General features: G+C 36.8%; 3 protein-coding genes across 8 annotated transcripts; 1 reads left to right on the top strand and 2 right to left on the bottom strand.

The window, feature by feature from the left end:
* Nucleotides 1-15,194: 15,194 nt before the first annotated feature.
* mdm2 (MDM2 proto-oncogene) lies at nt 15,195-23,272 on the bottom strand. Of its 2 annotated transcripts, none has more exons than XM_081363689.1 (11): nt 23,202-23,272; nt 21,753-21,824; nt 21,596-21,670; nt 20,471-20,604; nt 20,088-20,137; nt 19,914-19,972; nt 19,683-19,752; nt 18,498-18,655; nt 18,248-18,391; nt 17,537-17,605; nt 15,195-16,331 (listed from the first exon to the last, which is right to left on the bottom strand). In XM_081363689.1, exons 2-11 carry the CDS (start codon nt 21,810-21,812, stop codon nt 15,702-15,704), a joined length of 1,449 nt encoding a protein of 482 aa, XP_081219815.1. In that variant the 5' UTR covers nt 21,813-21,824; nt 23,202-23,272; the 3' UTR covers nt 15,195-15,701. The 2 variants fall into 2 exon arrangements, with proteins under 2 accessions (XP_081219815.1, XP_081219816.1); XM_081363690.1 differs by having other exon boundaries at nt 21,901-23,203.
* Nucleotides 23,273-24,317: 1,045 nt separating this feature from the next.
* On the bottom strand, nt 24,318-30,784 carry slc35e3 (solute carrier family 35 member E3). Of its 2 annotated transcripts, XM_081363686.1 has the most exons (6): nt 30,541-30,762; nt 30,184-30,428; nt 28,879-28,989; nt 27,870-28,028; nt 27,525-27,607; nt 24,326-25,333 (listed from the first exon to the last, which is right to left on the bottom strand). In XM_081363686.1, coding segments are annotated over exons 1-6 (786 nt in total). In that variant the 5' UTR covers nt 30,542-30,762; the 3' UTR covers nt 24,326-25,146. The 2 variants fall into 2 exon arrangements, with proteins under 2 accessions (XP_081219811.1, XP_081219812.1); XM_081363685.1 differs by having other exon boundaries at nt 24,318-25,333; nt 30,184-30,784.
* Nucleotides 30,785-56,461: 25,677 nt separating this feature from the next.
* Nucleotides 56,462-282,136, top strand: magi2a (membrane associated guanylate kinase, WW and PDZ domain containing 2a). Of its 4 annotated transcripts, none has more exons than XM_081363920.1 (23): nt 56,462-56,912; nt 120,742-120,858; nt 191,618-191,737; nt 197,748-197,963; nt 203,917-204,121; nt 208,386-208,465; nt 220,664-220,721; nt 223,366-223,487; nt 226,331-226,465; nt 227,998-228,180; nt 233,956-234,573; nt 249,416-249,447; nt 254,164-254,332; nt 258,099-258,140; nt 262,208-262,299; nt 262,467-262,659; nt 267,012-267,275; nt 267,595-267,780; nt 269,224-269,518; nt 271,470-271,686; nt 271,979-272,122; nt 275,710-275,848; nt 279,958-282,136. In XM_081363920.1, the coding sequence occupies exons 1-23, from the start codon at nt 56,630-56,632 to the stop codon at nt 280,653-280,655; spliced, it is 4,608 nt and encodes a 1,535-aa protein (XP_081220046.1). In that variant the 5' UTR covers nt 56,462-56,629; the 3' UTR covers nt 280,656-282,136. The 4 variants fall into 4 exon arrangements, with proteins under 4 accessions (XP_081220046.1, XP_081220045.1, XP_081220047.1 ...); XM_081363919.1 differs by having other exon boundaries at nt 279,955-282,130; XM_081363921.1 differs by lacking the exon at nt 279,958-282,136 and adding an exon at nt 277,096-277,179.
* Nucleotides 282,137-288,358: the final 6,222 nt, after the last annotated feature.

The raw sequence follows: 288,358 nt of genomic DNA, 5'->3' as shown, positions 1-288,358 counted from the left end.
TGTTAAATATTGAGCTGATTTTGAACATATATTATGTATGACACTTTATTTAACTGACTCACGTACAACTTCTATTGCTATCTTTACAGGCCATAATGACTGCTTCTACTCGTCCAAGACATCATTCAAATTTTCTAATTCATTTTTTTAATCACAACATCAACTCTGCGCTCTTCCTCATGTTCCTCTTCTATCAAAGAGGCGCATGTTTTTGTATAATATGTTGTGTTCAGAACGACTTGAAAGTCTGGTGTGCGATTCTCAGTCGTTTAGTGCACAATGCCCATTTTTTTAACCTATTTGCCTATTTTCTAGTCTATGGATTTGTTTCACCCATTTCATAACCCACCATGTCAGAATCAGAATCAGAATCAGAAAGAGCTTTATTGCCAAGTGTGCTTGCACACACAAGGAATTTTTCTTGGTACTGAAGCTTCCAGTGCACATATACAAATACAAATACAGCAAGAAACATAGTGATAACAATTCTAGGAATAAAAATATAAAAATATGAAAAAAGTATAAGGTTTAGTCATTTACAGATTATGAAAATATTTACAGTACTTTGAATAGTATGAATAAATATAAATATCACCTGAGTTTAGAAGATATTGCACTAAACAATGGGAGTATTGCACTTACAGGCATAAGCTTGGGAGGTATGTTAACTGTTCAGAAGGGAAATGGTCTGTTGGAATAAACTGTTCCTGTGCCTAGATGTTCTTGTGGTCAGTGATCTGAGTCGCCATCTTGACGGTAACAGTTCAAACAGGTGGTGTCCAGGGTGAGTGGAGTCTGTGAGGATTTTACCTGCTCTCCTCCTCACTCTGGAAGAGTACAGGTCCTGGAGGGTTGGCAGGTGGGCACCAATAATCCTCTTCGCAGTCCGGACTGTCCGCTGTAGTCTCCTGATTTGGTAGCTGAACCAAACCAGACAGTTATTGAAGTGCATAAAACAGACTCAATGATGGCTGAGTAGAACTGAATCAGCAGCTAATGTGGCAGGTTGAACTTCAGCTGGCGAAGGAGGTACAGTCTCTGCTGGGCCTTTTTCACAATGGAGTCAATGTGATTGTCCCATTTCAAGTCCTGAGAGATGGTAATGCCCAGGAACCTGAATGACTCCACTGTTTCCACAGTGCTGTTCCTCCTGAAGTCCACTATCACCTCCATTGTTTTGAGCGTATTCAGCTCAAGGTTGTTATAACTGCACCAGACAGCCAGTCTGTAAGCAGACTCATCATTGTTTTTTGGATGAGACCGATGACAGCGGTGTCGTCAGCAAATTTCAGGACCTTGACAGAGGGGTCTTTAGAAGTGCAGTCATTAGTGTACAGGGAGAAGAGCAGTGGGGAGAGAACACACCCTTGGGGGGCGCCAGTGCTGATTTCATTCGTGTGAAAATCATATGTCTAATACCCTAGCGCAAAAGTAATATCACACCTCTTCACAACAATCCACATGATTTAAGGACTCATTTGCATCTAATTTATAAGTAATGGTCCAAAGTGTTTGTTCAAGGTCCTGCTTTAGCAGGTAACACTAATAATTACACATTAACACTTCGAGAACTTCATCTTACAATTTAAAGGAGGGCGCACAGTGAAATCAGGGACAAAGCAATGTGACATCTTGATAATTGCTGCAATTAGGCAGATGCTATTCCTGAACAGAGCTTCTGAAACTGTTTGAGAGAGTCTTCAACAAACTTTTCCTGCATTCGGCAACTTCTGTTTCACATACTGAATGCTTTTTGTGTCCTGAGACCTGAGAGTAATTGTGGATATCAGCTTGACAGACAACCCAATTTAGCTATCAGGTATCAGTCAGTCTGAGGTAGAGGCGTTCTGGGATTTCGCACCGGGTGCCACAGGAGCTAATTTGAGTGATCCTTGGGTCCACGGCAGTTCTAGCAACAAGGCCACAATGGGCTACACAAGAAACTTTATATGACAAACCGTCAACTTCTAGTCAAACACAAATTGGCTCGCACCAAACACGCTGTCCGTCAAAAAAATGCAGGGAAAATACGGTAGGCCGACCCAGAGGATTTGAACTGAGGTTAGAATTGCAAACAACAAAAAAATTCATTGATATTCCGCCTGCAAGTTGTTCTTCGAAAGTGTTTGGGATGCTAACTTTGCAAGAGTGAAAGATCTGCCCTTGTATTTGATCTGTCAAGGCTGTCTGAAGAAGAATGGAGTGTAGACACATATTCAGTGTTATTTCCCCAGAGGGGCGTTTATTGTGCGCGACAGCGACTAAGGTTGAATAGGTAAATATCTCATCGTGGATTGTTGTGCTTTGGGATCTAGGTGAATTATTGGGGTGCTCTTTGGTGAAGTGCTCCGGTCAAGGTAATTGAGATGTTTTCCTCTTCAGACAAGGGGGGTGGATTCATAGACCAATCCCACTTGCTTCCTGCTATGAAATGCATTGACTTCAGGTGATGGCATGCTTGTTAAACATTGCCTAGATGCCCTTGCAGGGCTGACAACTACTTTCACAACTCGTCTAGTTCTTCTGAGGCTCTCTTGTTTGGAGCTTGTACCAAGAGCTGTTCTAGCTGCGAGGTAATTGGAACGAGGAAAGAGCTGCCTCTTAGCTAAGTGTCGTTCTTCTGATGATCTGTAAACAATTGTCTCGCTGGATTCGCCATGACTAATGATTATTGAGTCCTGCTGTGACTAAGTGGCTCACAAGGATGCTTTTGAGCCTTTGCTTCTGTTCCTAGATCAGCTCTCTTTGACTCACGGTGAGATTTAGATCGCTAACATAAGGTGAAATGCTTTCTAAAGAGCACTGTGAAATAGCAGTGGGAATGTACGCAGATAAACAGTGCACTTTGCTCAGTCACTGAGAATCTACTCTGCTCTGAGGCACTAAGCTCTGTGTGTGTGCTTACACCATGTTTCCTATCAGTTGAAGTGGCAAGATGAATTAATTTTCACGTTTACTTATTAGTGTGTGTTAATTAGTGGTTCCTGCTAACAGAAGCATTGCCGTTGGGTCAATGAAAAATAAAGTTCTCGATGTTAGATCCAATAGCCTTGTGGGCAGCACTCTGAAAAATATTCTGAGTTTGAATCCCGACTGGTTGTCCTTTCCGATTCTACCCCCTTCTCTCTACCACTTCGCTATCTAAAAGCAAAAACACTCGAGATAAAGAAAATCTTTCAAATGTTTAAAAGACAGTTCTTAGATGTTATCTTTGTATTCATGTTTTTTTTTTTTTTTTTTACTTTTGCATTTTTAAGATAAGTTTATTGAATAAAAATGGCAATTTTTTTTCCCCTTAAACATTTAATACATGTTTGTGTACACATCAAAAAGAGATTGTCATAAAAAGGTAAAATTATGTGATTTTAAGCGATTTATATATATATACTGTATTATTTAATATATAATTATATAATAGATATTATTATTTATATATATATATGTATATGAATTTTTTTTTTTTTTGTATTTATTTATTTTATTTTATTTTATTTTACATGTTGATTGGACCACCTGACTGTGGTCGGAATAAAATGATTTTCGGAATAAAAGCTTAACTTAAATGTTTGTTGTTAACATTTTTATAAATAATACAAAAATATATAAAAAATAAATAAAATTATATCAGGTCAGTTGTAACACTGACATTTTTTTTTTTATTTATGCCCCAGCCAACCCAAAAATAAATAGAGATACGATCCTTTCTAATGTTCATTATTATTGTTATTAATGCACCCAAAAACAACAAAAAAATATTTTAATTCAGAAATGAAACCATGCTCATCATAGAAAGTGTGTATTGTATGCATTAATTTCATTTTAATGTACTTTTGAATAGTACTAGTGTACTAATGAAAAGATCTGATAATTAGATAATTTCATTGACTAATATAATTTAATTAATTTCAAAATAGATAATTTTATTGACACTGGTACTGTTGCTGATACTCAGGTTTGAGATTTGAACCCAAGTACTAAAAAATGCATCTCAAACCACCCTGCAGTGTTGTAGGACTCAAGGCTGTGAAAAGGTCTGAATGATTCAGAAAGTGTAACTATGCTTTGAATCTTAAATGGAGCTTTGGTTTCACACCAGTGTTACGCAAACCTCCACAGCACACACACAGTATGTGCAAATCAGCACTGCTCCATTAGAAAACCAAGACCAGAAAAAGAACAGATTCCACCCAAATTCCAAAACCATGTTTTTATAGTCTTTGTTTTGTCATGGACTAAGTCTGGTCTTGAGTACTACAACACTGCCACCCAGTAAAAATCTAGTTTGTTTTACTGTTGTGGAACATTGCCTTCAGATCAAGTAAAACAATTAGGCTAACCCTAACCAAGACCGGCAAGTTTGGTCCTAGAGAGCCGCTGTCCTGCATAGTTTAGCTCCAACTCTAATCAAACACACCTGAACAAGCTAATCAATGTCTTCAGGATTACTAAGGCTACAGGCATGTGAGGGTTTTATTCAGGGTTGGAGCCAAACTCTGCAGGACAGCGGCTCTCTAGGACCAAACTTGTCTACCCCTGCTCTAACAAGACTGCTGCAAAATGGGACATGAGGTTTGATAGCTTGAAAATCAGTGTTGTGATGAAGCTGCAAATGAGATGGGATGCAGACAGGAGCCTGGCCTTCACATCACAGCCGGACCGACATGCATCACGCTAACAAAGTGCCTCGGCTCCACAAACATCCATAGAGTCTGATTGCCAAGACTACAGACACATAAAACTCTACAAATGGCTTCACATGCCATCTGCTCAGACTGGGGCTTAAAACGCCTATTGGATACAGAAAGAGCTACAAAAAAATGTCTAAAAAGAGAGAGAGCATGAGACAAATTTTAGCTGAAACAAACCGAGCCAGCGCATTGTTTTGAGCCCGCGCTTTCTTTAAAGTCATTGATGAAAGAGAATGCGTGCAAGTGAAAAACAGTTTTGGGAATCAAAGGAGTGCCTCCATCACTTCGGTCTTCCCCTCAGGATGTCATACACCATAGCTACTGTAAGGACATTCTTCAGTCTTGTAACTCCAGGGTGTTGTTATACACTTCAAAGTGAAGCATACAGAGCAGCCCAAGGTAAATTAATGGCTGTCCAATCTCCTAACTTTGATTTGACAGGCGTTTCCACTCTGCCCTTCCCGTGCCCTCGAGGGCGATATCGCCTTGACAAACTCCTCATCTAATGAGAAGCCAGAAAAGACAGAAAATTAGATACAGGGAAAGTCTGTCCATTTGAGGACTGCTTATCTGGCTTTCCTCCCATGCGTTTCTGTATATTCCCAACCTTTAAATTCACACATTGACGGTTTTCCGTTCCATTGTAATTCCGTCCTTACCGAGAACAAATGAAAGAGAGAGCCACTTTCCAAGTTTTTCAACAATTCACAAGAGGGACTCGCGTCCAAATGACAGAGTGCTCCAGTTACTGTCAATTACCATTATCTCTCCAACCAGGCACACGCTGAGCCTACAACTAAAACATGATAAGAACGGACATAAAAATGCATTCCACATTTCTGAATGACCCTATTACATGTGGGACTATAAAAAGGAAAAGAATTTTAATTCTACTCTGACAGAATATTGGGATAAAAGAACAAGTCAAGGAACCATAAATTGGAGTGGACATCAAGTTCAAATCCAAATATTGCAAAACTGGACCGTGCATGACAATTGGCATGACGTTAGCTTGGCTCTCTGGAATACCTGATTCTGATTGGCCATTTAAGGCGAGACACTACAGGTGAATAGGGTAAAAATTTTAACTAGCAGATATCACCATGAAACTTTCCCAGTTGATTACCTACATTAAGATGAGAAAAAAATGTATTACAAGTTTTCTGTAATTTAATGTTTAAATGTGCAAATTAGGCAATATCTAATTAAATATGCGCTATTTTGCATATATTTAAAAAAATGAAATCTGAGTATTGGATAAAGCCAGGTTAAAAATATTTTTTTCATTGTGTTCATATATTAGATGGGAAAAGAATTACAGAGGGATGATTTATGGATATCTACTTTTGTTATCCTGTAAATCAGAATATACTGTCAATAGCCTTAACAAATTATTTTCGCCATGTTTTTTGGAATATAATGTTATATAAATAGGAATAACATATTTACAAATCCCTCTGTAAATATCTTCATAATATAACTAGGTACAAGACTGGAAAGTTTGGTGTATATGGTGCTACTGAAGTGGAGATTTCGGACTTGGAGAATGAGAGAAAGGTCATTTTGAGAAAACGGGCTTAAAAGATTTGTCATCAGCCAATGAGATTGCGCATTCAAGCCCTTTTATTTTCACGATTGGTTGCTGATAAAAAGGAAATGACCATATTTGGATCAGACAGCATTGTACAGGAGAGAGAGAGCTATCCAGCGATGACAGGAAGAAGACAGATCGCGGAGCAGCAGGAGGATTTACAACGACAACTTTTGTTAAATTTATGAGAAATCTACAGATGCAAACAGACAAAGTGTAGTAAAATAAAGACATAAATGTGTATTTCAGACTTTTTTTCACCACAAGTCTGAAAGAAGACATGTTATCGAAGACAAATATCCAAAAATCTCAAAATTGACCAGTAAAAAAAAACGATGTTTTTGCCTGCCGTGTCTCGCCTCAAAGTATCCTGAAGTCATTTGAATGACTTTGAATGAATTTTTGAATAATGATCAATAAACATTAAGGGCCCTATCATTCACCCGGCGCAATACAGCAGCAGCTAGTTTCAGCCCGACGCAGTTATCTTTTTCACGTCCTGCACCACGTTGTTTAAATAGCAAATGCATTTGCGCCCATTTGTGCGTCCATGGGCGTGCTGGTCTAAAAACGAGGTGTGTTCTGGCGCATTGTTGGAGTGTTACTATTCTGAGGCAACTGAAATAGACTGCCATTGACCAACAAAAACCTGGTCTAAAGTCAATGGCGCACTATTTTTTGTTTTTGTTTTTGTCACTATGTTCAGTTTTTCCACTTGAAAAATATGAAAATTCCGCCATGTAAATAGTGAATCTGCCATGGCGCGAGCACAACTGGCATTTAAAGGGAATGGGAGATGAGACTCTGATTGGTTTAACGCAAGTAAATCCCAAAACACACCCATTACTCATTAAGAGAATAGGGACAACCCTTTTAGACCTAGCGCCGGGAGCGCCAACCATTTTTCCCATTGTTAAATGTGGATTTAGACACACCCTAAGTGCACTTTAGAGTAGACCATGTGCTTAGATCGTTAAAATGGAGCCCTCAGTCTCAATCCCCTACCATGTGAAATTTATGAATATTAATATGAGGTCTTCAAGGACACTTGTCGTTGCTTGAGGATTTCAGACTGCAGCTTGTCTTGAGAGAGGCTTGTTTGCTGAGAGGAAGGTGGATTGGGCATTTTTTATCCAACATTGGCCATGTAATCGCTCATTTAGAATACAAATTTATTCATTTTATAACAAGGCTAAGAACAGAATCATGTGAATTAGGCTGTTTTTTTTTTTTTTTTGGTGAGAAGTTCTCCTGTGCATATAAGTACAAATAACCAATGCAATTATTAGTGAATGAGACAAATTGTTTTTGCACTAAGAATGTGGAAAATTTGATTGAGAGGTTGAGAGCTTTATTTGTGATTTGATTGTAAAGTTATTTGTACTGCCCACTACTCCTGTTTGTTTGTTTCTTTTTATGCTTTAGCAACCTTTGATTGCCTAAGTCCTTACAAGCCTTTTTTATCCCTCGTACAGTATATGTCAGCAGGCTGCTGAAGCATCTGTTGTGCTGAGCGTCATAGTCAAATGCGAATTAAAGCAGGTGAGTCCAACGGGCTGCACGCACGAAATTGATTTTCTCTTCAGAAGAAATAAAGCCTCCACTAACTCGAATGTGATATTTCAGAAGGGAAGCGATGATAGTGGAGAGAGCAGATTTTAACTGGTTGCTTAATCTGTATTGGACAGGCTATGTTATCCACACATCTGCTATTCTTCAGAACACTGAGCAAGCATATGTAAAGCAGCCTTGGTTTAATGATTTATCGTCCCTCTTATTCAATAAATCATGGGCTCTAAGTGCAAAACCATGAGGGAGTTGTGAATCAGAACATGATCCAGCAGATGTTCTCTAATGGAGGGTCACAGGTCTGGACTGATCTGCTGCAGTAAGGGAACTGAAGGGGGAAAAACAAGCATAAATAAAAATACCACTAACCATCTTTACATTGTTCTGTCTTACTGTCTATCCGTTGTGCTATCCGTTGTGCCATTCATCCATCTATCCATCATTTTGTATTTATTTGTTTGTTTGTTTGTTTGTTTCTTTCTTTCTTTCTTTCTTTCTTTCTTTCTTTCTTTCTTTCTTTCTTTCTTTCTTTCTTTCTTTCTTTCTTTCTTTCTTTCTTTCTTTCTTTCTTTCTTTCTTTCTTTCTTTCTTTCTATCTTTCTATCTATCTATCTATCTACCTATCTATTTCTGTCCGTCCATCCATCCATCCATCCATCCATCTTTATTTCTGTTATTCCATCCATCCATCCATATTTTTTTTATTCCATCCATCTGTTGTTCTTTTGCTCCATCCATCCATCTATCTGTGTCTGTCCATCCGTCCATCCACCCGTATTTCTGTTATTCCATCCATCCATCTGTTGTTCTTTCATTCCATCCATCCATCCATCCATCCATCCATCGATCATCCGTATTTCTGTTATTCCATCCATCCATCTGTTGTTCTTTCATTCCATCTATCCATCCATCCATCCATCCATCCATCCATCCATCCATCCATCCATCCATCCATCCATCCATCCGTATTTCTGTTATTCCATCCATCCATCTGTTGTTCTATCTATCTATCTATCTATCTATCTATCTATCTATCTATCTATCTATCTATCTATCTATCTATCTATCTATCTATCTATCTATCTATCTGTGTCCATCCATCATCCATCCATCCATCCACCCGTATTTCTGTTAATCCATCCATCCGTATTTCTGTTCTTCCATCCATCCATCCATCCATCCATCCATCCATCCATCCATCCATCCATCCATCCATCCATCCATCCATCCATCCATCCATCCATATTTCTGTTATTCCATCCATCCATCCATCTGTTGTTCTTTTGCTCCATCCATCCATCTATCCATCCATCCATCCATCCATCCATCCGTGTCTGTCTGTCCGTCCGTCCGTCTGTCCGTCCGTCCGTCCATCCATCCACCTGTATTTCTGTTATTCCATCCATCCATCTGTTGTTCTTCCGTTCCATCTATCTGTCCATACATCCATCCATCCATCTGTATTTATGTTATTCCACCCATCCATGTGTTGTTCTTGCATTCTATCTATCTATCTATCTATCTATCTATCTATCTATCTATCTATCTATCTATCTATCTATCTATCTATCTATCTATCTATCTATAAAGAGTGGATTTATTTGGCTTTTGCTGCACTAATCAGAAGACGATGAAGTTTGGACGTGCCCTTTAATTGCCTTGTTGCAATATCAATATGTTTATGCAAACAGCTTCTGCTCTGGAAAATTAACTGTCAGCTTGCTGATGTACGTAAATAAACAAGAAATGGATGCGGAGACAATTTGTTTTCAGTCCTTTCATCCTGTTACGGGGGTAACTGTCAAAACAGATAAAAGAAAAAGCGGAAAGTTTTCCAAGTGAGGGAACAAAGATGAAATGAGAATGACACAGAATCATGAGAGACCCCATTTTGCTGCCTTGATAGCAACACATTAAATGCTGGGATGAAAGATGCCTCTCAACTTTAACACCCCGAGCTCTACTTACAGTGTACTAGTTCTGTAAAACAGTCCAGCCATGAAATTGTGAGGCTGTTTTCATGCAGAGCTCTGCTAACTAAGGTTAACTGTGTTTAAGACGAGCATCACTATTATCATTGCTATTACTTTCCATAATAGCATAATCCATAACTGTTCCTGCAATTTTTTTTCTATAATGTTTCTTAAACATTTATGCATTTATGTCATGCTTTAGGAGCTCAACGAGAACAAAATGGGAAACCAAAGAGATGGTGCAACCTTCTGAAACTTTAAACACTGGTGTCGCTTTTAGATAGTTTGATTTATACACTACATTTTTAAAAACTTTATTTCCATTTTTGTCTTTGCATTGCACAATGTGAATTTGTATCTCACAAATGCAACTTTGTTTCTCATAATTGCTACTTTATATCTCGTAATTACAATATTATTTCCCATATTTGCGATTATTTCTTATTTTAAATATGCCATGAAATCATCTATTTTCTAAGTGCATGTTGTTGATCTTATTGTGAATGATTCACCTGCACGTATGTTTCATATTTATGTTTATTTCACCACACAATTTTGAATTGAAAGGTCATAACTCAATCTTTCCGTTTTCTCTGATTAATTATGCCGAACTTCTCCAATCATTTCGCCTCCATCCAATCAACAACCAATGGATATAGTGGAGCAGCTAAGTGATATAATCGTTCAGTTTATGATACAAGCGTGAAAATTGGCATGAGCAGTCTCCATGGGTCACTTGACAATAATCCACCCACAGCTACTTGAAATTTCAAGATGGCGGCCATTTTTCAAGATGGCCACCACCTTAGTGGACTGCTCCAAGGTGTCGGCCATCTTGAAAAATGGCCGCCATCTTGAAATTTCAAGTAGCTCGGACAACTTTCTTGTCAAGTGACCCATGGAGACTGCTCATGCCAATTTTTACGCTTGTATCATAAACTGAACGATTCTGCCAAACATTAGCACTTAGCCGCTCCACTAATAAGTTCCCGTCTTACTTTTTTCCCACTTTTCATTATTCCATTTCAGTCGGATGTACGTATGAAACAAAATGAAAGAAAATATTTTCAGTTTTATTTTTTATTCAGTTTTCTACATTTTTACAATTTTTTTTTTACTGTTTTCTACGCTAAAAAAGTTGGTTTAACTTAAAGTATTTTGAGTTTTGAACTTTAAAAAATTTTAGTTCATTGAAATAAAAAAATTTAGTTAATACAACAAATGAGATTAGTTTGTTAAATAGAAATTCAAAATATTGTGTTATCTGAACTATACATTAATTATCTAAGTTGATTTGACAAAAGACAAAAAGTTGATATAACAAATCGTGAAATTATATTTTTACAGTGATATTTTTAAGGATGCCTCATCTCACCTGACAACTCTTCCATATAAACTCACCTAATATGGTTATGAAATATACATAACTGTAGATATAGTCATAAAGACAGCATACAAAAAAGGGTATCAACGAGTAACCATTACACAGAATTTATACTAAGAGAGAAGAAATATTTTCTGGAATGAAAACAAGATAGCGATCGCTTGTGTACAACAAAATCAGTTGAGCTGAAAAGGCCTTATATAAAAAGTAAACTGCAGAAGAAAAAAAAAACATAACGGGCACAGTAAACTGAGAAGCAAATGATGTGAGCTGTTGGCATGCTGCAGGCTGGCACGTCACATGTCAGTGTTTCCAGACACCAGCATATAAACAGCTTCACTGTGCCCTGACTGTAACAAACGCTTTAGATGACAAACAGGACAAATAGCTGTCCAGGATCCGCTTGTACTCGTGTGACCGTACCAGAACCCTCGGCCTGCTCGTGGCCAGGACGTTCATCCCAACCTTCTGCAAGAATGCGATAGACAAATGCGGATTTAGACGCTCGGTGGCACGTGTAGCGCGGCTGTCAAGCAAGAGACTGTTCAGCATACACAGTCATTTTTCTGTTGATTTTTTGGGTTTCCCTTTTTTTTTTTCTATGACAAATGCCATGAATTTTCCTCCAGGGATAAATAAAGAATGTCTGTCTGTTTTTCTTTATAGTTATTTCAGCAATGAATGCTTTTATTTCAGTCCGATGACTGCTGCATTTTATTTTTCGGCTGTGTATAATATATAACTGTGCCAATATTTTATCATTATCCTTGCGGCAGAATATAATGGATTGTACACTAGTTTAAATTATGCAAACATGAGTTATAAATGTGAAATTAGGTTTTGAATATACAGACATAAGAAAAGAAACTTCCCTATTTTCTACTACTGTTGGTTTTATTCATGAGGATTATGGATTTGGGTTTCCAATATGTTTTAAGGAGCAGAGAGATTAGACATTTCGTTTCATTTCGCGCACACACACGCACAAACACACACACAAACAAACACACACTCTTTCTTTCTTTCTCTCTCTCTCTCTCTAACACACACACACACACATGTGGGAAAGGGGGAAAAACATAACAGATCTCATTATAAATTAATAGTAGTTTCATTTTACATCCATGTACACACTCACATGCCATCAATACATAATGTGTTACTTTCTCCTTTGAACTGCTTTACTTACATACAAAGGTTCAGCCTTTTTAATGAAATAGTCGAAACGGAGCTATATGTCTTTAATGATGAGCTAACTATCAATGTTACTGTTTGATAAATAATACTGATGATAATAATAATAATAATAATAATAATAATAATAATAAAAAACTCTTCAATTGCCATGTGAAAATGTGTTTAAATTACTTGTTTATTATACTAATGCATTCAAATAGAAGGCACAAATTATTGTGGCAGGGTGGACTACTAATGAGAATATACTGTAGTATCTTCTGTATGAGAATGCAGTGTCACAGTGCCCTCTAGCGGTAGCGCTCTAGAACTCGCCACATCTCAGAGCGATAGTTCGCTTCATCTCTGTCAAGTCCTCCGCCTCATACAATATAAAACTAACACGTCATATGCTACAGTTTAATTTACATCGTCCGCGTACGTACACCCTTAATAATAAAAGTTCTTTAAAATACTAGTTCCATGAAGAACCTGTAACATCAACAGATGTGTGTATTATACCCTTTATTTATGTTTAAAACCTTTACTTTAAGAGCATATTTTTGCAACCTCACAACTGTTACAAATGAGCGGAAACGACGCTGGTGTGTGACACGTATTTACCTCAGCGACTGCGGTAAAGAATATAGGCCTACTAAAGATTCTGAAACCTGGAGGATTTAAAGTTGTTGTTGGATTTTCACTTTGTATGTTCAGAACTGGGAAATGGAGTTATTTCAAATGTAGCGTCCCTGTGATGTGAATGACAAATATGTTGGGAAGAAAAATCTGGCAGACTGACAGCATCTGTGTGTCACAAGATATGAGCACACATCAGTGTCACATGAAAGATTCATTTGCATTGCTTCGAGAGAAATGCTTTGTCGTGCTATGGACCTACAAGCATGGTGAAAAATATGAGTGGCATATGGCCGCCAATGTTTTTATTATTTTACTAAGAATTCCCATAGGCTAACCTAAAAGTGTTCTAAAAATTCATTGAGGCAGATTTTAATAGATGAAATGGCACTGAATCTGCCCAGAGGTTACACTTGTGTTTTATGAGGACTTTCCATATACATAAGACGTTTTTACATAAAAAACAAATAAACAAAACAAAAAAAAAACATCATTACTATTATTTATAGCCTGTTTTCGACTGGGGACAGAACATTTGAAATATGTGGAAAATATTAAATGTGGAGAAAACATTAAGGGGTTTGAATACTTTCTGGATGCACTATATATCCGTAGTTGTATTGCATATATCAGATAACAGGTTCATGTTGTGAATTCTGTAGCCTTACTCAACTCTAAAAGCATTTCAGATGAGTGCACGGTTGCCCTCGGCTGTTGATCAGTCAGAACTGTCAGATGAAAGGCTTGGCAACAAGATATAAAGGCAAAAACAGTTTATGTAAAATTTGATGGTTGTCAGATTGCACGTAAAGTAATAACGGCTAATATTTATAGCTTGTATATGACCCCAGACTCCCACCTTTTCATGTCAATGCAAAACAAAAGTATGGTCAGTAAGTCAGTATCTACTTTATTCTGTCACTGTAACATTTTCTTTGAAGTGCAAAGTTGGACACAGTGAGGCATATTTCAAAACCCCTCAAATTAAATACTTTCATTAGAAAAACCTAATTTCTCTTAAAGATTTTAATTGCATGTTTTAAAGTGCAATGAAATGTGAAATAAATCGTTTATTCAGGGAATAGAACTCAGGGTACAACATTATCGGGCATGAGATGAGATTCTGGGCACATATGAAACTTTTCGGTCCGTAAACTTCATTAACTTTTATTAGAAAATTTGTATTTTTCTTTTTTTTTGGTAAAGTACATCCATCAGGTCACATGGGTACATGAAGTGTATGGCATGACTTTGGTGAATTAAAAGGTATAGAAGTATATTGAATTCAGAAGCTACAGGGATCAAACATGGGTCAGCTGTCAAAGAACAAAATGCATATAATACTGTTTATTTTATGATTATTAAACTTATTTCATCCATTGCTCTTTAACAGACGCCAGTGATTTTGGTTGTTTTTACCAAGTCTTAGTGTGATTGTAATTGTTTGTGTTGTGCGAGTGTAGAAGAGAGAGCAGAGAGCGAAATCACATACCTCAAGTCTGAAAACTTCTGATAGCGCTTCATTTGTAGAACATCTGGCTGTTAGAAAAGAGAATTACTATTAGTGTAAACGTTTCAGGTTCATTTGGCAAGTTGCTTCTATTTTGAACGTTTTAACTGAAACTACTTCACATTAGGTGACATTTATACTCTTATAACTTGCAGAAACAGAACTGGACAAGTCTTTTTGAACATCTTTAGAACAGAAAAAAAAAACCTGTCCTTTTGAAATAAGCATCTATCTTGCCATGTCAATGAACTTGTGTTGTGCAACTTCAAAACACTTTTTTTTTTTTTTTTAAGCAAATTTTAAACAGAATATTGCTGAATAGGTGGTGGAAGGAATATTCAACAAAGTAAACAACCATAGAGAATACAAACGATTAACTTGTTCATGCTGCAACACAATAGATTTCCCATTGTAAAGCTTTTTGTAAATGTAAGGAGGCGGAAGTTTGTGCCAAGTTGCTATGAGAGAGAAACAAGTCAGAACTTGTTTGCTGATATCGAGTGAAAAGTGGGTCCCTAGAAACCAAAGCTCTCTCTCTGGGTGACCGCTGTGTACGACCCAACAAACAACAGCACAGGCAACTGACTCCAGCCACCTGAACCACCTTCCCACAGCCCACTGGCTGAAAACCATTACACACCATTCAAAAGAGCAATCACCTGTACTGTAAATGTGTAAGAGCCTCAAAATAATCATTTATTATGCCTAACTCAGAGAAAATAGACAGTCTTTGCAGCAGAAAACAATGCTGGGGAGCATTTCCTTCGAGAGGAGGAACAATTTAAAGGGGGTGTCTCAAGAGCTCAGGAACTCAGGAACACCTTTCAGTGCAGCAAAGAACAAATCAGCATCAATCAGAGAAACTTAATACATCAGCATTTACATAAATTAAATTATTACAAACATTTCTAGTAGATGATATAATGTATACAGCATCACTGCAAGTCCACAAGTAGTTATTTTAATTCTAAGCCCTTAAACTCGACCCTTAAAACATAAATGTGTGTATTTTCTAACCAGCATGTGAGTGAGAACCTCGCTTGTTGAGTCATAAATAAAATTTATTAATCATTAAGAAATTAGAACAAGAACTATAATACAAGGCAAGGCAACATATGAGCCTCCCAGACTTCATGTGAGGAAAGTAGAGGAGAGGAGGTATATCTGCAGTGCCTCAGCTCACGTAGGTCAACACCACTGACTGAATGGGCTCTCGGCACACCGGACACAACTTGTTCCGGTTCTTTAATTTCTTGGCGCAAGTGTAACACGCCATAAGGTGTCCAGTCCTTCCGTGGACGATGCAGCCATTCTTGGGGCGACTCTGACAGATGACGCAGGGCTCGAGGCATGTGGCGGGCAGGCAGGCCTCCAGGCTGTTGAAGCGCTCTAGCTCAGGGGTCTCTTCCTGGCTGCTGCCGCCCACACCAGAGGAGGTGGAGGGCTGCGATGACGAGGTCTGAGAGTCATTCAGGGAGCCGGGGGTGGCAGAAGCGGGAGCTACGTCTTTGGCTGCGGCAGCGGAGACGGGAGATTGCAAGCACTTGCCGTCGGGTACGTCCACTCCTTCGTCCGTCTCTGGAAGAGGGCTTGAGGGTTTGGAAGGAAGCATTTTGTCATTCGAGGCCAAGATGGTTGTTGTGGTGATGCTGGTGACTTCAGTGCTGGTTTGAGTGTTAGTGGAGGGGTTTTCATTGTTGGAGTCTGATTCTGGAAGCCAACCGGGTCGGACATTCCAGCAGCTTTTGCAATGTCGAGGAAGAGGAGGGTTGAGCACGTTACATTCAGCACACTTCCAGTAGTCCTGAGAGAACACAGTTGGCATTAAGTACAGATTTTCATTTCTACTATGCACATATTTCTTGCTTTTTTGAAATACAAAAAGGTCAGAGAAAGGGTGGAAATGGACATGAAACACTGGTTTTGTTGCAAGAAACTTTAAAGGAACACTCCACCGTTTTTTTAAATAGGGCTTATTCACCTTCTTTCCTACATTTAGATAGGTGGGCAAATGCATTTTTGTCTCAGTGCATGCATTGTTTTAGTTTGACAGGGTCAGCGCTAGCTTAGCTTAGCATAATGAATGGAATCCTTTGTTGCCAGCTAGCATGTCCTGAGTAAAAGTGATATAAAAAAATTAAAAAACCCACCTAATTACCTCTTGTGGCCTGCGTATTCACAACAAGTATAAATAGTGATGCAGATTAACACTAGGCGATTTCCTATGCAGATATTGACTTGGGACTATATAAGGGGGAAGCACAGGCGAAGCACTGCTACTTGGGCGCAGAGATATCACGCCCAAGTAGCAGTGCTTCGCCTGTGCTTCCCCCTAATATAGTCCTTAATATATGTCAATATCTGCCTGGGAAATCGCCTAGTGTTAATCTGCATCGCTATTTGTACTTGTGAATACGCAGGCCACAAGAAGTAATTAGGTGGGTTTTTTAATTTTTTTATATTACTTTTACTCAGGACATGCTAGCTGGCAACAAAGGATTCCATTCATTATGCTAAGCTAAGCTAGCGCTGACCCTGTCAAACTAAAACAATGCATGCAATGAGACAAAAATGCATTTGCCCACCTATCTAAATGTAGGAAAGAAGGTGAATAAGTCCTATTTAAAAAAACGGTGGAGTGTTCCTTTAAAATTAAATGCTATAAAAGTGTAAAATATGGTCAACATGAAATTGATACACATTCCTGGTCGTATTACGCACAATTCATTAGTGCACAAAGTTCATGGGGGGGGGGGGGGGGAATGTCTGTCTTCATAATCATAAACAAAATGTCATAACTAGCAACTTCTCTGAAACAACTTTCTTTTTTGGCAGACTCACAAAAGCCTCTTATTTTTAACCCTCAACCTTTGATCCAAATGGCACCACAATAGTATGCAACACCCACTTTTCATGATCCAATTGAATCATAATAGATAAATTCAGTTTATCAGTTTATCTGGATAAAGTGCAGTTCTACTTTCATTATTGAAGTAAATTGCCACATACTGCCTCAGTTATCTCAGTATCCTCATCAAACGAGTCTTCATCCTCAGCGATGATTGTGACTTCATACACCTGAATGAGCAGAAGAAAATTGCAGTGAGTTCAGGACTGTTAAACAGATTAGGCTACTACGTCAAGAGTATCCAAAAACTCAGTCCTGGAGGGCCACTGTCCTGCAGAGTTTAGCTCCAGCTTGCCTCAACACACCTGATAGGAAGTATGCATAGAAAGACCTTGATTAGTTACTTTAGGTGGGTTTAATTGGGGTTGGAGCTGAAATCTGCAGGACAGTGGTCCTCCAGGGGAAGGAATGGACACCCTACTTCTACACTAATCCAGATACAAAAAAAAAAAATACAAAAAAAAAAACTCTACATTTTGGCTTTCCATCCACAATCAGGCGACTTTTTTTAATCCTGTGAAAACCAAGTTTTGTAAAGACACTCTCGTAAGTGGATAAATTTGAAAATGCTTTTTTCGCTAATAAAATGAATGTGCAAGAATAATTACGAGTTATCTCAGTGAGCTTTTATTACATTTAACACGCAGGAAGAAGATTTGAACATTTTCTGATGTTTCAGCGTGGACAAGAAACTTTGTGGAAAATGCTTGAAGAGGCTAGTGCGGACGGAGAGCTTTTTGAAAATGCGGTTTTCAAATGTATCCGGATGTTTGTTAATATCTCTCTCAATAGAGCAGGAGTTGAGTTGAAACCTCGTTGTCTCCCGGCACCGAATCCTCATCGTTCTCACTGTAGGCATCGGAGTTGATGGACTCCACCTCAAACTCCACACTGAAATTATCAGAGTCCGAGTCCTCGCTTTCATCACTGCCTTCACTGTGAGAGATACCTACTTCCTGTTGAACAAACAAAACACTGGTTAGCGAGGGCCACATGACAGCACAAAGAAGTTAATATAATAAAACAAAACTATGTGAAGGACCGTTTAAAGGTGCTACTCACAGAGTTGCTGTGTGCGTCCGAAGACTCACTGTTCCTCCTCTCCCGGTGCAGGCCGCCGATCACACACCAAGACAGGCTGTCATCAAATGTCAGGGAGAAGCTGTCTGACTTGTGCCTTTTCCTGCGTTCTCTAAGCTCGTCTTCGGCTGAAGAACTCTCTATTGAAATCACAAGAAAACGAGTTTAGCACTAAGCTGTTTTTGGACACGTGCCCTTATGATGGTTTTCACATATAATTGCTCTGTAGGTAAACAAGAACACGCTGCTTCTTAGGCTTTCCAAACATTTCCAGTCTGTTTTTTGAGTTTGAATGCATACTGCTTATTGCATTAGTGTAAATCAGTTAATTTGCTGATGGTCCTTTTCTATGCACTCAACTTATGGGCCATGCAGGAGCAATGCTCAGAGCAATAATCCTGTTTTAATGGTGCATCTGGTGCTGCTTGCTCAACAAACTGCCTTTGTGTGCATAGTTGGGGTTTTAAAATGGGCCATTGAAGAGCAGCAGTCATCTGAGCACATTCTGCACAGCCTCCAGATCTCAGTGTCCTTTTGAGAGGTTCACAGTCAGAGAGAGAGCAGTCACTATGCTACCACATGTTTACCCACATGCCACATACAGTCCTCTGTCAGGACTGAAGGAACAGCACAAAATGATCCATTATGAGGGTTGTCTTCCCTGCTCAGCGGCTGAGGCTGTTATAATGTAAATTGGATATACTTATATAGGGCAAGAAAGCAAACAGTCCTTAAAGAAAGGAGTTGCCTCAACCTTTCACAAAACTCCCATGAAAAAAATAAACAAGCTGGCAATCATGAAATCTAAAAACAGCTATTTTATTTAACAGCCATTCAATGCAAAATTTCATCCAAGGCAACTGGCTAGCAAAAATAAAAGAAAGGGACAAGCCCTTCCCGTTCAAACAGGAAATATGCCAATACTGGAAAGAAAACTGACCGTTAAGCTCTACTCAAAACATTTGTTAAGTGACAGCTGAATGTGAAGATACAACTCTATCTGAAATCCCATCAGACCCAGTTGATCAAGCATGTGCTTTCATACACACCCAACAGGACACAGCTGGTGTGTGTGTGTGTGTGTGTGTGTGTGTGTGTGTGTGTGTGTGTGTGTGTGTGTGTGTGTGTGTGTGTGTGTGTGTGTTTTGTTCTGTGGTGTGTGCTTACCAGGATCACTGCTCCTCCTCCTCCTGCGCTGCTGTTGTGAGGTAGATGAGCGAGAGTCTGAATCCGTATCCTGGAATAGACAGTTGGGTTTCAGTCATGCTTCAATCTCAAACACAGCAGGAGCTCTATAAAACCCATCCAAGCACAAACACAGCACTACCAGGGCAACTCTGTGGAATGGGTGAATACTCTGAGGTTCTAAGTGTGTGGAGCATTAAAAAAAATGTTTACCCCGGGCCCTCGATCTGGTTCACTTTGACTCCTGGGTTCAGAGAAGGTAGACTGAGTTTCTGTAAAAGGAAACAAGGACAAAAAAAAAAAAGATAAGAACATTTGTTTGAGCAAAACAATAATATTAAAGATGGAACAGAGGAGATAAAACAAAAGGTTTAACCGTCATAGTACCTGGATTTTTCACTGTCACAAGGTTTCTATTGATCATTGCAAAGAGGGCTCTGGAAAAAAAAACAAGGTAAAATTAACAAGTAAAACTTTCATATAGCAAATTTCACTTTCAGTTCTTAAAAAAAATATGAGGAACACGTTATATATGCTATTTTAATATATACATACATATATATCTCTTTGGTCATCTAATGTGACTAATCAAATATATTTTGCAGCTATTTAAAATCTTAAACAGGGGATCGCAGATTCATTCAGAGCTAGTAGATTAAATATCCCAGACCCTGCACCTGTTGCTTTAAAGCCCCACCCTGATATTCTCAGGGGTCATTCATCATTGCTGCAGCTGTTTCTGTCTATGTGAAGTTAGGGTCAATACGCACCGTGGCTCTTTGACTGAGAAACTTTTCACTCCGAGAACAGCACCGAGAGCATCCTCTCCGCAGTGAACGATGTGTTGCTGCTGCTTGTCATATAACTCCTTGCTCATGATATACTTCCCCAAATAAAACATAACCTAAACAAACACATAAACAAAAGAGTACCGTTTAGAGATCCACAAGGAAACAATTTCCTGAAACAAGTGTGTTGAGAGACAGGATGGCAAAGATGTGGCTGATATTTAAATACAGATGAGTAATACATTCCTGTTATTCAGACATAGTTCCCATTAAAAAAAAAAAATGACTCATGACTTCACGCTAAAAAGTTGACAACAGATGAAAATATATCAAACAACTTAACATTTCATAGGTAAGCATATTATCCAGTTATCTATGTGCACACTAACAATGAAAGACATAAATAAAATTTTGTACTTTCTGTAATTTCTGTAATTTTGTGTTCAGAATGGTTTCTTACCAAGTTGACTCAAAAAAGCCCTCCCTAAAGTCCCTAGGCATTACTCGGGTCTTTCCTTTAATGCAAAAGGGATTTTTTGAACTTTCTATCATCCTACAATCAAAAACCTAAGACTTCTTTTAGTCTGATAGATGTGCAAAAAATCCCTTTTGTGAATTATGATTCATCTGTAACACAACTTGAAGCTTAATACTTTGGGTTTGGGGTTTGTTCAAATCCCTAAACCAAAGAATGAGCAACGTGAAAAAAATTGCAAAAGAAAACATACTTTCTTGTCTTGCAAACACAGAGAATGAATATCTCACTGAATACAGGCAGTAACTAAATATAATTCACCACCCACTGCCCTAGAATATTTACATAAACCTGTGTATGCAGGTATAACCATACACACAAATGAGCAGCAGCAACATGACACTGGAGAAGGATTATTTCACCACTGCCATATGACCACAAACTCATTTCAGAAACTCTCAAATAAGTGCTTATATGAAAGGCTATTCACACAAAAGATACGGCAAGGTTCAGCTACTAAAATAACTAGCATAATTCCAATTAGATATAATAACACCATAAAGCATGGTGTATCCTAATGTTTAAAAGTTTGAATTGACTAAAAACTGCTGTCAACAGACACATCTCCTCACCTCCTTCATAGTGAAAACATCTTTATCTGCACCTGCATCCTCTAACAGCCTTTTTAACTGCACCTTTGGTCTTACCTAAGGAAGTTACAATAAATAAGACTCAGTCATTTCAAGGCATAAAAACACTCAAAAGAACTCAAAAGAACACTGCATTTACCAGTTTTTCATTGTCAACCTTGTTGATCTGAGAACTGCTTAAACAACTCTCTGTTGCCATATTTGTAGTGATCTGTAAAACAAATGAACAGTTGTTACATGAAGCACATCGACACACATAAAAACTTCAGAAAGAACATTAACGTTACCTGTGCAAATGGAGGTAAATTGGATATTCTACCTAAGAATCGTCTATATATACTCTGCTATCTGTACATAAAGTGCTTGAGCTCTGGGTTAGTGTGGAGTGGGAGCCGGCTGAGAGCCAGTCTATGGTTTAAATAGACGCAGAGAGACATGTCAGGGCTAGAATCCACAGCGCCGATCATCATGTCCTGGGCGGGTTCGGGCATGACAAGTCAAAGCGTGACTGGCTTCCCACTCCTAGTGGTGGAAGACGATCTTTGCTGAGCTGTCTGTCTGTGTCTCTGCGATCATGTCCGGGCATGTCCCTCTCGACTCGCTACTGCACTACACCCGCCCAGGCTTATCAGTGACAGGTGAAAAAACGAAGTGTTTGGACCAAAGCGATGACCAGCCCGGATTATTAGAGCCTCAGTCAAATAACCCAAAATAAACTAACCAAAAGTTCATCATTTACAAGTTCTACGGATGGATGGATTGTCATGCGAGTAAAGCTCCAAATGTCTTTGGAATACGACAGTGCTTTGTTTATTTATCTGAAATGCTCTGCAAACAGTACGTTAGTAACGTTACACACTAAAACACAACAACTTCTGGATTTATATCTGACATCTGCGTGCATGGGAATGTCCTCCATTCAAATTAGCTGCACATGATTAATGTAAAACCTGGAGCATCAATTGCGATCGATGTGTAAATGTTGTTTTACGGAAGAGTGATCGATCAGATTAAACGATTGGTATTGCACGCTTTTTGACGCGTCAGGTTTCAGTGTGACCGATTATTTTCCTGTTTATCACCGTGAAACTGCTTTGAAACTATCTTTATAGTATAAAGCGCTATGTAAATAAAGGCGACTTGACTTATCCAGCATAAACGTCATGCAAGCCGTTGTTTACGGAACTTTTACACATTTCGTAATTTCTTTACAAGCAGATTAGTGATAATAGTTTAAATAATCAACATAAAATGCTTCTCGCCGAATGTGGAGTGTTGCGTATTTGAGCGACAAGAAAGAACTACGCTGTCGTTACTGTAATGCGCGCTCTCTCGGATGTCTGTTCCCCGCTGTGGACACTCAGGAAAGCCCGAGGCTGCAGTAGGCCGCGCTTACAGAGCTAGCGCTTGGCTAACTGAGGCAAAGGATTTCAGGCGAATAAACGGATATTAAAGCTTCATGCCGTGTTAAAATAATCAGCTGGAGCGTTTAGCAGTGTTTGAAGATATATGCTGCCTGATAGGTGTAATAAATATATGAGAAAGTGCGAAAATTGTTCAACTGAAAGTGTTAAATAATATGTCTTACCTGCTGGTGACCGTTGAGAGGCGCGAACTCTAACTCCCTCTACCGGCGACCGTTTGCATTTGAAATGTCCCAGCACGTGCACTAAACGCGGGGTGTAAACATTCACTCGAGTAACTTAGTCTATGAAAATTATTGTCTACTCTTGCATTTTTACTGTTTATGGGTTTAAAGTAGCTCAGTTAAATTGTAAAATTGCGTTTATATTTTCAGGTTAACATAGGATTGAGGATTATATATGTTGTTGTAAAAAGTTTGATTTTTTGTCTCGTTTTAACATAATACAGTTTTAGCAGCTGAGTTCTGCATATTTCAGGTAATATGTGTGAAGCTAACAAGAGAATATGACAAAAAAGTAAAAGTATTACCAACATTTTTTTTATTACATTTAGTTGTAGAATGTTATTATCTGCTTCCCATGTTTGCTATGTAGTTGTAGCCTATTTAAAACATGTATTGAAAACGATTCAGGGCATTTTGTAAAAACATTGAGATACTTAATTTGATAAAAGTTAGGTGACAAAAATCAGTTAGGTATATTTTCACATACTTGTGTATTATTTTGAATTAAATATACAATTTAATTTACCTAATGCTCTTGGGTTCAATTTAGTCCGTTTTACTTGTTATATGATACATTATCACTTATTTTCATATTATTAGTGATAGTGTTATGATCACTTGATAATATTAGGCTAAACGCATCTCTAATCAAACCACTAGATAATGATTACCTCCTTTTATTAATGAACTATTTTGCATGGTTCTATTGTGTTAACTGAAACTCATTTCATTAGTTGTTTTGATTTCTTGTTGAGTAATGACTGTTGTCGTAACATGACCCTTGTACACAGTATTGTGAATGGTAGACCATTAGTTAGCCAACTACACAGAAACTTGCTAGTTAGGGGAGCTATTGTTTGCTGAGTGAAATCCGTGCTGTATAAAGGGGAGAAATGCTTTGGAAACATGTCTTGTACAGTCCCTGTGATAGGATCTGATCTTTAGGGCCCAAGCAGAATGACTCAAGAGGTTATTTTAGTGCAACATGTCCCTTTACGCTCAACATGTTTGGGCTTGTACGTCTGTAATAATGAGGAAATTCCATGGACCACTGAAGTCATCAAAAAAGCAAATCATTTAATTAATGGTAGTAAGGATAAAGACAAATCCTAAAGATTAAAGTGTAAGGCATTTACAGTGTCAAACATATGATCCAGGTTTTAGTTCTCATAAAACATTGATCCTTTACTAAGGCACAAACAAACTTCTTTCCACTTAAAGGGACTTTTCTGTCATCATTTACACTCCCCCTTATGTTGTTACAAATGTATTTCTTCTGTGGAACACAAAAAGATATTTTGAAGAACACTGAGATCTAAATATTGAAGCCCACTGACTTGTGTATGAATGAAAACACTCTTGATAAATCTCTCAAAATCTCTTCTTTGTTTGAAAGTAGGTCATTTTTGGGTGAACTATCCCTATATTTTCAGCATTTTGGTTTACCATATACCTTTCTAAACTAGGACGAGTCTAATATTCACGCAGAAAGCAGCAAAACATCTAGATTGGAGACAGGACTTTGGAATGTGATTAATGTTTAAGTTGCAAAAGAGAAAAGCATGTAGAAAAACCCTCAACATGAACTGAACAAATTATTGACATTCCATTTCATAGACAGCAAAAGACTCACGTCTTTTTGCCAAGTAGGCAGTGACCCTTGTCCTCGAAGTTGTGCCTAGACTCAATACAAGATAACATTCCATCTGGGAAAAATGTGACCCAAAAAAATCTGTAACTTTCTATAAAAAGTTTTATTGTTGTACAGACCATTTGAAAATACATCATTACGTAAAACGTACAAAATAAAAAAGGAAATGCTTCAACATTCAGAGTTTTTCTCTCAAACGTTCTGCATGTTTATTTGCAAATATTGAATTTTGGCCTATGGTCTCTGTGTGAGCTTGCTTTTGCCCTCCTCCTGCTCTGCCAGTTTGATATGGGTGTATGCCAGGATGCCAGTGAGGGTGCAGAGGATGCCCAGACCTTGGTTTAAGGACAAGGGGTCCTGGAACAGAACATACCCACCCAGTAATGTGATGCAGAACTTGAAGTGTCCAAACATGTTGTAGCTTTGAAGACAAATGTTAAGGGATATTGTTTGACAATGACTTTTGAGATCTCTTGAGGCTTATGACTTCTACTTGAGTCACAGACTTAAGTCACTTGAGTCATGCACTCATAGAAAGAGCTTCTAAATGATTCTTTATGAACATTAACATTCTTTGGACCATTTATAGTTAGGGTTTTTGTGTTGTATAGTTAGGCTTGTGAATATGATATTATAAAAAGCTAATAAATCTGTTTATAACAAACAAATAAATAAAATATTCACAGTACATGTACTTACAGTACTTACTTTCCTACCCAAGAAAGTATTGGTAATATAATGTAACTAAATGGGTTAAGGTTAGGTTTGGGGGAAGGTTCAGGGTTAGTACCTAGTTATAACCCAGTTATTGTAATTGCTATAATAAGTACAAACCGGTAGTATGTTATTTTGGTAACACTTTACAATAAAGTTTCATTAGTTAAAATTCATTAATTACATTAGTTAAAATGAACTAAGAATGAACAATACTTATACAACATTTGTTACGTTATTCTTGGCATTTACTAATAGCTTTTTTAAGATTAAAATTTGTATCTGTTAACATTAGTTAGCACTGTGAGCAAACGTAAATTGAGCATTTTGAATTAACTATTAAAAGTTAATGCTCTACAAATATTTTTCATTGTTAGTTCATGTTTGTTAATGCTAATGTTAACAAATAAGACCTTAATGTAAAGTGTTACTGTTATTTTTACTATTCATTTATTTATGTTTTGTGAAAAAAGTATGTTCAAAATGAGTAAAATCTGTTAATATTGATTTATGGATATATCAGTTGTGAATGTGTAAATGTTAATCGGTTCAAAATAAGAAAAAACATCTAATTAAAAACAGATGCTATTTTTAATATTGATGTATGGCTATATCAGTCTTGTGAACAAGTTAAATGTGTTAATAAAATAACAGATGTTATTTTTAATATTGATTTATGGCTATATCAGTCTTGTGAATATGTAAATGTTAATAAATCTGTTCAAAATAAGACAAAAAAAACGGTTAATAAAAACAGATGCTATTTTTAATATTGATTTATGGTTTTATCAGTCTTGTGAATATATGTAAAAAAGTTAATAAATCTGTTAAAAATAAGTATAATCCGTTAATAAAAACAGATGCTATTTTTAATATTGATTTATGGTTGTATCAGTCTTGTGAATATATGTAAAAAAGTTAATAAATCTGTTAAAAATAAGTATAATCCGTTAATAAAATAACAGATATTATTGTTTATATTTATTTATGGCTATATCAGTCTTTTGAATGTAAAAATGTATAACATAAGTATAATCAATTATTAAAATAACAGGTTTAAAAAAAAAATACAGATTTTTGGACATAAATATCAGTGTTACATAAACCTATACATAAATGGTAACACTTTAGTTTAGGGCCCAATTCTCTATTATCTAGTTGCTTATTAGCACATTACTAGGATATGGGCTGTTTATTAGTACTTATAAAGCACATATTAATGCCTTATTCTGCATGATCATATTCTACATCCCATATTCCTACCAAAACTACCTTACTAACTATTAATAAACAGTAATTAGGAGTTTATTGAGGCAAAAGTCGTAGTTAATAGTTAGTCAATAGTATACTTTTATAAATTCTATTTGTAAAATTATTTATAAATGAACATTTTATATAAATTCTATACAATAGAAATGTATATAAATTATAATTCCAGATCCTTGGCTTTAAAAAGAAAAGCAGCAGCTTGAAATCCCCTTGTTGACAGAACACTTACCTAATAAGTGGCCCAAAAGTGCAGTTTAAAACACGAGATAGCCAAGTGCTCCCTCTGCTGCTTTCTTTGAGAGAGGTCGCACTCATAAACTCATTTTCAATGGGTGCATTCAAAACTATGAAATGTTTCCAGTATGGCTCAAGGCTACAAAAAAGTGCCTCGATTTACAGCTTCCTCTTTCATTATTAAACAAGCGTGTAACTATGCTTTAACTATTTGCCCAGGCTCTGTAAGCAAACATGTGCTTGCGTTATAGGGCTAACCTGACAATTAACAGACAAGTAATGTTATAGAGCACTGTTTACAGATATTTGTCTATAGGGTGTGTTTTGCACTATGAATAGAAGAGAAGGAAATAGCCACAGCTGTTGGTATTTTAGAGAAGTAGCAGAAAGGATACGTAACAGGAGACGTGTTCCCAATGATCCAGTAAATGGACAGATTAACCAGAAAGGCTATAACACCAGACAGCAGAACCATAACCTTGATGAAGGGGAGAAAAAAAAATCAAGAATCAACAGAATCAACAATTTGAAATTGCAATTGATCTTAATAATTATCTTAAATTGAGCTTTGTGAACTTTTTACCCAATAGAGGGGAGTAAAACATTAAGAATTTGTACTTTTTTTCCAGAAAATCTGGGCACAAGGCTTTCTCTGTGACTGTGTGTTTGTGTAAGAAGGAAATTCCTTTGGATAGTTGAGGAGGGAGTGTGTGAGCCAATGAGAGAACTCATTCTCTTACCAGGGCCTGAAATGACCAGGGACCAAAGATGCCGCCTTCTCCGCTCAGGGGTTCGAAGAACGGCACTAGGACCAGGAGAAATGCAGACGAAATGGGTGCCTGATAATACAGTAACTGCATAGAGTTCACCTGCAGCTCATGCTGTTTGGCACCGACCCACTATATTAAGAGAAACAAGTCATTAGTCAATTAAATACAGCATAATCAAAATATCTGAATAATTAATGAGGGAAATAATGTTTTTATGGTCAGGAATGCTACTGGGGATCCATAAAAGTACTTTCATATATATATATATATATATATATATATATATATATATATATATATATATATATATATATATATATATATATATATATATATAAAATTTATTTTGTATAATAGTGGTAGATTTGTTCTATAGCTACTTTTTTATATCTTTATTTTAAAAAACACTGAGAATGTTTGGTTGATTCAGTCTCTTCTGCTCACCAAGGTTGCATTTATTTATTCTAAAATACCATAAAAACAGTAATAGTGTGACATTATTACAATTTCATAAATATTTTAATAAAATGTATAATTTATTCCTGTGATACGAAGCTGAATATTCAGCATCATTACTCCATTCTTCTGTGTCACATGATCCTTCAGAAATCATTCTAATATGCTGATTTGCTGCTTAAGAAACATTTCTTATTATTATCAATGTTGAAAACAGTTGTGCTGCTTTATATTCTTTTGTGGAAACTGTGACGAGTAAACTGTGAAACTTGATGAGTAAAAGTTCAAAAGAACAATTATCTGAAATAGAAATCTTTTGTAATATCATACACGTCTTACTGTCACTTTTGATCAATTTAATGTATCCTCAATATCAAAAATAATAATAAACATTAATACTATTAATAATTTAGTTTAATAATAATATTAAAACAATCAATGAAAGTTATAAATCCTGATTCATGGGAATGAGGGGATATGACTTTTCCATAAGGATACCAAGTGAGATTGCCATAATACTTACCACTTGATACAGTGAGGTTACAAAGACCCCCAGTGTGGCAAAGATCATCCCCAGAAGATTGAACCTCACATCATAGTAAGAGTTCAGTATGACCCCTAAAGTGATTGGCACCTTTAACACACACAAAATCAATAAATTAGGTGTGTGAAAGGTGGTGTAAAAGGAGATCACAGCTGTTATGTGACCAATTACCCTGCATAAACAAATCTGCATGTAATCATGACTTGCTTTTATCAGCATTTAGCCTGAGCATAGTTCAAACTGATGTACAGTACCAGTCAAAAGTTTGGAAACATTACTATTTTTAATGTTTTTGAAAGAAGTCTCTTATGCTCATCAAGCCTGCAGTTAAAAAACAACAAAAAAAAAACAGTAATATTATGAAATATTATTACAATTTAAAATAATGGTTCTCTTTTTTAATATATTTTAAAATGTAATTTATTTTTGTGATGCAAAGCTGAATTTTCATCAGCAAGTACTCCAGTCTTTGGTGTCTTATGATCCTTCAGAAATCATTCTAATATGATGATTTGATACTCAGTTATTATCAATGATGGAAACAGTTGTGCTGTTTAATATATTTATATATTATATTATATTATATATATTATATTATATATATTATAAAGTACTAATTTCTTTAAAAAAAAATAGTTATTGTTCCCAAACTTTTGAACGGTAGTGTTGTTACAAAAGATTTCTATTCTAAATAAATACAGTTCTTTTTAACTTTTTATTCATCAAATAATCCTGAAAAAAGTATCTCAGGTTATAAAAAAAAATATTAAGCAGCACAACTGTTTCCAACATTGATCATAAATATTAGAATGATTTCTGAAGGATCATAAGACACCAAAGACTGGAGTACTTGCTGATGAAAATTCAGCTTTGCATCACAAAAATAAATTACATTTTAAAGTATATTAAAAAAGAGAACCATTATTTTAAATTGTAATACTATTTCATAATATTACTGGGTTTTTTTGGGGTTTTTTTTTAACTACAGGCTTGATTTCAAAAACATTAAAAATAGTAACGTTTCCAAACTTTTGACTGGTACTGTATGTGCATGCTATACAATTGATGAAACAGGTGGTGACAGTTATAATAACACTCATTATTACAAGCACATATATGCATATTTTTTCATTTACAGTGTGGTTCACAAGCCTGATACTAGTGATTTTTGTTTTATTTATTCACATCAGATTTGGTGAGCACATGAATTACTGATATGTTAAGTAAAACGTTTGAATGACTTCTTAGACAATATACCAGGCGCATAATTGAAAACCCACTTACTAGAGTCAGTTTAATCTTTGTGGAAAATGTCTTTCTGTAGTACATGGTCTGGATGGCTATAATCACGGGTGTTGTCATGGTCTTGGCCAGCTGATATGTTCCTATAGTGTTGCTTTGGAGAGACAGATTCGTGAAAACAACAAAACCACAGAAACTCAGAGCTAGCAGGATGATTTTAGAAGGTCTGAGACTCTTGGGGGAGAATATATCCATCTTCTGGCAAATATACAGCCCCAGCCATGTCACTACGAAATGAATGAGAGTCATGGTCATGTTGGGAAAGCCATAGTGCACATAGATCCATTTGTTGATGAACACTATGCAGATTGAAGACAGTAAGTTAGCCAGCAGTCCTACTATTATCCGGCTGTTTCCAAACAAGTCAGAGAGTCGCGTCGCCATATTTGAACTCATTTAGACGCAAATAATTCTGGAGAAACCGTTTAGGTGTCTGCATCTGCAGAGATATAACTCCACTGCTTTCTGTGGCTGAATGTGTGAAAGCGGTTCAGAAAAGCTTTCATTATAGGACTCGAGCCCCGCATTCACTCACTCAAAGCACTGCCACGGCCGTGACGTGCTTAAACGCGACGCGACTCTCGCAAATGAGGGATGTTCTTGGAAGGTAACGGTCCAACGCGAAACTCTCGCGAGATTCACATACGCAGAAAAATAATAGCAACGATGCGCATGCGCGAGAATTTCACAGCAGGACGGTTACCTTCCTTGGACAGACATAAGGGACACGCCACGTCACTGCTCTTACGTATTGTCTAGTCTAGTGGACAAAATAAGAGAATAGACTAATTTTACCAAAGATTTGAAAAAGATTTGGTCCCTTTTATTAATTCGAAGAAATTTATGAAAGTATTAGTGTTGGGGGTTTCTTCCTTCTACTTTAACGCAACGTTTTAACTGTTTAAAAACTATTTTAGAGGACATAATAGATTAAACACAATCAAGATTTTTTTTATTAAACAGACACATTTCAAACAATATTTGGTTGGTTCTGATCTGTTAACTATTCAGAGTTAGGGATGATATTTAGACTATATGCTTTCTGGACTTTTACAAAGCCTTTGATTCTAGTGAACATGGTTTTATATTCAACACTTTGGAAAAATTACAGTTAAAACAGCTCAAACACGCATTTTAGTCGCAGACTTAAGCCTTGTCTGTGAAACCTCAATCAATTCATTAAAAACAATTTAACAAGATAAAATAATAAAAAAGATGCCTGTTGTCCCATTCAGTTTTGTAAAAATTCATTGTATAGGGTCACTAACGAGCCGAGGTGTGTAACAGTGTAAGTATTTTTCTGCACAACAATAATTGAATCTTTGATGATTGAATAAGTGCAATTCTCCTTTATTCCATAAGGTGGCAATGTCTGATTCACATTGATGAAGTGACGTTTCACTCATAGTTACCGCAGGCAGAAAACAAAAGAATAGGAAGTATCATCAGCAAAACTTGAAATGGCTCAGCGATTTACTGCAGAGCAAGTACTGAACGCAATCAAATATTAGTGTCACTTGATGGTGGATCTGGTGAAGCTGTCAGTGATCAAAATATTGATTTTGAATATTTTGAAAATGATGGTTTTGATAATATGTTTGAGATGGCGAATATTAGCCTGATGCTAAATGTACTGGGAAATGAGCTCTGACGAGGACAGTGAAGATGGTATGAAACATCTCCTCAAACTGAACCCTTCCAAGCTCCAAATAGGTAACCAGATATGCTTTATTTTATTCTTCTGTAATTGTTACTCTAATATCAGGATAGTTTTATATTATCGCGACAGGTAGTGATCCATCTGTGTTAGATATAGATCCAGACCCGAATATGTAATAATGGTTGGTGAAACATTCATGCATTTAAGGGTTAATGATAATAACAAAGACTTAGACTCATGATCATTTTCATTATTTAGTTATTTTAATATGTGAAAGTTAGCAAGGAGAGACACACTTCTCTGAAATAAATAAATGGCAATTAGCCTAAATTGGTCCAATTGGTCAGGCATGACAAATAACATGATATATTTTAATCATTCAGTGTGTTTTTAGTTTAGAGCAAGGTAAGGTAGTACTCCCTTTATCAATAAATGAGAGTGAGAGAGACGAAAACTGTGTTACTTCAGTGGTCCTCTCTGTGTTGTTTGAGGATGCCACAGTCGTCATGGCAACTCTCAACTCCCAACTGCCACTCCGAATTCAGAAAATGCAGTGTCCAGTGCAAACTCATTATGATTAAAGTAGTTTAAGTAAAACATACATAAAGTGTAAATAAATTGAAATATATAAAAATAGACATATATACATACAAAATAATATATATAAAAACACTTAAACACTTTTGTGACCCAAATATACAGGGTGGTCACACTAACAATATGTACACCAATATTATAGGATAAAGCATTAAAAAAAAACATATAGAAACTATATATATTGTTTTTAAGATTTAATCATTTCCAGGACTTTTCCAGGACTGAGATCACTATTTTCTATTCCAGATTCTGATATTTCCAACTGTTTGATAACCATGAAACCAGACTGACCTTTGTTTAGAATACCCAATGTCACCAAAAGGTGGCAGCACAGTCCTGCCAACTCACTAAGCCCGCCTCCTATGATGTAATAATTCAGGCAGCACATTTCCCCTTATAGAAATGCCGTTTATTGTGAAAATTGGATCTGTTCCCAAAATCCTGCCGACGTGCAACATCAATATGTTGATTTCTCCTTTGAAACTGAAAAACATTTTCTCTTCCCCCGGTCTGATGACTGTAATAGTTCATGAGTAAAGATATATTAGTTGCCTCTAACTGTGTCTGCACACAGAATTTATCCTGCAGACAGTGTGTTAGTAGTGTAATGAATCTGCTACCAGTTCAGCTCAAATGAATGCGTGTGTTTTCAGTGAGCTATGAATGCCGCAAGCAATCGTTCATCTGCAGGCATCTGCATGAAATTGTTTCCCTCTTGAATCATTAAGGGGGCTTAATTGACTTTTTAAATGAGGATGAGCTGCTTATACTTGCTGTATTGATTAGAATTTCAAGGAAGTTCAGATCTGTGCAGTTACTAATGCCCGTGATAGATGTTTATTCGTTGTTCTTTCCCGCAACCAAATAGGAATAATCTCCCAGCCAGTAAAGACACCAGACTCACCCCCTACAATCCATGTGAGGAAATTATAGCCCCATTGAGCAATAAGAAACATGTTTCTTTATTGTTTCTTTTCTGCTTGCTGTAGCTCAATTGGTAGCCCTTAATACTTAGTACTTATTAATAATACTGTCAGGGTTATGTCTTTTTTGTGTGTTTGAGTTTTAATGTTAGTTGGTTTTGCTCTGAGCTGTGAGTTACCTTTGTTCCTTTTTAACACTTCTGGCTAGTCTTCTTGGTTACTCATTGTTTGATTAGTGTTTGCACCTGTGATTCATTTCGTTATTTGGTTTGGTTCTGAGTATTTAAGCCTACAGGACTGTTTACACGACACCGTGTTCAACTAAAAACGTAAAACGTTTTATGCGTTTTGGCCATTCATTTACACGACAACGTGTTTTGGTAGCCTGAAAACGCAAACTTTTGTTTTTGAAACCGGTCTCCATGTAAACAACAAAAACGCGAATCTCTGAAGACGATGACGTCATGCACATGCATATTACGTGTTCAGTCTATAGTGTTTCATTGCCATCTACTGGCCTGGCAGCAGAATACAGGGGTTTTAGTCGTTTTCACGGATCCGTGTGAATGGGGATCGTTTTGACAATGGAACGTTCCAGTCTGTATGTGGAAAACTCAAAGGAAAAACTTCTCAGTTTTAAGCATATCGTTGTCGTGTAAACGTACCCTGAGTTTTGTTCTGTTCATTGTCTGTTCTCATGGCTTCCGGTAACAGCTGTGCAGGTCAGGTAAGGTAGGCAAGCTTAGGTGAGAGTAGACGTTCAAACAAATAGGGCTGAGGAACAAACTCAAGCTTCTCCAACATTTCTCTTTAAATATTCTCATTTCAGACTTCTAACTAAATCCTCTGCGCTTCTGCGTTCATCAATACGTCATGCGTCCGGTCAAAGGTCACTCTTCCGCAGGAACAAGACTCACGTATGTAAGCCAGTGATTCTAGTTTATAAAGTTATAAATATGGATATTTTTCTTACAAAAATGCATTGCTTCACTTCAGAAGGGCTTTATTAACCCCATGGAGCCGTATGGATTACTTTTATGATGGATAAATGCACTTTTTTGGGCTTCAAAATCTAAGGCACCATTCACTTCCATTATAAAACTTGGAAGAGCCAGGATATTTTTTAGTATAACTCCGATTGTGTTAGGCTGAAAGAAGTCACATCGTCACGCCTGCCAGCCGGAGTTCCTAATAGCCACCACAGGGCACTCCTTCTGCCTATATAAGCCCTGTTTATTCAGTCACTCATTGCAAAGTCTTGTATGTTGTCACACTGCATTTCTGAGCGCCCTTTTGGTTTTCTGTTTCGTGATTTTACCCTTTTACCTGTTTTTTGGATTACCCTGTTTGCCCAAGTTATCCACCGTGCATGATCTCTGTTTTGGATAGTTTTACCTATGTTTATGACCTCTTGTCTGTTGTATGGATTACGATTATTGATTACCCTAAACTACTGCACTTGGATCCTCAACCTTTTTGTCTCTGAGCGGTTGATGGCTTGAGGGTGAGTAAATTATGGGATAATTTTCATTTTTGGGTGAACTAACCCTTTAAATACATTTGTCATTTAATAATTCTATTATCTTTGAAATATTTTTTAAAGTTTACTGACAAGCATTTCTGGTTAACTACAATATACTTTAATGCCATTTCTTTTGAAACTTGTAATATATTTGTAATACTAATTACACATTTGTAATTATGAAGTTGGAATTTAGTAAATTTAAAATATATTAACTTAAAATTATAATCTTTACTTTATGTGCGTTATGTGCTTTAGTGTTAGTCAACACATCAAAAGTGTTCTTCTGGAAAGCATGAAAATGTTATAAAAACATGATTTGAAATGTACTTTAAAGTAACTTTATTATTTCAAAGTGCACTTTTTAGTATATTGTGTTAATTAACAGTTGTTAAAGTGTAGACTAAATTGGCCTTTTATTCCATTAATATTATATTATCTGCACGTTCATTTTTTTAAATATACTTTTAAGTATACAGTACTTGTAAGATTTGAAGTACACTACAAGTGTACAATCAGTACAACTGATCCCACTCCTTCTTCACAAAGGAGAAAATGGTACTATGAATCATTTGAAAATTCACAAATGCCTCTTATTTTCAGTCAATATTCGCAATCTTCTTGATCATTTGTTGAATGGGAAAAAGCAGTGTGAACATTCTAAACTTTGCTCAACAGTGTTTGGTATTTGATATTTGCTTGCTGTCTATGTCCGTTATGGCACTTTGGGCCTGAGATGGGGAAATATGATTTCTTGTTAAGTTCAGCATTAACCTTTTCAAATAAAAAGATATCCAGACGCTTTCATGGATTCATGGACTCTTATACAAAATGAACTTTTGCCCTGTGACACTATTTGCCTGTTATCATTAAGTGTTCAGGTTCAAACTTTGACTGTTCATCCTCACAACTGCATTTTGGGAGACAAGACTGTGCCAGCCAGGTCAGCAGTTTAAGAGAGACAACATGGGTTTATAATCCCTTGCATTAGAATGAAAACAGCTTGGATGCTGAGAGCAGGATGGGCTTAATGAAATACAAACAAGTAGCCCAGAACTCCCTCTAACTCCACCACACACTCTGTCCCCAATGCAATGTAATTTGATAAATTCACTTAAAATGACTGATTTTAGCTTACAGCATTTTATTTATTTAGACAAACTGCTATAGAATCACCCATTTATCTGATAATAGCCACATTATTGCAACCGGTGAGAAATGCTGATTATAACTCTATAATGTATCCCATTACATTTACAATAAAAAAATAAAAAAGTAATAAAAGGGATTGTCAGAAACTCAACATACAAAATACTGACAGTGTTCCAGTGTTATGCTATGCTTATTAATACCATATATCTCTTTTAGGAATGTAATGTTGCCCAACGACTTGAACGATCAATACTATCAATGATCAATATTTCTATAAAAACGATAGACAAAAGCATGCACACAAAGGCAAAGCACCATCAGGGTAACATACAATAAACATTTACTAAATAACACAATGTAACACAAAACACCTTAATGTACATTACTAATAGCATAAAAGGGAGAAACAAAACTATTTAAATATAATCATGTGATATGTCACATTGGGAAATTTGTCTTTTTACTGTTTTTTTTAAAGTAAATTATACTGCAATCAATGCATAGTTTATCTCCAAGAACCATGAATTTGATAGTATTTTGTTTACAGTAAAATGCAATGGTAAACCATGTAGCCTACAATTTTCTACTGTATAATATGGTAAGGTAACTTACAGTTAATATACTTATTTTTCATTCAGTAATGAGCAAATATTCAGCAAATATTGTTTTCTTTAATTAGAATGCAGTATTTCACCTCAGATTTGTGTCTGCTGAGCATTAAGTTGTTAGCTTAGCAACATGCTAACGTCAGACTCTATATTCAAATCAAGTGTGAGCGTTAAACACCAGAAGAGTGACACTTTTTTATGTGACTCTCGCGAAGGATGTCACCAGAGTTGCTTTCCACATAGATCTTTTTTATGTTTTGTGAGGTTTCATTTTGGTTAGGACGCTGCCTTCGGGCTATATCGACTGTTGACAACAAAACGACTCGCTGGGTTTTAGAACAGAGCTACTTTTTGCCTTCATTAGCCACATTATTCCACTTTTCCCTCCTCCCCAGACTGTTTGCTAGTCATTTTACACGAGAAACAAGACAAATGTTACATCCAGCTCCCTTATTACTCTCAAAACATGTTGAAAAGGTCTATCAACCCCCCTCCAGTCTGTTTCTCGTACTCTCTTCAAACTTGCTAAGATGCTGAGATTCATTTTTAAAAAGGCTGTGAATATTCCAAACATGACAAATGAGATGTTCACCATTGTCTAAGAATGAACAGTTATATCAGAGTGAAACGGCAACCTCCGGCGTAGATAATGTGAGTTTTCGCATTAAAGGTCCCGTTCTTCGTGATCCCATGTTTCAAACTTTAGTTAGTGTGTAATGTTGCTGTTAGAGCATAAATAATATCTGTAAAATTATAAAGCTCAAAGTTCAATGCCAAGCGAGATATTTTATTTAACAGAAGTCGACTACATCGAACGGCCCGTTTGGACTACATCCCTCTACTTCCTTCTTTAATGACGTCACTAGAACCGTTTTTTGACTAACCTCCGCCCACAGGAATGCTCCCTCAACCGAAATTCGTTTATGTACTTGCGCACTTCTTATAACTTACTGTGTTACTCTTACGGTGATTTTCTGAAGTAAAACTGACGCTTCATCTTTTGTGTGAAGTACAATAAACTTTATTAAACTCATCAGTATATTTTTGATCATCATTTAGACAGCAGACTTGTAGGCTATTAATACATAATGGATACATACAAGCAGATGACAAATATGTTATAATAACCGTAATTAAACTACTAAACTATACCTGTTTCATCTCTATACAGCACTCTGACTCTGTAGGCATTATTGTCCGACTCGAAATGAACACCGTTACTGAGAGTTTCTGATATTATCATCATTCCGTGAGCTGAAATTGTCCTGAGAGACTGAGCGCGAGCTCATGAAGCTCCGCCCCCTGTGTCGTCCAGCAGCAGCTTATTTGCATTTAAAGGGCACACACTAAAACAGCGCGTTTTTCTGAACCCCTAAAAAATGACTATTTAAACATGCTGTAAAAAATGATCTGTTGGGTATTTTGAGCTGAAACTTCACATACACACTCTGGGGACATCAGAGACTTATTTTACATCTTGTGAAAAGGGGCATAATACGGGACCTTTAATTCAGACGTCATTCTGAAAAGAGTGAGACGGGGGTGAGCATGATGACTAAACAGTGACAGAGAGCAGGGCGGATGGTATTCCAATCACTGAAGAAGCCATCAGATGAGTTCACTTTGAAAAGACAGCCTTGGTAAATATGAGGCACAGTAGTGAAGATAAATGCCTTCTTTGAAGCCATACTGTAACGAAGACGAATCCAAGGTTTATTAAACAAGTACTAACAAAAGAGCCAATGCGAGACAGTGTGCTAAACACAAATACCGGACCGATACACAGTGACGTGCAGGTGATCAGGTGATGGCTGATTGAGTGTAGGTGGGAATCATTAGGAATGCTGGGAAATGTAGTGCAGTTGAGGTGTGTGTGACACATACATTATAACTCTCAGTGAGACAGGAGGAATTAGCCTGTCACATGAGGACTAACCTTGAAAGACTTAATTTTGAATTAAGCTCGCAAATGCTGCCGTGACATGAACAAATGTCATCTGTTTTCAGATTTCAAAGCATAAAGAATTGGTTGTCCTTGAGTCGCATCATTATTGTAAGTGTCATATTAAAGAGATAGTCATAGATTCTGTCATTTAATCTCCTTCAAACGTGTGTATATATATATTTACGGTAGGAAATTTATAAAATATCTTCGTGCAACATAATCTTTACTTAATATCCTAATGATTTTTGCATAAAAGAAAAATCGATCATTTTGACCCTTACAAGGTATTGTTGGCTATTGCCACAAATATACCCGTGTGACTTGTGACTGGTTTTGTGGTCCAGATATTATTAATTTGAATTATTGACATCACACCTAGTGCATCACGTCTTTACGGGCCAATTTTGACAAATGAGATTTATATGGGTTCGAGTCCTAGAGTCTGAGTACGAGTCTTTAACCAATCAAGTCCAAAAGTCTGTGTTTGAGTCCAACTAAACAATACTGTATTTCATTAAAGGTGCAGTCTGTAAAAATGACAGCTAGTGGTCGAAATATGTACTGCAGGTCAAATTCAAAATATTGGAGATTGTTGTTTCCCCCGCCCCCCTCCTCCTCAGACTCGACGCTCATGTGGGTTGCTACTTTGAGGACACTCAACAGCAGGAACGAGCGCAATTGACAATGAAAGCCGAGGAGACTTACACTCTGTAAGTTAATGAGTTGATTTATCCGCGTTTTAATATGCTCTTGTTCATAGAGAGTTTTAGATGGATACCGAAGCTTTTTAGGTTGGGTAGAATCTGCAATCTCTGACCCAGTTTGTTTGCTAGCCTGCCAAGTGGCATCCCAGGGTGTCGCCAATACTATTGGGTGAACTGGCAGTGGGTGAGATCACACAGACCAAAACACAAACAGACACTCCAACACGGAATGCACATTTCAAAGTTAAATAACTGGCTGTAACATTGTTTTTCAGAGAAACGAGTATGTGAGCTCAGCATGTTTTCTAAAAAAAATATTTTTATGCTTTAGCAGAGTGAAAAAGTTACATACAACAACTTTAAGTCTATTTTTGTATAACTTTAACAACAACTTAAGTCAATTCTGAATGTAACAAAAGCAAACCTCTATTGCATCTTGCCATTTTGATTTTTGATTTCACGCCATCTCATAATTAGTATCCTGCTTACCCTAACCCTTCATTACAACAGCAAAAAAATAATAGTAGCCTAACTAATGTAAAAATCTTCACTGTATGCTTTAAATATAAATTAATATTATTAAAGTTACTCAGTCAAATCAGTGAATAATTCTCTTTTTATTTTGTTTTTTGATTATCATTAAGGACACAAACAGCAGCAGGTATATTAGGCTGCTGTCACTTTAAGATCTAATGCACGGATCCAATATATCAACACGTCTGATTTTCTCCCAACTGTTTACGTTCACTTTAGACATAAATGACCTTGTTTATGTGAGTGCTCACTGAGGCTACGTCTACATTAATCCGGATACATTTGAAAACGCCGTTTTCGCTTAAAAAACGCTCTCCATCCACACTAGCGCTTTCAGGCGTTTTCGGACGTTTCAGTGTGGATGAGAAACTTTTGGAAAACGCCTGAAAACGCTAAATTCACCTTACTGCGCATGCGTAAAACCCCACAAAATATCACTGATATGATTCAGATGGAAAAATAAATAATGAAGTTATCGCGCAATTCTTCTGACAGGATAATTTTATTTAGTAAAATATCTCACCATTCACTGATGCGGTCCAGGTCGCACGCAGTCACCATATGTTTGGTCTAAAACGCGACTGCTCTCATGTATTGCCGCAGGACAGCAAATGTGAGTAAATTCTGTCATCTTTGCAGGACTGTGATATGAAGAGTGTGCAATGTAGAATATTTTTAGCAACCGTGTGAAAGTTTATAGCACATAACAGGCACAATACTGGTATAAACATGAATATCTTTTGGTAAAATATGCGTCACATGACTAAATTTACGTCATCGTTTTTAAATACCACCGGTTTCACAGTCCACACTACAACGTGAAAACGGCGTATCCACTTTGGAGTGCGTTTTCAAAAAAGCTTCGTTTTCATTAATAAAAACGTCATCTCAGTGTGGACGGAAGGCCAAAATGGAGAGAAAAATATACGTTTTCAAATGAAAACGTATTAGTGTGGACATGGCCTGAGACGACATTTTGACATAACTTTGTGTGTAGGCTATTAAGTGTGTAGAAGCACAATAAGAGTACATTCGTATGCTGGCCAGTGACAATTCTATCAATTGTCCTGAGCATTTTTCACCTAATCCTTGGGACTCGGAAACATTTTTTGAGTCAAGTCAGAGTAAAAATGCATCTGCTCACAGAAGCACTCATGCTCACAGAAAGCGCCTATCAGTCAGCATGCAAATTAAGTTTTATTTTGAGTCCGAGTTCGAGTACCCAAACTCTCGAGATTTAGAGAGTTTTTCAGTTCACTTTACTTTACTTGATCTATGGTTCTATGTTAGGAGGAGCGTGAACATTAATCAAAACATCCCTTTGTTTTCCACTGAAGAAACTAAGAAAGTCCATACAGATTTTGAGTGATTTGAGGGTGAGTAAATAATGACCAAATAGTTCTGTTTGGGTGAACTTTGTATCTTTGCCGCATTTTTAAAAGATTGATGGTCTACATCTTACCCGGTTCACCCTGCAACTTTTTTTTTTTCTCACACTTCCTCTAAGTACTCTCTCAGTTAGGAATTAGCTGTCTTTGAGTTATCACCACACTCAGGGCCTTGACTCTCAAGGGAAGACAAATCTGTCTTCATGACCATGTGAGCGGTTTGTGTGTGTGCAGGAAATACATTCATACTCTTCTCTCTTTCAAAATGGATGCTTTTTAGTCTGCCAGCCTGTATGAGTGTGATCATTATTATCATTATAGTGGTTTATTCTGTTTGACTGACTCTCACATAAGAAGCATGACTGAAGTATGATGGTTGCACGTAGTCCTCTTTACAACAATTCTTTACAAAAACTGCCTAAAACAGTTTTAAATGAAATTTAGCTAATTTACACAAGTATTAGAATTATATATTATTGTATATTAATAACTTTTCTGTAGACTGTTGATGTTTGCAATGCATTCTGGGACATTCATTGAAATAAATTCGAAATAAAATATATGCAAAACGTTTACTTGAAAACCTTGAAAAAAAATTGAAATGTTTTCTTGGCAACTAACTTTAAGGACAAAAAAAAATACTATAACAAAAACCAAAATAAATATAAAATAGAAGTAAAACAAAATAATAAATATGATAAAACCACATACAATTACTGAAACTTAAACTACAATTTAAATGAAAACTTATAATATAAAAATAAATGCTCATTCAAAATATTAATAAATTCCATGTAACTATACAAATAATACTAAAATAACAGTTTTTGATTAATTTTGAAGCTTACAGTAAATTTTGCGATATCGCATAAAAAAAATGCTAGATGGAAACGCCAATATGCCAAAATGTGCATAGACTTATGCGCTCAAATTTGTTTTATCTGATAAGAAAATATGCTCATAAACTATGATGGAGACACATTTACAGAATAAATCCCTTGATGCGCAACGGAAAACTCATGCGCCTTTGCCTCGAAACGGGATGCCATTAGGTGCGTTCACGGCAATACCGTAACAATTCGGAACTGTAGAACGCCTTCAAGTGCTTGTAATTACAACGTGTAAACACGTAATTTTCTTAAAGCAATGATTTGTACCATCTGACCACTGCAGATTTAAGGTGTGTTCGACTTGAAGCGACACTGTGCAGACCAATCAGTGAATGACATCGCAAGAGCGATTCGAAAGCACACAGAGCTTTATTTACGGTAGCCTAATTAAGACGTGGCGTGAACACAGCATTTGGATAACCAATGTCATTGCACTGCAATGCATCTTAAATGTTGTTTTAGTTATTCTGAAATGCCTTTGACAAAGTCTGTCAGAATGATTTGGTATAATGACCTCCCAGAAGCGTCTCGCATGATTGCGTTCACAAACACCAGGCATCCAAACGCAAGATAACATGACAGTGTTTGTTTATTGCGTTTCATCTGAGAGCTCTGAGATGCAAGTCATTTATGATGGAGGATAAATGAGCAATGCAGCAACTTCAACTTTATTAGATATTTAGATATTATTATTATTATTAGATTAGATTTTCCCAGGAAGTGATGAGTTTGTTCTCTTAAACACATGGGATGGAAACAGTGTTTTTTTTGCAAATGTTTTATGGGATTTTCCAAGTTAAATTCACAAATTTGGATGGAAACATAGCTAGTGAAAAAGGATGAGCAAGTGACAATAATGCTTTGTTGCATATAAGTAGATGTGAAAAAAGCCCTTTCTCTCTTTCTCACATGCGTCTTACTACTGGAGATTTCTGTTTGTGTAGCTGAATTGGTGAGTGTGCCCTTCAGCTTTGCGGCAGACCCTCAGGACACAGAAAGAAACCTTCCTCCTGCTCTTCAGCGTAAACAAGTTGGTGTCCCTTTTCGCTCTCTCATACATCCATCAAACAATGATAAATATCTCAACGTCCTCCATTCACAGAGGCAGCGGAGACCTCGCCGTGAGGATTCAATACAACACTGAAGCGCTCGCGTTGCGATGACAGCTTTTCATGATATATCTTGAATATCTCTTTTTTGTACAGTATAACGCTTTTTTGCCAGCAGTAATCTCAAATACTTTTTGCTTTAAACAGTTAATCCACAAATTCTGTCATCATTTACCTGTTATTTTAGTACCATTGAGATTATATAATTAGTTTTTATTTTTATATTATTTATATTTTAGTTATAATAATAGTCCTACAATAATAGTCCTGCCATTTACTCATTTAAGTTCCAAACTTAAAGGGATAAAACGATAGTAAATGATAAAATGATAGAAAATTCTGTCTGTATATACTGTTCAGAGAAGAAAGGACCTTATTTTTATTCAAAATATGCCTAATACATCAAGCACTCTTTCAAGCTGTATTGCTCTCAATCATGTACCATCCTCTTAACTAACGTGATCTCATGAGTATTCATGTTTTTTTTATATAAAGTGTGGTTCTACCACAATCATTTACTGACAAAATTTTAAAGACACCAAAACGTAAATTAATAATTATGTATGAACAACAATACAGATGTACAAATGTGTTTGAATATGAATATTAAAATCATGGCATTAATATCTTGATTCTATTCTAAATTGTCATATCAATGACATTATTTTTTCAGTTTGCATTTATTAAATGCAGTTCATCTACTTTTTATTCTATTTACTCACACTCATGTCATTTCAAACCTGTATGACGTCCTTTTTGTCTGCAGAAACAAAAGATATTTTGATAGTTGCTGGGGTCCAAAACAACATCAGACGCTATGACTTTTATTATATGGACAAAATATATATATATATTCATAAAGGTTTCGGTTAAGGTGTCATTGTTACAGTGTATATTTAAGTACTGAGTATTAAGCAACTACATGTACTCACTGTAGGGTTAGGGTAGGATTATGATTTGGTTGAGGGTTAGTTGCATGTAAGTATGCATAATTTACGTTTATTACTATGGTAAGTACATGTAATATATGTAACAAGTACACTGTAAAATAAAGTGTTACCCAGGTTTCTTAAAGGAGAACTCCGGTCAATTTTAACATTGAGCTCATTTTGTGGTAAATTTAGAGTGCTGTCAATACAGAGAACAACGACAAAAATCGGTGTTGCCTACACCGTGTTATCTTCTTTTTAAAATTTGCACCCTGTTGACTTCAATGGGGCAAGTATTAAACCTGCTTTTAGCCTCTTAACATCCTTGATGTGTCATTACAAGTGCACAGCCAATGTGAGTGATTCCTTCAGAGTGAACACGGTGAATCTGACTGCAGTAGATGTGAAAGATATTAATAAAAATGATGTTATTTCAGCCAGCGCTCATACCTGTATTTTCTTCCTGTTTTCGGTCGAAGTCCATAGTAATCGATTGTCGAGTTCAAGCGCGTGATCATAGGTAACTAAACCTATGCGTGTGAACTCGATAATCGATTACTAAATCGACCGAAAACAGGAACTTGCACTTGTAATGACACATCAAGGATGTTAAGAGGCTAAAAGCAGGTTTAAAACTTGCCCCATTGAAGTCAACAGGGTGCAAATTTTAAAAAGAGGATAACACGGTGTAGGCAACACCGATTTTTGTCGTTGTTCTCTGTACTGACATCACTCTAAATTTACAAAAAAATGAGCTCAATGTTAAAATTGACGGGAGTTCTCATTTAAGTTGATTCTTAGCAAAAAACACTTTGTTCTATCAAAAGTATGTGCTCATTCATGTGTAATTACTTCCACCAACTAATAAAGTATTCTCGTAAGCGTAAAATCTGCCATTTAGAATACATACGAGCAAGTCGCTCAAATGGCGGCAGCCATGTTGCGCCTCCATCTTGAAAATACATTCGCCAAAGAGAGACATACCTGGAAATTCAAGCTTCGCCTTTCGCGTTTTAGACTGCCGGCAGATTTGAAATAATACGGCCACCGTAGGAGTTAAAAAGCCCTCGAAATTGGAGGGGCTAGAAAGTAATATTCAGTTGGTAGTCATAAACAATTTCGCCGCTAGATGGGAGAAAATCCTACACAGTGTAGCTTTAATTACTTGGTGTTACATGTTTGGAACAAAATAATTAGATTTTGGGTGAACAATTCCTTTAAAGAATCTAGAATCTATAGGCCCTCTCTAAAAAGGTTGTTCCAAAAGTATGCTGATTTATAAGATTTAGGTTTTAGACAAATTCTGAGGCATCTAGCCTATCCTTTATTGATGAAACAATCCCAGAATGCTTTGAAATCAGTTTTATCCAAGAAGATGGTGGACAGAGTCTTTGTCTGTAATCGACAGATGCTGCTGATAGCGATATAGAACCCAGAATAGTCCTTAAACTTTCAAGAGAAACTTTAAAAAAAAAGTGAACTTTGTTGAAAAGGGCATTTTAAGCTCCTCTGTGGTCTGCCCTTTTTTAAAAGAGAGATCTTAGAAAAATTATTCAGCTGATATTTTAAATAGATTTGGCATTCTGAGAAATCTCTGTGGATATGATTCAGAGCTAATGAGGAAAAATATGCATGCTCAGGAGAAGCCATATCTGATCTCTAATAATAGGAATTATGCTATAAGTGATTTGTCATTTGGTCATATTTCTAGTTCTTAAATCCATCCAGAAATAGCAATTCATGTAATTGTACTAGCAACGTTCCATTTCCAAGTAGGTTCCTTCAAATAAGTCATCAAATATGCTCAGTTAACTCATGTTCTGACTGATTAACATGAATGGGAATATTGGAATTTTGGCAATGTCTGTCCACACTCAATAACATGAAAGCACTCTCAGATATATGTACAAAAGTAATGAGACCTATAGGGAAATTCTGTCCATACCACTTTCAGAGTACACACATTTAACTCGAACACCACTGATGTCTATATTCATCGTAACAAACTGGTTACAGGAATCTACGGAGACCACGAAGGGTCATGGTGATGGAAAAGAATATGAAATGTGAGGAAAAAGTATATTCCAATGCTTTTTCAAAAGTGTGCTCACTAGCACTGCCCTTCACTGCATTTTGACAAACTTTACATTTCAAAATGCATTTTGTTTCATGAAAAAGTCAGAACAATTGGCACTGTGAGTGGTGAAGTTATTCAGGAAAAAGGTGACCATGTGAGCGATTGGATTCATTACTCTCTTTATCTTATCCGTGCAATCCACTTTCTTTTCCTCGCAGTATGTGTCCATGAGCTGGCATTTTCTATTAATTCTCTATGGGAGCTTTTGGGCAGGATTGTTCAGGGGATTGTGGGATTGACAGCAGGGCAGAGCGTGATGAGAGCATCAGAAAGTTGGGAAATACTGAACTTGAGCAAATGAAAATAAGAGCTGGCAGCCAATCACTGTGAGACGAAGCTGAAGCTGTCAGAAATGTTGAGCTTCTGAACACCATTATGTCCCATATACCTCTATCCACATAAAACCTTCATATCAACCTCTCTTTCCCTCAAATTGACCAGCAGGGGGCACTGATGAGTTTAGCTGATGTTGTTGCAAAATCTTGAGATCAAGGCAGGACAGAGAGAGGCAAAAATGATTTAGTATCTGGGTCATAAGAAATAATTTAATTTCATTGGCTAGGGAAAATATTTATCAAATTGTGCGTAGCATTGTCACATGGCATGTGTGTGAAACAGAAAGAAAATTACTATGATTCCAGCCAAGTGATAAAAACAACCCAAAAGCATGCTTTAACAAGTTATCGATTACCATGTGTCAAGATGTTGGCAGTGACTTCAAATAGCAAAACTGTCAGGCTAATTTGTACACGTCACCCGTTCAAAGAGTTTCATGTTGATTTTGACCAGCCAACCCTGGACTGTAATTTCTGAACATGGTTGTGCTCTGTCGACTTTCATTAGGTTTTGATAACTTTGCTCTCCTTTGAATGCAAAATACCTTTTGGATGTGTTTGTTGTTGTTGTTGTTGAAATGGGTTAACTGGGCCATTCTATAGGGTCAGTGATAAATAGGCCTAAGGGTGTGTTGATATAGTTGACATAGTTGATTGATCCAGAAAAACTGAGCCTAATGTCATTGACTTGCTAGCAAAATGTAGCATGGCCTGTTGGTAGATAACTTAACTATACCATCTGAACCCAAAAATCTATGCTAACTGCTATTATGGCCCTTCTTGGTCACAATTTACACTTTCAGGGAGGTTTTCCTGGAATTACCCATTAAATGCTTGATGAATCCACACACATGATTGAAGAAACATCTCCACCAACCGGAAGACCAGTTGCCTTAAATTGCCCCCGACAAGGCTTGTTCGTCACTTCAATGCCGAAAAAAGGAGCCAGTACGTCTTAAAACTGTACATCTGTCAGTGAGCTTTAAAGTGTTTTAGCTGTGCCTTTTGCTGCCTGCCTCATTACATAAAGAATGGAGGCTAGCATCTGAAGTGGGAGGGTTACATAACACTCTCAGTCCAAAGAGTGTGTGATATTATGGGTTCGTTTCATGTAAAGGCAAGGCAGATTCAGAGAATTCAGAGCATTAAGCACCATGTTAACATCTATACAGAGCATTTGGACAATGATGGCTTTAGAAGTGCTTCATAGAAATGCCACATGATTCTTGTGTTCCCCCCATCTCCTGCTGCACTATATTGCACATTTTGATAGGTGATTCTTTTGTGCATGCTTTTGAGAAGTCGCACAAATTCATATTAAATTGAAAGGTGTGTTGTTAAAGTAATAGTTCACCATAAAAAAAAAGTAAAAAAAAACTCTGCCACCATTTACTCATGTCATTCCATTTAAAAATAACAGAGTAGCATAAATGTTGTACTAAAAAAGTTACATAAAAGTTAATGTATTACAAGTATTCTGAAGCCTTTGTGTGAGGTACAGACCAAAATTTATAAATAAGTTTTGAGAGTTTTCGGAGATGGTTTTCATCAAAAACAACCTAAAATTCAGTCTATCCCTCACAATAAGCTTTAGAAGACAGTTTTTGAAGCTTGACGTTATTTGGGCCCTATCTTGCACCCAGCGCAATTGACTTTGTACACCGACGCATGTATCATTCCTATTTTGTACCCGCGCAAAGCACGCTTTTCCCTCCACAGAAGCACGTCGCTAAACTAGGGAATGAACTTGCGCTCCCTGGGCAGTTCAGCGCAAAAAAGGAGGCGTGTTCCGGCGCAAACGTTCCTTCATGCTATTTTGCAGGTTTAGAAAACAATTGCGCCACTAACCAGGAAAAAATTGTTTAAAGTCAGTGGCGCGTTGCGCATGTTATTCATATGCTATTTTAAGGGCGCATGCTTGGCCATAATCAATGTAGCGTGTGCACAACGCACATACACTTTGATTCTCTCATCTACACAGAAGCAGCAGTTTTCATTTTTGCAAATCATACATTATTACGATAGATAGATAGATAGATAGATAGATAGATAGATAGATAGATAGATAGATAGATAGATAGATAGATAGATAGATAGATAGATAGATAGATAGATAGATAGATAGATAGATAGATAGATAGATAGATAGATAGATAGATAGATAGATAGATAGATAGATAGATAAATAGATAGATAGATAGATAGATAGATAGATAGATAGATAGATAGATAGATAGATAGATAGATAGATAGATAGATAATTTGGTTAATTTGGGTGGGTTTCTCCATCCCCAACTTCCCTGACGAGAGCGTTGCTCTCCTTGGCTGTGAACCGCTCCTGGCGCGCGCCTGGCAAATCCGCCGTTATAATAGGAATCCGCTTTAGAACAAGCGCGCCTGCTCTTAAAGGGAATGTGAGATGACGCTCTGATTGGTTTATTTCACGTTACGCCCAAACCACACCTATGAATAATGAAGCTACTTCAGACCAAGCCATTTTAGATTTGCGCCTGGCGCAAGAGTCATTTATCCCGCCGGGAAAATAGCAACAGCGCCAAGACCCGCCCACAAAGTTACTTGCGCTTTGCGCTTTGACACTTGCGTTTCAGATCGTTAAAATAGGGCCCTTTGTCCGCATGCACTTTCAATGTATGGAAAAGATAGAAAAAACTATCATAATGAAGAAAAAAGGCTAACTAAAAAAGAAAGAAATTCTTGAAAAGAAAACCTTAAGTAGTGTGGCTTAATCTTTTAAGCTGCTTATTTAAAAAAAAATTACAAAAAAGTCATGTGGTGCAACTCTCCAAAAACCTTGTGATATTTATGATATTTATGAATTTATAATTCATGATATTTGTGAAAAATACTTTTTAGCTTTAAAATGTTTTAGAATAAAATTAAAATTTTTAAATCATTTTTTAAATCCATTTTCTTGAAAATGGTATTGCCATAAAACCGTTTAAACCATACGAAACCATCATTAATACAAATACATGAGTACATTGCTTTAAAAAACTTGGCACATTTAAACTATAAGATTTTTATGAAAATGATCATGGACACTCTTATTTGTCATTGACCTACAAATTTGGAATGACATGAGGGTGCGCAAATAATTTTAATATTGCGATAACATATCTGATTCATAATTGGGTAAACCTTGGCAAACTGTTATAGTTTTAATATAAAATTGTTGTTTGACTACTTCTGAAAACAGATCCTTAACAAGTGGTAACTCCTGAACCCTGTGACAGGAAGACGGTGGCTCTGTTCCAGTAACCTTGTTTGACACATACAGTATGTTCCATCACAGGTGATTTAGACTGGAGGCCATCATGTCGCAGCTGTCATGTTCTTGATGGATGCATGTAAGTAACTTACTCCGTTTTTCTTTCCGACACTCCAGCCTTGGACTTTACAGGAAGAGAGGAGAGGAGTGAAAAGCTCTTAAAAGCTTCGAATTTGAAAGCACTTAAAAGTGTTTTGAAGGTAAATTCCTCACAGATGATATTTTGGCGGGAAAACACTCCCTTGAGGTTTATCCACAGGCCACAGAAAACGATCTACAAAAATGTCCCAAATTTGTGGGCCTTTTTCCATCTGTGTTTTATAACAATGTAAATCCAAGAGACAAATCCCTTACAGTTTTTCTGATTTGAATAGCACCATCCTGACCTCTTGCAGGTTTTGCCCTTCTACTTCAATTTAAATATAATGATACACTTTTACATACACATTAAATTAGATTTTTACAATGTAATTGGTGTTTATTTGTGCTATTGTGTTAGTCTTTAGTAGTAAGGTAGGGTTGCACCAGCTGTTCGTAAGTTCTTTCTTAAATTGGAATTTGAAGTCCACACTATAGGTTTAGTAACTACTAGCTAGTTTGAAACTCTGTACTTTATTCGGTTGCACCATTTGTTCTTAGCTAGTAGATCGTAAGCTCTCAGTAACGTAAAAGTTGCATAATATATGACGTTTACCCTCGACGATCCAATAGCAGCCTTCAAATATGTGAGCAGAAGTTATTGAAATGTTGTGAATTTCAGTTTATCCTTCATTTTAACTTCTTTTGCCGCACGTAGCAAACTTTCAAATAACTTTCCATTAAATATGATATTACTTGATCATGAATAACATGTGTTTTTATATGTAAATCACATTTAGAAACTGTATTTGAAACAAAATTAAGGATCAATAAATAATATCACATAAATTGATTATGACTGATTTTATTTGACACGCACAAAACGGATCGATTTAGGACGGGTTCAAGGTAAAGAGCCGCTAACAAAGTAAAATTTTCATATTGTGTTCTTTCTCTTAAAATGTAAGCGAGTGTAAATGTCAGCATTATCATATACTTCTGAAGAATTTAAGTCTGTCGGGTAAAACAAGAGCTTATTGATGCATTTCAGTCAGTCTGCTATTTTATTCCAACCGTTACTCCTGATCGGAGGCTTCCATAAATATTTCGATTATACAGAGTTGTGCTTCAGTTTCATAGTGCAACGCAAAAATATTTTGTTGTAACTTAGTGTCCGTTTACATCAAAACTAGGCTAAGTTGTAACTTACACACAGCGGATGCAACCGACCCCTAAGGTTAGGGGTTTATTAAAAACAGTAATAATATGTTTGCCTTTGCAAAAACCACTAATAAATACACACATACTCAACTAACTGCGACTGAGGTCCTTGTTTCAAGCTACTCTGAATATTGCCGTCCCAGCCATTAACAACTCCTATCTGCGTCCCTTCCATCTCCCGTTAGAACCATCAGGCTCTGCCTCTTTATTTCTGGATGGCTTTAAATTGGCTGGAAATTACGCCTGTCATAATCATTTGATCATGTTGCCTAGCAATATGTTGCAGTCCCCACGGCGACATCACTGTCAGGACCAATGTGCTCCCATCTGGTGGAGTGCACTGTGGGAGCGAGAGATTGCTTCCTCCAGGCTTTGGATCTCTGACTCGATTGTCCTGTTTAGGAAGGCCACCTGGTCTCTGATGTTCAGGGATGGAGTATCTCATTTCTGGGAGCACTTTTCTGTTGGATGAAAGCGAGCAAGTGTGGGTGTGAACATGAACCAGATTTGGAACACAAAACAACAGACCTTTTGCAGAAGAGTGAGAGTACGTGTACAAAAAAAAAAAAAAAAAGCTCTGACCTGCACAGAATTGCATACTGCTTATACTTAGGTTTAGGGATTTCAGTTGCTAGTTCATACAGACATTTGATTCACTATTGTAAGCTGCAGTGTGAACAGGACATTTCTAGACTTTCCATTTGTCCTAGGTAGTGGGAAATTTATAGTTACCACCGCACATTTAACTGGAATGCCCCCTCAAGTCCGAGTTTTGACTCGGAAACTCGGCTAAAGCACGACAACCCTGACTTCAATCCAATATGACTGCTTGGCGCATCAACGTAGTGAAACAGTAGTAATATATTGTTTATTTGCACTTCTGTTTGTTTGTGTCTCAATAAACAGGTGCACACAGTACTATCCAACCTCAATTCATGGACATGATACTTCAGCATTATCTGTGCAAAATACCACTTTTTTTATGTATTTGTATTCCGAAAGAGCATTTCCCTATATATGAATGATCAATATATTAAATGGTTTAACAGTATGTTTGAAAATATCCAGAAAAATATATTATGTTATGTATTATTCAATATATTGTAATAAGGAATTGCCGCTTTTCATATATTGAAAACTATGTGACAATATATGTATTTACTAATATATCATAATGTATGTAATTTTATATTCAGTAATTCACTTCATAATATATAGATGTATATGTGATCGGAAAAGCACAAGCACACCTGCATGTACTAAAGTATTTAGCCAAGGGACGCATCTCTTCAGCCAGGCATTCATATAATATTTTTAATCTTACAGTTAAATTCGGTCTCTAGTTCATAAACGCCAGAGGAGAACTGGCCCCCGACTGAGCCCGGGTTCTCCCAAGGTTTTTTTTTTTTCTCCATTTGGTCACCTGATGGAGTTTTTCGGTTCCTTGCCACTGTTGCCTTTGGCTTGCTCAGTTGGGGATATTTTGGGGATATTTAATTTTAATTTTATCAATCAATAAATTCCATTAGAAACAAACCTTGTTGTATTATTTTAATTTAATACTGTGAAGCTGCTTTGATACAATCTGTATTGTGAAAAGCGCTATACAAATACACTTGACTTGACTTGACTTGACTATCACTGTGCTGAAGAGTGCACAGCTGTTACTTTTAAAATACAGTAATTCCAAAATAATAGAACCATATTAATTTTGAGCAAAACACGTGAAATAACACTTTAACAGTCAGAAGCAAAGCATGCTGGGAACTAGAAATCTGTAGTAAATCATTCTGTGAATGTGTGTGTGTGTATAACAACATTCACATTTATATGGGAACATGTATGTGCAATATATGTACACTATCAAGAATGAAACGTTGTGAATATTACATGTGATGCTATGTTTTCTTCATTTATAAATATCTTATATCTATTAATATATAGCCATACATGACCAATGCATAGGCCTATATTGAAAAATTGAAGCACTTGTTTCCATATGGAAATGAATTATGTAATATATCGCAAAATTTCTACGGACACTCCAACTGTTGTAATATGACGTAACACACTGCAGCTACTTTAAAAAAAAAACATAATTCAACATATTACATCCAAAAATATAAATAATTCTTCTCCACTTTATTGCAATACCTGCAATCCAGCAAATTTAAAGTTTGCGTTCTTTTAATTCAGCTAAGGGGTCACGCCATGAAGTATCAATCTTCTATTGGTTACACGTCATCAAGATATACAAATTCGGAGGAAAGAGTTCACCAAACTTGAACTGTAGAAATTAGCTTAATTCGCATGCATCCACTTGCGTTTCCTGTCTTCCGCTTTTGCATGTGAATGTATAGAAGTCGCTGAAATGAAAAGTGTAGTGTGACTGCCCCTTAACACTGTGAACATAGCCTTTCTGCAGGGGCCAACAAATGTAATACGAGTAAGTCATTGAATGAATCACTCAACTGATTCATTCAAAAGCAGTGATTCATTCAAATACCAAACACAACTACTGAGTGTTGTTTGGAGGCACAACACATGGGGTAATCCTGCTTTGACTTAATTGGGAAATATTTTCGAAAACGGATGTCTGAAATGTAAGATAATATTCAACATTAACTTTCTAACATTCTTTATTGATTTTTTTTAATAAAAGCTGAAACCTGTGTGTATTCTAAAATCTGTTCAAAATATCAAATATGTTTGATATCCTCCAAATAGATGGGATCATACAATGTAAAATAATTAATTGGTTTGAGTAGGACAAACTTAAATTAAACTAATTAGTTCAGTCAAATTAACTTTTATGAGTATTCAGCACTTTCTTTTTCTTTCAAGTTCACATAACTGATATATTTTAAGTAAACTTTCATTGTTTAGAGTTTTATGAAATTATTTATTTTCAAATTTAAAGTTTGAGGCAACTGATTGGCTTAAATTTTTTGAGTTTTGCCAACTTATTTGGGTTTACAGTGTAGTCTGAAGCTAAAAAAAATCAGTTTGTGCCCTGATGGACAAGCGTTGACTCCTCCAGACTGCAAATCGAGGTAAAAATCATTTATAACAAAAAAAAAATTGTCTCTTTTTTTCATCCCGCTGCCCTTGGCGGTTTTTAAAGACAAAACAGAGTTCTGTGTGAATGGCCTCTTACTCGTGTGATCGGCTAAACTGCTTATGTGTCTTTTATGTGTCTGAACACTGGATGTAGCATCCAATTAAAAAGCACCAACTCCTCAATATCCTTTTGCCATGCTCAGGGATTTCCTAAACGTGTTTAAAACCTCCAGCCAAACAATTCTTCTTGCCTTGTCAAAACGCCCTCCTCTTTCTCGCCTTCTCCTGCTCGCTGTCTGTTTGTCTCCCACTCTCACTCATCGCTCAGATACTCCCATCTGTGGAATGCAGAGAGCTGCTCCTCTGTCTCAGAGAGCAAAGGTCACAGCACTGGCCCTTGTTATTTCCCCTAAACATCACCTAAAGTTCTCTCAACATGTATTCCTCTCAGCAAAACGGAAACATTTAGACTGCACGTGTTCGCCATGGTTCAGTTTCAGCATGAATTCTGTTATTTAATGAAATAAAGTCTGAGAAGAGAGCATTATACATGCAGAGATCAGTGAAATAAGCAGTCAGTTGGCTGTTTAAGAGATAATAAGGAAGTATCCCCAGCATGGTGTTAAATGTCTCATAATAATATTTCTAAAGCAACTCAGGGGAACTGTCTTGGAAGATGAAGTGCTGACTTGAAAGCATGTGTTTTGTGTGATGATGGATTATGAGAAAACAAATAATAACTTTGCTCATTTGGCTTGGTTTCAACATCATTTGATCATAAATTGATGCTGCGTTGCTCTGTAACTAATCTACTAAAAACCTGGTCCTCTAATAAGGACTGCACTGCAGAAGAGCACAATATTAAAATAGATACTGCCATGGCATGATATGAGTTATACAACCACCTTTTTCTTAATTTTGTGTGTAAAAAAAAAGCGAAAAACAACACGCAATACAACATATGGAAAACAATACTGTTATAACTGTCACTCACTAACTGTGTAGCCTATGCAATGACATACAATTTAATATATGCAGGATTACAGTTTTTCACAGTGATACTAAATTTTCTGCTAAACGTTCTATTAAATGTATAATTTTGTATTCCACGCAGGAAAGAAAAGGAGATGAGAGACAGAATTTTATTTTTTATTTGAACTAAACGTGATTTGGTGAGTTGCATCTAATTCTGAATAATAGGCTTAATCATAACAAATTAGTATAGGATTCTTTATGACACAGTTTAAATGAATTTTTAATAACATAAAATAAACATTAATTATATAGGCTAATTGAAAACAGACCAAATTGCTATTAAAATAAATATAAATGTAATGAAACTTTGATTCATAGCCTCATATTAATATTTCTACTGCGTTAATCACTTAGCCTAAAGTTATAGTAAGTGCCTCCTCTCTAAAAAACTGTGATCCCTCTGACTACAGCAGTCTACATCTGCAGAAAATAATTGTAGGCTATAACTTTCTCCCAAACTGAGTTTCATTTAGCATTTTCTCCAGGAGGCGGCACGGCAGTCGTTAATGGAAAAATCGCTCCGGAGTCAGGGCTGACGATATGATTATAGTTCCGTTACTTTCTTTCTCTCTTCTTTCTTTTCTTTTCTTTTCTTTTCTTTTCACTTCTCTAGCGGGAAGCGTCTCTTCTCTCCTCCTCCTCACATCACATCCGGCTCAGTTTCCCGAGCAGTTTGGACTCAGTTACAGTGCAGCGTTATGAAGTCCGATTCGTGTAAGCGAATCGATTCGAGCGGACGGTTCGTTTCAATGACTAGACTCGCTGATTCATTTGATGTGTCGCCTAATATTGTTCGCAGAAAATCCGTTGTGTTTTTTTTTTAAGTGTCGAACGTGTCAGAGAACTGTTTAGAAAAGTTGTTTAGAAACAATGTACCGAATAATTCTAGCAATTTATGTATGAAGCACGCAGCATTTTGCTTATTATTTTCGTGCGTGTTTAATGAAATTATAAAGTCAATTCAATGTGTTTTCGTTTACGTTACTTCACTTGTGTCAGAATTTGCGTAAGTTACGCTTCTATCATGTCACTTACCTCACAATTTTACTCCCAAAGTAGCCGAGTGATTCACAAACGCTTCGCGATTTGGTTCGGACGAATCATCAAAAAGAACCGGTTCAAAAGAACGGCTCATTCGCGAATCGGACATCACTGTTACAGTGAGTGGAGCAGTTTTAAGAGGCTGCTGTGGATCTGCTGCTGATATGGAGACTCTTCCCATCCACAGACACTGATCGTGCAACTTTAGTGAGCTGACTGGACGGATTACGCATTTCATGGCTGCTCTCCGGTCACATTAACAACTCCAAACATGTCCAAAAGCCTGAAGAAGAAAAGTCACTGGACTAACAGAGTACACGAGATAGTGTTGTCCAGGGGTCCGAGTGGTGATCTTGGGTTCAAGCTGCAGGGAGGCGCGGAGAATGGACAGTTCCCCGTTATTGGAGAGGTGAAACCGGACAGGGGCAAACTGCACCAGGACGATTTACTTCTGGAGGTGAATGATACTCCAGTGGCCGGACTGACCATCAGGGATGTGTGGGCTGTGGTCAAGCACTGCAAAGACCCTGTCCGGCTTAAGTGTGTCAAGCCAGGTTAGTTTAACTTCACTATCTATCTATCTATCTATCTATCTATCTATCTATCTATCTATCTATCTATCTATCTATCTATCTATCTATCTATCTATCTATCTATCTATCTATCTATCTATCTATCTATCTATCTAAAAGTATTAGTGTTGTTTAAAAGTTTCACAACTGCTCGGACTCGTGTGAAAGTTGTTAGTTTGTTGCTATAGAAGCGCGTTGGTGTTTCTGGAAAGGGGGGCGTGTCCATCGCCACATTTTATTTGTATTTTTATTTTTTAATGCTCGAATAACAATAACATAATAACATTGCCAAGGAAATGCATACCGATACACACACAATAAAATAATACATAATTTCTACATAACTGACACACATCCTCACACATATACAACAAATTGAGAAAAGTTACAATTTAATAATAATAGTAGCCTAGCTAATAAATAATATAAAAAAAATCTAAAAGTTATATAAAAAGAAATTTGCTAAACGTCATGACAAGGACAGACACTACAGTTGTATTAATCCAATAACATACACAAGAATAGCTTCTAAATAAATCGATTTTCTTTAAATATTTCTTCATAATATTTTAGGAATCTTAGTTTATTTTATTTATTTATTTTTTATTTCAAGTGTCCATCCCTACAGTAGCCCGTCCTGGTTATGATGTTACGTCATCTTCACTTTTACAACGTCATCGTGCTGCTGTATATTCTATTAAATGTTTGTAAACTTCTTGCTACATTTACCTAAATTGTGCTTTTTTTTGTTGACACTGAAGGTTTATCTTTCCGTTATCCTTCAGTTTAGTTTGTGTTATCATCAGGCTGTAATCTGGGCTTTGTGGGTGTGCCACGGTTCTGAAATACATCATGACATAACTATTTCCCCAAAAGGCCTGTATCTGAACCTCACAATCACACTGTCATGAATGATGCCAGTTTAGTTTAACAAAGTGCCTTGTCCTTTCTGTTTAGTAACAGACCCATAATTGTAAGCATTCTAGCTTCTTTAAGATTACTGGTTTAGCATGTGTGTGTGTGTGTGTGTGTGTGTGTGTGTGTGTGTGTGTGTGTGTGTGTGTGTGTGTGTGTGTGTGTGTGTGTGTGTGTGTGTGTGTGTGTGTGTGGCATATCTTCCTTTGACATAGATTTTACATTTTAAAACCCACCTTCAGTAAATATCTTCTAGAGCAGGGGTTTAGAAATATTTGATTCAAGGATGAACCCTCAAGTAGGACAATCCCACGCAAGGGATCCATTCCTGAAATATAGTATTTGTTGTTCTTAATGTTAAACTTGAATTATTAGTTTTAATCAGTAACAACAAAAATAATAGGATTAATCCCCTGATTTACAACCAGTATGTATGGTTAGAAAGCAGAGCGAAACGGTAATAATGTAGAATTTGGTAAATATGACTTTTTCTGTGGACTTCTGTTGAGCTGGTTATTGCCTTAGTTGAGTAAAATATATAATTCTATATAGTTCATAATAACAAAAAAAAACAAAAAAACATCCTCGTATATAATAATAACGAGAACCTTACATCTTATTATTTTCAGAAAAGTTCTATAATGTCTTAACGTCTCATAATGAGAAACTTTCTCATAATAATGAGTTTACATCTCATAACAAAATAAACTTTCTTGTATTAATGGTTTAACAGCTCTTAATGAGAAACGTTCTCATAATAATGACTTATCTAAAAATAATGAGCATATTAGAAAGCAGAATGAGACAGTTACATTATAATAGAATCTTTTCCACTGAAATTTATTACGGAAGCCTGTTTCTGCCTCAGTTGAGTAAAAATATCATTATGTAAGCAATAATAATGAGAAACCTCACAACAATGACTTAACATCTCATAATAATGAGAAACTAAGTTATTAATATGAGAAAGTTTCTCATTATGATATGTTAAGTCATTGTTACTATAAGAGTAAGTCATAATTATTAGATTTTTAGATTATTAGAATAAAATTCTCATTATTGTGATTTACAGAATCATATTTTTACTCAATTTAGGTGAAAACAGGCTTCCATAATGACCCCCCCCCCCCCCTCCCCCACCCACCCATCCTAAATACATGATTAGATGCCTGTGTTTTATAAGCATCCCACTGCTCTTGGCATCACCAAAATATTCTGTTGTGAAGTTTTGGCTTTGGATGATTATCGTTGAACATTGAGATCAAAGTTAGATACATTTGACATGGCTACCTTGTTTCATTGCCATGACCCTTGAATATTGCTGTAGGCACAATAAAATCAAGAGATCAATAACTTATATGAAGCACTTTCAGTTACAGCACTCAATTTCAAGTCGCATATTTTAATTCGCCATCCGTCACCTCCCCCTTTGCCCTTAACAGAGAAATGCTTGTTCAGCTTTACAGAGGGTCAAGGATGTGCTGTATCATTTGTACAGCAAAAAACAAACACACTTTATACAAAACCTTAAAAATATCCAGACCGCTTGGCCTCATAGTGGGAAGTAGCACTTTTGTAATTCAGTGCTTTTATGTGTCTAAATGATGCCTTTATTTGACAACTATTTGACTTGTATTTAATAGTTGAAAGACATTGGATAAAACAAATAAATAAATAAATTATATATATATATATGTTTCAATCATGACAGCTCTTGGAGAGATTGGCATGGTAATGGATAAGGCAATGCTAATGTATTTGGTCTTGGTGGACTATATCTGTTAAGCAGCTGCTGCTTCTGCTGTTGATTATTTCTGCTGCTGCAGAGCAAGTATGGATTTGCTACTGCCATTAGATACACAGACATGCTGCTGCAAGCATACTATATAAGATATGTTGCTGCTGCTGCATAAATTGACATAGATAAATCCCGTAGATCTAGGCAGGTGGAGCTGGGGAGGTGGAGGGTTTCAGGGAAACTCTGATAGTGCACTGTAGGACTAGCCTACAGCAAACACTGAACCAGACTATTTAAATGTTGACCAAGCAATCCTATTGGCTGCAGAATCAGGCCAATCAGCTTGTGCCATGTGGTCATGATGCGATTGCTTGTAGATTGTATGAAATGGGCCTACCTGTATCAGCCTGGCCTTCAAGAGTTTCATGGCTTAATATATATATATATATATATATATATATATATATATATATATATATATATATATATATATATATATATATATATATACACAGTGGCTAAATATATGTGTAAAAATGGGACGCGTGTGAGGTTCACGTCATGTGCAGCAGCGGCAGATCTTAAAGTCACAGCAGCCACTAATTCATGTTAATCAAATAACAAAGGTAACAGAGAAAATTACACACTGCTCTTCACTGAATAACTTTTGTAGCTTTAATAAGGATTAATCTATATTTAATTGATCATTTATGCAGTGCAGACTGTTTGATAACTTTATTCCATTTCTGTATATTCCTACCTGTTATACAGCTATGACCACAGGTAAAAATATGTAATTTACTATAGATTTATGTGAGGATTGTTTTAAGTTCACTTAAATTAAAAGTTGTTATAAAAACTTGTGTTTTTAATCACGATTAATCATGATTAATCACAGGGGAAAAAAACGTAATTAATTGAGTTAAAAAAATGTAATCGATTGACAGCACTAATTTTATATATATATATAGAGAGAGAGAGAGAGAGAGAGAGAGAGAGAGAGAGAGAGAGAGAGAGAGAGAGAGAGAGAGAGAGAGAGAGAGAAAGAGATGTGTTTGTTTGTGTGCTATAGATAGTATCTATGATTTCATACTGGTAGTTAAAAAGTTTGAATTTTTGTTGAAGCGTTTCATGTAATATTTTTCTTTCTGAAGTGCAGTAGTAGCAGGCCTACTTGATATTCATTGGACACTGTAGTAGGGCAGACACAAAACTGTGGTCGCTGTGGTCAGATGCCTAGGTAAGTACCCTAAGATGAGATGTCTGTAGCATTCATCTGTGAAATAACAGGTTGTGAGACACACACACACACACGTACACACACACAAACACATTTACACAGCCTTCTGGGATGACCTGGCCAACTTTTTGATGTCTGGGTTTTAAGTTATCAGCGAGACCGTTTGGCGGAATCATTTTTCATATTACTTTGAAATGCTGCAAGGCGACCTTTAAATGTAGTTTTGTTATAATATCATAATTATGGCACTGCACGTTATTGTATTTATGTTTCATTCATCCCCTTGGGTAGAATGATATGAGGTCGACATAAATGATCATCTTTCAGCCGCCAGTTATAATTGTAAATCTAATTTCAGATTAGAAGATGTAATTATAATCATGCCACTGAATTGATGTGTTAATGCGCAATGCTTCTGGTCATTTTCTCTCCTGTTTCCTGTATTTGTTAACCCTGGACTCTGTGTTTGATGTTCCTCTCTTCACCCACTGCTTGACCTACCAATCATAAACCGTTTAGGGCCAGCAGTATGCCACATGCTAGTTTAAACCACACCAAGAGGTCTGTATAACTGGGATGTGACATCGCATAGATAGCAAGTACACATTTTCTGGTACTCAGCTGATGGGGGTTGGCAACCTTAACTAGAAAGCGTTATTTAAGATAGAAAAAGCCTTGTGATGGAGCCGGCACCACAGCAACCGGAAAGCATGAGATCATACTGGTGTGGTTGTGGCATCTATAAACCTAGGAAGTTTGACATGAGTTTAGATCTGTTTCATCAGGCTGAATAAAAAGAAAAAGACTATGGCTCATCTTGCACCCTTTGTGCCATGTACATGAAGGGTAGTTTAAATAGTGTGGCTTTTTTAAAAAGAGGTGTGCTGTTACTTTTAAGTGACTGGACTGGAAACTAGTTGTGACTTGATTATTTGAATTTGTTTACTAAAAAGGTTTACTTGTCCTTTCTGCAGGTTACACTTACATTGTTAAATCAGGTGGTGGTGAAAAGTGTCTTCTGTGAGTTATGAGAAATTGAGTCATTGTTGGTCTGTGTAATTGTGTCAGAATTTGCTTTGGTAAATCGAAATTTTGACATGAAAATTCATAGTTATGAAGATATTCACAAATTCTGAGATACTAAATGATAATTATGACTTTTTATTTGAATGATTTTCAAGATGTTATATTTAGAGAATTATGAGATACTAAGTCATGAGATAAAAACGTTTAAATTATGACATAGAAAATGAAATTATGAGATAAAATGTCTTGACAAAAATGTATTTTTCATAATTTTGAATATTTATTATAAACTGTCAAAATTATGTTTGTAATATTTTTTATGTAATAATTATGATTTACCAAAGCATTCATTTTGAAATTATGATACTTAGTCATAATAAGATTAAAAAGACAAATGTTTTGTCATGGTTATGACTATTAATCTCATAATGTCAACTAAAAAGTCATAATTATGACAAAGTTAAAATTATGAGATAAAGTTTAATTTATGAGTTAAAAAGTTGTAATTATGACAGTTGAAATTCTGAGATACTAAGGCATAATACGATTAAAAAAGTCAAATAGTTTTGTCATAATTGTTACTTTTTTATCTCAATTTCAACTAAAAGTCATAATTATGACAACGTTGAAATTATGAGATACTAAGTCATAATGAGATAAAGATGAAATTATGAGATAAAAAGTCATAATTTGTCATGGTAAAAAATAACAATTGTCATGGTTATGACTATTAATCTCATAATGTCAACTAAAAAGTCATAATTATGACGAAATTAAAATTATGAGATAAAGTCATATGAGATAGTTTAAATTATGAGTTAAAAAGTTGTGATTATGACAAAGTTGAAATTCTGAGATACTAAGTCATAATACGATTAAAAAAGTCAAATGTTTTGTCATAATTGTTACTTTTTATCTCCTTTTTTTACTAAAAGTCATAATTATGACAAAGTTGAAATTCTGAGATACTAAGTCATAATGAGATAAAGATGAAATTATGAGATAAAAAGTCATAATTATGACAAAGTTGAAATTATGAGATACTAAGTCATGACATAAAGTTGAAATGATGTGATAAATAGTCGTAATTACTTGTTAATTACAATGACTTGATGTTTTGTAACTATGAATTATCTCATAATTATGTTAATTATTATTATTTATGTTAAGTTATAGAGACAGAGCGTATTTAGGCCATGCCCACACCCAGGGGGAAAACAATCTAACCGTCTCCATTGACTTTGCATTGGGAGAGGCTGCCTCCTTGTCATTTCTTGCTTCTAACAAAATACAGAAAAATGCCTAAAAGCTGCTGTGTGACAAGGTGTACAGCAAACAAGCTAAAAAACCCAGAAATAAGTTTTTATTAGCTCTCGACCCCAAAAAACGAGTGTTTTTAGGGCATAAAAGTGGATACAGGCAGTTTAGACAGAGCGTCACGTGTCTCATTACTCTGAGAACTAACGTATGCCCGCTGGAGGAGACCGTAATCGGCAACACAGGATAGTTTATCTTACAGAAATATAATATATAAAACTGACATTTGGATATTTGACTTACCAGTGACCAAATGTTTAACTTACTGCACACGTAGTGTATTTTTAGTGCATACTGAGTGTCAGGATCCCACAATTTACCGCAATTTACCCATTCGATCCAGCCTGTATCCACTTTTATGTCCTCAAACGCTCGTTTTTTGGGTTCGACAGCTTATGAAAACTTATTTCTGAGTTTCTTAGCTTGTTTGCTGTACACCTTGTCACATAGCAGCTTTTAGGCAGTATTCTGTATTTTGTTAGAAGCAAGAAATGACAAGGAGGCAGCCTCTCGCAATGCAAAGTCAATGGAGACCGTTGGACTGTTTTCCCCCTCGGTGGGCGTGGTCTTCAGATTATGACGCGTTGCGCTCTGTCTCTATGTAAGGTTCTTCTATGGCATCACTGCGAAAACCCCTCTCTGAACCTTTATTTGTTTAGAGTTTAGAATTGATTTTAAACTGATGAACTATAAAAATGGGCAATAGTCCTATAAACTCGCATTGAAGCAGCTACCTGAGTAATATATTTGGATTTGAGCAGGTTAGCAACCACCTAGAAATGACCCAGAACACCCTATCTATCAGTCATCAGCAATGCCCTAGGATTCAGATTCAGAACACTTTAGCAACCGCATAACAACACCCTAACATAATCTCTATAGGCTTTCTGTGAATAACAGTAGGGACTGCCATAGCAGCGGCAGGTGGCTATGGCAGTCCCTACTGTTATTCACGGAAAGCCTATACCTTATGTAGCCCCGCCCCTTTTCAGCGCTGCACTCGTTGTCTTTTGTCTTCCGGTCGACTGACATTTGTTAAGACATCTGCTTTAAACATTACAGTAGTCATGATAACTTTCGTTAACTTTACATTAAATAAATCCACTTGAAAATCTAATTACTCCTGGACAGCAATGCCATAGAAATATCCAGAGCGACCGCAAAAACGGAAGTTAAAAGACAATATTCTAAAAATGGCTCCGCCCTTGTTTCTCTGGCGCATAAGGTCTATAGAGATTGTCAAAGAGTACAAGTACCCAGGGACAATTTTTGACAATCTGCTGAAATTTACTTCTAATACAGTGGAGATATTGAGGAAATACCAGCAGTGGCAGTACCTTTTAAGGAAGTTCAATTCCTTTGGAGTTAGTAAGAACATTCTCACTATGTTCTACTACTCCTACATTGAAAGTGTCATTACATTCTCTATTGTCTGCTGGTTTCATTCTATTAGCCTCCAGAATAGAAATAGTCTGGAGCGCATGGTTAAAGTCTGCTCAAAAATTAGTGGACTCCTTATTAGGGCTCTTTCTATTATAAGTGAACAGCAAACGCTGAGGTTGGCTGGAAGGATTTTACGAGACACTTCACATGTCATGTTCTCTGTTTTTGAGTGGCTTCTTTCAGGGCGACGGCTTCGTTGTCCATGCTGTAGGACAACCTTTGTTCCAAAATCGGTGCAGCTTTTAAATTCTCAACCATCTCTGGCCCCCTTGTTTACCATGCCGTGACTTTAATTAATTATTTTGTTTAAATTGTACACAGTTATATACGTATATATTTACGTATTTAATCATTCTCATATATGGTATGGACTTGTTTTTTAGGTATCCACTTCCGTGTATTCCGTGCACATTGTGTTATTTATTTAATCAATGTATGATGTTTTTATGTATATTGTCTACGTGGCCTCGTTAATTGCCCCTATAAAGTCAGTGTTTGTATATGGGAGCGCAGGACCAACTACAGTGCATGATATATCTCTGGGAATTGAGCAGACTCTAGCCTCAGGAAAAGCAGGAATGGTTTCCCCCCCGTCTAGACAAGTGAAAATGTATTAATGCATCTCATTCATAGTCTCGATCTCTATAGCAGCCTGCCCATGAATCTTGAGTCGTCTTGTCATATGTCTACGTGGGTTCTGTCTCCCAGGTGTTTGCATGGCACCCTGGTGCTTGTGTAGTAATGATGCATGCAGTCATCCAGAAATCCTGCAGTGGTCAGGAATACTGGACCTCTGGTGATCTGGAACCGTCTTCCGCCCTCAGCACTTTAGTTATTGTCAGTCTGCATGGTGCAACACCCATGAGAGGGGACGGAGTTTGTGTTAATGGAGAGTCATTACTCTTTAACACCTCCTCCCTCTCTTCATCTCTTAGTCTTTCACTTTCGTTCAAGTGGGAAGTTCTCTCAAGGGAACCAGCTGTGGTGTTTTTAAATGTAGCAGCTGTGAGCCCACTTTTTTCTTCCCCGCTTTTTTCTCTTACATACTCTTGATCTGGTCTATATCTAATACATGATCAAAGGTTATATATGACATTTCAGAGCAGAACGCACTTGAGGAGCTACTGTATGTAATTCCATGGCCTGAAGGACGGCTATTGTGTTGTCCCTTTTAATGACGAATGAATGTTGCTAGGGCTATTGAGCAATAGGATTTATTTATCTTTTTCTCAGTTCATTTTTATGTGTTACTGGTGAAAGATTATTAAAAACCACTGGAAATTAGAAATAGCTATCCAGTGGTCTCCACTGAAGGTATCTCAAGCTGATAGCAAACACAACCCGGACATGTAAATGCAAATATTATTAAAAATCAGCATATTGAATATACTGTATATATATTTCTAGGACAGATTAATATTATGTTGTGTCAAGTACCAATCCATAATAATATAATATTTAATAATACTATGCATGTAATGTTTTGTAATCAAGTTTTACTCCGTATCTAGGCAAAAAATATTTTAGCGATGGAAATAATAGGTATCAATGGTCAATTTAATAAATAAAAAATACAAATTTATGACATTTTGTGTTATTAGTGTGATTTACTAAAGCGTGATTTTCTAATTAATGAGATACTGGTCATAATGAGATTATAAGAGAAAATGTGAGAGAAATTATGAGAGAAAAAACGTCAAAGATTTTGTCATAATTATGAATTTTTATAATTTAAACTTTGTCATCATTACGAGTTTTATGTCACGATTATGAATGTTTAATGTGGGTTCTAAAGCTCTTGCCTGATCATAACCATACCTTTTCCAGTGATATTCCCCTGAGCTTTTCTCTTTTGTAATGTCTCTCAGCTACTCCCTCTTGCTCACTCACTCTCCTCCCCCATCATGAGTGGACACGCCCCCTACTTCTGATTGGCTACAAGTGTGTTGTGGTGCTCGGTCCTATTCACTTTCAACTAGGGCTGGGCGATATGGCTGAAAACTGTATCACGATATAAGTGTTTCATATCGGTCGATATCGATAATTATTGAATTTTTTTATAACATATTTAAAATAAGGACCAGTCCAGGAGACAAATATATTACATTTAAAGATTTTTTTATTTTAAACTTAACCTACCTTTGATTATAATCCCATCAGTTATAAAGGCAGAAATGTCAACACGACCATGGAAAACTCAAAAGTCTAAAATCTGAATGAACACTTAACAATTATCTCTTAACATTAAGGTGCAAAATTAAAGAATACGTAAGAAATGCTTTATAAAGGGGTGGGCGATATGGCAAAAATATAATATTACGATTTCTTTCTATAAATTCTATAAATCTATTTCTTTCTATTTTCTATAAATTATACATTGATACTTATTAAAGCTATTAATAAAGTTATTAGTCAAGAGCAGTGAGTGATTTTCTCTTTACATTTTGTTGTTTTATTAACATTAAAGGGATAGTTCTCCTAAAAATTCTAATTTTCATAATTTACTCTCTCACGTTGTTTTAAACTCGAATAAGTTTCTTTCTTCTGTTGAAAATAAAAGTTATTTGGAAGAATGACCAACAGTTGATGTACCCCAGTGACTTCCATAGTATATTTTTATGGAAGTCAATGGGGACCAGCTACTGTTTGGATACCCACATTCTTCAAAATATTAATATTAGAAAATATTAGATAATTTTTATTTTTGGGTGAACTATCCCTTTAAGGACAAGCGGCAGCGTGTTTACTATTACTGTCTCTTTAAGAGCTGCGCGCGACGCGTCTATTATACACGCATTTGACAAACAGATTTTCTCTCAATTTTCTCAAGTTTGCTTTTACTTTAGACATATCCGACTAGTTTATGTAAACCTTGTGTGTATATAACAGTATTAGCAAAATAAGACTCGAAAGATAACTTAGTATTCAGGCGCTGGTAGACAGGCTTTTAGTGCATGTGAGCTTCACATGTATGCGCTGAGAAACGCACACGCTAGAACGCATCAGCACGCGAATAACAGAGAAACTGACGACGGTCTTGCATAATCTGCAGACGACATTGGTCTGACTACGGTCAGACTTTAAGTCAGGCGAGCTGACTTTTTCTGTTTTATCTAGTTACTAGAGAGTGAGTGCCTTTGTTCATGCAATCAAACTTGCTTTGCTGGTTGGTTCCAACGAAAAAAAAAAAAAATTATCGAACGTTTTATCGAACACATTTTTTATTGATATTGATTAGGTGTCTATCGCGATACATATCGTTATCGTTTTATCGCCCAGCCCTACTTTCAACATAATTTCTCAGAAATTGCTTACTGCACCTTTAATATCAATACTCTTAGTTTCTGTTCTCAGTTTTGTTCTCCGTCTTAAAATTCTCTAAACTGTAAGTGCAACTGTCACAACTGTTTGCTGGAAAATCAGAACTCTATCGCATGGCTGCAAAATGTAGTTGCTCACCCAAAAATTTTAATTCATGCTTCAAAACCTAGTTATTGTGTCAATAAATTGGACAATGCCACCAAAATGAAATGTTTTTTTTGTCATCATGTGAACCACATTGGTTAAAATGTTTAGCTGTTTTTACACCATTTGTATACAAATGTCATGTTCGGCATATAACACATGTCTAAATAGTAAATGTACTGTAAATACAAAAATGTATACAGTACTGCTGTAGCTGCTGCTGTTTTGGGTTGTATGACGTTCCTCTATGTTCAAAAATGGTTTTGATTGTATCTGGGCAAACTCCATATACTGTATATTCTTCCAAACTTGATTGGTTGATTAGTACGATTGTGATTCCTATTTCAATGGCAGGGCATTTGCCAACTTAGTAGACATTACAAACATTGCATGTCAGATGTTTATGGAATATACATGTTTGTCTGACAGATTTTGAATGGATCATTTGCATGTGATGGCTCACACAATGAAAGAAGGTTTAGATGTTGTAAAGAGTTTGACAATTTCACTGAGAATCAACTCTTCAGTTTTGATCAACAAGCTGTGTGTATTTAGAGTTATTGTGCAAATTGCAGACTATTGCACTTATTATCCTCAATTATCCTAAACTCACATGATTTGCTTAAATCAATAAGAAATTCAAATCTGATGTGAACAAGAACTAATTGTTCATAGATCTGAACTTATAGTTTTGAGAGAAAACAAAATCTCATGGGGAGAATTGAGCCAAAAACTCTAATATAAAAAAAGTTAGAAACAAGCAGCTTTTCCAGCAGAATTAGAAGGAATATTGTGATCAATAGCAAGGGACCCTTTAAGTCAAAAATGTTTTACCACTGACATTTACCACATGCTTGGCAAATGGATAAATTAAATGCAATTTTATCATTCAATTAAACTACATTTTAAAGCTATTTTAGGATTGATTTATATGTTTTTGTGTGTATTTTAATACATTTCAATTGTTTGTTTTTTTGCCACTCTCAGTCCTCCATAGTTTCTATTTAATGGAGCACATATCTAACAACATTTAATCTCACCCAGGATCAATCCATCCAATAGTATTTGTCTTAACTAAATATCTTGTTTAAATCACTTTGTATTGTATGAGAGCTTTGAGTGGTTTCTCAGTGGCTTATTGGATTTACCTATAATTTGTTTGTGCCTGCTGTAGTATTCGTGTAAGAGTGAATCATAAGTGAATAAGGGCCAATCCAGTAAAAGCGTGTCTGAGTGGGCCAACAAATGAAGAAGATTTTCTGCCAGAGGATAGCACTGACACTTGTTTTAAAAAGACTTGAGTTACCTTTTTGGCATCATACAGAGTGAAAGCGTATGAAGTTATGTTACTCACACTTACAGGGTGGATGGGTGGGTGGGTAGATAGATCGATCGATAGATCGATAGATAGATGGATGGATGGGTGGGTGGGTGGGTAGATAGATAGATAGATAGATAGATAGATAGATAGATAGATAGATAGATAGATAGATAGATAGATAGATAGATAGATAGATAGATAGATAGATAGATAGATAGATAGATAGATAGATAGATAGATAGATAGATAGATAGATAGATAGATAGATAGATAGATAGATAGATAGATGGGTGGATGGATGGATAGATGATAGATAGATGGATGGATGGATGGATGGATAGATGATAGATAGATAGATGGATGGATGGATGGATGGATGGATGGATGAATGGGTGGGTGGGTGGATGGATGGATGTATAGATTGATAGATAGATAGATAGATAGATAGATAGATAGATAGATAGATAGATAGATAGATAGATAGATAGATAGATAGATAGATAGATAGATAGATAGATAGATAGATAGATAGATAGATAGATAGATAGATCTAGACAATGTGCCCTACAGCTGTGTGTGTGTGTGTGTGTGTGTGTGTGTGTGTGTGTGTGTGTGTGTGTGTGTGTGTGTGTGTGTGTGTGTGTGTGTGTGTGTGTGTGTGTGTGTGTGTGTGTGTGTGTGTGTGTGTGTGTGGCTCCATTGCTTCCTTACAGCCATGTCAATTTATCACTCCTTCATGGCTGTCTGCTTGTTCACATACCCTTGCTCAAGGACGTATGATTCATCGGTCTGAATATATCCGATTAGCAGGAACATTTGGGTCAATTTATTTCACTTTAAATTAAATCACCTGCAGAGAAAGACATTTGCATTACTTGTGTTGGGACAGTTCAGTTTGAGTGGAACTTCATTTTTTTTTTTTACATATCCAAGTGTCCATCTCTCGTCATGTCCATTGCTGTGATGGGCATGAAGAAAATAGTTTGCCAGCCAAGAGATCTGATCTCAGTTCTGTGAGAGACATGTCTGAGTCAGACATCATATCTATTGTGTCTCAGGTTGATGGATATCAGTGATGAGCAGCGCTGTAGAGAGAGGGGGATCATTTTGAGTGAAGCTGTCTTCTGAGGCATGTTTGTTGAGGAAAGCGATTGTACAGTTGTATTTGTGGTTGATGATTCATATTTCCTCATGAGGCTGTTACTCAAGGAGTCGGCAGTCCTCCACTTTAATTTGCTATTCCTAAAGCTTGTAAGATCGAAACTAATTAATTTCTAAAACTCAATGAACGTGTGACTCTTCCTCCCACAAGAGTGCTTTCAGTACATAACAATTTGGCGTCTTACTAAGGCTAATGATGGAGCAAAACCATGACAGAAGTGTCTTGGGAAACATGATTTTCCAGGCCTACAGTGAAGATGAAGGCTTAGTTTAGAATTATAGTGTACTTGACTGCCTACTATGCAGTATGCATTGAAAAAGACCTATATTTTAAAATATACGACATAAGTGAGTATATACACCAGGGGTGTAACAATATATCGTGTCACAATATATCACAAAATACATAAATGCAACAATATGTTTCGATATGTATCGATATTGACAATATGTATGGTGTATAGTTCACCCAAAATGAAAATTACAGTTCATGAAAAAATTCAAGTTTACAGAGTTTTAGTGTCAGTACTGCATTAAATATATACTATATATAAAGTTGAATATAATGTATAATAATGGGAATATTTGTGGGTCCTGATAATGCCACATGTCTTATGTTACCAGTAAAAAGTGGCCTAGATTATGTTAAATATATATGGAAGCTTGTTTCCGCCACAAAAAAAAAAAAGATAATTGCGACTTTTTATCTCACAATTGCGAGTTTACATCTCGCAATTCTGACTTTATTTCTCAGAATTGCGAGATATAAAGTCAGAATTGCGTGAAATAAAGTCGCAATTGCGTGTTTTAAAGTCAGAATTGCGAGATATAAAGTCAGAATTGCGTGAAATAAAGTCGCAATTGCGTGTTTTAAAGTCAGATTTGCGAGATATAAAGTCAGAATTGCGTGAAATAAAGTCGCAATTGCGTGTTTTAAAGTCAGAATTGCGAGATATAAAGTCAGAATTGCGTGAAATAAAGTCACAATTGCGTGTTATAAAGTCAGAATTCAGACTTTTTTTCTCGCAATTGCGACTTTATATCACGCAATTCTGACTTTATATCTCAGAATTCTGACTTTATATCACGCAATTGGGAGATCTAAAAGTCAGAATTGCATGATATAAAGTCGCAATTGCGTGTTATAAAGTCAGAATTGTGAGATATAAACTATTCTAAGGTTAAAAAAAAAAAGTCCGTCTTTTTTTTTCCCTTAGAATTGGACTTTATATCTCACAATTCTGAGAAAAGATGTCAGAATTGCGAGATATAAAGTCGCAATTATGTGTTATAAAGTCAGAATTGCGTGATATAAAGTCAGAATTCTGAGATATAAAGTCAGAATTGCGTGATATAAAGTCGCAATTATGTGTTATAAAGTCGCAATTGCGAGAAAAAAAGTCAGAATTCTGACTTTATAAGACGCAATTGCGACTTTATATCTCGCAATTCTGACTTTATATATCAGAATTCTGACTTTATTTCACGCAATTCTGACTTTATATCTCGCAATTCGGAGAAATAAAGTCAGAATTGCGAGATGTAAACTCGCAATTGTGAGATAAAAAGTCACAATTATCTTTTAAAATGTTTTATTCAGTGGCGGAAACAAGCTTCCATATCTAGTCAGTGACAGAGTGCAAGCATATTCATATAAAATAATTCAGTTTTCAGCTTCAGAATCATGAATGTTTATTCTGGTGTCACTATTGTCCTGTGCTTTGGGTTACCAGAACCCACTGTAATACCAAATTTAGCATTTTGATCAACAGTTAATTTTTTGTTAACCTTTTATCGTATGTCTTTGAGTATCGCAATAATATCATATAGTGAGTTCAGTATTGTGATATGAATCGAATCGTGACATGAGGGTATCATTACACCCCTAGTGTACACATTATATATAGGTGCACAATATTTCAATGCCATATTGGCTATTTTCTGTTATTAGACACGTATTAGACATTAATTGGCTGATATTGGATATTTAATTGTGCATGCTAATTTAGATTACATTTGCCATTAACTAAAGCTCACTAAAGTTCATATTTAAAAAAAAAATACTTCAATGTTTAGCAAATATAACAATGAATATTCATCTTTTCTTACCGCATATTATGTCATGATGCCTAAATTCACTTGTAGCATTTTTTGTTTATTGGTCATAACATAATGAATGTTTGGCTTTCAGTATTTGTTTGTGTGCTTGTATTTGCTTCCAACTGCCAGAAATAGAGCGATAAACGGCCAGAGAAAATACTTTGATGACTCACTGGAAAAATAATGAACAGAATCAATACAAACTTGTGTGTGTGTGTGTGTGTGTGTGTGTGTGTGTGTGTGTGTGTGTGTCAGGGGATCTTTTTGTAACTCTTTCATTTGAACTGTTATTGCAGAAGGCCAAGGACAAAGTCCTTTCATGCACTCCAAGTTTCATATACAATTAAGATTTATTTCAGTGAAACATTCTGATTCTGTGAATATTGACACACTATGTAATGAATGTTTTATACGATTAAGAATTTCTTTTCATAACGGTGAACGAGTACAATAGGTATATTCAGCGCTTACATTCTCAAGGTTCAAGGGAAGAAAACCCAGTGATTTAGATTAGATTTGTTCTACATGTGCATGGTTATGATTAATAACTCGGCGAATGTGACAAGCCTAATTGTTACTGTTGCTGGAATTAAAAATGTTTGCCAACCTGCTCTCAAGATTTAAGTTATTAAAAATGGGAACAATTGAATTCCTCCAAAAGGTTCATGTAGAAATCAATAGTATCTGCTCAAATTCAGCTTCGGGCACATGGTTTTCTAATGTCATTTCTATGAATCACAACCTTTCACGGTGAAGACGTCTTTTATCAAAATCTGCCCACCTCTTGTTGCCGTGCCACTTATTGAGATTCATCTTCAATGGAATAAGAAGTTCTGCAGCTTCTTTTGTTGAGAAAATAAAAAGGCATGCTGTATTTTCAACTCTCTCACAGTAATTCCATCATTTTACCATTATGGCACCAAGCTGTTTGTGGTCAGCATGTCCTGCCAACGCAGAACATCTAAAAACAGCTTTACCTCTGACATCACCAGCAAGAACCTGAACTCACAAGGTAGAGAGTCTGGTCAGCTCAGGTATTTCTCTAAAAAGTACTACTTCATCCCATTCTTTTTCCTTATTTAAAGGAAAGGCATTTTACTGTCAATGTTTCAATGCTGAAACTTTAAGGGCCCTATTTTAACGATCTGAAACGCAAGTGTCAAAGCGCAAGTAACTTTGTGGGCGGGTCTTGGCGCTGTTGCTATTTTCCCGGCGGGATAAATGACTCTTGCGCCAGGCGCAAATCTAAAATGGGTTGGTCTGAAGAGCTTCATTATTCATAGGTGTGGTTTGGGCGTAACGTGAAATAAACCAATCAGAGCGTCATCTCACATTCCCTTTAAGAGCAGGCGCGCGCCAGGAGCGGTTCACAGCCAAGGAGAGCAACGCTCTCGTCAGGGACGTTGGAGATGGAGAAATCCACCCAAATTAACTTCGGTTGAAAAGGCGTATGATAATTTGGGTAAATGTGTAAGCTAGATGTATGCTTTTATAATAAATTGTCTATCTATCTATCTATCTATCTATCTATCTATCTATCTATCTATCTATCTATCTATCTATCTATCTATCTATCTATCTATCTATCTATCTATCTATCTATCTATCTATCTATCTATCTATCGTAATAATGTATGATTTGCAAAAATGAAAACTGCTGCTTCTGTGTAGATGAGAGAATCAAAGTGTATGCGCGTTGTGCACACGCTACATTGATTATGGCCAAGCATGCGCCCTTAAATTAGCATCTGAATAACTTGCGCAACGCGCCACTAACTTTAAACAATTTTTTCCTGGTTAGTGGCGCAATTGTTTTCTAAACTGCAAAATAGCATGAAGGAACGTTTGCGCCGGAACACGCCTCCTTTTTTGCGCTGAACCGCCCAGGGAGCGCAAGTTCATTCCCTAGTTTACCGACGTACTTCTGTGGAGGGAAAAGCGCGCTTTGCGCGGGTGCAAAATAGGAATGATACATGCGTCGGTGTACAAAGTCAATTGCGCTGGGTGCAAGATAGGGCCCTAAGATTTTAAGAGTTAAGAGTTGCTCTTACAGTTTAGGTTTGTGAAAATCATTCAATGATCGTTGGACTCAGATTGTACACCTCATCAATCTCTTTAGGCCACTATTTTGTTTAAATAGAGATCTGTGTTGATTAGTGCAACGATAATACCATTCTATTATTGTGTTCCCAAGAAACGTTGCATTTGTTCACAAAACTTTTCACATCCTCTCAAAAAGTTTTTCAAGCAAACACAAAAAGCTTTGAAATATAATCTTTCATCCATTCTCATTTTTTTCCCATCCCCGTGTCCCTTTAAGGGGGGTTCATTAAAGTAAATGCACCATAACTGAGAATGACATCTAAATCAGTACAGTTTTCTTCTGTGGTGTCATTGGAGTTTTTGTTAACAGGTTTATTTCTTAGCTTTAAACCAAGGTTTATAACAGTGTGCGCATGTGTTTAGGGTGTCTTTAAAAATAAGTGTTCAGTAATTAGATGTTAAGGGAGTACAGCTTTCCTCAGCTGAGCTCACAAAGTCTTTCAGAAATAGGCCATCATGTGCCACAATGTGTCCACTCAAAAATAAAACGCCCGTCTCCCCCTCGACTCACTGTCAGCTTCTTCTTTCCAGCCTCCTCTCCTTCTCCTATTTCCCACATGTTATAACTTCCTCTCTGCGTCAGTTTGTTTTTAATTAATGCCTACTGTATTATCTGAAGTACGTGAGTCCTGTTGTTGGCTTGGCGTAGAACTGAGGCGGCTTTGTTTACCAGCGCTCCGTCTGCTTGTCAAGAGCTCACATGATTAAATAAGTTGATTAACTCAAAACAAGTCTGATTGGAGGTCGGGCCGTCTGGGTTTGAACGGAGGTCGGGATTTGTACCTACAATAAGTCTCTGAGTGAAGGAGCTCTGAATTAGAATCAGAACATGTAAACATTATACAAAGTGCAGCAGAATGCATTGAATAATATTTCTTTATTTGTTTATACAGCGAATTTAATGTTCAGGTCAAACCATTGCACAATTACTGATTTATTGAAATTATTGGGTAAATGATATTTCAGTGGTGTAATACTTAGCTCACTTACCTCACAAGTGCTGTCAGTGTTTCAATGCTGAAACTTTGGTTGGATGAATGGCGATAATGCCATTCTAGACCATGATTGGCTTATACATTCTGCTCTTCCATTGCTTTGTCTAATTAATCAAACTCTAAACGAGCATTGAATCAATGGTATAGGCCTAGGGTATGAGTGTTGGGTAAGGGTTTAGTATGGACCTGTGATCTACTGAATAGGTGGACTGATATTTAGGGCTCTTGGCCCATGTGAGGAGCCCATCTCTGCATACATTACCATGAACGATGGGCTGCCATTGTTCTCGCTTAAAAGGAACGCACAGTTATTCTAATGAAACGTGGGAAAGGGGATCACTCTCCTTCTTTTACCTCTCTGCCTCGTTCCTCCATTCACTGTTGGTATGCTACTGTTTGTGAACTCTATCAGTCCTTCATTTGTCATTTGAGTTAGTTGGCAGCCTGTGTGTGTGCGTGTGTGTGTGTGAGTGTGAGTGTGAATACAAATGTATACAGGTGTTTAGGACTGTGTGTGTGTGGTGTTATTTTTCTGATATTTTTTGTAAAATGTTTTTTAATTTTTTACTTTTGAACCAAACCTTTCTGAACCACATTGTTTACTATGCACTACAAGTTGTACACTTCTACTACACACTATAGGTATGCATTTTTGAGTGTGTAATAAAAATAGAAATGCTTTAGTATTTACATAGTAACACTGAAATTCTTGATACCGCATAAGCTCTCGTCGCCATCTGTTTGTTTGCGCGTGTCAGCATTTTGCTACATTCATTTCCTTAAAAAACTATAATTGCATTCGGATACCAGATACCCATCGCATCATTGTCTGGATGGAAGCGTTAGCATTTTGCTAAATTCATTACCTTAAATGTAATTGCATCTTAATTTCCTTGTCACATTTTGTTTGCATCTGTAAGCATTAGCATTAAGCTAAATTTATTATAGCCTAACTAAAGTTGGATGTAAACCATCACGAGATGGACGAGATTGTGGGCAACATTAGTTGAAAAAGCATCCATGGGTCCACATTTAGAAAATATATGGCCTTCCAATTTCTTAATGCACTATGATTTGGGACACACTCATTTCTGTCTTATATAATTTTTAGGAAATGTTATTATAGACCAAGTGTAAGAAAACTCTCAGATATTGTTTTTTCCAGAATCTTGTAACCTCTAACAAAGGCAAAGACAAAATCAGATGATCACAGGACATTGAAGTAAACAATAATAAAAAATATGATGTATACTCAAATTACACAGCTAAAATTCACCAGCAGATCAAGCCCATGCTCCATATTAGTACTCCGAACTTTCTTCTCAGTTTTGAGACAATACTTATGGGGGTTTAAAGGGTTTTGCTTGTTTTTTAATGTCTCTCTCTCTCTCTCTCTCTCTCTCTCTCTCTCTCTCTCTCTCTCTCTCTCTCTCTCTCTCTCTCTCTCTCTCTCTCTCTCTCTCTCTCTCTCTCTCTCTCTCTCTCACACACACACACACTTGCTTCCTCTCTTTTACCCTCGCACTCTTTCGTGCTCTTTTAATCTAGGTCTGAAATTTATATTCTATGCTGTTGGCTTGTGGAGAAGTTCAGCCATTGACTTATGTAGGTCAGAAGGTTTAATTGGATCTCGCTTTATTGAAATGGAGCCCTTTGTCTAAACGTGTGTGAATGCAGATGTGCACACACACACACACTCTGCAAATTGAAGGCTGCTGTAATTTAAAAAAAAAAACAATATAATCTTTACCGCATTGCTGGTCCTAGTGCTTAGCGTCCTACAGGAGATGAAAGCATGGAAATGCAAAACAAGCCGAGAGGTTTAGGTTTTGAAGTACACTGAGAAATCTCCCCAAGTTGCTGTCAATGAAAGCACCACAGTGTAACCATTATGGACTTGTACTCTGGGAGTCTAATCAAATATAAAAAGTTATTGTGCTGTAAAAGGTTATTGGTTTGTTGTTTACAAACAGCAGGAGAAATTAAACTTATATTATAATGTTAATATGTATTGTTGGTAGTTATCAGGGGTACATCCCAGGTCCCTTCGTTGCCACACATTGCTATTAGAATGAACAGCCCATCAGTAAACACCAAAAAAGTGACTGCTCTACAGCAACTTTACTATCACCAAAGTCCCTTTCAAGGAATGTCATGTCACTTGGCAGTTTTTATGGCCATGCAAGACCAATTAATATTTACTTAAATGGGTAAATACTGAAATCTCAAAACTTCTTGTCAAACTCACATTCAAATCATGTTTCAGCAAATCAGCAATAAAAAAATGACAAGAACTGCAAACTCAAATATAATTTTTTAAGGTGGTGCAGCAAATGTGCATGTGCAGTCCCGAGCGGAAGTCTCAAGGCCTGTTTGCACCATTGATTTTTCGCAGCTAACATGAACAACTTTTTGTTCCTTAACACCAAATAAGAGTACAGAGACCGATTCAGGACTCTTCCTCTGCTATTCAAAGTCACTTAGCCACATAGTCTGTTCTAGTCGTTGTCAGTTTGAACAGATGCATTAACAGCCATTTATTCAAATTAAAATGTTTATTGCACCAAATATTCATACTGGTGTGAACAGGCCTTAAGGTACTAACTGTTTCAATGGGAACCAGAGCTTCTAGCGGCAGCTATAGTGATGCAATGACTTTACCCATTGGCAGTTGGCTCTTTTATTAGAAAGTTGGACTTTTGCCATATTGCATTTTGCAGTTTCTCCCATTCCCATAAATGAATCCCATGAAGTAGAGTCAAATAACACCACCTAACACTAACATGATTCTGACAGAGATTGCCATTATCATCTTGCTAAGCTAATGGTTAAAAGCGAGTATAGGTTCGATTTGGAACATGGTTGCTATTATGGTAGCAATTAGTTTATCCACAAAGTGGCAACACTTCCCAGCCTCTTGTTTCACAGTCAAAAAAGAAATGGATGTGATGGAACAACAAACAGCTATTAGAGGTGACATTTTTATAGGTCGTAACTTCTAGAAAGAAAAAAAGATTGCAGTGAGCTCACTCTCTAGTGAGCATGTGTCGATCACCTGTTAGTGCACATGCATTAAAATGAAGTATTTTTGAAAGGCTATGTGTTTGGCATTTGCTAAGCATAAGTGTAAAAAGTATATTTAGGTTTAAGACAGTAATACACAACTACTAGTTTAAGCTGGATTTTTCAAAGTGATTCCATTACTGTTAGCCGATTAGCCTGTTAGCCTAGCCTATACCAAACACAGTTACACAATTTATTTGTTTTTGTTTGCTTAGCCATTACAAATGGCTAGATTCTGAGATCCTACGCAGACTCAACTCAACGAATCACCCCATTCTGGGATTGCATTAACGTTAACGGATTCATGTGATGCTGCTTTAGAATTTAGACAGTATAATGTTGCTGCCTACTTTTTATAAACAGCCTTCTGTACGGTCTAGGCAGGAACAGAGCTTTAGTGTTTGTGAGACTCCACCAATCAGGCTATGGAGTCACTTCACATGTCCCGAACAAACACTAACAATAATGTTCATTCCTGTGCTTTTTCAAACCCTACTGCACCTGTCCAGCATGTTCAGGACTTTAATCATTTTACCCGATTGCTTCCTTAGTCATGAAATGCTGTTCTTTTTTTCAGCGCAGTTTAATGTGCTGCTTGAGGAGTTCAACGTCAGCATCTTCAGACTCTAGACAGGCTGTAATCATTGACTCCTCAATGTGCGCCACTGTGAAAAAGAGGCTCAGGGAGATTGGTTGCTAATTTTAGCTCCACTATAGCACAGATGCTCTCTGCTCTTAGTGGTGTCGAATTGCATCCACTTGCGTGTTAGCAGGTCGTGAAAGCATGCAGGTGTGAAATGTAAGGTTTCTGTAGCGTTGCAGCCCTCATGTTGCAAAGATCAGTTCACTTGCAAACACACAGATGGGAGAAGATTAAGAAAAAGGCATATTTCAAAGGATTTTGACATCAGACTTTTGTGTTTCTACATCTTGTCTGAACCTTGATTTTGTAGTCAGTCCAAATGTGTCTAGCTCAAAGATGTCTAGCACAGTTCTCCTCTTTCCAGTTGCTCCGTTCTTATCGCTTCTTTCTTTCAGACTGGACTGAATTAACCCCTCAGGTCTGCTCTCTGCACTGAGAAACTAGGGCAGGGTCTTTGTGAGCAGACAGCCTGACTAAGAGCATTTATAAGAGTGCGTGTCTGCAGACATCTCGGTTTCAAAGTCACCAAGAGGTCAATTAAAGCTCTTTTTTTTTACATAAAAACAGAGGCATTGGACCATAGGTAATAATGGACCTGATTAAAGGCGCGGTTACATTGGTGACAATTTCAGCGACAATGCAATGTGAACCCAATGTGCAATCCGCATTAGGAAATTTCTTTGACGAATTTAACCCGATGGACTTGCCAAAACACTGATTCCCTATGAATTTTGCAGAGCAATGTTAAATGTGATCGCACCTTAGCAGGAAAAGCTGTTTTGGCAATTCATTTGGCAATTCATTTGACATTATCATGTCACATTCATATAGTATTGACTTTCTATTGGTAGAAATAAAAGGTTGCAAGAATTTGTAAGAAATGAGAAGTTCCCCTTATCTAAGTGTTAGCTAAATCCCACCTCCCCAAAAACAACAAAGTTTCCTCATGCAGTAGGTATAAACTAAATACCCAAGGTCAAGTATTTTTTGTTTTTATTTTGATTGCATAATTTAAGGAATATTTCACTACATATATGTTGTCACACAAAGTTTAAGCATCCTAAATAAACTTCTGATGATCGTTTTCTAACGATTCAAAAGTCGTGAGTTAGAAGTGCAAGTCGAGATTAATACATATAAATAATTGCTGAGAAAAGCCTCCAAATGAAGAGTTCATAAAGATGATATTATTCATAAATATGATATTATTCATAAATATTTCATTATTGTGGAAGATTAGTAAAGCACATTAAAGTGGTTTTATATTTCTTTTTTGTTTCTTTTATGTCAAACTATCTAAGTAAAGTCTTGGTTGTTGTTTGTTGTCTTCCAATGCTAGGAAGATGACCTATTATGAAGAGAATTAGGACAACACAAAACTCTCTTTAAATCAATCACACAATGATAATACTTTAAAACTTCCTCCAGATTCTTAGATTCTCAGATTAATCACATTTATAAATCATTTCTGAGAAAAGCCAACAAATGAAGAATTCATAAAGACTGCATGGGTTTTCCAAAGTGATTTCATTGGCATACTATTAGCCGATTAGCCTGTTAGCCTAGCCTGTACCCAACACAAATGTGCAATTCAGCTCTTAAAATAGGCTAAGCTGAGGTCTGAGTAATGACTGCAGAGACCAGACACCTTGACTTTGTTCAGTCAGAATAGATGACAACAATAACCTACTAAACTGAAGGACAGCCATGTAGTGCTAATGCTAATTTATGTCAATAGATGTCAATAGAGACCAGGCAAGGCCACCAATGACTTTACTTAAAGGACATATCCTTCAGACACTGTTCAGGGACTGAATAATTCTCTCAATATAAAACAGAATCAAAACAATGTGAAAAATTTGAAAATCATTAGTTAATTCGTTAAGCATTAAGACACCATGTTATGTGTTACCTATTATATTAGCTAAGCTCTTAAGCTGCTTTCTCTATTAATTTTTCATTTAAATTTGAGCAATTCCAATCCCAAACATCTTTTGTTCATTTCATCAGCTCATTTGGGTTAAAAGAATGTAAACTGTATACTGTCGTCCTACTTTCTTCTATGTGATTGATAATCTTATAATTAATAAAAAGATTAAACAATTTGTCACATTTCTATAAAAAGTGTACACAACAGGACCTTAAACTATTTCCCCATCAGAGTTTATTAAAGAAGTTTCCAGTCAGTGCCAGCATTTCTGATCGTATTCACAAAACTTTCATGGCCCCCAGAATATTTTGTTGACTGAATATCTGAATAATAACGGTCAATATATCAATTTCACTTTATTTTGATGGTCCCTTTAAAACATTCTGTTGACTACAAGTTTCACCTGCATGTCTACTAGCTCTCATTAGGGTGTTAGTAGAGGATTAGTAGACTGGTAGGGTTAGAATAAGTTGACATGTAGTTGCAAAGTTACTTATAGTAAGTAGAATATCTGTTGGGGAGCATCAAAATAAAGAGTTGGAAGATATTAAGCAGACGGTCTACTAATACTCTTATGAGAGTTAGTTGACATGTAGTTTGCAAAGTCAGCAGAAAGTTCATAAGGGACCATCAAATAAAGTGTTACCAATTATCAAAACAAAAAACTGAGCCTCTGCAAAAAAAAAAAAAAAAAAACTTTATTCTAGCTTAATAAATATAGCCTATATATATATATATATATATGTATATATATATATATATATATATATATATATATATATATATATATATATATACAGTGGGGAGAACAAGTATTTGATACACTGACGATTTTGCAGGTTACTTACAAAGCATGTAGAGGTCTGTAATTTTTATCATAGGTACACAGAGAGAGAGGTACACACAGGGAAAGAAAAAAACAGCAATACATCTTCAGACGTAACACTACCAATTTAAAAATAGAAGCTACAACAAATATCAATTCCGCAGATTTTTTCACATATATGACATTATTTATTGTTCGGAAACCTTTTGAAAACAGTCAATATCCCTTTTTTGTTTCCTTTGGTGACGCCAGTGGTGCTTCAACTTTCAGTTTAAGTGATTGAAAGCGCCAGTTGGGTTTTCTCTTGGCACAATGTATTCATTCTGGCACAGTGTTATTTTTGGCACAGCTGGGTAGTTTTTTGTAGCAGACTTTATTTTACATTCATCCAGCTGGAATTGCCTTGTAGTTGGACACACTGTAATCCATAATTGCAATGTGCCGTGGATCAAACACTTTCTCTTCTGGATGTGCTCCCCTTTTCTTCCTTCCAGCTCCAACCATCCGAGTGTGTTTTTTCTTTGCAATTGTTGCCTTTTTCTTGCTCTATGTGTTATTTTTTAGACACCGATATGTATGAAAATGCTGTAGTGTTATAATATACAACATCGAATATGGAAATACGGATATTTCAGTACTTATTTAATGGAATTTTTAGTTCAATCGCAGCAGAGATTCTACACTACTTGATTATTTTCCTTTAGAATATGACCAGCCCAGGCTCATTTGAGAAAAAAAAAAAAATAGTTTAACAGAAACTTTTTGAACATAACTAAAAATAAAAATTTGCGCAGGGTTAAGCTGTGCTATTGCTGGCTGCCACAACAACAGCAATAAACTGAAGAAATTCCTGGAAAGTATGTGTTTTGATTACCAGTAAATCTGCAAAAGATTGCCTATATGGCGCCACATGCCTTGCATTTTATGCCAAAGACTGACAAGAGAAAATGAGCTTGGCTTGCAGCACTTAAGAGCGCACATATACCATTTTATAAGGAGTATTTTAACTTAATATTTTGAGGACAAAACCCCCTGAATTTCACCCGATCAGGAGCTTTATGTATTATATGAGTGCCTGTTTGTTTTCAATGTAGCTAACTTCAGGCATCTTCATGTCATCTACGCACACATTAAACTTTGACGGGTGAAGCACTGACAAAAGAAGGGCATTTCGACACTGAAGTGATGGTACTATGGAGCCATGTGCTTTTTAAAACCATTTTCATAGGTTTAACGTCACATTATCAGCTCGGAAAATACACTAATTTGACTAGAAACCTGGTACATGTGCACTATTGATGCGGATTGCTTGGTTACAAGTCTTGTAAAACAAGCTAAAATGGTACAGTTGCTTCAGCAAATGCGTTTTTAGCTTGCGTTTGCTCACAATATTAGTTGTAGGTATAGGTTAGGGTTTGGTGTAGGGGGTGCGTTATTTTCAATGATAGAGCATTAACTTTTAATGCCACTCACCAGACATTTCATTTCCGAACTTCCACAATACATAAAAAAAAGAAAGAAAATGTCCAAGAAATGTGCAAGAAGCAATACAACATTCTGTCTCCATTAACTGAGGTAAATAAAAAAATATAGTTTGAAGTTATTGTTTCAACTCCTTCATATGTTCTAAAGTTTGATTTAATTACTAAATAAAAACTGTCATTCAGGGGACATTAACTCAACATGAATACTGTAGTACCCTATTCCACATGTAGGGGCAGTGATTTACAAGCTGAGGATACACACTCATCCACTTACACTGGGAAAATGCCACTCCATTTCCAATATTTAAGGACCAACTGAAAACACTTATGTCACCATCAATCTCTGTATAAATGCAATGCTATTTGCTTGTGAGGAATATGGTTTTGTCTCCTATTTGTCAGAGTTTTCCCAGCTGAATAACAGCTATCCAGTCAGACATCCCTACAAGAATAGCAAAACAACAATAATACGGGTTATGTGCAACAAACTTCCATATTCTGTAAAACAGGTTGCATCACTTTTGGTTCAGATCTTTTTGTATGTGCTTTATTAAGTATTGAACTGTTTTACTCAAGATGCCTTCAAAAGAGCTAGAGACCTGTTTTCATGTTTGTGTGACGCTTGTCATAAAGCCTGTAGTACAGACAGAGTTCCCTATACCACTAGCACTGCATTAAAATGAATGCACTTTTTATTGTTCGATGTCTTCTGTTTGCAAGTGAATGAAATCTTTGTTGTATGGTGATCATTATACTATTTACATATACATTATAACATTTATTGTTTGCTCTATTCGAGTAGGTCAGGAGTTTGTGGATTTGTGTAATGGTTCAGTTGGTGGATTATTATCAGAAACCTCATTGGACTCGTGTACACGATGAAAGTAAATGCGACCTACTGACTCCTCACACATGCTCAGTGTGTTTCTGGGACTCTGGTAGTCATGGTGCAGAGCAAAACTGCCATTAAACCAATGCTATAAATGATTCAATTGTGTGTGAACTTGAAGCACCACCAGTAGACACACAACAAAAGATTGCCGAGTCTCTGGAGCAGTTTTTGGCCGTGCTTTCGGTATTAGAATGTGCTGGCATCTGGTACAGACAGTTTACAGTGCTTTTTAATCTGTAGGGTTTAACTTTGCCAGATAATGTTGTTTCAGCTTGGCTGTGTGTGTGTATTTTAGTGTGCAACTTTTTATTATTACAATTTGCTGCAACATACTGAATCCTTCATTTGGTTTGGTACTTAAAGGAACACGCCACCGTTTTTTGAAATAGGGGTTATTCACCGTCTCCCCTACATTTAGATAGGTGGGCATTAACGCATTTTTGTCTCAGTGCATGCATTGTCTTAGTCTGGCAGCGCCACCGCTAGCTTAGCTTAGCATAATGAATGGAAACCTTTGTTGCCGGATAGCATGTCGTGATCCAAAAAAAAACCCCTGCGTATTCACAACGAGTACGAATAGCAATGCAGATTAAGACTGGGCGATTTCCTAGGCAGATATTGACTTGGGACTATATTGGGGTGAAGCACAGGCGAAGCACTGCAACTTGTGCGTAGAGATATCAGATATCTTGGGCGCAGAGATAGCGGATTTCAGGTGTTGGGTGATATCTCTGCGCCCAAGTAGCAGTGCTTCGCCTGTGCTTTACCCCAATATAGTCCCAGTTTTATTTGTTTTTTTATTTTTTGGATCACTTTTACTCACGACATGCTATCCGGCAACAAAGGATTCCATTCATTATGCTAAGCTAAGCTAGCGGCGGGCTGCAAGACTAAGACATTGCATGCACTGAGACAAAAATGTGTTTGCCCACCTAAATGTAGGGGAGACGGTGAATAACCCCTATTTCAAAAAACGGTGGCGTGTTCCTTTAAGAAACATGTCTTGTATCAATATTGAAAACAGTGTTGTGCTGCTTAACTTAAATTTTAAATGCAATATAAGTATAGTTATGAATAACCTTTTTAACAATTAACATCTCAACATACTTGCCATCTTGGATTAATTTTTTGTAAGAGTCATAATGTTCTTCCAAAATATTGTTAAATATTATTCTCCATCTTTTTCTTTGATTAGTTTTTGAAAGAAATGGGTGAGTGTTAGTGTTGCAAATATGCTGATGACAAAAATTGCAATTACAAACATTAGGCTCTATATGTCAGCCCTTGACTGTAGAGTCCAAATGAAAACCGAAGCATACTTTTGACTTCAAAATGTCTATGGTCAACCTGCTAGGTTTACTATACCCATCCGCTCAGAAGAAAAATGATCTATCATTAAAATCTTAATTTTAGTATATATACATAAGGTACAAACACGCTCAATAATTTTAAATGCATTTACACTTTCTCTGTTATCCCTCTCTCTGTCACACGCACGCACACACACACACACACACACACACACACACACACACACACACACACACACACACACACACACACACACACACACACACACACACACAGGCACGCACAATTGGTTTAATTCAGGGCTGTTGCAGCCATGCAGATAATTATTTTGCAGCAATATTAGCAGCATTTTCTTTCTCAGGGAAAATCATTAGATACCAAAATTAGACATAACGTCACCAGACACAATGAGCTATTGTCTGTTTTCTAATGGAAATGAGCATATCAATGCACAAAGAATTGCTAAATGTTATAATAGTATCTCAGATGCTTTTAGCAAAGGAAGTCACTTTGTGAATCTTTTTTTTTTCGCTATCTTACCATTTGACTTTGTGTCAGTTAGCTAATTGTATGCTTATTGCTCATCTTATTGATTTGCCTGTCAATGCATTTCATGTCTGATCTCCAAATATTCCCCAGATATGCTTTTGAAGTTGCTATATTGATGCCTAAAATGTGTACAATCATATAACTTTTCAAACACTGGCATAAATTACAAAATTCACAGCTCAACAGTGTATGCTTCGAATGTGTACATGTGTCCTGTTCATAGATGAGTGGGTGTTTTTGTGTGCGAGTTTTTGTGTACGAGGTTGTGTTTTGCCCTCAGTGTGCCAACCTTCTCAACCTTCCCTGGCACTCAAACTCACAGAAAGAGTAGCATGCCAATGAAACCACTGGGTTTGTTCAATAGGGGAACTCTCAAACCCAATGCCCTGCCAGATTCAGTATTTACATATTCAGAGAAGTCAAACTGCGGCCATGTTCTCACTACATGAAGCTGCGAGGCTTACATAAGCTCAAATGCCTTTGCACAGACTGTGTGAGACATGCGCTTAAGTTGGCGTTCTGGCCTTGATTCACTCGTTAGTTCAGTCTGATTTTCACATTGTTGGCTTCTTCTGTTTGCAGGCACTTTTAGAGAAATCTTATTGACTAAATTACATTTCAGGTTGACGGAAGTTATTGAAAGCTGTACAATATGGTTCTTTAAAGGTTATTTACACGTAGTAACAGTTCTATTTAGTACCGTATCGTCCTGAAGAGCCCTTTATATGCTGAAATGGTGCTTTGTGTTAGTTTAGGGTTCTTTATTCCCGCCTTTTTGTTTTTCAAATCTGTAACTGTCAAAGCCTCCTCATTAGCCTACTGATTTTCTGGAGCACAGCTATACAACTACAGTTACTACACAGACTGTCAACATACTCTCAACAGGTAAATGATTTCTTTCTTAAAATGTCTATAAATTATAACTTTAAAAATGGTAACAATCATTTCCTAACAATCATGTCTTTTTCTCTTTTAGTTTAACTGAACATGTAGTGTGAGCAGCTCTGTTCAGTTAAGGATACTCATCTTGTCTTCTCCACAAAGTAATTTGGTACTGTTTAGAACCATTTTTCTTAAGAGTGTAGCCTTTGTAATCATTTTCACTTTATTTTTATGTTATGTAGTTGCTACAGGATATTTTGTGTGGTTGCTTGGTGAATGCTTACGACTCACATTAAATACAAATTAGGGGACTTTTTTCAGCTATTTTATTGTAAGGATGCACTATACACTAGCGTTCAAAAGTTAGGGTTGGCCAGATTTTTTTTAAAGAAGTCTCTTATGCTCACCAAGCCTGCATTTATTTGATCAAAAATACAGTAAAAACAGTAATATTGTGGAATATTATTAAATTTTTAACAAATATTTTAATATCTTTTAAAATAATATCCTGTAATGGCAAAGCTGAATTTTCAGCATCAATACTCCAGTCTTCAGTGTCACATGATCCTTCTGAAATCATTCTAATATGCTGATTTGCTGCTTAAGAAAATGTTGTGCTGTGCTGTTGTACTGCTTAATATTTTTATCGCATTACCGTAAAAATAAATACAAATTCAAGATTCTTTGATGAATGGGAAATTCATAAGAACAGCATTTATTTGAAATAGAAATGTTTTGTAACCTAATTGTCTTGACTGTCATTTTTTATTTTATTAGTGCTAATTAAAAGTATTAATTTATAAAAAGAAAAATAACATCTCACCCCAAACATTTGAGCGATAGTGTATGTCGGTACCATATCGGTTATCAACCAATATCAGTGATTTTTATTTTAAATGTATTGATATTGGAAATATATTTTATATTTAATTTTGCATTCTCATTTACCCTATTTTTACATTGAGATCTAATGCTATAGTTCATCTTTAAAAATTATAATAATAAAAAATTATAATAATTGTAATTGTAATATTGGTCATTTATCTGTTATTGCCATAATATAATTATTGGCTTTTTGGTATCTGTCAGAATTTAATATTAGTGCGTCCCTAAAATATTGTAAGTCAGATTGGTTCCAGAATAGTACATCTCACCTCAACAAGCCACATAATTTCATTTCATTCGTGTTTTTAATATGGTGTGAGATACAGTTAAATATTTAGTTTTAAGGGGTTTGTTCAAATCCCTTTATAAGTTTGAGCAATAGTAATACTGAAACTTTCCTCTGCAGACACCAGTAATAAGCTGTAAACGACAGATTTGAAAATCCCCTTGAAAATAACACGTAGACCATATTCTCCCCCACAGAAGAGTCTAAAAAGAAGTTATGTCTTCTGACTAGTTCTATGGTGTGTTTCAGCGGGGGGTTGTGTGCTGCTGTGAGGTGCATGAGAGAGGGATGACTAATGGATGGAGAGAGATATTTTGGAGCGTTAAAAGTGAGTGAGGAAATGACAGTTTAAACGAGTAGGAGATTCTGGCTGTCGAAAGGCCAACATCCGAAAGTTCTGTTTTGGGCCAAACTAACAATTTCTCTCACTTGTTTTGAAAATGATGTTCAATACATGTCATGGAATAGAGTGGTTTGTTTTGCCAGGAATTTATGTAAAATAGAGAGAGGGAAGGAAGGAGAGAATGGAATGTAAAAACGAGTTTCCTGTGAGCTCATCACATCCTCTGTATATTAGGGATGGTTTGCCCAAAAATTAAAAATCTGTCATCATTTACTCACCCTCATGTCTTTTCAAACCCATAAGACTGGAAGATATATTTTAATATTCTTTCAGTATATTTGTGTCCATCTATTTGAAGGTCTATGTAATCAACATTTACAAGCTTATAAACATGCCAGGCATGCACGTTGAGCTTACGTTTACCAGATAAGTTCTATGTAGGTGTGTTAAAGGGATAGTTCACTTTGAAATAAAATTTTGGTATGTTTTAGCTTACCTCAAGGGCATCCAAGATGTAGGTGTCTTTTTTTCCACAGTAGTTTCATTTTGATATTTTTAGGTCAAACCGTTCTTGTCTTTCTGTCATATAATGCAGGTCTATGGTCACTGTCTCAAACAGAATGCACAGCGTCCAAATTAAAACAATTCCCCATCGTCCAAATTAAACAATTCCCCATCGTAAGTACACATTGATGGCCTAAGACACGAAACGAGCGGTTTGTGTGAGAAAACGAACAGTATTTATATAGTTTATACCTCTTGTAACACAGCCACATCCAAGTGATCTGAGGGCGCGCGCGCTTCCTGCTGTGTGACGTGTGCGCAGACTGGTGCATAGATATATATACACTAGATGTCGCCTTGGCTACGGCAGTTCATTGGAACGAATGTCTTTTAAGGCGACATCTAGTGTATATATCTATGCACCAGTCTGCGCACACGTCACACACCAGGATGCGCGCGCGCCCTCAGATCACTTGGACGTGGCTGTGTTACAAGAGGTATAAACTATATAAATACTGTTCGTTTTCTCACACAAACCGCTCGTTTCGTGTCTTAGGCCATCAATGTGTACTTACGATGGGGAATTGTTTAATTTGGACGATGGGGAATTGTTTTAATTTGGACTATGTGCATGCTCTTTGAGACAGTGACCATAGACCTGCATGAAATGACTGACAGACAAGAACGGTTTGACCTAAAAATATCAAAATAAAAAAGACACCTACATCTTGAATGCCCTTGAGGTAAGCTAAAACATACCAACATTTTATTTCAATGTGAACTATCCCTTTATTCGATATTTATATGTGAATAAACTTAATACTCTTTTTAAAAGTGTAATATTTTTCACCACTGCATGTGTAAAATAATAATTCAACACGTTTCAAGATCTCTTGTAGGTGATTACTTGACAGACAGGCCCTATTTATCCTCTCTTCTAATGGTCTTCTATATTCTTTTGAATTTCAAAGCCATCTGACAAGGCTTAGAGAAGCGTCTAGCTTCAGGGAGACATCCATAGATGAGGGGAAATGACTTCTAATTCTTCACACTCTGGGATGTAGTAATGAAAGATTATGACTGATTGCGCTGAATCTGACTGCAGTGTCATTTGTGCCTGAAATTTCAGGAATGTGTTTATTTTTTGATCATTTCATCTCAAAAGGTTACTGCTGACCTTTCAGGAAATCATATTTTCTCACCTTCGGTCCAAAATGCCATTGCCATAACTGGCATATTGTTGCTTAATATTCAGATTAATGGTCAATACATAGGCTACTTTTTACATTCAAGAGAATCTCCCGTTCTTGGCTCATTTTGAGTCAGACTTGTGAATTCAGTGAATTGTTAAAGGTGCAGTAGGACATCTGGGAAAATGCTAACTCTAGCCTTATAGCACTAAAAGCGCACGTCCCACCCGCCCTACAAATCGCTGTCCAAAGCCACGAACGCACACAGCCAAGAAGACCGGAGACAACGTTACTGCAATACCACTATCATGTGTCATTCACCGGTGAGAAAACTTTATAGTACATTTAGTAACAGTACTACAATACCAAATGTAAACAACTTCTTAAAAACGGAATTAGATGCAGCAAGTTTTTGGTTTGTTTAGCTAGCAAAACTTATCAGTGTATATTAAAGCAACACTAAGGAACATTTTTTACCTTAAAATAATGTTTCCAAAATCGTATCAGTGGTTCATCAAGTCGTAACAGGGTGAAAGGCACTTCTGGATTCACTTTGCAGCCCTATATCCATGCAAGTTTGCCAAACCGGGTCGCGTTTCTGTAGTTCGAATGAGACATAAGAAAACTACAAATTTGACTTGCTTTACGGAAAGTGTACATTAGTCATTATTTAGTTTTCCTTCGTTTCTGATGTCGCAATACATCGTACTTTCATGAAATCATGCAACATACTCTACCTTGTCAGTGGACATAGTTCAATCGAGTGTGCGTGCGACAGTAGGCTGCGGGCGGCGAAATTATTTACGACAGCGGTAATGGACAATTCCGCTTCCAACCTGTAGGGCGACCGAAGAGGAAAAGTTCCTTAGTGTTGCTTTAATATTTCTTGCATGTCTGGGGTTCCACAATGAGAGTCTGCTGGTTGTTGCTGCTTGCTCGCTTTGTCTGCACAGCTACGTGAACGCACGGATGACTTATTATGTCTGCGTGAACAGCCTGCCAAGTGGTATTCAAACACACATTAACCGACAGGGAACATATGCTATAGGACCGTTCCCAGTAAGCAATCTTGCGTTTAAATGACGTCTAATAGCCGCCCAAACACAGCCCAGACATTTAGGCTAAAAAACAAGACAAAATTTGGGCTGTCAGTGAACATTTTATAGATGTCTAACCATAGCCCAAGAATAGACTAGTCATCAGTTAGAAAACAAAGGTATGAAATGAGTGAAGAAATGAAACCAAACACCTTGTAATCACTGTTTACTTAGCTTACATGATGGAATATCATATATCTTGCAAGTTATTTTGGCAAAAACTACATGTAACCAAATTCAACGTTATTTTGGCTAGAAGTGCGTTACTTATAGCCGGACTATATCAGGCCTATAGTAAACCTAGACGGTGAAATGACGGCTATTGCTATTGGTTCGGACCGATTGAACGAACATTCTACGGTCCTACGCCTTCCACAGACGACATATATTTATAAAAATACATTTAGACCGCTTAACTGAGTAATTGCTATCAGGATATGAGGAGACTTTCAACCAGCATAACAAAAAATGTTTTTGCTGAGAATCAACTACGACACCTTTAATAACTGGAGACTCGCTCTGACCGGATCAGTGAGCTGTTGACTCGAGAACAGATGAATTTGGATCTCTCCAAATCACAAAAAGCTGGTTCATTGAAAATAATCTGCTCGTTTGCAAAACGGACACCGCTATCGTGTCTCTGAGCGGGTGATGATTTAACGTGTTTAATTTTAAAATGTCTTCACACTAAACAGACTTAAATCCAAATTTAAACTTAAAATCCAAATGACACTGTTTACTGAAATGACCCGTGAGGTTCGGATATAGGATGAGTTTCTTTCTGATCATATAATCTTATATAAATATTTTCTCTGGGCCAGCTGGCTGAAGATTATTAAATTAGCAGGCAATGACCTGCTCTGGTCTCGTACATGCAGATCCGTATTTATGATGCCATTTGTTTTGGTCCACCACTTTTTTATTTGTATAGCTCAATAGATGAATCCCCCTTTAATGCTTCCATAGAGGACATTTGTTCTAGGTTATACAGTGAACAATGATTATTATGCCTCATTATGAGTTCACGGGCAGCACCTGTCTTTATTTAATCTATCATAACGTGCAATTTCTGACTGAAGTAGGCTGACTGAAGGATGCTGTGTGTGTGTGTGTGTGTGTGTGTGTGTGTGTGTGTGTGTGTGTGTGTGTGTGTGTGTGTGTGTGTGTGTGTGTGTGTGTGTGTGTGTGTGTGTGTGTGTGTGTGTGTGTGTGTGTGTGTGTGTGTGTGTGTGTGTGTGTGTGTGTGTGTGTGTGTGTGTGTCATATTCTAAACACCAGGATATTAACCCTGTCATGTCTCTGTCAGCATGCCAAAGTGCTCTGAGTGGAATGACAAAAGGACATTTTCCTGGTTAGGAAGAAGTGTTACTTTCACTGTCCCTCGTCTCTTTTCCATTTCTCCTACTCTTTCTGGAGTTCCATTTAAAGCTGTGGTGCTGAATAGATCTGAAATATGGAATTTTTTAGGCCTCCCTTAAGGTTAAAGCAAATTGTATTCCTCAGAAGTTACCCTTTTATAGATCACAAGACATAATGGAGCTTCTAGCTATGTTTATTTTTGATATCGCAGACATTTCTCTTAAATTTCCCTTTATGTTAATTAGATGAGAGAAAGAAAGAGCACAGAGCTATAAAATGAAGATTTTGTTGAGAAATGTGCTGAAATCCCTATTGATTGCTCTTCTTAGAATAGTTTGACCAATTTTTGAGATCTCTTCTGAATCCCTTAAAGATGTATCTTCTGGTTCTCTGATTTTTCTAAGCAAAAATCTCTGTTTGATATCCATGTTATCTCATTGCTATATATGAGAATGAATTGAGATGTCATTTGTGATTTTTCTTTTTGTTTCCTCATGTCTTCTCACCGCAGTATTGAGTGTGTGCCTCCAGTAGGAGGTGTTACTGAGTCACATTTGAGCAGAGAGGAGAGCCACTTCATCTATATAAAAAGACTCTGTTGATGAGAGGAAATTGAAAAAAAAAAAAGGAGGGAAAGAGGCTGTGAGGGAATGAGAGAACATGGCCAGAGTTTTAATGAGAGAGAAAGGGAGGGAAAGATGAAGAGAAAATCAAGTGATGGGATGCAGAGAAAGTAAGCCAAACAGAGGGATGTCAAGATTGATAAACAGAGGGAGAGAAAGAATGGAAGAAACAGAGAGGGTGATGAAAAACATATGGGGATGCCACATCATGAATCTTTCATCTCTGTTATTGAACTGTTCACAAAGAAATCATATGTAGTGAGATCCAGACAGAATCTCTTCATCTTTTTTTTTCTTACAAAAATCAACACAAACAATAAGACTTGACTTCTTTTTCATGGCTTATTGCGCTTAGTCAAAAACAAAAAAGATTATGTCAAAATGCCCGTCTTTCCGAGTACTCAGGTGAATACACTGTAAAAACTAAAGGAGCCTCAAGTATCCTGTTGGATACTCAAGGAACTTCAAAATGTAATTTTGGTGCCTCAAAGCTCTTTTTCCTATAGAAGGGTAACTGGAAGAGCATTGACAATCTTTGAGGTTCTTGCTGGAACTTATGGGATCCTTTAAGCACTTTGTATTTACTTCAGAGGTTCTGGAGTCACCTTTTCATTACCATGAGACCTCGAAGTGCTTTGGGGGAAAATAGAGGAACTTAAATGCGATAAAAGGGTTATTGGAAGATCTTTTAACATTTAAGTGGTTCCTGGAAGATCTCTTATGTTAAAGCCAGCATCTGGAGGAACCCAATGGTTCAGTGAGGCCCGAATTAGATTATTATTCTATTATTATTATTATTATCCTATTATTATTATTATTATAGGCTACTTAAGTTTGATTCAGTATACATACCCAGGTGAAAAAGACGTACTATTAAATGTATTAAAAATGTACTTGAGTGTGTTTTTAGTAGACCTACAATACAAATATAGCCTACTTTAATGCATTTTTATTATTATTATTATTATAGGCAAGTTTGATTCAGTATACATACCCAGGTGAAAAAGATGTACTATTAAATGTATTAAAAATGTACTTGAGTGTGTTTTTAGTAGACCTACAATACAAATATACTTTAATGCATTTTTAATACATTTAACAGTAACTATAGTCTTTTTTACTTGGGTAGCTTACATATATTTAGTATAGGCCTATTTTATTAAGTCATTTAAACCTTAAACAACAACACTAAATAATAATAATATTATATGAAGAAGAAGAAGCAGGAGGAGAGAAGTATTATTCTGTCACGAAACTGCTGCTATTCCTCCGCTGTCGTCGCTTCAGTGATCCTCGCGCTGCTCGCGCGCAACAAAGCTCAGCTGATCGACGTCAGAAAGTAACGGCTCCTCTCATCAAAGCTTCCGCCGTTTGTTCGGCTCTCCATTACAAGGTTTGTAAACTCGCCAAATAAATATAAATACAGAGTCTATTCACTATATATTTAAACACACATATATATAAACTAAATTTATTATACATTACTACGTTTTTACAGTGTTTACCACTCGTTTATTGCACAGTATCTGGTATGAAGGTTTTAGCCGCGATGCTAACTACGTTGATCTAATGAACAAATGGAAATGATTGACTTATTGTCTTAGATTGATTTAGTCATTCAATTCAACATATTTTGTACAACTGTGTCTTCAAATTGCTGATATAGCCTAACTAATTTAGAAAATTCTCTGATTCTTGGCGTTTGTTATGAATAACAAAAACAGGTTGTAGTTTGCTCTGTTTTTGTTTAGCCTAACGTTAACTTTACTTACTACAGGTGCCCTCATTCTCTCAAATACCATTTTAAAGCCATTTACTGGTCAATAAATATTATGTTGTGAATAATCAGCTTTGTTCTTTTGTTTCCCCAGAACAACCATTACATTTCTAAAATAATCTGAACATTTCAGTGGCAACATTGAATTACAGTAAGTTACCTGCACCACATGCAAGTACTTTATTACTATGAACTTTCTCTGTGTGAAATTGTATTGTTTGACTGTGTACTTGTGTTTTTTAATCAGTTACTCTCTGAAAATCTTTTCTCATGATCTCAAATCTCATTCATGTTACTCAGAAAAATAATATTTGATTCACAAAAAATGCTATAGACATTTTAACTCTGAATTATAACTTCAAGTTTAGTCTTTTTCGACAAAAAAATAAATAAATATGAAAAAGCAATTAGGCTTCAGAAGACTTGCAACACAACCCATAACACATGAGTTGTGAACTCATTGATTATTTTTAGGATCTTTTCTGGGACATTTTTGGAGCTTAACCATTTTTACATAAATTGTTGCATTGAATTGAACTAGACAAGTGTGCATAAGAATGGTTTCATGAATGATTTACACAATTGTTTTCTGCTTGTGTTTCATGCAGTGTCAGCGATCGGTGACTGGGGTTGCATTATGCCTGAGATCTGCTTTTCGGTTCCACAGACAGAAAGTCAAACAGGTTTGGAACGTCACAAGGCTGAGGAAATTATTTAAATTTCACAACTATCACTTTAATAACATTACTAACAGTAAATTTTGTACTTTGCAGGGATCTCGGAAAGCTGAAATACAAGTTTGATCAAGAATAAAAATCCTCCTGTAGAAAAATCATTGAAGTGCCTGGACCATCCACCAGAAAAGAGGAAAAACAAACGGAAAACGATGCTGTACCTTTTCACTTTTCTAACTCGTTAAGTACCTCACACCAACTTGGTCCCATAGTGACATTTTTGACCACAAACGAAATTGCTGATCGTGTGAATTCATATTGAAATGACTGAATTCACCAGTGAACATTCACAGAACAACAGATCATTTTACTGCACCTTAACTCTGTTTCGGGTCGAAGCCTCTACTTCTACTTCCTCTATCTTGTTTCATGAGAATACTCAACAACCATTTATGAACACTGTTGATTCAAGTCACACATTTAAGCTTTTCAAAAGCCATATTGTACATTACAGTCTCCAGTCTAACGGCATACCAGACTTCAACATTTTATGATTCAAAATAGCTGAATAACTAACCATCAGAGATTTCAGTATAGAGATAAAGGTTACAGCACAATGAGTGTATATTAGCACTGTTGTTTGTTTTTGGCATCTGATAGAGCTTTTGGACTTGGAAACAGTGATGTCAGACTAACCATCGGACTGAAACACAAATGTTTTAAAGTTAAGTATGATGGACATTTTTAATTAGTTCAAATGTAATTTTTTTACATTGATTTATTTAGTGGAACATATGTGTTTCCATGCATTTTGTTGATGTCTTTTCTTGTTTATCTATTGTATATACATGGTTGATTATTCATGTTGCTTATGTATTATACTATTTTTTTGTGTATTCATTGATATTAATCTGTAGTTAAATTTTTTTCCCCATGTGCATGGAAGTGTATGTATAAAAATGAATATCAAATATGTAATAAACAATTCTTATTTTGTATTTGGTTCAATTTGTTTATTATAATAGAAGTCAAAGGTAACCATAGTAACATGAAATTAAATATTTAAAAAAAATGAAATTTGGTTCCTGGAGGCACCCAAAGTGGTTCCACACAGTGCCTAATATAAGAGTTCCTCAGGAAACCTGTGTGGTTCCTCAGAGAACCGGCCCTTTTTAAAGGGTGCCTAGAGGATCTTCAGACGGTTCCGCCGGTGTGGCGAAGTGAAGAACCCCAAAAGGTTCCTCCAGGCACCTTTTATTTTTACAGTGTACAGTCAGTTTTGGAATGTAAGTAGTTGAGAGAAAACGTATGTTGTGTAAGGTTGTGTTTCCACCAAAGCGTTTTTTTCCCGAGGCTAGCGTATTTTCCCAATTGTTTTCAATAGGGGCGCCACAAAAAGCCAGTAGCGTGACGAGGCGCTGAGCGTCTATTTCACGCTGAGCTCTCTGCGTTTTTTACTGGTAGCCAGAGTTGAAGAATGTTCAACTTTGGGAAAAAATGCTGCGCTCATCACTGTCACTTTTTACCCGGCCGTCCAATCACAGTGAAGGAGGGGCGGGACAAATACCACACTGACCAACCGCCACGTCCTGCTGCTTATACAACGTCAGCAGATGACAACAACAAGCATAATAACAGAACAAAATAATTTAAAACAAGAGCCAGAGCAAATACTTTACATTGTATAGACGTTTTTATATAGAAACAATACAGAAACAAACTATCTGTAAAATGCTGAGATGCTAGTAACACTTCCACGGTTAGGCCTATTCCGTACGTTTCATAGCAAGCAAAGCATCTCAACGGAATAAAAAACTCTGCCCTCTCATTTTCAGCAGAGCGCCTGGCATTTCCAGCTGGCTAAAAACGCTTCGGTGGACACACGTCCTTACAATATATTGGATTCTTGCATAAGCTCTTAAAGTGACAGCAGCCTAATAAACCTGCTGCAAAAGACAAAGAGAAAATAACTCGCTGCTCTTGACTGGATAACTTTTGTAACTTTAAGTATAAGCATTAATCTGTATTTAATTTTTACAATGAAAACTATCCAGTGTTATTTTACATTTGAATACTTTAGTATTCAGGTAAGGAATACTACATAAATTACTGTTAGACCTGTTAGACTTGACTGTTTACTTGTATTTTTTATTATTTATTTTTTTACTTTAACGATTGGAATAAAGCCTCACAGTGCTGTGTTTAAGCTATTACAACAAAATTACGCAAATTATCAAAAAAAAATATATAGAAGATAGTGATGTAGTACCGGACTCGAGTCCGGTCTCGAGACCGATTTCTGCTTTCTCGGACTCGACTCGGACTTGTTCCTTCAAAGACTCGGTCTTGACTCGGACTCGGCATAGGTGGTCTCGTCCCCATCACTAGTCGACTAGAATACATACCACTAGAAAATGTTTATTTGCTCTGCATGTCCTAACTATGATTAAAAAATTCAGGGTGGTCTTAACATGTTGATGACAGAGCAGCACTGTTGAAGCAGTTTAGAAAAATAGGCAGAAGATGATGCATGTGGTAGGGATTTTTTTAATGATAGTAAAAGCATAGTCCATATTAAGACATTAAGACTGCTCCTCTAAACAATTCCCAATCTAGCTTAGTCTGTAGGCCTAACTGTTGATTATTAACTGGGGTGATATTAAATCATGAATATGAAAACTGACATGTTTTTATGGTCTTGGTCTCGACTCCTAAAGACTCGGTCTCGACTCGGACTTGCTTCCTCAAAGACTCGGTCTTGACTCGGACTCGACTGAATTTGAAAACCATCGGACTCGGTCTCGACACGGACTCGACCCTTCAAAGACTCGGTCTTGACTCGGACTCGGCATAGGCGGTCTCGTCCCCATCACTAGTAAAAGATAATAACAAATGATCTGTATGGCAGTATATATGGCAGTTTTCCCTGTGGTATCAAAAATAGTATAGAATATTTATTATTTTTCATGGTATCGTAACGAAGTTGTGACAATACTAGAATGAAAAAATCAAAAAATGTCATAAAAGGAAATTAAAGGTGCCTCATTTCTGCCATACAAGCAAACTCACACCATTGATTGAGACAAGAATTCTACAAGAAATCTGCCTACAAGTACTTTCTCCAAAAAAAAAAAAAAAATCAAAACACATCATCTTCAAAGAAAATTGAAAAACTGTTTTAAAATAGATAGAGAAGTCAAGTTCAAGCTAGAATGGGAGAAAGAAATCATTAAACATGAGCAGGAAAAAAAAGAGATGTGTAAACTGACTCATGCTGTGTCGGAGAATAGCCCAACTAAAAACAGCAGTCAGTCACTTCAGGAGTCTGCAGTGCACTTCAAGAGAACAAAGATTTAAGATTGCAGAAACAAGTATGCAATAAAGGTAAATAAAACATTACCATGTTTTCTTTCTTTTTTTGAGAACACTTGCACTATCATTAGAGATGCTCTTATTTTAAGTTTGAGATCAGTAATTTTTATTGAGCTTTTCAGAGTGGAATCATCACAGTCCAGTTTTCCAGAACTCAACTGTGCTCAATCAATGGCACTACTTGCATGAAAACAAGCCGTGAAACACTTATTTTAGACAAAAGCATGTTTTTATAAAAAGTTTTAATTTATTCAAAAAAGTGTGAAGGTGAAGAAAAACAATATCTTTGTTTGTTCGTTCGTTCGTTCGTTCGTTCATTTGTTCGTTCATCGTCCTTTACAATTATTGCTTGTCAGACTGTACAATATGATTGCAGGGAGATCTTTGGTGAAGAAAAACAATTATCTTTGTTCGTTTGTTCATTCATCGTCCTTAAAAATTATTGCTTGTCAGACTGTACTATATGATTGCTGGGAGATCTTTGGTAAAAGCCATGACACTGCAACTTTTTTTATCTGGAATTATAAAGTATGGTCCTCATTGCACCTGATTCTGGTGAAAAACCGCCTACTGACAACGTGACTACACGTTGCGACAGTTGCCGAATCGCACTGTGCCGCAACAGCTTGAGGCTTTCTACACGTCAGAAGTAGCGATCACTTGAAGTGCGTCAGAAATAGAATGTGGCGCTTTGCCCCACGCCGCATCCAGTGGAGACAGCACTACTGATTATAATGGGTTCTATTTACTTTGTCGCATCGCATTGCGCAACTTGTGTCTGAGGCTGTCTTACTGACAAGTAAAGTGACCAACCTTTTTGTTTAATGTTAAAAAAAACTTGGGATTTTCGCAGGTGCTTGCCAGGTTTTTCGTGCAGTGTGCATCAAATGGTCAATAAGCAGGTCTGTGACTATTAGTGGTCTAAAACAAAGTACTAAATGTTGAATTCACGAGGATAAAAAGTAAAGTGTGCATGAGAAATAGCCTTTATGTTTGCTTTGGCAGAAAACCCTCTGAGACTGTGGCCTCTTTTCAAGTCTGTCCTTTCTCTCAAATAGTGCACATGAAAGGAGGGCACTAGGCTTACTCTAACACTTAGGCCCGGTTTCACAGACAGGGCTTAGATTAAGCTAGGATTAGGGTATTTAAGTAGCTTTTATAAACGTGCCTTAGAAAAAAAAACATTACTTGTGTGAGTCTTGAGACAAAACAATGTCACTAACATACTTTAAAGGGGTCATATAATGGTACATGCACTTTTACAAGTTGATTGTACTGAAATGTGTGTTGGCAATGCCTGTACACAACCATCATAAAATGATAAAAATCCATCCAGTGTTTTTTTTTAAATCTTCTTATATGTTTCCCCCTCTCCTGAATCAAGCTGTTTGATTTTGTGACGTCACAAAATCGACGCCTCTCCCACAATGGTTGATTGACAGCAGCGTTTCAACACAGACCCGCCCTCGTGAGCGAGCTGTCAATCATAGCCCGTGCCAACCGGCGCGTTCATTGCTGATAGCTGGAGCACTGAGTAGAATGCCGTCTTAGCGATTGTGGTGTTCTTGGGTGTAATGGTAATAACGAACACAGCAGTCATTTTGATGTTCCTAAATCCGAACCGCTGAAGACGCAGTGGCTGAGTTTGTTTTCGAAGGGAATTCCCCGCGATCAACGTCAATGCTTTCGTGTTTGCGCGAATCATTTCACCAGACTGCTTTACAAACGAGGGTCAGTTTAAAGCTGGTTTTGCTAAGAAGCTGCTCCTGAAAAAAGATCGGTACCAACTATTCGTGTTCCTGCTGCACCTCCAGAAGAAGTGAGTGAGTGTAACGTTTTATTAACCTTTATATTAATCTTTATATTAATCTTTGCAAATCGCTTGCTGCACGCTTCACGATGAATGCGGCTATTTTTACACTCAGGGTACATTATGGCATGTTTTCTATGTATGACGTTCTCAATATAATTCATAATCCCACATTTATAATGAACAACGCGTTATGGTTATTGTGTTAAATTGTGTTACAAACGGTGTACGCACAGAACAGAGGGGCGGGGAGAGCAGAGCTCATTATCATTTAAAGACACATGCACTGAAACGGTGTGCTGAAAACAGCTGCTTTTGAGCAGGTGAAATTAGTGTTTTCTTACAATACTAATGCGAATTTTTAATTAAAGTATATTACAAACTTTTAATTTAGACCCTAAAGAATCATATTAGCGTGTACAAAAATGACATTATATGACCCCTTTAAGATATGTCAGTGCAGGTTTATTTCAGTTAAGACAGCTCAAATATGCATTTTTTTCTGGGATTAGGCTTGAGCCTTATCTGTGAAACTGGGGGTTAATGTTTTAAATAGAAAAATAAATCTCCCAGAGTTAGACATAAAGGTTAGGAATAGCACTGATTTAGCAGGGTGATATTTGTAGGGCTTGAAACATTTTACTCAGACTATTAGTCAAAGATAAAAAGTATACAAGGGATTGACATAACCAGAGTTACTTTAAACAAAATGAAGCGTGCATTTGATAAGGCATCCGGGATTGTCCATCATTGATTCCAGCCATCTCCCTTGAGGATTTCTGTTGCCGTTGTGTGTGGTAATCAGACAAAGGCATCATTTGAAGAGAGGCTAATCTGTTGTGACTGTTTCCTGCTAATGAGGTGAAATTAACTGCCCCTTCAATCCCACATGGGTCATGACTCTATCAGCACTGTGTGAATTACAGAAATTTAAACAGATCTGAGTCACTGCTACGAGCACCGATAGTTAGGATAGTTTAAGGTGAAGTGGGTCATTGTTTTCCATGTTAAAATGATTTCTTCTACTCTGGCTTAATATGCTGAGACAATTATTTGTAGGTTTAGTAAATACTGTGGCTCAGTGGTGCTTTTAAAACATCTGATCTGTTTGTTTAAGCATCATGACCAGCCTGACACAGCACATCAACTCAACCAATGGTGTACGTTTGAGGAGGGTCTATCGTTTTGTTCAGCCAATGGAGGATTATGGAGAGTTTTTGGGAACTACGTAGGGCTGCTTGATTATGTCAAAAAGCAAATAAAAATCAGTGAGTGTTGTTGTTGTTGTTTGATGAACATTAACAACACAGACAGCAGCAGATACACTCTCAGAAAAAAAGGTACAAAAGCTTTCACTGGGACAGTACCCTTCAAAAGGGTTCTAATATGTACCATTTAGGTACTAATATGTACACGTTTGGTACCAATATGTACATGTTTGGTACCAGTATGTACCTTTGAGGGACTTAAATGCACTCTTTAGGTACAAAGTTGCAAAATAATGACTTTATTCAACAATTTCTTCTCTTCCGTATCAGTCTCCGTGGTGCTCACGAGAGCTGCCATTCTGACATTTGACCTGGAAACGAAGGGCTGTGTTTACAAGGAGAGGAAGACGCACGCTCAGATCATCAGTGCCAAGCGATGCCTACTGAACAGGAGAGTGTGTGATATTGTCATGCCACATCTTGAAAGTTTTAATAATTCAGACGATGTGACAATACATGTATCTCGCTGTATTACAGAGGATCCCAGCTTTCCACACGCATGCGCCATGGTGCTCTCGTGAACGCGCGTCAGAGACTGATACGGAAGAGAAGAAAATGTTGAATAAAGTCGTTATTTACTTTTTTTGGCACACAAAAAGTATTCTTGTCGCTTCATAAAATCAAGGTTGAACCCCTGTAGTCACATATACTATTTTAACAATGTTTTTCCTACCTTTCTGGGCCTTCAAAGTGTTAATTAAATAGCTGTCAATGGAGCAAATTTTCAATGGAAATTTGACCAATTTCTTTTTTTGGTGAACTATCCCTTTAATGTTGTTTATATGACTATTTGTTGTTTTTAATATGCTTTAAGACAAACCATGTGCAAATCCATAAGTCAACACCATTGCTGAGTATTTTCTCCTTAAAACTGCAGTGAACCAAAGACAGTCTCAAAAACATGGTTTGAAATCGCTGGTGTTTCTGACGTCACAAACTACCGTGTAACCAATCACGTCAACATGTGATCGTCAACGAGTGGATCTCTTGAGCTGGTGTGAGTGAGTGGAGGCGGGGTAATTTGCTAATTCATTTTCAAATTCAAAGAGTTACATTCAAGCTATTTTAAGGCATGAATCTTTTTTTTCTCAAGAAAAAAAATATTGGAATATGTCATTTTGGTGATCAAAGATGAGTTTTAAGGGATAAAATGATTGACTACAGGGGGACTTTAAGACATACAGTAAATGACTGTGTTAACATAAATACTTTCCAAGCCAGATATTTTGAAATATTTTTGTGTATATTTGTTCGTTTAGGCACACACCCGAAGCCCAAAGTATACTTTGCTTATCCATGTTCCGCTCTGTCTCGAAACTCTATTAAATGCACTCCCCTACTGCCGGGTCATGCTTGTAGTTCAAAAATGACATATTTTCGACTCAAATTAGGAGTTTGGAATCACAATTATGTGATGATGTGTGTTCAAAGTTTTTTTAATTTAAGTAACATTAACACATTGAACAAATTTTCTTTTCCCAGTCAGGGCTCAGAGTCCCACTACTAATTACAACAATATAGTCAAATCCATGAGCATCTGTCTTGTAAATATGATCCTTTTGTTATAACTTGAAGGCAGCAATTGCTCTGTTGGACCAAACAATGGAAGACGGGACAAAGCAGAATTCTTCTTCTTCTTCTGCTTGAGGGACCATATATAAAGCTCTGCTTCATCAGGGTTTTTTGGTAGCATGGAGGAACACACCTGTTTGGCGCAGCTGAGCTGTTTCAGAACATTGCTTGAGTTAATTCATGCAAATGGTGTACGAGAAACCGGCAACATTTCTATTATTGTACCGATGCAAGCGTCATCATGACATTTAGTGTTGTACAACACCGCTCATCTGTTCAGCAATCCATCTCTGTATCCTATTAATCTACCAGCGTGTGTTTGTGAGAGTTTTTGAGAGCATTTTTCAGAAATTGCCATGCTCTCTGATTACTTCTAATTATTTCCCTGATTTTGTCTGCTCTGCGTTGCAGTGTGTTTAAGTTTCTGGTACACGTACGTACGTGTGAGTGTGCATATGAGCACATGGAGTGAATCAGGCTGTCGTTGCGGGCATTACAGAGGAACATCAATTAGATGATGCTCAGCAGGCGTGAGGCACAGTGGTTGAATTGATTTCATCTGCATATAGATGATAGGTGATTTACACCCTCTCTTACTGATGAGCCCTCACCACAGGCACTTCAACACACCCCTCAGGTAGTGTGTGAGGGTTTTATGAACCCAGCCAATGCTTTTTTTGTGCTCTAAGAACAAACAACAATGTATTTATGTATGTGTGATGGCCTGAAAGTTGATGTGCCATATGGGTGGCATTTCTGTTTTAATAACAAATGTTTATCAATTGAGCATATGTGGAGTGCAGCTTTGTGAGCTTGTGAGCTTTCTGCTGAAAGATTGGTACACTGTGGTTATAAAGAGATGGACATGGTCAGCAACAATACTCAGGTCGGCTGTGGTGTTTAAATGATGCTCAATTGGTACTAAAGAGCTCAAAGTGTGCCAAGAAAACATCTTCCACACCACACCTACACCACCAGCACCGGAACCGTTGATACAAGACAGGATGGATCCATGCTTTCATGTTGTTTACACTAAATTCTGACCCTACCATCTGAATGTCGCAGCCGAACGTTTTTCCAATCTTCCATTGTCCAATTTTGATGAGTCTGTGTGAATTGTAGCCTCAGTTTCCTGTTCTTAGCTGAAAGTACTGGCATGATCTTCTGCTATTGTAGCTTATCTGCTTCAAGGTTTGACATGTTGTGCTTTCAGAGATGCTCTTTGGCAGACCTCAGTTGTAATGAGTGCTTTTTCTCCTCTGACCTCTGGCATCAACAAGGCATTTTCGCCAACAGAACTGCCGCTCACTGGATATTTTCTCTTTTTGGACCATTCACTGTAAACCAGATGGTTTTGTGTGAGAATCCCAGTAAATCTGTAGTTTTTCAAATACTCAGACCAGCCCATCTGGCATCAACAACCACGCCACGTTCAAAGTCACTTAATCACCTTTTTTCTTACAGCAGACATGTAGTAGACTATCAAAATGCCACATACATCTCAATGGGCAAATATTTCAGACGGAACGTTCTAGGTTTAGAGAAACCTTGCGGATAAATTGATTAAGAATATCAAATTACTTCCTTGCTTCATAAAAAGTATTCCTGTTAGTATTCCTTCAGGCCTGCCATCTCAAATGGTGTCTGACTGGACGCACAAAGCCTTGCCTTGGGGATGGAATTATTATCTCTAGACAAATGGACAGATATGTGCTGAGTATGGCTGAATTTAAAATTAGCCCGCTCTGACCCACAACCCCCAATCAATGCTAGTCACTTTATGTCTCTATTAATGAGATTCCAGCAGCAATGCATGGTTAGAGAAAGCTAATGGGCTCTCGGGCGATGCAGGACACCTGCAAGTGTTGCCTTAAAGAAGATGGATACAAGGCTGGATGGATATATAGGCTACTGTATACACACACACACACACACACACACACACACACACACACACGTACACACACATATACATATATATATATATATATATATATATATATGTATATGTGTGTGTACGTGTGTGTGTGTATACAGTAGCATATATACACACGCAGAGACATAATATGTATATATATATATATATATATATATATATATATATATATATATATATAGACACACACACACATATATATTATGTAAACAAAAAGTATTATGTTAGATGCGATTAATTGCGATTAATCGATTTGTTATTAATCGCTAACTAATTGTGAATTAGTTTTGTATATATATTTTAAGGATTCATTTTAAATTTTGCTCATTTTGTTGTCCTTTTTTTTATATATATTTGTATGTAGCTTTAATTCATTTTCATCTCATTTTTAGTTTTGGTAATTCAGTTGATTTCTAATTTTCCTTTTCAAGTTTAAGGTTTTCATCTAAAATTATATTTTATTTTATTTCAGCTTCATTTCAATTCCTGAAAAGGATTTTTAATAGTTTTAGTTTTAGTTAACAATAACAACAGTGACTCGCCTTCATGTCGTTCCAAACCTGTTTGACTTTCTCTGTCAATGGGCACCTAAACCGCAACCAACATTTTTCAAAATACTTTATCTTCTTTCCGTAAAGCAAATGATGACACAATTTTCATTTTCTTTCTTTCTTTCTTTCTTTCTTTCTTTCTTTCTTTCTTTCTTTCTTTCTTTCTTTCTTTCTTTCTTTCTTTCTTTCTTTCTTTCTTTCTTTCTTTCTTTCTTTCTTTCTTTCTTTCTTTCTTTCTTTCTTTCTTTCTTTCTTTCTTTCTTTCTTATAATGAGGCTGATTTCACAGGCTGTGCTGTACGTCCTGTGGTCACTGTTTGCTAATGTGCTGGTCAGCAGGATTTCTCAGCAGCAGAGGGAACATCTGAACAGCAATGACTTTGCGCTAATTGGCTTTGAGCAGGCGAATCTGTGCTCAAATTGGATCAGTTACACATTCAACTTGTAGGATTGTGTTAACAAGATGATTTTTTTTCTTTCTAGAAAAGACTGAGTTCTGACTATAAGCATAAAGTAGGGTCCACTTCACAGGTTATTCTTGTCTAGAATGTAATATCTCTTAGATATTAAGGGTCACTCAAGGGGTCGCAGTTGTAATCAATGCATAATTTTTTTACATAGAGGAGGTGTACCGGTAACTGGCTGTATATATATCTACCTCAATTACTTTTGATCTAACAGTGGCGTGAAGCAACAGAGCTCGCCATTATATTAAAGACTAACTAAGAAGCTTTTCATTGATTTTCTCCCCTTTTTTTTTCTTCCCAACCATCTCCGTTCCTCTTGTTCTCTCTCTCTGCATGATAAAAAATGGATCAATAGGTGCTCCTCATGGAGGGTAGCAGCATATATCTACATTTCACTTCTGTGAAAGATGAAATAGACTAAGAAAAAGTGACTCTGTAAAAGTGTTCGTTTGTAGAATTCATTTGTGAATGTCATTTGTCATCAATTCATTTAAATTGTAACATTATTGTACTTCTACAACATCTCATATTAAACTTGAAGGCCAGTCTCGAAAAGAATTGGTGAAAAGTATTAGTTTGTCTGAATTGTTAGTGAGCTAAGCTAGTTTTCATCTGTTTATTGCTCTATAGCTGGAAAGTGAATAGATGTTTTTGTATTTAATTTAGTGTGCAAAAAACAATGCTTTTAGTAACGAGGCAGTGTTGGTGGCAGTGTTATTGTTAACTAAATCTAAAAGTATTACAAATAAATGTTGTTAGTTGACATAAAGCTAAAATAAAATATAAATATTAGATAAAAATAGAATTGTTGTCTTGGTAACTAATTGAAATAAATTAAGTTGAAAGTGCTAAAATGACTAAAACTGAAATAAAAATAAATAGAAATGTAAAAAACCCTAAATAAAACTAAATAACAAAGCAAACAAAAAAATGACAAAAACACTAAAACGAAAATGAAAATATAAAAATAAAATAAAATAAATATAATACTAAATTAACAGAACTAATCTCTGATTTGCAAGGTTACAGTTTTTGAGACATTTAGTATCACATGCAGAACTTTATTGTTTCCTTAGTTATGTCTGTGAAATAATCAGTGGTTAATTTGTTCGATAGACACGTTTTCTTTTTCTTAAATTTCTTTATAATATATAATTCATGGAGACTGCCATACATAGTTTTATTTTTGTTTTATTATTGTGCTATACTCTATTTTAAATAATCATACCCATAAACGGAACATAAAAACAAAAATAACTGTGCCAGTTTACATTTCCATCTAAAAAAAAACCCCAAAAAAACTAGTGCTGGGCAAAGATTAATCGCGATTAATCGCATCCAAAATAAAAGTTTGTGTTTGCATAATATATGTGTGTGTACTGTGTATAATTATTTTGTATATACAAATACACACATATGCATGTATATATTTAAGATTTATTTTTTTATATATAAATTATTTATATTTATATATAATATAAATTATGTATAAATATACAGTATATACATGCAAATATTTCTTAAATAAATACATGCATATGTGTGTATTTATATATACAAAATAATTATACACAGTACACACACATATATTATGCAAACACAAACTTTTATTTTGGATGCGATTAATCGCGATTAATCTTTGCCCAGCACTAAAAAAAACTTTTCCTATCTAAATGGGTGATTGTTGGCCAGAATAAGCCGAATTGAGGACAAGACTTTTTTTTTTGCCTCAAGTCAAAAGTCTGGCTATAGGCGAGACTAATGAGAGTCTGCTGGGCGGCGTGTGTCATGTGATGAGACAGGTCTTTGATAGCTACGACTACAGCATCTCCACCCTGATCTCTACACATAAACACTGTCTTTGATCAGCATGGGCTCTCACACACACACACAGAAAGACAGAACGAGGATAATACCGCTCCCTGTGCTCTACAGCAGGAGATATGAAGATATGATTTTTCATTTCAGTAGTTTTCTTGTTTTTTTATGGCTGGCGATGCTCCTGGGATTTGAGCTCATCGGGTTTTAAACTCATAAAGATGGAAGGTAGGCATGCTAGCCAGATGCTCTGTGCTTTGGTACGTTTTTAAAGGGGCCATTCTTGCAGTAACAGTGGTAACAGCAGGTACACATGGTAATCAACCACACTCCAGTGCGCTCTATTACAATCAGACATCTCAGAGACAAGAGACGAAACAAACAAGACAAACTTGGCAGTACTACAATAAACAATCATGCTAATTTAACTTTGCTGGATTTAACTCAACCTTTTATATTAAATTGTTTTGAATTCAACTGTATTGAATGGCCTTAGTGGACTAAACAGAGCTAAACTGTACCGAGTAGAGCTGTGCTGTACTGAATTGAACTAAACTGAGCTCTGAACTTAGTTTATTAAAGTGAGTTGCACTGTTCTTAATTGTGCTTTACTGATGTGATGTGATCTGAACTGAACTGAGTAGAACTGAGATGTTGTGATGTAGTGAACTGAAATTAACTAAACAGAGCTGTACTGAAGTGAACTGTGCTGATCTGAATTGAACTAAAGTAAACAGAGCCATACTAAACTGGACTGAGTTGAACTGAATGGAAATAACCTAAACTGATTTGAATGTTGTGAACTTAACTGAGCTCAATTGAATTAAGCTGAGGTGGAGTAAACTGAGATGTTGTGCTGTATCAATCCGAACTGAACTGAACTAAACTGCTGAAATGAATTGAATTGAACTAAACTCAACTGAGCTGTACTGAACTAAACTGAGCTGTACTGAACTGAGCTGCGCTGAACTGAACTGAAATTAACTGAACTAAGCTGAATTAAACTGAGCTGTACTGAACTAAACTGAGCTGTACTGAACTGAACTGTACTGAACTGAGCTGCGCTGCGCTGAACTGAACTGAAATTAACTGAACTAAGCTGAATTAAACTGAGCTGTACTGAATTAAACTGAGCTGTACTGAACTGAACTGTACTGAACTGAGCTGCGCTGAACTGAACTGAAATTAACTGAACTAAGCTGAATTAAACTGAGCGGTACTGAACTGAGTTGAACTAAATCATGCTGAAATGAATTTAAACTCAATTGACCTGTACTGGACTGAACTAAACTGAGCGGTACTGAACTGAATTAAACTAAACTAATATATGAGCTGTACTGATCCAGGGTTTTTCCTGGCTCAAAATGAGGCGGAGGTGGTAAAATCGTAACACTAGGGGGGTCCGGGGGCATGCCCCCCCGGGAGAAAATTTTGTACATTTTAAAGTGAATTCCTTAATCTGGTGCACTTTGAGTCACTCGAATCTGTTGTTAAAAATGAATAATAATCCACCCGCCAACCACCCATATTCTTTGATTTAGATATCTGCATCTGATCATCACATTACAATTATTCAATTAAGCATGATAATATGGTAACATATCACACTGAAGAAGGCTGATTTAAAATTAACATTTATTTAAATTAAAAGTTCTTTTGGCAAAATTACATTTCCTTTATAGCCTAAACAGAGGCTTTACTCCCTTTAAACTTAAATTGTCAATGTTTCATTTTTGAAAACACTCTTATCGGAATAATTTTTGTACCTTTTATAAAGAGCATTTTCCCCTAATTTTATTTAATATATGCTCTAAATTTCATTTCAAATTCTTACATTTTATCAATACATTCAATTAAAATAATAAGACACTAGGCTGTTACCAATCAAATTAAATAATTTACATTGAAAAATTATAACTGTATTAAATGAGATTATGAGATTGTTTTAAATATTTTTTAAGGAATGTTGAAAAGAATGCTACTTTATGAAACTAAACCGCCAGTAGGAGGCGGCAGGCGGCCGTCTTAATGAGCGAGTCATTGAGTCATTCATTTAAACGATTCGTTCAAACGGCTGATTTATTCAGAATGAGGCGGTTTAATAATGGGTAATTGAATCTTTGACTCGAGTGATTAGTTCAAAACACTGAATCATTCAGTAATGAATCATAGATGCGTGTTGCTGTGAGATGCTCTATGTTTCTATTGTTTGGAACTATTTTCGCTGCTGAAACAGAACAAAAACAGTCATTGCGTCTAAAAATGTAAGTAACTTAATTTTAACTATTTGTTTAACTGTTATGAAATCAATATCTCGGTTTCAATCGTGATGGCATTCAGGAAAACGGAACTCTGGTCGTGTGTAGCCTATATAACTAATATATTATAATTAATATGTTATAAATAACGGCGCGAACCTCAACAGCGCTGTTAACGTCCGTACATTAGGTAAGTTGCCATGATGGGAGTTCCGTGTCTTTATTACACTCAACACATTATAATGATTTATCTGTCTTCCACCTTTGATTGAATGGAATGTTGTTATTACTTGGCCCGCTCGACCGGCGGATTATGATCCGTGCAGCACTATTAACACAAGCGGGAACCGCAACAGAACCGTCACGGTGGAAAAAGTGTATGAGCACGTGACTGTCTGTCCGAGTTTTGTCGAGAGGCGGAGGCGGCCGCCTCATAATTGTCTATGCAGGAAAAACCCTGAAGTAAAATAAACTGACCTGAACTAAACTGAGCTGTACTGAATTAATCCATGCTGAAATTAATAGAACTGAACTAATCTCAACTGATCTGTACTGAACTGAACTGTGGTGAACTAAACTGGGCTCCATTTCCCACAAACATTGTGAGCCTGTAGATTGTATTATTATTATTATTATTATTATTATTATTATTAACTATTGTCACCATTGGTCTCTACCATCTTTTGGGAAATGCAGCTCTAAACTGTCTTGAATTGAACTAAACTGAGTTGTACTGAACTCTGTTGAGCTTTACTGAAGTGTACTGAGATAAGCTGGACTAAAGTGAAGCGCTGTTCTGAACTGAATTGAGCTGTGCTGAATCGAGCTGAGCTGATCCACTTTGAACTGAACAGTCAAACTCTATCAAACCGAATTGAGCTTATCTGAACTGAATTGGAATGAACCAAGGTGATCTTAACTAAACTGACCTGATTAGATTTGATTGTTTAAAAAGACAGGAGTGATACAAACATAGTGTGATTTAAGAACAAATGAGAGAGAAAACGACAAGCACTAAATAAAAGACAAGGACAAAATCTGTATCTTTGGCAAATTTTGGAGTTAGTATTAAACAGAAACGTGTTATTTAATGCCCTGTTTAATTGTTAAAGCATAGTTACACACACATGCATGGTTCACATAACTGCACATATGTGAGCAACTCTTGACTGAACTCTTAAACACGCCTGATCATTTATGACAAATGTGACACTTAGGACCTTTCTGCCCTTTAATCTTAGGGTTATTACACTGCACACAAGATCTTAATTTTTCCACAGAGACATCACTAATATTTTTTACACTTGTCATTGTGTGATATCTGTAAAATGAGCCGAGAAACACAGCGACTGTGTGTGTGTTGTGTAAATGATGGAGGCTGCAGCTCCTTCTGCAGCGCTGAGGATGATGGACATTTTCTATTAGCCGCTCTAACGCCACTCCCAGTGTGAGAGATGAGTCTGTGTACTCGTGTGTGTGTGTGTGTGTGTGTGTGTGTGTGTGTGTGTGTGTGTGTGTGTGTGTGTGTGTGTGTGTGTGTTTTTGTTAGACGCAACTCAAGATAGACTTCTACATTCCGCCAGACTCTAGGCTATACTATATGTAGAGAACATGATTGACATCTCTGACAAGACACTTTATCACAGGAGAGTACGATACTCTAGGGTCAATGATTACTTTTGGGGTGTTTTTTTAACAGATTAAAAAAAATCCTTACAATTTTAAATCAAACAATGAGTCTTATTTACTAATAATTGCATGGATTAATAGTATTCGTATTTGTATGATTAATAGTATTAATATTATTTGTGTATTTATATGCACAGGAGAACAACAAAATTCCACCTAATTCAGAACATGTATGCACACATGAATTTGGTCTTAACTTGTTCTAATGTAAAGTTTTGTTAATTCGAAGCATTCTAAAAGAGTGATAATGAGCCCAAGGTCAGTAATTTGCATAAACATGCCTAAACCTAAATATCCATATAAAGGCATTCTGGGCAACCTTTGCTTTACAGCCTTTCGTCACTCTGATGAGATATATAAGATAAAATATCTATGCAATAAATGTAATTTTAACACGTTTATATGGTTTATAAAAACGTTCATAAAAACGTTCGAACTTTTAGTGAAATAGACCCAATAACTTGCAATGGAATAATCCTCATGTATGATTAGCATGTTTTAATTTCCAAATAAAAAAAAAATTATTAGGATGTTATTTTAGGAGGCAAAAAGTTTTAACATAAAAATGTCAAGGTGATAAAACTATCCTACGGAAGCTTTTTTTCGCAACAGAATAAAATTTGTTTTTAAAGATAATTGCGACATTTTATCTTGCATTTCTGACTTTTTCTCAGAATTGCGTGATATAAAGTCGCAATTGCAGGTTAAAAAGTCAGAATTGCAAGATATAAATGTGTAAATGCGAGAAAAAAGTATGTTTATATGTTGAAATTCTGAATTTATTTCTCGCAAATGCGAGTTTATATCCTGAATTCTTTTCTCACAATTCTAACTTTTTACAGAATTGCGAGTTTATATCTCGCAATTCTGACTTCTTTTCTCAGAATTGTGAGATACTAACTCGCAATTGCGAGTTGTAAAGTCAAATTCTACACCCCCCCAGAACTTTGATAAAAAAGCTAGAATTGCGTCTTTATATCACGCAATTATGACTTATAACTCGCAAATGCGACTTTATATCACGCGATTCTGAGAAAAAAACTAAAGGGCCCTACACACCGGGACGAATATCGGCGCGCGTTATTCACCAGCGTTTTTCAACGCGGTTTTTGTGTTCACACCCAAGCGATTTTCGCTGACGATGAGCCGAGTGAACATGCAAATTCATTCCCTGACATTAGATGGCGCTTAATACCATAACAGTTCTCTTTTATCAAGATTTTTGTAGTCGCTGTCTCGTTTGTCATAGTTCTTTATGTTCCGACACCAACGAGACCAGCAGCTCTACATTCACCCGGCAGTGTAGACGCTACTTGATGTATATCTTCTTCGCCGTTACGTATGTGTGCTCGGCAAGACCGTTTTGTGTTTGAGCGCCCCCAAGTTGTGTTTTACTGTAACTTTAGAAGCTCCAGACACGTGAGCAAAAGCGCCAATCTCATTGGTCGGATAGTTTTTGACGCGGCGCGTCAAACCCAAAAAACGAACCCGAGGCACCGGTGTGCACACTCACATTGGCGCCCTTTGTTTAGTCACGAGGCGTTAAACGTCGGCGAATATGGCGCGCGAAATTCGTCCCGGTGTGAACAGGCCTTAAGAATTGCGAGATGCGAACTCTCAATTGCGAGAAAAGGTCAGAATTATAAATTGCAATTACCTTTTTTGTTTTTTTATTCCATGGCAAAACAAGCTTTCATACTATCCTGATATAATACTGAAGAAGTAAATTAGTTCTTAAAAAGAAAACTTTTGCGTGCCACAATCTTTATTATTATTTCAGTTAGTAAATAATAAATAAAAAATATATTGGCAAGGCAAGGTTAGTCCATGATGCAAAATGACATGTGGTGCGATATTTGTTAAAAATGCTTTTTATTTTTGAAAATAGTGATTATATGTGTACTCCCACATGTTTTCAAGATGTAGCCTATGAAAATGTGGTTTTGCTTTTTCTTTGACAGTTACACCACATCACATTTTAGTCAATAAATTTAAGATTTTGTTAAAATCAGTATAAAAGTTTTTCGAAACCAAACTGAAAATGATTTTTTTGGACACTCTTATACGACATTGATTCATGTTTTGAGTAATGCAGTATTGTAAGACGCTACATTCCTCAACACTGTTGTGCAGGTTTCTAAATGAGCATCTCTGCTCACAGGCTTTCAGCTCAGTCCCTCTCTTCTAATTAGGGGCTTATTATCTAAACAGCTGTCTTCCTGATGCCCACTGCAGATATGGGGGCACGTATTAACGCACATGCACACACACACACACACACACACACACAGAGTCATTACAGACACATTAAACTATAATAAAGTGCTACATCTGCCTGCAGGGCTAAAAGGTGCAGTGCTGCTGCGTGTAGCAAATAATGATTTTATTATTTAATGCAGTGTGAGTGTGAATCTCACATGTTAACTCACCAGATGTTGCTCACTTGTTTGTTTTGTGTTTACATGTGAGAGTGGTAACACACGAATTATGTCGTTTTTTTCTGGCTGTCAGCCACCAGCCAAAAGTATAACTAGGTCTTCATTACTCTCATGTAAACAGACCTTCAGACTGACTCCATAGCAGCTTTCATTGACCAAGGACCGCCTAGGGGACGTCTGACTGACATGTAAATCAACCAATCACAGCTCGTTTTGGGGCGTGAAAATGTAACGTCGATGTCTCTACAATATCAGACCGGTGTGTAAAACCCTTGGATGTATTTTTAAAGAGTCAATGCTGCAAACTTTACATTCTTCACTTTTGAAAAAAAAAAAAGTTCTCATTGTCACAGTTGTAAACATGAAGGCGTTCTTCTTCCATGAGGGGGTTTGGCATCACGGCATCTTTGTTTCCAGTCGGATTGTTAAAGAATAAGACACGCATCTCACGGACATCCTGTAGAATTCAACCAATCAGATCAGACGTTCAGTCGACAGTCTGTGGGTGTGATGTCTGAGGCTGAGACTAGGTCTTCATAAGCTAGTATATAATATATTAGTTAATTAATGGACTGGTATCATGAAAAAAAAACTACTTTTTTTCTTGCTCATTTACTTGTGAGGTCAGAAATTGACATTGTTACATATAAGTCAATGCTGTTTGTTGTTTAACAATTTGTTGTTAAAGTTGCAACTTTTTCCAATCATAATGTCATTTAAACTTATAAGTCTTAAAGACACAGTAGCAAAAACAGCCTGTTCAATGTTAACACAATAGCCTAACCATGTGTGATGCGATAAAAGGATATTCATTGTCAATTTTTTTGTATGTACAATTTCTCTTTTCTCAAAAACTTTGAAGATGTACTTTCTGGCAATGAGGTGAAAACAGCAGCTGTGGGACGTTATGAGAATTCAATACAGTCTGTTCCCTCTCTCTGGGGGTTCTGATGGCACCTGTTCTTCATCATGTGCGCTGTACTCACTCAAGGGCAATGACACCCTGAACACTTCACTTACTCATTTTGTGTGGGTTTGTTATGAAATCCTTTGAAAAACTTGGAAAACTAAGTTGAGCTGCTGACTGTGAAGTTCTTGTTTACTACAGAAGAAAAATCTGGTCCTCTCTTGACCTCTTCTCCAGCCATTGGGTCACAATTATAACAATTCTGGAAAAAAGAAAAGGTCTTATTGTGCATATCATTGAGTAGTTTGTTTGGATGGCTCATTTCCAATGACTTTAAAGATATGTTTAAAATATCACTTGAAAGTGTTCCCAAAGTTTCATACACAGCATTTTCATTATCTTTTTTATTATGAAATAAATTATACAAATTATTATTGTAGTTCCATGTTACATACTGAATCAATGGAATCGAATCATTAAAAAGATCCAGTACAAGAGAACAAATGCAACTCGAACATTGCAAATTTGGAAGACAAACTAAAGCTCAGAGTTGTGATGGATCTTGAGGTCTGTCTTAGCAGTTGACATGTGTTTTATCTTGCTCATGTAACTATCAAACTAAATACGCCCTTCGTCAATAAGAAAGAGTCATCCAGAATGGCAAATGTAAATATAGAAATATTACTGTCAAGCCTGTGTGCGTTTCTTTAAAAGTTAAAGTTTGGGCAAACATTTGAGAATCGACTGGAGAATAGATAGGCATGGGAAACCTTTAATTCTTGCCTAGGAGGGACATTTGTCCTTCCAGACAATCTAATAGCTCAATTTCCGAATATTTTCACTGTGTTTGTGTGTGGCAGAAAAGTGGCTACGTCCAAAATCGCGTACTCTCTTGAGTTGGTACTTATTTTGGATAAGTAATTACTACTCGGCCGCTAAAAAGTGTGTAGAATGAATGTAATCTGGAAGTACTACATCATTATCATGTGACCTATAAGCGTCAGTTGCGTCGCTTCACTGCCATTCACAAATCATCTCCCGTGGCCTCATGGGATAGTAAAGTGTCCATCATATGCACACTTCAGAATCTCACCGGAAGAAGTAGATCATCCGAGTACTGTGAATTCGGACATACTTCTTTTGTTACGTAACGTTTTTCGCCTACTATATAGTAGGGAAGTATGCGATTTCTAATGCAGCCAGTGTGTCTATGTAAGTATCTCCTCTACAACCAAAATCTTGATACAAAATATTGGTTACTTTGCTCTGTTGTGAAGGAAATGTTGGGGTCAGTATGATAGAAATTAGTACTTTTATTCTGTAACTATGTATTAAATTGATCAAAACTGACAAAGACATTTATACTGTTACAAAAGATTTTTGTTCAAAAATAAATAGTTTTCTTCTTAACTTTCTATTCAAAGAGTTCAGAAAAAAATGTATCATGGTTTCCATAAAAATATTAAGCACCTCAACTGTTTATTGATAATAATAATTAATGTTCCTTGATCAGCATATTAGAATAATTTCTGAAGAATCATGTGACAGAAGACTGGAGTAATGATGCTGAAAATTCAGCTTTGTCATCACAGGAATAAATGATGATGTTATTTTTTGCATTTTTTTTAAAGTAATGACCATAAGAGACTTTTTTCAAAAAATTAACTAACCCCACACTTGCTTTGTCTGCTGAATCTTGTATTTGGTTTTTGATTGTACTGTTGTATTTGCTATCTTGTTCAACTATGCTGCTCATCTCCAGTTTTCCCATAGAGGGCGATGAATCTCTTCCCATCCTCCATCTCGTACACAGGGAGAGAGAGCTTTGTGATAGGTTCCCACTGTTAGGGCACGTTTCTTCTGCAGCGTCTCAGTGCTCAACCTCTCTTTCTCTTTCTGTCTGTCTCTCTCTCTCTCGGTCACTGCAGAGCGACACTCTCTGTTACGGCAACATGCAGAGAGACTGCCTGTAGCACTGAACCCATCTAACGCTGCTAGGAAACCTGCACACTGTGGCCACAGACCTGTGGAGACCTGGACTGCACACACACACACACACGCATGCAATCACAGACACGCTCAAATCATCGCCTGCAACATCTGGCTGAACCCTGCAAGAGAAGTGCAGTTCCATTGCGCTCTGTGAGTCGACAAAACGTGTGTGTGTGCATGTGTGTGTGTGGGGGGGCTTCAGGGTCTGCAGTCTTTATTTATTTCTCTTCATGGAACTGAGTGTTTGAGACTCATCAATTTGTGTCATTTGCTGTTAATTTCCTGCTCTGTGTCAGCCAGACAGAACTATGTGCCGATGATCTGTGTTGGATTTTAACACATGATTTGATTCTAAAGCAGAGGTTTTCTTTAACTGATTTTGTGTGAGTGTATTATGTAAATAGCATGATTGTCATGTCTAATTAACCAGTATGTCTGAAGTAGGTTATTCTAGACGCATCGAGTTTGTTCTACGTGGAGTTCTTATATCCACCAGTGTGCATACATGAATCGATGGGTGATGTGTGTGTTTGGTGGGTGCACATTTGAAGCATGGAAAACTGGTTTCTGACACCCCCACATGAGCTCAGTTACATAGTATGATGTCTTTTTCTATACTGTCCTTACCTTTTTTTTTTGAAGACATGTGACTGCGCCTGTGATGTCTTCAACTAGCTTGTGTGCATTTAAATTATGGTTTAAAGAAAAGTTGACCCAAAAATGAACATTTCACGTTTTTTTAAACTCCTTTGAGTTTCTTTCTTGTATGGAACACAAAAGAAGAAATTTTGAAAAATGTTCATGCTGCCCTTTTCCGTACAATGAAAGTGGATGGGGACTGGAGATTTTGAGCTCCAAAAAGTTAACAAAAGTACTATAAAAGCAATATACAAGTCATCTGTTGGACTTGTATGTCTTATAAAAGCCATATGATAGCTTTAAATTAGAAACAGACTGAAATTTAAGCCATAATTTTGTTTGATAGCTGTGGTCACCTTCAAAGTGGATGGGGACTGGGATTGTCAATGAATGCAAAAGCATCATTAAAAGAAGTCCATGTGACTTGTGCATTGTATTCCAAGTCTTCTGAAGACATATGATCACTGTGTGTGAGGAACAGTCTATATTATCTGAATTGTACACTCCACCATAGATCTCAAATCTTATTTGTAGATGCACATATTCAAACTTGACTAATAACAATGCATCACACTGAGAGTACGAATGCATTGCACACTAAAAATTTCAATTTTGGGCAAGGTGGTCCTGAAATGTACTTACTGCTTTTCAAAAACTTGTTTGTTGGAATGATTTAGAAATTTGTAGAAATTCTGTATTTTCTCACTAGTCCTGAATTTGACACACCAAGTTTTAATATACACACGCTAAAATGTAAATATTTTAGTAAACTGGCCTTTTAAAGATGTAAGGTTCACTGTGATAATTACTGCTTTTTTACTGCTTTTTTATTTTTGTTGGAAGGATTTGAGAATTTTCAAACACTTCAATGTTCATTTTTGGGTGAACTTGCCCTTTAACAATCTAAGCTTTACTGTGAAATTATTGCTCTTTGAAAAAAAAAAAAATAGTTTGTTGGAAGTATTGATGAATTTGGAGAAATGCTGTATGTTTGCACTAGTCTTGATACTTGTTAATGCGACACACCACAGTCGAATATACGCTTTCTCAAAATTTTATTTTAAGGTGAACCGGCCCTTTAAGGATTTAAGCTTTACTGTGCAACTTACTTAATACTCTTTGAGAAAAAAAAATTCTAAATAAAATTGGGGTGAGAAAGTTGGAGAAATGCAGTTAATGTGGGTTGGGTGGCTCTATATATTTCACTGGCTCTTTTCCATATTCCCTCGTCTGTCTATCTCTTTTTTTTTCACTTCAACCCCCCTCTCATTCTTCTCTATCCGTCTGTCTGCTGATAAAGCACATTTTCTGAAGAGAACCCCCTCCCCATTTCATCACAGGGTGTAATAATGATGACGACGTGTGTGTGTGTGTGTGTGTGTGTGTGTGTGTGTGTGTGTGTGTGTGTGTGTGTGTGTGTGTGTTTATTACTGGAGCGGCTCATGGGGATCCCTGCACACTTATGTGTTCAGATTTCAAGTCTTTTCTATGTACTAGAAAAATATTCATGTGTATGTATCCATGACTTTGTGTGTGTTATATCTATGGGAAATAAATGGAACCTGGAAGGAAGGACCCTCTTAAAAGCCTGAAAAAGGTTTCTGACCACAGAACAAAGTGGAAACTATCACATACGTTTTCTCACAGCTCTTCAGACGATCACTTTGAGGTTAGGTTTTTGTCTGTGACTAAATCATGGTTTGCTGCAGTATTGTCAGACCTTTTCCTTGGAAAATAGAACGGCCACGCACACATTCACGTAATGGAGTCCTTTATTACCACAGAAAAACTGCACACAAAAGCATTTCTTCACAGAGTTTATTGTGAATGTGAAGTAAACGGCAAGGAGCCTGTTATCAGATGAGATTGTATCGGAGTAGAGGGTCATCTAACCGCCTGTGTGTGTGTGTGTGTGTGTGTGTGTGTGTGTGTGTGTGTGTGTGTGTGTTACAGGAGGTGTTGTGGATAAAGATCTCAGGCAGTATCTCAACCTGCGATTCCAGAAGGGATCTTTGGACCACGAGCTGCAACAAATTATTCGGGACAACCTCTATCTTCGAACAGTACCCTGTAAGTAACTCTTCGCCCTGATTTCCTTAACCTTCGACACTGCTGCCCTCACTGGCTTGGCCTTTTCATGGACTTTTTATTGATGAATTCCTGGCTGATATTGTCTGATCACTGCAATGGAGCACTTGATTTTACATACATGAAATTCTTTGGAACATTGCAACGATGCTACCACAATGCTTGGGTGGTTGGCAAGGCTTTGGTAAGGGCTTGATAGGATGCACTTGGTGGTTGCTAGCATATTGGTAATTGGTTGTTAGTTTGTTTTGGGTGCTTTCTAGCAGTGTTAAGGTGAGGTTCACACACAGCTCAGTTATTTTTGGGAGTGACAACCGCATTCTATAACCGAACTCACAACCGTAAATTTTCAAGACTCAAACTCATTCTTGTAAAACCCACGTTGTGTGACGTAACCGGACTGGACAACTAGTTGTCTGTCACGTCATACAGTGCGAGAAATCAGAGACGAGTTCCGCGTCATCTGAAGGTTTTAGATCCAGTCACTTTTCCCGTCAGATTTGTGTTCTACACGCGACTCATATGCTCCGCTTTCCACCCAGATATAAAAGCTGCTGTCAGTTGATGAAGATTTGAAGGATGAGACTCGTGTGGCTTGATTGGACTCTTGTCTTATTAAAACTTGAAAGGATTTCCGTGAGGATTTTGCTCAAGTGAAGCCCTTGTGTTATGTGTGTGTGTGTGTGTGTGAGAGAGAGAGAGAGAGAGAGAGAGAGAGAGAGAGAGATAGAGAGAGAGAGAGAGAGAGTGAGAGAGAGAGTGATTACTGTCCAGCTGAGAGACTGAGCTGTGATTCCATTAGACCAGAGAGCGACACGTGAGATCCGTACCCAGGAGAAAGAGAGTGGTTTGGAGAATACAGATGAGAGAGAGAGGGATGGATGACAAGAGATTACGATAAAAAAATGAGAATGAGGTGTGAGGACCTTAGATGAAATGCCTCAGATGTCGGATTCATTGAACGCTCGCAAGAGGAAAAAGAAACAAGGACACTGATGGCTTGAAATAAGAAGAGCAAGATTGAGGTAGAGAGGGAGAAAGATTGGATAGTTTGGAAAAACCCATGCATACAAATTTATTTTCATTCATATGTAATGCAACTGCTCTTTTCCAAAACCTAGTGAGCTGCCTACTTGGAAAACATTTTAAGGGCATCATAGGTGTGCTAGCGACAAGAAGATTGTTCTAAAAGGTGACCAGCATAATTGCATTCTAAGATGTCTCATTTTGGCAATTTCAATGTGAAAAGGGGATGAAAATGTTCCTCCAAGAGGGTGGACAGATTTTTACTCAATATTTGTGTGTATTATAACTCAATGTTTTTTTTTTTTTTTTTTTTTTTTTTTTGTTTACAAAATTATAGCTAATGAGATGTATGCAAAATGTTTTAGATCAAATGAACACTTATTTTAGGAATATTTACTTACTATGCATTTCTTAAAGTTAGTTATCAGACTGCCAACGATTGTCATGTGGTTAGCATCGCAATATGCTAATGGGACACTTCGATCTATTTACTTTTATGTTGTCACGTTCTTAGCTTAACACCATGCTAATGGAATCAATTGTTTAATAAACCTGAGGAGTGCTGTTTTGTGTGGCGCATACCAATAATCTTGAAACTGCCAAATATTGATCACTTGTTTGTTGTCTTACTATTCGATTCGATTCGTTTGCTTAGCAACATGCTAACATCACACTTTATTGGATTAAATTGTAAGGTGTGACGACTTGTTCTTAATTTAGCATCATGCTAATGAAATCAATTGTTTGATAAATGTGATGAGGGCTATTTTGTTTGTAACATGGTAATAATCTCAAATGGTCAAATTTAGAAAGATTATTTGGTCTGTTACTAATTTAATGATCTTAGCATAGCACCATGCTAACGTAACACTGCAAATCAGTTGTTCAAAGGTTAGCAGCTTTTTTTGTGTGACACTTACCAGTAATCACAAAATGTCTAGGCTACTACTTATTAGATTAATACAGTTTTCTTAGCAACATGCAAACATCACATTGGATTAAATTGTGAGGTGCGGATCTAGTTTGATTCACCTGATGAGCACTATTTTTGTCCGGCATGTGCCTATAATCTGAAAATGCCCAAACTGTTGTCACATTATTACTTGGTATCATCAAACTCTTTTGAATGTATTTTTGCATCTCTTGTGGTACGTGAAATTGTTGCCTATATAGAGAGTTCCAAACCAGTTACTTATGATTTTCAATTTCCAACACAGTTTCACAAAAAATAAATAAAAAAAATGATATTTTGGTTTCAATTCAATTAAAAAAATTCTATTAAAAAACTTTATTATCTACCAACCAGTGATAGAAATTTGACCTAGGTTTAAAAAGCTCAAACATACACAGTACAATCGCAGACATCACAAAACACAACTAATCCAAAGAAAGTACCTTTCAAATATGTAAATAAATAAACAAAGGCTTAAAGGGTTAGTTCACCCAAAAATGAAAATTCTGTCAGTAATTACTCACCCTCATGTTGTTCCAACCCCGTAAGACTTTGTTCATCTTAGGAACACAAATTAAGATATTTTTGATGAAATCTGAGAGCTGGATCACTCCTCCACAGGCTTATGGACACCTTAACTTGCTGGCCCAGAAAATGTATTAAAGACATTGTTAATATAGTCCCAGTGACTCCAGTGGCTCAATCTTAAGTTTATAAAGCGACGAGAATACTTTTTGTGCGCAAAAACAAACAAAAATAACGACTTTATTCCAACTTTTCATTTCCTTCTCTCTGGACCTCGAGTCTTTTTACATAGTGTTTAAGCGTAGCGCGTCTGTGTTGCACATCACCACGTAGGCTCACTATTGGGCGACTCTGGTCATGTGTGATACGTGGTGACGTGAAACACAGACGCGCTACGCTTAAACACTACGTAAAAAGATGAGGGTGAGTAATTACTGACAGAATTTTCATTTTTGGGTGAACTAACCCTTTAAATACAATATACTAATAAAACTATTTGGTCTTATTTAAAATAGAAATTAAGGTGTGATTAAGCTGTTTGTTGTAAATTCATATAAATTAGTAGGCTCTGACATCATTTATATGCTTTTGTCAATCCCACTAAGTGGTAGGTTTAGGATTGGGATTAGAGATGGAGATTCATACTTATTTCACACAAATTGTACATTTTTATGTGAATCTCATTTTGCAAATTTGTGCAAAATTGCACTCTCATTAAATACCTAGATTTCCTCATGAGATCAGGTTGTCAATTTCGGTTTGGATGTTGCCTTTGAAGCCCATTAGGTTTTGGAACAGAGTTTATATTTCGCAGACTATTATTTCTGAAGAATTGAGTTTGTGTATATGTAAATCCCAGAAAGACAGTGACACCAGAGGAAGTTGAGGATGTGTCCCCATTGCCGTCACATTATCAGTCGCGTGATTGGCTGCTTGCTGAGTAATGACATTAATGCTCATAATCACAGAACTGTCTCATGAATTATGCAGCAGATCTATTTCAGCTTAGGATGCCATGACAGGTTAGGCCTGCCACACACACACAGGCGGGAGTCAGGGTGACATTAGAAGTTGTTAGTACTGACATTGAACCTCTACAGAAATGAGACGTGAGGCACTATTATAAATGTTGGGTGCAGTGTCCTCTAATATCTAACAAGAGACCCAGAGATAGTGTCTTTCTAAAACATCCATGTTGACCACTGCGCATATTTGCTGCATCCGAAGTTGAACACTTCCCTGTTAGATAATACGTGAAAAACAGCATGCCAAATTAGACTCCACTGAGAGTCTGAAGTGCACATACAATGGACACCATGAGGCCACGGGAGAGGATTTGTGAATGGCAGCGAAGCAACACAACTGACGCCGTATGTCACATGACACTTCCCATTCAGTCTTTTATCTATGTCTGGTGTGGCGAACTGACCCATTCATGTTTCTATTGTTCTCACTCGACAAACCTTTCACACTTCTGCGGTATGAGAAATAATCTTCATTATTTTTTTGTATTTATTAAGAGACTATTAGCCTTTATTCTGGCATTATGCTTTTCCCATTTACATTTCTTAGATCCCAGTATACATTTATCCATCTATTATACTGTAAATAGTCATTTTCTTATGAACTTGTGCAAAATTCTTTGGACAAATTACATCATGAAATAAACTGCACCTGTTAGCATCAATTAGCATCAGGCTACATACATTTACATTTATTTACTCAAATTTATTTATTTACACATACATTTACTCAAAACTCACTTTAAACCACCAAGGAGTGTTTGCTATAACTTCCATGTGATTTAATGTCAAATATTGAAGCTGGAGCCTTTAATCTTTCTATTGATACTCAGTTTTTTCCAGATCAAGTAAAAGTGTGATGTTTTATCATGCAGTGAATGTTGAACAACAGTCTGGGGCCGTCAGCAATCTTTGCATTTAAAGGGGTTAAAACTGAAAATTATTTACCCTCATGTCGTTCCAAACCCAATTATTTTTTGGTACACAAAGGGAGATGGTTTGAAGAATGTTCACGGTGCTCTTCCTCATACAATGAATGCTAAACTAGGAACTGTTAAGGAACAAAGGAAAGACACAAGAAGTTCATATTGGTTGGAACAACGTGTCGTAAGCAAATGATGACAGACTTTTCATTTTGTGAAATATTGGTGAACTATTTTTAAGGGTGGTGTGTTTGTCAGAGTGTAGTCTGCAAATCCAGAATGTTTGAGGGAACATTTGAAGTCTCATAACAAGACTGAAGCAGGTCTCATTTTCACTTCAGAACACAGAAATGTGGATCAGGCTTTTTCCAAAGCACCTGCCGGCACGAACAGTCTGACACATTTTCAGAGCAAAACCACACACCTGAAAAATTAAACAAGCTTGAATTGCCTTTATATAGTTCTTTATAACTCCCTTGTTATTGAATCAAAAGCTCTGATTTTGATTTTAAGCAACATTCTAGACCACGCAAGCCTGACATATGATTTTCAGATCTCCTGAAAATTGATTCTTTGAAGAAGTCTGAAGAAGCGGTTTCATCATTCCAGTTATCAAAAATGGATATAAGATTCAACTACTTTATATATTTTCCAAGGCTCACATTTTTGGAGAGATAACACATTGCGTGATTTAGGGGAAGATCGATACAATGAATTAATTGGATTTAATTATATTTTTTATGGATGTGGAATATCTGGTTCTTTCAAGTCAACATAAAATTAAAATTGACCCTAGTAACTTCAATACATATTCCTGGCCTTATCATGCACAATTCATCAAAAATTAATAACTTGCTCCTCTTCTGAAATGGCTTTGCTTTCGCCTGTCATCACATTGGCTACACAACTGTCGGTTAATGTTGCAACCTGCCAACTTGCAAAAATCATGGGTTTCTGAAGCAAAAGATTAGTACAAATATCTAAACGTCCTTAAAACATGATAGATTTATTTAAAACTTGTTTTATCTCCAACATTCTGCTAAGTTTCTTTTTTTGAAAGAAATCTCAATGCTCACCAAGCCTGCATTTATTTGAAAAAAAAAATACAGAAAAACAGTAATATTATGAAATATTCGTACAATTTAAAATAACTGTTTACTAGTTGAGATTTTCAGCATCAGTCTTCAATGTCTCACGATCTTTTTATTGCTCATGTAACATTTTTTAATTAGTATTACTAATCTTGAAAACAGTTGTGCTGGGTTTTTTTTTGTATTTCCATTATACTTTTTTTTTATGATTTTTTTATGTATAGACTGTTCAAAGAACAGCATATATTTGAAATGGAAATCTTTTGTCATATTATAAATGTCTTTACTGTCACATTTGATCAGTTGAATGAGTCCTTGCTGAATCAAATTTTTTTTTTTTACACTTCCAACAACCATCATTTTTTTCATTCCATCTCAGTCTTCATTTTCATTTCATTTCTCGGGTATGATCTCTGTTATAGTTGTTTGGCTTTTTCTTTCTCTAAATCCACCTCTCTGACTCTGTATGTCAATCTTTGCCTCTCTTTTGCTCTTTCTATCTCTGTTTTCCACTCTGGCATGTCTTTGTGTTTCTCTCTCGGTTGTGGTACTCAAGCGCCATGATGAGAGCTTTAGGTTTCCATGGTAACTGCCATGCCCCCCCCAACCCCCCCCCCCCCCCCAGTCTGCGTCAGACCAGTGACGTCTAGTCCCCCTTCCACCTCATTCCTTCACCCAGTCCTCCATCCTTTATATGAATACACAGGAAGTCAGGAAATGGGGTTGCTGTTGTGGAGCTCTTACGAAACAGGGCTATAATTGGCCAGGTTGCATGTGCATTGTGTGCTTTGATTGGAGGACGGGGCTTTGAGAGCTCCTGGCGTGAGATGAAGAAGCGTTTAACTGCAGATGAGGTCGGTGAGGAAGTCTGCCATGGAATGAGACCAAAGACAAGAATGTGTGTGTTTAAGTTTGTGGACTCCTAAGGGGTCATTTTTCTTGTTTTACTGCTGTGCCTCTCATGCCACGTGGCGCACATCCAGATAGAGATGCATTAAAGTAGATTCACTCAAACACACTTTAGAGAAGAGAATTTATCTTTAATCTCTTTTTCTACACTCACATTTGTGGATGATTCTCATGAAACCATGCCCCCTTAATATTTGAACAAAAGAAGAAAGGGAAAAAAGAAAGAATAAGAAATAAGATTTTGCACAAAGTAAATGGAACCCATTTTAGGACCTTATTTCCTGACATTATTACTTATTTATTTTTGGCAAGCCTCCAAAAATTCCATTACCATAATGTGAAACATATTTTTTATGTTTTAATATTATTGAAATTCAGTAGTAAAGTGTTTGTTAGGGGTGTCTATCAAAATACCCATACTGATTAATAAAATAAATCAATTGCACATTTTTGCAATTGAAAAAAAAAAGTATATATAAATTAAAGTTTATATATACAGTATGGCATGATTTCTTAAGTTGCATGAATTTTGTTCATTCATTTTTTTATTGCATTTTTTCTTTCTTTCTTTAAAAATCTCTCAAATGATACTATTAATTAATAATAATGATTAATCGTACTAAATTTAACATGTAACTCTTGTATTTGTTTTAATGCATCACTTCATTTTCTTTATGCAAAATAATGTTTCTTATTCAATTCTTCTGATTTTATGGTGAAATCAGTGTTATTTATATACTATTATAGTATTTATTCACAGTTTTATTTACTATTATAGTATTTATTAATATTTTAAGTTTGTTTTTATTTTTTCAGTTTTTTTATGCTCATACTCATCATACATGTAGCTTGACATATCTTAAATTTCTTACCAGCTCCAAACTCAAGTCTTCTCTCCCTCTTCCAGTCGGAGTGTCTTTTTTCTAAGACGTCCTGCTTGATTAACTATCCCTGCGTAGGCTGTTGTAACCAGATGAGAGGGAGTTATTTGTAGCTTCGAAAAAGAGAGAAAGTGAAAGACCTGAAAGGGTGGCAGCATGTCAAATGGCGTTAGAAATAGACCATACATCCCCAAACAATCCTATCATCCATTTTCCTTTCCAACTTACTTTAAATACCACTGACATGAGACACTTTTTAGCATTTAATTGCCTATTTAGTCTTTTGTGTGTGTTTCCCTTTGAAACAGGAAGTTGTATTTGAAATATCAAAGGGCTTTTTTCTTTTTCAGATATATAATAGCTATTTGATAGCATGATCAGATCACAAATCATAAAATTGTGTACGCCCTTACGAACAAAATGAATCATTAAAATATTTTATTATTTTTCCTGAAAGAGAAAGACTGTTTAAATATTTACTATAAGTTTGTTTTTTCAACTTTTAAGAGCATGCGAACATCTAGATTAGCTTCAAAGCTAACATGCTGGACTAAAAGCCACAAAACTCATCTGGTTTAGAAATGATAGTATTCCTGTCCTAGTCATCATTACTGATCTTCTAAACTCTCTTTAATGTGTCCATATACGTCTCAGATGCTGTGGTGGAGACACACATGTTGCGTATGAGGTCTAATCTGTTGACAGTGATGTCTAAATCTGACATACTCGCTGGCTTTCTGAAGCCTGTGTGGCACAGCTGCAGTCAGTGTCGAATCCAAACCACACTCAGTGAGCCAATTATAATATCCTTATCTCCAGAGTACAACACAAACCATCCTGGAGTAAACACACTCACAGCCCAATTCCAGCACAGATCCCCCATGATCCTTTAGAACATGTACCCCAAATAGCCTTTCATAATGAAAAACTCCAAACAACACTGGTCCGTGGTTACGTGTCTGGTTTTCATTGGTTGTCCTTTAATGTTCGTTCTTTGCAGTTACTTCCATTCCAGACAGTTACTTTTGGAGACTTAAAGGGATAGTTCATCCAAAAATGGAAATTCTGTTATAATGTTCTCACCTTCAAGTTGTACCAAACTAAACCTGTATGAATTTCATTCTTCTGTTGAACACAAAAGAAGATATTTTGAAGAATGTTGGTAACCAGACAGTTGATGGTAGCCATTGACTTTTTTACTACTCTGGAAGTCAATGGAGTCAATGGAGTCAATGGGGTCAATGGGGGGGGGGGACTTTTGCTATCCCTTTAAGCAAAAGTCACAGTTTTCCATCCATCCATCCATTGTCTGGTTACCAACATTCTTCAAAACTCATTCAGGTTTGGAGCAACTTGAGGGTGAATTTTTGGGTAAACTATCACTTTAAGTCACAGTTTGCTGTCCATCCATCCATCCTTCTATCCCATTGTCAGTAGAAACAATTGCGATAATAAAGAGATTAATTTGTAATTTTTCTATCCTATAAAGTGTTTCTTTCCACTCTGACTTTACGTCACAGGAATAAAAAAAAAATTACATATTTTAAAATAGAAAACTGTTATTGCAGTACTATTTCACAGTTTTTTCTGTGAAAAGTTAATAAATTGATAAATGAATCCCAACTTTTAAATGCTGGTCTGATGAGTGAGCATTGAACTCCAAAGTCTTTATTAGAGTCAGGTCTTTAATGTCAAGTACATGTGGTGTGTTTGTTACCCTCTGCTGAAAGTCATATGACACTCAGTGGCTATTTGTGTTATCTGTATCACTAGTGTTGGGCTCACATTTAGACACACACAGTACTAAAGTATTAAAAGTAATTTTGATTTCCTGTCTTACTATGTACTATTTGGAAAGGGGCAGAATGTGCCATTTGGTAACATAATGACATGAAGGGCCCTATCTTACACCCGGCGCAATGCAGCAAGTGTTTTTTGCTATTTTGAGTCCGACGTGGTTATCATTTCCACGTCCTGCGCCACGTTGTTTAAATAGCAAATGCATTTGCACCCATTTGTGCACTCATGGGCGTGATGGTCTGAAAACGAGGTGCGTTCTAGCGCATTGTTGGCTCGTTGCCATTTTGAAGCAACAGAAATAGACTACATTGGTAAACATTGGTTTAACACACGTAAATCCCCAAACACACCCATTACTCATTAAGAGAATAGGTACAACCCTTTTAGACCATGCGCCTGGTGCGACGAGCATTTTTCCCATCGTTAAACTAGAAAAGTGGATTCGGACACGCCCTAAGTGAACTTGCGCTTTAGACCATGCGCTTAGATCATTAAAACAGGGCCCGAAAACTTGAATGAATTTTCTACTTTCAAAGTCACTAAAATCTTCCCATGACTCTCCCTTCAAGGTGTCCGGTCCTAATTTGAAGTCTATCCAAAGTCTACACTGTGCCAAATTCTAGATATATGCAAATTGTTATATCCCTTTTTTTTATCCCTGATTTGCTTTTCAGGTGAATCCAGCTGTTTTAGAAGGTTGTGAAAACATTCAGTCAGGATCTGGCCATTGTATGGAGAGTGTGCATCTATGGACAGTGGACATTTGGGTATTTTTGCCACTCTTTAAGGCATCTAAGAGGGATATGCGTGGAGTGGGATGGTAGTGTAGGGATGGACAAAACACTCCACTGCATTAATATTCATGCAGCGACGCATTTTTAGCTGAGGAGAAATGGCGCACTTTCGAACAAACATGAGCCCCATCCATTATTCAAAGCCATTGGACCTGTGCTTATGCACTCACACAATCACAACAAACACACACACACACTCGCGCACACACACATGTGCTTGTCTCCTCTCCGGAATTCTAAAGAAAAGCAAAACTTTATGCGGATAATACCTTAAGTGGGACTGCAGAATTAATATGAGCTTTACCTGTGTCTCGAGAAATGTGAGTCTGACACTTCAACAGTTGTTATACACTTGAGATTTTCATTTTTTGGAGATAAATGAGAGGATTTCACAAAAACATGTCAAAAAACAATTAAGAATAATTAAGAATTAAGAATTTTGCATAAATACAGAATAAGTGGTTGCATTTATTTGACAGTATGTGTACTTACGGTGTACTCACCTAAAAGGTATTGGGTGATATAAGTTAACTACATGTGTTAAGGTTAGGTTTAGGGTAGGTTCAGGGTTAGTAATTAGCTATTACCCAGTTATTGTAACTATAATAAGTACATATTATGTACATGGGGGACAGGACTGCAAAACAGTGTGCAAATAAGTCCCAAGACCATGAAGATTTTTGGTATTTTGACAATTTTTCTAATGACAATTAATAGGTTTTCTCTCATCAGTTTCTCCTTTACAATTCTTGTGTTACTGTAATAAAGTAATGAAAAATATCTTTTCTAGAGAATAAATACTGTTGTAATGTATTAAAACTTTATTACAATAATTATATATTTACATAACCCCTTTCTATACCCCTGAAGACACACTCATGTTTGCTTTGCTTATCTAAATGAGGACATGAGGGCATACAGTTAAATGAGAACTTTTTGAATTATTTCAAGTATATTTGTATATATTATGTACTTTGCTTTAGAATCATTTTTACAAATGAGGAAATTCTCATCCTCCCCCAAGGAGGCATTTTTTGTCACATTTAGCTAACTTCTTGCGACAAATTTGTACACGAAACTATAGCTAAGCAACACACACACACACACACACACACACACACACACACACACACACACACACACACACACACACACACTTTACTGAACCATTTGACTTCACTGCCAGAACCTGGTGAGAGAGACATGAGGAACTAAAGAAAAGGGTAAGAGGGGAGACATAGGGTCTTTAAAAAAGGAAACGTGAACCAATCATGAAGTTTGGAAGAAGACCGAATGGAAGTTGGAGAGTGGCCGGTTCCTTCCGTCTCTCTTTAGTCTAATTAAAGCGTGAGTCAGAACTCAAGAGCCTGCTGGGCTTTAGTGAGCATGGCTACTATTACGTCTCTGTGTGGTAATTACTGCAATGCTGTGCTTTGAGGGCAAGGCCAGGAAAAAGTGGCGATGGAGGACGTCAGCAAGCCAACTGAGCGGGTGAAGGGTGGAGGGAAGTGCTTTGATTGTCCGTGAGAACCTCTGTTCCCACAAAACAGGATGAGACGGCTTCGTTACTTTGATTAGTTGTTTTTATTTACATTGAATTTGATACAGGGCTGACGGTCAAACATTATCCTGACTTCATCTCACTGGCAAAACTCGCCAAAACAATACTAGGGTGTTGTGAGTGTTGGTCATGGCTTTGCAGTGTGGTTGTTAACATTCTTGATAACATAATGCTGTGTGGTGAAACATCAACAGTTTGTTACGTGTTTTGAAATGTTCACTTCCTAGAAATAAACTCACAAAAGATATCATGTTTCACCCAGAAATTATAGAATAAAAAGACAAGAAATGACTTTTTATGTTGATTATTATTAACATTATTATCATCAGAATCAGAATGAGCTTTATTCATATTTCTCCCTTGTTCCATTTGTTTATTAATTATTGTAATGCAAAGAAACGTAACAAATTTACTGAGCTGTATTGTAAAACATCCTGCATATAAATAAAATGTACATATATGTAAAACATTGAGCTGTTAAAAACAGTAATAAACTGTTTTCCTTTAATTACATTTTTATGTTAATTATTGTAATGCAAAGAAATGTAATTCTAATCACTGTAATATAATATTGAAAAACATCCTGTCACATAACGAGGATGAGATTATATGTTGATGAAAACTGGGTGGAACATTTTGTTTTGTGAATCAGATCCTTAAATTGTAACTCTAATACACAGTTCCATAATTGATTTGTTTGTCCTTGATTTACTATGGGATTCTGCTTGTAATCTTCCAAAAGAATGTGAGTCAGGATGTGGGCTTATTATTAAAGAATAGCCCGTCATAATAATTGAAACTTACCAGACAAACTGTGCCATTACGGCTCAAGTGATTTTAGTTACCCGAGGGCTGTATTGATATTCATAAGCTCTGAGAAAACTCTGCTTGTGAGGAGGTGGTAAAGTGAGACCTGCTCTGTGAATGAATGTCAGACACTTAAAAGTTAGCTCAGTGACTTTAAGACTTAGAGGACAGGCTTGTGATGAATATGAATGATGGTAAGGCGAGAAAACATCCTAAACCGCCTAAGAAGTGAATCTTTAATCTTGCTTAGTCTCTCAGAGTCGAGACCATGCCCACAGCGAGTATAAAGAGCCTCTGATGCGGATTGCACACAAAAGTGGCTAGAGCTGGCTAAAGTTGCAAGCTCTAATATGATTGGCTGATTTTTACAGTGTTCCCAAGAGTGACTGTACGCAGGACTGTTGCAAGCATGGTGCGCAATGCGAGTCCTCGAATTGACAAAAAAGTTTTAAAAGTGACATTTTGGTCTGGCTAAGCCGTCTAACAGCTCTCAGGAGAGGGCCAATCATATCAAATAAGACAGGCTTCACTGTTTACAGAAAATGATGCTTCATTTTTAACGGTGAAAGAGTTCAAGGTAAGATATAGGTTAGCTAACATTTACAGTATATAAATTTAAAAACCAGTGATACAAACTACACTCTAAAAATGCTGGGTTGTTTCAACCCATGTTTGGGTCAAATATGGTCAAACCCAACCGTTGGTTTAAATTAAATTTTTAAACCCAACATTTGGGTTTGTCCATAAACATAGGTTGAAACAACCCAGCATTTTTTAGAGTGTACTTGATTTTTTTTGGTCAAATGTAGCCATTTTGCATTGAAAATGTATAATTTACATGATTCGTTTAATTCATAATTGAATGTGACGAGACAAGAAACAAGATGGCAAGAGACAAGATGGCTTATAACAGAACCATTTTTGGCATATTAGGCATATAATTAGGATATGAGCATATGTTAAAGAAAAATATAATTTGCAAATAGTTCAAATGCATTGCAATAAATTCGTTTTCCAGACAGCACCCTATTCTCAAAAAATGTCTGATTTAAAAAATACCAATCTTCACATGACTGCAATGATAATGCATTTGTAATGCTCACTTTTCATCATCTAATCAGTTCTTGATATATAAAATATACAATATTTTTTTCAATGAATATCCTGTTTCACTCGTGTATATAGCAGATTGCATGTCCAAGAAGTGAATGTCCAACCTGATCTCATGAGAAGAATTAACTAATTTACATTTTGGCAAATTGTTTGTATGATTTGATTCATATAAATTTTTTTTAAAAAAATTGGTGTTTTATCTTTGGTGAAATTCACCACTAATTCACCAAAGCATAAAATAGTTACAAATTTCCATGAGAGTGTGTTGGAATACCATTTTATTTTAGGGAACAACATTTAATTTTTTTGTTTTATTCCAAGTATTCTGTTCAGCAGCAGAAGACCGCAACCAATATTCATTTTGCCTATCAATCGACGTCAATATCTTTGTAAGTTTGTGTGAGTAGAAAGAATGAATGGGCTCATGCTGAGTGTATAGTGTGTGTGAGTGAGTATGTACTTGTGGGAGAAGTGGATTTGTCAGTGGATCGTGTAGCATAAGTAAATTAAAGTGTGTGATTTTTTTTTTTTGCTTGAGAGGGTTGTTGGCTGAGACTGGGTCACTTACACTTATGATGTTGAATGAGCACCACCGAGGCACAGCGATGCATGTTTATTTCAGTGTTTTTCACGTTGCGGCCAATTTACGGCATTGTTGAATGATCATGAATGGCCAGCGCTGTGTGGAATCCGACTGAGTAATGAACATTAATGCAGAAGTGCTTCTAAGCACGTTCCAGAAAATTAACTAAGAAGGGTGAGCGGAGAATAGAATAGATTGTGTTAGTGAAGATAATAGTCAATGTTGTATCGCACTTGATGAGGAAATTCTAAATCAAAGAGGTTCAGGACATCAGCATGGACTGGATGTTACAGATGTCTCACTGTGCCAAAGCAAAGTTTTCATCATGAAGTGATACAATTACATTGTTCACAGTATCGTTCAGATGCATTTTACAGCCAGAAATGCTTTGCTTTACACTTATTTTAAGCTGTCGATGTTACAGTGTAATTATACTTTTAAGTGCTGAGTAATATTAGAACATAGGGTTGGGGTTTGGTTTTGGGTTAGTTGCTACTATTATGTGTCGTTTAATGCATTTATTTTACATTATATGGTTATTATTATTTAACATTTAAAACATCTCAATTCAGTCTCAATTAAGTTATGACATCCTTTCATTTAAAAATATAAGCATATACAATTTATAGATTTATATAGTGTAATTCATTATCTCTTTGACTGGGATTATGACTATCGTTATTCAACACTTTAGTTCAGGGTCCAATTCTCACTACTAACAAGTTGCTTTTTAGCATGCATATTACTAGGATATTGGCTGTTTATTAGTACTTAAAAAAGCACATATTAAAGGCCCACTGAAATGCCTTGGAATGCGCAGCTTTGTATGATGCGTTGACGGAATTTCCACTGAATCGGGAAGCTAAGCCGGGACATATTGAATGGCTCCTCCCTCTTTTCAAATAGCCAATAGCATTTAGGTTACCTCACAGACTGCAATTCGTACTTGACAGCACCATGGAGGCGAATCAGAGCGCTTATGAAAGGTGTGAATCTATTCTATTTCATTCTTAACCAACGTACAGTTGGAAAACTGAATAAAACTTGAGCGTTTGAGAAACCGAACACACATCTCCAACCCATATTGCTCTGTGACATGTCAACGATCGCTTTGGCCAGGTGGTATTTATAGCATAGAGCTTTAGATTCTAGAGAGCATTTGATTGGACAGAAGATGTGATGAGATGGTGAAGTCTGCGGTGACGTCATAAAAATCTGTCATCCATTTTAGGGGAAGTGAGAGACTGTAAGTTTTGAATGCTTATATCTTCTAAATGCGAATTTTGTCATTGTTTTGGAACACGGCAGCTTATTTACTACCTTAAGGCTAACATATTCATACTAAAAGCTAGAAAACTTAAATTTTGATTTCTTTAATGCTTTGTTCTGCATGACCATATTCTACATTCCTTAAAGGGATAGTTCACTTTGAAATTAAATTTTGGTATGTTTTAGCTTACCTCAAGGGCATCCAAGATGTAGGTGTCTTTTTTTCCGCAGTAGTTTCAATTTTGATATTTTTAGGTCAAACCGTTTTTGTCTGTCAGTCATATAATGCAGGTCTATGGTCCCGGTCTCAAAGAGCATGCACAGAGTCCAAATTAAAACAATTCCCCATCGTCCAAATTAAACAATTCCCCATCGTAAGTACACATTGATGGCCTAAGACACGAAACGAGCGGTTTGTGTGAGAAAACGACCAGTATTTATATTGTTTTTAGCTCTTAAACACAGCCACATCCAAGTGATCTGAGGGCGCGCGCGCATCCTGGTGTGTGACGTGTACGCAGATTGGTGCATAGATATATACACTAGATGTCACCTTGGCTACGGCAGTTCATTGGAACGAATGTCTTTAAGGCGACATCTAGTGTATATATCTATGCACCAGTCTGCGCACACATCACACACCAGGATGCGCCCGCGCCCTCAGATCACTTGGACGTGGCTGTGTATAAGTACTTAAAAGGCCGACTCGCTCGTATGTTTTATAAATGGCAGATTTTACGCTTACGAGAATACTTTATTAGTTGGTGGAATTAATTACACATGAATGAGCACATATACTTTTGATAGAACAAAGTGTATTTTGCTAAGAATCAACTTAAAAAGTTACACAGTGTAGCTTTAATTCTACCCAATACATAAATTTAACAACTACCTTACTAACTTATAATAAGCAGCAATCAGGAGTGTATTTAGTAATTTATAATACATTTAAATAGTATGAACTGTTGCCTTGGCTCATGAGTGCCCCCTTCTGGTCTGGTGCCCTGGGCAGATGCCCGGAAGGCCTGTGAGTTAATCCGTTTATGATCTCAAGTGGCAATTAAAGTCCTGTTATCTTGATTGGTGTAATTAGAGTCACAAGATTGGTACTTGTGAATGGTAAGTGTCTTCTCTCAGCAGATGCATACATTTGACTGCATGTAGATGTGATTGAGCAACCACAAGTATGTCGCCAATGCATTTGCCATGTCGAAATGCAGCAGGCGAGTCTGCTTTTTGACAGCACGGTCATGATGTTTTACATCAAATTATCAACTTTGGATTCTCACCCCTTATCTTATTCTTTCTATTTTCATTTTGGGTTAACCCACTTTCCTTTTACTGCTGTTTGCATCTGGCAAACGAGACTATTCTGAGACAATGGCCTTTGCTTCCAATTAAAGCCTGCTGAAGATTTACTGGGGCAAGAGACAAGAGAGAAAGAGAGAGATGGAGATCAATATCTGGACAACAAACAAGAAAGAATGATTGAGGTGATTCAGTCAAGCCTTGATGTGGACTTTGCACTTTGAGGAATATTTACAGCTATTTGTGAAGCCCACGGGTTCACGAGCCTCTGCATGTGAGCGCTATGAGTGTGTGACCACTGAACCGGGCTCTCCAGCGTAGCCCAGAGAGCCCAGAAAAATTGCATTGCTAATCAAAAGCTGGACAGCTCTGCAGCAGTCATAAAGTGTGCTGGTTCTGCCTGTTCACCTGCCTGTCTATGTTGTACAGGCAGTTCAAGATAAATTAGTTTAGAACATAATGATAAGTGGTGTTTGATGAATTATTACAAGTTTTGCCGGTCAGATGAAGACAAAATCTAATATATTTACATTTAATGATGGAAGCAAGCCATATCTTAGGACCAGGGGCCGGTTGCATAAACTGCTAAGACTAGTCTTACAAGTTAGTCTTCATTTTATTTTATTTTTTTAAGACTGTTGATAACTTTTTTTTTAATTCAGTTACATAAAAACGTAGATTGGTCTAATTTGATACCAAAAAGTAAGACTGGTTTTCGTAAGACCCCTTTTTCTTAGTGTGAAGAACATCTCATGAGAAACTATGGTTGCACTTTATTTGACAGTACATCAAGTCAAGTCACCTTTATTTATATAGCGCTTTTTACAATACAGATTGTTTCAAAGCAGCTTTATAGTGTTATCAAGAAAATAATCCAACAAAGTTTGTTTTGGCTGCACAGCAACTCTAGAAGAAAATAGTGTCATTGTCCAGCTTTAGTAAGTTCAGTGTTGATTCATTTCCATTGTAAAAATCATTAGTTATTCATTTAGTTCATTTATCTTTACAGCTCTGGAGAAAACAGTGATGTTAAATTTTCATACAATGGTGTCAACACAGGCAGATCAGTAATATTGTTGAATATTACGTGCACTTACTTAAAGGGGTCATATAATGGTACATGTGTGACGAGTGTATGTTGTTACACTAGATTATTGACATAATTTAATCAAAAACAGTATTATGTTATGGGACTCTTATTTTGAAGACATTTGTTTTGGAAGTTGCACAGTTGTCAATGGTCATGTGATCATAAACTTAATAATTTGCGTTGTTTTCAATTCTTCATACATGTTTATTTCTTATTTTTTTTGTATTGTTTTTGGTTTCATTCTTGATAAACATTTCTGCACTAAATTAAGGAAGCACTATTACGTAAGCGACGTCATGCGTGAGGGTAATGATGATGCAATTTGCGTGCGCGCGCTCTCTTTCGCTGGATCTCGTGTCGAGAGGTACGTTTTTATCTGCTCCTCAGAGAAGTGTGTAAATGTGCTTTATTGAGTGTTGTATAGGTATTTTCTGTATGTAATGAGTTTATTTGTCGTCTATTCTGTATTGAGAGGTTAACAATCTGGGTTATAAATGTTATAAGAGTATGTTTGATCGAAGTGCGAATTTGATTAATGGCCGCTGTTACACGTGCGGTATGCTTGATATGCAGGATATGAGTTTAGAACGATATATTTTTCGTTGTCATTTACAGTTGAATTTAATGTGAGTTATACATTTGTAATTGTGTAAAGTTGTATTTGTTTATTTTGAAGGATCCATGCAATGTTCAAATGTATTTTCTGTATATGAATTTACATTGAGATATCGTGTGTTGATTGACAGGCACGGCTAGACCAGAAATTGCCAATTACCTGTGATTAATTGTGATCGTGTCTGTTATTTCCTTTGACACAGGTATGTAGATGGATCATTTACTATTGTTATTTTTCTATATTTCTTATTTCTCTTTCTTTTATTATCGAGTTTATTTCTATAATTGTTAAGTGCGCTCTTTCGCTGGATCTCGTGTCGAGAGGCACGGCTAGACCAGAAATTGCCAATTACCTGTGATTAATTGTGATCGTGTCTGTTATTTCCTTTGACACAGACAAAGTGAAGCTGAGAGTAAAGCAAAACAAAAGTACATCATTGTGTGGGATCTCTTTATTGAAAATCAAACACAACGCAGAAGAAAACCCACTACACATGCACTTTTACAAGTTGATTGTACTGAAATGTGTGTTGGCAGTGCCTGTACACAACCATCATAAAATGATAAAAATCCATCCAGTGTTTTTTTTTTAATCTTCTTATATGTTTCCTCCCATCTCAAATCAAGCTGTTCTATTTTGTGACGTCACAAAATCGACGCTCCTCCCACGATGGTTGATTGACAGGAGCGTTTCAACACAGACCCGCCCTCGTGAGCGAGCGGTCAATCATAGCCCGCGCCGACCGGCGCGTTCAGTGTTGATAGCTGGAGCACTGAGTAGAATGGCGTCTAAGTGATTGTGGTGTTCTGTTCTTGGGTGTAATAACGAACACAGCAGTCATGTTGATGTTCCTAAATCCGTACAGCTGAAGACGCAGTGGCTGAGTTTGTTTTCGAAGGAAATATTCCCCACGATCAACGTCAATGCTTTCGTGTTTGCGCGAATCATTTCACCAGACTGCTTTACAAACGAGGTCAGTAAAAAGCTGGTTATTTGCTAAGAAGCTGCTCCTGAAAAAAGGATCAGAACCAACTATTCGTGTTCCTGCTGCACCTCCAGAAGAACTGAAGTGAGTGTAACGTTTTATTGACCTTTATAATAATCTTTATATTAATCTTTGCAAATCGCTCGCTAGTATCTAGTTATTAATAGTTAATGTATTTACCATAATAAGTATATAATATGCACATACGGAAAAGGACTGTCAAATAAAGTACTACCGAAACAATTTTTATGAGTTGGCTATTGCGTGTGAACTTGATTTCTACGAAAACGTACAATTTAAGTAAAGAATTAAGATCCGCCCCTAAACATAATCGTCATTGAGGCTTAATCAGATCATATGTAAACTTATGAATGAGATTGTACAAATCCACCAATTACGGATATCTACAAGATAAGAATCTGAAGAACCTTTTTCCATTATAAAGAACTTTTAGTGTATTGGAAAGGTTCCATCAGTTCCATTAAAAAGAACAATGTAGCATTGTGGGGACAAATTTTGCACCACTCACATTGGTCTTTACAAAATGTTAAAACAAATCTGTGCTAGCTTTTGAAATGAATTTCTCCTAATTGAAGCCACAGCTAATTTGTATGCTTATGTGCTTTTGTAGTAGACTGCTAATTTGATCAGCAGCAGTGCATGTTTCCCTTGAACGTGGATTTCATTTGAGGCGAATCAGAATTCACTGGAGTTCAAATCTGTCTTTTTGTGTGGCTATAAATAGCTGCTTGACTTCTTTGTCACAATTGGGTCGAAGGAAGTTAAAAATACGAGAATGTCCCAGTAGAGCCGACAGATCAAGTGCCAAACAGCGCGCAGGACGTTAGAGCACTGGAGATGGACGGAGTGGCAGTATTTGGTCGGCTCAGAAAAAGAAGACTAATGCACTTCATTTAGAACGTCACCGAAAAGTCTAGATCTGTTGGTTATATATCAGCTTGACATCTCTGATTCTGTCAATAAAGTGAAATGTATGTGTTGATTCGCATGAGCGCCTATAGGCGAGTGTGCAAACATTAACCTCAACACGCTTAGTATTCCATGCCGGTTGTTTCCTGACACTCACGGCTGCCGCAGCCTTTCTCCTAACGGATTTCCGACCGGCAGAGGCGTCACCATGGAGACAGACATGATGTCAGCCCAGTGGCATTGCTGATTATTGAAGGATGAAGCTTTACTCTCTTTGGACCACACTGTGTGTATATGCAGTGTTTTTTGGACTTAGAGCGTTTGGATGCTCAGTGAAGGAGCAGCGAACAGATCAATTGTTTGTTCAAACACTTGTATTGTGAAATGAACTGGGCATGATACCAGCACTGAGAAAGGGTTACCAACCAAACAGTCATCTCTCTTTGTTTGCATATGTATGCATAAGTCAATGTGCTTGCGTGTGAATGCACATTAAAGTGTCATGAAACCGCTCATCTTAGCAAGTCAGTTCACACCACGGTTTTGAAAAAAAAAAAAAAAGCGAGAGGGAGTAAACACAACTCTCTGTGCTCCATTCATAGCAAAAGGTCACGTGGTGTCATGAATAATGATGAGACAGCGCCTTCTCATTGGCTAAAGTCTCACAACCTAATAAATATTTATGAGACAATAACCATGATGTACTCAAAACGTCACATTCCTGACATTGACTATAAATATAATATTGATTAATTTTGACACATCTTTTGTTTTCCTTAAAAAATAATGAAGGCACGTTTAGTCCACTGAAGGTGACCCAAGGTTGAGATCCCATGTGCATTTTCATTAACAAAACATGGACAGATAGAATGAAAAGAAATTAACAATAGCATTTGGCTTACTGTAATTAAGAAATCACAAAGGCTGCGGTTACTTTTTATGCGCAGCTTGTCAGTGAAGCACGGCTCTGTGATCAGTATTAAATGCTGCTCCATCTAAAAGCACTGCGAGTTTGAGTCGCTTATAACACGTCAAACATCTTTCCAAATATAAGCATTTATGAACCTCTCGTCCAACAAAAGACAACATTTAATAACATATGTTTACTCCAAAGTCACTTCATGACGACAGTTGAGCATCCTGGGAGATGGTGTGACTTCTTACACAGAATAAGTCGCACAACATATTATCTACACAGTGATATAAAGGATATGTCGATTAGCATTGAAGTATAAATATAATTTATTATCATGAAAATACCCATGAAGGCTTAAAGAACTCCAATAAACCAACGCTATTTCTTTTTTATGAGGTGGTTAATTGGTACGAATTCGTACATCCTCTTTCATATGAATTCGTACGATTTGTCTAAACTCCAGTGACGGGTAGGTTTAGGTCGGGGTAAGGGGTAGGTCATTCGTATGAATTCATATGAATTCACCTGACCACCTGCAGTGGTATAGCGGTCACAAGTCGGAGAGTTGTAATTACGAAGTCTATGAGGATGTGAATATTTTTACAAGTTGTAATCTCGTAATTACGGTAATGACATGGCGTGAAAGCACCTTAACAAGACACACTTGAAGGTAATCGAGACAATGAACCAATGAGAAGATAGAACTGAGAGCCATGTGACAATACAACGACACATGAAACAGAGAAATCACATAGCAAGATCACATGAGGGAACAGGGAATCGCATGACAAAACAGGAAACATGACTATGACAAAATTCAAAATAAAAGACGTGAGAGCATGAACCAAAAACAGGAAACAAGATGTGACACTTTCTTTACTTGAAAGCAGAAATGTTAAGCTGATAATTGTATATAAAAGCACTTACTTTATTAAAATAGTTTCTATTGAAACTTGTGTATTATTTAAGCTTTATTTATTTTTACTGTTATTTTAGGGTTTTATATTTCTTGGCATAATATTTAATATAATTTTACACAGGAAAGATTAGTAAACTTTAAATTACACACTAAAATCATGTTAATGCACATTGTATATGTATATATATTTTCAGAGGATTTCTTTGGTAACACTTTATTTTACAGTGTCCTTGTTACACATTACATGTACTGTAGTAATAACTATAAATTATGCATAATTACATGCAAGTAACCCTAAATCATACCCCAATCCTAACCCTACAGTAAGTACATGTAGTTAATTATCATTACTGCACAAGTTCCAGTTACACTGTAACAAGTACATCTTAAAATAAAGTGTAACCATTTCTTTTAATATTGATGTCAAGTCTGTACATCTGTAATAATATAATTTACAATTTACAGCTTTCCTCTTAAGATTAAATATTTCCGATTATATCACCGTTTTCTATCCTTCGTACAAATGTCAAAATTCTCAAAACGCCCTGTAGTGATTCACAACCCTTATTAAGACATCATAAAATACTTTTCCTGTCAAATCCCTCTGAAGTTCAACCTTTAATTCCCCTTATATTACGTCTTCCTGTACTTCAGGTTTGTCAAGGCCATGTCTGATACATTTTTTCTTCGTCTTGTGAAAATAGCCAGTAGAGCGGTATTAAATACACTGACATTTAAGAGCGAAGACCATTTAAAATGTGTCTTGGGCCCTTGTTGTATAAGTGCCGGGTGTTATTATTACATAACACGGATTAATTCCTCACATAATTCATGATAGTGTCTCGGTAAACACAACTTGAATTATTTAAACTTAGGAAATGTGCTGAGCAGCTTATTACAGTGTTATTACATGCCTATTACACACATATTACTATGTTATAAATGTGCATTTATTGTTTGCTGTTACATTTGGTTTAATGGAAATGGTTTGTGATTCTCTGAATTATAAGGGCTCTTGTGAGTGATCCATGATTGCTTTGTTTCTCAGCTCACGTAGCTGTGCACTTATGAATGCAAGGACAGTTTACCATGTCTCTGCCCTCTCTCGCCCTGTCTCTAGAACTTCAGAAAACTGAGCAGGCTGTCGACCCAGCATGAGGAAATACTTCACCCTCATCTTTTTTTCCTCCTCATTCTCCAATATTTTCAGTTCTCTAAACTTAACATCTCATTGCTACTTTTAAGTCAACAGTAAAATTAGTTTGCAAAAAAAGCCACTTCTTCTAACTATTTATATGTGGACTGGATGATGACTTGTAATGGGCGAGAACATTTAAGAATCTCAAGGAACATATCAAGGAACATTGTCTAAGACATTAAAATGTTGTATAGGTTTTATAGCTTATGTGGAATTTAAAGAAGTCATATTAATCGTTTTTACACTGTTTTGAAATTAGAATGTTCACAACATAAACCTTCCTCTTTAGTTTAAGAAACTATGCCAATAACAGCTTGGTAAGAAATGGTCATGTTTATGATGTCATAGAACCAGGGGTGCACATAACTTTTTTGGTCTGGTTCTCAAAAGAGCACCTGGAGATGCTGCTTGGTACTCACACTTTATGTGGCATACTTATCCTACAAGCTGTCGGCATCACTTTCCTTTTGACTGCTCTTCTCACAATCTTATTTTCTCTTGAACATGGTAGACAATGATTATGTTTTATCTTATTCTATTAACATTAATGACACAGACAACAACAGGAATATTAGGCTGCTGTCACTTTAAGACCGAATGCATATACCGAATATACTGACACACATTCAGTTTCTTTCTGAACTGTTCACTTCTGACATAAGCGAGAGAATGCTTGCCGAGACGGGTCTGAAACGCGCCCCTCTCTCTCTCTGATAACAGCACACCTCTTCTTCCACGTTTAAAATCGTTTAACTCTATGATGGTTAAACTTAGCCATTAATCCGCAAATCATGCGTGCCGAACCGTGGGGCCTGGTCCATAGATCACGGCTCAACTGCGACCCGTTGCACCCCTAATAATTAATGAACACACTTATCATCATGATAGCTATCTTACCAGAGATGGAGAAAAATCCTACTAAAGTTATTAGAACCACCTGCGCACCAGTTATGTGCATATAACCCACATTTACATGCTGTATCAACACTGCAATAACATGTCAATATTCAGCAACTTGGCCAAACCTACATGAATGATAGTCATAAAAATGTACTCCTTAACTTTGTGTTATTGTGTTAAAAGTGCTAGTAAAAAATTCAAGTTTGATTTCAACATGTAAGAAAATGTATTATCGCTATTATATCAGGCATATGATAAATTCTGGCCAGTGAAATATCAATATTGGTCAACCAAGTATAATTTTAAGGAGTAAATGTTTATGACTATCATTCATGTAGGTTTGGCCAAGTTGCTGAATATTTACATGCTGTATCAATAACATGTCAATATTCAGCAACTTGGCCAAACCTACATGAATGATAGTCATAAACATTTACTCCTTAAAATTATACTTGGTTGACCAATATTGATATTTCACTGGCCAGAATTTATGATATGCCTGATATAATAGCGATATGTGATTTGGGCTAATACATGTTGAAATCAAACTTGAATTTTTTACTAGCACTTTTAACACAATTACTACTCAAATATTTTATAAATACATAAATACCATAAAAGGGTTTTATGGCCCTTAAAGTGTGTGTTAACTTTTTCATGAAGAAGTATTTTGTAATTCTAAAAGTGTTTATATACAGTAGTAGAATTGAAAATGTATAACCAGTCCTTTGAACAAAAGTAAAGAAAACTTTCAGTTTCTCACTCATCATAAAAGAACATACTGACTCCATCACAATTCATCAAAAACAACATCAACAAAAAAACAATGCACTCAATTTCTTTATTTCTCTCTCCAGGTGTTCTTCCGGTAGTGTTATTTTCCCCATTTTCACTATTTTCTGCTCTGCCGTTTGGAATATAAAAACAGAGGAAAGAGATAAAAAGGCTTTTAGACATTGATTTGTTTTGCAACTGGCTGAATCGAAGCTCTCGGCCACTGCGCTGACAAAGTTGACGTGAGTCTAAAAGGCTCTTGAGAGGGTAGCTAGGCTTTAGTAATAGATCACTGAACCGTCATTATCGGCAGGAAGTTGAAGGAGGTGCGGGCTTTGACAAGAGAGTAAACATGAACTTGTTTTTCTGTTGGTTGTCTTTATCATTTTGTTGTGCTGCTGCTGCTGCTTTGAGCTTGCTTCAAGGTTTCTGTCTTTACAAAAGTGCCTTTATATTCACTCACCACAGAGTTCTGATCACGAGTAACTTGTTCAGTCCATGTTTAAAACAGTCGTTTTTGTATTTGATACAATTCATTCACAAACAAAATACCTCTCTGTATTTTTCTTCAAGGCTGCTTGAAGGAACGGTTGTAAAAATAGCCAGTAGAGCGGCATTAAATACAAAAATGAAAATTCTGTCACTGCTATCACACCCCTCATTGTTTCAAACAAAGAACAGCGTGAAGTTTAGCACACACTAATGGTGTTTGGGATAAGTCGCATTCAATTGGGTGCAGTGAGTCACCATATTTGTGTCTGTACACAAATGAGATGAGGTTTGATGCAGGTATATAGTGTGTGACTCATATACAAAGTCTTATTAAAAACGTTCTAATGTCCTGGACCACCAAATATCCTTGCTAAAATATAAAGGCAGCAATATAATTTCATGTATAAATACACATTTATGCTATGGGAGAACAATATTAACTATAAAGAACATTTATTTGTATGCTTTTATGTTGTCATTAAACTAAAGCTAGTTAATATATAATACATGTACTGTATATGTATTTATAATATGTACACTTTCCATTCCAAAAGTTGGTAAGAGTTTTTGAAAAAAGGTCTCTTATGCTTATCAAGCTGCATTTATTTGGTGAAAAAATTGTATTTTTGTAAAATATTAATACATTTTAAAATTTTCTTTATATATACAGTACCAGTCAAAAGTTTGGAAACATTACTATTTTTAATGTTTTTTGAAAGAAGTCTCTTATGCTCATCAAGCCTGCAGTTAAAAAAAAAAAAAAAAAAAAAAAAAAAACAGTAATATTATGAAATATTATTACAATTTAAAATAATGGTTCTCTTTTTAATATATTTTAAAATGTAATTTATTTTTGTGATGCAAAGCTGAATTTTCATCAGCAAGTACTCCAGTCTTTGGTGTCTTATGATCCTTCAGAAATCATTCTAATATGATGATTTGATACTCAGTTATTAATGATGGAAACAGTTGTGCTGTTTAATATATTTTTTTGGAATACTTTTTTCAGGATTCATTGATGAGTAAAACGTTAACAGCATTTATTCATAAAAACAGCATTTATTCAAAATAAAAACATTTCTAACAATATAAATCGTTACCATCACCTTTTATCAATTTAACGCATCCTTGTTGAATTAAAGTACTAATTTCTTAAAAAAAAATAGTTATTGTTCCCAAACTTTTGAACGGTAGTGTATATTGTTACAAAAGATTTCTATTCTAAATAAATACAGTTCTTTTTAACTTTTTATTCATCAAATAATCCTGAAAAAAGTATCTCAGGTTATAAAAAAAATATTAAGCAGCACAACTGTTTCCAACATTGATCATAAATCATCATATTAGAATGATTTCTGAAGGATCATAAGACACCAAAGACTGGAGTACTTGCTGATGAAAATTCAGCTTTGCATCACAAAAATAAATGACATTTTAAAGTATATTAAAAAAGAGAACCATTATTTTAAATTGTAATAATATTTCATAATATTACTTTTTTTTCTGTTTTTTTTTTCTGTTTTTTTAACTGCAGGCTTGATGAGCATAAGAGACTTCTTTCAAAAACATAAAAAATAGTAACGTATCCAAACTTTTGACTGGTACTGTATATGAATGAAGTTTATTTTTGTGTTTGAAACGACTTGAAGGATTAGTTCAACCAAAAATAAAAATGATCCCATAATTTACTCGCCCTCAACCCATTCTAAGTGTATATCAACTTCTTCCTTCAGACGAACACAATCAAGAGTTATATGGAATATATCCTGGCTCTTCCAAGCTTTATAATGGGAGTGAGTAGTAACTGAGATTTTGAAGCTCAAAAAAGCGCATACATCCACCGCGTGTGTGTGTGTGTGTGTGTGTGTGTGTGTGTGTGCGTGTGTGTGTGCGCGTGTGTGTGCGTGTGTGTGTGTGCGCGTGTGTGTGTGTGTGTGTGTGTGTGTGTGTTAAGCCCCTGTCTTGCAGGTGCAGCTCCAGTAGTGTCTGGCTGTATGTGTGAGCGCAGCTCTCTGTAATGCTAATAAGAACATCAGACAGGCTGATCACCCCCCCTGCCTGCTCTCCACACAGGAGCTTCTCACACCACTGCACACACAGCTGAACCACTGAGAGAGAAAGAAGCTCCAATTCAACTGTGAAAGGAGAGATAAAGCAAGAAAAGAAGAGATTTCAGTGACTGAACTTTTTGGATGAGAGAGAAAGCAGGATGAACCAAATGAAATATGAAGACAAAACAGGGCAATATAATATAAAACACTTGAATTAAAATAATAGTTCGCCTAAAAATGAAAATCCAGTAATTACTCACCTTCAAGTGATTCTGAAATGTCATTTTGTGGCCACAAATCAGGAATTTGTTCCCACGACTTATGTTGTACTAATTTGTTTCCCCTCAGTTAAATCATGGCCACATTTTACCTATGAATTAATAAGTCGTAGGAATATTCTTAATATGTGGCTGTTAGCTTGTCCCCCCCCCCCCTGCATGTTATGTGCGGAGCTCCATACGTATGAATTCTATCTTTTGTGGAACACAAAAGGAGATATTTTGAAGAAATTTCACGCTGCTCTTTTCCGTAAAATGAAAGCATATAAAGACCAGAGACACTATAAAAGTAGTCCATATAATTAATTTTCTATATACAGTACAAACTTGCCATTTCAAGTCCCGCCAAATCAGGTATTTCTCATGGATGATGCATATTGATAATCTTTTCTGTCTTTATTGCACCTAACAGAATGAACTATTTTGCTACTTTGGCATTTCAATAATTTTCGTTATCAATCATGTTTTTTTCTTCTTTTTTTATACATTTCCTTGATCAAAAGTTTGGTGCTATAGGATCTATATGATCAGTCTAATCTGCGATTTAATCATCATTTTATCTTGATTTTGGGCTACTTGTCATCCTTACGTACTAGGAAAATCACTGATGAACGATTGACTTATGGAATGGAACATCCATATGAAGGATTAGAAACAACAAGTATTCGAATCAATTTAAATACTTCTTTATTTGTTGTGCAAAATGAAACACCTTCCACTCTGAAAAACAAAGCAAGTGGACAAGTGAACAAAGAAGGCTAAATACAAAAGCCTGAGATCTTGGAGTATTTTGTGAAGGTGGGTAGTCCTGCAGGTCTCTGTGGTGCCCTCAGCAGAATACTTGACTCTAAAGTCAAGATCTCTCATGGTCGACAGCACGAGCGGCCCTGGAGAGCAGCCACGGTCAGGGGGGCACTTATGCACTGCCAAGTAGTCTTGACTATCCGAGGGAACGAGAGGTGAGGGGTAAAGAGTGAGGCAGAGGACAGAGCCAAATGAAAAGAGGGAGGAAGTAGGAAAGAGGATGAGTAGAGTTCCTGCAGTGGGACCTTGAGGCACTAGATTAACTGGCACTTCACAGTACAAAGGCGACTAAAATTAGGTGTTTAATATTTAGAAAATGTTGATTGTCCACCCCAGGATTGTTCATTTTACACTGTTTTATTTTACATTTATGTGGCAACCTTATTACTGAAGTTACGCATGTCTAAAAAATACAGTTAAATTTCTTGAAGGAGAAAATAAATCAAAATGACTATAGAGTTGCAAGTAACATGATTGCAAATTTAGCCTCAATTAAGTTGTCACTTAGATTAACTTGTTTAGGACCAAATTAATAAACTTATATTTGAGACACACACACACACACACACACACACACACACACACACACACGCACGCATGCACGCACACACACACACACACACACACACACACACACACACACACACACACACACACACCTACACTCACACTCACTCTCTAAAACACACACTCATATATCTATATACACACACTCTCTCTCACACACACACACACACGCACGCACGCACACACACACACACACACACACACACACACACACACACACACACACTTATAATTACTAAAATAACAGGGTTGAATGGTTGACCTTGACAAATGCAGTCAGCATAACAATTTGTGTACAAATATAATAAATTGAAATTGCTTAAATTAATCATGTGGTATCAGTGTGAACATTTTTTTCTTCTTTTCTTTTTTCATAATTAAAATTGATTAAATAAACTAAATAAAAAATATTATTTTGCACAAAAATTCAACAGATTAAATCTCAAAATTACTTTGAATGATTTTAACACTTACTGTATAGACAGATACAAGACTTTTGAGGTGAGATAGGTGAAAATAGCACAGTATTAAAAGAGGGGTACAGAATCAGATATTATATGTGTTAAAAGCTAGACACTTTTCATGCTAGAATAATATTGTTAAATAGCCACACATGTCTACAAAACATGGCATTTGTGCCTTTTGGTGGAAAGTGCACTAGATTTCTTGCCCTGTCATATTTTTAACCAATCATTTCAGATTCTTATCCATGTTAACTCAGTGTTATAGAGGGAATATATCCTCTATTTAAAAAGAGGATCAGTTGAGTTCTGGAAGTAAAATGAATGCAGAGGTAAATTTCAGCCCACCTTTTACAGGCTGCATTTGGATTGCTGAATAGAGTCTCTTTTTTTTTCTGCGGTGTGAAATGAGATGGAAAATAAGACGAACGGATGTGAGTGTGTTTTTTTTTTTTTCACTTCGTCTCTGAAAGCGCTTGTCTGCTCACAGTCATATGTTCCTTTTTTTCATGTGAGAGGGTTTAAGTGGAAGATGAATCAGCTTTTGGCCTTGTGTGTCTGGCGTATAGATGAAGAGTGTGTGCGTCTTACTGTGCGGCATGTTCGCCTTTACTGCCTTTTGTTTTCAACTCTATTTGTTTTCTGAATCGTGATGCTTAAAATGATGTATCTCCTTGAATTCAGACTGAGTTGCCAGGCCTTCCTTGTAAACAGGAGCTCTAAATCATTCAGAAATCCTATTGGCTCATTGGCTTCTCACTACTTTAACATCTTTTAAAACACTAACAACATTTTACACTAGTTTTGAGACTGGGTTAGCAGCGTTTATTTGGAACCCCAGTTAAAAATTTGAACTGAATGATTTGTTAATGAATTAGGCTGATCAGATTCTCAAATTTGATTCACTTGAGTGATTCTTCAGTTAGTAACTCATTGGAGAGGAAGACTTTCTGTGAAAATGACTTAAATTCTTGTCTTTTTTCAGACAAAGCTAAAATGTGACTTCAGAAGATTTGAAATATAGTGCGCTAGTCATGGTGTTAGGAGGGTAGTTGTATCATTTTTTGAGCTTGGTCACTATTTTATATTTTCATTGAATAGGAATAAATCGGAATAAATATTAAATATAAATAAATATATATAGCTGCGAGCAGCGATTACGGGCCCAAGCCGGTGGCACCGCAACCCCGGTGCCTTTAGTTACCTAAAGGCACCGGGGTGGCGGTGCCGCCCCTTTGGCACTTCATCGCTGCTCGCAGCTATATTTATTTATATATGTAAAAATGTAAAAAGCCCTATCAGTCAAGCAGATCAGTGTGATGTTGACCTCACATAGCCATACTTTTCATTTGAACTTTATCCTGTCCAAAAACCATATGCCGCTGGTTTCACAGACAAGGCTTAAGCTTAGTGCTAGACTACAATGCATGTTTGAGCTGTTTTAAATGAACGCAACTTGCACTAACTTATCTTAAAATATATCAGTGCCATTGTTTTGTGTGCATGTTTATAAAAAGCTTCTTAACAATTGACCAGCCAAGTTCTGACCTCTTGCTAATGTTTTTTTTTTTTTCTTTTCTCAGAAAAGCTTTCAAGAAACTCCCATAGGTATGCATTGGGAATTTCTGTGAACAGCACAATTTTCAGTAAAATGTGCTCATGAAGTGAAATTGAATGGATATTATTCTTAAGTGGGCTAGAATAAAGTGTGACATTGTAAAATATTTAAATCTGCCTTCTTTAAAGAAATGGCAAAATTACAGTGCAATGTGACTAAAACTGCAAGACAAAATTGAGAAAAAGAGAATAAACCTCACAAATCACCATGGTACTGCAAACTTTTAATTTAATACTATAAATAAGCTAATGTTTAATGATACACAAGATTTAGAAAAGAGAAAAAAAATTGTTGCTTGCATTTTCTTTGAGTATCTTGTCTCTTAACAGAGACGCAACAACATTATTTTACCATATTTTTGGATAATTTCTCTTTTGAAATAGGAGAAAATATTTTAATGTAAAAAAAAATATTTTAAATAAAATTGTATTAATACAAAAATATGAATACACATTATATATTTTTATTAAAAGTAATTATTAAATATTTTAAATGATTTATTACGTTAAAAATTGTGAAATTGTGAAAAATGTATTACGTGATAAATTGTGAATTAAAATAAAGTATAAACTAATTATAAAAGTGATATATTATATAATTTTTTAAAACATTTTCTCATTCCCCAGCCATTGGTAGAGATGGCAAAATGTTCTATATAATTTATATAAATGGTGCTCATAACCCCTTTCTGTATAAGGCCTGGTTTCACAAACATGGCTTAGATTAAGTCAGGATTAGGCCTTAGTTTAATTTAATAAAATTATTAATGAATAATTTTTTAATAAAAGTTGTAACCCTCCATTGAAGAATTTAGTCCTGTGTAAGCTTGGTTTAGTTTAGTTTGTTTGTAAAACACATTTAAAAACAACAGAAGTTGAATCCAAAGTACTGTACATGTAGTGTAAAACAGATTTAAAGACTAGACAAGAAACAATACAAAAACCAATTGGAGAAATGAAAAATATACAGCTTTAAAAAGAATGGGTTCTCAAAGAGGATGAATTAACATGAATTAACACGTTGCTAGCATGATTTAGCATGTTGCTAACAAATTAACATGTCAATAGCATGTTTCTAGCGTGTTTCTGGCATGAATTAACATGTTGCTATCATGTTTTGACACGTTGCTAGCATGAACGTGTCAAGCCAACATAATAAAACAACTATAGCTGACATGCTGTGCACATTAAGAGAGCTGTAAAAAAACAGCGAGCGTGGGAAAAACACTCAGCCATGAACAGCGCATCTTTCTACCCCATCTACTATCTACTACACAACCATGTTAAGTAATGTGTTAGCCTGAACACCACAGAAACTACCCAGAAAATAGCAAGCTGGTAAACAACGCCCCAGACCTTTAAAACCCAAAGGAAACTTAGTGGAAACTTACTCGCAGGTCGATACGCAACAGACTGAAGGTAGTGGGGGGGATAAAGGGCTAGTGATAGACCGATAAAGGACAGGGGAGAAGATTATCAAAACATCCAAAGTCTAAAAAGTCAATGAAACCAGTATGTAGTCCTCTCAAACAGGGAGCAAATATTCAGTGTCAAATGGGTTTAATCCAGGAAGGCAAACAAACCAAAACAGTTGTCCTTATGTCCTTTGTAAATTTGGCCTAAAAAGCATAAAAAGCCATCTGTTTAGCAATTGACTCAACACTGCCAATGAAAACCTTACTGGAATTATGCTAATTGTTTCTAAAGTATTCAACTAAACCTCATCTGCATGTCCTGTTGTGTAGTTTCTGTATTTTTAGCTTTGGCTCCCCTGATTCATTCAAACTCAATTCATTTTGTAGAGACTGTAATCCTGTCATAATGCACATTTCTGTTGCTAGTCCTAACTGAGATACATTGTGTTTCAGAGTCATTTTAATCTAGAGTGAATAGGGCTTAAGTGCAAACACATAAAACAAGTGCTTTTCTCATATCGGGTGATTACGCTTGACTTGGTGCCTGAAGTCTTCAGCAGAGACATGTGCCTGTTGTTTTAGTGATTTTATGCTAGTTCGGTTTTATGTATGTGTGCATATATCTTCCCTCAGGGAACATGATGAGTTGTGACTCATTTATTCTCTTGATGGTCAAAGAAGAGGGAAAAAAAGGCAGATGCACATATACTCAGACCGATCCCTTTATTTTACATAATGTGTTGAAGTAAAGGGATAGTTCACCAAAAAATTTAATTTCTGCCATCATTTACTCATACTAATGTAGTCCCAAAACTGTGAATTACAATATATGTATATATATATATATATATATATATTATTGCTGTCAAAGTTAGCGCGTTATTAACGCGTTAACGCAAAATCATTTTAACGGCACTAATTTTTTTTTCGCACGATTAACGCAGCGCGGATTTTCTGTTTGACCCGTGGCTCAACCCCTATTTGGAGAAATGGAGATTCATAGTGTTGCCAACTTGGCGACATTGCAGACCCCTTTAGCGATTGTTTCCCTTCAAAAAAGCGCCCAAACCTTATTTAGTTTCTGAGAATCTACCGGTACCGCCGGTGCTCTCCCAGCATGCGCGCACGCGCACCTCTCTCTCTGCGTCTCGCAGCGCTTTAATTCAGTTAAACACAGATAATATGTTGCTTCTCTAATTTTACATGCAAGCATAGCCGAAATCATAGCACAGATATTGTCTTTATCTTATGTGTATTTGATTTCATCAGACGACGGCTCGATTATCAGGATTTTTGTGCAGATTAACATCTGGGAACGGAGAGCTGGTTATGTCTTAATGGGTCGCGTTTCAGTCACTATTTCATATTCATTCCGTTGTTTGACTGATAACAGAAACAGTAAGATATACCAATGAAAACAGTTTTATTGAGAATTTAACTTCATCAAAATGGGCACAGAGAGAGACAAACTAATGTATAATAAATAATAAATGTACATTTAGCATTTTCAGAAGAGCTGCCCTGTCATGCAGGGCATGCAAATGCAAATGCATGACAGCTGCTCTGTCATGCAAAAATCTAAACATGTAAACAATTGCTCAGTGCAAAGAAAGAGAAGTAATGGGAACCTGGTATTTCTTTGTTCTTTCTACATGTGTCTAATAGACATGAACAAGTTCTTTGAAAAACATCTATGACCTTTGAAACATCTTCAACGTCTCGTCTTCATGCTCTATGTTGACTATGGTTTCAAGAATAAACATACATTTGCATAAAGCATCTATATTTATCCATGCCCATGTTGATTAGAGTATTACAAACTTGAAAAGTATTAATTTAAGGTACATTTAGAACATATAAAAAAATGTGTGATTAATCGTGAGTTAACTTATGACAATCATGCGATTAATCGATTTTTTTTTTAATCGATTGACAGCCCTAATATATATATATATATATATATATATATATATATATATATATATATATATATATATATATTAATATTGCACTGTTTGCTCTTTCCCATGGAATTGGAAATGCATTTGTATTTGGTTTGCATCCAACCGATACCTGATACTGTATGTTTAAAAGTGTCTGTGCCAATACCGATACATGTACCGATGCAACGCAGTCCTGAAGTGTCAACTAGTCTCTCCGATTGTTGCAACGGAAGTGAATCAATCAAAACTATCTAGGGCTGGGTACCGAGTTCGATACTTTTTAGGTACCGACCGAATTGCCTCGATACTATCGAGTATCGAAAAATGACTTGTTTTTCGGTACCAGATTTCGATACCTAAGGGGCACATAGTCCTATGAGACGCGAGCGTGCGCGCACACACACAATACTCTGAAGATGTGGATAAGTCGATCAAAAGTGTGGCTATATTTCTCCAGGCTCGATGCCAACAGCGTGCGATGCAGTATTTGCGGAAAATAATTGCTGCAAAGACCGTTACCGCGACAGATATGATGAAGCCCTTGACAGTGCACGGAGTAAACAAGAGCAGAAAGTTGCATCGTCTTCGACTGGTAAATGAAGAGATACCTTGTTGATCACTCTGACAGTGTTTATATTGCAATAATGATCATACTGAATGTAGGCTACACTGCCGTTCAAAAAATTGTTGCTTAGTCAGAATTGTTTTTCAGTAAGGATGCATTAAAGTAATCAAAAATGACCCTAAAACATGTGTAATGTTACAAAGGATTTCTGTTTCAAATAAATGCTGTTCTTTTTATTTTTTTATTCATCAAAGAATCATGGAAAAATGTATCATAGTTTCCAAAATATTAAGCAGCAAACTGTTATTTCTGAAGGATCATGTGACACTGAAGTAATGATTTAGAAAATTCAGCTTTGACATCACAGGAATAAATTACATTTTGAAATATATTCAAATAAGATTTTAAATTGTAATACTATTTCACAATGTTACAAGTTTTACAGTATTTTTGATCAAACAAATTCAGCTTTGGTGAGCATGAGCTCTTTATAAAAAAACATTTCCTTTGTGCACTGGCTAAGGAAAACATTTTTCAAACTGAAAAAATAAAACCAAAGTTTCTGTGTTATGTAATCTTGTTAAAATGGATTTCATAAAATGGGTATCGAAAAAAGTATCGTTCAGGAACCGGTATCGAAATCAAGGTATCGGTATCGGTATTGGTATCGAAATTTTTGGAACGATACCCAGCCCTAAAACTATCATAACTTTAGCTGGACAATAACTTTATTCTAGAGCTGCTCTAAAGCCAAAACAATCTCTGTTACTTTAATTTCCTATTTTCAATGTAAAGCCGCTTTGGAACAATCTACAATGTTAGAAGCGCTATATAAATGAAGATGACTTGACTTGACTTGACTTGACTTGACTTGACTTGACAGGTATTGGAATCAGTTCATTGTGACATATAGGCACCATCTGATGCAAACATTACAGCTACAACAATTCTAGAAACTATAGACAATATCATTTAGCTCCAAGGAAACATTCAGATTCAAATATAAAAGAAACAAAAAACAAACCCACTCATTATTAATTTAACTATACTATTTGCAATGTCTATTGGAAGAGTAATTAATTATTTCCTTCATAAAAGATATTAAATACACTCTGTCTTTTGTACTTTTTTTTCCCTTTCAGTCAAATGTTATAAGATTGTGATTCATCTCAGACATGGCACCTTTAGTTCAAGGCTCTTTTTATTGAAGAATTTTAAAATGTCACAGCCAGAATGAATGGAAATATACTTGTGTAACCAGGCAGCAGTAGGAAAGTATGAAGCCAACTTTGAGCTGTATTGATACCCGTTAACATTTCAAAAAAGAGTCTTTATCTTGTGAAATATGACATAAGCGTCTTACGGGGGTCTAAGATATCTTCTCTTCATTAATGTATAGGATTCTCCTTTGAACTGGGATTATTCATGAAAGTTCTGGGTAAGAGTATGTAACTTGACCCCTTCAATTGGAGTCTATGCTATTTATTATGTTATTTCCTTTAATCTCTCTACTGTTTCAGAGGCAAAGTTGAAAGTAGTTCACACTCTAGCATTTATAAGACCGAATATACTTTGATGTGTCTGTCCTCTTCTTTTTTCTTCATTCAAAGTGTTTTTTTTTTCTCAGTGATATCCGGACAGGAGTAGTTAACCTTTCCCACTGCACAATGTCTCCTGCTACATCTCATTAAACGAGCTGTGCTCCCTTAAATGCTGCAGTATTTCCTGTCATTAATGAGCACTGTGAATGGCTGTGTGTGTGACTGTGATTGTGCATAGTTGTGTCACTCGAAAAAATGATTCTTTAAACTAACTTAATTCAATTATGTACAGTGGTTCCACGCAAGCAAATTATTTTTTTATTAGCATTAATGGAATTTTTTTGAATCTATGTAAGTTCCTTGTGTTGTGACAACACAACTGAATGAGAAAGAATCTATTTGAAATAGTAATGTCCAACCAAATCAATTTAATTGCTTCCCTCCCTGTAACTTAAACCGGTTAAGTTTAGTGTACATCAGTCACTGTAGGTCACTCAATTGAATTTCTATACTATAGCTAGCTATTAGCTAATGATAACACTTATTAATATCTTAAATGCCAAGATGTATATGCACCCTCATCTATAGGAGTTAAACATATTTGAATCAGTCCACAGCCTATAACCAAATGCTCCACTCTTCTCCACAATGGTAACCCACTGTAATTTAAATGTTTCTAATAATTCCAATGTATTCGAACATTAAACACAATTACACACTATCAAGTCTTCCCCTTTCCTCATTTTCTCAAAAACACATAAAATAACACTTTATTTCAACATTTATTCTCTCTTAATTCAGCTATATGGGAACTAACAAGCACCGCCCAATTTCAGTTAATGCAACACAAATCATTCATGCATTCGAAACGGATTAAGTAAACTTACATTTTACATATATTTAAGCAGATTGAACACAATCAAATTAAGTTTGGACAAAATGTATAGCAATCGTGTTGCTTAAGCTCATTTTAATGAAGCAATTTGAACAAGCTGCCAAAATATTTTATTTCAGTGCAATATATTAACAGCATCCCAGAACAGACTTTCCGAAATACTAACAGAAATGAAAGACTCTGCCTTTAGATTAACTTTATATTTTCTTACCTGGCTGATACTTCTAGCTCTGACGCACCTTGCCACCTTCTTCGCACACCTTCTTCATCCAGTACGTTGGAAATCGTCACATCCGTTTTTTTTGAATCGCGAAATTAAACCCTTTACATTAGTTTGATGATTGATAATGAAGTGTAGTGGAAAATTATACAGGTTAAGTTAATTAAACGCAATACAATAGTGTTTTGGTGGTAAAATAAATATATGTGTGTTACTTTAACAAAAAATATTTGGGTAAAAAGAACAGTGCCACAAAACCATTTTTTTGAGTGCTAATAACAACTAAACATGCTAATGTGTGCGACGGTGTAGCTCACGTGAGCTCTTTCCAGCTTGTCAAACAGTATATTATTTTATGTTATTTTTTATGTGTTTTTCAGTAAATGGAAAGATGTTGTTATTTAATGTTAGTGTTTAATGCTCAGTTATGTTAGAAACTTAGATGACTTTCTGTAATGTTTTAGAATTTTGTGGTTACCATTATGCAGAAGAGTGGTGACTGTGTTTAGGCTGTGAGCATCAGTAAACACTATACATTAATCCTCACACTTAGACCTACATAAGTAATATTTATTGTTACTATATAAAAAAGTGGCTTTAATTTAATTGAACTGAAGTATTTCACTGTCATTGGAAGTAACTGTAGTGTCAAGTAGCTACAATTAATATGTTGGCAATTTTATCTAATCTAGGCAGGACAAAAATTAAACTTAGTTAACCTGACAAGATTTTCTCTATTAGGCATGGCAAAACTTTATCTAGTAGGAATGAAAAAATAAAATAAAAAATTGTAGTCTTGACTAAATGATTTTAAGTTTTTACAACAAGGTCAAAACAAATCATTTAAAATATATGTATTTTGTTGGGAAAATGTAATTCAATATCGTGGAAAGGTTTTCCTTAATTTAATTTAATTAAGTTTGTTCAACAGCTTCTTTTTTTGAGTGTTGTTAACATGTTATTAGGTGCTTGCTTACTGGCAAGAGGCCACCGTCTATGATATTCTGGTCTCTAAAATATCATGTCAGGTTAAGAATTGAATTTCCAATACAAGGACTAATAACATTAACCCCCTGTTTCACGGACATGGCTTAAGCCTAGTCCCAGACTAAAATGCATGTTTGAGCTATTTTAACTGAAAACAACTTACACTGACTTATCTTAAAATATGTCACTGCCATTGTTTTGTCAAGATGCACACAAATGTTTTTTTTTTTTTTTTTTCTAAGGCACGTTTATAAAAGCTATAAACCGGACATATCAGTTACACTGTCTCTACACTGGACACAACAGTTTTCATGTTGCATCACATTGCTTTCACTCAGAACATGTTTTCCGTTGTTTTTCTATGCATTTCACATCTTTGCTGTGTCTCACACATTGTTCTAAAAACGCAGAACTCAAAGTACAAGATGATCAAGTTTTAAAAACCTTTAGACTTTGTGTTTTTTTTCCCATTCCACTTACATGCATCTTGTATTTTTGAATTCCACTGTGCTACTTTACCATTGTCTTCCTAATAAAAACAAAAAACAAAAACCGTGTACTATACTGAAAAAAGCGCTCAAGTTAAAATTCAAGTTCAACTGTTTTTTCTTTTCTTTTCAAATGTGTCTCTAGACCTTGTGTTTTTCTTTCATTCCGCTGCCATGCTTCTTGCATTTTCAAACAAAAACTCATTCTGTGTGAAAAGCCCCTCGTTATTGCATTCCACTGCAATTTTTTTTACATTTCACTTTGGTTTTACAGTGTTAACTAAGTGGTTTTTATTTGCTTTTGAAGCATTGTGCTGTGCCGCTCATGTCCAGTGTAGCCACAATGTTTAAAGGGGGGGTGAAACACTCATTTTCAGTCAATCTCATGTTAATCTTGAGTACCTATAGAGTAGTACTGCATCCTTCATATCTCCAAAAAGTCTTCAGTTTTATTATAATTATAAAAGAAAGATAGGCAGTTCCGAGTCTTTCCGGAAAAAAACGAGCGGCTGGAGGCGTGCTGTGTGGGCTGTGCTTACGCGCCGATAGCTAACAACACACAGACATTTGAAGCAGACAAGCAGTTTTACTCACCGCCTGCGGTTCCAACACACGACCGTGAACCTTTATCATTGGGACTGCTCCATCCTTAAGTATTAGACGATCTGCAAATCCGGCGTCGGACTGGGCTTTGTTTATAAAACAATCATCGTCGAAATGCAGGGAACAAACAGTCTTGCACAACTCCGTTGATGCTCTGGAAAAACAAACTCCATCCACTGGTCCCTTAACGCCGGGTTCTTTGGGAATCTGTGCAGGGATGTCTTGCCCTGGCAACTAAAAACCCACTTCTTTGGTGACACTGACTTCCCTAAAGCCGAGCACAGCGCTGTGATGATGGGCGAACTGCTTTCCGCTCTCTTGCTCTGGTGTACGGTTGCGCGCGCGCCCGCGCTCTTCCGATAGAAGTGCCCTTAGGACCCATATAAGGAAATTCCGCCCCATCTAACGTCTCACATGCCCATACTCGAAAAAAACTTTCCGAAACTTGTGACAAACCGGAAGGAGCATTTTTTGGCACAGAAATACTCCTTCAAACGTACAATTTAATTTTTGAAACTTTGTCCATGTTTAGCATGGGAATCCAACTCTTTAACAGTGTAAAAAACTTAGTATGCATGATATAGTATTTCACCCCCCCTTTAAAAAAAAATACATTTGGAGGTACCAAATGCAAAGTTCTGTCATGAAACTCTAGATGGCACTGGCTGATTGGTCCTCAACTCATTCTGCTTGCAATCACATAATTTCCTATAGGGCACAACTGATTGTTTCCTGCTGTATCAGTAGCCAATAAGCTCGCTGCTCAACCTTCAAATACTTGGTCAGCACTTTCTGTAGCAGTGCAGCGCGCTTTCAGAAACCCTCCACCTTCCCCAGCTCCACCTGTATAGATCTGCTACTGGTAATTCATGTATTCTATTGTACAGCAGCAGCATGTCTTACTTGCTCACAGCAGCATGCCGTGTATGTATTGGCAGTAGCAAGTCTTGAACTTGCTCTGCAGCAGCAACAGCCTTAACAGCAGCAGCAGCAGCATAGCAGATCTATTCCACCAAGACCAAATATATCATATCCATTTCCATGCCAAACATTCTGAGTTGTCATGAACAATGGTATTGGAATACTATGGTTCTGTGGTACTTTAATATCGTATTGAATAATGGCCATATATCTTGTTTTTTACATTATACTTTACTTAAAACAGCTTAAACTATCTTAAAAGGTTAGTTCACCCAAAAATTTAAATTCTGTCATCATTTAATCACCCTCATTTAATTCCAAATCAGTACGACTTTCATTTATCTTTAAAACACAAATGAAGATATTTTAAATGAAACCTGAGAGATTTCTGTCCCTGCTGACTAATGCCTAAAACCCCTCTAAAACCAGCAAAGCAGACCAACCCAAACTTGGCGAGAATGGGAGACCACTTAACCCAACCTAAGCTGATTTAAACTGTTTGGCACAATCATGGAATGGGTCTCAGAAACACGGTACAACCTTTTTTCTATTTCTTTTTCATGTGGATGCACACACACTTTGACATAGTGTATTCAAACTCCTGATCGACAAAACAAACATACGCATGGATTCTGCAGCGGATAAGCCAAAATTCATTTCTGTTTCACATATCCTTACAAACTTTCATGCTAAGCTCTGTAAATACTGCCTGGCTTTCTTTCCCAGAGGCAGGCCTGTTCCTCTCAGATAGGTCGAAACAACAGGAGAAACATTTTGTGAAGCTCAGGCAGCTCGGACACACAGACTTACAGCAGAACTGACTCTGAATGCAGTAAGTGGAGGACCTCAGTACGGAGGAAACAGTAAAGTGCATTTACTGCTAGTCCTTTAGAATTTATGTTGAAATGGAAGTTTTGAGTTATAGTGGTAGCTATTTTAGTAAAAAAAAGGCTTTTATTATGTAATATGTGTAAGTGTAAAAAAGAATTGAGCTATCGTGCAGGGGAGTTTTTTTTATTCAACTTATTTGAAGAGGCCAACATGCTGAAGAAAAAAAATAACAGACAAAACCCATTTATGACCGCGTCAAGCAGCGTTGTTATTATTAAAATGCCACTATTATGCTATTTGGAAGGTTCCTCATTTTGTTTTGGAGATCTTCCAGGCCTCAGCTACAACTACATTGTTTTAGGGCGGTCAATGTAGACGTTGTACGCAGGCAGCCAATTAAAACCACAAGCTGGTATTATGCTAATGTGTTATATGTAAAACCTATATAAATAATTAATAAATGCCATATAAATAATAAATTCTAGTATTAATAAAAACTATATAAATAATACTAAAATAATAGTATATAAATCATACTAAAATAACACAAGTGTCAAGGTCAATTAATTTTCAGCCTATTCATTTTCATTGTGTGGAAAAGAGCAGCATGAACATTCTGCTAAACCTCTCCTTCTGTGATCCACGGAATTAAGAAAGTCATATTTGGAACAACATGAGGATTAATAATGTGCAAGTGAGGTGAGGATGAATGGTCCCTGAATGTTCAAGTTTAGGTGAACTAACCCAAACAAACTCAAACACACTTTTAATTTCATTCAGAATGTCCTGCATCACGCTCTCAAGAGATACAATGAAAACTGAACACACACACATACACACATGCTCATACTCTACACTATTAGTCCAGAAAATCTCACCGTTTCCGCAGATATGTGGATGTGTGTGTGTGGTAATGTGATTTGTCCCCTGAAAAGAGAGAGAGTGAGTCAAGTGACAGTGAGAAGAGTCTTCCTGTCACTGAAGCCCTCTGGGAAATGTGTGTTGTTGATGCACCCAAATGTGTCACCTGTCAAATCTTGCCCAATGCAATGTCTTTACTCAAATGGCCTGGGCTGTTAAGACTGAGGAAGAGGGTACACTTGATTCGGTATGATTGTCTTTTTGAAGAGCCTTCAATAACAGAACATTTCATTATCCTGAGAGACCATCTCTGCCATCCTTTTGGCTTTGAAAAGTGCTTTTGTGATTTCTGGTCCAAGAAATATAAATAATATCATGTACAAATTAAAAATACGCTGCTATTTTGGGTGCAGTGAGCTGATATTACCAAACTTTAAATGACCGTCCTAATGGTTTCAGTGACTAAACATTGTTGAGATATCTGGCTTCTTCTATGTCATGCAGCGAAGGACATTTATGTATTTTTTTTTTTTTTTTAACACAAAAATATACAAACAATATAAAATATAAAAATACAAATAGTATGTTCTATGCAAATAGAAAAAAAACAATATCTATAAAGTATTATAACAATAATTACAATATGTTTGAAAAGGAGTGGGATGACGCAGAAGCTTATTATTTTTCCCACCCATTATATAACTCTAAAATATTTAATAAGCTTTAATGTTTTTGAAAAAAGGCTCACCAAGGCGGCATTATTTAGTTAAATATTAATAATAATTAATAATAAGTAACATTATAAAATATTATTAAAAATGTAAAATAATGATTATATTTTAAATGGAATTTATTCCTTAATTTGATGCTTAAAACACAGTTGTGCTGCTAATATTTTTGTGGAAACCAGGATATTTTTTTTGTCAGGACTCTTTGATGAATAAAAAATTAATTAATTAGTCAATTTCTATAACACAAAATTTACCATCTAAACATTAGCTTCTCAGTTGCTTATTTTTGTTGAGCACTTAAAATACTTTTTTTGTGCATGTCACTATAGATTTGATTTATTTCTTCAGTAAAACTTGATTTTAGACCTCAGACTTTTTGGCTTCAAGAATAATTTACCTCAATCTGTAATTTAATTCAGCCTTACTTACAGTACATACTTTTAAAGGAACCGTATGAAAGATTGTGGCCAAAACTGGTACTGCAATCACTTTCAAATTACTGTAGAGCGGTGTATCCCCTCCCCCTCCCCCCTGACTCGAGGTTGCCAGTTAGGCTGCAGGATCCAGAGTACATATGTACCTTTGAGGGACTAATATGTACTCTTTAGGTACAAAAATGTACCTTTTGAAAAGGTACTGCCACAGTGACAGCTTTTGTACCTTTTTTTCTGAGAGTGTTGTTGAAACACTAGAATCCAACCATTTTGTGGCCCTTCTGTTTAATGCCAACTGCTATTCTACCTGCTGAACCTTCTCCTATGGGAAAGTCAAATCAAGATATTGACCATTTGACATGTGATATAATGCCCCATGCATGGACCTGTTATTATATTTAGCAGACTCACTCTTATCCAGAGATTAAGTGCATTTATTACAAGTTCAGTCCCCGAAGCAACCTGGGATTAAGTGGCCCGCTCAAGGGCATGAAGGATATAGGGAATCCCAGTCCAACCCTCATTATTAGCCTATTAGTGCTAATTGCTAACCAGTGGACTCTGTAACTATGGCTGTGTCCAAATTCAGGGTCTACATCCTTCGGAGTACTCATTTGAAGGATGTTACGTCACAGCGCCGCGACGAAGGCTGTCCAAATTCGTAGGATCCTTCAAATGCGGCCCACAAATACGTCCTCCTTTTCCCCGAATTGGAAGGATGGGTGTGGTGGATCCTTTCCCGTCCTACCTATCCCATAATTCTTTTCGGCAGAGCGTAATGGCGGACGAAGCGAGCGGTAGTGGAGTGGGAGAGGAGTATGCTTTTCGATTTAAGTTTTTTAAAAACTGGCTTTTCAAAAAAATATTTTTTTTCAGTGGTTTAATTTATTTATTTTTTTTTTTTTTAAGGAATGGCCAAAGCTCAGGCTTGTCATGTATTTAACTTTTCATTCTTGAATAAGAATTGTGAACACCCCCATACTGAGATATAATTTAATTTTCACATTAAATTAAATAAAGTTTTCTTATTGTGGGATCCTTTATGGTAATACATATGATATGGTACAACTACAGTGCAATGCAAATAGTAAATATAAGATAAAGTGAGAGGTAGGCTAATAGTAAATAGTTTAGTCAATAAAATAAACAAACATACAGCAAATAAAATAGTAATGAAAAGTATAATTATATAATATCATAAGTACTAATATAATAATAATATATTGATAATAGCATATAGTTTATTTATAATACTATAATAATAGCAATAGAATATGAAATATCAATTACAGAATAGAAAATAAAAATAATAAGTTAAATAGTTAGTTACTATGAATAGTAAAATAATTTAACAGCATAACTATAATAGATTGATAATCGCAAGTGGTATATTATTATAATAACAATAATAAATAATGTAAATTTATACATTTTAACATATTATTACATAGGCTATATAAAATAAAATGACGCAACCCTGTCTCTTTTTGTTAAATTTCGGTTTTTAAAAGGTATAAGAAGCTACAAGTCAAGAAATAAAGTAAACGATTCAGTCAAACATACAGCAGGCTACACCGTTAAAGTTAAATAAGCCTAAATATATAAAGTTATGAAACTTCACTTTGCCCTCAGCCACAACAATCTGCCAAGGAACAAATTATAGATTAATGAAACCAAAGATCGCCTGTTAGATAAACACAAGACGAATTATTCTCACTAGACTGACAGCGGCGAACGTCTAGAAGCTCTAGCCGAGGCAAAGCTGTTCTCGGCGGGGTACATGAGCGCTGAGCGCCCGGTGATCCCTGGATCTCACAACTCCGAAACCGTCAGAAAACATTTTTAAAATGGCGCTCTCTTTATAAATAAACCACAGATTTGAGCTTTACACAACTACATTGTCGACTGAAAAACTCTTAAAACTACATTTCGTGACACAGTAACAGTAGTATTTTTAAATTTCGCGGCCTTTCTCCTCTGAAAATATGTGAAAGAAGGGTAGGCTGTCCAAATTCACAAACACCGACTTCCGGGCTTTGCGGTCGTCGGAGGACCCCTCCTCCTTCAACCGGGTAGGAAGGATCCTAAGGAGGATGTAGACCCTGAATTTGGACACAGCCTATGTGTGAAGTGTTACATACAGATGCTCAGTTCAATTCCCCACATAGAGCAGCACCATTTTTCATTCTCAATACTAGAGTTGAACAATATGATCCATCCATCCATCCATCCATCTAATCCATTGCACATAAATTCCCCTGCCTTTTATTTGAACTAAAAAACTTGAGTCATTAAAAATGTAGCAAGTAAACACAAACTTCAAGCAACTTCCACACACTCACAGGCGCGCGAAGGCATGCTGTTTTTCACCTCAATAAATCTGTTTCTCAGCGCTTGTGCATGGTGTGTGTGTGTGTGTGTGTATGTGTGAAGATGCTGTTGTCAGGAGGGATTCTGTGTCCCCTGTACTCTGAGCTCTGTGTGCACATGATAAGGAGCCTCCATTACTCCGACACAACAGCCAGACAGGTAAACACCCTCCATACCCTCCTGCACTTATCTCCTGTACACACACACACGCACAACTTTCTTTCACACAATCAGAAAGGTCGGTGTGATTTGTTGTCATGTGTATTGTATGATCAGGCCATCAACCTACTAAGCCCGTTTATGGTAAACAATGTCTTTCCAAGTGTAGGCTAACTACACACAATGCAGTATCTGTTTTTAACATTGTATTGCTTAAAGTCTCCCTGTAGTCAATAATTTTATCCCTTAAAACTCACCAAAATTACATATTAAAACTTTATTTTCTGTGAAAAAAAAGGTTGGATAATGGTAATTGATATGATTAGCCATTAGCTTGACTGTTATCAAACAGCTAATAATGTGTTGTTAATGTTACTTTTGCCATCTCAGAGTCAGACAGCTGCCTTCTAAACATCAGTATCCTTAGAAACGCTTTGAACAAGTCAGAACATCAGTGGAGATATAGACATATAGTTCATCATAACATCGTAATATACATCATATACAAAATTAACCCAATATAATTGCTAATTGTAGCCGTTTTTTCATATAAACAGAAAAATATAGGGGAAACCTGGCTTCTCTTGAGACTCCATTGCTTCACAGCATAGTTAATGATATGCTAAAGCCCGCCTACACATTGACGGGATTGATTACGACAGCATTTGTGACGTATAGATTAAAAACATCACATCAAGTATATCGTGATTGCCAAAACATTTGTTAACTAAACAGAATTTAGTTTATTAAATTATAGTATATTAGAATATAGAAATAAGTTTAGTGACAACATGTTACAATGTTTACATGGTAGGCTCACGATTTAAATTCATAAGCTCGCAATTTGATTCTGATCTTGATTCAATATCGATTCATTTGGATAAATATCAGGTACAGTACCTGCATGTTAATTTTTCTCAAGGAAAAAATCTCTCAACTAATGCTGTAAACATATTTTGTTATTGATAAAACAACATATTATATAATTATTAAAGGTTAAAATTAACAGGTCAAATAAATATAATGCAGTTTTATAATAATAACGTTATAATATTTTTTTATGAAAAATACTCCTCTCTATTGTTAATTTTTCTTTAAAAAAAGGTATATGTAACGTTACTGACATATTGGTTACTATCTGTATTATTGACTTCTTTCTGTGGTTGAAACACTGATTGATTGATTGATTACATGAGACATGATACATTTCTGTAAGTTGTACTGTATCTTTCAATATACCTTCTAATGTTCATTTACTATTAACTTAAGAGGAAGAGATGATCAGTTCACGTGCTGCTTGATCTGAGGCACTATGGTTAGCATTACTGTCTAACACTACATTCACCACCTTGTATCACATGTAAAATTTGACGTAAATAATTTAAAACGCTCCATAAATAAACCAGCATGTGATACAATATACGTTGAACTCAAGGTTTCGCAAAAATACAGCAAAATCACACGAAAATTCACAACAGGAAATGTCTGTTACATGTCTACGCTAATATATCATGTACATTATTTTTTTTGTGCGAAATTACAGAGATTGTATGGCACAATATTAGTTAACCACAATAGCTCAAGACAAATGACATGGGTTGCTGCAGCTTATACCGCACGACATCTTTGAAGCATGGTGGGTAGCTATTTTGTTTTGAAAAATCTTTCTCTTAAAAGCCATTTCTCGTAAAAGCAGGCTATTTATGCAGGCAGAGACAAGGTCAACCTCCAAAGATCCATAAATGCCAAGTGATGTATTCATTTTGTCTCAAAACTCTTGTGAATATGAATGCAATTGCAACAGACCTCAATGCATAAAGAGTTTGGTGTTGGATTTTAGATGTATGGCACATATCTACTGAATACATTACACCAAGCACTTGATACTAATGTGATTTTTCATACATATTCCTGTTGTTTGCCTTTCAGGACAAACGAAATGTCACTGAGAGAGAGGAAATGTATCTGGCTGCTTTTTGTTTTTATTGTGCTATATCAGTAGTATTATCAGAGGTGATCATATTAGTGTAATTGAGGAAGAGCTTCATAACTGCAGTGGCATATAATCAGGACCTTAATGTCTTGCAGGGGTTTTAACTGTGCCATGCTGGATAACCCAAGCCCATAAAAAGCATGATTAGGCACAGCAGAAGCCAAAGAAAGCAAGCAAATATGTGTGTGTGTGTGTGTGTGTGTGTGTTTGCCTTGATAAACCCTACATTACATGAACAAAATGTCCCAACAAAGATTACAATTATCAGAAATCCTTATCCTTGTTGGGAGCTTATAAACAGCTTATAAATCATATTAAGTGATGATTGTTTTAAATGTAAAAATGCAGATTTTTTTCTGTGATGGGTCAGTTTAGGGGTAGGGTTAGTGTTAGGGGATAGAATATACAGTTTGTACAGTATAAAAATCATTATGTCTATGGAGAGTCCCCATAAATCATGAAAACACAACAAAAAAGAAAATAGAAATAAAGCAAATACTGTAGTATTTGTAAAACCATAAGGCCCCAGTTAATCCTTATTTTTTCTGGGGGTTTTATTTGTTCTTTATTTTCTTTTGTTTATACTTCTGTCCATCCATTCATCCATATGTCTGCCTTTACATCAATCATTCAATCCATCCATCCATTAATCCATCTGTCCATCAGTCTATCCTTTTTTGTCACTTCATCTGTTATCCATCCATCTTTCTGTCCATCCAATCTATCCATCCATCCATTTTTCCATCCTTCAATTCATCTATCCATCCAATCTATCTGTCCACCCATCCATTTGTTTTTCATCCATCCATCTGTCCATCAGTCCATCCTTCTGTGTCAATTCATATTATCCATCCATCCATCCATATTTACCCATACTTTTGTCCATCCTTTCATCCAACTATCCATCCATTTATCCACCCATATGTACGTATATTGATCTATTATCCATTCATCTGTCCATCTGTCCATCCATCCACTCATTTGTTTGTCCATCCATCCATCCATCTATTATTTGAGTGATTGATTTCCCTTAATTGTTGCAAAAGGGTTAATCATTGAATTAATTCCCTCGAGTGTTTAAACAGATTGTGTGTTACACTGCTCCAGACGTGCTACAGAAATTTCTTGTAAAATATCATAAATCACATTATGTCATGTCAGAGTGAATTTGATGCATATACAAATACATATGGTAGATTCAAAGTAACACAGTTTATATAGTAATATGTAAGAAGATGCTGATAAATGAAACAACACAAAGAATACATCATTTGTATTCATAAAAATATGGGAAAGTGATTTGTGATGCAAAGAATATTGTCTTTGATTTAGTCTGTAGGAGATTTTATTGGAGATATTTGGGAGATTAATATGCTGTAGGATTTTATAGGTAAATAAAGGGTCAGCATTTTTCAGCTGAAGACACTCCAATTATTTTAAGAATAAATCATTACACATTGGCTCTGTTCCAATCCCTAGTACACTGCTTTGTTCTCCACATGGGTAACTACTTTCTAAAGCAACATCCTAGTCTAAATAGAACTTCAAGTGACTGATTTAGAGTCCATTAACAGTAACCCACACTTACCACACAAACAGATGCACAGTTCTTTGCAGTATAGTTAATGACACATCATACCAATAAGCACAAAAACACATACACGCACATACATTGGTCTGTAATAGTACATTTTTAAAGCAATAATTCTACAAACAATAATATTATTAATGCACTTGTGGTCTTCTAAACCTTTATTTCTGTGGAAGACATGGAAATTTTCGAGATTCTCTGATAGCGTATTGTGACCATCAAAAGGCAAATAATAAACCAAAACAAAATTAGTCCATGCAATTGCACTGTATTCAAAATCTTCTGAAGCAAAATAGCTTTGTGTGAGGAATGGAGCAAAATTTGTGTGAGGAATAGAGCAAAATTGAAGTTGTTATACACTGAAAATTTTGGTGCCTGCAATAACTGTCAAATCTCATTTGCACTTTCACGTTTTAAACTTGGTGTCAGGATACGCCACACCTGGTTTGACGTCAATAACACCAAATGGCTTCGGTTCTCACAAAATGGTATCTAGGAAGGTAGCTTATTTGGTTTTGGAATAGAGCTATTGTCTCTCAATGTTCCAGAAAATTCTATTATGTTCAAATGCTTTTTTTCCAGATGTCATTGTCCTTTCCCATATGCTGTGCACCCAGGGTTTAGCCAAGGGGAAGGTGATAGTCTTCCCCCACCATGTGCAAAAATCACTGTAAATGGATATTCGACACCAGTGAATGGCTTTTATGGAACCCCCTAAAAGATTCCTATTAAAACCTGTATATGGCCAGAGATGATTTGTCTGTGGGTGAAATTGGATTAGTTGAACTGTAAAGCTTCAACGTCGTGCTTGAGACTCACTCTATCTATCTGGCCGTCCGCCATTAAACAGAGAGGGAGAAAAGAGGAAAAAACTTAAATTGCATTGGTGGAAGTGGTCATGGCGGACACCTTTAGTGGGATCCAATTAATTTTTATGTGGAGTTGGCAGTCTGTGGTGGGCAGGGGTTGACTTTGGTGTCTGTGAGTATAGCTGATGTACTATAGATTATAAAAAATGTGTTTTGATGATATCTTGGAACTATATTCTGTTTTCTGGTTTGATAGTTGTCATTCCTATAAGTGCACCGTTATCTTTTCAAAAAAATATTACAGAAAATAATTGCAGTACTGTTTATGCTTTCAACATTCAAGTATTTCATGTGAAAAGAGCTAAATAAGAAAATACTGAAAGGGAAAAGAAGAAAGGAACAAGTGATACGAAATAAAAAAGCAAATATGAACATCGGGGGCATGTTTCGCGCCAGTTCCCCATCTTCAAATGAGATGTAACCCAAGTTAATTTAATTTATATTCTGTTCATATATGTACTGTGTGTGTGTGTGTGTGTGTTGTGTGTCACAGTCATGTTTAGTTTTTGTCTCGTTTAGTTTTCAGTCTTAGTTTTCTTTGTCACCGTTTTCCTTAGTTCTAGTTACTCATCTGTTCTCATGTTGTTGTTTTTTATTAGTTACAGGCCTGTTCCCTGGTTGGTTGACTACCATCCCTCTGTGTATTTAAGCCCTTAGCTCTCCTGTATCCATGGTCTCGTTTTAACATTTCTGGATTGTGTTTGTAGATCTCTCTCTGTGTTTATTAAAGTCTTGTTTTGTTGGTAATTATGCATCACACATTGTCTTTTGGATTGTGCTACAGCCAACCCGTGACAGAACACAAGACCAAACAAAGGATTTAAACAGCTAAAATTTAAATGTATGACCCCCCAGTCCTTTTCCTTCTGATGGAGCAGGGGGAAAGTTCCGTCAAGGATCACACAGGGGACTTTCTCGACTTAGCATGCCTAACTCATTACCCCAACCATTCGCAATGTATTTTCTACTACACCAGCCTCAATGAGTGGTCGAAGGCATGCCTGCCCATGCAAGTTCCTCGAGGGAGCTTCGCCTAATATGTGGAGTGGATGCTAGTTAAAAATATCCCACCGTTTACAGTCTACATCACAGATGAGGACATCACCAGCCCCACTCTCAATCCAGAGCCCAGTCAGCCATTAGCCACAGGAATACCAGAGCACACCATTGACTCAGAGCCCGAGCCCAACATAAATCATCTCAGTCATCACTAGTTATGTTATATGATGAGCTGGATGAGGTTTTTGCTGCACTTCAGTCATCGCCAGTCCCAGACAGTTCCATATCTTCTCCGTCATCGCTGGATATGTCCAAGTCATCACTGAATAAGCCCAGTTACAAGTCGTCCAAGTCGTCTCTGGTTAAGCCTAGCACCAAGTCTCCTTCATCTCAGATGGTCCTGCCCAGCCTCCCTCCTCCACTGCAAAAGGCATCCAGATTATCAACCTCGTCTTTGCTGTCTCCCTTCAGCACTTAAGCTTCTCTAGTGGTTCCGCTCTGCTGCACAGTTCTGCCTGAGGCTGTCTAGACATTAGTTCTGCCTTAGCTCGTGGATCCCATCAGCTCCTCCTCAGCCCTCCGACCCATCGGCTCCACCTTGGCTCAATGCTCCCTCGGCTCAAGCATGGCCTGCCATCCCTCAAGCTCCGCCGGGCTTCGTAACTTCTGAGTCAGCTGCTGTGCCTCAACTCTCCACCTCTCTGGCTCCGCCAGGATCCTCCTTCACTCCAGTTTCACCATGGTCCTCACTCCCACCATCTTCACCCCGGTCTGCCAAGCCCACGCCTCCACCTCCATCACGCCTGCCTGCAGCTCCACTGTGTCCCTCTAGGCCTTTGGCGTCACCCTGGCTCTTCAGCTCCGCCTTGGTCTCCAGCGGCTCTACCTCAATCAGTCATCTCCCTGGTTCCATCTGGTTTCTCCACCAAGGCTCCAACATGCCTTCTCCCTCCATCGGCTCCCCCGTGGACCTTCATCCTGTCATGGCTCTAGGTCATCCTCCTGCTCCTCCCGTCTCTGATCTGGTTCCCCCTGTCTCCGCCCTGGCTCCCCCCAACTTCATCTTCTTCCTGGTCATCGCCTCGTCCTCCTTCCTTCCTCAGTTTAGACTATGTTTTGCAGGGAGAGGACGTGCCTTAGGGGAGGGGGAGTCATGTCATAGTCATGTTGTTTAGTTTTTGTCTTGATTTTTCTTGATTTGTCAGTCTTAGTTTCCAGTCTTAGTTTTCTTTGTGTGGGTGTGATTTTTGTTTCTTCTCAGAAGCACTCATCCACTGTTAATGCATAGATAAACAATCATTAAAAGTTAAACAAAACCTTCATAGCTCATGAGTTTTCAGAAAACCTTTACAGGTAAATGCTTTATTTATCATTGTGAATTTTCATTGTTTATTAAAAAGGATACATGATTGGTGGGGAAGTTCATGCCTTTCTAATCGTGAGCCTGAGCAGGTTACCATTTTCTTAAAATGTCCATGTATTATGTCTGTTGTATACCCTGAGGAAGGCTCTTTAGACAAAACACGATGGTATTTTTTAGAAACTATTAAAGTTTCCCTTTACCACGAATGTTGCAGGATTTTATACAGATTATCATTGTTGACAGAATTTAAAGTATAATATTCAATGACACTTCCTCACACAGCAGTCAGCTCACAGCACTGTTCCCTCCACTTTACATACATGCGTTTACCTTACATTAGTATTTAAATAAACATTTCCTCCAAATCTTTATCTTGCGTTCCCAGTTAGCTGCCGCTCTGGTACGTTTTTTTGAGAGCACAGTCTTTGCCCGTAGCAAGACACTGAGCACCAGAAGGAGGCAAATATGTGAATTATTCATCCCAGCATTTTTATTATTTATGATTTTTGTATAAACTTGTATCATGCAAAAGATTTTTTGTGATGTTTAAGACTTTGGAGTAAGATTTTGTTGTTTACTGTCGTTTGGGCAGTGAGGGTATAAGACAGTGTCATGTTTTGAACAAAACAGACTTGTAAACCTACCTGTGAAAGTACCTGTGAAATAACTAGGTTTGTTTACTGACTGTCATAGTAATTCAAACCATTTCCAATGTGATCTCGGAAATCTAATGTGGAAACTCTCATGCTCTGGTCCATGCCCTAGTAAGCTGCCTTGCTGTCTGCTGTCTACATTGTCAGTTTTCTAATCTTCATGGAATCTAACCCCGATTTCCATTCATCCATCCATTCAACACAAATAGCGTTTTTCATGAAAAGTTTATGATGTCTGGAGCTTGCATGTTGCTAAGCTGACAACATGAAGCATAATAAATACATGGCACAAAGCTGTTTTAACAGATACTTGTCAGAATATAATGAGTACAATTATAGTCAACATTTCTCTCAGCTTCATCCACCATATTGAATTAGGGCTTGTTGCAGTGCATTCTGAGAGGGATACATTGGATGCTCCAATAAAATTGGGGGAAAACAATCTTATATGGCTGAATCATTTTTCAACCTCCATTTTGGATGTTTTTTTTTTTTTCAATGAATATGTGATTTTCCATGAAGGATACATGCAATGCAACGCAGTTATATGCATTCTGAAAAATGTGGATTACTGTGCACAAATGAAATGGATTACTGTTATGATAATTGTATGGTTGTGTGTGGTGTATTTTTGTCTTTTTTTTATTCACAGCATATTAAAAATAGTGCCGTGTGATGATAAACAAAATACCCACGTAGGAGGGTACATTCTCGCGACCTTGCGAAATGTTCCCTAAAAGTTATCTAAAGGTGATGAAAAATCCCAAATCTTTACAAAACATTAGGGACGTTCCTAAAACATCCTCTTTTGGTTATGAAAGTGCTGCAAGTTCAAGGTTCCTTATATGACTTTAGGGGGACTTATTTTATGGTCACTCATCAACGTTACAAAGAGGACATTTGAACGTTGACACAGAACGTTCCCATACAGTTTCCTGTTAGTCAGATGGGGATGTTTCATTATGGAATATACTGCAACATATCTTCCTGACCCATTTGGAAACGTTGATTAAGAAGCACTTATAGGTGAAATACAAAGTTCACATAAAAACAACACCATTTCAATTACAAAAACATTTCGTATTTTTCTTTACACATTTTAGTATTCACATGTATTATGTATAATATTGTAACTTTATTTTTCTGTAATAGGTATTTATAATAATTTATAATTATAAAAACAATTCCAAAATTCCAGTAATCGGTACTAATACCATTAAAATTGTACAGTTCTTGGTTCCAATTTCGGTACCACAGCAAGATCTATTGAACCTATTTTACTATTGTATTTAACTATTTGAAAAAAATATTAAATTAAATTGAATTAATTTATTATTTATGATGGTAATCATACAAGTAAATAATATAAACATTTAAAGGCTACCTGCAGTTTAAAAGTAAACATTGTTTATAAAAAAAAGATCAAGTGAAAAATAAGCAAACCTCTACGCACACCTAGTAATATAATAATAATAATAATAATGAGACAGCTAAATCTACTGTACAACAGTAGCATAATATATTTCTGTCAAACTTTAATTTTGATGGGTTGTCGTGAAGACCTTTGAGTACTCTTTACTACAGAAATGTTTGTATTCTGTGATTGGTATTTTCAAAATTTTAGTACCGAAGTACCGGTACTTTTGACAATCCAAGTAGGGACCTAAAGGGAACGTCCTATAGTAATGGTCCCCTAAACGTTCCCAGAATGTCCTGAATGTTCCCTGTAACATCCCCCAGCCCTTAAAAGAACTCCTGGCAACTTTAGCAGGCGAGTTCCTTGACACCAGCGGGGACGTTCTGGGAACGTTCTGAACATCAAATTTCCAAATAAACAGAATTTTTAATAAAACTAACACGCCACGCCACTCACTGGAAATTTCACATTTAAAGTGTCGCGAAATATGCAAGAAGCAACGTAATGACATTTTGTGGAAATGTCACCATTTACTTGGTAAAACAGAGGGATGCAACTTCAATAATATCTGCGTGCTGGGTTTCGATTAGGTCAGAGGAACTCATTACAAGAATTTAAGGGGAAAATGAGATTTTAATTTCATCACTAGATGCCATGAAAACAGTAAAGTCAAATCTGAACAAAACTTGAACATTTAAATATTTTTGCTTCGTTATAAAGCACAAATAAGAACAAAGTGGAGGGCTTCGTTATTTGTGCACAGGGTGTCTGTACTGTATGTATAATCTACATTTGCATAATCATCCCCCACCATTTGTTGTCTCCATATGTTGAGGTATGTATAATTGAAGATGCTGAAAAGCTTTTTTTTTTTTTTCTCTGGAAGCATTTGAGGCTTAGATTGTGGTGGTGTTCACTGATGTTATTTCTTCTCACTGTCTCGTTTCTTACCTCGACCCCCTTCCCATCCTCTCCACTAATCTCTTCTCCTCCCATCATCTCAGGAGAGGATATGACTGCAGGGCTGGCGGCCTTTAGCTGTAATTGGTGACTCTATTAACTGAAAGAGGGGGAAAATGACAACATATAAATGGAAGAGACAATGAAGTCTTTGTTAGTAGCATACAAACACTCGCTGCATGCACACACCTTCCCTCTGATTTTAATATGCACTTCCTCCTAGCATGTACAGAGCTCCCGTGGGTAAAAAAAAGAACATATTCAAACCTGTACTAATAATTCCCTTAGATGCTCAGACACTGTTGTGCCCGTAAAGCTCAGTGATGCAAATACACAAAACAACCCAGTGTAGCGGGTTCTGAAGTGAAAGAGGTCAAGTGTTTGATAATTTAATCCATTTGGGGATGTAATTTCCTTAATATTTGACCTTCCTGCCATGGGCTTAAATCCTTTCTCAACCGTTTTGACTCCTTCCTAAAATATAATATATGTCATGCGCGGGACTCCGTGGATTGTCAAGTGCAAAATAAATAAATAAAATAAAAATAACAAGAAAGTACCATAAAGGTGTCAAAAATGACTCCTGCTCTGTATTCCAAGTCATCTGAGGCCATATGATTTGTTATCTCATATCTCTGAACAGGCTTTGTGCATTATTAGCTTCTATAGATACACAGACAAATTGAGTCACACAGCTCTCTCTCTCTCTCTCTCTCTCTCTAGCTCTCTCAATCTTGCCACAGTAATATTTACAGAGGATTAGGTTGACAGCAAAGCATCTAATCTGGGATCAGGCCAGCAGTCATTCAACACATTCTCATGCCCAGAGGCTGTGGCACACGGTGACATCAACGCTCCCTCAAGCCCTCTGTGTCTGCTATGTCTTTCATCCCTTTCTCTTTTGGTCTCTCGCTTTGAGACGCATGGTCATCTGGGTAATTTTTTTGAAAATGGTGATTTTACCAGTTTGATTAGGTGGGTTTTAAAGGAATTTTTTGCAAACATTTAAGCATTCCATTGGATAAAAAGTTGTTAAGTAACTGCTTGCACCATTTCAAGCTAAAATAATACATAATATATGCTGGGATATAAATATGCCTTCAGAACGGTATTGGTTATGGTAACAGGGCTAAAAGTTTATTTTACTTTCACATTATAAAAGGTCATGAAACTACAGGATGAAAGAAAATATCCACTTTCTAGTTATCAATTGTTTACAAAATCACAGTAACACGATTGACATTTTACAATCATCCCCTTCTAACTTGACCTTAAAGAGTTCACTATATAGACGGTAACAAAAGAATGATACTTTTAGTTTGTTGCCTCAAAAAGGGAAAAATATGGTTAATGCATAACCTGGAACCTTTTAATAATACATTGTATCAACTTAAATCTATATTAGAGATTATAAAAAATGTTAGCTTTTTATTTTCATTTTCATTTTATTTCATTTTTATTAAAATACAGCAATGAAATGTTGAAAAAATACAAAAAAAGCTATTTTCAGGATAAAATATATATACTGTATATGTATATATATTATATATTATATTATTATATTATTATATTATATATATTATATATTATATATATTAAAATAAAATAAAGATATCGTTACCATTCAAAAGTTTTGAAAGATGTTTGAAAGAAATTTTATTCTGCAAAAAAATGCATCAAATTGCACAAAAGTAACAGTTAACACTTTTATTATTATAAAATGATTATATAAAACATATATATATAATACTATTTCAAACAAATGCTGTTTTCTTGAACTTTCTGTTTAAAGAATCCTGAAAAACAATTATTATATGTAATGTATGTTGCATTGTTTCCACAAAAACATTAAGCAGCATGTCCATTTTCAATATTGACCATATTTCATATTAATTAATATTGTTTCATGAGCACCAAATCAGCATATTATAATGATTTCTAAATAATCGTGTGACACTGACAACTATAGATAACAGTTACTTTATATTTATTAGCAAATAAATGGAGCCTTGGTGACTTCCTTCAAAAACATTAAAACGATTTTTAAAAATCCAAACCCAAAATCCGGACCCCAAACTTTTGAACAGTAGTGTAAATGAAAAAAAAAAAAAAAAGGTTTTAAAAATGTCTAGCTTACCATATAGTGAATTTGCCATCAGGTATTCAATGTTAAAAATATTTTTTACTCATATAGGGGACCCATTTTACCCATGTACTAGCCTATATCTCTGCTGCTTGACTGACTGAGCACTGCTGTTTTCCACATCTACAGTTGAGCAGGCGGAAACATCCTGGGACGCCCGCTGCACCTTCTCACCCTCTCCCGGATGGCATGAGATTAAAGGAAGGGGGTCAGACAGATTGCTGAGGTTACATCTCAGATAAGATCAGAAATGTGTTTGCTGTCAAAGCGCTTCAAATTGCATATTTTTTCCAAGCTGATCCTTCTTTTCCGCCACTACGCCATGAGTGAATGCTCAGATGCCTGTATGCCTCTGAAGTAGGAGGAAAGCAAAGCTTTTTTGTCATCCAAAAAGGTAAACAAGGGAGGGAGAGATATGAAGCATGAGAGATCAAACATACGATTGGAGGGAACACACCCTACCCGTCACCAGAAAGCTTGGAGAAAAGCTGTGCGTGTCACAGAAGCTACAGGGGTGTTTACTAAGGACATAAAATATGATGTTCTTGCATAAGGGTACATACAATATGTCAGAGTCTTTTGCATGGGTTGATAATGTTGTAATTCACTTTGTTAAATGTTGCTTCTGTGATTGTTTAAAGCAGATCTTCTTTGTTTTTTGAGGGGGTAAACCCCCTAGTTGTTTTGTTTCTGTGAGGTTTGCGATGTATATTTTGTCAGCCAAGTGAGATTAAGTATATGAAGAGTTCAGATGCAAAAGCCTCTAAGTGCCATCTGAAATTTTCTTCTAGAATGATCATTTTTATAATGCTTGTATATTTAGGTTAAGTGATTTCACTTAAATGACAATTAATAGGTAATTTGCATTGCCATTTAAGTGAAATTATTGAACTTAAATATACGAGCCTGATAAAATTGATCATCCTAGAAGAAAATTTCAGATGGCACTTAGAGGCTTTTGCATCTGAACTCTTCATATATGAACAGCATTACAGCTGATGGATATCTTCATGTATGTTTCTGCCTTCTGTTTTGAAGTTGGTGTGGGTGTACAAGTTAATGGTAGCGTAATAGTTTAGAATAGGCTGCTAGTACAAAGTTTGTTGGTTCAGTTCCACAACTAACTGTATTGAAAGCCAACTGGGATTTCCGTAGTAAATATTTAAATTTAACTTCACAAAAATGCTTCCTATTCAACTGAAAAAATGTTGTATTTGTTTGATTGGACAGTATGATAACTAAATAAGGGGGCCAAGAGACACAATCATTCCCTCATGTCTCAGATGTGTTTACTGCGTAAGCATCTTTTGAGATCCGCCGAATAACCCACTGAGGGGATTGCATCGCCCGTTTCAAGAGTCCCCTCAGGCTATCAGTTGTAGTAGAGGGTGTCTGAAAAAGCCACAAATCCATGTAAATTATTAATATCAATGCATTTGTTATGACTGGACAAATAGTGTGGTTTTAAATGCACAGAGTTAACAAATAGACAGTGACATATCACAGCGATGTTTTCTCTTCCTTCCTCACTTCTTCCTTTCCTCTCTGGCATTAATAATACCAGTGTGTCAATAGGCTTCTTGGAGGTTTAGCTAATAATGAATTTCTGTGGAGGGCAGGGTTGTTACCGTTCCAGCAGGGTAGCAGGTCGATTTGCCGGTTCTGAAATCAATCTTGCATCTCCACTATCAATCACTGTGAAGCACAGAGCTCTCACGTCCTTGAACTTTTCTGATTTGTGGCTTCTTACCAGTTGAAAGAGCTCAAACACATTGTTAATCTTGTTTGTATTTCCTTGCTTTGTTAAAAAACAAAACCACCGGTGTGCCTCAGGGGTCAATATTAGGTCCAATGCTGTTATAAATTTGTACTCTTTTCTTTTAATGAATGCTTATCGTTGTTTTTCTCTGGTCCATAATAGTGGATCTTTAAAGCATATCTATACCTTTGTGAAGTATGTGGAAAGTGCATTGAAAGCAAATTTTTCACTTTGCATCTGAAAGGTCCCATATTACCAGACACCTTGTTTTTATTTCTATCGGCATCCGGGGATAATACACAGCATTATAAGGACTATGCCATTTCCTAATTGACCAATGGTCAGATTAGGAAGGACACAATGTACTTCGCTGACATGGCCTCTCACAGTGATAACAGATGGATTACGAATTGAAATAGGACAGGCAGAACGGTAGTACTGTGAAAACATTACCTCAGCTGATTGGAATGAGATCAGTATCACTATGAATGACAGGTCTCATGAGCTCTGTTCCAAAATATAGTGAGCCTCTATGCTGTCTACTATCTACATAGACACCTACACTCTAAGGCAGCATCTCCAGAACACTCCACCGTTTTTTGAAATAGGGCTTATTCACCTTCTTTCCTACATTTAGATAGGTGGGCAAATGCATTTTTTGTCTCAGTGCATGCATTGTTTTAGTTTGACAGGGTCGGCGCTAGCTTAGCTTAGCATAATGAATGGAATCCTTTGTTGCCAGCTAGCATGTCCTGAGTAAAAGTGATATAAAAATTTTAAAAAACCCACCTAATTACTTCTTGTGGCCTGCGTATTCACAACAAGTACAAACAGTGATGCAGATTAACACTAGGCGATTTCCTATGCAGATATTGACTTGGGACTATATTAGAGGGAAGCAGAGATATCACACCCAAGTAGCAGTCCTTCGCCTGTGCTTCCCCCTAATATAGTCCTTAATATATAAGTCAATATCTGCCTAGGAAATCGCCTAGTTTTAATCTGCATTACTATTTGTACTTGTTGTGAATATGCAGGCCACAAGAAGTAATTAGGTGGGTTTGTTTTATTTTTTATATCACTTTTACTCCGGACATGCTAGCTGGCAACAAAGGATTCCATTCATTATGCTAAGCTAAGCTAGCGCCGACCCTGTCAAACTAAAACAATGCATGCACTGAGACAAAAATGCATTTGCCCACCTATCTAAGTGTAGGAAAGAAAGTGAATAAGCCCTATTTCAAAAAACGGTGGAGTGTTCCTTTAACTGAAACAGAACCTTGTAAGTGACTGGTTTAGAATACTATTTATAGGCAGCAACTCAGCATGGTGCACAAATCAAAAACCTTATGTGAAGCGCACAGGAAACCTTGACATGTTGCTAAGCTAATGACACGGTCTCCTAACAAGCATATAAAACATAGGAGAATTTTTATTTTCACTGCAATTCTCTATGAGGATACGATTCTACACTGTAAAACGTGATACTCTTACACTACCATTTTTACAGTTTAATATTAGTTTTCTATTTTGAATATACTGTAATCTACACATTTTTTCTGTAATGACAAAGCTCATATTCTACTGCCATTATTCCCATCTTTAGTGTCATAGAAACGTTTATTTTTATTATTATAAGTTGAAAATTGTTGTGCAGCTTAATAAATTATGGAATCATTTTTAATGATTCTTTGATTAACAGAATTTATTAGAAATAGAAATATTTTGTAACAAATGTCTTTACTGCCATTTTTCTTCATTTTATAGTGTCAATTTCTTTAAGTGTCAAAGATGTCATGATTCCCTGTGCTTTTGTTATCATGGACTCTTATTTTGATATTATTTTGTCTTGTTGTGCCTGTCTATTTAGTCAATGTTCAGTTCCTCTTTTTTAGTTTCTGTTTCCTATGTTTCCATAGATACCCTGGTCAATCAACATGTCAACTAATCAACTTCATCTGTCTATCGTCAGCCCCTTGTTATCCAGTGTATTTAAACCCCCAGTCATCCTCTATTCTCTTGTGGTTCTCTTTATTTTCCTTAGTGTTTTATTCATCGTTCATCTGAATCAAGCCTCTTGAATCTGGATTATCAATCCAGTACATGACAAAGTCTTACTGATCCAAAACTTTTAAATGCTAGTGTCTTAGTTTTGTTTTCCAATTTAATAAATAAACAAACAAGCAAATATTTAAAAGAAGATACATTTATTTGAGAAGCAAATTGCTAAATATTTTACGCGTTGTTTTCAGAGAATCATTAATTGGAATATTTTTTCTTCCCATTAGCAAATTTCTTATTTTAAACACAAAGTTTATGCTTAAAAAGTACATTTTCCAATGGGATCTATGTCTTTCTTTTTATAAATCAGCTTCTCAAGGCTTGTTTTAATAATGTTCAGATATGTATGGAGAAACAAGACTAAAATACTGATTAGAAAAATAGATTTTATTTTATCTTTATTTTTATTTTTTTTTACTAAATTAGCCATCTTAGAAGGCAGCATTTTATTGCTGCCCACCTTTTGGATAAATCTTTGCATTGGGAGCATGTCTGTGATGACTCCTCCTTCCATGCCTCCTCCTCAGTCTTTTCCATTGCTCCAACATCTCCATTGCCTGCTCCTCACTTCCTCCAGTATTTTCTCCCTGGCTGTCCCACTTCATCAGACCACCACAGTCCATTACATCCCATATCTCATAATCTTGCCAGAATAATGCTGCTTTTCCACAGTAAATGGGATGGTGGTTGCGGATTGCAATTGCCAGTTCCTTTTGCAAAGCATTAATAACTAGCTGTAATTTCCCCTGATGAATCACAGTGCAATGTTGTCATATTGTCTCATAAACAGGAGGAAGAAGAAGTAGGTCACCGTCTTTTCTCATCACAAGCCACATTCTCTGCAAGGGATTACTTGCAGTGATGCTTTCATGCATGGTCAGGATTGGGACCCTTGGCAGCTATAAGGCTGATTTTCCTTAATGTTTTCGGACGGTGACTGTATGTGCCATGACTTTGAGGGCCAGGACAGGAGTTGCCTTAAGTCTTTCTTTAGAGTCTGTCACATCGCAGTGCCTGGTCCTTAGATCAAGTGACGGTAATCTTGTATCTCCCAGCAAGACCAGACAGTGAGACTTAGGAATCAAGTTCAAGGAAACGAGACAGGGTCCATATTGCAGGCATTAGGAAGTGTCCGGAGGCATCTTTTGAGTTTGGTTAGTGCTCTATCCTGACCTCGGTTTGGTTGCCAAGATGATTCATAGCACCCAGCCACAGAACAGAAGCATGCCACAGAAAGCTGCACTAACCCCATTCTACACCAGCTCTTCAGAAGAACAACCTCAAAGACTGTACAGGCTTCTCGCATGGCTTGGTGCCTACTAACACAGTAACAGTAATCCTCCTGGATCAGAGCAAGATAATCACATGCACAAGACAACAGAGTAAACACCAGAAGTGATGGATTTCTAGCTAAGCATCTCATATCTTTTCTCAAATGGAAACACGGCACATGCTCTGCACGTTCGTCTGCATTAAACAGTGTTTGTTTGCCCCCAACCCACAATTCAACCTAGTTCCATTTTCATGTTGTTAAATTACTTCTCCACACAGGAGCTCACATGCTTCGTCACATTGCGCTGTGGTGCTCATGAAGGCATTGCGAGTTTAATTCTCTTTTCTTCTGGCTAATTCATGTGCTTTATATTATCTCTATGAATTAAAATGGGGAAAATTACTTAGGAAGTCAAGGGTAGCTGTTTTGCGATAGGTGCAGTAATTAATATATTGCAAAAAAAGTCCTTCATAAATAAATCTTATCCTTTATTTTTCTTTCAGAATTCTTTCAATCACTATGAAGCACAGTGCTCTCACATCCTTGAACTGATGTGTTTGTATTTACTTGCTCCATTGAAAACAAAACCACCGGTGTGCCTCAAGGGTCAATAATAGGCCCAATACTATTGTAAATTATTTACTCTTTTTTTTTTTCATTTAGTGAATGCTCATTGTTGGTTTTCTTGGCCCATGAATCTTTGAAGCATATACAAAACTCTCTGAATACATTTAGTTGATAAGCAAACTGTATATAATATATTTAATTTAAGATATCTTTGTCAGAAATTGTATATTGAAATTTATTTAGAGATATCATGTTGAAAAAAATGTTTCAAGTAATTTTTCAACTTTTATGGTTATAGTTGAACCTCAAAAGAACAAGACATGCTTTATTCGGAATATTGTTACAGATTGACCAATTTTTAATACACTGCAAAAAGCCTGTATTAAAACTATTACGTATTAAAAGGCACCTACTGTAATTATATATAAAATGGGTTGAGCAGAAAACCCTTGGTAAAAAAAAAAAAAAAAAAAAAACACATAGCCTTTAGTACCATCTAGATTATCATGGATCTTTACTCTAGACTGAAATGCCTAAAATGAATTGAGTTTAACCTTATATTATTTTTCTCGTAAGTTTTGCTAGTTTCAAAAGGAGCATTTGTTCCAGCTCATTTAACATTAACTGAGATTACAGCCTTTTTGGGGAGCACTAGTTGTTTATGGATAATATAATATAATAACCCAAGGAATGTGCTATCATGTCCATGCAGTGGAAATCAAGAACTTTTAGCCTATATGAAGCACATACTGTTCATGTTACATGACTGATGAGGCTGCAAACCCATGCCAGAACATAGCCCACACGCCATGTTTTCAAAGAAACTGCAAGCCCAAATCCTTCACGCCTCTCTTCGTTTTTCTACCTTGCTTGGGCAAATGTGCAAAGACACTATTTCCAGATAGTATTTTCCTCTCCCCTTCTTCTCAGCAGGAGATTCTGTATAAAGGTACATTTTGTACACAGGAAGATGGTGCCACTTCGAAGTGGGCGATAGTGAGGACAAATAACTAGCCGCCTGCCGCACTGAAAAGCTGTGTGCCTTTTTGCAGATTGCTGCAGCCCAGGATTGCTCATGTGGAAAGAATCACTTTTTTCTCTTCCTCTAGAGGTTGGTAAACTGGAAAGCGCTTCCCGACTGTAGTTGAATTAGATGTAAATTGGTTAAAAACACTCTAGAGAGAAGCTCAATAAACTCAATTAAATAAATACAGTAAGTGTATTAGGATTTTGCATTGTTTTTCCTAAGTATAATCCCATGATATATGTCTGTTATCTGTCTATTACATTTCCCAGTGCGCCGAACTCTATGGAGTGATGCGTTACTAGGCAATTTATGTAATAATTAGGTAGCACACGATGCTAGCGAGTTTGAGTTGTATGGCTCAATGTTGATAGCATGTTTACATTGTGTTTTCTGCCTACCTTGCCTCCTTCCATGATGCAAGTGTGTTGAAGCCTTGACACGGGTCATGTGAGAATGCTGAAATCAGATAGCAACTCAAACTATTAGCATGACAAAAGTATACAGCTAGAACAGCATTAACTGTTCATTACACAGCAATTAGCACACAGCTAGAGTTAACAAATATGAGATGACCCAGAATTTCAGTATTATGAGGTAACACCTCAAAACTAGTGCTAAATGAATTACATTCTAAAGTGTAATCAATTCCTCTGTGCTCCCATTAGAAAGTATTGTTATCATGAAAAGCAACCACTGGATAGCATTAGGTATGGCTAGTTATACCTGTCCAGCATCAAAGGTCCACTTTGAAATTAGCATAGACGCTCTTAGAAAAAAAAAGGTTCAAAATCTGTCACTGGGGTGGTACCCTTTCAAAAGGTACTAATATGTACCATTTGGGTACTAATATGCACCATTTAGAGATAGGTAACCTTTTCAAAGGGTACTGTTCCTACCATTTTTACTCAAGTGTGAATACATATTTCTGTGGATGTAAATGTGAGTTTGCACAGTTTGCGAGCACAAGTGAGCGAGTACATGCACAAGTTTAGCAAGTGGCGTAAAATATGCCCAAACCATATAAGGGCTTTCCACACAGCAATCCTCATCAGACGTACAACACTCTCTAAAGACACTCTTTTCTTATGATATGTAAGTAAATATCTATGTATCAGTGGTGTTCATTACATTACATCAAAAAAAGAGAAACCACATACCATTATATTTTTAATTTTTATATTAACTATGTAATGTCTGCATCTATTTCAAAATAATATCCAAAAGCAGTAACTATTTAAACAATATATTTTATTTGTGAACCGATGTTCAGCTGTTTTTAATAGTCAACTTATTTTCTGATCATCAGTCATCAAGCTCGGTTAACATTGGTCACAAATTTACCTTTTGTTTCACCAAGTTGATTGCTTTAAAAAAAAAAAACACAGCCATTGTGTTTTTAGGCAATTTTCATGTTTGATTTTAATGTGACATAAAACGGTGATATCTACAGTAAGTGGCTGAGTTGTTTACTTAGTTTGTAATTAGTCTTCCCATTAACGCCATAATGTTGTTCATTCAGACCGATTCACGAACATGCACGAAAACAAGAGTCAGGATTTATCGCACTAACCAATCATATCCAATCTAACCAATCATATCCAATCATACTACAATACAGGCATTGTCTCCTCTCACATGACTTTCCCCCATTCATTCTCAATCAGGGCCGGAGTGGGGCCACTTTTCAGCCCGGGAGTTTCAGGCCCAAGACCAGCCCACTTTTTCCATGGTGGAATTCTAAATTAGCACTTTTTCTAAATTGGATAAATGAAGCAACAGTTCAGCTCTTACTATTGTGTAGTTTGTATTAATAACAAATAATGTAAAGGTTAAATAATAATTCACTTAGACTTTATAAGCAATTGCGACTTTATTTCACACAATTCGGACTTTATATTTCACAATTCTGACTTTATAACGCGACTTTATATCACAATTCTGACACTATATCTTGCAGTTCTGACTTTATAAGCAACTGCAACTTTATTTCACGCAGTTCTGACTTTATATCTTGCAATTCTGACTTTATAAGAAGCAATTGCGACTTTATTTCACACAATTCTGACTTTATATCTCGCAATTCTGACTTTATAACACACAATTGCGACTTTATATCACACAATTCTGACTATATATCTTGCAGTTCTGACTTTATAAGCAATTGCGACTTTATTTCACGCAGTTCTGACTTTATATCTTGCAATTCTGACTTTATAAGAAGCAATTGCGACTTTATTTCACACAATTCTGAATTTATATCTCGCAATTCTGACTTTATAACACACAATTGCGACTTTATATCACGCAATTCTGACTTTATATCTCTCATTCTGACTTTATAACACGCAATTGCGACTATTTCACGCAATTTTGACTTTATATCTCGCAATTCTTACTTTATAACACGCAATTGCGACTTTATATCACGCAATTCTGACTTCATATCTCGCAATTCTGACTTTATAACACGCAATTGCGACTTTATTTCACGCAATTTTGACTTTATATCTCGCAATTCTGAGAAATAAAGTCAGAATTGCGAGATGTAAACTCGCAATTGTGAGATAAAAAGTCGCAATTATCAGTTACTTTAGATTAGAAAAACAAGTGGTTTATATACTAAACCGCCCCTGCTATGTATACAATTCCATCTTAGCATATTTTATAAGGCTACCAAGAGTATGTGATGTATGCATGGTTTCAGTTGTTCCTACATTTTTGTTGTACTAAAAAATAGTATGAAAGTTATTGAATCATTATGATTTGTTCATGAAAACATTTGTACACAGATATCACACACATTTGTACATACGCATGGTCCGTGAATGAGACCACAGTGTTTGGCTACTTAGCATATCCATTGCTAGATGTTGTAAATTACTCTCTTCTCCATTCAAAATTGACCAAGAAATTAACCAAAATTGTCGGCTCAAGAAAAAACAGATTGATGCGCATCTTGTCAACAAAGCCTTTCTGCCAAAGTAGCTGCCTCTCTCGAGAATAAATCACTGATCGATCCATCTTCCAGCAATTTGCAATTCTCATTTAAAATATGATTTATCAACAAATTGAGCTTTAAAAGATGTTGGCAAGCGATTTAATGGTCGTAGTGGATTCATTTTCTTTTCATTATGTTATTACACGCTTGGGTAGTCGGCGGTATTGTGAGATATTCCAGTTGTCGTGATGAGGCATGACGTCTTGCGCTGTCTTCTGAGGCGTAGACACAAGTCGCAAGACTGGAGACGTTCCATTTGCCCCTATTTCCTGTGAACTGTCATTAGCATGCCCGTCATAACTCTGAATGATAGGCTTTCAGGGTGGAAAGACACCAGGCTCTGGGGCTTGTCATTGTGTAGCTATTGACTGATAGATGATGAGAGATGATGTGAGTTTCATACACTGGTCACAACTTGATGACTGTGTTGGGCTCTGGTTGGTATTTTCCACAACCCTTTGATGCCACCGTCTCAGGGGAGTGCGAATCTCTGCTGTCAGATGTGGTTTTTAAACTGGCTTAGTTGAATTTTGATTGCCGTGAACCGGCAGTTAGTAGGTCAGGTAATGGATGAGAGTGCAACCGTTTCACATCAGCCAGTATTTGGACCAGTACAGGGGAAAGGAATGTTCTGTTGTTTGCTTATATTGTTTGTGTGGTCCTTCAGTTTATAAGAAGGGGTGAGCAGGTCATTTGAGTTAATAAGGTTTTGGAGGGTCAATGTGTTCAAAAATATCTTTTAAAATTGTAGTTTAAGACAAGTGCCTGTTCTTAGAATTATACTCTTAGTTTTCTTATTGGTTTTTATATGGTTTTGAAAAACTTTTGTATCATTTTCCAAAAGTTTTATTGTAATTAATTAAATGTAATGATATCTAATGATATGGGGTTACCATAACAAAATGCAATGACATTTTTTCTTACTTTCTTACTCCATGAATCACACCATGTGACATTTTACAGCCTGCACATTACCTTGTCATAAAAAGGTTAATTTATTTGATATTTCAGATACTTGTTGAACTTTTAATAAAGCATATGCCAAATTTTACATGAGGTTTTCCTATCAAAAGCTTTTTTTATTCAATATGATAACATGATATTGCACAACCCTGACAATTTTTTATTTTTTTTTACTTTATGCCCCTAACATAATATCAAAAAATAATTTTTATTCAGAAACTAAAACATTCTTATCACAGAAGAGAAATATTCAAATCATTATATGTTTAAACTGCATTTTTAATGTGTTTTTGAATAAATGAATAGATCCAGGAAAAAAAATTAACGTTATTTCATTGACCCTGGAGTCAGGTGTTTACTGTTGGAATTCCCACAGTGATCTACCTTAACATGCGGAGTTTAGAAATACCCCAGTGCTTTCTCAGCTAGCAGCAATTAGCACAAACTCTGGAGCTCCTCGCTGGCTAATTACTGCTCTGCTATCCAGGACGCGGGAATACATTAACACTTCAGTTTAGCATTTTAACCCCTTGCTACATGTACATACACTTTAAACTGTTCGCATTGTAAACTCGGTGAGGAGTGGTTTGTGTTCATTTCTGTTTTTTAGCTGGGGTAGTTCGGCTGGTCGGCCAGCTGGTATCCTAGCCTGAGTAGCTAACAAGCACATAAACCCCTGATAGTAGCAAATCAGACCAACCAGCTTGAAGGCTAGCTAAGACGTTGCATATCTGAGGCTAGTTTAGGTGTGCCAGTTATCAGGGCCGACGCCACGAGGGGGCAAAAGGGGGCATTGCCCCCTCAGATCTGATTTGCATTTGATCTTAGTTTCCGCAGGAAACAATGGTCCCCTCAAGAATTATGAATGCCCCCCAGTTCGTGTCTCCTGGTGTCGGCTCTGCCAATTATTGTCCTGGAGGTTCAATATTCTAGGAAGTTTAGCTCCAATTCAAATTAAATACATCTTAACCAGATGATCAAGGTCTTTTGGAGTGCTATAAACATCTAGGCAGGTTGTTGGGGTAGGGTGCAGCTAGACTCTGAAACCCTGGGCTAGTTTAAGCTGTTTGTAGCATTCTAGTCTCACAAGGAATTCTAGACTTCTAGAATTCTCCAAAAACAGTTTTGAGTTAAACTTTTAACTCTTTTAGCTTTAACTCTTGAGTTAAAAGAGTTAAATGGCTGCCAAACAGTGTTTTGGTGGTGCTGCGTGATAAATGTCACTAGAGCATATTTTGTTATAAGACTTGAGTCCATATTTTGAAAGTCTAATCATAGACTACCAGTCAAAAGTTTTGTTTTTTAAGAAGTTTCTTATACTCACCAAGGCTGCATCAAAAATACAGTTAAAAAAAACAAAAACAAAAAAAAAACAGTAATATTGTCAAATACTATTACAATTTAAAAAAATGGTCTCTATTTTAATACATTTTAAAATGTAATTTATCATGGCAATTTTTAAGCAGCCATTTTCCTTGTGGAAACTGTGATACGTTTTTTTTTTTCAGAATGTTTGATGAATAAAAGAGTTCATTGAACAGCATTCATTTGAAATAAAAATCTTTTGTAACATTATACATGTCTTTTGTTAACAAAAAAAAAAAGATGTATAATGATGAATTCTTAAAATTTTAGAAAAGCCACATTTTTCAAGGCTTGTACGTTTCCTTTTGTATGGGCAAGGTTGCATCATTATTTTCACCTTAGAACCTCAAAAGCCTCATGCTTTGTTTTTCTTTCTTCCCTGTTCTCTTTTTGTGTCTCCGACAGACTGTCAGACAGCATATGTGGCACTCTGTAAAAATTAAGTGAACCAGTTACCCGGGCACCTGTTCTGTTTGGCTCATGTTGAGCTTTGCTATAAAAACCTTCTTTTTTGTTGTTGGATGAGCTTTCTAGCTGCTGATTAAGCCCATGGCTCAAACCCTTAGGGGGCTCGCTGACCTGAACTAACTCCCGCCTCTCTCTTTTCTCTGTAGGTACAACCAGGCAGCCTAGAGAAGGAGAGGTTCCCGGAGTAGACTACAACTTTGTGACCGTTGAGCGGTTTGTGGAATTGGAGAAAAGTGGAGCTTTGCTGGAAAGTGGAACTTATGAAGGTAAGTTGGCCGAGTTGCACAACCATATATCAAGTTATAGTTTTTGTCCCAATATCTCATTGCTTGGATTAGGGATTTGAGCAAGCCCTAACCTAACTAACCAACTGCTAGCAAGTATTAAACTTTGGTGCATAACTCAATGTGCTTCGGACATGAGTGATACCTCAAATCATGGAGATTCTTGAGGTGAAGTGTGCTATTACTTCTCTAAGTGGTGAGCAATACAGTCAGCTAAAAAAGTCCATAGATTTTCATTAAAGGAGGAAACTGTACCATATCTGGGATCAAAATGTCAGTAGCTGGGTTTCTATCCATGTATCCAAGTTTTGGGATGCTGCATTGAAACAAACATTTGTTAGACTAACATATGTTAGATTAAAAACTCGCAATGGAAATGAGAAAATTCCTATATGTGACTCTGCCTCAACCACGGTATAATTATCTCAGAGAACAAAAGAAAACATCTCGCTATGGTCAAAGTCTGTCATCAAAATGATTGGCTATACTGTTACCTCCTAGAAGTGTTTGACGCGCTCTCGCTCCAAGACAAAGGGATCTGCTGCTGATTGCTAGCAAACATGAAGTTCATCAGAGCATTTTGTTTGTGCGCTCTAAACCGCAAGTAATTTATTACAATTAATAATGAGCCACAGTGGCATCCCCAGCGGCTACAACTTCTATTTCCAATTATATTATATGACATTTTCCCTGGAAGTGACTGTTTTATGTTCGTAAGCTTATGGGATGGTAATGCTGGCTGCTTTATTAACAATTTGTTTTGTGATATTCTGTTTTTCGAGACCCTCTGTGAATAAAAGAGGACAGACCATGAGAAAGTATCTAATTGGCAGAAACTCTAGTTAATTCACAATGTGATATAAAAATACCGTAAAGGGAATCTGATTATCTGGGGTCTTGTAAGCTTAGCCTTTCTTCACTTCAAAAGTCCAACAACTCCATCTCTTGAATAAATATCCATTTCCCTCTCTCTTCTTTAGTCCATTGTCACTTTTCCCTCTGAGTTGACTGTGAACTAGTAACTGAAAGGGACAGAAGAGAATTTCTATATGTGAAATACATCAACTCTTCGCTTATACTCTATTTCTCTCTCATTAAATTTTCCTTAGTGTTCATATGGTGATTTTGATTTTCAGCATGTTTTAAAGATTGTGACTGGCACTGTAACTCAGCTCAGCTTTAATAATGTAACGTCAGGTATATAAGTGGAATATGTATGGAAGCTTGTTTCCGCCACACACACAAAAAAAAAAAAGATAATTGCGACTTTTTATCTCACAATTGCGTCTCGCAATCCTCAGAATTGCGAGATATAAAGTCAGAATTGCGTGAAATAAAGTCGCAATTGCGTGTTTTAAAGTCAGACTTGCGAGATATAAAGTCAGAATTGCGTGAAATAAAGTCACAATTGCGTGTTATAAAGTCAGAATTCTGACTTTTTTTCTCGCAATTGCGACTTTATATCATGCAATTCTGACTTTATATCTCAGAATTCTGACTTCATATCACGCAGTTGGGAGATATAAAGTCAGAATTGCATGATATAAAGTCGCAATTGCGTGTTATAAAGTCAGAATTTTGAGATACAAACTATTCTAAGGTAAAAAAAAAAAAAGTCCGTCTTTTTTTCCCCTTAGAATTGGACTTTATATCTCACAATTCTGAGAAAAGATGTCAGAATTGCGAGATATAAACTCGCAATTATGTGTTATAAAGTCAGAATTGCGTGATATAGTCAGAATTCTGAGATATAAAGTCAGAATTGCGTGATATAAAGTCAGAATTCTGAGATATAAAGTCAGAATTGCGTGATATAAAGTCGCAATTGCGAGAAAAAAAGTCAGAATTCTGACTTTATAAGACGCAATTGCGACTTTATATCTCGCAATTCTGACTTTATATCTCAGAATTCTGACTTTATTTCACGCAATTCTGACTTTATATTTCGCAATTCTGAGAAATAAAGTCAGAATTGCGAGATGTAAACTCGCAATTGTGAGATAAAAAGTCGCAATTATCTTTTAAAATGTTTTATTCAGTGGCGGAAACAAGCTTCCATAAATATGTGATGGGTTTACAAAGTGTTTTGAAATCTAATATATTAAAGTGTTTAAATAAAAAATAAAAAAATAATGTCCTGACTGACTCAAGTATGCAAATAAATAATATTTTTACACTTTTTGTATAATTTGACATTTAAAAAAAAATATTCACACATCGCATGGCTTATAGTTTATTTTAAGCACGCTCTGATTATCTTCTTTGCAACCAAGTAAACTAACTTTTGAGAAAATATTATTGGGGAAAATTTGTGTAAAAATTGCTATAAATCATTTCACACAATGACAATTGTGGTGGTTCAAACTTTCAAGCTTATGATTGTTTCTTTATATTAAAATCTGTTAAAATTTCAAAGTCTGGTTCTGTGTCAAAGGTTAAACAATTAAATGTATATATACTATTGTTCAAACGATTTCTTTAAAAAAATACTTCTGTTCAGCAAGAATATATTTAAAATACAGTATATTAAAATTGTAATAATATTTTACTGTATTTTTTATGAAATAAACGAAAAGAAAAGAGGAAACACCCATATTAAAATAGAAATGTATTTATATTTCTTCTTTTTCATTATTTTATTATAATAAAATGATATATACAGAATTTTTATTTAAGACTACAGTCAGCTGGAAATTATCACAATAATAACGAGTAATACAAAATGGACATGAAATATTGCATTTAAAATATTAATATTAATATTAAAGAAAAAGGTTGTGGAAAGACATAAGAGATGTGAAATTAGCACAGTCATGTAAGAAGTCGGACAGTTAAAGTGTAGTTGTTTAGTTGCCCAAAAATAATTAAATAAATAAATCAGAATCAAGTATTTCAGACTTGATAAACTTAGCTACAAAGAAACACTTACATTTGTGATTCATTTATGCTTTATTCCGTTTTTTTTTTTTTTTTTTTTTTTATCCATTTTTATGAGTTACAGCTGTTGTGCGCTGTAGCATCATGTCAGGTAGTGACCCAGGGAGAATTGAAGGCACACTCAACCAGATGCCCTGCTCTCCTCAAGAGCCTGTTCATCCCAGGGGAGCCATGGCACTATTACTGAGTCTGTAAACATAGAACAGCTCTCCCTCACACACGGATCGTTTGAGAAACAGTTTGTGTGTGATTGTACAGGTGTCAGACTTTTGTGGTTTTTTGGTTTATTTGCAGAGACATGATTTCCACTGAGCGAGCAATCCAAAAAACACAGTTATTTCGAACACACTGAGTTCATATCATGACATATTTTTTATATAAAGCTAATAATTACTACTATGTGTGTAGATTATTGACTGCAGGGGCATGTTCCTATTAAATAATTATTAATTAAAATTAATTATTAAAAACGATTCAATTAACCCTTACACAGTATTTAGCCTTAACATCAGCTTAAAGGGTTAGTTCACCCAAAAATTTGAATTACCACATAGTTTACTCACCCTCAAGCCATCCCAGGTGTATATGACTTTCTTCTTTCAGACGAATACAATCTGAGTTCCATCCATATTTAAAACTTCATCATCTAAAATAACTAGCTACCAACAGACGGCCGCACGCATCAATTTACGGCGAAAGAGAAACCTCTGACCTGACGCATGACGTATTGATGAAAGGATAGAGCAAAACAAAACACCAGTCACGAATTAGAAGTCTAAATCGAGAATTTTTAAAGAGAGATGTCGAGAGAGATGATTTCGATATAAGAGAAGATAAGCACAATTTTTTTTGCCCAGCCCTATTTGTTTGCATGGCATCTCTATCAGAGACCTTTCGCTAAAAGGATCCTCAAACTACATTAGCAAAACAATGTGTAAATAGGGTCGTACACTGAGAGAAACGCAGCAGAGTGCCACGTCTTTAAAATTTGAACACATTTTTTTCTATGATCATATGTGACCCTGGACCACAAAACCAGTCACATGGGTGAGTACATATCCCGAAAGCTGAATAAATAAGCTTTCCATTGGTGTATGGTCTGTTAGGACAATATTTGACCAAGATACATCTATTTGAAAATCTGGAATCTGAGGATGCAAAAAAATCAAAACATTGAGAAAATCGCCTTTAAAGTTGTCCATTTATGTTTGCAATTGTGCTGCATTCACTCACACAAAAATAAATGTTTCACATATTTATGGTAGGAAATTTACAAAAATATCTTCATGGAACATGATATCCTAACTTTACTTAATATCCTAAAGAAAAATCGATAATTTTGACCCACACAATGTTTTGTTGGCTATTGCCACAAATATACCTGTGCGACGTGACAGTCCAGGGTCACATTTGCATACTGGCGGCACTACTCTCCGTCTATCGAGATGTCCATGGCACGGTGTTTCCTGTCTGGTTTGCTCCGCTGGAGCCCTATAGGAGACAATTAAGAGGCCACTTTTTCTAACCAGTTCTCATAAATGCCGCGTGTCAAAGACTTTTGGGCAAAAAGCACCCTTGTGTCCTTTGCGTCTACATGCAGGTAAACTCAAGGCAATTATAAGAGAAGTCACAGAGAATTGTATCTTTATTTCTTTTTTTCTTTTATTTGAATGGTACAGTGATCACGAATGGTACAGTGATTGACTGTCATAAAGCTGAAAGCAATACAATAATTCAGAATCACATTTAATAATAAATTGGCTATATTTAAATCTTAGCTTGTGACATTGATAATCTGGTTTATTTCTGATTATTTTGTTTTGGCTGGTTGAAGTTTTGAATGGCCGATAACCTAAAAATGTAGTAAATTGGCTGGTGATTGAAAAAGTTAATTTCAAGCCCTGATACTACAGTACATCATACATCGGGTCAGGGGTTACTCTTTTGACGCAAGTCGACTTGCATAAGCCGTCTGCCGGAAGCTAGTTATTTTAGTTCTTAATATAAGTTTTAAATATGGATTTTTTTCTTGCAAAAATCCATCACTTTGCTTCAAAAGGCCTTTATTAACCCCCTGGAGCCATATCGATTACTTTTATGATGGATGGATGCACTTTTTTGGACTTCAAAATCAGGACGACCATTCACTCCCTTTATAAAACTTGAAAGAGCCAGGATATTTTTCAATATAACTCTGATTGTGTTCGTCTGAAAGAAGAATGTCATATAAACCTAGGATGGCTTGAGGGTGAGTAAATCATGGGAAAATTTTCATTTTTGGGTGAACTATCCCTTTAACCATTTGTTTCTTTGATTCCAAAGTTTACTTTTATGTTCACTTTCGCAGTTATTTTCTTTTGTATTATTTTTAAGTGTATTTAAACGTTAAAATTAGGGCTGTCAAAAGATTAATTGCGATTAATCGCATCCAAAATAAAAGTTTGTGTTTAAATAATATATGTGTGTGCACTGTGTATAATTAAATTTGTATATATAAATACACACACATGCTTGTATATATTTAAGACAAATGTGTAATTTATATATAAAAAAATATATTTATATATAATATAAATTATATATAAATATATACAGTATATGTTTGCAAATATTTCTTAAATATATACATGCATGTGTGTGTATTTATATATACAAAATAATTATACAGAGTACACACACATATATTATGTAAACACAAACTTTTATTTTGGATGTGATTAATCACGATTAATCTTTTGACAGCCCTAGTTAAAATACATTAAGGTTTTTATGTATAGTTGTACATTTATTGATAATGCTGTTCTTTTGAACTTTGTATTTATAGATAGAGAGACATTTTATAGATAGATAGATAGATAGATAGATAGATAGATAGATAGATAGATAGATAGATAGATAGATACATACATACATACATACATACATACATACATACATACATACATACATACACAGATAGACAGATACATAGATACATAGATACATAACATCATGGTGACAGAGCTTGCATTATAAAAAAAATTCAATTATACAGCAAATGTCTGATTGATTTCAGATAACTTTTACGGCACCCCGAAGCCCCCGGCAGAGCCCAGCCCACTGCTGCTGAATGTAGCTGAGCAACTGTTGCCAGGCGCCACACCCAGATCACAGGGCAAACGTAGACGCAACAAGTCCGTCAGCAACATGGAGAAGGCTGGCATTGAGCCACCTGAGGAGGAAGAGGAGGAGAGGCCCGTCATCAACGGCAACGGAGTGGCCATCACCCCAGGTGAGGAGCTCTTAATCAATTTTAAGAAGAAGAGAGATCTTTCATGCCATCTTGTCATGTATGGGCTCACCGGTGTAGTAAATTCAGTTACTGCTGTGACCTCAGATCAGGGTTACTAGCGTAGAGATGATTATTGTGGGGCCACTAGGTGCATCGTGTATCATAGCAACCGCCTCCACTCTAAATTACCTCATAGTATCCACTGTTGTCAGGGCAATAGCTTAGCAACTGTCGTGCCAGCATGTTATCACACATTGCCTGTTTTTCGCTCCATAGGAGCATCTCTGTGGGGCGGAAACGTGCATCGAGTGTGGATGTACTGAAAAAAACTTTTGTTTTGTTCTTGCTCTAATACACCTACATGACATGGTGATGTAGAATCTAACACAGTTAGAGTATTGTTCATATCCAGTAATATGAAAAAAACGCCAGAGGAATTTGTATTTCTCTGAGCTCTTTAATAGCTCTTTAATAGCTCACTTAAAAACATGAATTCAAAATTGACCCTATTTACTTTCTTAATACAAGTTCCTGGCCTTACTGTGCATGATTCATCCTTCCATGTTATTCGAAAGAGGAAAATCTTTCGCTCCAAATTTTTTTTTTGAATAATTTATCTGCTTTTAATCTGTTATTGTTATAATTTACTCAACCTATGTCGTCCAAACCCACAAGACATAATTTTCTTCTCAAAACACAAGTGAAGACATTTTTTAATGAAACCAGAAAGATTTCTGTCCCTCCATTGAAAGTCCACTTCACCAAAACTTTGACACTTCAAAAAGTTCATAAAGACATCGTAAAAGTAATCCATATGAATAGAGCCATATATAGAGAGCTTGTTGCTGCTGAAGGACTAGGGCTGTTTTCGACTAAGGATTTTCATAGTCGAATCTGATTCGTTAGATTTTGCCGTAGTCGACTGATAGTCGAAACTTTTTTTTTTTCTTTTTTTAGATAGCAGCTAGATTTTTTCCATTTCAAACAAAAGAGCTAAAAAACACATATATATCACACATATATCATAACATTTCATAAACATGAGGAGCAATATGAGAGAGAAATTTGGTGATGGTTGTTTAGGTACATTAAATCACGTAAAGCTTTTTCACGCCCATGAGAACCGCGTGGAGTCAACTCACAGCCGCTCCGCTGCCCTGCTGAAGATGTGAAACAGAAACGCTTAATATCAGATAACGTCCATAATAATTGGACTCTGGGTTCGATTTTTTGACCATTTTTAGTGGTTATGGGGAGCAATATGAGAGGGAAATTTGGTAATCGTTGTTTAGGTACATTAAACAACGTAAAGCTTTTTAACGCACATGAGAACCGTGTGGAGTCAGCTTTTTAACGCACATGAGAACCGTGTGGAGTCAACTCACAGCCGCTCCGCAGCCCTGCTGAAAATGTGAAGCAGAAACGCTTAATATCAGATAACGTCCATAATAATTGGACTCTGGGTTCGATTTTTTTTTATCATTTTAAGTGGTTATGTGGAGCAACATGAGAGGGGAATAAACCATGTAAAGCTTTTAACGCACATGAGAACCGTGTGGAGTCAACTCACAGCCGCTCCGCAGCCCTGCTGAAAATGTGAAGCAGATTTTTGAATACATTTTTATTTATTTACATTAGTAAGCTACAGGACATCGTCTTTCAAAACATGACCTGAAAAAATAAAATAAAAATGGTACCCAGCCCTTCTGAAAATGCGAATGCGTCTCTGTCCCCAGCGCATTTCAAACCAAACTGACGCCCATGTATTCGACTATGAGGTTCATAGTCGAATCAGACCTCTCCGAATCGAATCGTCGAATCCTCGACTATTAGAAGTCAGCCCTATGAAGGACATTATCACAGATCCTGCTATCGAGCATACACGCGTGTAGCCGAGCCTGCCGCCAGCTCCAAGGCAAAGGAACAAAGTGGGAATGCAGAAGAACTATATCAGACAGCAGAAAAGTATTCCTATGAAGAACTGTTCTTGTACATTCGGAACGAACTCTTTAAACCCTCAGGTACTGCCGATGACATACCTTGCATCACGATTCGAGTCATCCATGAAGGCCCTTGCTGTCACCGAGATCAAGCCCTCAACCAAGAAACACCTTCGCCGTAGAGTGGAAAGTGAGCTGGCTGAGTCTATTCATATCATACTGTACCTGATGACAATGGGAGGCTTCTTCTCTATCCCAACAGCCTGACCATGGCCGAGCTTGTGAAAACCACGCACTCTTTAAAGATGGAACTACAGCAGGCCAGATCTATCAAATCTGAGGATGTTGTAACGAAAGCGGCGGTGCTGATGAGAAACGACATAAAAAACCAAGACACCAAGCAGGAGTGGCCACCAGATGTAGAACGAGATGAAGCCATCATTCCTGAATCCGTGACCCACTTCATGCACACACTTCTGAGTCTGACTGGAGGCAGTGAGCGCGGAAGTCCCCCTGAAAGAGTCCAGCGACTTGCTACCTCCTTTGGCAGTGACCTAGTCTTTGCTGTCACTTGTGGCTGGATCAAGCCGCCGAAGTATGTTCTTCTGCCATTTGCTGTGAAGTCTTTGACGGGTAACACAGAACTGGTGCACACTCTGAATCGGCTCGGTCACAGTGTTTCCTATTCTCAGTTGGAAGAAGTTAACACGGCTCTGTGTCTTCAGAAGATGGATCTGTCGAAGGATGGTATTCCACTGCCAGCGAACATCTATCCAGGCATCTTCACCATGCTGGCGTATGACAACATTGAGTGAATGGTATTGCCATCCAGGTGAAAGCGATCGTACCGGTTGCACCTGAGAGGCACGCAACAGCAGTCATGAAGTCAAAGAGGAGAAGCATCCCCCCCCCCACACATCAGATGCTACCCACCTACAATGCTGGCCAGAGAGTTGTTCCACCAAAGACCGCAACTGCTGATGCCGACTATGGTGCACAGGTCCAGGAGGCAAAGGCAGAGAACATAGCCTGCCTGCTTGCTAGGATGTCTGTCCCCGAGGCTCAGACTGTGAGCAGCTGGACTGGATTTAACATCCAGACCCGTGACCAGGTTGAGGTGGTACAAGACACTGTGGGTTACCTGCTGACCATCAATGCACCTCCTACAGAACTATCAACTGTCTATGAGGTACTCAACCAGACATTAGGCATACTGGAGTCCCTGCAGTTGAAGACAATTGTTTGTGTCTTTGACCAAGCCCTGTATGCCAAGGCAGCAGAAATTGTGTGGAAGCATGAGAAGTTCAAGAACATTGTCATCAGGATGGGTGTCTTCCACACCATCTGCAACCTGCTCTCCATTCTGGGGAAGCGATTCCAAGATGCAGGGCTGCGGGATCCGTGTGTGGAATCTGCCGTGATTGCTGAAGGATCGGTCTCAGGTGTAATGGAGGGCAGAAAGTATAACAGAGCCGTCCGGCTGCACAAGATAGTCTAAGAAACATTTATGCGCCTTGCCTGGAGAGGCTTCCTACCATGACTAGAGGTCAAACACCCGACACAGCTCCCTCAGCTGGAGGAAGCCCTGGAGAGCATTGCCAGCTTCAGCGACGATATCAGGCAGGAGGCATTCACCAAGCTTCTTGATAATGCAGCATGCGCCCGCACCATGCAACTGTTCCAAGTCTACCTGGAATCTCTGCGAAACCAGCATAACCTTTCATCCTTCTGGATGTCCTACATTGACATAACAGAGATCATGCTTGGACTGATTCGCGCTTCCAGAGAAGGCAACTGGATGCTGCATCTTGCATGCATCCGAGAAATGATTCCCTGGTGCTTCGCTTATGACAAGCTCAACTACGCCCGCTTCCTATAATAATCCAAGTCTTCTGCTTTATAGACCTTAAGCACAAGCAAGCAGCCATCTTTAGAATTTTGTCTTTGAACTTCCGTTTTTACGGTGGTATAGTACTATTAGTATAGTAGTTTTTGCTATAGTAGTTATAGTAGTTACTGTATATTAAAATTAGTAATCTTAGCTATAGTAGTATAGTAAAATATTGTAATGTTTGAAGCGGATGTCATAACAAATGTCAGCAGACCGGGAATATTTTAAAGCAAGCGGTACATTTATAAATCTGTAAGATCTTATTTTCATGCTGTGCAAATACAAAGCAGAAGACAGAACACAACGAGCACAGAGCTGAAAGGGGGCAGGGCTACATAAGGTCTATATAATAAACTGATTTCATTTATTGTATTTGGAAGCTCAACTGTACTCGGTTCTCATTAGAGGACAAACCTCATAGGTTCTCGTGCCTCAGGCATGTATGGTTGAGCTTTACCATTTAACTTTCATTTGTAGAAGATAAGCTAACGTCTTATGGGTTTGGAAAAACATGAAGACATAAGGGTAAGCAAATAATGACAATGTTCATTTTTAGGTGAACTAACCCTTCGGCCTCCATGTCCTAGTCAAGTAGCCTATTAAGTCCCACCCAATTTATTTCTTGTTAAATATATTGTTTCACTCAGAAATGCATCATATTAAGGACATAAAATATTTTGTGCAATGTTTTTAATGTTGACTTTAATGGAGTTCTGAATGATTCAGTAAAGTTTGTCTTCAAAGTTATTCTTAAAATCTCTGGGAAATCGAAACCAATAAGACAATTTTTGACAGAAAGTAAGAGTATATAATAGAAGTATAATATTAAGATAATAGCTCAGATAATTTGGCATTGACATTTTATGTGAAACGTTTGAGTTCATATTGAAATCTCTGACTTTTCATTGCATGTTTGGTATCTTGCGAGATCTGAGCACAGTTTTAGACCTTGATGAAATCTCCTTGATGAAATATTTTCGATTTATCTTAGATAGAAGTACTTTTTCAGGATTTTCAGTGTATAAAACAAATATATGGTTATTATATGGCTGGAAAATATTCGTAATTCATTCACCAAGCGTGACAAAAGACTACTCCTTGATGCCTTGAAATGATGTCTAGATAGACCGCTCACAAGGTTGTGTGTGTGTGTTTGTGTGTTTATGTGAGTGTGATTGAGTGAAGCTGTCCTCTCATTTCTCAGTTGATTAAAACATCAGTACTGGTGAATGTTATGGGATTCGGTGTCTTTTTCTTTCGTCTCTCCCTCTCTCTTCCCCTCGATCTGTCTTTTGCGCCTCTCCTTTGGGACCTCCAACCTCCATAACTCAAACTAGGACACGTTCAGTTCTCTTCTGCTTTCTCTCTCTCTCTCTCTCTCTCTCTCTCTCTCTCTCTCTCTCTCTCTCTCTCTCTCTCTCTCTCTCTCTCTCTCTCTCTCTCTCTCTCTCTCTCTCTCTCTCTCTCTCGCTTTACCACCACAGACTCCATTTTAATCACTCCACTCTTATTTCACCGTTTTAGTCCAACTAACTCTATCTCTGACTGTTTTTCTTTGTCTTACAGTCTTCTGTTTTTCTCTTTCTAACATGCTCCTCTTATAGTGACCTGCTTTTCAATTCTCTCAGAAACTCTCAAACTCAAATCTCAGTTACATCTCTCTCTCTCTCTCTCTCTCTCTCTCTCTCTCTCTCTCTCTCTCTCTCTCTCTCTCTCTCTCTCTCTCTCTCTCTCTCTCTCTCTCTCTCTCATAAATATTTTCTCTGTCTGTCTCACTCACATTCACCGGTTTTCTCTGTAATCTTGGACTCAGAGTTGCACCAGCCGCGCTGTTAAAAGTTGGAGACGTCTCCCAAAATATTGGATTCTTGTAAATTTGACAGTTTTCTTTTTATAAGCGTTAGCTCTTGGTGGTGATTATTCAGCTGAATTCAGATACACTATTCCATCATGTTTATCCACTTCTATTGTCTGGTTCTTTTTGATTGATAAAGGTGTTTGAATCTGAGATGTAGGTCTGCAGTTGTTAAAAGGGTTATAGATTTAGTTTAAACAATTTTGCAGTACATTTTTCTTCTGTCAAAAGCAATTTGTTAAAAAAAAATTCCTTGCATTTCTTTAGAGTCCAGTGAACATGAAGACAAGAGTACAGATGCCTCAGGAGAGATGCCCACCACATGCCCCTCTGAGACCTCCACAGATGCCCCTAAAGAAGAGACAGAACCTCCAAAATCGCCTCCCAAACTGGATGAGAATGACGAGCTGGGTCCTCTGCCAGATAACTGGGAGATGGCTTACACTGAAAAAGGAGAAGTGTACTTCATTGAGTGAGTATCTCTATCCATCTGTATAATTTAAAATTATTTAGAATTAGAAGTTATAATCAGCATATTTTAACCCTTAGATGCATGATTGTTTCGCCAATCAGTACGCCAATATTCTGGTCTTTAGCGCCCCGGTTCTATATCTAACACGGATGGATCTCTACCTGTCGCCATAATATAAAACTCTCCTGATATTAGAGTTACAATTACAGAATAATAAAGTAAAGCATATTTTGTTACCTTTTGGAGCTTGGAAGGGTTCAGTTTGAGCAGATGTTTTATACCATCATCACTGTCCTCGTCAGAGCTCATTTCCCAGTACATTCAGCATCTGGCTTATATTTGCCATCTCAAACATATTCTCAAAATTATCATCTTCAAAATTAGCATTTTGATCACTGACAGCTTCTTCACCAGATCCACCATCAAGTGACACTAATATTTGATTGCGTTCAGTACTTGCTCTGCAGTAAATCGCTGAGCCATTTCAAGTTTTGCTGATGATACTTCCTATTCTTTTGTTTTCTGCCTGCGGTAACTATGAGTGAAACATCACTTCATCAATGTGAATCAGACATTGCCACCTTATAGAATAAAGGTGAATTGCACTTATTCAATCATCAAAGATTCAATTATTGTTGTGCCGAAAAAAATATACTTAAACTGTTACACACCTAGCGTTAGCGACCCTATACAAAATATTAATGGGAAAACAGGCATTCTTTAATACATTTATAATGAATTGATTGAGGAATACTAAGAAGGTTGATGTCTAACTTTAAAAAATGAATGAGGAGGAGGGTTGTGAAGGACATCCCGGGTCACTAAAGACCCGAGTGTGCATTTAAGGGTTAAAGGTGCGTTCAGTATCCAAGCAAAAAAAGTTTTTACATGGAGCAGGAGCAGAATGGGGTATTTCATAAACTACTGATCTACTGGTATTTTTATGCACAACCATCTCTAGGGTTTACAGAGAGCAGTCAGAAAAAAGAGAAAATATCAAGTGAGCAGCAGTTCTTTGGGTGAAAATGCCTTGTTGATGCCAGAGGTCAGAGGTGAATGGCCAATTGGTTCGAGCTGATAGAAAGGCAACAGTAACTCAAATAAGCACTCGTTGCAACCCAGGTCTGCAGAAGAGCATCTCTGAACACACAATACGTCGAACATAAGCATAAGACACACCAGGTGCCACTCCTGTCAGCTAAGAACAGAAAACTTAGGATACAATTCAATTTTGGAAAAACGTTGAGTCTCGATTTCTGCTGTGACATTCAGATGTTAGGGTCAGAATTTAGTTCAAACAACATGAAAACATGGATCCATTCTGTCTTGTCTCAAGGGTTAAGGGTGCTGGTGGTGTAATGGTGTGGGGGATATTTTCTTGGCACACTTTGTGTGTATTGTTGTTGGCCATATCCATCCGGTTATGTGTCTCTCTTCTGATGGCTATTTCCAGCAGGATAACTCACCATGTCTCAAAGCTTAGTGCATTCCTCCCTGAGAAACATTTTTGTCTACAGTAGCAGGAGAAACAGCTCTGAGATCAGTGGCAGAAAGGTAGACTCGCTTGTCTCAGTGATGGGACTCGACTGACGGCACTCTGCCAAGCGACTGGCCAGAGAAATTGCAGCCTGGGGCAAAAAGATGGTGCACCTTTGATGTGCTCGCTGTCTATGACACTCCACACTTCTACCCTTGTGTGTCTTCCTCCCTGGTTTCTCTTACTTTTTCATCCCCCTTACAGAAAAGAAAATTAATTTCATATAAAAGCGTATCAAAGGACAATCTATTGGCACAGTGCATTTCCACAGCTTATGTTTGGTTGCTTTGGGAGTTTGAATGTGACTGAATGCATGTACAGAGACATTTTGTCATGATTAATATGGTCCAGTATGAGTGTGTGTGCGCGTGGTGAGAGATAGACATATGGAGAAGTGTCTACAGTTTGAGAATTAAAGACGCTCCGTCTGTGAGGGAGATCGAGAAAAACAAGGCGCCATTGGCTGCTTGACAACTCCATTAAATCCTCAATAGTCACACTGTGTGGGCCAGTTCAAACTGTGTGTGTGAGTGTGCATGTTGTGTCGTGTTACATGAAGCAGTGACAGACTGTCCTCGCGTCATTCGGAGTCAGTCATATTTAGCTTATGTCATGAACGATACAACAGAAAATAAGTACTATCCCTGTGGAAAAGAAGTACTGCACAGTCACAGTTTGAAGATTGAACACACACATTTCTAGCTATCAACAAGGGACAAATATCAAATATATGGAAAAGCAATTGAAGTGTATAAATACATGAGCAATATCACACGAGTAGGAGTGCAAAAAAAAATTCTCATGGAGGAATTTTGCTAATGTATGCCCTAAACAAGCTTCCCTTATCACCGCTTGACGTTTTTAAATCTTTGATTTGAATGATTTTAAGTTTGTGTATTGCATTTATTGGTATTTATAGAATGTTATATTGTGATTTAATGTGTACTGTAAAGCAAATTTAAAAAGTAAAGGTTCAACTCCTGTTGTTTTTTAAATGTGCTCTATAAATAAAGTCTGAGTTGAGTTGAGTTGAGTTTTTGAGTTGAGTTGAGTTGAGTTGAGTTGAGTTGAGTTGAGTTGAGTAAATGCATAGTATGCATGAATAAAAATGCTTCTTGCTAAATGTGTCAGCATTTCATAAATGTATAATACAATATAAGAATGGGAAGCATTTTTAGCGTTGCTGTTGAGCATCATGCCAAGTTGGAGTATGATCAGATATTTATTTAAATGTTATTATTCATTTGTGTTTACGTCGCTCAAATAGCACGATTAGTGAGCTATACAGTGAAATCGGTATCCAAGCAACAGACAAGTACCCAATCATGAGTGGGGACGTCAATGCACACATTCTACCAATACGGTTCGGTACGGTTAGCCAACCGTGCTGAGAATTCTAGGCCGAGGACAGTTTGTAATCGTGCCGTGTTCTACCAGGCTCAAGTGGAAACTGTTCCGCGTGAACCGGAAGTTGCAAACGACTTTTCTCCAGTGTTGTGACGTATTTCCCAGTAAAACGGAATATTGAACAGAGGGCAGGGTTTTACTCTAGCGCTCCTCCTCTCCATCTCTGCTCATAACAGACTAACGGTTTGAGGGGAGTGGTTAAACGTTTCCCAAACCAGGCCGTCAAACATACGTTATCAGGGAAGGTCCTCCAAAGCAGAGGGGAGGGGCATTTTCAGATTTTGATTAAAGATTACGAAGCCAAAAAAATTTTTGGTGTGGATTGACTTGCATGGATGAATTGTTCACCACAAAACGATCAATTTAGGCAAACAAAGTAAATATGGTCAATTTTGATTTCATGTGGACTTTTACATTCTTAGAACCGTTCAGCCCGACGGTGGAACAGCAGCTTGAGTTGAGCTTATGCAAGAGATGCAGGTTGTAACCTGACCTGCAACATCTTCCGATTCCATTCTTTTTTTTACATCAAAACATTTTTATCAAAATCTGGCATCCACTTTGACAAACACAAAAATAAATTGAACTGTCTGCTGTCATGGCTGGGTAAAAGGGGGAATATGTGGACTGCTTATACTTCACAACTCAACGAAACTGTAACATTAATTAGTCTAATTGGCTAATTAACAAGATGTTGTGTGAACATCTAATGTTGAATGAAATAGAGAACGTAGTATCAAATTTTAATTAGAATGTCTCATACATTTGCGTCATTAGTTGCCGTAGTCTTATTGGTTCTTCTTAGATGGCCGTCATAGTCACGCCTCAGGACCATGACTCAACATTTCAGATACTGTCTGAACTTTGTTGGAGGCTAAGAGTCATTGCAAAGGCAATTAGCTGTCGGTGAGCATGTGACACTTAAATCTGCCAGTTTTGCCCAAAAAAATTAAAAAATAATTATGATTCCTGAAATTGGTCTCAGATGACAAAAAACATTGTGTACTAAACTGTTTAATTAAATCGCTGCTCATGTTCAGTTCTCCTCCCTCATACAGTAAGTCAGTCAGTCTTCCTCACCATCTCTCTCCTCCTCCTCTCTTTCTTGCTGTGCTAATGAGATGCTTACAGCTAATTAAAAGTATTGATTGCCGTTTTGTTAAGCTAAACTTTTTTTAGAGATGAGGTCTCCTGAGACTTCATTTCAGTCTCTCTCGTCTCCTCAGTGTGATGATTTACAGTAGCAGTTTGCAGCAGTCTCTTCTCCCTCTCTTCCTCTTCATCTCTTTTCCCTTTCTGCTCCATTTCTCTCCTCTCCAGCCACAATACGAAGACGACGTCCTGGTTGGACCCCCGGCTTGCGAAGAAAGCGAAGCCCCCTGAAGAATGCAAAGAGAATGGTTAGTGTTTGTCTTTCATTTCTCTCTATATATTATGACTCTGTTTGCTTTACTCGCCACATGGTGCAAGCCAAAGACAAACGTTTAAATCTACTGAAATAAAGCATGTGAAATTGACCACAGTTATGAAGTGTTATTAAATAAGGTGTGAAGCAGAAATGGGTTGTTGATTTTATAAAAGTCTGATCTGATAAAAAATTCTTCCATCAAGTTCATTAGTCTAACTGCAGGCGGTTTATGATTGCTAAGCAATGTAACAGCCAAAGATCTTTTTTTATAACTTGGTGTATTTATGCACAGTTCAGTGGGATTATCTGTAACTACAGTTTAGAATACAGAATGTCAGTATGTTTCTTTCATTTACTTCATTCATAGGTCAAGCATCACTATTATTATTGATTATAGGTAAAATCATGCAGCTTTTTGAGGAGATGAGTGCTATTGGTTTTCAAAGCAATTGGACAATTGTGTTTGGCAGACAATAAAACAAGTCAAACAATCCTGTAGAAATTGAAGATGGGACTAGACAAGAATATTGTGAAGCAGGAGTAGCCAACATTGATATTAGCCAACCCTAATCAAACACACCTGAACCAGCTAATAAACGTGTTCAGGATTGCTTAAAAATAACAAGCAGGTGTGTTGGAGCAGGGTTGGAGCTGAAGTATACAGAACCCTGCTCTTGGTTGGCTACCTTTTTTATAGAGACTTGGGCTGCGCCCAAAAGCTTAAAAATGCCTTTGGGAAGATGCGTTGCTAGGTAGGAAGCCATCAAGGCACATCCAAATCCAATGTTAGCTTCACTTCCTGTCTCCCGAGATACCTTCATCTGATGTATCCTTCTCTTTCTTTGATATCCCACAACCCTGTGTGTTTTAATTCTGTGACAGTTGAGCTAAAAAATAAAGATGGCATCTGAAAGTTGTGGTGGTTGTTGGTCAGTTTGTGTGTAAAAGTAAGTTTTTGACCAACATTTTCCTCTTCTGATGTCATTTCTAGCAAGAAATTACTATTGTAGTAATTAAATATTTACTTAGTTATCACCAAAACTATTTTGCTGTAGATCAATAAACCGTTACGCTGCCTCAGAAGTCTGTCTGAAATCAGTTTTGTGAGGTACCTTTATGCGCAAAGTCATTGCCTGATAGGGCAGCGAGGGAACAAGTCACTGCCTAAGCTTTCGGACGCAGCTTCTAGGTTAATGCTTCCTTAACATGCCTTTGGAATTATCGTAATTACGAGTTTCCAAGTCGGAAATTGGACGCCATCTCAAGTCGTATTTACTACTGGAAAATTCTGAGATCATTTTGATACCTGAGTTTCAAAAGCTGGGCGTGCCATAAACTTTAGATAAGGCAGAGGAAGAACGATTGCTGTATATTCAGAAGTGACAGAACCCTGACAGTATGTTTATACACAGCAAACATAGCACTTATTTGTCTGAAATTACAAAATAGCGTGATGAATGCTTATATGGTTGTCAATGAATGGGACTCTACAATTCATTCAAAATGAAATATCTTCAATACATTTTGGCTTTAATAAGATTTACCCAAGAAATAAATAGGCAAGAATAAACCTGGTGTCCTTCATGATAATTATTCTTTCCGACAACAAAGCACTTGAATGCGACAAGTTCAAAATTGAATTGGTTCAAGTTAAAAAAGATTGAAGTAAGAAACCACATGAAGACAGCATAAATTCATTGATGATGAATGGCAAGCAACCACCTATGAACCACCTAGAACACACAACCATTGCTTTAACCACCCAGAAGACCATATCAGTTAGCAATGTCCTAGCTACCAAACACAACACCCTTACTACCACCTAGCTGTGCTGTAGAAATCATTCAGAACACCCTAAAAACCAGTTACCAGTACCTTAGTAGCCACCCACAGCACCCTAACAAATGCATAACACACACACACACACACACACACACACACACACACACACACACACAAAGTGGTACACTTAGCAACCACATTGCAATGCCTTGACAATGACCCAAAACACAATAGCATGTAGTCGCAAGTTTTGCCTACCTAACAGTGTACTAGAATCCACCCTTATTTTAACTAAAAACTGAAAACTTTTTATGGGTTTTGGCCCTTATTTACATGACAATGGCATTTTGGGGGCCTGAAAACAAAAACCTTTCAAAACAGGTTTCAAAGTGCAAGTTTTTGAGTGAATTTGTGAAAACTGTATTACCTGTTCAGTCTGTATTGGCACGTAGTGTTTCTTTACAAAGTGATATCGCCAACTACTGGCCTGGCGTGAATAATACAGAATTGTTTGTCGTTTTCGCAGATCCTTGTGAACTGGGATCGTTTTGACAATGCTCACAAAGGAAAAACTTTTCCGTTTTCAGTGCATCGTTGTCAATCTCACAATGTCCTGCCAACCCCCTAGAACACCCTAGAGGCAGGGCCGGATTAACCATTAGGGCAACTGGGCAATTGCCCAGGGGCCCATGACATCTAGGGGGCCCTGACAGGTAGGAAATACACAGAAATTTTATAAAGTTATCAAACTCTTTACGATCTTCTTCACTGCATAAAGTGCATCTACGCGGGTTCACGCGACTTTCCTCCCTCCCCGCTGAACGCCAGCGATTACTAATTCGTGAAATGCACTCCCGCTGGTTGAGCGCGGTGAAGTTCGTTTCAGTTTCGATATTAGCCGGACATTTGTTCTATAGGGTCGGTAGTCTAACAAAGATATCAATAGCAAGATTAGTCTTAACATTATGTGACCATTGTGTATCGACATGATGAAATATTCCTTCAAAATCATTTGTGCATTAATGCTGCATAATTATACCTGAGAATGCTTTGACGCGTTTCCACAGCGCACGATGCGAGGGAATGTCTGCCAATTCCACCAACTGCGTTAAACGTAGTCTATCATTTGTATTATTTAAAATTACTTTTAACATTTAAAAACAGACGTTTTCAAATCCCAAAGCTTGCAGAAGGTTCCTAATGTCAATACTGACTTTACAGCTATACAGCTTTCCTGGTAGCCTTGAGTAAATTAACATGTCTAAGAAAATGATTCATAAAACGTATAAATATCAGTTGAGCCTATGTTTATTTTCGTCACTGACACAGACGAAAATGAAAAGACTATCAGTCAAAGTTCAGCTTTAGGAGAGGTAGAAATAGGCCAGTATAAGAATACTGAGAGAATAAGAAATATGAAGATGAGGAGAGCGCAGACAAATAATCTAATGACAAGGTTTTAAAGATAGCCTATTTCTTATAATTTTTTGGCCTTCAAAAGTCCTAAATTGCACATATGTAGGTCAGAGAAATCCAAATTTTCTCGGGGGAGCATGCCCCCGAACCCCCCTAACTACGGGGGCCTTGAGTCTTGTTGCCCAGGGCACAGGAAATTGTTAATCCGGCCCTGCCTAGAGGCTGTATAAACAACACCCTAGCAACCAACTACCAATGCCTACCAACCACTGTAACTGCAACTGTATATCAACACCACCCAGAACACCCTATTAACCATAAGGCAATGCCCCAAAACATTGTAGCATCAAGGCAGTGAATTTTACACTGGCAAACACCACTCACATATTCTTTAGCAAGTGTAACAATCCAATTTTTCTTTTGGTTACTCTCTTCACACTCTACTTCTAGCACTTATGAGTGTGTTTGAAATGATCTTGAGCTGAAGTATCTCAAAGTGAATATGATGTTAAATTCATCATGTCTGCAAGGTATTCACCGCTGTTATAGTTGCTGTAAGATGATTTATTCATTGCTATCTTCCTCTCAGTTCACACATTTGTGCACTAAAAGCTAACTTTGTGTTTGCTGTATAATCAACTGTGCCAGTGCAAGGTGCTGCTTGTTAGAATGCATGTGCGAAACAACGCGTTTCACGTGTCAGCGGATTCCCGCAGTTCAAAGGCCTGTCAGCCAGCTTTGTGAAAACACTCATCACTGCGGATTTGCGCGGACGCGTGCGTTGTTGCGTAACTCGGCCGCCCTCTTTTGTTTTGGAAAATGAAGGGAAGACACAGACACAGCTCTGGATGCAAATCAAAGTCGTCTGCTGTTTTCTTTAATACTGTCACCCTCATGTTCCTAGACTGTTTGTTTCCCCGCATATATTTGCCGCAGCACGGAGTGAAGTTTCCGTAGATATGCCACAGTGTCTCTCCTGTTTACCTGTCATCTCGCCTCTCTCCCCGTGTCGATGTTTCTCTCTGATGGTACGAATTCCCTGGGTTTGCGAGTGAATGAATAAGCACAACTAACATGTCTCTCTGTGTCTGTCGCTCGTGTTTCATTGCATTTCATCATTTCTGAAGCCGTCACTGTCAGCGAGCACCCCGAAAAAATATAACACGCTCACACTTGCTGGGAACAGGTGGAGATATGATTACAGAAACAGATGCATGGATGGATTGATGGATGGATGCGGCTTTATCACTTGACAGCTGTGTCAATACAGGAGTGATTTTTGTTTTCTCAGTGATATTGTACAAATTAGCTAAATTAATGAACAAAATGCACACGCAAAAGCCCAACAGCGTCGCATTACAACACACAGCGGTGTGATTTTTCACTGAGATGTTTATTCATGCAAGTTGTTGCATGAGGTGTCACAGCAATTTTGGGCTATTGTGCATTCTTAGAGCGACAAAAAGCCTAATTTTCCTCTAGATGTAACAATTGAGATTGGATCTGAAATGGAATATTCTGGTTCATAAACATCCCCTGATAACAGCTTTTATTTTTAGCCGATATTGCTTTCAGTCTCATGAGTAATTAGTTTAGTTGCCGTCAGAAGTGGTTTTATCTTTCATAAACGCTTAGAGTCACATAAAACATAAATGTACATTTGAAGGAACGCTGGGTTTTAGGCAAATCTATGTCTCCCTTTATCTCAAAAATGCTTCTAATGCTGAAGAAAGTAATCCGTTCCCATTCATCTCAGTGGCAGTCGTTCGCCTTTAGTTCGCAAGATGATGCCATTTTTGCTTCACAGACACTTCTGGAGACCATTTTTGGTGAGAAGAATTCCTGGGGAAAAATTACCCATTATTCTACAAAGAAATCTCCACCAATCAGAGAATAATGACGAGCAAGTCAGATTTCCTACACTTCCAAAATAGCCTACTCATATATGTGTGTCTATATGCATAATTTACAATAAACTATGTTGTTTCTATCTACTTAATCAACAACTTTAAATCTCAACTCCATTATTTTTAATCTGATTATATAATTCACAATGCTTCATGGGATAATAGTTGTTTCACTCATTTAAATTTAAGTGCACAGTCTTGTATCTTTTTCTTTATAAAAATGCTTTTTTGCTCCAAATCAAAGTTTATAATATTGTGATTCACCTCATAGCTGGTTGGTTCAGTTCATGGATTATTACCCTTTATCAAATACTTTTTTTTAAATCCCTATGGGAAAAATGCCTCCTGAACCAAAGCCACTGAAAAGTGGGAAAGTCTCTATTATTGCACTCTAAAGGCCCGTACACACCGGGATGAATATCGGCGCGCGTTATTCGCCAGTGTTTTTCAACGCGTTTTTTGTGTTCACACCCAAGCGATTTTCGCTGACGATGAGCCGAGTGAACATGCAAATTCATTCCCTGACATTAGATGGCGCTTAATACCACTCCATAACAGTTCTCTTTTATCAAGATTTTTGTAGTCGCTGTCGCGTTTGTCACAGTTCTTTATGTTCCGACACCAACGAGACCAGCAGCTCTTCAATCATCTTGCATTGCATCTTCCTCGTCTTATTTCTTCCCGGCAGTGTTTAGACGCTACTCGGCATATATCTTCTTCGCCGTTACGTATGTGTGCTCGGCAAGACCGTTTTGTGTTTGAGCGCCCCCAAGTTGTGTTTTACTGTAACTTCAGAAGCTCCAGACACATGAGCAAAAGCGCCAATCTCATTGGTCGGATAGTTTTTGACGCGGCGCGTCAAACCAAAAAAACGAACCTGAGGCGTTTTTTAAAAAATGACGCTTTTACGCGTGGCGTTTTTCGCGTCGGTGTGCACACTCACATTGGCGCCCTTTGTTTAGTTACGAGGCGTTAAACGTCGCCGAATATCGCGCGCGAAATTCGTCCCGGTGTGAACAGGCCTTAATAGTTGAACTCTACTCCAAATAAACAGGAGTAGATAAATTCATATGTATTTCTCACTTTTAAGAGTCCTGAGTCCTCCGTAAAATTGTGGCACTTGTAAAACAGCTACTATAATATAATATTTGCGGTTACAGTATATGTTCCTTTTGTTTTTTTGCAATACATGGCTACTTTTAAATGGTCATCAATTCAAAACAAAAACAAAACTTTTCACACTTTTATTGTGCTGTATGCCCTGACATTATTGAAAGACTGCAAAACTGACAACTTTTGATAATCAGTTTTTTGCAGTAAAAACAAAAAAATAAATATTTATCGAAGAATCCTGGAGAACAAATTACATTTTAAATTATATTAAAAAAATTATTAAATTATTGGTTAACATTTAAATCAATGTTTCACTGTATTTTTTGATCAAATAAATGCATCTATTTTTTTCCCTATGAAAATGATTAAGCCACATAATGATTTTGTCCCTCAAATAAAAAAAAAAGATTGTTTCTTTATTTTTTCTGTCAATAAAAGAAAACTATCTTACCTGTTAAACAATGGCAATTACTAAAACAGTTACCAATCAATTCCCTGGTAAATTCTATGAAAGATTTCCACCAAAGCCACTTTAGTGGCATTTGATTTGATTTGATTTGATTTTTGTCGAGCCTGTAAACATTGATTCAGCAAACCTATAAAGCTTTAGTTCATATTGTTTTTCCCTCATACTTTCTTTTGTTTCCTTCCTCTCTTCCCTTCTCTTCTCCACCCCCCTCATTTCCGTAAAGGTCAAAGCTTTTAACAAAAAGATACTGCTGCCTGTTTTCACTGCAAAGGGCAGGCAGGTTTTTAAATAGCAAGATTATTTAAATATTGTGCAAACAAAATGCAAATATTGAAGAAGCTAATTAGCTTGAGCTCACGATTCTCAAGGGCTAAATAGGGTGGGTTACTCTATATTTGGAGGCTATGAGATTAGTCCAAACTCTAAAATTCAGTTTTTAACATATCACTTTTACTTTGCAAAAGTCCTCAGTTGAACCCATAAACCTCCATGGCAACAGTTTGTGTGACGTAAAGGAGAACGGGGGATTTTTATGTAATGATCTTTTCTGTCAGTGTGCTAATTTGTTTTGTGTATTTTGCCTTTTCTGTTCTTTTCTAAACACGTTTAGTTCAGCTCTATGCTCTGTTTGTGTCAAGATCAGTTGGTTCAGATTTCAATTAATCTGACAATGAGGCTGAGAGCTGATCTGAGAACAGTCTCGCATAGTCAAGTAGACTTGTTAAACTATCAGTATGAAGTCTGGTCCACTTAGCAGCTTTTTCTGGCCAAGCACTGCCCACTTAGACAGAAAAAGACAACCTGACTGACGTGCAGTGGACACACCAAGCCGATGTCAAAGAACTAGCACCGACAAAAGCTGACTGTGTTGTCGCCTTTCATCGGATGTGTCTCGGCCAATAGCTGCGCTTGAACACAACAAAAGGACTAAAGGTGATTGTCAACTAGCTGTGCATTCTGCGTCTGCGTGTAAGTAAATATCTGTCTATATCAGCAGATATCAATGGTCTATTTTCGTCATTAAAAAAGGGGAATCCGAAACTTGGACTGCAGATATGCAAACCGTTAACAAAGCAGCGCTTGCTTACCATTTTGAATATCAATCACACTGATCACTTTCTCACTCCACTCAGTTATTATGAAAATATTTGCGCATTCGAATGCTCAGGTAAGATTCTGTAAAATTATAACAGGCTTCTGTCTGTACCGTCTTGACTTCTTTGCTCACTGTTTTGCTATTATTCTCGCGCAGTGATTCGTTCGCTAAACTGAACAGCCAATCAGATTTCTCTCTCTCACAAACGGCCCAACGATTCTATATGCTGAATCAGCCACAAACAAAACCCAGACGGAGTCCGACTAGAGCCAACGGTGCCCAACATTCCCCAACGGCCGACTGTCCGCTTGGTGTCCCGGCCTAAAATGTTGCATTTCTGCTAATTTAACTACATTTTTTCAGTGGCGTGACAGCAGTTATTTTTTAAATAGTGAAGCCTATACAGCAGAGCCAACTGAGGCAACAAATCAGACATCTTTTCTCTCTCAAACAAAACATTAGGAAATGTAATTCATTTGAGTGAATTGGTTTGTTTGCACGGTTCATGTGATTTAACTATCAATTCACTGATTAATTTACAGTTGTTCATCACTGTGTTTTCGGCTCAATTAGAATAAATTAGCATGTTTTCTATTTTTTTTACTTCATTTATTCATTTATTGGTGTGCATAATGTTTGAATGGTGTGTTTTTGTAATTAAACGAATAAAATAGAATCATCTGATAGCTGTATATTTATAAAAATACTGTCTCTTTAAAGGGGTGAAGAACTGAGAAAGCTTTTGACATATAAGATGTCATCATACTATAAGAATATCCTTTAAGCTTCAGAAATGAAAACCTCCTTGTTAGTCCAATAAAAGCTTTTATTAACACAAAGCACAGCGAACGACAGGTTTTTCAAAGTGGGGATCTATGATGTAAAAATGGTATAAAACACCGCCTCCACAGAAGAAGATCAATGCCTACTTCAACACTGCCTGTTTAGCCCCGCCCACCGATTCGCACATTACATGAAACTCATTATAATATGCAAAACTGTTATCCAATCATAGCAGTTCAATGCGGCACGCCCATAAAAACTAAGCGTTTCAGGAGCTAGGCTCAAAACCAGCGCAGAAAATAGCTTATTACTTATTCATTTTGATGTTTTTGAATGTAAAAACCAAGTGAACGTCATAAGTTGACCTCAGACAACAATATAAAAAAATGTAAAAAGCCAGTTCATGACCCCTTTAAATAGTATCAATGTAATTAGTTACTTTTTGTAAGTAACTGGATATGGGTGCGCTGAAAAAAATGGCAAATAATTAGTATCTAAATTAATAGATATTGGTATCTATTTTTGGTATTCAGGTCAAAAATATGATTTAATATCACTATTTAAACCTAAATACATTAGTTTATAAAAAACAAAACTAATTAGTATGGGTTAAATCAGGTAAAATAGTCGTTAAGGTTAAAAGGTTAAAAATTGTACCATGTAGCTTGATTGTACAGGGTGGGCCATTTATATGGATACACCGTAATAACATGGGAATGGTTGGTGATATTAAAGTCCTGTTTGTGGCACATTAGTATATGTGATGGTCACCACCCATCTTGAGGAGTTTGCCCCCTCACATATACTAATGTGCCACAAACAGGACTTTAATATCACCAACCATTCCCATGTTATTACGGTGTATCCATATAAATGGCCCACCCTGTAGTTTAAATGCTTTAAAGGGGGGGTGAAATGCTATTTCATGCATACTGAGTTTTTTACACTGTTAAAGAGTTGGATTCCCATGCTAAACATGGACAAAGTTTCAAAAATAAAGTTGTACGTTTGAAGGAGTATTTCTGTGGCAAAAATACTCCTTCCGGGTTGTCACAAGTTTCGGAAAGTTTTTTTCGAGTATGGGCCTGTGTGATGTCAGATGGGGCGGAATTTCCTTATACGGGTCCTAAGTGTACTTCTCCCGGAAGGGCGCGCGCGCACCCGTAGACCAGAGCAAGAGTGCGAAAGCAGTACGCCCAGCAAAGCGCTCTGCTCGGCTTTAGGGAAGTATTTGCCGGATTTGCAGATCGTCTAATGCTTAAGGATGGAGCAGTCCCAATGATAAAGGTTCACGGGTTGTGCGTTGGAACCGCAGGCGGTGAGTAAAACTGCTTCAAATGTCTGTGTTGTTAGCTATCGGCGCGTAAGCACAGCAAGTAAACAGTGAACAGCGCTAGTGATTCTTTAGCTCCGCCCACACAGCACGCCTCCAGCCGCTCGTTTTTTTCCGGAAAGACTCAGTACAGCCTATCTTTCTTTTATAAATATAATAAAACTAAAGACTTTTTGGAGATATGAAGGATGCAGTACTACTTTATAGGTACTCAAGATTAACATGAGATTGACTGAAACTGAGTGTTTCACCCCCCCTTTAAATTATAAGTGGCTTGGCTTGCAGTTTCCCTGTGCCCTCATGGGAATCCCTCTCTCTTTCAGTTCATTTCCTGTCAACTTTCTCTACTCTCCTGTCAAAATAAAGGCAAAACACACACACACAAACATCCCATTACATAGTTGGCGCTATAGGAGGAGGCACCACAGAGAATAGACAGCATGTGACAGAAGCAAGATAATTTTCTCCACACTTTCTTTTTTTTTTTGGAATACCAGAGAAAGACGTTATCTGTACGTATTGTTTACCAAGCCAAGTTATTTTTATATTGCGTTATCATAAATGGACTGTCTGTGTCTTTGTTCTTTAATTTGGGCATTGTCAGTAGATCACCCGCAGAATTTTCCACTCCCATCTGCACTTTTATGAGATTGTGGTCTTATGCTAATGTGTTTACTAAATCTGGCCCTATAGGTGGTTGCTGTAAAATGCTGCTCTAATATATTCTGGTCTCTAGATATGGCTTGGGTCTGTCCTTCAATGTAAACCTATGGGATTTTTTTCACCAACAAGGAAAAAATAATAAAAACAATCATTTTGAAAAGTAATAATGCACTTCTCCTCAACAAGCTGCATGATTTGATATATTCATGCTCATAGCACAAATGAAAGTTTTATTGCACCCATTTAATACTTCCCTTTAAATCCTTATAAATGTTCATCCCAAAGATTGTTCTGTGCACTCGGTTGTCTTTACAAGTTCACTGCACAGCAGTAGAGTAATACCCAACAGCGCTTTGATCTGTGTGTGTGTGTGTGTGTGTGTGAGTGCGTGTGCGTGTGCGTGTGCGTGTGTGTGTGCGTGTGTGTGTGTGTGTGTGTGTGTGTGTGTGTGTGTGTGTTAGCCAGATTAAGTGAGAACATCACACACTTTCTGTCTCTTGTAATTTACAAAGTTGTGTGTGATGTACACAGAGACTGGTATTTCAGCCTGCTCGACGCTGCTGAATGTATGATTTGTGTGTGTGTGCTTGTAATTACGCTGTTTCCTTTCGTCTGAAGCTCAGCGTGTGTGCATGCTATATGGAGCGTGTGTATTCGAGTGTGGAAGCATATGTGTATGTTTTAGTCTAAATATTAATAATAAGATTTCAGCCGAATTACACAGTCTCTGTGACCAATGAATTGTAAGTCTTATTATACATGGAGTGACACTAACTCAGTGCACTTTATTAAGCAACTGAAAATATAGGATAGAAAGTGAAAACAGCATATTCTGAGGAAATGGTGATATTTAGCATAAATATATGGTAAGAATATTATTTGTTTTACTAAATTATTTATTTCATTTGAAAACGTTACTTCAAAATTATGGAAATATCTATCTATGCCTGTCTATCTATTTGTATCACTGTCTGTCTGTCTGTCTGTCTATCTGTCTATCTACTGTCTGTCTGCCAATACACACAATTGTCCGTCTTAATTAGCATATAACATCACAAATATTATTGTATTTTGTATCAAGAATAATATTTCTCTCTTAAAAAAACCTTAAGCTGTCTGAAAATCAGACCATTATTTTTAAAAGCAGGAATACCACATCTATAATAGAGGTGAACAAAAAATACAAGGACAAAGATCAATTCTGCAATTTTTTTTAGAAATGTGTTTAGAAAGAAAAACTGCATACAATGAAAGCACAATATTTTAATTTCAATAAAAGCAAAACATTTTTACTCTGTATAACCCATTAAAATGTCATGGTGATGAATGGGGCCCTGCAAATTAGAAGATATTGTGAAAGACTGTGACAAATGTTTAAGAATAAAATGAATGCTTTGTTTTAAAAGTTATTTTGCATTTGCACACTAAATCTTTCAAATAATAATGTGAAGCTCAGTATTCTGTTAATTTCCTCAGTAAGTTATGGGGACACTTAAAGTCCAAATGGCACCCTTTTCAAATAAAGACCCAATATATAGTAATGAAACAAAATTTTGACTCTACTCTACTACAACATGTTCTACTCTACTAAACGTTTAAAGCGGAATTATTTATTGTTTGTTTTTCAGAGCTTCCTTATGGCTGGGAGAAAATCGATGACCCTATTTATGGAACCTACTATGTTGAGTAAGTTCAACTGCTTGAGTTAACACACACAGTTTAATGGCACTTTGGCTCATTTTCTCACAGCTCTGTGTTAAATGGTTATGTAGCTTCTGCACCATGCTCAGGACGAAAAACAGCTGCTCCAGTGTTTCCTAATTCAGTTCGCAGTGTGTTTGCGTGTGTGTGCCATCATTTTTCTTTGCTTAATGCACAGTCTGGGGTGAGGTGGAACTATTTATAGTATGGCTTGCTTGGCTACTCTTCCTCCCAGGACAGAGGAGAACAGCAAGCCTAGAGCCAATAATGCAGCTGTAGTATCATGTGGATACACAATCACACACTCTCTCCAACTGCATCATAAATGCAGCACTGCATCCTCGCCTGGTGTCCTCAGATGGGATTATGGAACTTCATGGCATTGAACTGTAATCATAAAGAATCAGTCCATCTACCAACCTGCTTTGTTGGGTATTTATTATCAATGTTTATTATATAGAATTTAAATTGCCCTGCTGTAACGTGAATTTCCCCTTTGGGTGTTGAGTTTAACTTTTATCTTTTTATCTATCTATCTATCTATCTATCTATCTATCTATCTATCTATCTATCTATCTATCTATCTATCTATCTATCTATCTATCTATCTATCTATCTATCTATCTATCATCTATCCGTCTGTCCTGTTTCCATAAAGCAATTTGTATTCGGTAATATTTATTTGACTTATTTCTTAAGTAACAAGAGCTATTATTTAAATACTTTTTAAATCTATGAAAAGGAAGAATGGCCCATCCTCAGTAGTAATTGTACAATTGTGGGTTTTATGTTGTGGAAGATAACAGCTGAGCAGATCAGAAGCTGCATCTGGTGTGAAATGACTGTAATTTACTATAAATCTGTGTCTAGTGGCTTTTTAGAGGAGACACTTAACAAGAACATTACGCAAAAAGCTTATCATTTGTATTTGTGTTGTGTGTGTATTTTCAGGTTTGATAGACATTACCCTCTACAGTTGGTATTTAAAAGAACATGCTGACTTTTTGGGACTTTTTGGGAGCTTATTCACCGTATCCCCCAGAGTTAGATAAGTCCATGCATACCCTTTTCATCTCCGTGCGTGCCGTAACTCTGTCTGACACACCCACCGTTAGCCTAGCTTAGCACAAAGACTGGAGGTAAATGGCTCCAGCTAGCATACTGCTCCTAGTAAGTGACAAAATAACGCCAACATTTTCCTATTTACATGTTGTGATTTGTATAGTCACAGCGTGTACAAATAACAAAGTCACATGAGACACAGCACTGCTACTTGGGCGGTATGCAGTATACAGTATGCTAGCTGGAGCCGTTTACCTCCAGTCTTTGTGCTAAGCTAGGCTAGCGGTGGGTGTGTCAGACAGAGTTACGGCACGCACGGAGATGAAAAGGGTATGCATGGACTTATCTAACTCTGGGGGATACGGTGAATAAGCTAAAGTCCCAAAAAGTGGGCGTGTTCCTTTAATAGGACCAAGCCAGAACCAATTCCAAGGCTGGTTTCTACTTTGCCCAACCTTGGCTTAATGTGCTGTAAGAAAGTGTAGAACTGATGTCAACTAAACTGAGAGAAACAGTACTAGGGACAAATTCCATTTGCTCATTATGCTTTGATCCGTTGATTTAATTTCAAGCTCTAGACCTTAAAAGAAATCTAAAGCCAATGTTTTCAAAATTGACCTTGCATAGTCTTGGCACAAAGCTGTAATTACAAATGCCACGTCTTTACAAGAAAGCATTACCTCTTTTCAACAGAATGCCTTTTAATGGGGCCTAATTGTCTTTGTACTCTCAAATGGCATGGTTTTCAACAGTGCTTTTTAAAACAGATTGAATTAACTCTGACAGCAAGTGTTGTACAGACAGTCAAAAGAGCCATTTTTCTTCCAGATCAGAGGATGCTCTCATTACTGTCTGATCTCATTCTTACATCACTCTTTAACAAAGACAAAGACTAACTGGGTTTCTGTTTTACTCAATGACCACAGCTTGTTTGATTTTAAATGACTTCTTAAAAGGTATTAAAATTAACACTCATGCTTTTTCTTGTATAGTGCATAACATTTAATGCCTTGTATCAGTATTTGTTTGCTGGGGGTGGTCAATTCTTGGGTGGGCAAAATGATTTGCATTGATCAACCATTAGAAATTACATTGCAGGATTTGCAGAAAGAGGGTGCACAAAGCAAGGGACCAGTGCCATAACTTCATATATGCTTTAATAGCCAGTTACTGATATGGAATATGCCATGTATGTATTGCATGCAAGCTTAATGATGTCCATTAAGATGGTGTATAGAGTCAAGAGTGTTTATTATAAATATAGTTCATTCAATACCAAATATCAATGGTTTTTGATTGTAAAACATGCGGTTTTGGTACAGGTTTTGCTCGCCATTTGGTGGCCAATATAAAATCTGGGTCCTGAAGCAAAATTGAAAATTAAAAAAGTTGCGTTAAAGTACCTTTAGCATAAGGCTGGAATACACTACATGACTTTTGTGAATATTTTTGCCCTGATTTTCAGTCAGTAAGTAGTTAGTAAGACAGAACGCTAGGTGGCTCATATATTGAATAGTCATGTAGCCACTCTCGAGTAGAATCTCTATTTCTGGTTTTCTGTTTCCAGTCACATAAACCGAAGGACTCAGTTCGAGAACCCAGTTTTAGAGGCCAAGAGAAGACTGCAACAGCAGCAGCAGATGCAGAGTCAGGGCTTGTCCTCTCTCCCCCTACCTACAGTCTACAGAGGTAAAGTATTACTGATATCTTAAAAAATGACCTGAGGAATTTTAAGGTGTGGTACTTATGCAAATCTGGTTAAACCTTAGGCACACTGATGACACCATAATAACACGTATCTGCTCTCCATGAAATGGCATGTTTAACATCAAATCTGTTGGAATTGCTGATTGAGGCTTGGTGTTCATGACTATTATTATATTTCTCTTATGAGCACAGTGTCTGTCTCCATAGAAACACATCTAAGCTCAGACGTTGTCTTTGGTAGTGTACCATCTGTGAGTGAACTTATTGTTAAGCATATTACTTTCTTACAGCCAGACCTTTGGAATTATTAGTTTTACTTCACCCAAAAATGAAAATCCTGTCAATATTAACTTGAGCACATGTTGTTCCAAACCTGTATGGCTTTCTTGGGACACAAAAGGAGAAATTAATTTCCCCATGCACTTACATTGAGCTAAATTCAACCTTAAAAAAAAAAAAAAAATCAAAAAACAAAGGCAAGACCAAAATAAATCATTCAGACTGGCTTTGTGTAATTATTATGCCCCTTTTTACAAGATGTAATATTCTCTCAGGTTTCCCCAGAATGTGTCGGGGACATTTCTACTCAAAATACCCCACAGATAATTTATTAAAGCATGTCCAATTTGCCCGTATTTGGGTGTGAGCAAAATCACGCCGTTTCGTTTGTGTACCTTAAAGGGTTTGTTCACCCAAAAATGAAAATGATCCCATAATTTACTCACCCTCAAGGCATCCTTGGTCTATTTGACTTTCTGCCAAACACAATCGGAGTTATATTAAAAAATACCCTGGCTCTTCCAAGCTTTATAATGGAAGTGAATAGTAACCTAGATTTTGAAGCCTATCCATCTATCCATCATAAAAGTAATCTTAAAAAGCATAAAAGCTCCAGGGTGTTAATAAAGTCCTTTTGTGAGAAAAATATCCATATTTATAACTTTATAAACTATAATCACTGGCTTCCGGTAACAGCAGTATGCGAGTCTAGTTTCAGCAGAAGTGTGACCTCTGACCCGACATATGATGTAGGAGTAGGGAAAGCTTAGGTGAGAGTAGTCTCCTCTCGAGGTTAAAACAAATTCAAGCTCCTCTTTTCTTATATCGGAATCCTCCAACATTTCTCTGTAAAAATAATCGTTTTAGACTTCTAATTCATAACCGGTGTTTTGTTTTGCTCAATCCTCTGCGCTGTGTCTCTATTCTTTAAAGCCTTTGTCTCTATTCATTGTAAATGCATGAAAGGAATAAAACAGTACTTTATTCAAAATTTCTCCTTTTGTGTTCCATGGAAGAAAGAAGAACATTCAGGTTTGGATGGGCATGAGGATGAGTAAATAATGACAGAATTTTCCTTTTTGGTGAACTAATCCTGTAAATATAGCTGTGCAGTCTCTTTGAGCTACGCCTGAATGCCTCCTGTTTTCTTTGAGACTCGGTTATCAAATGAGAATGTGTCTCCTTTCATAATATGACCTTGGACTGATTATGGTAAGTAATAATTCCTTTTTTAGTTTATCCATTCAGAATGGTCATGCTGCCACCCACATAAAGGCAAAGAGCAGAGTATGTTCAGCCAGAATGGGCGTTAACAAGAAGAACTTTCTTTAACTTGTTTCAGTCCATCTTTTTGAGAGAGCAGGCTGCATTAGAAAACTCCAACATACCTACACTATATGGCCAAAAGTACTGTATGTGGACAGCCGAACACCACATTTAATTTCAAAAACATTCGCCATTAATGTTAGGGAGTTGGTCCTCCCTAACAGCTCTCGCTCTTCTTGGAAGGCTTTCCACTAGATGTTGTATCATGTCTGGAGGGATTTGCTCCCGTCTAGACACAATAGCATCAGTGATGTAACTCTGTGTTACAATCCATCATAGGAAATTCTATTTAGATATGTCTCGTCTTTGTGCAGGCCAGTCAAGTTCTTCCATACCAGAATCATTTAAATGTGGACTAATATGGTCATACTAGAGTAGAATATAGCCTTCCACAAAAAAATTACTGTGTATACTGTTAATGTAGTTACTGTTTTCACTTGTTTGTTTTCATTATCCTCTAGTCAGACTGGTTCATTACAAGTTCATTATCGTGTGTCCACAAGAGAGAAGTACAATACCTTGAGATTTAAGCAAAGATGGATCGGAATGAGAAATCATTTACTTGATCTGGATGCTCAGTCTCTCAGATGCTCAAATGTTACATGTTGACCAATACAGACCGTACTCCTTTAATCCATAGGAACACCTCCTCTTTCTTTAGTAGATCGATTTTGTGGTGACCGCAATTTGCCAAGTAGGACATGTTCCTGGATCAACATCTTTTGTTGGTCAAACCATAGACACAAACCCTAACCATAACTACCCATAAACCAAAGAAATAATTATAGGATGCTTATATTCGTGAGACTTCAATTCCAACCCTATCCCTAACCCTAAATTTAGCCGTAAAAACTGATTGTTGGGAACGTTCTTCCAGGACCAACAAGGATGTTCAACTTGGCAAAATCAACCTAGATTTCCTGTTAAAATGTAACACTTTTATGTCCATAGTAGGCCAACTTTGTGTCCTTCAATGCCATTTACAGATTTCATGTGTAAGTTGAGGATGCAACCCCAGTCCTACTGTATGTCTAGCCTTAAACTCTAAATTGGATTATTCGCAATGGGTGGACCAACAAGGGTGTTCAACTTGGCAAACTCACCTTAGAATTTCCTGTTGAAATGTAACTCTTCTATGTCCATAGTAGACCTACCTTAGATCTTTCAATGCCATTTCTTGATTTCCTGTGTGAGTTGAGGGTTTTTGTTCTCTGTAACAGTGGAGGAGAGCCCCTCCTCTGCCACCCTACCAAGGGCCAGACTGGCATATGTGGGTCCCGCTCCCGAGCGCTCTCACAGTCTCACTGACCTCTCCGAGGCCCCCCTGTACCGGGCCGGTGTGTTTGGACTGCATGGTACGTCCCTAGACCGGTGCCCCCTTTGTGCAAGGGGAGACTACAGCAAGAGTCTATTCGCCTGGCCTGTTTTTGCATAGTCCTTAAGTTCCTATAAGGAACATTCTCTCATTGGAACATTCAATTTCATTGGAACCAGTGGAGACTTTTTGTTGGCTTTTAATTTTTTTGGTTTTGTATTTTACTTTTTGCCTGCGCTTCCAGGATTTTTATGAGTACACCTACCCTGCTGAATAGACCAGCATAACTGGACGCCATCGTATGTTTGGAATGCTGGTTTATAACAAATGGCTATAGTTTCCATAAGCCAAGTAACCAACAACTACCAACTAGTCGATTTGTGAGAGTAGACTAGTCAGTTTAGCTTTAAAATCCAAGCTTTAATATTTTGCCAAAGTTCATTTTAATGTAACTTAAATTGTTCATATCATTATTCCTATTAGAATTAAGATTAATATAATGTTATATTAATAACTTGGGGTTTACATATATCACATATTTCGAAAGCAATATACACAAATATATCCTTACTGAGTGTTAGTGCCCCAAAATCTTCTCTGAAGACATCATGCAAGCATGATACATCGAGCTTTTCATGATCCGAACAACTCCCGAAAGACAAAATCAAGTGCTACTCTTAATTTTAATCTCATTACAGAATATACTGTTTCGCTCTAAAATACATCAGATTACAGGTAAAATGAGGAACGAATGCCATATTTTGTGGAATTTATAACCATCCAGAAAACCTGCCAACTTTGCTCATATCTATCTTAACCAACAAGGCTACCTTGGTCAACCAGCTGCTCCAGCTACGTATTGCTGGTGCTTGTCCATCAGGAAGACCAGCACCAAACAAGCATGGATCAGCACGGAAATTCATGCTGGTCTTTCAGCAGGGTATCTGGACCAGCTATTGTCCCTAACAAACGCATGGCAGAAACTGCTAAAAGACTAGATTTGGCCTAGATGATGGTGGAAAAAGACTTAAGAACCTCTCAACTAAGAAAATAAGATGGAGTGACTAAGGCTGGCATATTGTAACTCCATACTGTGTACTGAAGTAGGCATCTCTTCAGTTTGAAGAAGCAGCTCTTCAGTACAAATGTCCTTACAGCGAAACGGCTTCTCCAGAACAGTTTTCGAGATTGCTTTTCTCCACTCTGAGAAAGCAGAAGAACCGCTTTGCCTGTGTTGGTTCTTCTCTTGGCTTTTTTTTTTTTGCTTAAGTCTTGGCTGTCCTGAGAGATGTCCCTGGACAAGGCTAAACACTGTTGAGTGTAACATTGGAGTATGCCTAAAGAGCCAAGAGTGAGGCTTGAGCAAAAAACAAGCCATCGTGTCCCACTCTGCTCTTGTATGTTTGGCTGTAAGCTGAGCGCTTGGCCTTCTACCCACAATTCCCCAGTGTGATGTGATCTGCTGCTTTTGATGGGTTTGGAGTGGCTTTTACAAAGTAACCCATTAATTTCTGGATATCTTTTGCTTGATTAATATCTCATGTTTCGGTCTGCATTTCTTCGCCCTGGCAGAGAAGCCTCTGTTCACGCGGGACCCTACGCAGCTGAAGGGCAGCTTTCTGTCTACAGCCCTACAGAAAAGCAACATGGGATTTGGCTTCACTATCATCGGCGGTGATGAACCGGATGAGTTTCTACAGGTCAAAAGCGTCATACCGGACGGGCCTGCTGCACAAGATGGGAAAATGGCTACAGGTAAACACACACACACACACACACACACACACACACACACACACACACACACACTTGCAGGTCAATTTTTGACCTGCACTAATGTGCTATTCTCACTCAAACAGAGCTCCCAGCTGGTCAGTCTCTCTCAATCTCTGTTTGTGCCAACACTACTGACAAGGTTATGGTGTGAATTTGTCATTTTTTGGGGTTGATAGTGTGTTAGGAGCATCCAGGGGTTAAATGCATTTACGGACAGTGTATTTATGGGCTTTGTGCATTATCCACAGCAGGGCATGTGTCCATTAATCACAGTGGGACTTTATAAACCCTGTACCACCAGCCCAGCCTAGTCGAAGTGTGACTGGGGCAGCATTACTCACACACACACATTCATCAGCATTGAAATATCTTGTACATTCAGAGGGACCCACAGTGCAGAGTTCAGAATATAGTCAATGCGTCTCCCATGATGACACTTTATTGTAATATTGTTGTTGGTAGTTGTGGAAATGATCCTCTCTGCTGCTTTCCTCTCCTTTCTGCTCCTCTCTTCCACCCTTCACGCTCCCTCTGGACTCCTTGTCCTACTTGTGCTGTTTCACAGTCACACACACACACACACACACACACACACACACACACACACACACACACACACACACACACACACACACACACACACACACACACACACACACAGAGACTGTGTTCTGGAGGAGCTTCAGGTCTACACCAGTTTGAAATCTTCAATTCTGCTGCATTAAAGTAATCGGCGAGGAAACGTGTCCTGCGGTGGACATACATACAGTTCATAACTATCACCAGTGCTGGGGAATGAATCTTTTAAAGACCCCATGTATCAAAATATGATTTTTTTTGTTGATTTTAGTCAATGTGTGTTAGCTTTGAGGCTAATCTGTTTGCTAATGTGCCTGTAAATGTTGATTAAAACACACCTTTAGCTGATTAAAATATTAATGACTCATCCTCCACTACACAGATCAGATCCAAGTCCAATCAGATGGTTTCTAGAATGAGAATGTCCCTCTAGCAATTTGCAGCCGACTAGCTGGTAGCAAATTTTGGCACATTAAGCAATTTCAGATTATTCACACTAATTTATCAGTATTGCTCACTAATTATATTTTCAGAATTATCCTTACTAATATATTCCTGACTTGCATAATTGAAATTAAATATGATCATATAAATGTTAAATGTTAAGATAAGAAATTTCCCTAAAAAAAAAAAAAAACGGATTGAGAAAAGGAATTTCTTTTAACATATTTTTTTTTACATCAACAAAATTATCTTGTGGCCACAACATATTATCACAACAAAACTAAATGAACAGAACCGGTCCTTTGCCAGGCACCATAGATATTGAATATTTAATTGTGAATGGTCCTTTAGCATCATAACACTCACTTCAATCCTTAATAAACATGGATAATTTAACACCATTGAATGTAACCTTAAGAAAATGTAAAAATGAATATCTAGTTTTCTCACTGCACATTATAGGCATAAATAGACTTTCAGCATGTAAATTAATTGATTTAGGGTTTTATTTTTTATTTATTTAGACAAAAATAATGTTGAAATTTAATATTGTTCCTTGACTTAAAAATAATTATTGGTTAATCGTTGTCGGTTTTTAATATACACCATTATACAAGAGTTACATTTCCAAACAATTAATGTGCTATTTTTCTATTCATTAGTGGTGTTTGCTAAGGCAAATCACACTATTAATATTACTCATATTTTTGATACTTACAAAATGTAATGTGATTATGGAACACATTGTGTTACTCTAACACTAACCACCACAATAATCTGTTTAACACCTCATCCACAAATTAGCGTTAATGTGACGTAAACATGACATGACACTCTCTCTCCTGTACTCCTGGCTAAGTGCTTCCTTGATAAATGCAGAGTGCTGGGATTTTCAGCGTGACATGCTTCACGTCCTGCCATCCACTCCCACTATAGATGCCTCTGCTGTGCTGATGTTTACTCTGCCCCTCACAGCTGTGCCTGAGTCCTCTCATAAAGAACTTAACTAGCAGATAATGAGTTGAATCAGGTGCACCAGTGTGCTGATGAGGGACAGGAAGCACACAAGTCATATGCCTGCTGGAGGATCTCTGCATTTGATATTTAGAGCATTTGTGTAGGATGTCTATTGTGTCTCAGCAGCGACGTTTAGGGGATTGTGAATTGATTGTGTTTGTTTAGAATGCCAGTCACAGAGCAGTGCTCCTTTGGGTTTCCATGCATGCACAGACATAAGATGTCTCAGACGCTGGTTCCCAAAACACCTCTTATGTTGTCTTGCTGTCATTAGTTTTACGCAGTCTCTTTAGAACAAAACTGTAGTTCAATTGCTCGGTTTATGTATATTATATTATATAGACGATATTATATAGACGATATTATATAGTAGTTCAGCTGCTCGGTTTAATGAGGTTATACATTATATATCATTATACAATAAATATATATATATATATATATATATATATATATATATATATATATATATATATATATATATATATTAGGGCTGTGAAAAGATTAATCGCGATTAATCGCATCCAAAATAAAAGTTTGTGTTTACATAATATGTGTTTGTACTTGGTATAATCATTTTGTATATATAAATACACACACATGCATGTATATATTTAAGAAATATTTGCATACATATACTGTATATATTTATGTATAATTTATATTATATATAAATATATATATTTTTTAGATATAAATAACACAGTTTTTCTTAAATATATACATGCATGTGTGTGTATTTATATATACAAATTTAATTATACACAGTGCACACACATATATTATTTAAACACAAACTTTTATTTTGGATGCAATTAATCACGATTAATCTTTTCACAGCCCTAATATATATATATATATATATATATATATATATATATATATATATATATATATATATATATATATATATAACCGAGCAGCTGAACTACTATATAATTGTGTCTATATAGACACAGTATTATATATTCATACATGATATTTGTTGATATTTGTTGATTTCTATATTGCTATTTTCAAATCATCATCATAACAATTAGTGAAAAGTTGAATACAAATAGTAAAAGGAATTTAATGTCATAAGGATAATTATAAGTTACAGACATTTTTGCCTTGTAAAAATTTAAAATGTTTTAAGAACTAAAACACTGAAAATCTAGTTAAAAACACTCCAGGCATGTTTTCCAAGTACAAGTACACACTGCTTTTTACAACAGCAGCAAAAAAGAAAATAAATAAATAATATTTCATCATTTTAATTTAAATGCCCCAATATAACAATAAGCAGCAATAAACAAAAAATATGTACTTATATAATAGTTATTTTAAATGAAATATCTGAAATATCTTAATAAATAAATATAATTAAATCTGTGAACACTTTTGAGTGATGAATGAATCATTTCATTTAATTAATTAAACTGATCATATTATCTGATTCATTGAACATAATCAAACTTGCTCTATATTTTTGCTATTAGTGTCAGACGCCCTATTAATACATCTCTATTTAAATGCTCTCATACAAGTCACTAAAAAGGTGATAGATATAAACCAGTCCTAGTTTGTCCTAACTTTTACAGGCTTTTATTACCCGGTGTCATCATACACAAGCATATTCTAAAGCAGAACAGCACACACAAGAATATGACCAAATGTTTCGTGTTCCTTTTTAAGCTTTAATCTGGAAGCTGTTAAAAATATACTTGATACTTAAGAGGTAAGTTTGAATTTTAAGTGGATGATAATGTTTCGTTTGTAGGAATGTAGTGATCTGGTTTGCCCTGTGGGGCTTTGGCCCAGATTGATGCTGACATAAAGTTAGGTGTGAAACAGTGAGGTCACACCGATATCATTTGCTCTCTAGAAGCATGTGAAATTATTGATTGGAACACCAGAGGCTCTAGGCAAATGTCGAACGTATTTACCGAGATTAATTAAAATTTCTGCACACAACAGTCAGGAGGGGACAAGCCTATCGATAGACGCGTACAGCCCTGCATGAAATGTCTCCAGGAAACCAGTAACACAACAGACACGCTGTGTGAGACCTCGTGATCTTGTTTATCCCACAAATACATTTGCCACACGCCACATTTGCTGGAATCATCTCATTTCCATAATAATTGCATTTCTAATTATTCATTCTTTGCCAGCATTGAAAGATGGAAGGAAAAGCCAAAATTAGGCCTGAAAACATAAGTCCAACGTTGTCAAACGTTAAATCAAATGCTTTTCACAATACAAGCTTGATTTCACATTCTGGCGGTCAAATTGAATGAGTGAAAAAGAGAAGTGAAGATCACACTTAAGGCTTGAAGCATAGCGACACTTTGGGGATTTGGTGAAGTATTGAGTAGGTCCCTCGAATTGTTACTTCAAATTGGTGCGCTGTAATTGTCACAGTTACCAGGGGAGACGACATGAATAAATATTGGATGACTAAAATCATTGCAAATTGGGGAAAGTTTTTCACCCCGATTAAAGAAACTATTCTTATTGGGGTTTTTTTTTTCGGTTTGGTTTCCCTCATAGCTCTGTTCTAAAACCAGTTTGGTTTACCATTTCTTTAGCTGTTTAGCCCTCAGCTTCCTTTGGAACATTCTACACAGGCATCAAGCCACACAAATGGCATTTCTCATGTAAAGCACACAGGAGATTTGACTTCTCTAGTCAAAAAAAATAAAATAAAATAAAAAAAGAATATTAATGATAGGTTGGAACCAATCCTGACCAATCCTAATGAGATATTACAACAAGACTCAAATTATTGATTTTTTTTAAAAGGACAAACTAACATTCTGAGGAGAAAAATACACTGAAATAAAATTTAATTGGAACTTCAGTGTATCCAGCTGGATCTTATATCCAGATAGATCATTGTTAAAGTGTTCATACTGAGCCCACTAGAATGAGTTCCAAATTATGATTATTATGAAACATCAGCATTTCAGTTGTGTAGCCATAGTGAAGATTTATAGAGTTTGACTTTAGCACATTGCTAAACTACAGTAATGACTTATCACTCTCATAAGCACAAAATCTACAGCACACACAAATAATAGAGCAGATAGTCAAAATAGATTGTTGACATTAGCATGTTGCTAAGCTAATAACTCTCTAAAGCACTCCATTAGCACAAAAATACACAGCACACACCAATAGTGGAGCAGAAAGTAAAAAATGATAGTTTGACATTAGCATATAGTTAAGCAATGACATCACTTTCATAAGCACAAAATAGGCTACACAACACAAACACATAATGGAGCGAACTGTCAAAACTGATAGTTTGATATTAATGTGTTGCTAAGCTAACGAATTAGCAATCTCATAAGCACAATACACAGCACAGACAAATAATAGAGCAGATAGGCTAGTCAACTTATAGTTTGACAGTAGCATGTTGCTAAGCTAATGTCTAAACTGTCATAAGCACAAAAATGCACAAATAATCAACATATTATTTGTAATTATCAATGCTTTTTTTATTTGAATCAAACATTTTTTGACTCATATACCAACTTGGATGCATTTTGTCTCTGTGCTCATTGCAATGTGTTCTGGGAATGAGGTATCTTTTAAAGAAGCATAATTATTTTTAAGGTAACTATGCCCACCTTTTGGAACAGCCTTTGCTTCTGCCGCATATACCATATCCGCCAGAGCTAATATATGCTAATATATCTTTCTTTCTGTCTAACTGTTTTCCAGGAGACGTGATTGTCTACATTAATGACGTCTGCGTCCTGGGCACCACCCACGCTGATGTGGTGAAACTTTTCCAATCTGTGCCAATCGGACAAAGCGTAACCCTCGTCCTTTGCAGGGGTTACCCTCTTCCTTATGACCCGGAGGACGCAGCCAGCACCTTGCTGTCCCCCCTCGGTCTCATTGATCGCCCTCTGCTGGTCAACGGACAGAATAGCTACGACAGCTACATGGAGTACATCTCCCGCACCGCTCGCTTCATTGACCCCCCACATACTACGTTGCCTCATCCCCATCCTGGAGACACCCACCTGGATGCCGGACCGCTGGAGGACAGCGTCTCAATGGCATCGTCAGGAGCGGCCGGTGGAGAGCTGCTAACAGTTAACATGGTGAAAGGTGCGGATGGGTTTGGATTCACCATAGCAGACAGTAATGGAGGACAGAGGGTGAAGCAGATTCTGGAGGCGCAGGGATGCCCGGGGCTGTGTGAGGGTGATCTGATTGTGGAAATTAACCAGCAACCCGCTCTAACCCTGCCACACACGCAGGTGGTGGAGCTGCTAAAAGAGTGTCCTGTTGGGGCAGAGGCTACGTTGGTCGTACAGAGAGGAGTGGCAGGTAAGCAGGCTTAACTTTGTGGTGGTGTAGGTGGGTGTCTTGGGTTTTGTGTGTATTTTCGTGGCCTAACATACGGAAAGGCTCTTAATTGGTTGATTGGTCCATTTTGTCCTTTTTAGCAGTTTTATAATTCACTCCTAGGCTTTCTCAAAGCGCTGAGTCACACTGAAGAACGAGCTGTTTCTGGCATTGACCTTCACTGTGTGGAAAAGCACTCTGGGTAAAAATTAGACCCTGACACATAATTACAGTAGTGTACAAATATGCATACACCTTACCTGTGTGCTTAGTATATTAATATCCTGCTTTCTGTACAATTCAGTTACATAACATGCTTTCACAAACACAAACACCTAAAATTCACAAACCAGCACACTTAAAGATCCTATGAAATCAGGTCTGTCATGACAGCTCTCGGGAGATTGTTATGGTAATAGATATGGCGATGTTAATGTACAGTATTTGGTCTTGGCAGGATCTGCTACGCTGCTGCTGCAGAGCAAGTACCGAGACTTGCTACTGCCAATAGGTTTACAAACATTGCTGTGAGCATGTAAGATATGTAGATAATGATGTGATCACTACCAAATGAGTTAAAGACCTATCAGCCTGCGTCATCTAGTATTTCATGCCAGAACTTGGTAATATTGGAGTTTTGAGGCTTTTAGCACGTCTGCTAGCTTTGAGGATAATCTATATGCTTGGCCTTATGGTGAGGTCACATTTACCATTGCTCGTCATAATTTTGTGAGCACAATCCTGTCATTTCAGTAGGCTCAGCATGTTGCGAAGCTAAAGACCTCTCATAAGCAAGTTGCTTACGCAAATTTGCAGCACTGACCAACTGAAAGCAGCTTGGTTTGAAATTTACTTTGGTGTGCTTTATAGATTGCTATACTATGCTATTGAGAATAGAAAGTGGACCTTTTTGCTCTCAAAATTTCATCTAAATTACACTTAAGTGATTGCACCTTAAAGTTGACAAGATGTAGACCTTTAAAATGTACTGTCTTGAAGTTATGGTAAAATAGAGGAAAGGCTAAAAGCTATTGACACCTTGGATATGTTCCACCTTCAATCCAGGAAAGAAAACTGCAGTCGTCAAGCCATTTCATGGAGTCTTTAAAGTTAAACTGAATTCAAAATTGATCCCAAAACTGATGCCAAACAGCTATTTTAAGCTTCACGCGTGGCAATGTGCAGTGATGTGCTTTCCAGCACACAAGCACTCCCTACACTCACGAACACCGTGTCCCAGACACCTACACTGTCTTACATACAAATTATGGTTTGCTGGTTCAGTGTCTAGCTCTCGAGGTGCAGTGAATCAATACTGGTTATTTTGCAGTGCTGTTGATTATTGCTGGTGATAACTTGTTTCTCACCCTAGACTGATTTTAAATTCTCCCCAATTAATTAAGTAATTGATTACTTCAGCTATTCAATAAAAAAAAAAGCCAGCTCTGCAGTCATTTTCTGTATATCACTGATTCTTGAGACCTGGGACAAAATTTTATCTGCTGTAGTTTTAATATGATAGTTTGACAATTTGGATGATAACTAGAATGTACATTTATTTAATTAGTTCCTTTTTTATTTAAAATAAATTATAAATATAAAAAAATAAATACAATTTCATTCAATTAATTTATTTTATCATTGTTTTATTTTACAGACTGACTGACATTTATGATTATTAAAGTCAGCCCTCATTCTGGAGGTCTTATTTTTTTTTATTTTTTTTTTTTATTTTGAATTGAACAAGGTCATATAGACACTGTTGGGTTATATAGTTTTTTTAATCATTTTAATCATTTTAAATAATACTTTCTTTCTTTCTTTCTGTCTTTATTTATTTCAAAAGATTGAGCTGAAAATCAATTTTGACACCAGATAGTATTACAGTTTTTCTCGATTGCTTAAACACATTTCTTGAAACTATGCCTCGTATTCTCAAAACTATAAACACAAATCCATAACGTCTCACCCAATTCCCCAAACATCCTATTTTCAGGTCAAAATGAAGCTCTACACTCAAAACCATTCACTCTTGCTGAAAAACCAAACTTTGCCCTCAAACAGGACACACAAGCCCTCAAAATCACACACACTACAACATAGTCTAAGACACTGGTGCAATAAATTCAAAACAACATTTCCAAAACTGGTAAGTTATGTTGCTTGTGGTTCCCCCATCACAAACCTTTTCACATGATGAACACAAAAGACACAACCAGTGGATACATTGGCACATTTTTATTCATACACAGAAAACACACACACACAAAAACTTTTTTTTTTCCTGTTTTACTCTCTTTTTTTTTTTTACTCTTTTTTTACTCTCTCCTCTAAAAAATTTTTATATTTACTTACAGTAAGATGTGTGTGACCAACATATGACAGTAAAAGAGCACACACAAACCATATTCTAATATGGAATTCGAATTGTATTGGAATAAAGAGTGTTGGGACGTAACAGGAGCGCCTCCACTCAAGGATATAATATGATGGACACGTCTAAGAATGTTCCACATATGGTTGAAATACCATCATTTGCCTAGAAAGATAACATTCTGGGAGTCAAGACTATAAAGGAGAAAGGATGCACTCCCTTCACTGTCACACTCTGCAGCCACACTGTACGACTGCTGGCCTTTTCTTGCGAGAAAATAAACCTCATCAAAGACTATTGGAAATGTTTGTCTCTTATTCAGTGATAGAATTTTGTTTGCCACCACACCTGCCTGAAGGTTCTCGAGGCGACGGTAAAGCGACTCAAATTTGGCCTTACTCGTAGCCCAGCCTCCCTCATAGTCATACCATTGATAAAGACATGGGCAACTAGAGTGGCTTGAATTTCATCTGAGACTGCTTGTCTTCTTGTCCTTGCCCTTCCTCCTCCTCATTCTTATCCCTCTTCCTTCATGTCTTTCTGGATCCATTGTTCCAAAATGCAATAAACTGATCTGGGCCCTTTTATATATCTATTGAAGGTTCTGATTGATGTCTGTTAAATTTTGACTCTGGGTAATTGTGTGCTAACTGAGCTGAAGCTGTGCTGACTTGAGTGAACAATTTTGAATGCTAGTGCTTTCTAAATGACAACATGGTCTAAGCAATGAGAAATGAAGGGATTTGTGTGTAGAGTTTTGCAGTGACAGTTCAACAAATCTGACTCATGTGTCAAAACAGGGAATAGTGTTTATAGTTTAGTGAAATGGGTGTGCTTTTTGATAAATGGCGTTATGGTTTTGAAATTTTAGTTCAAAAGCCTGGTTATAGTGTTTAAGCAATCGAGAAAAACTGTATCTTTTTTGGAGTGAATTTAAGATCTGTATTCATATAAAGTATTTGGCACAATAATATCTCACAGTGATATTGGTTGAAAGGTAAAAAAAAAAACAAAAAAAACATGCATACTGTATGTGAAAAATGTTGCACCCGAACATGTTTAGTAGATTAATTCAATGTAATTGCATGACTTTATTTATTTATTAATTTTTTAGTTCTATCGCCTGTTTTGTTTCAAGAATCAGTGGTATGAGAGCAGCCTGTCCAGCATGTCAGAACCCAGAAAGCATATAATTTGAGCATTAATTGCAGTTGGAAGCACTCACCGTTGATTTTTTTTAAGCCTGCGGTTTTAGGCCGAAATTAATTGTGAGTCATTCATGTTAGGAAATGATAAGGCAGCAAAAGCTGATCCACATGCACCTGTCTATACTGCAGAAAGTAGCTCGTTCAATACGTTTTAGTATTCATTACAAAAGGAAAAAAAAGTGCTTCAATGGCTTTAGCTCTAACTGTGACACCCTTACTGAGAACATATAAGCTCTTTTTAAAAGCTGCTTGAGTCAGAGTGATTTATGACCCGTAGCAATCAGAGAGTCTGATGTAACACATAGAGAGAGAAAGCGAGGGGACATATAGAATAAAGATTCAGGACAGAAAGAAAGAATAAAGATCTTAACTCTCAGAGACCCACTGTGGCAAAACTGCAACATTTGTTCAAAGCAATTAAATAATGTTGCACACTCCAAAATGCACAATAGCAACAGATTTTGAATGAAAATATTTGGCAGAATCTGAAAACCTTTAAAGAAATTTTCAGGTCACATTTCAGCCGAATACCAAAAGGAAGAAAATAATATTTTTGGAATAAATAAAGTGTAATTTACTATTGCACTACAAGGTCCCATAGACATATTACTTGAATATAATGTCACAATTCATCTTTGAGGGTTAATCATAAGAAAGTGGGAAAGAGGAGGTGAAGGAAATAGAGTGCTAGAGAGACATTTTGAGAGCTTATTTGAATTGAATGTCTCCTCTGTGTCAGTGTAGGTCAAAGGTTAACGAGAGAGACATTAAATCCTCGTTAAGCCCCAGTGATCAGTATGCTCGATTACAGCCTCTATGCGCTTTACATACAGTATGAAGAGCGAACGCACTCCAAAGCACACACTCTCATTAGTACACATGCATAATTAAGGTTAAGGACATTTTATGAACATTTAAAAATGAATGAATATCATTGCATTATATTAACAAAATATCAATCCAAGAATTTGTTTTAAAAGCTAGGATTTTTAAAGGAAAACATTTCATTAAACATTTCACAGTTTTAAGTGACAAATAATGATGACATTATTCTGAGATTTTGGTTCGTATATAAGAAACCTAGATTTTCAGCAATTTCAAATATGAAATTAATGGGAAATATACCTTTGAAAACCAGGCTGCTTCAAAAGCGGACATTCAGCTCTATTGTCAGTCAGTTCATTTGAAACGATGAGGGGTACAGAAGTCACCTTGATTAATCCTGATCGCATGGTATTCATTCCTTACTTCATTTATCTTAATGTGTTGAGGTTTGTGCCTCACCAAAGTGAAGAGTAATGTAATTACATTCTGTGTGTTTGCAAGGGCACTGACCACAACTAGAGTGTATGTTTTGTTTCGAGTGCATGTGGGTAGATCCACTTCGGTGCCACCAACAGAATCAGCGTGCTTGAAGGTCATTATGGTCACTTGAATCCGAATATGACCTAATGTCCCGTACATCAGCAATCTGTTGCATTCTCATCCTCATCATCTTTGTGTGCAGACAGACTGAACAGTGAGCCCTGAAACTCTAGACAGCGTGTTGCATCACGCTACCACCCGAGTTTAACATCCGTCTGTTCAAACATACCGTGACTGACATAAGGAGGACAGAAGCTGATTTGCACAAACCAACAGTTTCTGTCAAGCCAAGTTGCAGGGTCAGTTTTATTCCATGCTACTTCCATCTGTATTTATCTGCACCTCTTCCCTTCTATTCTTCCTTTTAAAGCATTATATTCCAGGTCTTCTGAAGCCATACGATAGCTGGAAAATCCAGATTTACGCCATTCTTCTATAGAAATCATAACTTCCAAATTTGTGAGAGAAAATCTTTTCAATGAATTGGTTTATCCTATTCACAAAATCAGATGATTCATTGACAAATCAGATCCAATAGCTAGTCAATAGCTAAAGACCTCTAAACTTAATGTGGCCTTCAGATTAGCTCAAGAAAAGTGCATAGAGAGCTTCATAGAATGGGTTTCCATGGCCGAGCAGCTGCATCTAAGCCTTACATCACCAAGTGCAATGAAAAGTGTCGGATGCACTGGACTCTAGAGCAGTGGAGACGTGTTCTCTGGAGTGACGAATCACGCTTCTCTGTCTGGCAATCCGATGGACGAGTCTCGGTTTGACGGTTGCCAGGAGAACGGTATTGCCTGACTGCATTGTGCCAAGTGTAAAGTTTAGTGGTGGGGGGATCATGGTGTGGAAATGTTTTCAGGGGTTGGGCTTGGCCTCTTAGTTCCAGTGAAAGGAACTCTTAATGATTCAGCATGCCAAGACATTTTGGACAATTTCATGCTCCCAACTTTGTAGGAACAGTTTGAGGATGGCCCCTTCCTGTTCCAACATGACTGCACACCAGTGCACAAAGCAAGGTCCATAAAGACATGGATGAGCGAGTTTGGTGTGGAGGAACTTGACTGGCCTGCACTGAGTCCTGACCTCAACCCGATAGAAAACCGTTGGGATGAATTAGAGGGGAGACTGCGAGCCAGGCCTTCTCATCCAACATCAGTGCTTGACCTCACAAATGCGCTTCTAGAAGAATGGTAAAACAATTCCCATAAACACACTCCTAAATCTCGTGGAAAGCTTTACCAGAAGAGTTGAAGCTGTTATAGCTCCAAATGGTGGACCAACCCCATGTTAAACCCTACGGATTAAGAATGGGAAGTCATTAAAGTTCATGTGCATGTAAAGGCAGACATCCCAAATCTTTTGGCAAATAAGTGTATACATGCAGTTTACCAAATAACAAACAGGCCTTCTCCGTTTTACTGATCCTGTATCCTAAGTCAGTGACATGAGTCGTAGCTAACTCACACAGAGAGATGCGTAATGCCAACACTTAAAGGCTTCTCTACAAATCCAATCAGTGGAACAGTCCAGGAGCGTTTAGACAGCCTATTATACACCCTAATAAAACTGTCAGTGCTCCAGTGAAATGATGTGCTAGTTCTTAATGTGCTGCAATTTGGCCCCTCTGTCTCACCACTGGACACTGGCCATCCTTTCTAATTACACTAGTGCAAATGTGAGTGTCTCTTGTGAACAGTTTGGTTCACCCTCTCTGTTTCTCTTTTTTTACGCCTCTTTTCTCCATCCCTACAGATTGTTTCTCCTCTTTTCTTTATATCTTCGAAGCGGGAGTCTAAAGCTAAATCTCAAGGCTTGTCCATTGTATAACAGTGGGTTGATTGTTTCTAAATGTCTCATTCATAATATCCAGATGGTGATGTGTTTTTTTCTGCCAGATCTCTTTGTCTCTGCAATAATTTCACTGCCCCACATGTCTAGCACTCTTCACTTGTGAAAATGCCCTTGGCTTCTGATTTAAGTGCATTTTGGCATGCTCCCCTGGAATGGTTATTGGTTGGATCTGTCTTTGAAGAGCTGCTCTAGGATCTCTAACCGGAATCCACTGATTAACACACACCCCACCAGAGCGCCATCTGCCGTTTCCATGATTGGCTTATTTAGTGAAGATCTTATTGTTATCAGATAATTGTTGCAATGAAATGTCCTGTGGACCATAACTATGGCAGACAGCCCAACAGAACATTGATGATGATACCCAAAAGCAAGACAAAGGTTTCCAGAAGAAAACCGTTAATTGAAGTTTTGTGGTTTGTGTCTGTTTGAGTTTGTCTTTATGCTATAGTTTTGTACTCCTTAAAACTAAATCATATTTTAGCAGCTTTGAGAATTTTGATAATTACAGTCTCCTGAGAAAACAAACCAAAAATGTTTATGACTCACTCACATGCATATCCAAACTTCCGTCCAGTAAAATGCTATCTAATGAGAAAGTCCCTCCCCTTAATACCCAAGTCTGATTAGCATTATCAATGAGCTAATCGTGGTTCATGGCTATGAAGTAAACTTAAAGCCTTTCGATATGCATCACCACAACTTTCTGTTTAAATAGAACAATACAGGAGAGAAAATTAGCCATTTCATGTCTTTTTTTAAAGGAACAGTTCACCAAAAAAAACGAAATATTTATCATGGTATGCTACTTCTACAAAGGTTTGTAGAGTTTCCCATCATAGCACCACCAGAGGTATATCAAACTTTTTTTAAGCTTTGTCATTATGTAATATTTGCAGTGAGTTCTAGAGTTTAGGGTAATACTTTAGTTTGTGGACCAATTCTCACTATTAACTTGTTGCTTATTAGCATGCATATTACTAGCTTATTTGCTGTTATTAGTATTTATAAAGCACATATTAATGCCTTAATCTGCATTACCATATTCTACATCCCTTAAATCCTACCCCATACTTCACTGAACCACTACAACCACCGCTTTTCTAACTATTAATATGCAGTAAATTAGGAGTTTATCAAGGCAAAAGTAGTAGTTAATAGTGAATATATGTTCCCCAAACTAAAGTGTTGCCAAGTTTAGCTTTTTGGCTTGCTTTGTGATAACCAGAACTATAAAGGCTATTTTAGTGTCTGTTGCTAATGGTGACAAGCAGAAGTGTGTAATTTCTGTCCCATTACTAGATTGTTGCTCAAGATTCTCAGATATCAATCTTCAAAAAGCTCTGCATATTAAGCTGTGAAGAAGTATTTTAGTGTAGAAAGACCTACACATTTAAGCTTTATATTATTGTCGTAAGTTCTTATATTGGTCACGTTTGTCAAGTTGTTTTTCCAGAGCCCTGAGAGAACGTTTATGTATTTGAGTCATTTAGACATGTGGAACCAAAAGGTGATGGATATCACTCAGGCTTGTGTTTCGAGTCTCACTGTTGTCATGGCCACCAGTTAAAGCATCTGCTATTTTTGGTTGTATTTGGTGTTTAGAGGAAATGTGTTGTCTAGCTTAGTGCGTGTATGTGCGTGTTTGAGAGAGTATGTGTGCGCTGTTTAAATTACCTTTCAAAGCTTGCATTAATATCTCATATGGTGTGATCAATTCAGCTTATCAATTATCTTCATTACTAGCAGCTTCGTCCATCTTGAAGTGTGTGTGCGTGTGTGTGTGTGTGCGTGCAGATGCAGATGACTCTTAGCTGGTTGAGAAAAAACAAACGCCTCTCAGAGTCTCATCAAAGAGGTAATTAGCTCCAGCTCTACTGATATACTCATTAGCTGATTTATACCCATTAGCTGAGATATAGGCATGGGACCATTAGCTTACCAGACACATGCTTCACAAATTCAAAAGGAGCTTATGGGGAATTGACAGTGGATATTAATGCACACACACATAGACATCTCACATAACATATAATCTGTTAAAAACACTGACTATAGCTTCTCAATGAGGTTAGTTTGGGTCAATTTGATGATGGATTTAACCCACAATATTCTTTTGAGTTGCTATTGAACATAGTCAGTATATTGCATGTGGTATCTATTTAATATATTCTACTCGCAGCTTCATACCGTGGTGCATTCAGCAGTCAGACAGTTGCCCGCTGGGTCTGTGTGTATATTATGAATAAATGAAGATTAATGCCCCCCATCTGATCTCTGTGCTGCTTAAATCTTATTTGGTTAATGAAATGTGCCTCAGCCATAAATCGAGCACTAGACGGTAAGCAAGACGTTGATTTGCGGCAAAGTGGACATCAGATGTCCTGACTGCTTGTAAAGTGTACCCGTTTTTAGTGTTGTAGTTGTTATTTTTATTTGGATTAATACATTTCTAATAATTATTCATGAAAAATGAATACATGTATTAATATTATTATAATTCAATTTGATCATTACTAACAGTTTGCCTTTATGAGAGGTCTTTGTGGCCCTGTTTACACCTAGTATCTTAAGTAGATGAGAAAAACACATACCCATTTACACCTGGTGTTTTAATCCATCTCTTTTGTCCACTTTCAACCACTTCTGTCCTGGTGTCTTCGAGGGGAGGGTCTATGGGTGGCTAAATGTATGGGCTTTTTCAGATCTTTAGATCTAATGGACAAAATAAGCTCACGCAATTTACACATGAACTTGACTGGAGACAACTGGAGTACATGAACTGCTGGAGAGCATCAGCTTTGGTTTCTGCTCTGTAGAAATCAGGAATGGTAAGAGAACATTGCGCTTGGTACGTTTTACGTCTTCAAACTAAACTTGGGTCTCCAGCTGACAAAGTTTAAATCACGTCTGGCTATCGCGCTTCCCATAATGTTTACGCATTTGGTCAGGAGGTGAAGAGTAGGTAGTCCTTTGTGGATGTTGAATGCATTCGGCCACAAACCTCTGGAAGTGCTCGAAAGTGAACAAGCTTTAGACCCTGTTTACACCTGTATTTAGCGTCGTCCACTTGTCAAGTCAAGTCAAGTCAACTTTATTTATATAGCGCTTTTCACAATACAGATTGTATCAAAGCAGCTTCACAGTATTAAATAAAATAGTACATCAGTGTTTGTTTCTGGTGTAAAACATCCACGTTTGGTAATGCAGATCAATAGCACTGTTGAATCGATTAATCAAATTAAGTATCCCCAACTGAGCAAGCCAAAGGCAACAGTGGCAAGGAACCGAACTTGTGATCCGATCGACCAAAACGCATCTTAATACCAGGTGTAAACAGGCCCTGTGACTAGTCTCTTCTAAATATAGGCTACACTGTAAAGAATAGTTCCTGTGTGTTGCTCACACCCAACCTGAAAGGAAATCTATACCGTGGGATATTCTCTCGCCTCTTGCCGTCCTCCACTCATGTGATCACCAATTAGTCGATTGCAAATTTGGACAAGTGGGCAACACTTCCATAACTGCCAGATGGCAGGATCTACTCCAGAACACAATTTCTGATAGAAGCTTGGCTGGATTAGGTTTACCCCTCACCTGCATCCTACAGATTTACGGTGTTTGATGGTTTTTATTAGCATAATCTGCTTAATATGCATCAAGGGTGTTGCAGAATCTAGGACGTGTTTATTTTAATGTGTCATACAGTGTGTTTACCAGCGCTTTGATATTCAGGTTCAAATTGGGGGGGGGGGGGGATTTAACAACCGCATCCATGAGCTGATTAAGTCTTGTGAAGCGATGTGAACTACATTACAAATTAAAATATGAGCGTTGTTGTCCACTTATTGTGATTATAGCCATCAGCAAAAGTTTTGGTTTTGCAAAGCGCTACTTTAAGCAAATATTTATAAGCAAGTATGTTTTTATAATTGTCATTTGATTTACATCCACTGATGAGGCTTGATATCTGTATTTTCCAGAGCACGCCTTCCATTCGTTTCTCTTTCCACATATGAAGCACAATCAAGCCACTTTCCCTTCCTTTCAGCTGTCCTGCCCTAGTGTCACTGATTTCTTGCTCGGTCTTGCTCACTGAAGCTGCCCAGTTTGTTCTCGCCGCTCCTTATTTGAGGACGCATGCCCAGCCGACAGCAACACGCTGCACTTCTTAATCAGCCGGTTGCGTGGTGCTTGTGTTGTAAAAGTGGCTTAAAGTATAAGAAAGTGTTATATTTGAATTCAGTGTGCATTAAAATGCTTATTTTGTGTGAGGTGACTGCATGTCAAATTCATTATGTAGGATGCACATCCAACTGCTGTTTAAACATGAGGAAATCAAGATGTCAAAGTATCTATATGTATTTATAGACATGTATTTTAGATTTCCAAAACCAAATCACAGTTAGAAAACGCAAGAATTTTTGTAACAATGTACAATTATATAAATATTTTTGTGTCGCAAATCCTTCTCATCTCTAAACCTAACCGTAACCATTTCCTATAAAAGTAATAAACAAGTGTATTCCAAAAATGGTGGCATTTTATTTTTTTATTTGTAATGAGTGCGGGATTTGAATGTCACGGTTGCTACTGATGAAAATGAAGATTGTTGAATTTGGGCAACCATATGTATTCTGAAGATTTTAATTACAGAGCACAAATAAAATTGATTACTTGTGATCATAAATATTACATAAGTAATGGTTAAATTATTGCAGGTATCATTTATTTGAATGTTTTAAAGTATTCTTGTATAGATTATGTAATCCTTAAAACGAGATGGCACTAGAAATCCCAGAATGGAAGAAAATATTATAACTTCAAATAAAGCAAGTGTTAAAATCGATCGAATCCCATTGATAATAAATGCAATAGAATCAACCAATTCATTTCATGAATTAAATCTTCATAGATAAATAAATGTTCACAAATATTTGAGCTAAAAAACAAAAAGAGCTAAGGACTATTTCTGACTTATTTTCCTGATGTTTTATACATTAGAAATCCAAGACTGACTAAAAGGTCACCATAACACAAACACCAAAGCATTTTATTCACAATCACAGTCAACCAGGAGCCTTAAAGAGCAAATACACTGTTCTGACAAGCCTATGATATCAATAAGTTTTTATCTCCAGAGAGCCATGGAGCAACTCAAGAACCCTATCCACCTTATTTTGCAATTTTTTGCTAAATTAATCATCATAACAAGCTGTTTTGTACAGCTAAAAATAACTGAAAGCCAAAGACATCAGAAGCCTTTCAACACATTCAATTTGCAAATTGGTGGATACAGTGAAAAAATGGTTCTTGATAAAAAAGTTAAATTATAACAATTAAAAGTTAATTAATTGTACGATACTTGCAATGCCTTAGCCGTTGCATGAGCATCCGGATATGCAGTCTCAGGAGAATGTGTTGATGATTCAGTGGTCCGATAATGCTGAAGTTGCAATCTGTTTCTTCACTGTTGAACGAAGAAATGATGATGAACTTGCGATGTTTGCCTGACTCAGTCGTTGTCGAGGAAGTTGCAATAGTTGTAACGTGAGGCCCTGTCACCATGGCTGCGCCAACTCTGGGACAAAGGTCCGGTGGAACTTTAACTTTGGAGGGAAAGTTTGTGATCCTTTGTCTTCTAGCATTGTATTTTTCATATGTTACTGGATTGGGTGTTGATGGAGAAACTATTAAAGATTATTGTAATACTAATATGATGCATAAGTATCAACATATAATATACACAATCATTTAGATCATCAAAATACAAATTTGTAGATGCCAAAAATAGTACAGATGATGTTACATTATCTAGTGGCTCTATCATAAAGCATGTATAAAACATTATACAATACAAAGACACTGTACAGGACTTTTAATTATATAGGCCTACATAATGTACTGAAGATATGCATTTTCATTCATAGATTGATTGATTAATAAAAAGAGTCATTTTTTTATGGGCATGTGTGTTTCAAATATAATTAATAATGTTGTATCTGATTGGTCCAGACGCTACAAAACTTTTGTGGGTAAATAAAGTTCAAAGATGACAATAACTGAAAGTGTATAAATATTTACAAAAAATCATCAAAATAAATATATATAATTATATTAACAATGAAAAAAATTGTAAAAAAAAATGAATTTTGCAATCAACCTTTTTCACAGCCGCACTCTTTATGCTTTATTGGATTAACTACAGTCCTAATATGTGTCTCTCTCGCTAATTCCAAACAGGTCATTTGCACTGCCTTGTTCATTCCTGAAGGTCATCTGTGGTAAGACATGAAAGACAAAGAGGCAGACAGAGGTTGAATGCAAGACACTGGACGGCCTGTGTGTATGCATGAGTTTGTTTTTGTACTCCAAGGCCGATTTAGGAGGAGTTTATAGAGAAAATATTCATGAATCTGTCGTTTGATGTCGGCGGGTATTGTTTAGCTCTTAATACCAGGAGAGGTGCTCTACAGTCTAGACTGACAGTACTTCCTGTTTGTTATGATTAGAGTTCGGAAGCCTCGTGGCCTTTCGCCTCATCTAAGCCAATGTTTTTCCTCCAGAGGGAAAGTGAGCATTTGATGTGATGTGAAGATGCCGTTCAGTGCATTTTAAGTATATTTCTGTCTTTGGATTTGGGCATCCTTTCATTGATTGCAGCAGGGAGATCAAATTGTATATTTTTTGTCATCAAAAAAGGATCAACAAATACAGTCCTTAGGGTCAAACTTGTATATTTTACATTTAAAACTCTCTTTTACTTAGATGCATGAAATATTCACCGCTTGTCCTCAAAATGCAATTGCTTCCGAGAGGATTTTTTTTCTAGATTGAACAGATATTTGAATAGCTGCTGTTTGAATTGTGTCTTCAGTGTTAATTACTTATTAAATGGTTTCGATTTTAAGCGCTGTTATTTTTGTAACTCCACACTGATCCTGTTAGAGTTGATTTTAAGCTATTTAAGGCTGTGAAACACCAAAACAACATCAAAGAACTAGTGGCGACGAAAGCCGTCTGTGGTGTCACCTCGCGTCACATGCGCCTGGGCTAAAAAGTTGCGCTTGAACACACCGCTAAGACTACAGCCGACGGCCAACTAGCAGGTACATTCCGTGTCAGCAGGGGTCAGTGGTCTATATTTGTCATTCAAAAATGGAAACCGAAACTAGGACTGCGGATATACAAACCATAAACAAATGGGAAAAAAGCGCTTGCTTACCATTTAGAATATCAATCAAGTTGATCACTTTCTTCATTCCAGGCGGTCTGTCTTGACTTCTTTGGTCGCTTTCATCACCTCGCGTGACTGGTTCACTAAGTTGAACAGCCAATCAGAGTTCTCTATCTCTCCGACAACACTGACGCAGATGGATGGCGATTTAATATGCTCAATCTGCCAAAAAGCCACTGACGGGGTCCGTCTAGCGCAGATGGTACAAAACACACCACAAAACTAAGCTGACAGATGCTCAACGATGACCCAACATTGGCTGATTGCCAACCATCAGCTTGGTGTTTCAGGGCCTTTAGGGACTTCATGGATATGTTTAGACTTTGATATTTGTTGAGACGAGTTTTAGAATTTTCAAATATATGTTAAATATATGTTCCGAACTACTTCTAGGTCGCTCATCAAATTGGCAAATTGAACATCTTGTATAAAAGTTGAGATTTCCTTCCTTCCATTGAATCTCAAATCATGCTGGATTATCCGCTTCTGCACAAAGTTGTATAAACATTTTGTATTAATTTAGAATATTACAAAATAGAAATAATTTCAGAAATATCTTTTGGACTCCACTGTAGAAAAGAAAACTTTAATATTAGCTAAAATAAATACAATCCTCACACTCAGATTGTACCCCAAGAAGGAACGGCTCTGGAGAAAACAAATTAAAATGCTAATAAGAGGTTGTCATCCAGGACTTTTCTTTGTTTTATTTTAAATTCCCACTTTGATTCTTATATTAAAGCTCCAGCAAGCTAAAAGTTTTGTTTGTTTTTACCATTGCAGGTCACTTTTCACCTTGGAAGACCTCTAAACAGGTAAATCGTATCGTATTTCAGCCTTCTGATTTAAAATAATAAACTAACAATAACTGTGCACTCTCACTATTGACTGATTAAGTCATATTATACATTATGTAGAATATGTATGAATAACCTTGACTGTAGAGCTTTATTACTAAGCTGAATGCATAACAGATGCTTTATTAAGTTGTTATAACATATTACCACTAATTGCATTGTACTAAGCTACTGCTTGTGCCTTTTAATATACAGTACAGTAAGAATGACTAATTTTCTTCACAGATGAATCATCACAACATCAGCTATTTTTAAAATATTTGAAAATAAATAAAATTATTTTAATTGAGCTAATGATATTTTCTTGGTTAAAAGATGTATATATAATTTGTTCTATTAAAAAATCTGTTGATCGGTTAGAAGTTGCATTGGTGTGTGCGCAAATAATTAGGTTATGAAAATTCATTGTTAAGATGTTGAAACCCTAGTTGAAATAAACACTTAATATGTCATAATTTCACAGCTAACAATAAACTCTTAAGACCACCGCACCTTCACTAATATTTTCTCACTAACCAGTTCACTGTGTAATGTGACAAGTAAAACATTGACCCTCAGCTGCAGTCTTCCCATGTCTTGTCCACTGTTTTTGATCCAATATTGTCTGCTTGACCACATCTTAAACTGTATATGAACTTGAACTGTACATGTGTAAAGATATTTGAAAACAAATCAAATGATTTTAATAATTTGTAAATAATCTTTTCTAGTTAAAACAAATCTTGCTAAATCTAGTTATGCTCAGGTGGCCGGCTAGAATTTGCAATGTTTTGCATGTATAATATATGTATATCATACATGTTTTGCAAATCCAGTAATCGTAACTGAAAGGTTTATTATTAAAAATGGCGGAACCGTAGTTGAACACACACACACACGGTGTGTATATATATATATATATATATATATATATATGCCTTCCCATGCAGCCACACATTTATTTATTTTTGGTTTGAGAACCCTGCCCTGTCTGCTTCATATAACAAAGGCTCGACTGGTCATAAATCGACTGATTTTTCTTCAGACTACAGAGAGTCAGTGGCACTGCCTTGAGCTGCTGCCGACTGTACTGTCATTCTTCAACACATATCTTTGTATCTATCTCTAGGGAACAGAACTGGGACAGAGTGAAAGTAGTACCCGCTGCTACAGTACAGTAGAGAGCTGCTTGGTCTTTATCATCTCGCTCCCTCCCTAACGCTGGGGTTTAATTAGACATCATTTGCTTTAAGAATATCTCCACAGCCAGAAAAAGTTTCATTACTTGAAAATGTTAAAGTAGTCCATCTTTTTTCGCAATTATCCATGTCTGAAGAATATTAGCCAACGCTGAGTCACAGCACTGCATCATTTAATCGACTGAAATTATGAAATGCCGTCAAAAGATATTATGGCTTTTGCTACAGACTGCCCAATGGTTACAGCTGTCAAAATACAGAAATGTTGTAATGCATATGAGAACTGCCTAAATGAATACAGTGTATAATATTGATGGGACGATACAGCTGAAATATGTTAATATCTGTGGCAAGCAGGGCGGGGCCGAGAGCCGTGGGAATGGAGCGAGTCGTCTGTCGTCACTCCTCCTTTTATCCTTCCGCTCATTAGCACTCGCGCCACCGGCCTCGCTCCGTTCCCACGGCTCTCTGCCCCGCCCTGCTTACCACAATATCTTTCAGGCTTCTGACAATAGTTCTGTTATTGATATTTGTTCTGAAATGGCTCGGCGGTACCATCATTTTGACCAAATAGCCATTATTGCGAAGTAGATATGCCAAAAATTTGCTTTACTAAATGAACTGAATCGTTTGAATCATGATTGAGTGTAAAAGAGTGTAAAAGCTCCAATTTCCACAGAAACTTAAAGGCCAAATTTAAAGTACATTAAAAATACCAGAATATTAGGCCTATAAATAGAATCAACTTTATCCTAAATGTCTGATATAATGCCCAGCACCAGTTTACATTAAATACATACTCAATGTACAAAAGAATCTGAACCCCATCTAAACCGCATTGTCCAGATACTCTAATGCTTGCTCATTCTTTCCTCATAAAGTGAACTATGTGACATTCATTATATAGTGAAGGAGTGAACAAGTCACCAGAATGTGTGAGATGTGTAAAATGCCAACCTGACCAGCACTACTAATAAGACTAAACCCAATATCGGTCTATTTTCATTTCATCTCTGGATGATTAAACTCATATGACCCATTCTCACAGACTCTGACTCAAAGATGAAGAGAGTCTGAGCAAATAAAAGTTAAGTTAAAACATAAAATATTTATAATAAAACTGTATTTTTTATTCATCAAAAACCTGAACCAAGCACAAACCTGAAGTTATATGAAAAACTGATGTGAACCCACCCAAACAGCTGGTCCTTTAGCAGACCTAGCGTGAGCGGCAAAACATTTCCAATGGGTGTTGATTCTTTAAGGGAACGTTTACCGTGAGCAAAAGCCATTTGCTGGAGTGTGTGTCACAGCGCTTTGCTCTGGCAATATTAATATCATCTATGAGCTAATGTGCGCGTGCGTATGAGTTTGCTTGGCAGTGACATGTTATAATCTGTTTGTTTCCCATCTGCACACAGCAGCCCAGAGGCATTTGCCTTCATCCTCTAGAGCTCCTCCAGATTAACATGCTAACACAGACCTCCTTTAATAAGCCCTGGCATCTTTCTCATCCTGGCATCTACTTTCTTTCTTTGTTGACTATTCCCCCCTCTCATCCAATCAGGCCTTTTGTTTGGCTTTGCTTTTAGGGTGCTTTTACACTAGAGCTTTTGGCGTGAACCCGAATCCATTTGTTGTATAAGTTTGGTTAGTTTAGTTCACTTTAAAGAGGACCTATTATGCCCCTTTTTACAAGATGTAATATGTCTCATATGTGCCCAGAATGTGCCTGTGAAGTTTCAGCTCGTGCCTTGGATACTCTGCCAAAAACTAAAACATCTGTTTGGCTTTATCGTCTCTATCACGGTCACACTCATGTGACATTGCAGTACTTCATCATCATGAAAGTCTATTTTAAATGTGCATGTGTTTTAAAGCCATATCAGTCTAAACTTCTTATATGTGGTTTTCTGAGCGCACACATCCGAACCACTCGCACAGAAAGTCAGACTGGGCATCCCGTGAGTATTAAACTAAGTTCTCTTTCGTGTCTAATTGTGCTTAAACTGTCAAATACACAGAAGGTTATGTCAAAAACACTCAAAGTTCACAGAAACACAGTCGGTTTTGTTTGTGAATGTAGATAGCAAGAAAAGAAATCGCATGTGTATATTAGATTTGTGTAAAGAGCAGCGTATTACACAGTACCTACTGCTATATATGCTGTTAATATGAATCAAACAACAAAAGAAAAACAGAAAATCACTTGCTGCACTTGATTGAATAACTTAGTTGCTTTAATCAGAATACATTTATTAAACACCATGTAAAAGTGATTTATGCATAATAGGTGCCCTTTAAAGCTTTTTTTTTTTTTTTTTTTGCTGTAACACTGTGTGTTCCTTGGGTTGGGCAAAATTCAGAATTCAATCGCCTCTCTTACAATTCATGAGCTGGAATTGAACTGGCCACGACCCCACAGGAAGTTGAATGAGAAAATGAAGTAGAATTTACTTAACTAAAATTGTTGTTCAGTATATAGTAGACAGTTATTGAATTGAAAAAAAGTGAAAAAGTCATTAAAACATCTGTGTAAACTGTTTTTGGGAGAATAGTTTTTAAATGTATTTATTGATATCTCATAATTTTGTAAAAAAAAAAAAAAAATATATATATATATATATATATATATATATATATATATATATACACACACAGTCGTGCTCAGAATTAATCATACCCCTGGTAAATATGATTAAAAATGGCTATAAAAAATAAATCTGCATTGTTTATCCTTTTGATCTTTCATTTAAAAAAATTGGCAAAAATCGAATCTTTCATTGAGGTAAAAGAATTGAAAGTGGGGGGGAATCAGATTATGAAATAAATGTTTTTCTCCAAAACACGTTGGCCACAATTATTACTACTAAAAGAATCATGAATGAAACCATTTAGAAGCTGATTCAGAACCAGTATCAACATATCCTTTATCATTCCCGTCCCTAACAGCGATACTCACCTTAATGACACAAACGTACAAAAGCACAAACTGACTAGCAGGACTGGGGGGTGGAATTGAACTTGAGTTCAGGCCAAGCAATTGAATCTTGTGTGAAAACAGACTTCTATGTGTGCTTGCTGTTCTTTGTGCATTCTGTTTGCATAACCTAACTTTGGGTGTCGTGCGAGAGCCCGGTGTAGTGAAGTGGTTTGGGAGCGCTTCACCCACAGCTGCATTAGCATGAGAAAACACAAAGATTACATTCAGTATCGTCAGCAATAGAGAAACGCATCAGCGTCCTTGATGAGCCCTTGATGCCGCCTTATTTTTCTGAGCTAGAACTAACTCGCCATGCATTGTGTGTACACTTCATTTAAAAACTAATTGCTGCAAAAGCGAGTTCATTGTTAAACACCTTCCTATCCCACGACCAGTGAAATTCCAGGCGGAAGTTGCCTGGAAGAGCACAGTTTGCTTACTCAGTTTAGCATTTTAATAAACTCAGCGCTGGGAGATGATTGGGTGCTTTACTGAATGCCGGTGTATTTGCAGGTCTTGGAACATTGGGATCCTCACAGCAGTCCCACAACCAGTCTTTCTATCCATGCTCTCCCTCACAGCACTCCATATCTGCACTGGCCCTCGGGTCCAGAGTTTGACTTGACCAAACCTGACCCCTATGACCTGTATGAGAAGTCCAGGGCTATCTATGAGAATAGGCGTAAGTAACTGAAGCAACATCTTGCTAGCACCTAAAGCTATTGATGTCTACTTAGCCTGCTGCTAATCTGTGCTGTTTACCTACTGTGTTTTTCCACTCTGAAATTTGCACACATGCGCATACACACCAAACATGTGGAATTAATGTTGTGCTTATACATTTTCTGCTGTTCTTCCAACAAAACAAAAAAAAAGTTTAGCACTGTGTCCTAATGAAGCACAATGCTCTAAAATAGCTAGCGTAGCGATTAAAGCTATCTTGTCTATGGTATGTTTTTCTGAGACTGGGATGGTGATTAGGTTATTATACTCTCTCAGACTCACAAAATACCTTTTCACTGTTGTAACTTACAGCCTATCTTATCCTCCATGGTAAGTGTTTTGAGGTTATCGTGTCTTGTCTATTTGGAATGACAATATCATTTGGAATGAAACCCGTAGAGCTGCTCTGGAGTCTGGGAGAACTTCCGTTGACTTAGAGATTTCAACGTTATCTAACACTTTACATTATTAATGCAGGTACTTTCTTAACCAAATTTAGAGACATTATCACACATACAGGCTTTCTGAACTTTTCGAGGTCCCCCTGTGAACCAACATTCATAGCATTTTAAGCAGTAGCATATGTTTAATTCAACAATAGTTTTAAATACTTTCATTCGTACAAATGTGAATATACTTATAAATGAATGAAACTGCCTGCATAGTGAACAAATGCGTCTGAACTGTCAATAGAGTTGATGTTGTATTTCTAAAAGTGCGTTTTTACTGACAGCAATTAAATCAGTGGAGGTCAACATGTCGTTTTGTTGTTACATGCATATATATTCAACTGCTATATATTCTCTCCTATTACTGGTCACTTCATCCATTCACTGTGCATTTGCATAAAGTTGAACTGCTATACTGTGCTTTCTATGGTATTAAATCAGCAGGGAGTTGGTGTGCTCTCCCTCATTACTGTTTTCTATTCTATACCTCCTCCTTTATGTTGTATATCGTGTTCTCTTTAGTATTCACAGCTGGCAATGACAGCTTGGCAAATGGCAATGGAGATGTTGGTTAATATAGTGAGTTGTTGTTGTTTGATAATGTCATTATCTTGTCATGTACAAGGATCCTCCATAGAATTATACGAGGTTTCTGCTTTATAGGTATAGATCTTATTATATCGGAGACACTTTAGCATCTATAGTAGATATGCTGATGATATAGATATTAGATATGCTGTGTGCAAACCGTTCAGTTTCTCTTCCAGGTAAGTATGCTTGCTTCCTGAAGGTTGATTACATTTTGTATATTTTTCTGTGAGCCTCATTTTATTTTATGAGCAAGATGTTTTAAACAGCCTCATTTGAGACATTACACTTCTTTCTAAATTGACAGTGGCAATGTTTCAGTACATTCAGTCATAAGACTGTTAATGTTTTTTATAGCTTTTTGAATGTGCACTTGATGATGCAAAGATGATGTAAAGATGTCCATTTGACGAATAGATGGCTGTTTTTCAGACTCTTAAAATCGTACTCATATTCACTGTAAAAAGAATAAAAAAGATGCTGCCTTAAATTTTTAAGTTCAATCAACTTGGGTGTTTAAGTCATTTCAACTTAAATATATTAAAGCAGGGTTCACCAATCTCGGTCCTGGAGGGCCGCTGTCCTGCAGAGTTTAGCTCCAACCAGCTCCGACACACCTGTTTGAAAGTTTCTAGTATGCCTAGTGAGTCCTTGATTAGCTGGTTCAGGTGTGTTTAATTGGGGTTGGAGCTAAACTCTGCAGGACATCGGCCCTCCAGGACCGAGATTGGTGAACCCTGCATTAAAGGGATAGTTCACTTTGAAATTAAATTTTGGTATGTTTTAGCTTACCTCAAGGGCATCCAAGATGTAGGTGTCTTTTTTTCCGCAGTTGTTTCAATTTTGATATTTTTAGGTCAAACTGTTCTTGTCTGTCAGTCATTTCATGCAGGTCTGTGGTCACTGTCTCAAAGAGCATGCACAGAGTCCAAATTAAAACAATTCCCCGTCGTCCAAATTAAACAATTCCCCATCGTAAGTACACATTGATGGCCTAAGACACGAAACGAGCGGTTTGTGTGAGAAAACGAACAGTATTTATATCGTTTATACCTCTTGTAACACAGCCACGTCCAAGTGATCTGAGGGCGCGCGCGCATCCTGGTGTGTGACGTGTGCGCAGACTGGTGCATAGATATATACACTAGATGTCGCCTGTTCGTTTTCTCACACAAACCGCTCGTTTCGTGTCTTAGGCCATCAATGTGTACTTACGATGGGGAATTGTTTAATTTGGACGATGGGGAATTGTTTTAATTTGGACTCTGTGCATGCTCTTTGAGACAGTGACCATAGACCTGCATGATATGACTGACAGACAAGAACGGTTTGACCTAAAAATATCAAAATTGAAACTACTGCGGAAAAAAAGACACCTACATCTTGGATGCCCTTGAGGTAAGCTAAAACATACCAAAATGTAATTTCAAAGTGAACTATCCCTTTAAACTGACTTTAAAATTTAGTTGAATCTCGTAAAACTTATTTAAAAAAGTTGTAATTGCTTAACTTATTTTTGTGAGTTAAAGCTATATAAAAACATGTTGTCATAACTTATTAATCATACATTTTTTATAGTGTACAGGAGCTCAAGTTTTCACAACAAGGACACACATTCTGTTTAATGCATAGCATATCTTATGTGATTTATTTATGTTTAATATTTGGTAAAGTGTGGTCTGCTGCAGTTGGACGTTTTTTCACTTATCATTGTATAGATGTTATTTCCATCACCTAAAATCATATGTCATGTAATGTAATGTAAAAATATGACATTATGAAATTTAGACAGAATTTTAGGACATTTTCTTTCTACAAAAACAACAACAAAAATTTTAAATCAGCACCTCATTGAACAATATTTGACATATGTAAAAAGGCTGAAAATAATATTTCAGTTTTTTATGTATTTGCTCTGAAATTACTTTTACAGGGTAATTTTTTCAGTCATAGCAATATATATATATTTTTAAAGTTAATCTATTCAATGTATGTTTATCATGCTGCTCTTAATGATCCCAAATGAGAATATTTAATCTTTTCAAACGCACTAATTTAATAATAAATAACAGACAGCAACATTAAAACATTTTAAAGCATGCAAAATGTCACTCAAAGACCTCCATGAACACTAAGAAGTAATTTAATTCTGAGCTGATTCTTTTCAAAAGAGGTAATTTGCGTTAATGAATCAAACTCTAATGCAATTGATTTAAATTAGATGCGCTAAATATTCTCATGAAATAAGACAAGAGGGCTCAAAACATAAAACCAAATTACTGCTACAGTCAAATGAAAAGCATGTAAATCATCACAAAACCAATATGTTGGTTTAATATCACCAGCATAGAGGTTGTACATATCGACCAGCTCTAGCAGAGAGGCAGATGAGGTTGCATGAATGATGCAGTTGAAGATCTGACTCCCTCTCAGAATCAGAATAAGGCTCAAGCTCCATCTGGAACCTATTTTAAATGTTTGACATACTGTAAAATCAAGAACTTACTTCATTCTTGATAGTAGTTGTAGTTGGGGACACTGTATAATATCTTCATTGCTCTGTTGTCATTGGGCATTATTTTTGCAGTGAGACAGGTTATGCATATATTGTCGTTAGTATATTTCCAGGTGTGTATGTTTATATAAGCACTGATTTATGGGCTGTCCTTGTATCTCTCCCTTTCTTAGAGCCAGGGCTTCATCGAGCAGCCATCCCAGCTGACCTCTCCGGTGAGTAAATATATCTGCACCCAAAACAGAAACAGTCTGACAGAAAGAGTTCTGCATAAAGTCTGAAATTCATATATGTCCAGTGACCTCTGTACATTTTTTGAATGTTAAGTAAAGTTTTTCGGTAACACTTTACTATACGGTTCATTAGTCAACATTAGTTAATTAGGTAACCTTAACCATTAGGTAACCTTAGTTAACATGAACTAGGAATGAACAACACTTCTACAGCATTAATTAATCTTAGTTAATATTAATTTCAACATTTATTAATACATTATTAAAATCAAAGGTTGTATTTGTTTATATTAATGTACTGTGAACTAACATGAACAAACAATGAACAGCTGGATTTTAATGAACTAACATTAACACAGATTAATAAATACTGTGACAATTGTATTGCTCTGTTAGGGGTTAACAGTTTAGGACCCAAGGGCCAGATGTTTGAAAGAAGACCCGGAGTCAGAATTATAAAAAATTGAAGAAAAGTTTTACTGAAGATAGTTTGCAGTTTCATCAGCAGAAGTTCAGCTTCAAGACTCACACAGGAGTTCGTAGGCCGCCCCGCTTACAGTTACAAAGATCACATTAGTTATACTATTTCCAAGGTCTAAGCTACGTCATTGCTTACAGGCTGAATGATTCTGATTGGCTAAGAAATTCATAAACATAGTAATTTTCCACACATATACAGATAGACAGAAGCATATCTCCATAGATTATGCCGCTGACACTCGGACCCTGAAGTTAGGCACGTCGTGACCTTCCAGGTCACAGATTTGGGTTGCTGGGTGCCAGCATGTCCCGAACAACAACTCAGTCAATCTCCAATAATGCCAGTGGTTCCTTAACCTGTAAGCAAGAAGACTAACACACACACCGACACACATCTTTTCCAAGGTTGGATTTGGCCAGGCTCTAACTATAAACAGGAGTCTCATCTCAAAACATCAAGATAATGCGTTATTTCTCAAGGAAGGCTACATTTGGCTACAAGAAATGGTCCCTCAAACTATTGGCTTCAATGACCCCTATGTGTTTTAACATGTTGAAGACCTTCCTCAGACACAAAACCAGTCCCTATTTAATTTCTGGAAGCTGGGATAAATAGGCAAGCAATGTTACTGCATTCAAATATCAAATACTGACATTAAAGAATACATGAAAAGTACTTTTCAGTAATCACACTGGTAACTTCTATAACAAAGTAAAATCTCCAGAGAAGTCATTCAACTCATTTGATATTTAGAAGGAAAAATATTAATACCTTGATTATAATCACTCATTACATATACATTGAAGCAGCAGTGGATTCCAATCCACTCCCTTCAGCTCATTGTTAGTTCATGTTAGTTAATACATTAACTAATGTTTACAAATGAGACCCTATTGTAAAGTGTTACCAGTTTTCCCTTCTGTTATTTGATTTTTTTTTTTTTGTATCCTCAAATAAACTGTTATTTATGTCACCTAAAATCATATACCATTTAATTAAAAAATATGACTAACCCCAACCTAAAAAATGTTCATGGCTGCGTTTCCCGATAACGTTGTCTCTTAGATTTCGGCTTCGAAGACTCTTAAGGTATAACTTAACTAAAGGTATACCATTTCTAGGCGTGTTCCCCGAACCATACCTTAGGAAGTTGCTTAAAGGGATAGTTCACTTTGAAATTAAATTTTGGTATGTTTTAGCATACCTCAAGGGCATCCAAGATGTAGGTGTCTTTTTTTCCGCAGTAGTTTCAATTTTGATATTTTTAGGTCAAACCGTTCTTGTCTGTCAGTCATTTAATGCAGGTCTGTGGTCACTGTCTCAAAGAGCAAGCACAGAGTCCAAATTAAAACAATTTCCCATTGTCCAAATTAAACAATTCCCCATCGTAAGTACACATTGATGACATCTAAGTTTCGTTCCAATGAACTGCAGTAGCCAAGGCGACATCTAGTGTATATATCTATACCCGCCCGCGCCCTCAGATCACTTGGACGCGGCTGTGTTCAAGAGGTAACAACGATATAAACACTGTTCGTTTTCTCTCACAAACCGCTCGTTTCGTGTCTAAGGCCATCAATGTGAAGACACTCTCACTCAAGAAAAAAAGACACCTATATCTTGGATGCTCCTTGAGGTAAGCTAAAACATACCAAAATTTAATTTCAAAGTGAACTATCCCTTTAAGATCTACCTTCTTGCGTGTGACGTTACCCGGTGCTGTCCGTGGCGATTCTGCTGAATTTGTTGATCTCGATGGATCGAGAATCAATTATTCTCTCATGCAGGGGCTGCTTCACTGCGTTATGTGAGAAAGCGGTGTTCTTTATAAAAGAAGCACTTCTGAAATAGTTGAAATTGCATTTATTAGGACTCATGGGATATTATAAAAAATAATCCAAACTATAATAGCCTAGCCTACATATTTTAAAATTGTATCATAAATTGCTGCCAAAATAACCATTTCAAATGTTTACGTGCTTTCTTCTCTTTCCCATTTTTGTTCGCTGAGGTGGAGCTGCGAGGAAATATTGTTCTTATAAATACTTTCCAGCATTTCAGTTATAAAAGTGAACATCTTACGTACGGTTCTCGGCAGTGATCAAAAGGATTTAAACAGTGAAATTTTAATCTCTTCTTGTAAACTCAGAGATGTGGATTCAGACGGCAATTAAATGACCACACGACCTGTTTGTCAAAAAAGAGTAGGTATAATTTAACACTGACATTATGGATTCGGACGGCAATAAAATCACAGACTTGCCCCTGTAAATGTTTAACATACCGGACGAGCCCATGAGAAACAATTAGCGTACAAATAGGACTTAACTGACAGTATGCTTTCACTGGCCTTTAAAAGCACTCCACGGACAGTGCCGTCTTTTAGAACAACTATTCGCTGTATTGCTGCCATTATTACAGCAAACTCCCCACCACAATCATTCACAGTTAAATACTGCGACTATTAAGCCTTTAATGGTTTGCCAGCTGATGTACCTTTGGATAATATAATTAAAAATCTAACAACAATCAGTGTAATGACAATTTTATTCTTTGCATGAAAACACTTGAATTCGCCTAATTGAAAACTGTCTGGGTGTATTAAAACTTCAGAATTATATTCGTATAGACCTGCAACAGTGATAAGGTAAAGCTAAGAGTGGTCCACACCAACCTTCCGAACGTATGACTTACAGAAGGTATACTTAACTGAGAATGTTTCGGGAAACACGTATTATCGATAAGGTACAGCTTAAGGTGTAACTTAAGAACAACATAGCATTAAGAAGGTTTCGGGAAATGCAGCCCATATTTTCCATCAAAAGACAATCAATACTCTATTTACGATATTTGATATAATATTATCTCAGTATTTTTGCATTTGCTCTGAAATAGCTTTACATGTTAAGAAAATAAAGTTTGAAAGTCTGTTCAAATTTTCACATCCTGTTATTGTGTCCTTCTTTCGAATATTTGGTATAAATAAAAATATAAGTTTGGTCTGTTACAATTATATTTCTATAAAATCAAATCAATTATATTTTTGTCACCTAAAATCATTTAGACAAAATTTTAAAGACATGTTTCATAAAAAGATGAAAATAAAACACTTTTTTGACAATATAAAATTTAGTATCATCAAATAAATATTATTTTTGTCACCTACAATCATATGATATTTAAAACATGATGACATGTAGACTATATCATTACAACAAAACACTGTTTTAAAAAAACATTTGATATATATTGTAAAATGGCTGAAAATAATATCTCAGTATTAATGAAAACTCTGAAATATATATATTTTTTTCATATCCAGTTATTGTGACCTCTGTGAAACAGTACCTGGAGATTCCTGGAATTTAATTTTAGTCGCTTGTCATTCTCTGCCTTGAGAATGAACCTGTCAATACAGGTTCAGGAACATAAAACGAATGAATTTACAAATTAAGTACTCACTGAACAGTAATGGGGGTCTTAAATGTCAACTAGAACAGTAAATTACACTTGAAGGATGAGAATAATCTAGAGAAATTGATAAATGAGTGTCTCTCTTCGATGCCAGCATCAGAGTTCCAGGAGGTGGAGGTGCACCTGCGCAGACAGAAGTCCGGTTTCGGCTTCAGGATCCTGGGCGGAGAGGAACCAGGACAGCCTGTGAGTCCGGAGGCTCAGGAGAAGGCTCGTACTTTAGAACTAACGCACACGCTTCCTAAAACAGAGTTCACTGCCATTGGCTAACATCATAACATGTCTGTTAATCCGCTTTCGTTTCCATACAAAGCTGAAAGAGAGACAATAGTAACCGTGCTGTGCCTGCGCAGATCCTGATTGGTGCAATCATCGAGAAGAGCCCAGCAGATAAAGACGGGCGTCTCCGGCCAGGAGACGAGCTGATGTCAGTCGATGGGATCCCTGTGGCCGGAAAACCCCACCGTTACGTCATTGACCTCATGCATGGGGCGGCCCGGACTGGCCAGGTTAAACTCACTGTACGGCGGAGAGTTCAGCCCACAGGTGAGAATTCGCTTGTTTGTTTCATTTGCCTTACTAACAATGTCCAACAGTGAACGTACATTTATTAAACATACATGGTATTTCCAAGGTATTTTTTAATAGCATTCTGTGTTGGAAATGACATGTAAAATAACCACATCTTTTGTCTTGCTAAGGCTAACATTTTATGTATCCTAAATTTTCACAGTTAAACAATATAATAATCATACAGCTCCATTGGAAATGACACAAATTCAAAATACTCTGTTAACAAGTTATATTTACCTTCTTCACCATCACATGTTTCATATTTCATCACAAGCATGCAATTCACTGTTTTCGCCATGGTAAACAAGTACTAACATTTGATTTTTATTATGAACAGTGTTCCCACAGGTCCTTGAAATCCTTGAAAGTTTGTGAATCTGAAAAGAAAAATTCAAGGCCCTGGAAAGTTTTTGAAAATAAACACACACAGATACAGGTCCTTTAAAAGTGCTCGAATTTATTTTAATCAACAAGTTTTCTAGATAAAATTCCATATTATTCCGTCTGGTCCGCTAATATGTTATTTCGCCAACACTTCGTGGCCTATGCGCACTAGCTTGCTTGATTTACGTTAGTTACGCGCATTTACGCGTTGCAAGTGTTTTCCGCGTGAGGTAATTTGTGTTGTACGTTGCCATGACGTTCACGAGCGCACGAAACTACTACGATGGAACCTCAACGTTTGTTGTTGGACACAATAAGTGTGTCCCCACATTTAAAGGCCCGTTCACACCAAGGACGATAACTATAAAGATAACGATAAAGATATAATTCTAAAAATCGTTCTCCATATTAAAGAATAACAGAGTTCACACCACAACTATAACGATAAAGATATGAGGAACGATATCGTTGGGATCACTTTCAGAACGATTTTTTTTCAGCTGTCAAACGATAAAACACTGACAGTCAATCAGAATCCATTCTAATTTAAAGGTCTCGCGCATTTAAAATGGGGCACGCACGCGCGTGCTTAGAAAAAAAAGACCGCTATCGTTCGTTGGTGTGGACGCATATATAGTTATCTTTGTCGTTATCTCTATAGTTATCGTCCTTGGTGTGAACGGGCCTTTAGTCCTTGAATTTGAGGGTATTGGACCTGGAAAGGCCTCAAAAGATCCTTGAATTTGAAGTTAACCGAGGTGTGGGAACCCTGTATGAAAGATTAACTTTATTATAGGCAAAATTGTTTGTTGTGGTGGAATGTTCGTCATTTTTGCAAGAAGTAAATCATTGTCTCACAATAAATATTGAAATGGTTCATGTTTATTTCACTCTCTTTTTTAGATTATCATAGTTTTAAATGTAATACTATTTCAAAATGGATATTCATAGTTTAAGATAATAGTCTGGGTCAAGGACATGATTAAAACAATAAAATCTATACATAAAAAAATGCCGAAACAATTATGATGGCATGATGCAAAGTTTTCAACAGATTTAATGTGACCTTCATATATCAAAAGAAAAAAATATATATATAGTTTTTTTAAATAAACCCTTAAAATACAACTGCCTGAAATGGAATAAAAGGCAAAAGCTTGTTATTTCCTGACAGTTACAGTAATTATAGGTTGTTGTGAAGTATATATTATGTGAAGAAGGTAATGGAGGTAATGAAGCAGGTTCTGTTATACTGTTCCTCTGCAGCTTATTATGTCTATTATGTGTTTATTTTCTCTCTCTCTCTCTCTCTCTCTCTCTCTCTCTCTCTCTCTCTCTCTCTCTCTCTCTCTCTCTCTCTCTCTCTCTCTCTCTCTCTCTCTCTCTCTCTAATAATTCTTGGTGTATCTGAGGCTCAGATTGTGTGCCCTTTCAATCTCTGCCTCCCTCATCCTTCTCGCTGTCTGACTCATCCTCTCATTCTTATCTTCCCTGGACAATCGTTTCTCCCACCCTTGCATCTCAGTGGAGCAGTTGGGAAATGTCTGGCTTCTGGCTTTTTTAAGCTTAATGTTTGATCGCAGAGGGACTTCAGACCAGCTTTAGCCAAACTATAGCATCTCTCTTTCTCTCGTTCTCGCACACTTGTATTAATTGTTGTTGAGACCTGTTTCTAAATTTAAAAATCGTATGTAATGTTTTTAATGTAACTGTTAGAGAGAGAAAAAATCAAGGAAAACTGATCGAAAATCGTGGAAAAGTAATAGGGTCAGTTTTTGAAAGACGTTTCTTATGCTCACCAAAGCTGCATTATTGATCTAAAATACGGTAAAAACAGTCATATTTTTAAGTTTTAAAAACTGTTTTCTATTTTATTGTACTTTAAAGTCTAATTCCTGTGAATCCCATTCTAATATGCATTTCTTATATTTATAACATATTGTAACATTTCTTATTATTATCAATGTTGAAAACAGTTGTGATGATTCATTTTTTGTGGAATATTTGTTCAAGATTCTCTGATGAATATAGCTGCATTTAACCATTTGTAACTTTTGTAACATTATACATGTCTTTATACATGCATTTTTGATCAATTTAATTAATCCTTGCAGAATAAAAGTATGAATTTCTTTCCAAAAATATCTTACTCACCCCAGACTTTTGAATGGTAGTGTGCTATGTAAAAATAATGTAATTTCTACAACTCAAACCCTTCTTCCCAGTTCAAAAAGATATAATTATAATTATCTTGCTTTGACTTGAAACTCTTGTGAACTTGTGAAATATACATTTTAGTGGCCATGATGTAGAGATATTCAACTGCTCAATGCAAACAATTAACCAATGAGAATCAAGTATTTGAGAGAACCTTATTCCTCTTAACCATGATATTTCCCATTTAAGTCTGATGAATCAGAATCAGAATGAGTTTTATTGCCAAGTATATTTACATGTATGAGGAATTGTGATAGAAGCTTCCATAGCACAGACAGCGACAAAACACAAATAATATAAATGGAGTAATATAAGTGAATAAAAATACACAATATACAAAATAGATGATATGTGTATGTTATATACAAATGGTAGGAGATGTAAATAAGAGGTATGGTGTGCTAAATAATATATAAGCATAAAACCTGCTCATGTCTATTGTCAGTGGTGGGGGCATCTAACTGTTCATGAGGAAGATTGCCTGAGGAGAGACTTCACAACTACTCTTGTGCCTGGCTGTTCTGGTGCTTAGTGCTACAACAGTGTGGAAACAGTTCAAAGAGGAAGTGGCCTGGATGTGAGGAATCCAGAGTGATTTTGCCTGGCCTTTTACTCACTCTGGATGAGTACAGTTCTTGGAGAGTGGGGACAGGTGTACAGATGATTCTCTCAGCGGTCCGGATTATCCACTGTAGTCTTCTCGGGTCTGATTTGGTAGCTGAGCTGAACCAGACAGTTATTGAAGTGCAGAGGACAGACTCAATCACTGCAGAGTAGAACTGAATCAGCAGCTAATGTGGCAGGTTGAACTTCAGCTGGCGAAGGAAGTACAACCTCTGCTGGGCCTTTTTCACAATGGAGTCAGTCTGGTTGTCCCAATTCAGGTCCTGAGTGATGGTAATGCCCAGGAACCTGAATGACTCCACTGTTTCAACAGTGCTGTTCATGATGGCGAGTGGGGGGAGTGCTGGGGTGTTCCTCCTGAAGTCCACTATCATCTCCACTGTTTTGAGTGTCCTGGATGAGGCCGATGAGTCTGGTGTTGTTTGCAAACAGGAGCAGTCAATGGTGTAGAGCAAAAAGAGTAGTGGGGAGAGGACGTAACCCTGGGGGGCGCCAGTGCTGATCATGCGGGTGTTGGATGAAAATGTTCCCACATCATCCACAGACCTGTTTGCTTGATAAGCAAACTGCAGGGGGTCCAGCAAGGGTCCAGAAATGTCCTTTAGGTGGGCTAACACTAGCCTGGCTCCGCCCTCCTGCGTACTTCCGCTCAGTTTTATTTCCCTTTAGTACTACGCCTGGGATTGTGGTGTATTCTTTGGTTTTCTCCGATCATTTTTTGGCGGTCCAATCAGCCAACAGAAGGAGTGGCTGAGAACGATGACGTTGAGGTCGTGCGCTAGTTTGAGATGTAGAGTTACGTCATGACCAAAGGTTAGAAATTGGTTATGGCAGATCCAGAGTGACTCTGGGCAGATCCAATAGTTTTAAACTTCAACTGAATACCCGCCTACAAGGAAGTTAACGCTTGAGAGGCCAGACTCTCTGTACAAATGAAATGTACGAGAGTCTGGTAGAACCAGGCTAGGCTAACACCACTCTTTCAATTGACTTCATGACCACAGACGATAAAGGGAAATTAAATGAAAATTCCAGGTCAGTGGAAATGTTAGTTGAAAAGTCTAATCATTGTGCTTTCTCTCTCGCTCTGGTATCTTCAGGGGAGCCCTTTCCAGAGAACGGTCGCAGTCCTGGATCTACCCAGCACAGTTCCCCCAGGAGTGACTTAACCTCCAGAATGTTTTGTAACAACTCCGCCCCCACACAAAACTCCGCCCCATCCACCACAGGCTCCTCCCCACCAGACACAGTAACCAATCAGAATCTTCAGCCTAGCGACGTCACCATTCAGCGCAAGGAGAGCGAAGGGTTTGGATTCGTTATTATCAGTTCACTGAACAGGCCTGAAACCGCGGCTGCTGCTGGTAAGGAATGATTGTTTTGTACACTTTGCACACTAAAACTTATTTTCTATCTGGGACATTCCTTTACTGTAATAGCTCACTCAGGCTGGCTGATTCATAGGGGTCATGGTGATTTTAAAAGTGCAGCATGTCCTCATAAACCTATGTATTAATAATGGATGCACTTCTATTTGAGGGCTGAAGAAGCTAGTTAAAATGTTCTAATGCAGCGCCCACTCTCGTATATAAAAACAGCTCCACTAACAGGAGAGGACAGAGAGCAGAAAAAGAGCTCTCTCAATGTATTACGTAAAAAGTATTTGTGCGTGTGTGTTATCAGCCGTGCCTCATAAGATTGGTCGCATCATTGAGGGAAGTCCAGCAGACCACTGTGGGAAGCTCAAGGTTGGAGATCGTATACTGGCCGTCAACCATCAGTCTATTGTCAACATGCCGCACGCAGACATCGTCAAGCTGATCAAGGACGCTGGACTCACTGTCACACTCAGGATCATCCCTCAGGAGGGTGAGTGGACATCTGTGAACTCTAATTCTGCTGCTAATGTGACTTTGTAGGTCGACTTCCTGAACATTGCTCTGTCGTGTCAACTGGCTCAACCAATGGTTGAGGGGGGACATTATTTTTGCCATGTGCCTAGTGCTGCAGAAATTTCACACTGTAGCTTTATAATGACAATTATTTTAATCTAACTATACTTTTACAGTTCTTTTAACACATAATTTAAGTGTTTTTAGAAGTTGAAATGTGATTGGATGTTATTACTGTTTTTTTCTGAATGGTATTTTGTGATAAAAATGCAGGAGGTTCATGAGATTGTGACTGAAATGTTAGTGCTAAAATAAATAAGCAAAAAGGTTTTAAAAATAACATAACAATAAATATCCAAATAATATTTACAACATAATAAATAGCTAATATTGATAGCCGAATGATATGTGCAAACATACTTTTATACAGAAATTAAATGTGTCTCTTAAACACAAATATAAATCCGATCTTAGGTAGAGTTCAGCCAAAAAGGAAAATTCTATCATAATTTACTCACAAAAAAAGTCAGGTTTGTAGTGCTATGAGGGTGAGTAAATGACAACTGAAAAAAATCACCAACCACCAGAAATCCAGTTTAACAACACACTGTCATTCTTTCCTTTCTATGTAAATTAGAATTATTATTGGGCCTATTTACTCTAGTTACTGTTCCATTCGAACATGGCCACATTAATGTGTCTCCGAAACACAAATATTAATCCGATCTTCAATTTCTGTGCTATTGTATATGCAAATTAAATGTCACCGAAAGCAACAGATGTGTTGCATTTTATTTATCAGCTGATTTCAAGATCAAAGACCACAATAGGAGAGAGAGCGGCATCAGCACTGGTAGGAGAATTTAATCTCGCTACTTTCAGTTTCATTTGCGGCAGTTTGCGCTTCAGCTTGTTGAAGTGATATTCATATACAGCGGGCCATATCCATGGATTCACATGGCTACAACGACCAGATGCATTTATACTTGTCCAGTTAATATGAAATGCGTCTCAAACCACCTCCTGAAGTGGTTTGAATGATTGGATTGGGGGGGGGGGGGCATTTACACCTGGTCTTTTCACAATTTCATGAAAATGCATGAAGTGGCCAAGTATAAATAGGCCCATATTTTTTAAACTGTACAGATTAGTAAAGTATGCCAGATTATTGTAGACTGCATGTACTCCATGAACTAACTCTTAGTTTTCCATCTTTTCTGCATTCACAGTTTGTCTGGGTGTGTTTGCACCGTTAATTTATTAGTGCTAAAACAACACAGACAGTACATGCAACAACAACAACAAAAATGCTATCAAGGGCCATAATTAATTTTGGGTACTAATGCAACACTTAAACTGCCATTTTAGAAGATGTGTTACAAAAAGAAGCTTAGCTTTTTGGCTTTTCTCCATTTTTCAGAGACGAACAGCACCCCTTCTGCAGGCAGCTCAGAGAAGCAGAGCCCTATGGCCCAGCCCAGTCCAGTTTGCCAAGCCAGCACTGTGAACCAGACTGGTGCTGCCCCTCTACCCAACTCCAACCCTCACACCAACTCTGCACCTCAACCCAGTCCCATAACGCAGCCTAGTTCAGAAGCACAACCAAGCCCTGTCAATCAAACCAGCCCAGCCAATCATCCCAGCTCAGTGACCCATCAGAACCCGCCCACCCAGCCCTCCACAGTGCCAGTACAGATCTACGGCCACGACAGCAGGTAAGACACCAACTCAAATTACTTAAATATTGGTTTAAGTATTAAGATTTTAGGTTAAGCTAAAAAAAAAATCTGAAGAAAATGTCCATGTCCGTGTTTGGCCATGGAATGAATAAAGTGGTTGACAGGGTAGTTGCTTGGGCATTTGTAGAGATGCACCAGTATTGAAATGCACCGGTCACATTCACCATTACTCAGAGGAATTTCACAGGTGAAAGAAACCAAGTCATTTCAATAGAAATGTGTGTGATTGGGAGTTTTGCATGAGAGCGGAAAATTTCCCCACACAGATTTCGCAATAAGTTCAAGTTGATCACATGATTTGCTGCGTTGACTAACAGAAAGCTGCTCGGTTTGAAAGTGGTACACTATTAACAATGGGAAAAAAAATTTACTGACTGACCTTTTTAAAATAGCCAATAGCTTTTAGTTTATATCACAGCTCAGCCTGGGGTGCGTTTCCCGTACAACGACGTAACTCGCTGGTTCACAACCATAGTACGAAGCATCGTTGAAGAAACCAACTAGCTAGTCACGACTGTTTCCCGAAACTGTTTTGTCGCGAATTGGTCGTTCAACCACGTTGATTAATGCTAGATGTTTTGCTATAAAATACGAACATGGCATCTGAGGATTATTTCTCATCTTTCTCAGTTATTTAGCTTTATTTACAGATTCAATCATAGTCTCATTCTTACGTGGTAGAGTTCGCACATGCGCACTCTTCAAAAACGGTGCTTTAAATCTCTTGACAAACTAAAGACGTAATGACATTTGTACGTATTCTAAATAAAAGATATAGATTGTAATAAATGTCAGCTTGCTTATTTTGCTCAAGACAAGGATTTATTAAGTCCACATGTCTTGCAAACAAGAAACTATGCTTCTAACCACAAGTCGAAATCTGTCGTTCCAACCACACAACTTTGCGTTGCTGTTTGCGAATGTTCATTAGAACGATGGTTTCGGGAAACAAAGACTCGTTGAACTGCTGATAACGACATAACTTACAACCATAGTTGGCTAACGATGCTTTTCGGAAACGCACCCCTAATCTCTAACCGTTTCTCCTCCTCATCGCTTTAAAATACAGCATTCTGTGCAGAATTCAAATGGGTCCGATAAGTTTTCTGCGCATTTTGTAATTTTTTGGAACACACTAGCTTATAGATAACAGTAAGGCATACATATTCATACTAAAAGCCACAAAACGCACATTTTGATTTTATGGCGACTTTAATGGATGTGACCTCACCTTAATGGTTATTATGGCCAATATTAAAATTCTATACTGTCTAAATAAATTTAAAAATACAACACAAAAAACTAAAGTTTATTTACTATCAGTTGTTTTAAATACTACATCACAACATTATAATGCATTCTATGAAAGATGGATATTGTGCGTCCCTAATCATTTGAATGGACACGTCACATTCAAGTCAAAAATGTCTTGACAACAAGTTAGAACTCTACTAAAGTTCACTATTACAGACTCTCTCACTATTAGGTTGTTGCGTAAAATCACTTATCTCTTACAGAACTGAATAATTTACCTGCATGGCTCTTTAAAACAGTTTTTAATCATTTATATAGCCTGCAGGGACCAATGATTTCACTTCCTCTTCATGCTCTAAAGTTTCAATATACACCCTAGAGCTCCTCAGGCTTCGTCATTTTCAACAGAACATTATCCTGCATTAAATTTTAAAATTCATTAGAGAGTTAGTTCTGTCGTTTTTGACAGCATCCACTGGAAAACAGATGTAAACTGAGTAAATATTATGAGAGAATCTCCTCATTCCCATATATGTATGTTACAGTTTTTGTTGCTGATAAAAGCTACTATTTTGAATTGACACATTTTTAACAAGAAAGTGTCATAAAACACTGCGTGCGTAATATTCGACGGCATTAGTGCTCACTGGTTCTTCTCTGATTGGTTATTCAGCTACAGGTCAGAGGTGAAAGCAAGACAGGATGTAAAGCCCGATATTCGGCAGCCGTTCACTGATTACCGCCAACCCCCGGTGGACTACAGACACCCTCCTGTGGCAGATTACCGACAGCCGCCAACACTCGATTACAGACACCCCCCTCTGCTGGACTACAGACAGCTGTCCACTGACCCTCGCACCTTTCCCTTACCGGACTACAGGATGCCACAGGTAACTCTGCTGCCACTCTGTATACACTCACACACTGTGCTACAGTTTTAAAACGGAGTAGAAATACACACTGACATCATAATTCATCACTAATCAGTAGATTTATATCATGAAAAGACTATGTTAAAGTGCATTAGGTGGCACTGACAGCTCATTTCCATAAAGGATGCATTATGCATGTTCATAATATGTCCAAAAAGTGCTTAATTCATATGTGTGTGTGTGTGTGTGTGTGTGTGTGTGTGTGTGTGTGTGTGTGTGTGTGTGTGTGTGTGTGTGTGTGTGTTGGCAGGATTTTGATTTCTTCACAGTTGAGTTGGAAAAGGGTATGAAAGGTTTTGGCTTTAGTATCCGTGGAGGTCGCGAGTATAAGATGGACTTGTTCGTTCTGCGATTGGCTGAAGATGGACCAGCCATACGTAATGGGAGGATGAGGGTGAGCGGAAATCACTTCCTGTCCATTTCTATCTATCTATCTATCTATCTATCTATCTATCTATCTATCTATCTATCTATCTATCTATCTATCTATCTATCTATCTATCTATCTATCTATCTATCTATCTATTTATCTATCTATCTATCTATCTGTATTTCTCTCATCTGTCCGTCTGTCTGTCTGTCTGTCCGTCTATCTATCTATCTATCTATCTGTCTCTCATCTGTCTGTCTGTCTGTCTGTCCGTCTATCTATCTATCTATCTATCTATCTATCTATCTATCTATCTATCTATCTGTATTTCTCTCATCTGTCCGTCTGTCTGTCTGTCTGTCTGTCCGTCTATCTATCTATCTATCTGTCTCTCATCTGTCTGTCTGTCTGTCTGTCTGTCCGTCTATCTATCTATCTGTATTTCTCTCATCTGTCCGTCTGTCTGTCTGTCTGTCCGTCTATCTATCTATCTATCTGTCTCTCGTCTGTCTGTCTGTCTGTCCGTCTGTCTATCTATCTATCTATCTATCTATCTATCTATCTATCTATCTATCTATCTATCTATCTATCTATCTATCTATCTATCTGTCTGTCTGTCTGTCTGTCTGTCCTTCTGTCTGTCTGTCTATCTATCTATCTGTATGTCTGTCTATCTGTCTGTCTGTCTGTCTGTCTGTCTGTCTATCTATCTATCTATCTATCTATCTATCTATCTACCTATCTATCTATCTATCTTTCTCTCATCTGTCTGTCTGTCTGTCTGTCTGTCTTTCTGTCTGTCTGTCTGTCTGTCTGTCTTTCTGTCTGTCTGTTTTTCTGTCTTTCTCTGCAGTTGTTCTGTTCCCTGTTAAGCTCTTGTCTGTAATGAAGCTGTCATTGCTAATGTCAATTAAATAGCCCCCTTAAGATATCATTTTTTTTCCTACCTCTCATTCCATCCTTTTCATATTTAGTCCATTACCTGACCGTTCACTTCCATTCAAGAGCCTCAGTTCTGACTGTAAACATCATCCTGTCTTCTTTCAGGGTGTGAATATAACGCAGCACGATATGCCTTTTGAAACTATAATTAGTTTGTGGTGGAACAGACCTGTGGTATTTAAAAAGTCCATTAAGCATGAAGTCATATAGCCCCCAGCAGACACCACTGCTGCTGTAGATTTCCAAACATATCCTAAACCGAAAACATGATCGAGCTGCTGACGCTGCTAGCTGTGATGCTTTTACTAACACTCTCCGCCCCAGAGGTCAGAGGAACCTGACCCAGACACAGTGCAGGAGCAAAAAAACGAGAGACTCCTTGTCAATAATGAGAGAGTTGAGGTCATACTGCTCTCTGCCCCTAATTTAAACAAGATCTTAATGAGTCATAGAAAACTTGCCGCCCATCGCTGGCAGCGACCTGCTCAGACTTCCACATTATCCAGACCATTTGAGAGGAATTCTCCATTTGTTACTATAATTGGCTCGTTCATTTTCCTCAGCCCCTGGCCAATTAGTTCACAGACACAAGATAAGTTCAATGCACCTACATGCTTAGCATCAGCATATATGTGGGCACATTTTCCTGTTATGGAGGCACCAATATATTCATAATTATGCAAATTTTTCTACATTATTTGTTTGTCTGTTAAGGGAAAATGTTATAGTATTTTTTAAGGATGTGAAAAACAAAGATTTTTCTTAATTACCTTTTTGTTTTGTTTTTATTCAAATACCTTTATGTTTTATTGTCCAATAACCAACATGCAGAACTGAATTATTTATATTTATTAATTGGTATGTATTATGTACACTGTAAAAAATGATATGATCAAGAAGTTTTTTGCACAAACACAACATATGTGTTTACTTTCATCAAAATAAGTTAAGCAATTTTCAACTTTTTTTAAGTTATACAAGATTCAACTAATTTAAGTTGATTCAACTAAAAACTAAGTCAGTTTAATGTAATTTAAGTTGAAGTGACGTAAACATCCAAGTTGATTGTACTTAAAAATTCAAGGCAGCAACTTTTTTACAGTATGTAGTTTGTATTATGTCATACTACAGTAATATAAATACCAATACACATTATTATGTAATGAAAATATATTATTTTACAGTAAATTATATTATTTATTATTATATTATAACAATTTATTGTGCTGTTTAAAAATGTAATACATTATAAAATGTATATATATATATATTTATATTACTAGTCTCTGTAATTAAATTGTCAATGGGTTTTCCATAACTAAAAAGAACAGAATGTAAGGGTCTAAAAACACATTTTTAAAAGTTGAACTATTTTAACTTTATTTTTCAAACTATTGTTAATTAAAATTTTTAAAAATGGCACAGTGGCAGACCAAGACACCTGCATGTGAACATAGAACAACTTTTAATGGAACACTCCACCGTTTTTTTTTAAATAGGGCTTATTCACCTTCTTTCCTACATTTAGATTTTTTTTTAGTTTGACAGGGTCGGCGCTAGCTTAGCTTAGCATAATGAATGGAATCCTTTGTTGCCAGCTAGCATGTCCTGAGTAAAAGTGATATAAAAAAAAATTTAAAAACCCACCTAATTACTTCTTGTGGCGTGCGTATTCACAACAAGTACAAATAGCAATGCAGATTAACACTAGGCGATTTCCTATGCAGATACTGACTTGGGACTATATTAGGGGGAAGCACAGGCGAAGCACTGCTACTTGGGCGCAGAGATATCACGCCCAAGTAGCAGTGCTTCGCCTGTGCTTCCCCCTAATATAGTCCTTAATACATAAGTCAATATCTGCCTAGGAAATCGCCTAGTGTTAATCTGCATCACTATTTGTACTTGTTGTGAATACGCAGGCCACAAGAAGTAATTAGGTGCATAGTATGCATAATAACAGGAATATTGCTCACAGCAAATGATATGACAGTCTGACAGTAATTGTCTTGAAATGTATGGTTGAAGGCGGTGGATTCGTTACACAAGATGGCTGTGCTTGATGGCTGTGCTTTAATGACCATGAATTTAGAGACAGCAACACAGATAAAAATATTGAGATAAAACATAAATGATACAAAATAAATCTAGACCCCACTGATTGACTAGTCACTTGGTGGCCAACTAATTATAGTATTGATTATACCGCCTTCCTTTATATCAAGAAAAGGCAATTAACCAGTCCCTTGTCATCCTCAGTATCACACACCTTATTCACAGTTGATGAAGAGCATCAGTGTTGTACCTCGTAGGACCCTCGTACCCATGATTCGTTCATTTAGTGATGCTAATTCTGAAATTAATTGGCACTCTATCTCATTCATGACTGCTAATGCTGATTAGAGCTTAACCAAAACAGCCGACATGAGTTATGGATCTATATTGATCCTACTGAATAATTATCCTTAATAAATGATAGTCATATTATCATTAAAACCAGAGAGGGTGCAATTCAAAGCTGTCGAAAAATAATCACTGCTGTTCTGTGCTCATCTATCTTCACAAACATGAGTATTTGAATACTAGCTAAACATTCTGTTGAATGTTTGTTTAGGTTGATTTTTCCATACAGAGATAATAGCCATATTTTGTTTGCTTGTTTTTTGCAGGTTGGTGATCAGATTATTGAAATAAATGGGGAGACCACGAGGGATATGACCCACGCTCGGGCTATTGAGCTCATCAAATCGGGTGGCCGTAGAGTTCGCCTGCTGCTCAAGAGAGGCACAGGGCAGGTCCCTGAGTATGGTAGGTTTACACGAACTGTCTGAACTCATACCTTACTGCTCAGAATTGCCAACAGTATTAGATCACTTTAGGTTACAGGGCCCCAAAGAGATGGAGTAACCATCAGCACAAGACAAATATTACCTCATCTTTGGAAGAGGTAATATTTTATTGGGTAACGCATATAATGTGAATAGCATAACTTATTTAGCATACATTTCATATGTTGTGAAATAATGCATTGAAATTGATGCATCCACACCAGGAGCGAAATTTATATGGTTGACAGGTTTCATATGATATATTATTATCAATATTTTTGCTCTCAATAGGAATTTATAGGTACTTTTCATCAGTTTCAGTTTTCCTCAATCGCTTTGACTTCTTTTTTGAAACAGTCTTAACATTCTCTAAACTGTAAGTGCAATTGTCAGGACTGTTCTACAAAATGTACACCACCCAAAACGTTTTTTTTTTCCATGCTTGAAAACGAATTAATGTGTCATTAAATTGGCCTATAAAAAATTGTCATCACGTGAGCCACACTGGTCACCATGTGTTTTTTCACCATGGCAGTCAACTCTGGAAATATTTGTTATCCTGTATATAAATTTCATTTTTGTTCTACTTTTTTGTTGACACTGCCTGCTTAATATACTATACAAGAATATCGTTTTTTGTCTAGCTGAATGCTATTGTATATCAAACTCACGAATATCTTTTTTAGATACAGGTTTAGGTAATATTTTACTGGGAGAATCAATACTGTAATAGACAGAAAAAGAATGCACATTTGTATGTATACATGATGTCTGAGAATGGATCATTTTGCATGTGTTGGCTCAATGTACTTACTCTTTTGCTAAAATGTGCCAAAACATGTACAAATGTCTTTTAGAATTTCAAATCTGGTCAGAAGAAAATTGTTTAGAGATCTGAACTCATCGTTTTGAGAGAAAGAAATCCCATTTAAGAGCCAAAGCGATGGAGAAAAATCATTCTCTTGTACACTAATATTTAATAACCCCAAAATGATTTTTGTAATACATTAAACTCCTTCCATTTTCCTGCTAACACAACACTATGACAGCATGCTCTTGGTATTAATGCAGGTATAGCTAGGCTTCTTCTATTTCATCAATGTTGTTGGCTGTTAGTGAATAATTCTCACTTCCTTTCTCAAGTTTCCTCACTGAATACTATCTCAGCACTGATCTTAATACTGTCTTAGCCTGTGGCTGCTGTTCTAACCCTAATGATTGGTCTAGGTTGTTACTTCACCTCTTATAGGAATGGTACCTTCCAGTCTCTCCATGTGCATGAAAAGTGACAACCATGGCTCCCCCTATTTCTTCCTAATGGGCCATCCTAAAGACACGGTTTGTAATAGAGTGCATGCGTTCTAACACATCAGTCCATCATTCTTTCTTGGAGTGCTGTGGTTTGGATTGGTTAGTTCTACTCGCTCTTGTGATTTGTGTGTGTGTGTGTGTGTGTGTGTGTGTGAGAGTGTGCTTTTATATAGATATTATTTTATTTATTTTGTAAATTATATGTAAATTATATACACGGCAGTAGAGAATCACACACATTGTGTTGGTTTGCGTAAAAAATGGTCAGGAGAACATTTAGTAAAGTTTGTTTTTTCTAAAGTCTGCTTTATACTTTCAGTTTATACTTTGAAATGGCTTACACTTGTAATGTTTTTCAATTAGAGAAACCAGGTAAAAATCTAGATTATTAAAAAAACGGTAATTACTGTAATTTGTTACACGGTAATTATACATTTAAGTATTGAGGAATATTAAGTAACTACAAAAAACAAGTCATGTTTTTAGCAAATGACCAACACAGTGAGGAATATTTTATAATTGTATTTTGCACTATATATTTTGTTTTGCAATATAATTATAAATAGTAATAAACACCCATCTTACCTGCATATATTTTTACCACATTTTTTAAAAGGTTACAAAGGTTATTGTATCTGTATTGGCTATGACTAGACAACAAATACCAGACTAAGACCCTCTTCTCCTCTCCTCAAATACATAAAACATTAGCCTTTACAAACATCATGTTTTTTGTATAAATAACACGCTGTACTTATTCAAAGAACCAGTTCTTTATGTACCCTTGCACCGCAAAGAAACAGAGGTCGTCTCCAAAATGTGTGCAGTTAATTCTGAATGGATGCAAGTGGAGCTACTGAGGTTTTGCCGACAGTTTTAGTTTTAAGATTTAGTCACAAGCTCTTTATAGTAGAAAAATCTTTTCAAGCTATTGTATAAAGTACAGGCAAAAAGAAACGTTAAAAATGATATATGATATATAATAATTAATGGTAATGTTACAGAAGGACGTCAAGAACCAATTTTGTTGTTGTCATTGTTTTTAAGCCCTGTTGAATATATTACAATATTCAAAATATATTACCTAACCATACTCCGTTTGGGTCGTACAATGAAAGCACTAGGGTACAGTACATGTCTATTTAAATACACACATTGAAAGAGAGGCAGCATATCCAACTCCTACATGCACATACACTCTTAACAATCGTGTAACTGACTTTCCATTGTGATGACAACTTGATGCCTATGAATTCCTAACAGCCACAGGAACAACCCTGTGCACACTTGCTTTTGAATTCCGCTTACACTCGGCCATCTCTTCTCATGCGTTTAGTATCCCACTGCGATCTCCGTGGCGCCACAAAAGCCTAGCTGAAATACAGTCATCATGAGATGGTTGTGTCAGCCTCTATGGTTTTATATTCTGTACCTGTCTTCTATTTCACCGTGAAAAACCCTTTATGAGCTTGGATTCATCTTTTTCCTCTATAGGCCAGTGATTTCTGCTGCACCTGGGCCATATAAATGAGAGAAAATGTACCCCAGTAGAGTAAGAAAAGGCTAGCACAGAGATACAATGATACATAATTGTTCACTCTTGCTATATTTCCCTGTGCTTGAAGCTTGATGATAATAAGATATTGTTGTATGTTTGTTTTCTTCAGTTGAAATGAACTTCCAGCCAATTTGTTTGTTAGCACATGTTAAAATGGCCACCTGGGTGCATATGTGCTGTGTAGGTTGGTTGAAACCTGTGCAGTCCTCAGTGTATCCTGCAATATATGTGGTGACAGGTAGGATTAGGGATGTATAATGAGAATATTAAGGTTGGTGACCCTCTTTCAGTTTGGGTTTTGGATTGTGGGCGTCACTCCAATATAAGCATCTGGGTATGAAGTGATGTGTGTATGGGTGGGGGGACGGATAGCGGGAGAAGCCAATGGGAAAACCTGATTATTCCACACCCTGTAGACATGTGAAACTGGTTAACTGGCTGAAAACCATCCAATTTCCTGTCAGTAATGGAGGTTGGTTTTGTATGGTATGTAAACGATGTAATATATTGCTCTGTGTCAAACAGTAGCACTTTACAAAAAGTGGCAATTCCATTCCATGCTCTCAATTGTTAATACCATAGTACTTTGATATTTACCATGGTAATGTATTTATATGGTACTCCAACATACTTCAAACATACTTTGTAAAACTATCACAATAGGTCCCAAATCCGTAGCATTTTCATTGTACCATGTGCAAAATAATTATGGTAATACCATTGCACTTTATGGTAGTGTGGTGTGTGTGATTATTTTTATTTTTTTTCTCCCAAACCAGTTCAGCGCAAACCCTGCTGCACAGCCGATTCTAATGCTTTTATTGGTCATGACAATCTCAGTGTCGACATAACACTGAAACAAATGCTATCCCCTAACCCTAATCTAAACCCTAACCTTAACCTCATTGTAGCATTGGTAGATATCATTACTGTTTGTCACAATCGTATCCATGATATTTCTGAACTGTGAACTGAATCCAAGAAGTCTGAACTTTTCTTGACAGGTGACTGTGTGATTGAGTTGCGAAATGAAATTGGGGTTTGCCCTGAACTTGTTTTGATTTGATCATGCGATTTGTGTGGTTCATGTTGACTAGTTAGTGCTTCTTTGCCAGTGTTAGCTTTGCTTCCACTGTTGTTGTTTTTTATTCTGGTGTGTGAGTGTGTTTCAGTTTGTGCTTCTTTCTTTGGATGTAACTGTTTGCATTTTTCCCCAGCAGATAGTCCCGCCCCCTGGGATGCTCACACTACAGCCTCCCCAAGTCTGTCGGAAGTAGCACCACCCCTCGACAGCTTATCTAATCCATCAGCTTCTTCTCATGTGAACCCACCCACTGACCCACCTCATACATTGTCCTTGGAAGCAGCAGGTCCAGACTGTTCCCAGGGTCCTAGAGGCCCAGAGAGTAGGGCTCTGGAGCAGGCCAGTGTGGGGAAGAGGTCAGCCATGGCAGGTGGAGTTGGGGGTGGGACCAAGCAGAGGGAGGGTAGCAGGACCAACCGTCGCTCTAGTGGAGGGAAGGTTCAGCAACAATATCTTGATGAACTTGCGGGAGAGCCCAAATCCCACAAAAGCAGCCGGGCGAAGTCCAAGGAGCGCAGGAGGGAACGGAGCAACACGCCATCTCGAAAGCGAGACTCGCCCAAAACATCCCCAACTGACACCAATATGAATGGGGGAAACGGATGCCTAGATGGTAGCAACAACCAACAAGGAGCTCTGGTGCCATTCAAAGCCCTACCAAAGGAACCAGAGAAAGGGCAAATGAGCCAAGAGAGTCGTCCCAGCCACAACTCCAAGACCAGCAGCAGTGCATCAGGCAGGAAGGCCACGGTATCCCCTGGGCCCTGGAAGATCCCTGGTACGGACAAGCTACCCAGTACCCTACGCTCAGCCACCTCCACCATCAGCAGATAACATCTCACCCCAATCTCAGGCCCAAGTTTAGACCTTACTTTGGCTTTTACTTCTTTCAGCCAACTCTTGGACCAGCACTAGGCCATGATCTGCCTTTTTTGGGACTAGCTGGGCTTGGGCTCTGCTTGATTGCTTTTCACAGGCTTGCTCTACTTAGTAGAGATCTGTTTTAAAATTGACTAGGTACCACCCTCCCACAATCCTCACTAAAGATCTTTCCATGCATTTCTAGACAGAGCATTTTTTATTTATATTTTATTCTAAGTTATTTTAACAGATATGACACCCACCACCTTAAGAACTGGAAGCATTCACTCCAAAAATTGAACCACGGTAGAATGAGTGATGCATGTAGCGTGCTAAAAGAAACCCGGACTGGTTTGAACTGTTGGGGAAAAGCACTCAAGACTCAGAGATGTACATGCATAGAAAACCACTTACTGACTCTAAACCACCACTGGTGGCTACAGCAATTTTTATACACTTTCATAAAAAATGAAGAATACTGAAGGAGTTACCTGACATACAGTTTTTGTGTATTTGAAGAATGAATATGATTAAAAAGATTCTATATGAGCGGACACTCGACTATGGAACTCTGCCTTAAAGACTGACCTGCAGAAGTCTGTATAGGGTTGGTAAAATGAATATAGAAATAGATATATTATATGACTACATATATGTGAGACATATTGTAAATATGGTCTTTATACACCATTGTGACCCCATACTTGAGTATTGACATCATACATGGTGTAAGTTAGAAGAGTGTAATCTAGAATTCATTGCTACTCCACTCTAAGGTGCGTTCCCACTGACAGCGATTTAAACTCAAGTGGTTGCTAGTAGGTGTTCCTACTCAACTCATCGAACTGTAAAAGGAAACCGATCACATGACCTACACTGTCTACACTGACATTGGTAGTTGCCACCTCCAGTTCAAGATCGCAATGGTCGCTTGTGTCACTTAAAATCGCCAACCCTCACTGATGATTAATGACTTGCAGTTGCTGAAAATTGCTATCAGTGTGAGCACCCCTTGAGACCACTGATTGCTCAGCTGCTCTGTTAATTTCTGAAGGAGCCAGTGGGCTTTGACCTTCTCTTGACTCTGTCATCACTAGTTCAGTCTATTCTCTCTTTGCTTGTCTACATGAACAAAGCAATTTGAAGGATCCCAAGATGGTTTCGATGAAGTATAGAAAGGATTTGATTAGGGCAGAGTGCCTTATGCCAGGGGTGTCCAATCCTGGAGGGCCACTGTCCTGCTAAGTTTAACTCCAATCCTAATTAAACACACCTGACCAGCTAATCAAGGTCTTCAGAATTACAAGAAATGTCCAGGTAAGTGTTTTGGGGAAGCTTTTGAGATAAACATTTTAGTACATTGGCCCTCCAAGAGCAGGATTGGACACACCTGCCTTATGCCGACCACTTGATACTTTATTTGAGCTCCGAATCCTAGGCAACGACATCAAGACAAAAAAAAAAAAAACGTACAGTAGCTATAAATTAATTTGACTATTGTTCTGTTAAACTGAATGAGTATGTCGTTGCATCCCTATCTCTGAATGCTGATTGGTGTCTGAATCAACTGAGAGGCTGGTTTATGTTCACAGTATATATATATATATAAAATTGAAAGCTATTTTCGTACATAGATAGATATAGAGTTGGCAGTCTTCTAAGAGAAGTGCAGATATTTATTAATGATATCTCTGACGGAGTTCAAATGTTTGTTGAGCACTTTGTCTTTAAATAGACATATATATATATATAGAATACAGTACTGTTAAGAGGAAATGCTGTGCATCCATGATATTCATTGAATATTTCTGAGGAAATGAATTCCCAAAATCCTGCTATGAAGATTTGCTTAACATATTGCCTATATAAAATATTGTGTGATGGTAAGTCTCTTTCACATGATTCACAAATCAAGCTCTTTGTACTCTTCACAAAAGGTTGATTTTTACTTGCCAATAGCAAATTGTGAAAACAAATGAAAGAGGTAATGTACGCTTTTCTGTCATGCATTGTTTTTTTCCGAATGTCATCACCCACCTTCAACACTGGGTTGGGGATACTGTAACTTCATGTATCTAAATACACACAGTCTCTCAATCTCTACTAGCTTAGCTAGTAAGCTAAGATGTTATCTTGCTAAGTGAAGGCTGACTGAAAACACAAAGAATCCATTAAAAGAGAATTTTTTTTAGGGTTTCTTTGGCTGCGCTTTGAAAAATTGACAATAAATGAGGTCAAATTTGAAATAGTTAAAACTTTGAGTGTTATGTTATACATCTGCATGTAACACGGCATGATGGCTAAAGGCCTGTACGCACCAAGAACGAGAACTAGAATTATAAAGTCTCAATAATTCTTCTAATTCTATGCGAATAGGGAAGTTCACATCAAAACTGTAACAAGAGAGGAGCAATATCATTGGAATTCCTTAAAAAAAAAAAAAAAAATTCTCTCCAGCTGATGAATGATAAAAACATTGACAGCCAATCAGAATCCACCTGAATTTAAAGAGTTCAAGAGACGATAAAACTGTAATGTGTTTTTATAATAAACGTTACCGTGCGTTGGTGTGAACACTAGCATAGTTATGATTGTTATAGTTTTTAGTTCTTGCTGTGAATGGGACTTAAAGGGTTAGTTCACCCAAAATAAAAATCAATTATTTTATCATTTACTCACCCTCAAGACATCCTTGGTGTGTATGACTTCTTCTTTCAGCCAAACACAATCGGAGTTTTATTAAAAAATATCCTGGCTCTTCCTAGCTTTATAATGGGAGTGAGTAGCGCCTGAGATTTTAAAGCTGAAAAAAGCACATCCATCCATCATAAAAGTAATCCATACGGTTCCAGGGGGTTAATAAAGGCCTTCTGAAGCGAAGCGAATGCTGAAGCACAGAGGTGGAGCAAAACAAAACACCAGTCAGGAATTAGAAGTCTAAAAATAGGATTTTTAAAGCAAGCTTGAGTTTGTTCCTCAGCCCTGTTTGTTTGAACTGCGAGACGCGTCTAATATGCTTACACTAATCCTACATCCTACGTCATATATCGGGTCAGAGGTCACTTCCACCGGAACTAGACTCGCATACAACTGTTACCGGAAGCCAGTGATTATAATTTATAAAGTTATAAATATGGATATTTTTCTACAAAACACATCGCTTCAAAATCTCAGTTACTATTCACTGCCATTATAAAGCCTGGAAGAGCCAGGATATGTTTTAATATAATTTTGATTGTGTTTGGCTGATAGAAAGTCATATACACCTAGGATGGTTTGAGGGTGAGTAAATTATGGGATAATTTTCATTTTTGGGTGAACTAATCCTTTAATACTCTATGCTTGGCTCCATAGAATTTAAGGGATTGGGGAACGTTGATGTGAGTCATGTGAAAGAGCTCTTAATTCTTAAAATGTAATCAGCAGGAATGTTGAATTGAAACCGAACAAACTTTAGGTTACACCTGGGCCTCAGCAGCGTATTTGAATTTTATTTCATAATTTACATTTTTGTGAATTACATTCCCATTAATGTAACTGTAATTAATAAATACACCATTTCAGCATTACTTGAAGGTGAAACGGGTAATTTCTGTGCAACTAGTGGCATCAAACAGAACTGCAAAACTGGGCTGACAAACAGCCTTGGCACAGCCAATTGCATGATTTTGAGGGAGTGTCTTCATTGTTCAACTGATTTTATGACCAAAAATGACACAGAAATTACACTTCACTTAAAAAAAAAAAAAGAACAAACACATCAAGACCCCAAATGGTGCTTCATTGTGTATTTTTCCTGCAATACTGTCATTTTTTTTTTTTACAATTACTTTAATCATTTTGGTAATTGTAATAATTATATAGGCCTACATGTCAACTCCGGTTCCTGTGTAAAGGACCGCGGACAAGACCTCGTCCGTTCTATCCATTGTCATAATATCGTCTCTATTATATGTTCATCTCCCACAGAAATAAAGCGATGACTGGTTCTACTGATGCTCTTTGAAAACTGTTGTAGATGACAAGGAGAGCCGACAATGATCTATTCATTACAAGATAGTGCTAATATTTCTCGGATAAAGAAGAATTAATTGAAGCACTCCAAAAGTGGCTATTCATTTCCGAGTGATACAACCTTAGAAATCCCAGACAGACATTGTCAAAGCAAATGCATTTTCCATAGAGTACCAGCAAAGATCGTGTGTGCATAAGAATGAGCTGGATCGCTTTGATGTCTCTCCATAGTGTTAGACAGGAGCTTGGTTTAAAGTACAAAATTATTGGAGTTGAACGAATTAGGATCAAGGGATCTTAAGGCCAGAAACATACTCTACGCAAGTATGCAAATGCTAACTAACTAATGTTAGCTGTTTGGCTACAAGCATATGTCATTAGCATACAATGCTAACAAACCTCTGTACTCAAGTGGGCGACATATTTACCTTGAAATGTCTGTACTATTGATTGTTGTAAAGGTGCGATCACAATTACCTTTGCTTTCACATTTTTGTGGGTGAAATCCAATCATTTCAATAGAAATCCACACAATCTGGAATTTCTCCAACCGGTTTAATCAAGTTGGTCACTGTGTTGACTAGCTACTTGTTTTGAAAGTGACTAATTAAAATAGAAGATTATGAAGCTTTTTTGCCCATGAAAATTGAATGACTCCACCTTTATTCAGTTAGCTAGCTAATCACATCAAATGAACTTCAAACTTTAGCGTCAAAAGTTAACCTTAAAGAGAAAACTGACACTAATGTATGCTAATACCGCGTTATGTTATGAATGCATTCTAACACATTTTGGAACACAACAACAAGAAACACTGTGATTGGCTTGCGTATTTAGCAGCATTTGCATTCATGTACTTGTTTAGACAATGTTTCTGGCCTTAGGGTTTTCATTTTGTAGAGTAGCAAGTTTGTTTAAAGAGAGAGAGAATAGTGTCAGTGCATTGGCACTGCTTTTCCATTTAATTTGGCTGGAGTTTGCCAAATGCTGAAGAGGCTATACTAAAATGATTCAACCTGATAAATAATGTGATTTAAAATGAGATGATTTATCGGTGGAGCGATGGTGGCAACGCAATGCTCTAAAGGGGCTCTGTATCACTGTGTAGAACTTTTAAAAAACAGTGCGGTTTACCCTGTACAGATAAAAATGATAAATATGACACTATGTACTATGACCTAGTCACAAAAACTGTAAGTGAGCTACTATTTTTATGAAATGCAACTCAATGGATATATACTTACTTTTGCAGAGCTCTTGTTTACTGTATGATATTTACTGAAATACTGTCAAATAAAACCTTGACATGGTGTAAAGTATTCAAGTAAAATGCAAGTGTTTTGTGAGTGTTTTACTTAATTGTCGGTCTACTCTGCACTGATTTCCTGCTGCACAACTTGTGATTATGTAACCAGAAATGGTTAAACGGACTTTATGCGAAAGGAGACACTGAAGTGTGCGCTGGGTAGCGGTGACATAATTACATGTTTATTAAAATGAACAAAAAGTAACTCCACAAGTTGAACTTTGGTCAATTTGCAAAAGACTACATGATATTTATCTTTGTTCTTTGTCATTTATGCGTGAAAATGATGGTGTCAGATTACCAGGTGCAGAAGTAGCTTGAAGAACGTGTACATCAAATTACCTCAGGTAGGTGTATGTGTGTGTGTGTGTGTGTGTGTGTGCGTGATAACATTCAGTTTTCAGTCACATGCAGTGTCGAGCGTTACTTTCAAAAACAATTACAGTTACAATAATGTGTTGGTCCCTATAAAAAGTAACTAATTGTGTTAGTTACTCCTTATGGAAGTAACGTAAGTTTTGCGTATATTTATCTTACCTGGGCTTGGCTTGCTTTTTGTTTTATAATAAAAATTTAAAATTTAAAAAAGTTCTATTTTTTGCCAAATGCAAAGGCACTTTCACACCACAAGTGAAATGAATAAGCCTCGGGCTGAAGGAAATGCAAATTCACGTTTGTACAGTAGAAGGCGCAGCTCAAACAAACCTTTCTTATGTGCTGCCATTCTGGATTACTGAAGAATAGGAGGATACAGGAGAAGAAAGCTCAACACTCTGGCTGCGAATAAGTATTTACTTAACGACTGCTAAAAAAAAACATAGTATGTGTGTGTGTAGTACGAATATAATCCGGACGTACTACATTCGCCTTGCTGCTGCTATTATCACGTGACCTACGGCATCCATTGCGTCGCTTCACTACCATTCACAAATCCTCTCCTGTGGCCTCATGGGATAGTAAAGTGTCCATCATATGCACACTTCAGAATCTCGCCAGAAGTAGATCATCCGGGTACTTTTTGCCTATGCTTTTATGAGTAGCCTATTGTGAATTCAAGGCAGAACTGAAGACTTTTTTATTTAGAAAGGCTTTTATGTGCTGATTGTTTTATTGCTTTTATGGTTTTTAGTATTCTGTAGTTATTGTTGTTCTTTTGTGTAGCACTTTGAGATTCTTCGGAATGAAAAGTGCGTTATAAATAAAATCTATTATTATTATTATTATTATTATTATTATTATTAATTCGGACATAGCCTACTTATTTTGTCACATACTGTTTTTCATTTACTATATAGTATGGAAGTATTCTATTTCGGATGCAGCCTCTTACTTAAGCAATAAAAACAAAAAAGAAACACACATGTGATGTTTGTCTGAAAACATTTTTGCTAATTAGAATAGTTCATCAAACCATTCTAATAAGAATGATCGTTGAACGTCAGTGAAAGACATTGATTAATAAAGTGAGATTAAGTGCATAAAGTAGGCTATATTATTTAACATATTTCATTATTGCAGGTTTGTGAAGTGCATAACATCTGTAAATGGTGAAACAGACTGCTTTAGATCTCACAACAGCATTCTGGTGGAGCTGCGCTGTGTTTGCAAACTCGCAATTCTTTCCGTTTGAGACATTGGTTTGTTGTGTCATGTTGAATGGCTCTGCTTCCTTTTCAAGTTTTAGATCACACAGAAGAGTCCTTGCTTTCTTCTACAGAAAAATCCTCTCACAACCTTGAAATTGAACCGGACATGCTTTGTTATTGGGTCAGTGGAATATACTGAAACAGTGCTGTTCGGTTGTTTTGTAGCCAAGTCTTTAACCCTTTCATGCATGAATTATGATAACCTCAGTCAGGATTTTTTTCCTATGTGTTTTTATTGCTCTTAGGGGGGCATGAAAAACAAGATTTGATTTTAAATTTATTATTTTTACAAATTTTTCAAAGATCTTCAGATGTCCACTTGAGTGGACAGCATGCGGTTATGGTTTAAACTGAAGATATACTGTATTAAATATAAGACAATAATCAAACAGATAAAGTATGTGAATTTAACAAACTAATCAATACAATTATATCAAATCATGTGAAAACTATCAAATATATAAAAAAATATATAAATGCGAAATATTGCAAAGGCTTCATACAACTTAATACAAGTTGCACATTGCGTATCTTTGATATCAGAACATGACGACGTGATTCCATCAGAATTTTCTACAGCCTGTCAAGGTACAACTGTGGAAACCACTCAGATGCTCCCTCCAGTGCACCAGAGTATTGAGATTTACCCTTATTAGCTGATAATTCTGATTATGTTCAAGATAGACATGCACATTTCTATCATAGCCCTC

The sequence above is a fragment of the Scardinius erythrophthalmus genome (genome assembly GCF_964197995.2).
Source record: "Scardinius erythrophthalmus genome assembly, chromosome: 4".
NCBI lineage: Eukaryota > Metazoa > Chordata > Actinopteri > Cypriniformes > Leuciscidae > Scardinius > Scardinius erythrophthalmus.
Note: the sequence above shows the minus strand (reverse complement) of the source record. Positions and strands in the feature narration are given on the sequence as shown.

What these genes read in the sequence shown, in the direction of transcription:
- slc35e3 (XM_081363685.1), bottom strand. Translation starts at nt 30,597, where the DNA reads ATGAGTTCAAATATGGCGACGCGACTCTCTGACTTGTTTGGAAACAGC. An exon ending in CAAAGATTAAACTGACTCTA is followed by an intron (nt 28,990 to 30,183) that starts GTAAGTGGGTTT and finishes TGTGTGTTAAAG; the next exon opens with GTGCCAATCACTTTAGGGGT. An exon ending in CCTGGTCATTTCAGGCCCTG is followed by an intron (nt 27,608 to 27,869) that starts GTAAGAGAATGA and finishes CCCTTCATCAAG; the next exon opens with GTTATGGTTCTGCTGTCTGG.
- mdm2 (XM_081363689.1), bottom strand. Translation starts at nt 21,812, where the DNA reads ATGGCAACAGAGAGTTGTTTAAGCAGTTCTCAGATCAACAAGGTTGAC. An exon ending in ATGTTTTCACTATGAAGGAG is followed by an intron (nt 20,605 to 21,595) that starts GTGAGGAGATGT and finishes GTGTTTGTTTAG; the next exon opens with GTTATGTTTTATTTGGGGAA. An exon ending in CGGACGCACACAGCAACTCT is followed by an intron (nt 18,392 to 18,497) that starts GTGAGTAGCACC and finishes TTTGTTCAACAG; the next exon opens with GAAGTAGGTATCTCTCACAG.
- magi2a (XM_081363919.1), top strand. Translation starts at nt 56,630, where the DNA reads ATGTCCAAAAGCCTGAAGAAGAAAAGTCACTGGACTAACAGAGTACAC. An exon ending in TGAAGAATGCAAAGAGAATG is followed by an intron (nt 208,466 to 220,663) that starts GTTAGTGTTTGT and finishes TTTGTTTTTCAG; the next exon opens with AGCTTCCTTATGGCTGGGAG. An exon ending in CTTGGAAGACCTCTAAACAG is followed by an intron (nt 249,448 to 254,163) that starts GTAAATCGTATC and finishes GTGTATTTGCAG; the next exon opens with GTCTTGGAACATTGGGATCC.